This window comes from Bactrocera tryoni, unplaced genomic scaffold, assembly GCF_016617805.1.
Source record: "Bactrocera tryoni isolate S06 unplaced genomic scaffold, CSIRO_BtryS06_freeze2 scaffold_7, whole genome shotgun sequence".
Classification (NCBI taxonomy): domain Eukaryota; kingdom Metazoa; phylum Arthropoda; class Insecta; order Diptera; family Tephritidae; genus Bactrocera; species Bactrocera tryoni.
This window is the reverse complement of record NW_024396366.1, coordinates 1,091,083-1,358,568: the sequence shown is the minus strand read 5'-3', so window position 1 is coordinate 1,358,568 and position 267,486 is coordinate 1,091,083. Positions and strand designations below refer to the sequence as shown.

The 267,486-nt window shown below is 35.8% G+C and overlaps 9 protein-coding genes, 2 long non-coding RNA genes and 1 pseudogene across 20 annotated transcripts; 6 read left to right on the top strand and 6 right to left on the bottom strand.

Moving 5' to 3' along the window:
- The first annotated feature begins 6,052 nt into the window (after positions 1–6,052).
- LOC120781496 lies at positions 6,053–6,904 on the top strand. The gene is made up of 3 exons (XM_040113721.1): positions 6,053–6,132; positions 6,238–6,418; positions 6,476–6,904. Coding segments are annotated over exons 1-3 (612 nt in total). The 5' UTR covers positions 6,053–6,130.
- Positions 6,905–6,931: 27 nt separating this feature from the next.
- Positions 6,932–8,126, bottom strand: LOC120781678 (putative nuclease HARBI1). The gene is made up of 3 exons (XM_040113899.1): positions 8,028–8,126; positions 7,543–7,969; positions 6,932–7,471 (listed from the first exon to the last, which is right to left on the bottom strand). Exons 2-3 carry the CDS (start codon positions 7,927–7,929, stop codon positions 7,046–7,048), a joined length of 813 nt encoding a protein of 270 aa, XP_039969833.1. The 5' UTR covers positions 7,930–7,969; positions 8,028–8,126; the 3' UTR covers positions 6,932–7,045.
- Positions 8,127–42,839: 34,713 nt separating this feature from the next.
- Positions 42,840–174,560, bottom strand: LOC120781463. 7 transcript variants are annotated; one of them, XR_005706069.1, is made up of 9 exons: positions 174,131–174,560; positions 152,492–152,680; positions 122,682–123,209; positions 121,924–122,612; positions 116,138–116,397; positions 61,260–61,374; positions 60,689–61,164; positions 60,229–60,628; positions 59,609–60,173 (listed from the first exon to the last, which is right to left on the bottom strand). XR_005706069.1 is itself a non-coding variant. In XM_040113683.1 (8 exons), the coding sequence occupies exons 4-8, from the start codon at positions 123,168–123,170 to the stop codon at positions 78,612–78,614; spliced, it is 1,806 nt and encodes a 601-aa protein (XP_039969617.1). In that variant the 5' UTR covers positions 123,171–123,209; positions 152,492–152,680; positions 153,281–153,653; positions 174,131–174,560; the 3' UTR covers positions 78,348–78,611. The 7 variants fall into 7 exon arrangements, 5 of the variants coding, with proteins under 5 accessions (XP_039969622.1, XP_039969617.1, XP_039969619.1 ...); XR_005706068.1 differs by having other exon boundaries at positions 59,871–60,628; XM_040113683.1 differs by lacking the exons at positions 59,609–60,173; positions 60,229–60,628; positions 60,689–61,164; positions 61,260–61,374 and adding exons at positions 78,348–78,865; positions 109,514–109,627; positions 153,281–153,653.
- Positions 58,762–59,007, top strand: LOC120781465. Its single transcript, XR_005706070.1, has 2 exons — positions 58,762–58,857; positions 58,926–59,007. It is a non-coding gene; the product is annotated as an uncharacterized LOC120781465 (long non-coding RNA).
- A 3,503-nt stretch (positions 174,561–178,063) lies between the features above and the next one.
- On the bottom strand, positions 178,064–179,928 carry LOC120781422 (NADH dehydrogenase [ubiquinone] flavoprotein 1, mitochondrial). The gene is made up of 4 exons (XM_040113643.1): positions 179,880–179,928; positions 179,338–179,691; positions 178,438–179,272; positions 178,064–178,369 (listed from the first exon to the last, which is right to left on the bottom strand). Exons 1-4 carry the CDS (start codon positions 179,926–179,928, stop codon positions 178,183–178,185), a joined length of 1,425 nt encoding a protein of 474 aa, XP_039969577.1. The 3' UTR covers positions 178,064–178,182.
- Positions 179,929–180,296: 368 nt separating this feature from the next.
- LOC120781423 (protein phosphatase 1 regulatory subunit INH3) lies at positions 180,297–181,114 on the top strand. Its single transcript, XM_040113644.1, has 3 exons — positions 180,297–180,500; positions 180,555–180,663; positions 180,719–181,114. The coding sequence occupies exons 1-3, from the start codon at positions 180,420–180,422 to the stop codon at positions 180,952–180,954; spliced, it is 426 nt and encodes a 141-aa protein (XP_039969578.1). The 5' UTR covers positions 180,297–180,419; the 3' UTR covers positions 180,955–181,114.
- Positions 181,115–181,125: 11 nt separating this feature from the next.
- On the bottom strand, positions 181,126–184,165 carry LOC120781421 (F-box/WD repeat-containing protein 5). 2 transcript variants are annotated; one of them, XM_040113642.1, is made up of 8 exons: positions 183,685–184,165; positions 183,396–183,553; positions 183,118–183,301; positions 182,275–183,065; positions 181,884–182,221; positions 181,672–181,822; positions 181,498–181,610; positions 181,126–181,448 (listed from the first exon to the last, which is right to left on the bottom strand). In XM_040113642.1, the coding sequence occupies exons 1-7, from the start codon at positions 183,956–183,958 to the stop codon at positions 181,521–181,523; spliced, it is 1,986 nt and encodes a 661-aa protein (XP_039969576.1). In that variant the 5' UTR covers positions 183,959–184,165; the 3' UTR covers positions 181,126–181,448; positions 181,498–181,520. The 2 variants fall into 2 exon arrangements, with proteins under 2 accessions (XP_039969576.1, XP_039969575.1); XM_040113641.1 differs by having other exon boundaries at positions 181,126–181,610.
- Positions 184,166–196,051: 11,886 nt separating this feature from the next.
- LOC120781386 lies at positions 196,052–196,835 on the bottom strand (annotated as a pseudogene).
- A 5,355-nt stretch (positions 196,836–202,190) lies between these two features.
- Positions 202,191–226,549, top strand: LOC120781665 (alpha-tocopherol transfer protein). 3 transcript variants are annotated; one of them, XM_040113888.1, is made up of 6 exons: positions 202,191–202,334; positions 205,897–206,047; positions 206,100–206,194; positions 223,696–224,040; positions 224,113–224,291; positions 225,955–226,549. In XM_040113888.1, the coding sequence occupies exons 2-6, from the start codon at positions 205,909–205,911 to the stop codon at positions 226,058–226,060; spliced, it is 864 nt and encodes a 287-aa protein (XP_039969822.1). In that variant the 5' UTR covers positions 202,191–202,334; positions 205,897–205,908; the 3' UTR covers positions 226,061–226,549. The 3 variants fall into 3 exon arrangements, with proteins under 3 accessions (XP_039969822.1, XP_039969821.1, XP_039969820.1); XM_040113887.1 differs by having other exon boundaries at positions 202,191–202,392; XM_040113886.1 differs by having other exon boundaries at positions 202,192–202,444.
- Positions 226,550–240,420: 13,871 nt separating this feature from the next.
- LOC120781471 lies at positions 240,421–242,513 on the top strand. The gene is made up of 6 exons (XR_005706076.1): positions 240,421–240,459; positions 240,519–240,734; positions 240,785–241,184; positions 241,242–241,344; positions 241,419–241,942; positions 242,353–242,513. It is a non-coding gene; the product is annotated as an uncharacterized LOC120781471 (long non-coding RNA).
- Positions 242,514–262,914: 20,401 nt separating this feature from the next.
- Positions 262,915–263,974, top strand: LOC120781468 (putative nuclease HARBI1). Its single transcript, XM_040113694.1, has 3 exons — positions 262,915–263,388; positions 263,458–263,602; positions 263,662–263,974. The coding sequence occupies exons 1-3, from the start codon at positions 263,170–263,172 to the stop codon at positions 263,730–263,732; spliced, it is 435 nt and encodes a 144-aa protein (XP_039969628.1). The 5' UTR covers positions 262,915–263,169; the 3' UTR covers positions 263,733–263,974.
- A 1,684-nt stretch (positions 263,975–265,658) lies between these two features.
- Positions 265,659–266,196, bottom strand: LOC120781495. Its single transcript, XM_040113719.1, has 3 exons — positions 266,186–266,196; positions 265,936–266,122; positions 265,659–265,871 (listed from the first exon to the last, which is right to left on the bottom strand). The coding sequence occupies exons 1-3, from the start codon at positions 266,194–266,196 to the stop codon at positions 265,659–265,661; spliced, it is 411 nt and encodes a 136-aa protein (XP_039969653.1).
- Between the last annotated feature and the right edge of the window lie 1,290 nt (positions 266,197–267,486).

Genomic DNA, 267,486 nt, shown 5'->3' with positions numbered 1-267,486 from the left:
TCCGACGGTCATATTCGCGTAGTCGATCTCCGTACTCAATCCGGGAAGTTAACAAGACCGCTCGTGAAACTATGCTTTTTACCGACAGCCGATAACATCGAAAAGTAAACGGTAAAAACCCTCGAATAAACCCGATATAATAAATATTTTAAAATATCACACTAAACAATCTAATGGTCAATCAACTTGACGTTCCACTTCTGCCACAACGTGGCAGCCATACCCATATCCACTTCATGCAACAAATTTTCAATTAAAATAACACTCTTCCATACAGATAAACATGGATGCAAACATGCCACTCGCTCCGACGCCAACCATTCGCTCGACTATCCACGTGCCACGCCCAGTGGCAGCTCCAGTTGCGGCAGCCCTAGATGCGGCTGGCCCAGTCGCAGCTCCGCGAACCACCACATCAACGGGTCCGCGTAGTGGAACGCGAGCACTGCAGTCAACGCTCATTTCAGCTGCAGAGCCGCAGCGCATCAGGTGCCCAATATGTCGTCGACCGCACCGGTTGATGCACTGCGCCATTTTTAAAGGTTTGCCACCACAGCAAAGGTTGCGCGTCGTCCAGGCACACGGCCACTGCCTCAATTATCTGGCACCTACCCACACTACCCAGAAGTGTACCTCGGGAAACGTGTGCCAGATATGTATGTGGCCTCACCACACCATGCTGCACCGAACCACCAGACCCGACATCGGTCAACAATCTGGTAGCCACCACCGTGGTGCAGTACGACAACCGCCAATAAGCCGGAATGAACGATCGCGTCGACAGCCAACCACATTATCCACCCGTATCCGGCGGCAACAGAATGGGACGTCGACACGACGCCAGCAACAGACGCCCCGTCCGTGCCGCACCACAACAATAATCCCGTATCCAGAACACTCTACACTCACCGCATCAAAATATACGTCACTAGCACTCTTCATTCACCACACTCATCTCTACACCACCTACAATCCACATCACACATAACTACTTTGCCACTGCATTTTTCACCTCAACCAAAAGGGAACAAAGGGGGCGGAGAAACAAGTTAAACTCCACTTCTTCGTTTTCTTGCGATCCGAACGAAAGCCGTGCGATTCCCGATAACCTTTTGCGAATATCTAGTTTTAAAAGGAAAAAATATTCGTATTAAAATTTGTATAAAGCTCTAATTTTAAAAATTGTAATTTTTAAACTCCCGTGTAATAAAACAAAATTGTGAAATTCTTGCGGAATTGTTGATCTTTCGATCTTTTTTGCTAACATTAAGAACGGTGAGTGCGAGGAAACTAATCGGAAAATACAGTTTGTATTGTATTTGTGTGATTAGCCACTCTCAATTAATAATGCCATACCGCGCAAATATATTTTTACTTGATTATTTCTTATTTTTTTTTTAAATATATGTTCCCTTTTGTAGCTAAAATATTTTTTTACAACTGGCATCACCACCATTAACTGTTCTATCACATGTACAGTGGTATGAAGAAAATAGGAACATCATAAGGTGTTGTGAAGTTTTAAAATGTGCTGTTTTCTTATTAAATAAAATTGTTTTTAGATACAAGTATAACTCATATAATTTTTTCCTACCAGTGATTAGAATTTCCCACCTTGCAAAAGTAAATAAAAACAAATATTAATTTGAAACTCTAAAATCTGCAAATTATGCTTACCTCTTTTTGTTCACACAACTGTACAATTCCGATATGAAGTAAACTTCCGCTCTTTAATTTGAGTAGGTACAATGTCAGTATTGCCGCAACTATTCTGCCATGGATAAGATGATACGAAACTCTTTGATTCGAGAGAGAGCTGTCAAAACTCACATTTTTTATAGCATTTGCCAATGAAGCCACTGCTAAAAAATATTAGATTGAGTATTTTATAAATAAATTATGGGTATTTTGCAATTCTCACTATGTTAATAAACATGAGAAACAAAAACAATTCATAGAAAATATCACAATTTGTATGCTAGTACTAATAAGTACGTAGATAAGTAAATATATTTTTTATAATTAATGTAACAATTTAAAATAATAAATAAACAGGAAAACAAAACAATTCATAAAAAACATCACATATTCAAGATAAATGTATTCAATACATATATATACTTATATCCCCTAACTTAAAGTAATATTTACATATATATTAGTCATATATTTCGACCACACATTTCTTTATTTTTGGCATTTTCGATAAATTATACAAAACACTAAATTAAACACTTTGAAAATGCATATATAAATGTTAAAATGCAAAATCATTAATTAATTTACATAAACATTTATTTTATCAAAATATGTTCGCACAGTTTATTGAAATTTTATTTCACACTGATTTTGTTAATTAATTAAAGCGGTTTATTTATGGCATCCCGCCTTTTCTCTTATCAGCTGTTCGAAATTCCCTGATCATGGAGATCAAATAATCAGGGAACGCGTTTGAGAGAAAAATGAGAGCCAATGCGAGAGTTTCGTATCATTTTATATAGAGATAAAGAGTTGCCCAACTCTTCTGTCACTGGAAATGTGAGAGCCACTCACCTACCGAAATTTAACAGTTGACTGGATTGTGTAGGTTTTGACGTTTTGCAATTGGGATGACTGGAACGGCCAGATTGAAATTATACCAAAATATATGTGAACGGAGGAATTTGTTTCCGCCGTTCAAGATCACTAATAAAAAATGTGAAACAATGAAAATCATAAAAATGCGAAATTTAAATATATTTCATGAAATGTTTTGCAATTTGATGCATAGTAGCATTAATTTTCAGTTACCAATAATTAAAAACATTTAATAATTGAGAACTAACAGGCTTAATTCACCTTATTAAGTATTGAAAGATCAAAAGTCAGTTGTTTTAATATACTATAAAAGCATAAAACAGGACTTAAGTAGTTTCGCCATATATTAAAAGTCCGATATATAATAATATGCAATCGTAATAAATGTTAGGTATTTTAATTTAAATGCCCAAAAATTCTTATTTTGTTCGATCTGACCGCAATGGAAAATGTTATAAAAAACGCTTATTTTGAGGCGCTCTCACACTGGAATAAGTTGGGAATCTCATTATCCCTGATTTTATCCATGATTCTGCGATGAACATTAAGTTATGGAGGAATGTAATTGAGTTTTTTCGCAACTGTTTATGCCCTTCCCTCCGTAAACTGATATTCCCCTCATCTAGCCCTCGTGCGCACTTTGCTAACTTTGCGGGCTAAAAATGTGCCCATCCCTGATTTAACCCAAAAAAAATAATATTTGGGTAAGTTGAAAAAAAGTTACAGCTGTTCAAAATTAGTGAAAATAATGAAAAAATTCTCTTTATTTTGAAATTTTTGTATAAAAAAGGGAAGAATGCCACACAAGCTACCATTGAAATTTTCTGAAGTTTATGGAGACGATGCTGTATCAGTTCGAGTAGCACAACATTGGTTCGATCGCTTCCGTTCTGGAAATTTCGATTTACACTGATAAAAGTTTTGCACTGATGGAATAATGTCTCTAGCGGAAAAGTAGTCGACCAAAACGGTACATACATATTTGGTTACTTATTTATTAGTATAAATATAAAAAAAAATATGTTGAAGTTTGATTAGAAATACGAAAAGACTTTTTTGACTACCTAATATAAACACAATGTTACATTATTAGACGACACAACAGAAAATTGGAAAGTGTCGAGTGTCACACAAAAGCACACAAAAACACTAAGGAAATAAATAAATAGTTAATTTAGGGATTACGCAGCCATGCTTATATGTGTAGGAGGTTAACCCACACTCTGGGCGACCTTTTCGCCAAGGTTCCCAATGTCTGCTATAAACGCGTATCACCAATCAACCATTCGAATGCCCATTTTTTGGTTATCATTATTGTCGAAACTAAAAAGAGAAAACAAAAAAATAAACTTTGTAACACCAGGTACATACAGCCACAAACAATAATAATGGTACTTTAACTTTGCACACATTTTTCACTTACACTAAGTTATAACGCGTTTGTTCTTGCTTATCCATCTTTGGTATAGGGCGTTGTATTTCACACTGAAGTGCTGAACACATAGAGCGCGACAGACTGCATGCGATTATCCAGGGTGACGAGCTCACAAGATTATATGAGCTATCAGCGCCAATTACAGAAACCCAAAAGAGAGAAGAGAGAAAGAAGAGCATAACTATATGGCAGCAACGGTGGCAAACCTCAACTAAAGGACGGTGGACCCACAGACTTATACCTGACATCCATACGTGGATAAGTAGACGACATGGGGACCTGGATTTCCACCTGACCCAAATATTAAGCGGGCATGGGTGCTTCAGAGGCTATCTATACAAATTTCAAAATGACGTCAGTCCGTATTGTTCGATGTGTGCGGAGTCCATAGAAGACTCTGAACACGTGTTTTTCCATTGTCCTCGGTTTCGAAACATAAGAAAAAAGTTAGAAACCTCACTAGGTGGTAGCCTAACGGTGGAAAATTTGACTGCATTTATGTGTCAGTCCTCTGACAAATGGATAGCTGTTCGCGAAGCGGCAACTTCCATCATGACTACATTAAGACAGTTACAGCAGAGTAGGCGTTAGTCCGTCCGTGTTATAGAGGAGACTTAAAATGTCTTGTCACTCCCATGAAGTAATACCTTACCTGGTGGTTCCGTGGGAGTGTCTTGAGTTGGGAGTAGGTTAGGTTTAGCGGATTAAAGTTCCGCACTCCGGCTTTCGATGCTTCCTCCTACTATAAAAAAAAAAAAGACTGCATGCGACATCGGTCAAATATTAAAATACACACGCTCTTAATGGAAGGCATACACACAACAATTAGTTGGTTGATTGAGTTGGGCTAGAAATTGCCCTTGTCGCTACATGCGACACAACTTTTAATACAATTTTGAGGCCAACTTCATTTTGAATATTCACTTCGTTGCTTAAACATGTGTTCGGAAGTTGTTGATTTACTTATTATATATGACGCGCTCTCTTCAACAGCCGAAATAAAATGGCGAAATCGTGTGAAATCGCACTACCAACCCAAACACGATCCAACTAGCACAACCAACTTGACAAAATATCAAAAAATTTTGATTTTCATCCAATCAGTTTGTACAACTCATACAACTGCCTCATATACATAACAATCAGTTGTACAATTCGATGAAATTGGTACAATAATTGGTGCGTGTATGCCTTCCATAAGAACACAGTTATTTAAACAGTAGTGTTGACAGTAGAAAGGAGTGATGACACTAATATGTATGTATAATTATTCAAAGATCTAACAAACCCGACGTTATTTTACAAATAAAAGAATAAAATAGCTCAGTTATATCATTTGCTATAACAATTGATAATTTAAAACAAATAAATTTACATATTTAGTTATTTTTTGCATAAAAAATTTCACTTGAACAAAATATTAAAATTTCATTGAAGTGAAAGGTATAACGAAATTGCGTACATGCAAAATGGACAGCTCTGTTGTTTTGTGTACATGCCAGCCATTGTTATGTCGCTGTCTTCTTACAAATGCTCATGCATGTGAGTTAACGATAGCCTCCGCATAGAAACCTTACCATAACTGTAAATAAAATTGAATCTTTGCACTTTGCAATTACACTGTCTCATAAATTAGAAATATTTTTAACGTTTTTGATAATTTAGGGAATGCGATATGCTTTCTCCGTTCTGAATCCAAGAATCCATTATTATCAAAACAATATCGCTCGCTCTCACAAGAAGGCATAACAATAACAATCGTAAAGAAATCAGAACACTTACCTTCTGCTGAAATTTGCTGTCACAGCTAAAATTGTAATTACCTCTTTGTTATGGATTCAATCAAGCTGATGCTTACACTTCAGCTTTAACTTTAAGTAAATAAAACTAAAATGTATTTATCAGACAGGTTCTGTGATTCACTTCCGAGTGTATATCAAGCAAATTCACTTTCAATCCGACATTTGGTGTTTTATGTTCCACTTCCCCCGATTCATTTCCACATTTTTTTTCAAAAATGAATTTCGAGTGAATATGCGTGTTCTGGAAAACGAATTCACAAGAAATTTGTAGGTTTGCATTCACTTCAATTCAAACTTTGGAATTTGTTGCGCGAACATGTAAGTATAATTAATTAAATGTTTAATATTTCCACAAAAAAGGATTAAAAATAGTTAATTTTGAGTATAAAAAAAATTGTTAGTTTAGATGTGATATTTTTAAAGGGGAAAACATAAGAATGCAGAGCAGGATGCAATAATTATCCAATTCATGGAAGCCCATAAAGACATCGCCCGTGGCTTTGTAAAAGGCGATAAAGTCAAAAGCGATGCGCTTTGGAAGCAGTTTGCAGCGGAGCTTAACAAACATGGCCCACCAGAAAAAGATATTTCCGGCTGGAAAAAGGTGACACAATACATTTTCTAATTCTTCAGAACTTTTCTAAATCTAATATTTCATTAGGTTTGGATGGATTGGAAGTCCTTTATCAGGAAAAAATTTGCCCACAATAATTCCGAAGCTAGAGCAACTGGGGGAGGGCCGTTTAACAAGCACACGTTAACAGCAACAGAAGATAAAATTGCCCAGTTGTGTGGCATATTTACCGTTGTGGGCGTCATCGAAAAAACGGCTGACTTTGGTGCTCCTCAAAATTCTGAGGAGATGACAGGCAATTCAAGCGAGGATGAAGACGCAGAATTGCCATGTAGAAGCAGTGCCGTCCTCTCAACGCCATCTCGCAGACGCCAGATTGGGCTGTCTGACTGCCTTAAGGCAAATGTTAATGAGCAGACTGTGGCCATGAAAACCCTTGCGCATGGGCTAGAGGAAAATGTTGACGCCACGAGGGAAGTTAGTGCGGGCCTTAAAAACTTGAAATCCATTACTTAATATCTATTTGTATTATTTCAACGCGCACTTTATTTTCAAGAATTCGTATGAAGTAGGTTGGCTATAGTATCTCGCATTATTGCAGCCTCTCCATCAAGCGTTGTTTCGTTTGTTATTTCTACATTAAAACTGTTTTCCTTTTTAATCATCTCCTGAGGCAAACTCTACCAATTCTTGCACTTTATAGTATTTGCAAATATTATGCAAAGCGCAGCAAACATTTGTCATCTGCACTACTTTTTGAGGTTGGTACTGTAGGAGACGAGAAAGACATCTAAATCGGCTTTTTAAAACACCTATCGTTCTTTCTATAATATTCCTTGCCGAAGAGTGTCTTTGATTAAAAGTATGTTGTGGTGTTGCAACACTTGGATCTCTAAACGGAGTTAGCAAATATGGTTGCAATGCGTATCCAGCATCACCCAAAAGCCAACAGCCACGTTCACCGCCTTCGTAGTTGCGTTGGAAATACTCTTGAGCTCTGCTCACACTCCATATTAAAGCGTCATGGCTTGAACCAGGGCGACGGGCATCTATTGCTCTTATTGTCATATTGTAGTCACAAATCTAAAAGAAAATTTTAAAAAATTGGTTACCAACAATAAAGTTACAAGTATGTAGTTATATTTGGTACTTACAATCATTGCGTTGATGCTGAAATATCCTTTTCGGTTGTAGAAAAGGCTTGGATCTTTATGTGGCTTTGTTATCCGAAAATGTGTTCCGTCTACACATCCAACCACGCCAGGTATGCCGAAGTTTTGTAAAAAATGTTGTTTTGATGCGGCTATTTCGGCCTCCGTCATATTAAGTTTAATCCATCGTGGACAAATGTATTTTTCTAAAACATTAAGCAGCCGCTTAAGAACTTTCGCAATTGTACTGCGACCCATTGCAACACCAACATCCTTCCCTACTGATTTTTGAAAGCCACCTTCGGCTAAAAATCTTAGTGTGGCCGCCAACTGCAGTCGTGCCGGGATGCTACTTTCCTTGACATGCGGAGCTACGACGCTTACCACCATTTCAAAAGCACTTTTGTTTACCCGGTAGCTTGCCACAAACCTTCAAAAGAGATTTTTTACATGCGATCTTTAATAATTTTTAAATGTTACATTCTTACTTGAAATCCGGTACATCTAATGGATTTGAATGGTCAGGTAAAATCCTCCTGCTAACAGCTTCCTCTGCGTGTAATTCCCTTTCTAAAATAATTGATGAAAATATAACCAAAGCACTCATTTTTATTACGCCCCGTTTTAATTTTTCTTGTTGACAAATAATTTGACAGATATCAAGTTCATTTTTACATTTGACAGATGAAAAGTTCATTTATAGGGTGAATACAAAACGAGTTCTAAAATGAAAAAAAAACTCGGATTTCAGAACACCAAAATCAAATTCACTCGTTTTTGCATTCATTTTGATTTCCACTTCCACTCGGATTCCAGAACCAGCCTGTATATTGGTATTTCAGAAATAAAGATTTGATTTGCATCTAGCAATCCACTAGAACCAAACGTGTTCTTATTTCAAAAGAGTCAAAAAGTGCCTAGTATAGTAAAATTTATAAAAAGTTGTGTTATCAAAAATAGTTTAGTACGAGTTCAAAGTGCCTAGGACAAGGTGGGGAATGTTAGTGAAAATAATGAAAAAATTGGAAGAATGCCACACAAGCCACCATTGAAATTTCCTGAAGTTTATGGAGACGATGCTGTATCAGTTCGAGTAGCACAACATTGGTTCGCTCGCTTCCGTTCTGGAAATTTCGATTTACACTGATAAAAGTTTTGCACTGATGGAATAATGTCTCTAGCGGAAAAGTAGTCGACCAAAACGGTACATACATATTTGGTTACTTATTTATTAGTATAAATATAAAAAAAAATATGTTGAAGTTTGATTAGAAACACGAAAAGACTTTTTAGACTACCCAATATAAACACAATGTTTCATTATTTGACGACACAACAGAAAATTAGAAAGTGTCGAGTGTCACACAAAAGCACATAAAAACACTAAGGAAATAAATAAATAGTTAATTTGAGGATTAAGCAGCCATGCTTATATGTGTAGGAGGTTAACCCACACTCTGGGCGACCTTTTCGCCAAGGTTCCCAATGTTTGCTATAAACGCGTATCACCAATCAACCATTCGAATGCACATTTTTTGGTTATCATTATTGTCGAAATTAAAAAGAGAAAACAAAAAAATAAACTTTGTAACACCAGGTACATACAGCCACAAACAATAATAATGGTACTTTTAATAACTTTGCACACATTTTTCACTTACACTAAGTTATAACATATATGTACATATCTTCAAATAACATGGGGTCCTGTCGCATTTTCTTATTGAGATTACTAACTGCACCATAAAGGAAACAGCGGTAACAACAGCAGCGGCAACACCAGCATCATTTAGCAAGAATTATAACAAAGCCAACGAGGGAATACATTTGTAAGTTTAAAATAGAATATACTATATATTAGAAATGGGCAATAGCCCAAGTATTAAATATAAAAAACTGTCGTACAGCAATTTTTGTAAGGGCGAACACGATACTAACAAATGTCCTAAACTACAAAAACAAAGAAATAAAATAAATAACTAATGGTTTGTACAAACAGTGAATCACATAATTAAGAGCTGCGATTCACCGCCCTCGTGGGGACCCTCCAGCTTATAACAATTTAAAATTCTCTGCGATTCGACACCCAAAGGACCCTCCAGAGAATAATAAAAAATTAATTTAACCAAAATATTTTTTAAATCAAAAAGCCTATACCAATAAATTAATAAAACAACAATTAAAGGCTCGATCAGCCATATAAAAAAATTAGATTGAAACCGCGATTCACCACCACAAGGGGGACCCTCCGGCTTATAATAAAGCTTAATTCTGCGATTCTGAACTCCAGACCATCCAGAATAAAAAAGCACCTCTTCCTAGAAGGGATAAAATAAAAAAAGGCCAACCCAAAAACTGGATAAGCTGTCAGCTTGACGAACCGCCATTTTTCCTTCTTGGCGCATCATCCCGATTGCTAGCACGCTTCATCATTTTCGCTCTCCATTTCATTTTCATTTTCAATCATCAACTTTGTATCAGTATTTTATACTGACAAGCCTATACGTAAGGGACAGTAGAAAATACTTCGCTGCACTCACCATACTTAGAAATAAAACAACGCATTTTGCATTAACAAACCATGTAACAGTTCTAAATTTCGATGCAATTCTATCTCGTCTAGACTTTGCATATGCGGACAAACGTCCAATACAAATAATTGAACAAGAATTAAGCATTTTAAGGCAGGGTGCTATGTCGGTTGTAGAATATTACAACCTCGTCAACAAAAAATTGACACTATTAATAAACAAAACTATCATGACACACGGAAATAACGTAGACTTAACAAAAGAACTAAAAAAAAGAATACGAATTTTTATAACAGGATTAAATACCCCACTAAGAGACATAATATTTTCTCTAAACCCACAAGATTTACCTGATGCTTTAGCAAAAGCTCAGGAACTAGAATCTAACAACCAAAGAGCCCGGTTTGCTCAAAATTTCATGTATGATAGAAACAGGGTGAAGCCAACGTACACAAACAATAACTTAAGGTTTCCTCAAAGGAACAACCCTCTCAATAACAATATAAATTATAATTTTCCGAAACCAACTCCTATGGATATAGATCCATCTGTATCCAGAATACACAATAGAGATTTTAATATGAGGGGGCAACAAAGCACTAACAATTTTTACCAACAACAAAGAAATAACAATTTGAATCGAAATGTAAAATCTATGCAAACAAATGCAAACTTCCAGGCCAATAGGGAAAAAATCAGGAAGCACATGGGGTAAAGCGGCATAGAGAAAGTAATAATAGCTTTCGCCCGCAAGAAAAGAGTCAGATAATTAATAATATGAACGAGAGCCATTTTTTAGGCGAAGAGGGGACGAACTCCCCTATCTCAAATTACACGACTCAAAATTAAATAAAAACTTAAAAGCTCTAGTTGATACGGGAGCAACCTCATGCTGCATTAAGCCTGGGGTTTATAATAATAAAAACGAATTAGCCATTTATAAGCGCATAAAAACCGTGAATAGCTATTCCATAATCAAATTTTACCATTTAATTACCTTATTTGGAGTCGAAGAAATCTTCTTGAAATAGAGGGATTAGAATCGGATCTCCTTTTGGCATACAATTTCCTTAAAAATATTGAGGCACTTATCGATTTGCCCAATGGGAAAATTAATTATAGGGTAAAAAATAGTTTGAAAAATGAAAATAAAAGTATGAATATCTGAAAATAAAACTAAGGAACAAGAAGCTTCCAAAGGTATCGGTAAAAATGAAAGAAATATTAAAATTGTGGAACAAGCATGTTCTACACCGCCAGCCGAAGATTTTACCGGCAATATTATATTTAAAAAAATTACTTTTGGGACAAAAAGGTCCTAAAACGCCTGCTGTAGATTTATACCAGCATAACGAAAAAAATAATTATGCAAAAAATATTGTAGAACGAAAAGGTTCTACGACGCCAGCCGATGATAATACCGGCAAATTAAATAAAAAATATATTGAGGAACGAAAAAGTTCTACAACGCCAGCCGATGATAATACCGGCAATATTTTATTTAAAAACATTATTTGGGACAAAAAGCTCCTAAAACGCCAGCCGAAGTTCTTACCGGCAAAATAAAACAAAAAATAATGATGAAAAACCAAATAAAAATATAAAAATACAAAATTTAAACTACTTGGGACAAGACAATCCTAGGACGCCAGTCGAAGATAATGCCGACAATAAAATCAAAAAATATACTCAAAAAAAAGGAGGTACTAATATTTTAAAAATAAATAATTTCAATATTATCGATGAATATAATTTCGAAGAATTAACTGAGTTTCAAACACATGTAAAAGAAAAAAATTCTCAAGTGTATTCCGGCAATGATACAAGCTTCCCATTTCACCCTGGAGAAATAATTTACGAGAAAATAATAGGAGAGAGGAATAAATTAGAACCTAGATATAAACAACAACAAATTAAGGAAAATTTAGAGAATAAAATAATAATTAATAATAGAAATAGAATTATTCATAAAGATAATGTAAAATCATAATTATTATAGGTTTCCGATATGATTATTTTAATTTTGACTACACTAATCAGCACAGCAGCCGCTGCTAGCAGACTACGTACTTATCGAAAATGAAGATGTTTCCAATTATGAGGAATACGGGGACCTATTTCACATTACTAATTTACCTTATTTTGAATATACACCCGCGGTCAAGCGTAACTTACCATTAAGAAATTTCTAGCGAAAACGTGTTCTATCACTCATTGTAACGGTACTTGTTGCGGTAAAGGAATTTTTCCGTTAAGTTTTAACGAAGTGATCTCTGACTTACACAAATATAAAATATTAAAAAAAAAAAAAATAAGTTCTGTCAAAAAAGTAAAAGTAAACCAGAACTAAAAAAAATGTTAGAAAGTGTTTGGGAGGAGGAAATTTCAAGCAGTGTTTTGGAGAAACTTGTTGGGTCAATGCCTGCTCGTATCGAAGCTGTAATATCCGCTAGAGGTGGACCGACCGATTAGATTTCCCGTTATTCTTTTTGAATATGTTGTAATTCCATTTTCAATTGAAACAAAAAATGTTGTTAAGTTATTACAAGAATTAGTAATAATGAAATCAAAGACTTGTGTGCAAATAAAAAAAAGTTGTCTCAATTTAATTTTACAAATGGGCCAGATTAAAGTCAACAGTTAACCAAATATATTCGAGCCATCTATATATTCCCCGTATGCTATTAAATCCATAAAAAAGTTACCCAAAGAACGAAAAAATTTAAGATAGTGAAAAAATATCAAGTGGTAAGTTACGCTTGGCCGCGGGTGTATAATAACAGACGAAAATATAAATTTTTACAGTAATAACGAACAAATTCACGACAGCTTAGGAATTATTACACAGGAAACCAAATCAGAAACTTTGATAAATAAAACTTTATTGGAACAATTAAAACAAACCCATTTTAGGCAAAAAAGGGGTATAAATGAATTAGGAACACTTTAGAAATGGATAGCTGGTACACCAGACCATGACGACTTTGTAAAAATTAATGAAAAATTGGACGAACTAGTAGTAAATAACAATAAACAATATACAACAAATTCAGAAATTTTTAAAATAATAACAGAATTAACTGACACAGTTAATAATATTAAAGGTGATACCACAAAGATGAAAATAAAAAGTAGACGAAATCAATATGTTATACATGAACTGCAAAATTTAATAAATACAATAACTTTTGGTAAAATTGGAATTTTAAATCCAACAATTTTACACTTTGATGAACTAAAAAACATAACATACTACCAACACGGTATAATGACAATAACAGATCTAATGGACGTAATTATAAATTAACATAATATACTGCAATAATAAATTTTTTAATATTCAGAATTGTAAAACAGAAATTTCAAAAACCTATTGTAAGCTAAATAAAAAAGCACATGATTGTCAGAAATTTTAAACAAAAAACAAGGAAAATGTAATAAATTAAAAGAAAAAAACCTACAAATTGACGAAATTAAATCAGGAGCGATATTAGTTTCAGGAAAAAATATTGTAGATAATCAAACATTAAATGGAACATATTTAGCAGCTTTTGAAAATTATACTGTAATAAATAATCAATCTTATGAAAACATTGAAGTAAAAATGTGGAATTATTTTAAAAATAACCATATAAATATTTTTGAAATTTTAGAATATTTTGAAACAACCAACAAACTGTTAAAATTAGATAATATAAATATTTTAGCAGAACGGAACAAGAACATAACAGTCCATTCATATTTTTGGTACATAATTTTAATTTAGGGAATCATTTTCTTAACTTACTTATTACTAAAATTAAAAAAATCTCGCGAAGTTCCCAGACCAATCGAAAATATATATAAATAAATCACTTATAATGCTCTTTTGGACCAAATATATAAATTAACTCAAAATAATAGTGAATCGGGAACGATTCATTTTAGGAAGGGGGGAGTTAACGATAGCCTCCGCATAGAAACCTTACCATAACTGTAAATAAAATTGAATCTTTGCACTTTGAAATTACACTGTCTCATAAATTAGAAATATAATTAACGTTTTTGATTATTTAAGAATTCAATATGCTTTTTCCGTTCTGAATCCAAGAATCCATTATTATCAAAACAATATCGCTCCCCCTCACAAGAAGGCATAACAATAACAATCGTAAAGAAATCAGAACACTTAACGTTCTGCTGAAATTTGCTGTCACAGCTAAAATTGTAATTACCTCTTTGTTTTGGATTCAATCAAGCTGATGCTTACACTTCAGTTTTAACTTTAAGTAAATAAAACCAAAATGTATATATGTATATTGGAATTTCAGAAATAAAGATTTGATTTGCATCTAGCAATCCACTAGAACCACACGTGTTCTTATTTCATCCGCGCGTTCGCGTATATAAAACATATCTTTTTTTTAAAAATTCCCTCGTTGCGGGAATTAGTTTGTGTCGTATTGTTGCATGGTATTCGTATGATCCACGATTTTTTAATAACGTTATTAACTGCATCTTTAAGATTTTTCTTTGGGAACTCACCTGTGAATCTGTTAGTGTTGGTGTCAGATTTGAGTTAAGCTGTTTAAATGCTTCTACAACTGGTCCCATGAGCCTGGGGCAATTGTACAAAGACTGCCAATGCAAGATATTAGATTTACCGACGAAATATGCGTGACTGAATGAAAATTTAATATCATATTTAATGCGCATACTACTTCCAATTATTAAATTTTTTCTTGTTCTGAAAAAATTATAATTAAATAAATATTAAATTAGAAACTTACCTATACTCTTTTTGACAGATTCATTGTCAAAATGTGTCTCATTCATACACATTCAAAAATTATGTATGATGAATGTTGCTACTCTTACAAAAGAATTTTCCACTTCAAAACAAAAAGTTAAATATGAGTATATATGTATATACATATATGCTTTAAACCAGAGCCGCTCAAAATAATGCGCAATTTATTTACCAACGCATACAATCACACATTTGATATCTGCTAGCGTATGATTGTGTGCGTGCGCTTGCGTAGTACACTGAGTGAAATCGTGCTATTTGTTTATTTTGTTATTAAAAATTTAGAATAAAGTTAAAAATTATGGTTTTTGATTAAAAAAGCAATTAAGAACAACAATAATAACAACAAAAACAGCAAATACGTTTGTTAATTTTTTTAACTTTCCATGATTTTTTCCATATCGACTTCAAGATCGTAAGTTTTGATTCTCATTAAGTCCTCTATATGCTTATTCGAAACTGAATTCCTGTATTTCGAGTGTATTTTTGACGCTGGCAGAATTAGCGTCATAGCGTACATGTTTCGACTACATTTGCTTGCCTATACTCCGAGTATAGGCATGAATTATTTTGAGCGGCTCTGCTTTAAACGCGAAGCACTTAAAACGTATTAAAAATGAATTAAGGAACACGGTGGGCAAAGAGCGTTTTAATAATCTCACTTTGTTGAATATAGAGCATGACTTGCTTAAAGAAGTGGATATTGAAAGTATTATCTCAAAATTTGCCTATAATAAATCCAGAAAAGCTTATTTGCAGCAATTTTGTTTTATTTAGTACCCTAAACTTGAGAACCTATAGCAAACCAAGGACAGAATTTGCCACAGGCCCCGCGCTAGTTTAATCCGGCACTGATAACAGATGAAACTGTATACATATAGTTGTGAATTGGTTTCTTCCGTCTTGTAGGTAATGCACTCTCATAACATAAGTCGTATCAGCTGATTCGGGTCACGGTCAAATAAGTCATACAGAACGATTCAGTACTTTACTCAGTAAATTTTATACAATCACAAGTTTATAAATTTAGGATTTTAAATTAGAGACAAGTTTTGTGACTTGAGACGATTTTGTAATTCAGTACGGGACAGTCAAAACAAATTTGCGAATACCTCAACAAACTAAACGAAAAGTTGTGATTAGCTGTTACATTTCATTATTTAGAGAATGAACATAAAAACATATCAATAGCAAATATTCAAATTTCTTTAAAGCAGTCAAAAAGTGTAATTACCAATAAAAATAAAATACTTACTTTGACTCATAATAATTACGAAATTTATTTGCAATTAATTTTTTTTAACTCATTGAGTTGTTCACAAAATATAAAAAAACGTCAACCGATTAATATCTATGACCAACTCTATAATGAATGAACAGAATATTCAAAACAATTCATAATAAAATGTTATATTTGCAGAAGGAAGCAGAGCATCCTATCCACAGAGTTGTGCGCTGGGTTTGGGACCCGCCACGTAGAAAACGCCCGCAATGGAAAAACACAAACAGCCTCGGATGAGAGACCCCCCTTTTGATGACGACCATGGCAAACGCACTAAGGATAACTATTTGAGGGTATGCACCTGGAATGTCCGGTCCCTTAATAGGGAAGGCAATTTCGGGGTGGGATTCGTGGTGGGAGAAAGACTCCGTCGCCGAGTACTGTCATTCACCCCGGTAAACGTCTAGCTACAATCCGCATCACAGCGAAGTTCTTCAACATATCGCTGATTTGCGCCCACGCCCCGACGGAAGAGAAGGACGATGTGACCAAAGATGCTTTCTTTGGACCGCCACGATGTCAAAATCGTGCATGGCGTCTTCAACGCCAGGGTGGGAAAGAAAGGTATATTTGGCACAACAGTTGGTAAATTCAGTCTCCACGAGGAAATATTCCCAAACGGGTTAAGGCTGATCGTAGTACTAGATCCCAGCATGGAAAAATTCACCAAGCTACCTGGCTCTCTCAGGATCAAAACACCACCATTGGCAGACAGAAAAAGAGGGAGGCCGAAATGCGTGAGTACGAAAAGCTTCATAAGCTGTCCGACAGGGGTAATGCTCGAAAATTCTTCAAAAAATGCGGCGACTAACAGAAGGTTTCAAGACAGAAGCATACTCTTGTAGAACTCAAGGAGATGATGTAGTGACTCATGCCCAGAGCATACTTAAATTATGGAGAGAACACTTCTCCAGTCTGCGGAATACTAGTGAAAATATAACGTCAGTAGAAGGTGAACCCGATTCTCCAATCGATGACGATGGACGTTCCATTACCCAAGCATGAAGAAGTTCAAATAGCAATTACCCGTCTGAAAAACAACAAAGCGACGGAGGCCGATGGGTTGGCGGCCGAGCTCTTTGTAAAATATGATCGGACGGCATGCCCAACGATTGGAATTTAAGTGTGCTCTGCCAAATCCATAAAAAGGGAAACCGCACAATCTGCGGTTGAATCTGATTGAAGCTTGTCAGTGTGGGTTTAGGCCTGGCAAATTAACATCTGGCCAGATATTCACCATGCTCCAAAACTTGGAAAAGTTTCGTAAAAAGAGAATCGACACGCACCACTTCTTTAAAGATGCTTTCGACAGAACCAAAAGGAGCTCCCTTTATGCCGCGATGTCGGATTTCGGTATCCCCGCAAAACTGATGCGGCTGTGTAAATTGACGTTGACCCACACCAAAACGTCAAGATCGGGAAAGACCTCTCTGAGCCGTTCGACACCAAACGAGGTTTCAGACAAGGCGACTTCTTTCGTACGACTTTTTCAACCTTTTTCTGGAGAAAATAATCCAACGAAGAATTTCTCTTCCCAACAGGTGCTTGGAGAAGCAAAGTCCTCTCTCGACGAACAAAAATCATACTCTCTTAGTCACTCATTATTCCCGTCCGGCTATATGGTGCAGAGGCATGGAGGATGAGAACATCTGAAGAGTCGACGGTACGAGATTTCGAGAGAAAAGTTCTGCGAAAGATTTATGGTCCTTTGCGCTTAGTCCGTGGCGAATATAGCCTTCGATGGAACGATGAGCTGTATGATATACGACGACATTGACATAATTAAGCTTAAGCGGTTTCTACGCCAGTGAAGAAGAAGATTTGCAGAATAATTACGCAACACAAAAGAGAAGATAGATCGCTATCTAGCATCATACATATAACTTATAGTATAAAGCATCTAAGCTACAATAACCAAGTTCGCTCAGTACAAATCCCTTAAGTATCCTTACCGAGATTGTAAAAATGGATGAAGTCGGAAGAAAACCAATCCACTCTGAAGTACTGTTAAAAACTATTAAAAGCGCTGTAAATTAATAACTTAATACAACAGAGACATGCAATTTCAGCTCCGAGATGGTATGATATTGCTTTATACGAACCGGTGACAAAATCGGACGATTTGCATGGCACCGCCCAATTTTAGGTAAAATCGCATATCTCAGGACCTGCCCGAGTGACTTAGACTAAATTCGTTACGTAACATTCTCTTGTTACACAGAGCGAAAATGGAAGAAATTGGACTACAAAATCGCCTTCTTACCACATAACACAATTTTAAATTCCATTTCACTTTCTAGTATACTTGTAGTATCTTTGAAGTATGCCACCTATTTCCAGAAATTTGCATATCGCACCGAAAATGTTCAAGAACCTGTGTACCTAACATCCAGTACTTATAGTTGACTTTTGACCGAGAATGTGAGATGTTTAATTGAAATTCAGAGAGAATTTTTTCCTGATAAAAACGCGGTTATGTGTTACAAATGGATTGAATCGGCTCAATACTTCCCTTAGCTCCCAAATACCTAATACTATGTTCGGACCGACAACGAAAATATGTTTTCGTGGGAAAAAATGGTCTTCACACGAAAACTTGTGTTTTATGTAAAATCTGTCAAACGAAAACACAGTTTTCACTGAAAACTACTTGAAAACTTACATTACACTCATTATAATCGATGCTTGCTCTAGTTTAATCGATTATTGAAAGACATATTTTGCCGGCTCTAAAATGTCACTTGATATTTGTTTACATTCCATATACAAAAAAGGCTGTCGCTTGATATTCTCATATTAGATGGATTCTCTTGCTCTTGCAAAACCTTTCACGGTACAGAAATTGCAGAATTTTCCAACAGTGGCCATGTAAACTACAGTGGCCATATAAAGGAGCGCAAGTTTGGTGTTGGATTCGTGGTGGGAGAGAGACTCCGTCGCCGAGTACTATCATTCACTCTGGTGAATAAACTTCTAGCCAAAATCCGCATTAAAACGAGGTTCTTCAACATATCGCTGATTTATGGTTATCTGTGGTACTAGATTCCAGCACAATAAGATACATCTACCAGGCTATCTCCGGATCGAAAAGTCACCAACCAAATCGATCATGTTGTGGTAGACGGAAGACACGTCTCCAGTATTCTAGACGTGCGTACGCTCCGAGGTCCTAACAACGACTCGGACCACTATCTTGTTGCAGCCAAGATTCGCACCCGCCTCTGTGCAGCAAAAAACGCACGTCAACAAACACAAGGAAGGTTCGACGTCGAGAAGTTGCAATCACAACAGACAGCCGAACGTTTTGCTACTCGGCTTGCACTCCTGCTCTCTGAGAGCACTCGTCAACAACTCGGTATAAGGAAACTGTGGGACGGCATTTCAAACTCCTTACGTACAACTGCAACCGAAACCATTGGTTTTCGGAAAGTGCAAAAGAACAGCTGGTACGACGAGGAATGCCGTGTCGCAGCGGAGAGAAAACAGGCTGCCTACCTCGCAACGTTACGATCGACCACTACACGTGCGGGATGGGATAGATACCGAGAGTTGAAGAGGGAAGCGAGACGCATTTGCAGACAGAAGAAGAAAGAGGCCGAAATGCGTGAGTACGAAGAGCTTGATAAGCTGGCCGACAGGGGTAATGCTCGAAAATTCTACGAAAAAATGCGGCGGCTTACAGAAGGTTTCAAGACCGGAGCATACTCTTGTAGAACCCCCAAAGGTGATCTAGTCACTGATGCGCAGAGCATACTTAAATTATGGAGGGAACGGCTCTCCAGATTGCGGAATGGCAGTGAACGCACAACGCCAGGAGAAGGCGAACCCGATTCCCCAATCGATGACGATGGAGCAGACGTTCCATTGCCCGACCATGAAAAAGTCCGAATAGCAATTACCCGCCTGAAGAACAACAAAGCGGCGGGGGCCGATGGATTACCGGCCGAGCTATTCAAACACGGCGGCGAAGAACTGATAAGGAGCATCAGCTTTTTTGTAAAATATGGTCGGACGAAAGCATGCCCAACGATTGGAATTTAAGTGTGCTCTGCCCAATCCATAAAAAAAGAGACCCCACAATCTGCGCCAACTACCGTGGGATTAGCCTCCTCAACATCGCATATAAGGTTCTATCGAACGTATTGTGTGAAAGATTAAAGTCCACCGTCAACAAACTGATTGGACCTTATCAGTGTGGTTTTAGACCTGGCAAATCAACAACCGACCAGATATTCACCATACGCCAAATCTTGGAAAAGACCCGTGAAAGGAGAATCCACACACACCACCTCTTCGTCGATTTCAAAGCTGCTTTCGACAGCACGAAAAGGAGCTGCCTTTATGCCGCGATGCCTGAATTTGGTATCCCCGCAAAACTAATACGGCTGTGTAAACTGACGTTGAGCAACACGGAAAGCTCCGTCAGGATCGGGAAGAATCTCTCCGAGCCGTTCGATACAAAACGGGGTTTCAGACAAGGCGACTCCCTATCTTCAACCGGCTACTAGAGAAAATAATTCGAGCTGCAGAACTTAATCGAGCAGGTACAATCTTTAATAAGAGTTTGCAGCTGATATTGATATCATCGGCCTCAACACCCGGGTCATTAGTTCTGCTTTCTCCAGACTAGACAAGGAAGCAATGCAAATGGGCCTGGCAGTGAATGAGGGCAATACGAAATTTCTCCTGTCATCAAACAAACAGTCGTCGCACTCGCGACTTGGCTCTCACGTCACTGTAGACAGTCATAATTTTGAAGTTGTAGATAATTTCGTCTATCTTGGAAACAGTATTAACACCACCAACAATGTTAGTCTGGAAATCCAAAGCGGGATTGCTCTTGCCAACAGGTGCTACTTTGGACTGAGTAGGCAATTTAAAAGTAAAGGCCTCTCTCGACGAACAAAAGCCAAACTCTATAAGTCGCTCATAATTCCCGTCCTGCAAATGGTACAGAGGCTTGGACGATGACAGCAATCGATGAGTCGTCGTTACGAGTTTTCGGGAGAAAGGTTCTGCGAAAGATTTATGGTCCTTTGCGCATTGGCCACGGCGAATATCGCATTCGATGGAACGATGAGCTGTACGAGATATACGACGACATTGACATAGTTCAGCGAATTACAAGACAGCGGCTACGCTGGCTAGGTCATGTTGTCCGGATGGACGAAAACACTCCAGCTCTGAAAGTATTCGACGCTGTACCCGCCGGGTAAGCAGAGGAAGAGGAAGACCTCCACTCCGTTGAAAGGACCAACTGGAGAAGGACCTGGCTTCGCTTGGAATATCCAATTGGCGCCACGTAGCGAAAAGAAGAAACGACTGGCGCGCTGTTGTTAACTCGGCTATAATCGCGTAAGCGGTGTCTACGCCAATTAAGAAGAAGAAGAATATAAATATGTCAGACCAAAACCCACGTTTATTTTCGTGCCGTCATATATCACTAGATTCTGCAATGGGTGCTTTCTTGGCCTTGTATATTTCGGTATAGGATTTTTGCATTTAATGTCATCGTGCAATCTTGCAAGAGCAAGAGAATGCCGCTATTGATAGTTATCAGTGAAAACTCATCGAAAACACACATTGTCGGTCCGAACGACTTAGATTCCACAACATACAAATGTGTTTTCAAAATGTTTTCAATGTCGGTCCGAACATAGTATAACGAAGGACTGACAAAACGACAAAGCGTCACAACATTGTGTTGTGTGTAGAAAATCCGAGCTGTGCTGTCACTGCTTTCCTTTGCGATGGAACTGCTTCGTCTACAAAGCAGCGATAAATATGTATGTTTATGCATGAGATTGCATACATATCGACGAAGATTTTTGTGAGCCGCGGAAAAATAATTTATATTTGTAAAATATTTTAAGTTGACAAGAGCTATGTTGCCGCTTTTGTCACTTATTTCTGTGCTTTTCGGGATTGACACTTTTCCTTCTAGAAGATACATCAGAAAATTGTTCAATATATGATTTTAGCTTTTATCATCGTCGCGAAAAAGACGATTGTTGGCAAGACATGTTGGGAGAGATGTGATGGTGTCTGGTTTATAAAGGTGTTTATATAAAGATCTTTGCTTGAGTGAGAATATATTCATTCTGATATTATTTTGGTATTTTCATTGCTTATATACTATTTTAGGAAACTATATTAAATAACTAAATATATGTATATATGTTTGTATGTTTTGTAGCATATTGTTTATGACTTGCGTCCCCATGAATTTTTATTCTTATTGGATGCGCATTGCAGGTGTTTATGTACATAAGTATGTACATATGTACATATGCATACATATCCAATAAATAAACATGTTCAATGATATTTGAACATATTGCCGAGGAAAGAAATGATTTTCAAATTATTGGACTCTATATGTTTTCATTATCATAAGTATTACAAATTTCTTAACTTTTTTTATTTAAGAAAACGAACATATTAATTTTTGAACAATATGCTTAGAGCCATTAAAAAGGAAGCGGAGAGGACGTTTTGCGAATAAGGAAGACGATAAAGGCGAGATACTACTCGAAATGAAGATGGCCCAGATGAAGAACACGGGAGCATAAGAAAAGGAAATATGCAAGGTTTTAGACGACCAGGCGCTAATAAGAGCCAAAACCCACTAGGTATTAGTGGAGATCCGAGACCTGGACAAAATAACCACTAAAGAAGACTCGGTTGCAATACGATCACAAATTGTGGACTCAAAACGTGGTCTCAAAACGGCTGCATGATGCTCATAAGATCAAGATTGGATGTGTGGTCTGCAGAATAAGGGAAAAGCCGAAATTCAGAAAGTGTTTCAGGTGCCTGGAATACGGCCATCTGGCGAGGGGATGTACGAGTGAGGATCATCGAAGCAAATGTTGTGCTAAGTGTAGTGAAAAGCGGCACTTCACAAAGGAAATAAAAGCCCGTCGTGTGCAGCATGCAAAAGGGAAAAAGCAGACCGGTCACCGGATCGGAAATTGGAAGTTGCCTGTACACCCAAAGTATACATTAAAAATTTACCGTTCAATTTGATCACAGTAGTAAAAGCATTGAAGTATATAAGTATTGAAGAAAAAAACCACGAGGAGATTTCACTTTCGGGACAGGACAGTTGGTTTTGAAAGACAAGAAAGATATAGGACTGGATGTTTATATGCGTTGCAATATAATATATATAAGAAAAAATATATAAAAAAAGAAGCTACAAACGCTGAGATGATACCATGTTTTCCCCTAATCTGAACAAATTGCTTTGATTGCAAGGATATCTGAAATATTCAGAGAATTTCATTTTCCAAGTTTCAAAACCGAAACGTAACACAGTTTTAGCTCAATTCTTGGGCTTTGCGAGACAAAGGTAGGTACAAAGACATGATGTCGTTCATCAATTCACAGTCACCCAAGTACTGACAAAATAAGCGAATGGAAGAATAGAACGACTGCAGTAAAAGCGTCGAATTTAGTCACAGTACTGCGCAACTTCGAATTTATTATTGGAATTTTCTTTCTCAGTGATGATTTGTCACTGACGCAGCCACTTAGTGTGATTCTGCAGAACGAATCAATCGACCTTGCATCAAACGTCATAACAACATTGGGTGCAACACTGAACACGCGAAGAATGAATGCTGATCATCACTTTAATGTAATTTTTTCAAATGCTACATATGGTTGAAAAATTAGATGTTGAAGTGGAAATCCCCATAACATGTGGTCGTCAGAGTCATCAGAAACAATTACCCATCTCAAAGCTGGGTTTCTGCATACATTCCACTCATTGACACGGTCATACAAGATTTTAAAAAACGGTTTTTCGATGAAGTTCTTGAAGGTTTCAATTTGAGTCTGCTGTTACCAAAATTTAACCTAAATTTGGAAGAAAAAGATTTAACTATACTCATTGAATGCCTAATTAGACGCTTTAGGAAAATCTTGCCAGGAAACAAAGAACTGCAAAAATGAAGCTCAAAGCAGAAGTAGCGCTTTTTCAACAACCATGGAAAATGAAAATGACTACGAGAACACAAGTGTTTTGTGCCTTAGAAAGCCTCAGTATTTGCGATAAGGATATATATCCGTCGATTCTTATTCTCCTTCACGTACTCTGCTCTTTGCCAGCCACAAATTCTAGCGCTGATCGATCCTTTTCTTCTTTGCGCCGAATCAAGACTTGACTCAGAGCAACGATGCTCCCAGAAAAGATTGACCGGCTAAGTATTCCTCAACATAAACTACAAAGTTCCTGTGGAATCAGAATAAATAGCAGAAAAATTTATTAAAATGAGCAAACACTATATTGATTTTATGTTGTAAATTAAATGTTAAAATATGTATAAAAAAATAAAATTATAGTTTAAAGCTAAACATTTCTTAAATCAATTACAAAATCATGGCGTTATGATCGATACGAGGCTCTATTTCAAGGCGCACATTGAAAACGCCTGTGATGAGGCGGCTACAGTGTGTGCGGTCCTGTCGAGAATCATGGCAAGCATTGTTGGCCCAGGCCAAAGTAGGAGAACTCTGCTGGCTAAAGTTAGCCAGTCAATGCTGATGTACGCAGCTCCGATATGGGAGACAGGCCTGCGTCAAAAAATTGTGTCAATAGGCAAAGGCCGTGTCCAAGTGGGCGCATAGAGTTGCATGTGCGTTTAGGATGGTATGGCACGCGGTAATTGCTATTATATGTGGTCTTATGCCACCGAATGTAATTGCCTCTGAGTTAAGTAGAGTCTGCTGTAAAACAAAAGCCATGAATAGGCGCCTAACGGTCGACGAGAGCAAAAGGAGAGGAAGACAAGTCTCGATGAGTGACAAAAGCAATGGATGTGGCATATAAAGGAAGATGGACATATAGACTAATTAAGAATGTACCGGCCTGGATTGACAGACAACGCGGTGAGACAGACTTCTACTTAACGCAGTTCTTATCAGGCCATGGCTGTTTAAGGGAATAACTGCACAAATTTGGCCACCATGACGAAACATAATGTTCCTTCTGCGGAAATGCCGCAGAAAACGCAGAGCACGTCTTTTTCTGCGGCTCGAGGTATGTAGTGGAGAGAAGCACCATAGAAAAGCTAACAAATGAAAGGATGACGCCCGACAACATAGTGAGTCACATGCTGCGATCACAGCTGGTGTGGGTTAAAATAAAAGAGTAGACCGCAATAGCGCTCCGAGAACTCAGAATGAAAGAAATGCAGCGAAGAAGCATAAAACCACAGGAATAACCAAGGAGGTAGGTAGTGAAGAGGCATTTATCGTTTGGTCCTGCAAAGTAGTGGTTAAAAGCTGTCCCGCAGGTCCGCATGCAAGCTACAGCAGCCGTGGTTAAAGGTTTAGTGCGTAAGCATAGTGTCCAGCATAGTTATTTAATACTGTCAGGGCGTGGTCCCGAAAGAGGTTTACTCCAGCGGACACCCTGAATCGTGCATGCTGTCAGTTTTACTCTGGCAGTTTCTTTAGCAGATTCCCCACTACGGAAAAAATACGCGTGCACTTGTAAATATTTTACCCACCAAAACTACAAACATTGTTCTACAAAAACAATCATCTCAAATAGCAACAATAGCGTCACAAGTTAATGCGACAGCCAAATAGCCGAAGCCCAAATTTATTGTAAATCATACTACAACTTCCTGAGCATGGCTTTGCCTAGAAGCGTGACGCCTCTTTTGCGGCGATGGAAAAAGCTAAAAATCATAAACTGAACAAAATCTGATGTTCATTCTGACACGTGAAGCGTTTTTGCGGGACGATGGCAGGCTAAAAATCCTAAATTGAACAATATCTGATGTTCCTTCCAGAAAGTAAAAGTGTCAACCAGGTAAACCCGCAAATCACAGAAATAAGTGGCAATATAGCTCCTATCGATTGAAAATATTTTACATTTTTAAAATACTTTTCCACGGTTCGCAAAAATCTGAGTCGATATGTATGCAAGCTCATACATAAACAAACATATGCAGGTTTGTAGGGGAAGCTGTTACAGTTTTTTTTGGGCACAGCTCGGATTTTCTACCAACAGCACAATGTTGTGACGCTTTGTCGTCGCGTCAGTCCTTCCATTGACTTTTTGACAAAACGTGAAGTTCGGCCATTGGTTGTATATATAAGATGTTATCAAAACTTCTAATGCCCAAAGCAAATAAATTCATAAATAAATGTGGGGTTGAGCAACGCTGTGAGGTTGAGCAACGCTGAAACCCTTTTTCGCATAAAGCTCTTCTTCGCAAGTTTCGAACAACAAGCGCAAAACCAGAAAGTGCGAATGTTAGACGAACACTTGTTGAGAAAACGCGTAGCCGTGCGCATTTGACGAATTTATCAGAAGACGGCCGAAGTGTATCGTTTTTAAAGAAACTCAACTACCAACACCTTTTTATCTTTTTTAAAAAACTAAATATCCTATTCGTGTAAATTTAAAGTTAATTGTTAATCGTTCTTTTGTAATATTCATCCGTGTTATAAAATAAAACTATCATATTCTAAAATGTAAAACAATAGAAGATTGCAAGCGTAAATTTTATTTGAACAGAAGAAAACTACTTCGTAAGTACGTGGGTGTAATCCCCACATAAATATATTATTTATCAAACCAATATTAATTAAATATTTAGGTAATAATACAAAAATGACTTTATTATACATTTCAACAGATTTAATGGAATTCATCTTTAAATACGTCAAATTGCACATATGTACATATATGCTGACATACTTACATAAATTAAACCATTAGTTTGTGGTTTTGATTTTTAAAAAAGGATAGCGGACTCGCATCCGTGTCTTTATTATTTTTACCTTAAGTCTAAATTAAACCTACGCTTGTACCGGGTCACGTTCCCTATAGTCAGCAGTTAATCGGATGCGCGTGTGAAGCCGCTAATATTGCTGATGCGACGTCAGCTATTGCTGGGTTTCGAGTTTCGTACTGACTTGCTGACCGATGGTGGGAATTGTCTGGAGTGCTGTGTTAACTCCTCCCCTCTTAAATATGATCGTCCTCGATCGTAGGTAGGTAGATCGTTAAATTTTATATAATTTGGAATATTATGACTTTCTTCTGGAAGGGTAACTATTTGACTAATGTTAGGTCTTATTGTCTCCTTTTCTATATATTTTATTTCAATCTTCTTTTTTCCGTAATAAGATAAACATTATTATGGTGGTAGTTAAAGCTACCGATTTAATTATTATTACTTAATGCATAGGTTGAGGGTTGATGGTCTGTGAAAATGATTACTTTGGGTGAACCATACAAATAAGTTCTGAAACTATTAAGTGCCCATATTATTGCCAGCATTTCTTTTTCATTTGCGGCGTAATTTTCTTCGGCTTTACTTAGTGAACGGGATATGAATGCTATGGGTTTGCCTGATTGTTCTAAGACTGCTCCGAGAGCATAATTAAATGCATCAGTGGTGAGGTGAAAATCTTTATTAAAGTCAGGATATGCTAGAACTACTTCCTTTGAAACGAGTGAGGATTTTATTTTATTGATGGCTTCTAGTGCTGCGCTATCGAGAGTTATCTGCTTTTTACAGGATGCATTTTTTGAAATGCGTCCATCCTCCCCCCTTAAAAGCGAAGTAAGGGGCTTTGCTAATTTAGCATAATCCCTTATGAAGCAGTGGTAGTAACCGGAAAGGCCAAGGAAAGATCTTATGTCTTTCAAAGTTTTCGGACATGGGAAATTTTGTATAGCTTCATTTCGGAAGAATTCGCACTTGTCCAGTTGAACTTTCATATTTGCTTTTTGAGAGTGCGAAATATTTGTTCAATATTTTGGAGATAGCTTTCTTCATCTTCGCCGAAAACAATTATGTCATTAATGTAGACATGGCAGATTTTACCTATATAGTTTCTTAGAATATCATCTAAGGCTCTTTGAAAAATATAGAAGGAGCGTTTTCAGCCCGAATGAGAGTCGTGTAAACTCATATTTGCCATTATTGACAGAAAAGGCTGTTTTTCAATGTCAGATTCTTTTAAAGGAATTTGATGGAATCCACTTTTTAAATTCAATACGGAAAAATATTTATTATTTCCTAATTGCGCAATAATTTCATTTATTTCGGGTATGGGGTATTTGTCGGAAATAGTAACATTATTTAATTTTCTGTAATTACGGGTCTAAATTCTTTTCGCCGGAGGCGTCTAATTTTTTTGGAACAACCCAAACTGGTGAGTTGTATGGAGAACGTGATGGTCTTATTATGCCATCTTTGAGTAAGGTTTGGATTTCCTTGGTGACGAATTCTCTCATGCCAATAGGGTATGGATAATATCTGGTGTAAACGGGTGTACCTGAAGAAGCCCTGATTTCGCCTACTACGGTAGTAGTGTAGGTTAGTTTTTCATTTGGATCGGAAAATAACTGAGAATATTTGTTTGCAAGTTTTTGAATTAGGAATTTCTGAGAAGGTGTCATATGTTCTGTCCTTACGTCAATACTGTTTACTGTAGGAGAAAGCTTCTGTTTTATTCGTATTTCTTTACCGTTACCGAATTTAATTATGTCATCGCGAATGTTTATAGTTGCATTGTTATTGTTGGTAGGATAAAAAATTTCAAATTCGAGTTATCTATTTGAGCTAGATTAATTATTGTATGATGGGTAATTTGAATCTTTCCTGCTATGGAGTTTGCAATAAAAGCTTCTTCATTAGGAATTGGTTTTGCTACAAGTTGTGGTTGTATGTAATTTTTGCTTGATCCTGTATCTATAAGTACTTTTTAAAAATTTCCGTTCTTCGTTCTAAATAGGCAACGAAGAACTTTTCATCCTAAAAAATTAATATCTATGTAGTCGGGTTGGCTACTTTCTTGAACTGGTTGTTCGATTTGTTCGTTGTTTAACATTGCTTCGTATTCTTCCTTTGTCGATGTCAAGATTTGTTCGTCATGGTGGTCATATGTGGCCTGTTGGTCATATAGATCTTCTCTACCGGTTTTCTATATAGAAGTTGCTTTGTTGTTTGAAAGGCACTTGTGGAGGGCAATTTGACGGTCGTTTCCAAGCTTGGTTATTGGGTGCATTTCTATTCATATAGTTAACCGCTTTTGTATGTAGGGAATGGTCTACATCCATTGGCTCTGGACGCGGAAGTTCGAAAGGACGTGGGGGTTGTGGCCTAGCGGGATGTTTATATGTTGGCCGAAAGTTTGGAGAATTGCTATAGTTAAAATTTGGTTGTTGCCGTTGCTGAGGCACGTAGTTCGGTTTAGATAAATATGGCTTAGGAATGGACAAATAGGACAGTACATAATCGCACGGTTATTGTTTCTTCGCAAAACCAGGATTGCCAAATACGCATTTTATTGAAAAAATATATTAAAAGTTAGTACTTTATTTCTTTATAGGTGCCTACTAGCACAAGAAAATTTACCGCAAGAAATTTGCTTGACCATTTCTTAAGCGTTTTTTTATATAAAGTTTTTACACTTCTTGAGAGCTGGATCCTAATACCATGTTCAGACCGACACTTAATCACACGATTGCGGCTGTTGAGTGGTTTATCCTACCAGTCCTATAAATTTATCAAGATTTCGCCATACAAAAATGACAGTTTAAATTCACTTCATCGAATTGACTTGAAACTGATCCACTTTAAGGAGGTACTCTCATGTGAACGCATACATTTTACCACTTTTTAGAATTTTTTTTATGCGACAATAAAATTCTATCATTTTAATTATACTCTCGCAACAATGTTGCTAAGGAGAGTGTTATAGTTTTGTTCACATAACGGTTGTTTGTAAGTCCTAAAACTAAAAAAAATCAGATATAGGGTTATATATACCAAAGTGATCAGGGTGACGAGTAGAGTCGAAATCCGGATGTCTGTCTGTCCGTCCGTCCGTCCGTCCGTCCGTGCAAGCTGTAACTTGAGTAAAAATTGAGATATCATGATGAAACTTGGTACACGTATTCCTTGGCTCCATAAGAAGGTTAAGTTCGAAGATGGCCAAAATCGGCCCACTGCCACGCCCACAAAATGGCGAAAACCGAAAACCTATACAGTGTCATAACTAAGCCATAAATAAAGATATTAAAGTGAAATTTGGCACAAAGGATTGCATTAGGGAGGGGCATATTTGAACGTAATTTTTTTGGAAAAGTGGGTGTGGCCCCGCCCCCTACTAAGTTTTTTGTACATATCTCGGAAACTACTATAGCTATGTCAACCAAACTCTATAGAGTCGTTTCCTTCAGGCATTTCCATATACAGTTAAAAAATGGAAGAAATAGGATAATAACCACGCCCACCTCCCATACAAAGGTTATGTTGAAAATCACTAAAAGTGCGTTAACCGACTAACAAAAAACGTCAGAAACACTACATTATACGGAAGAAATGGCAGAAGGAAGCTGCACCCAGGCTTTTTTTAAAAATTGAAAATGGGAGTGGCGCCGCCCACTTATGGACCAAAAACCATATCTCAGGAACTACTCAACCGATTTCAATGAAATTCGGTACATAATATTTTTTTAACACCCTAATTACATGTACGAAATATGAGTGAAATCGGTTCACAACCACGCCTTCTTTCAATATAACGCTATTATGAATTCCATCTGATGCCTTCTCTGTATAATATATACATTAGGACCCATGATGATAGCGGAATAAAACTTTACACAAATACGGTATTTGAAAAATATGTAAATGACGGATAATGAAAACTTGATTATCACTTTATCATGCGAGAGTATAAAATGTTCGGTGACACCCGAACTTAGCCCTTCCTTACTTGTTTTATTTGTATTTTGAAATGTACAAAAAAAAAATTTTTTCGTTTTATACATTTTTAATATATTTTTTTTTAAATCAAAGTAGTCCCCAACAAAAAAAAATATTTCACTGGTCATGATGATAGCGGCTGTTCATGTTGTCTAAAATAAAAAAATCGAATGATTATTATTCAGTACAGTAAAAGCTCCTTATTCGCGCTTCCTTTATTCGCGTTTTCACTATTCGCGGATCAAAAAAATGAGACCCAATTTCTATATTCACGACTAAAAATTTTTTTATTCGCGGATCTAATAAGTACATACATAATAATAAAATTTTTCCATTGGGTATCCAACCCAATATTCTTGTCAAATGGACTAATAAAAAAGTAAAATAGATCTTATTACAAGTTAGCCTAAAGTAATGTTGTTAAATGATATCGCCGAGAACTTTGACACAAGCCGCCTTCGCCGCGATCGGTTGAATGAAGGCAACTTTATACCACAATAAATAAAGTACACTTGTGCTCACATAATTAAAAAAAAAAAAAACTACGTTTCTGAAAATAAATTCACCGAATTATCTGTTCATTTGTATAACGGTTACAAAAATTGTGATCGAGTAACACGTCTCTACTGCACTCTTCCTAGTTCATAATGTCAACTAAAAAAAATGAGAAATGAGTTTCGACACGAAAAAAAACTATGTTACCGCTTAAAGTTAAAATAGAAATGCTTGATCGTTTACGCCTTGGAGAGTCATTTGCATTCATATCACGCTCATTCAATGTCAACGAATCAACTGTACGATCGATTAAAAAAATCCGATGATAAAATAAGGTCGTCTGTAGCTTCAACTTCACTGTCAGCTAAAATTGTTCGTGATCCAGCAATAGAAATAATGGAAGTGGCGTTGTCTTTATGGATCGAAGACCGCAACCATAAAAGGGTGCCCCTGAGTGGTCCAATGGTCAGGGAGAAGGCAAAGCGTCTTTACTCTCATTTAAAAGAACCGGATGGTAGTTTTAGTGGTGAATGTACAGATGGAGGATTTCAAGCATCAGAAGGTTGGTTCAATAAATTTAAGGTGAGACAATCATTGCATAACATCAAAATTGTTGCAGAAGCAACATCTGCAGACACTGCTGCAGCCGGACGATATCCAGAAGACTTTGCAAACCTAGTAGCTGATGGAGGATACAAACCTTAGCAAGTATTTAATGCAGACGAAACTGCACTGTTTTGGAAGAGAATGCCAAACAAAACATTCATTTCTAAAAGCGAAAAGTCTGCTCCTGGATTTAAGGCAGCAAAGGTTCCACTGCTTCTATGTTCTAATATATCTGTAGATTGTGTCATTAAGCCACTGATGCTTTACAGATCGTTTAATCCTCGGGCTATAAAAATCAAAACAAAGACAACCTGCCAGTGTTTTGGCGTGCTAATAAGAAAGCGTGGGTTACAAGCGCTATTTTTTGCTACTGGTTCCGGAATTGTTTTGTTTCTGAAGTTGAAACTTATTTAAAAAAACAGAATTTAGACTTTAAAGCGCTCCTAGTTTTGGACAAAGCACCAGGTCATCCTCGCGAACTTGAAACTATGCATCCAAATATAAAAGTGACATTTTTACCTCCCAACACGACGGCTTTGCTTCAACCTATGGACCAAGGATTAATCCAGGCCTTTAAGCTCTATTACATTAGACGAACCTTCAAAATCATATTGGATAATATGGAATGTAATCCTGATATGAATGTTGTGGAATGCTGAAAGAATTTGACATAGCAAAATGCATCGTAAACATAAAAGAATCAATGGAAGAACTGAAGCCACACACATTGAAGTCATGCTGGAAAAAACTGTGGTCTGCTCTGACTGCAGAAAATGATGAACAATCTGTGCAAGCTCAAATTTTGACAGCAAACATAGCCGAAATCGCGAATGGAATAGAACGAGATGGGTTCGAACAGATAGAATCAAGTGACATTCAGGAATTGCTTAAATCGCAAGATGAAGATTTGACTGATACCGACTTGGAGGAAATGTTAAATTCTCAACCTATTGAAGAGGCTTCAAAAAGCACTGGAAACGTGACATTCAATTTAAAAATCTTAGTGAAGATTTAAGGATGGCAATTGAGCTCTGCGATTTCTTTGTGAACATTGATGAGTCTGTGGAACGAAGCCTAATTTTTAAGTGACAAATTGCTAATGCGACTGCTGTGTATCAGTCTGAATTGAAGGAGCTTTTAAAAACTGCTAAGCAAGAAAAAATTACAAAATTCTTCAAACCATTGCCTAAGCCTTAAGATAATTAATTAAAATGTTCAAAAACTTCAATTAAATCATTTTTTTATATACCTATTTGTTTTTTTTTTTGTCACCTAGGAGCATTTCCCCTATAATCTTATATAAATTACCATCCCGTATTCACGGTTTCCGTATTCGCGGCATATTTATGGAACATATACCCCGCGAATAAAGAGCTTTTACTGTAGTTCTGCGGCTATCGTCGTACTTCAAAAAAAAAGTCACGAAAATCTTGTTTTTTTTTGTTAATGTTGCGTCAAGCGACAGATTTATACCTAAAACAATAATAATCAAATGAATTGTGAAATACTGAATATTGAATTATAAAAATTAAATTATGAAATTCTATTACGTAAAATACTTACCTTAATGATTCTTAATATTAATCTATTACTTATCTTAATACTTATCTTATACCATGTTCAGACTGAAAATTTAAAAGATTAGATTATATGTATTTAAGCATTTCATAACCCAACACTGTTCTCACTGCCGTTAGAAAGATCAAAAAATAGCTATTATTGTCATTCAAGAGTTCACATCGCTTAATATTTATCAAAAGAAAAGATTGTCGGCTTTTTTAATATTTTCCAAATAATAGAAATAATGGATGCATTTTTTCATTTGTTAAGTCGATTTTCAGATGAAATTAGATTCATTGCTTTAAAAAAAATTTGTTTGTTTACATTTTGTTCCCTTTGTAGTGTCTAAATCAGCTGTGATAATGTAACAGATTTCCAGTGCTGACAAGTAGATTGCGCAAAATCTCAGTCGTACAGAGAGATTTAGCGTGGATCAGTTTCAAATCATTTCAATGAAGTGATTTGGAACTGTCATTTTTGTATGGCGAAATCTTGATAAATTTTTAAGATTAGTGGGATAATCCATTCAACAAGCGAAATCGTGTGATTAAGTGTCGGTCTGAACATTGTATTAACATAAGCTAGTACAATATTTAACGAAAGATAAGTACTTACCCCTTTTGTAACATATACTATACTTATATTACCACTAGATTAAGCCGTTAGTTTTAAGATTTAAGCTAAGCAACTAAATGAAATAAAATAAAGAATCTCTTGTATTCGAACCGTGAAACCGTACGCACGCGTTTTAATTTGTCGGTATTTCAATTTACTTTCTCAAGACAGGCAATTGGTGTGTTTCCTTTAATTTCTAATTGAGTACCCCAATTTAAAGTACTTTTCGTGTCACAAAAACGATTGAGAAACTTTTCATGGCGCCCGAGCAGGGTCTTGTGCGTGTAATTAAAAATTAAAAATAAAATACAAAATTAAACCTGTGGTATTATTTTCGGTACCAATTGCCTGGTTAATGCTTTTCGGTTTTCGGTCTTGTGCAGTGAAGACAAGTGGAAATTAAACACATAAAAGAAATATAAGGCAAAAAACGAAAAAAAATTTAAACAAAATACATACTTACATATACATATGTGCAAAAGTGAAGTGCCAGAAGTTCAGTGAACAAATACGAAACAACAAAAAAAAAACACAGTGCGCAAAGTGAACAAAAAATTTATAAAATAATACATAGTGTGGTGCAGTGATACCTAAACAGCAACAGAAAAAGAAGAAAAGAAATAAAAATATAATAAATGAAAAGTTCTGTATAAAGTGTATAATTAAAATACTTACCCACTCGGAGTTCCTAAACCTACAAAAAACAAACAAAAAGATGCGTAAGTATGTGCAAGTGCTCAAAGTGACAAAGAGTGAAATAAATAAAAAGTGTAAAAAGGCGCACAAGTAAATTGGGTACAAAGGCTAGAGTGAATTCTAAAAAAAATCGTACCAAAGTATTTAACCTCGTGATTAACGAGAGGGCCGTCCTAAAACGTTAAAAAAAAAAAACAGTTTTAAAAAACCGGTGGAAAACCCGTTAAAAAAAACGTTTCAAGTGCCGCGTTAAAAGAACCGGTAAAAGCAAAGTGCCGGTATAAGCACTCGTTGTTGCCATACCGCCACTGCTGCCATCAATCCGCTGCCGTCGTGGGAATGAGCTGCTGCTGCATGCCAAAGGAACGTAAGCGCCGGCAAACACCCGACGCACCAGGTAACGAGTGCGAGTTACTGAAAGCAGTGCAGTTTTGGCTCTCCCTTTTTTCACTTTCAATTATATTGACATTCATATACATATACACATATATATATTAAGGTGGGCCAAAAAAAGTTTTTATTTGTTTTTTCCTTAGTTACCATGAAAAACTAAAACGACATGACTAAAAACAAGTTCTGGTAAAATCTGAGCTCTTAATATTAATATTAAGAGGTGCCTCATCGACATTTTCGATTTTCCATATAAATAACAAATAATCGGTAAGCGATAATCAACACTTATTCTTATAGGAAATTTACCGATCTACAAAAAAGGTCTAGAATATTTTTTGGCTGAGTCAACCCATTCAAAGTTATTCGTAGTTAAAGTCCAATAAAAAATTATAAAAAATGATTTCCACAATTTTTCATCTTATATTACAAATTGATGGCTAATAAACATTATAAATCATATTTTTTCGATTTATCTCATTTCTATTTAATTAATTCGTAAAAGAAATTCATGCAATCTTGTCATGCTGAACTTAATTGTTAATTTTCGTTACTATTTTTGTATTATTATTATTGTGTTGTAATTATCGATCTTAGCGACACCTATATGGCCATATAAGTAAATATTATTCAAGCTTACGTCAATCTCTCCAACTTTGTTTATAGCAGGAATAGCCAAAAACGCGACTGCCCTCCTTCCTTTGCCTAGAGAAATCCGCCATATTTTTTTGTTTTCATTTGAACAATGTTGCCACTGCTCAGTACGCATATATCGTTTTGTGCATATCTAAGTTTTCAATTACAATTTTTCATAATATAAAATATCAAAACTGAAAACAAACTATTAAAAATAGTTTATATATTTATAAATAATAGCATTCGACTCTGATTTTGAGTTATTTTAAGAAAACTTCAAACATATTGAAGACAACTTTTACAATTACTACAGTATATCGAGATTGGCAACCCTGCGTTGTGAGAGAGCAATCAGCCGACACGTTGCTACGGTAAAAATCCAAATGCCGTGGAAATCTATGACATCCTACGGCAAAGAGAAAAGGTAGTAGAATTTTTCGCTGTTCACTTCATGTTTCTAAGTCATCACTCACACAGAGAAGAGTTCAAAGATTTTGTTTAAAATAAGTACTTAAAAAATTAATTTTATTAAAAGATTATCGATATTTTGTGAAAATTCTATGGTTACATCGCTAAACACTCGAAAGGTTTTACGAAAAATAAGATTTATTATGTTTATTAGCCATCAATTTCTAATATAAGATGAAAAATTGAGCTTTAACTACGAATAACTTTGAATGAGTTGACTCAGCCAAAAAATGTTCTAGACCTTTTTTGTAGATCGCTAAATTTCCTATAAGAATAAGTGTTGATTATCGCTTACCGATTATTTGTTTGTGTACATTAAAAATCCAAACAAAAAAAGCAAAATTTCCTGTGTTATTTATATGGAAAATCGAAAATGTCGATGAGGCACCTCTTAATATTAATATTAAGAGCTCAGGTTTTACCAGAACTTGTTTTTAGTCATGTCGGACGAGATTTTCATGGTAACTAAGAAACAAAAATAAAAAATTTTTTTTGGCCCACCTTAATATATATATATCTATAATAACGTATATAAATAAACATATATGTACATACATTATTAAATACTTGTATAATAAGCATACGCACATATATGTATATGCGTACGCAAGTGAATAAGGGATTTTGGGATTTTGCGGTAGCCCTTTATTTTGAAATAAAGGTGAAAAAATTATTAATTGCAACTTAAATTACCACATTTTTCGCAATTTTTTCGATCCGCGTTTGCAATTATCGCCCGTTTTTTCGAAATTTTTGTCTATTTTCGTGCGGACATTTTCCGATTAAATTACTTTTTGTGCTATTGCTCATTTTGCGCATTTTTTGACTTGGCTTTCGTACATATACTTGGGAGTCGATATTATTTTTTCTCGTTTTCGTAACCGATTCCAAATATAAGTATTTGTTGCCAACCTTTATTGCTATTGTTCATTTCACATACCATATTAGTTTGGCTTTCGTATATTTGGGAATGTATATATATATATATTTTTTTTCGTTTTCGTTGTCGATTCTTAATATATCTGTTGCCAAGCTTTATAGTCTAAACAAGCAAAATGAGCAAGCCAAAGCCAACTCTCGCAAACCTGTCTCCAAGTAAGGAGTTGACGGACTTAAAATCGTTAAGACGTCAAAGAACGGTTGCGAAAAGTAGTATTTCGCGCATTAAAACGGGCTTTCTCGAAAAGACTAAGTCTTTAGGTCCAATAGAATTGGAATGTCGTCTCGATATATTAAATTCACATAGTGAAAAATTAATGAAGTGCCAATCAAAGATTGCAGAAATTTATGAAGACGACATGGCCCGAGGGGAGTTAGAGGACATCATCGTTGAAACGAAGTCCATACTGAAGTCAATTTTAGCAAAAAATAAAACTGGACTAGCCGAAACATCTTTCGTAGCTTCTCACAGCTCAAGGCTCCCTAAAATGAATCTGCCGAAGTTTAAGGGAGAATACACAGAATTTAAAAACTTTATGAGTTTGTTTGAGAGCTTAGTTCATAATGATCCAAATATCCCAGATATTGAAAAATTTAACCATTTGGTTAATTGTTTATCTGGAAAGGTTTTGGGAACAGTTAAAGCGTTTCAGTTGTCGAATGAAAATCGTTGGCAAGTCTCAAAAAAGTTTATGATAATAAATGTTTGATATTTTTCAATACAATATCTAAACTTTTTGAGCTGCCAACCATCCCAAAGCCATCCGCGCCTTCATTGCGATCAATGATTGACGAAGTGTCAGCGGTGTATGACTCACTGCTATCGCTGGGCGATGAGAAACAGATAACAAACACTATTATTATACACATAGTGATGACAAAGGTCGACTCAGCTACCCGATCCAAATGGGAGGAACAGCTGGATTATGACAAGCTGCCACTGTGGAAGGAATGTGAAGCCACCCTAAATCGAAAATACCAGCAGCTATCAGCGGAAGGAGCATCACACTCTATGACGTAAAAACACATATGGATAGGACCAAATTGGCGCTAGTTGCAGCAAATACGAGGCAGCCTCTTTGCCAACAGTGCAAATCGAGGGATCACCATCTAACTGCCTGCCCCACCTTCAAGGCGCTTCCGGTGCAGCAGAGGTTCGAGTTCGTGAAATCGGTGCCCTTATGCATAAATTGTTTGCGTAAGGGGCACACGGTCTCTAAGTGCAGAGCGGATCGATGTCGTGTGTGCAGTCGATCGCTTCACACACTGTTGCACCAGTATCCAGTCTCCTTCCCCGCTGCACCTCATCCGCAACCACCCACCACCGGATCGGGTCATGTTACCAATAGCAGTGATTCAAGTGAGGACCAGTTGCGAAGATTACCTGCCCGCGATGGCATTGCTGGACTCAGGCTCCCAGGTCAACTTTATGACGGAGGACTTGGCACAGAAGTTGCGGATTCCACGTCAGTACAAAACATTAAGCGTAATTGGAATTGGCAATTCCAATTCGAAAGTGGGGGCAAAATTAAGCGCGTTTGTTAAGTCGCGGGTAAATAATTACAAATTTTCTGCGGAATTCTGGATAATGCGAAGTATTTCGGCTAATCATCCAGACCATATTATCAATGTTAAGGGCTGGAAAATTCCGCACAATATTGAATTGGTGGATCCAGAATTCCACAAATGTAAGAAAGTTGACATCTTATTGGGTGCAGAAATATTTTTCGGCGGTTTCAGGCCCTGGAGAGGACATTGAAAGATCCAGAACTTCGTGGAATGTATCTGGACTTTATGAATGAATATAGAGCACTGGCTCACATGAGCCCAACAAACAATAAGATCCCGAGTGAGCCACACTACTTCAAACAACATCACAACAACCAAATTACGTGTTGTCGTTAATGCTTCGAGTCGATATTCAACTCAAATAGCGTTGAATGAACTTTTGATGGTAGGTCCAACCATCCAAGAAGAGTTATACTCAACTCTACTTCGTTTTCGCTTACATAAGTATGTACTAACAGCGGACATTACTAAAATGTACCGTCAAATAATTATGCATGAAGAAGACAGAAATTGTCAGCTTATTGTGTGGAGAGAGCATCCTTCTGAGCAAATTCAAATTTTTCGTCTTAACACTGTAACATACGGTACTGCGCCTGCTCCATTTCTCGCAACCCGGTTTTTGCAAATGCTCAGTGATGCCAATACAATGAAATATCCACTCGGTTCATTGGCCATCAAAAGAGACTTTTACGTTGATGATTTATTAACAGGGTCCGAAAATTTTGAGTCTCTAGATCTTTTGAGAAGTGAGGTAATTAAAATATTAAACTCGGCCGGATTCACTTCAACGAAATGGTTTTCGAACCATCCTAAATTTTTCGACAGAAATTGCACTGAAAAGCCACTAAGCTTCAATGGCAAAAATTCCACTAAAACGTTAGAAATCCATTGGTTGCCGAAAGAGGATTTGTTTCGCTTTGTTTTAGATGACAATTTTAATGATCTGCGAGCCACTAAAAGAAATTTATTGTCAGCTTCTGCTCGCCTTTTTGATCCTTTTGGATTGCTAGCCCCACTAGTTACCAAAGCAAAAATCTTATTGTAAGAGCTTTGGATCCAAAAACTAGATTGGGATGAGTCGATTCCATTGCGCCTTGACACTAGCTGGCAGAACTTTAAAGCCAACCTAAGCAGCTCTCATCGATAAGCATTTCTCGTTACGTAAACGTTGAGGCGAGTGCCCTCTGCCAAATACATGGCTTCGCCGACGCCTCAATAAGCTGCATAAACATACGAAGCCAATCTGCTAGCGGTATTAAATGTATGCTGCTTACTGTAAAATCTAGAGTGGCTCCGCTGAAGACCAAATCTCTTCCGCGTCTTGAGCTCTCGGCATCACATCTTCTTTCGAAATTATGGTCAAGAGTAGCGCCTATGTTGAGTCGACATTTCGAAAATATTAAATTTTGGACAGACTCTGAAATCGTTTTACATTGGATTAAAACACATCCATCCTCACTATAAACCTTCGTCGCAAACAGAGTGTCCGAAATTCAAGAGTTGACTGACAAAGTACATTGGCGACATGTGCCAACGAAACAAAATCCTGCGGAACAAGTGTCTCGGGGTTGTAAGGTGGGCGAATTGAATAATTCAATATGGTTTGGCGGTCCACAGTGCCTCCTAGAAGACCCTGCATTATGGCCAATTAATAACCATTTCCAGCTCTCACCAGAAGACGAAGCATTAGAGAAGAAGAAAAATACATTTACATTAATTTCGACTACTGAGAAAAAATCAATATTGGACCTTATTGAAAAATTCTCTTCTCATAAAAAATTGTTTCGTGTGGTCGCATACATATTACGATGGATAAGACGACCCCCAAAATCCTTCATGGGACAGGATCTGACTTCGGATCTTGAGTTTTCTAAAAATTGCACAGGTGGTCCAACATTCAGAACTTTCGGATGTTATTAAAAAATTGCATAAAGGCACCACCCTACCTGCAAACTTGAAAAAACTCAACACGTTTTTGCATGAGTACTCAGATATGTCGCTGTCATTTTAATTGATCCGAGTAGGAGGTCGCCTATTAAATGCACCTCTCCCATACGATGCCAAATTTCCGCTTTTGTTAAATAAAAGTTCGCACTTCGTTATAACATACTTACGGTTCCTGCATATTCGAAATCACCACTCTGGGGCTAAAGCGTTGGTTGCGCTTCTTCGAGAACGCATATGGCTAATTAATGCCCGAGAAGCTTGCAGTAGAACCGTAAGAAACTGTATTCATTGTTTTCATTACAAGGCGAAGTTGCAAAACCAAATAATAGGAAATTTGCCAGTCGAAAGACTTCGAGCACTACGGCCCCTGCTTATATGTGGCGTAGATTTTTGTGGTCCGATATACACAACTCTAAAAATACGCGGTCGATCACCCGTAAAAACATATATTGCAGTTTTCATTTGTTTTACTTTCAAAGCAGTACATTTAGAATTAGTTTCGGACCTATCTTCTAATTCATTTATTCTCGCCCTAAAAAGGTTCATTGGACGCCGAGGAATGCCGACGAAGATATTCAGCGACAACGCCACCAATTTCGTCGCCGCCGATCGCAAGCTGCGCGAATTGAAGGAGGCGTTTCTAGCAATGGGTCCAGACCTGAAGAGATTCGCAGCAGACGAAGGGTGCAGCTTCATCTCTATACTACCGCGGGTGCCGCACTTCGGCGGATTATGGGAAGCCGCGGTGAAGTCCGCCAAACACCACATCGTTCGCGTAACCGGCTACGCGCTACTTACGGCAGAGGAGTTAGCAACAGTGTTGGCCGAAGTGGAGGCCATCCTCAACTCTCGCCCCCTAGTACCTCTGAGCCAAGATCCCAACGACGGCGAGGCGTTAACACCAGCGAATCTACTAATAGGATGCTCCCTGCGGGCATTACCCCCGGAGAAGGTACCAGTGGACCCAGTTCGTTGTTGCGAGTGATGGCAACTTGTTTGCTGTCTCAAGCAACAGTTCTGGCGACAGTGGCAACAAGTGGCTTCACCCCAAACGCAAACGCAACATGCAGCTCAACGACCTCGTTCTCGTCCAACAGGACAACGTGCCACCGCAGCAGCGGGCGCGTCGTCGCAACCGTCGAAGGGCAAGACGGCAAGGTGCGAGTCGCAGACGTTGCAACCAAGGCGGGCACAATTAAACGTCCCATCTACAAACTGGCCGTGCTTCCACTGGAAATTGAAGGAATCTGATCCTGTCAAGGTGGCCGGTGTTGCGTCAAGCAATAATAAGATTTAGGCTAAGCAACTAAATGAAATTAAATAAAGAATCTCTTGTATTCGAACCGTGAAACCGTACGCACGCGTTTTAATTTGTCGGTATTTCAATTTACTTTCTCGAGCAGGCAATTGGTGTGTTTCCTTTAATTTCTAATCGCGCATCCCAATTTAAAGTACTTTTCGTGCCTCAAAAACTTTTGAGAAACTTTTCAGTTAAAAATCGTTAAAAAATATGAAAATATTTTCGAAAATAAACAATTCTGGTAGGGACGATAACTATAAATGAGTAGAAGAACATATGTAAATTTTAAAGCAAACGGTTGAATGCTTTTTTTTTATGGACCATGACAGTTTCAGAAAATGATGATACGAGAAAAATGCGTTTAGAAACGTAGCAGCTGCAAAACTGTCATGGCGGCTGGTAGACAGTCGCTTACGATACGTCGGCGACTATGAGCTGTAACTTATCAAATACTATGAATTTCGGTCTGAATTTTTCACAGCATGTTTTCAATAGGTTTTACTGTCAAAATAAAAAAAAACTGATTTTTCGAAGTGATTACATGAGAATACCCCCTTAAATCTCTGGGTGCGCCTCTGATTTTGCGCCATATTGGAAATCTATTACATTATCACAGCTGATTTATTCATTTATTTATTTATTCATTTATGAACGCCAATCGGCAATATACAGTAAAAAGGAATAATAGAATAATAATGTTATTATTAATATTAATATTGCAAGAATAAATTAAGTCGCTATATCAGAGAACATGAAATATAATACAAAGAATTCAAAAAAATGCAATCCGAGTTTTAGCTATTGTGGTCGTACAGTTGTCTTCTCAGGTTAAAGTTGAAGGAATGGATGGAACCTCCGAAGAACTGGATCTGAGGAGTCATGTCATTTAGACACTACAAAAAGAAAATAATTTAAACAAACAAATTTTTTTTTTAAGCAATGAATCTAATTTCACCTGAAAATCGACTACCCAAATGAAAAAAATGTGTCAATTATTTCCATTATATGGAAAATATTTAAAAGAAGATGGTTTTTATTACAAATTACTATATGATAATGTTTTCTTTTAATAAATATTAAGCGATGTGAATTCTTGAATGGCAAAAACAGCTGTTTTTTTAATTTTTCCAAGGGCATTGAGAACGGTCTGATTAGTGAAGGGCTTAAATGTGATCTAATCCTTTCAAATTTTCGGTCTGAACATCGTATAAGCTTTAGTTTTACGAGCAAGGAATTTCCTGGGGTTTGGTTATACAAGCTGTTCGGTTGTACCCGAACTTAGGCCTTTCTGACTTCATATATTATTTATGATTTACGATTTATGATAACGTTTTGATATCTTTTCTTGTTATGATGTTGTAACATATTCTCTTGAGCATTCTTTAATGTGTCTTTTAAATTAATTTGGGTTTCTTTACCTGTAACAGAGTATTTTAAATATTTGATTAAAAATTAAACTATATTCTCACTTTAAGCATATTAATGTTGAATGAATTCTTTGTCTTTGTCCATTACAAGTCTTATAACCTGATGTAAAGGAATAAATTTGTGAATTTAACCGTTCTATCAGGCACTTGAACTGTACTGTTTTTACATCAGGGGATAATTGTAAAAGTACAAAAATTTTACTATTATGAATTTGCTATTAGAAATCTTCACTTGGAAGCTATGCACGTAAGAAATTTTAGCTTTTGTGCTCAAAAATATCAATAGTATATGTGACCTGGTCTACGAAAAGGGAGATAACTTGCGAAAACTAGTTTTTAAAAATAGCTAGTTGTTAAAAATAAACAACTCGTTTCGTCAGTTTCTCGTTATCTCATTAATTTTGACACCTAAGCCGCCTTTTCGTAGACCAGGTCACATATGATGTTGGACTCCCTCTATTCTGGCCATGGTGCTTTTCCAATTGAGATTAGTTTCAGATGTCTTTCACATTTATTGCTGTTACATGTACTACAGTTTTTCGGAATACCGCTTAAACTGTTTTACCATCAAAGGCCAATAATATTACTGCCGAGTTTGTGCCAAATTTTCTCTACAATTTCTATGCGCTCTATTGTCTGTTTGTTCAATTATTGCTCCTTGATCTTCTTCATTGGTTATAACCGCATTTGGATTTATATATTCTTTTAAAATAATTACTATATTTTCTAAGATATCGTACTAAGTTAAAAATCCTTTGTATAGGAAATCGTCTCAAAGACAGTAATTTTTGACCCATTATCAATTACTATATGTTGCTTAAAATTATCAAAAGGGTTTTGGTTTCGTGAATACCCATAGCTACTTTCGGCAGAATGATGAGTTTCTATTAAGGAATCAATTGAGTCCCTTGGCTTATCTGAAATACTTGCCTTGAAAATACGTCAGCAATTACATTTGTTTAGGGTTTTTTCGAACATTGCAAATGCTAATGGCTGATGATCTGTGCGAATTTCAAAATGTTTTGCTACAATATTAGACGCAGCAGTAGTTAAATTAAGTTTTTTTCAAAATTGTGTTGAACTGTTTAAATCTGTTTTTGCAATGCTTGCTTTAAAGTTTCACAAGCGCTATTCCTTCTTAATCAAAATTAGAATTTGTTTTCTTGGACATACTGTATACTGCGATAATCTACTATTTTCTCCTTTCAATTGCTTTGTTATTAGTTTAACTATTGTTGCATAGTTTTCTATACATTTTCTATAGTATCCTGTTTTTCCTAAAAATCCTAAGTTGTCGAAACGTCTTTTATAGTTTTTATCGTTACCACCTTTTTGGATCAGTTTTTATAACATTATGGGATACAACATAGCGAAAAAATTCAAATTCGGTTTCTATACATACTGATTTTTCTATAGATATTTTCATATCAGCTTTTATATTTCATATGAGTGTTTATATTTGCCTTATAATTCCTTTTTATGCTTTTGCAACCTTTTGCTAGAGAGTATTATAGTTTTGTTCATCTAACGGTTGTACGTATCACCTAAAACTAATCGAGAGAGATAGGGTTATGTATATATATGTAAATAATGACGATAACTTGAAAACTTGAAATCTGGCTGACTGTCTGACTGCCCGTCCGCCCATCCGTCCGCCCATCCGTCCGTCCGTCCGTCCAAGCTGTAACTTGAGTAAAATTTGAGATCTTGATGAAACGTAATCGGAGCAATGTCATGCCCACAAATCACCATATAACCATACCACGCACTAATTTAAGATATAAAATTTTAATTTGACACAGGACATTGCAGTAGTAAGAGGCATCTGTGTGCAAAAATGTTTTAAAAAGTGGTTGTGCTCCGCCCTTTAATAAACTTAATATACATATGCCACAACAACCAAATTTGCTGAACACAAATATTATAAGAATTCCTACCTGATTATTAATTTTATGGGAGGTATCTTTATGAAACCAAGGGATGTGGCATGAAAATACTATAGTTATTAGATAAAATCGGGTCGATACTTCTCCAACTACATATTTACATATAATGATTTTCGTTTTTATAACAAACCTTATGTCGGTCAGTGTATGAGTTATATATAGTATACAAGTATGTACTTGTATATCAACCGAGCATAAAATGATCAGTTGCACCCGAACTTAGTGCTTTCTTACTTGTTCTAATAAGCTTTCTTTATTAACACATTTTTTTTTGCAGATAATGACTATTGATATTGTTTTGACCATATAGGTTAATAATTTTCAGTTCTTATTATACATACATATGTATATATGTATATAATACATATGAGCCGGTTGCCCGCATATCTATTAGAATTCTAAAGATTTGTCCAGTTTTTGTATCTATTTTAAAAACACGGAGCAAATCGGAGTTTACCCTAAAAATGGTTCTCTTCAGCATTATTTATTCCTTGTATTTTTGGTTGAGGTTACGTACTTATTTGTATATTTTCAATTATTCCCTTCGGTATAAAGGCTGGTTGATAATTGATCTGCCAATTATACCTGTTACTCCTAATTTGAGGTTGGCTTATTTATTACTTGTGTAGATTGATCCACTTCCTTTGGTTCTGGATAATTGAAATACTTTTCCTTTGAAGATACCTTAGATTTGCCTGAGACTGGTTTATGGCATTTGATTTTAATGAAGCGCCTTAGCAAGAGCATTTTGGAAATCAGTGGGCGTTTTAACACTATTGTGTCTAAAGGATGATTTAAACCAGTTATAAGAGTTCTTGTTTAATATTTAAATGTTGTGTGATTTCGGAATTTGTTTTGTTTATTAATAATGTCCATTTCTGATTGACTTCATTGTAACAAACTATTATGGATTTTGATCCTTGCCTCAAAATGCTCATTTACTTGAATTGGTTGTCCATCAGTGTAAGCAAAATCCAGTGTTAAATTTAAAACTGTGCCATGATTTCTTAAATGTCATTGGCATTACCTACAGAAGCCAATGTGTTTTAACGTGAATACCTGTCTTCGAAGACTCAATTCCACGGCGCTTTCTATTGCTAGAAGCACATAGATCAATACAATGCATTGATCAGCACCCCAAAGAATAAGTGCGTGCACCCGCACCATACTCTGGAGAACCAAAGCATGGGTGCTGGCGTATACACTTATACTTTGGTTCCAATTGGTAGGGTGGGACTCCCTAGCCATCTTGGTCGGGTTCGAGGCCCATCTAAAACCTCTGCCGTACTCTGGGTCCGGCACACGGCCGCAGTGCGACTCCACATTGGACAAATGCCCTTCCTGCATTTAGGTGCAAACCACAGCCACCACGAATCAAAAGAGCCAAACCCAATGGCAAACTGGAGCGAACTCCAGGGGCTACTGCTCCCCGTGGTACCAGGTTTAAGTCTTTGGTCTGACTTTTGTAACTATTTGCTACTTCCAGTGTGAGTGTTCATAAATCCCAACTCATGACTGGTGACATTTGTCGCTTGAACCACAAATGTTTGTTATATAATTGTAAACTTATATAAAACCTATGATATCATTTCAAGCTAATATTATAGCACTTTTCTGACTTTTGACCATGCTGACATTCGAGACAAGACCAGATAAATGTCATACACAGTGCATGTGGCTTTTAGTCGCCTCTTACGACAGGTATGCCTTGCCGCGGGCATATTCGGTTTCCCCCAGAACCCTGAGGGGGTCCCCCCTTACCAGCAGGAGGAGTCATTACCTACAACTGTCAATGTGTTTTACGTGGGTATCTGCCTACGAAGGCTCAAATCCACGGTGCTATCTATTGCTAGTAGTACATAGATCAAATTAATGCGTTGATCAGCGCCCCAAAGTGTAAGTGCATGCACAACACTACACTCTGGAAGAAACCAAGGTATGAGTGCCTGCCACACACACATACGCCTTGGTTCCAATTGGTAGGGTGAAAACCAAAGGAAGCACCCTTTCCACCTTGGTCGGGTTCGAGGCCCATCTAAAACCTCTGCCGTACTCTGGGTCCGGCACCCGGCCGCGGTGCGACACATTGGACAATTGCCCTTCCTGCATTTAGGTTTAAACCACAGCCACCACGAATCTCCCCAAAGGGCCAAGACCCAATGAGCAGACTGAAGCGAACTTCAGGGGCGGCTGCTCCCCGTGGTACCATGTTTTAGTCTTTGGTGTGACCTGTAGCCCAAGCTTGCGCTTAAGCTACTGCCAGTCGAGCCCCCAAAAATTCCGAGGAATTCTTAAGAACCCGACTGTATGATGTTTTTGTTATCCCTTCAATTTTAGTGTTTGTTATATAATCGCAAACCCATTCAATGAATTGATAGTATTTCAATATAGCACTTTTCTGACATTTCTGACCATGCCGACATTCAATAAACCAGACATGCGAATGTCGGACATAGTGCATTTGGTTTTTAGTCGCCTCATACGACAGGCATGCCTTACCGCGGGAATATTCTTATCTCCCTCCCCGCAGGGAGAGGCATTACCTACAACTGTCAATGTGTTTTACGTGGGATCCTGCTTATGAAAAGCTTAACTCCACGGTGCTCAAAAGCACAACGGATCAATACAATGCGTCGATCAGCGCCCTGAAAATTTGGTAAGGATTTTCAGTACCAATTGGCAGTGCGGTAAGGACACACTAACCACCTTGGTAGGGCTCGAGGCCCATCTAAAACCTCTGCCGTACTTTGGGTCCGGCACCCGGTTGCAATGCAACTCCACATTCGACTGACAAGTCAGTTCTTCCCGCGATTTGGGTTTTAACCACAGCCACCACGAATCTCCACAAAGGGCCAAACCCAATGAACAGACTGGAGCGAACTCCAGGGGCTACTGCTCCCCGTGGTACCAGGTTAAAGTCTTTGGTATTGACCTTGTAGCCGAAACTACGACCAGTTGAGCCTCCATACAGCCCTGGACTGGTGGCCAGGATCTTAGTCGCCTCTTACGACAGGCATGCCTTACCGCGGGTATATTCGGTTTCCCCTCGAACCCGGAGGGGTCCCCCCGTACCCGCAGGGGGAAGGCATTACCTACAGTAGTGTTTCGGAGGATAGTTAAAGTTCCAACATATCTTTTACTTCCATCTATGTACAGACTCATTAAATTTGTTGGATCTTCTCGCCAACTGACATAAGATTTTCCAGAGAATTCTGGTAAAGATTTAATTATGGCTAATTTTTCCTTACATGTTATAGTGTAATTAATCGTCTGTGTCAGGTATTCATTTACTTGTGTCGCATTTGTTAAGTTTTGACTTGATTATTCAACTGAGCTATCTCATTTCATAAATTTGTAGTCTTTAAAAAAAATTTATATTATTTTACTTCCTTTTATCAAAACGCGCACTTGTAAGATTCGTGCGTATCAGATTAACAATACTCACAATGCATAAGCTTAAAATATTTTATATTACTGTGGATATTTCCCACAAAATATTTACTCATTTTATTGATATAAATTCACTATCTGGTTGGTGGTTGTGACATATTGGTTCATGCTCTTTTGCCAGTTGTGATGAAAATTAGTTCTCTTTGTAAGATCACAGATTTTCAGGTATTCTGCTCCTACTTCTTATTTTGTATGTAAAATTATTGATTATGTTATACATTCGTCGAATCGACGACGCATCACTTGAGTTTCTTCATAACATTGTTCTTTTTACTCAATTCGTTCTCTTTTTTCCAACCGTGCCAGTTAATCTCATGATCTTGTGAACCTTCGGCGGGTACACATTCTTAGAACATATAAAACTGCAGGTGCGACGAAGTATAACTTTAGTGTGACTTTTGCAAATAGTCCTTTATATACTTTTATTGTTTGGAATAAGTATCATAATTATTATAGCTAAGGTATTAGATATATATAAATTTTTTGATATAGCCAAATGGACGGCAAGAGGACAGAAACTAATATAGAAAAACTCTTGCAAATGAAAGAACCGGCAAATCCAATATGGTTCAATTTTACAACCAGACGAAAATCCGATTACTTTGGCGATCGGGTAAAAAAACGAATTTCGGTATAAATGGCATATGTACGGATAAGGGAGTTAATGCTAATAATTCTAACACTTATATTTTTTAAAACATTCCCGATTAGAAATTCAAAAATTTGTATTAATTAATAATATCACAATGTTTCACAATTTTTTTTTTTTACATTTTTTACTTTGTATATTTAAATATACACTCTAAGCATTGATATAATTTCACTTTCATTTTAGCTAAATTTATTAAGGGGTCAGTAGGGTAATATATTTAAAAAGATTTTTTTTGTTTTGCATTTTCTGTTTCTTTATACCCTTAGAATTAATGTAGAAACCCACTTTACCATTGGAAGGTTTCGAAAAAGGCCCAAAAATAATAATACCGCTCGACGTTCGGAACGCTCGGAGTGCACACCTCAAACTTTAAACGCGTTTTTCTCAAAACACACTTTTTTTAATTGGCGGACATAATTCCGGTCGAACTACTCAACCGATTTGCTTAATTTTTTTTTAAATGATCACAAAACGCCTGGCTATCGTCCCTATATTTTTTATAATTTATTGCCAATGTTTTGACAAAATCTTTGTCTAAAAAACATGGGTAAAAATTATAAAAAAAACTTTAATTACTTTTTTATTTATCAACATTTTTTCATGATTCTAATAGGGACGATAACCATTCACGTACTTTTTAAGAATAAATTGGGGTTCAGTGTTTCAGATGACACAAACATGAGAAATCTTATCCGCCAGCGAAAAAACGCGTTCACCCAGCCATTTCTCTGACAGATGTCATCAAAAAATCCGAAAAATTTGTTTATACGCTCCACGATATACTTATGTACCTCATGATATGTGAAAGAAGTTCTATTGTAGAATAAAAACTTAATTCTATGAAAAAAATTATCAAAAAAAGAAGTGAGCTGTCAGTTGACAGCTGGCAGATGTGAAACATCGAAATTATTGTATACAATAGCAATAGTAAAATTAAATAAAAAATAATTTTAAAATAATCAAAAATTATATTAATTTCGGCTATTATATTATATTACTGCCGACTATTATTGCTCATATAAACAGATCTTGGGTCATTATTTTCATTTCTTCAAAAAAAACCATTATTCCCTTATCATATCTACATTTGTACCAATAGAATTTCTATGGTATATATTATACATACATATATTACTTCTTTGGCACATTTGTGTGTGTGTTTACGAAAGCAAATACGAGCCACATATGTACATATGTATGTACAAACTTTCATAAGGGAATAACCCGTTGGTCTTGGCTTCTCAGTGGGCCAGACTTTTCAGCTGAACTCTAAGCTACCGGAGGGGTCGGCAGGTGACGAATAAGCAACCCCCGACGAGGAGCGGCAGGAGTGGATGTTGCGGTATAAAAGCTAGCTAAGCTGATGAAACCCCTGCGAAAGAGGCGAGTCTATACCGCCTCTCAAAAATAGAGGCATCATGCATGGGCATGGTGGGTAATATATAAATCCAGGCGCGACGGACTCACAATGAGAGGCTTCCTGGTCAGCGTCTGTTCATCATGTCAGGTGCGGCTGTTAAAGTGTTTTTTTTTTACCGATGTACATCGCGGCGCACTGGGGGTCCCTTTAAATCTTTTCAGCGACTTCTCTGCTGCCGAGATGGATAGGGTGATGTGAGCTTGCTCTGCCTAGGTGTTAGCCGCGGTGTCCATCAGTAACCAGCCCTTTCGGGCTCTGGTCAACGAGTGTGCATTGGACGCAAGATTAGTAGTCTGCGTTGCCCCGGGCGAGCTCTGGACCGTCCGTGTTTACCGAGACCAGTAAAGCGAAGAACAGGCCTCAGGGAACTGGGGTAGGTGCATAGCCACCGGGGGTACATCCGCTCCTGTTTATTTCGGCCCGCCTCCCTACGCTGGTACAATAGAAAGGAGTGGATTTGTATATGAGAAAAAACAACAACATAAACGACAGCAGAAGTAGCAGCAACAGTAGCAGTAACATCTACGCTACTATACTGGGCAATGGCACGGGAAGCCCAAAAGACCCGAATAATACCAAAGCGGCAGGAACTGTCTTGCAAAGGACACCTGTAATGGAAATAGATCCATTCAAGCGGTCCTCGCGACTTAGTAGATCTCCAATAAAGATGCTAAGCGTAGAAAAACCGACGCGGACAAGATCGTCGCCACCGGCGCTGCAAGACAACACGCCGCAAGCGAAGGCGGTAAAACCTCGCGGCGACTACATGACGGAGCTTGGGGAAGAAATTAAAAAGATGATAGATTTGATGCGTCCACCGCAGCGAACAATCAACAACAATCTTAGGGACCTCGTAGGCAATATAACGAAGATGTACGAAAAAGCCTTAGAGGAATACCAGAAAAGCAAGGAAACAAGACGGAATATTCTAAATATGCCCGTAACAACGGAAATAACGCCTAAAAAACCTCGCGAGGAAAAACAGGCGAAAAGGCAGACTCCTCCAAAAAAGAATAAAACCTCCCATGGAGAAGAACCAAAGAAGGGTAAAAATAACGAGGAAAAAGTAGATACGTTAACCTCAATCAACAAAGGAAAGACACCGGGAAAGCAAGATGACTGGACGGAAATAAAAAAGAAAAAGAAGGCTGCATATAAGCATCGACCAAGGCCTTGTGCGATAGTGATCGAGCGAACTGCTAACATGACATACAGCGATATCCTAAAGGCGGTTAAAAAAGAAGATGCGCTCCAGAAACTGGGTGAAAGTGTAACCCGGATAAGGAAGACAGCTAAAGGGGAAATTTTAATGGAACTTAAGAGCGCGCAAATGGAACACACTGCTGACTACACCAGCAAAATAGGCAAAGTGCTTGGAGATCAAGCCAAAATTAAAGCCCTAACGAGTGAGACCACTGTGGAAATCCGGGATCTGGATGAAATAACCGGAGAGGAAGACATTGCCAATGCTATTCGCACACAAATGGGAAAACTAGGGGGCTCAATCAGAGGCATTAAGGCGTCATACGCAGGCACCCAAACAACTGTGATAATCCTCCCCGCCTTAGAGGCTAGGCTACTTATTGAAGCCAAAAAAACCAAAATAGGATGGGTTGTGTGTAGAATTGGGGAGAAGCCGAACCTTAAGAAATGCTTCCGATGTTTGGAATATGGCCACCTAGTGAGAACCTGCAAAACTCAGGCGATAGAAGTCAGTGCTGCCTCAGATGTGGGGAGAAAGGTCATTTCGCAAAGACATGCAGCAAGGAGCCGTCTTGCAGTGCATGTAAAAAACAAGGAAAAGAGAAGTCTGACCATCAGATAGGCAGCAAGAAATGTCCTATCTACCAAGAAGCGTGCAAAAGAGCCAAAATATGAGAGTTCTACAGCTCAACTTCAACCACTGCGAAGCAGCTCAAGATCTACTTACGCATACAGTTTTTGAGCAGAAAATCGGCGTGACAATAGTCTGCGAACAATATAAAAACATTAGCGCAGCAACGTGGACCTCCGACCTAACGGGCAAAGCGGCCATTTGTGCCTGTGGAACAAAACAAGAAAAGCCACTAACAGGACATGCCTATTACATGCGGGCAAAAATCTGCGAAATAAACTTTTATAGTTGCTACATTCCGCCAAGCATCCCACAAGATGAAAATGAAAGAATCATTGATAATCTAGTACGAGAAGTGTCGAACACCACAATGAACATAGTGGCAGGTGACTTCAATGCATGGGCAGTGGAGTGGGGTAGAGCGTACACAAATAGACGAGGAGAAACCCTTTTGAAGGCTTTTTCGGTACTGAACACCGTCTTGCTGAATATCGGTAACAGAAATATTTTCGAAAAAACGGCCACGGTTCTGTAATCGATATTACGTTCGCTAGTAACTCTTTAGTGCGGTCGTGTACATGGCAAGTAGGCGACTTGCACACACTCAGTGACCACTTGTCCATTTTGCTAGAAATCGACAAAACGCACAAATTGCCTAAGTCTCTTAAAAAGGTTCAAACCAGAGGCTTGAAAGCCGAAACACTTGATGAGGATATCTACAAATTAATGTTAGAAGACAATCCGAACTACGCTATGGACATAGAACAGAAGGCTGAATGCCTAGTTAAACATGTCAGTAAAGCCTGCGATGCCGCTATGTGTAGGAAAAAACAAGGCATATGCAGGAAACCCGCATACTGGTGGAATGAGACTATTGAGGCCCTGAGAAGTGAATGCCACAAAGCTAGGCGCCAGTGTCAAAGGGGACGACAAACGGCAGATTTCATAATGCTAAACGAGCGCTTTAAACGAAAGCGAAATGAACTGAAGAAATCAATAAAGAAGAGCAAAGCCTGTTGTTTCAAAGAGCTATGCAACAAGGTCGAAGAAAACCCGTGGGGAGATGCATACAAAATCGTCATGTCACAGCTTAAAGACCATAAAGGACAAGCGCCTAAATGCCCTAGACTATTAAAGACGGTTGTCCAAACGTTTTTTCCCACGCAATTGCTACTAAGGCAACAAATAAAAGAAGCTACAAACGCACCGCTAGTTACTGACCAAGAAACTATTGAAGCAATAGAGAGATTTGCAAACACTAAAGCATCAGGCCTAGATGGCATACCAAATAAGGTCTTGAAACTCGCTATTAAAAATATTATAAACCCACCCCATTTACGGAAGTCTATACGCAATGCTTACGGGGGGGAGTATTCCCTAAGATTTGGAAAAAGCAGCAGCTAGTGCTTATACAAAAACCAAATAAACCAGCAGGAGAACCAGGCTCCTACCGACCATTATGTATGTTGGACACAATGGGAAAAATACTGGAGCGTATAATCTGCGTGCGGCTAGAACAACATCTAGAAAGACAGCCACCGGGCTGAGCCAAAAACCAATATGGTTTTCGAAGGCACAGGTCGACAATAGACGCAATATAAAAGCTAACAGAGGTCGCAAGCAAGGCAATTGAAGGAACCAGATGGTTAAATGGCACCAAAGAATACTGCGCGGTTGTGACGTTCGACGTTAAAAATGCCTTCAATTCGGCCTATTGGCCTCATATCATGGAAGCCCTGAAACAAAAGAAGACACCACTCTACCTACTGAAGATCACATCTAGCTACCTCTCCGACAGATTACTGCTATATGACACAGAAGAAGGTCCTAAAAACTACATTGTAACAGGCGGTGTACCACAAGGCTCAGTACTAGGGCCGCTACTGTGGATTGTTTTATACGACGGTGTGCTTCGCCTCCCTTTGCCCAAAGAAATACAAATAATCGGGTACGCTGATGATATAGCAGTCACGGTAGTGGCAAAAGAAATAAGCCAGATAGAGTACCTATGCAACCACGTGGCGATAAAAATAAAATAATGGCTCACAAAAGCTAAGCTCAGTTAGCAGGCCAAAAAACTGAAGCGTTACTAATAACGAGTAGAAAAAAGTTAGAGGCGACTACGCTCAACATCGATGGATACAATATCCCAACGCAACAATCGTTGAAATACCTAGGTGTAATTATTTACGCGAGGCTAAATTATCGGACCCACAGAAAGCAGCAAAGGTGACGGCTGCATTAACTAGAATCATGGCCAACATAGGTGGACCTAGTCTTTTGGCAAAAGTTATCCAGTCAGTACTTATGTACGCCGCACCCATATGGGAACCAGCATTGCTGCACAAAACATATGTGAATACGACAAAAGCAGTAGTTCGGTTAAGTGCAATCAGGGTAGCTTGCGCTTTCCGGACTGTATCACACGACGCGGCGGGGATTATTTCAGGTGTCACGCCTCCAGATATTATGGCGATGGAGCTAAAAAGAATTTATGACAAAGCGAAAAACGTGGGCAGACGGCTAAATAAACAAGAGAGGCAGCAAGAAAGACAAACCAGCCTCAATGAGTGGCAGGAACGATAGGACGAAACAACAAAAAGTAGATGGACACACACGTTGATCAGAAACGTGCAGGTGTGGGTAGAGAGAAATCACGGAGAAACTGACTATTACTTGACGCAGTTCCTGACTAGGCACGGCTGCTTCAGAGAGTATTTACATAAATATGGACATTACGATGGGTTTAACTGCTCTTTTTGCGGAAACGGGAATAAGAACGCGTGGCACATTTTCTTTCTGTGCCCCCGTTATAAAGATGAAAGAGAGGAGCTAGAGCAACTTCTCTCAGAGCGGCTAACCCCTGAAAATATTGTACCACACATGTTACGTTCCCAGCAGGTGTGGAAGTTCGTTAGAGAATGGAGCGCGAAAGCCCTAATAGAGCTTAGAAGGAAGGAATGGCAAAGAAAGAGCGAAAGACGGCTGATCATCTTGCAGCTGGAAAGTTCGTAGAACGAGAGCCAACCGGCTAAAGCTATCCTTGCGAAGAAATGCCAAGCGGCGGTCCCGCAAAGAAAATAAATAGCTTGAGGAGACGGAGTTAGGGTTTAGTAAGTAGGCGTCGTACTCCGCAAGTACCGCACTTGTTAACAATGGCGGCACATGCGCCAGTAGGATGAATCGTGCATGCCGTCCGAAACAGGACGGTATCTTTCGAAGATTCCCCATCTGGCAACAAAAAAAAAATAAATAAGGGAATAACAAGTGCCGCACGCATCTCCGCTGTCACGGGCAACCAATGGCCGCAGCTCACGTTTTGTGTGTGCGGAAAAAAATAAACGAATGACCGCCGATTGTTACCGCTTCCCTTGCTGCTCGAACAGCTTCGCCAACAAGCTAGCGTAAATATGTATGCTTTTGTATGAGCTTGCATACATATCGACGCTGATTTTTGCAATCCACGGAAAAATATTTTAGAATTGACAAATATTGTAAATCGACAACAGCTATGTTGCCACTTTTCTCACTTCTTTCCTAGAACAAACACCAGAAAGTTGTTCAATTTATGGTTTTAACTTTTGCCATCGTCGCGAAAAGGCGCTTGTTGGCAAAGGCATGCTCGGGGAGATGTCATAGCCCTGACAGACGACAGCGCTAATATGCATTAGCGGACTTAATTTACATTTACTTGCGCATTTGACCCATGTTAATGCAAGTTTGTAATGCACAAGAATTTCGTGCATTTAGCTGAATTTATCAAATTTGAGTAGGCGACACTGCTCAAAAATGGCAGATTATTGCTTTTTTTTGACAGATGTCGCTTCAAGTCTGCCGCCTCCTTTGCGTTTGCAGTATCAGAGGTAAGCAGTTTTATAGCCCTGATAGACGAGCAAAATTAATGCGCCTTAAGCAACGCTAATGCGCATTGCAATTTTATAGTAACAGACGGCAGACTTGTGCATTTAGACAGCTGATAGTGACATTTGTTTATTTATTAAAAAAAAGAAATGTGGTGTCGTGGGACACCAGGTAGGAACGAAGTTCTTTCGGGTAATGTAGAATCGATACAATTTGCAAAAAAAATTAATTTTATGTAGGTTGTCTTGATATTTCTCTCAAATTTTGCTGATTAGTTTTTATTTAAGTACAGATAAGTTTTAAGAAAATTTAGGAGTTTAAGAAATAATAATTTACGTAAAATGAAAAATAATTCAAATTATAACTAAAATAACAAAAAATATGTCTCCTTATTTTTGTTTGGCACCATAAAATTACATAGAAATAGAGAGAGAAGGAATGAAAGAACGAAAGAAAGACGGAGAAAGAGAAAGGTATTATGCACTACTCGCTGGTGTATACGACTGTCGCACCTGATTTTTTAAGGAAAACGAATTGAAAGAATATGGCAACATAATGACACATTCAAAGCTCCAAAGCTTATTCACAAAAGCGCAACGTAAACTTTTTCAATGGTGAAGAAATGTGCAGGGGAGAGGACACTTAGTTAGAGCCGGCCTAAAAGTATGCAATTAATCTTAGAGGTTATTTTTAATCTAATAATCACATAACCCGATAACCACCTTACCGTGAACAGCCTAACTTTTTTCTTACGCCAAAAACGTACTTAGTGCAAGCACAATTCTCACCCAAAACTAATTTGAATACACAATAATGTTACAGATTTTCATGCCTAATTATTTTGCAAAACCTAAAGGTAGGCTATAACTAGCGATCTTACAGTCTTTTTCTTACGGGTTATTTCTTACGGTTTTACTATCACTTTTTTTCAGTTAGGTTCCGCAGCAAAATCCCTATCTTCTCCAAGCCTGCCGTAAGGAACTTCGTTCCAAAAAAAGTAAAATAAAAGTGTGCGAAAAAGTTGTAGATAATTTCGTCGACCTTGGAACCAGTATCAACACCAACAACAACATCTGCCTCGAAATCCAACGAAGAATGTCTTTTGCCAACAGTTGCTACGAGATATACGACGACATTGACATAGTTCAGCGAATTAAAAGACATCGGCTCCGCTGGCTAGGTCATGTTGTCCGGATGGACGAAAACACTGTAGCTCTGAAAGTGTTCCACGCAGTACCCGCCGGAGGAATCAGAGGAAGAGGAAGATCTCCACTCCGTTGGAAAGACCAGGTGGAGAAGGACCTGGCTTCGCGTGGTATCTCCAATTGGCGCCACCTTGCGAAAAGAAGAAAAGATTAAATTAGAAGATAATTCAAGTGAGAAATAATAACGATGCGTTCTTACGACACACGTATTTAAACAGCTGCACGACTACATAACTGTGTGTATTTTAATATTTGACAGATGTCCCTTGAAGCTTGTCGTTCTCTATAAGTTGAGCACATCATTTAGGAAACAATTACTAGTATTTAAATTATGGGTGTGTTTGTTGTGAAATTACAGTGGCCGGGTTGCCTTTGATGCGAAAACATCACGTTCTATGGAAAAATTCGAACAACACTGCCGAAGTAACACGTTATGTCGGTAAATTGTTGCGCATCTGTTGTGCATCACTAGCGTAACAAACGCATCATAAACATTTTGAATCCACGATAAGATTGAGGAGGAATTGTAAGTTTATTAAGTATTAATTTTATGTTTGATATAATATATTAATGTAATAAAAGATGTAATCAAGATATAATTCAATACTTTAGAAAATTAATTTACTTTTTATTTTTTGCAGTATTCTTTAGATAAGAAAAGATTTCACCTACATCTTCTTTTCTTAGTATTTTTCAGTAAATTTTCACAACATTTCGTCAATTGTATACGTTAAAATTTCCATATTTGTAAGAAACATGTTCTGCGCGAAATAGGTCGACTTCCTAAACGCAGGTTGCAATGCATATTTACAATGCATATAGTTCCTAAAGTCACACTTGAATTTTCTGGCAACGCCTAATGTTCCTAATTAGTTGGCAACTCAGTTTTAAACGCATCAGATGTTTAAAGCGTGCATCAATTTTATTTGGTATGCAGAACAGACAATGGCAGAGTAAATAATTTTTATTTATTGTAACTATTTTAAATTGTGTTATCATTTCGTTTTATCTTATATTATAGAGAAAAAAGTGGACACACGAGTGGAAGAAATTATTAATAACAACAAGGCTTCGCCATGAAGCAGAATTTTCCGGCAAAAAAAGAAAGAGAAATACAATTTGGGAGTCGATTTTAAGGGAAATGAGGGACGTTGAGAGCTCGTTTCCATTTTCAAGTGATGAAATAACGAGGTGTTTCCTCAACATAATGGGGGCTTATAAGCATATAAAGAAAAGAAACAGTACTTCTGGCGAAGCAGCATCAAATTGGGAATATTTTAGTGAAATCGATGAAGTGTTTGGGAGTCGTTCTAGTATTGAAGTGCCACTAGAAATGACCGAGTATTCTATAATTTCATTGGAAAGTCCTTCCACCACAGCAACAATTGACGGAATGGATGTAACACCTACAACATCAGTTAAAAGAAAGAGAAATTACGTAATCGAATTCTTAGAGAAAGAATCCGAAAAGGAAAACGAAGCTATAAATAAGCTTATAAAAATAGAAAGTGAAAGACTTGAAGTTGAAAAAGAAAAACTTAATTAAAACAACTACGGGCTTTATTTGAAAACCCAGGATAGTTTACAAATAATATAAATAATTACTATTATATAATTATAAGAAATATATATATATATATAAGTATGTTATAGTTTTGAAAGTTCCTATCTTATGAAATAAAATACATTTATTCATGTTCATGTTATTCAAATTGTGTTTTTTATTTTAGAATTGTCGTTTAATTCAACTTGAAAACAACGCTGCCAGGGCATTTCGTTTTTGATGGGCTTCATCTCTTTGCAATGATGGAACACTAACTTCAGATGTTTGGGCCTCCTCTTCGTGCAATTCTATGCAATCAATGTTTTGCTGACCTTCATTGATTATAATCACGTTATGTATTATCATGCACGTTAATACAATAATTTTTGGAATATGAGCGAGCTGTACACCAATAAATTTTAAAATTCTGAACTTTTGTTTTAATATCCCGAACGCCTGTTCAACAAAAACTCGGTTAGTGCTTAAAATAGTGTTAAATTTGCTCTGCTGCGATGTTAAAAAACCATTATCCCGATATGGCACCATGAGAAACGTTTCTAGCGGATAAGCTGCGTCGCCTAAGAAGTGGTGATTTGGTGGAATTTTTAATTCACCGCTTACTACTGCTCTACGAAATGGGCTCCTTTGCCACACTGATGCGTCATGACATCGTCCGGGACAGCCGACAAAGACGTCCAGAAATTTCATATCGCTGTCAACAATGGCCTATACAAATTGCTTATTATAATTTGACAAGAGATGAGTATACATGTGTAATTACCTGTGCAATGATGGAAAACGTCCCTTTTCTGTTATAGAAACTTATTGCATCATTTTTTGGTTGTGATTTGGTAATGTGCGTTCTATCAATGCATCCTAATACAAAAGGAAATACATATATTGTGGCGACGCTGAGAAAACCCATCAGCGATCTTTTTTTGAGCTACAGTAGTAGTTGGAAATTTTATTATTGTCGATTTTAGACGACATATAAGTTTGAGGATTTTAATAAATGCTTTATAAGTGGCGCCCATTCCTACATCAAATCTGTTACTAATTTGTCGAAATGATGTATTATTGGCAAGCTTCCAAATTGTCAAATACAATGCCTTTTCCATGGAAACTGCAGTACGACCTGTTGATGATTCGGTCCACTTTGGTTGTAGCATAGTCATCAGCCTCTGAAATTGCAGCGAACACGTTTTATGTTATCCATATTTGAAATTCAATTGTGTATTTACCTTGAACGTGCTTCTTCGCATTCGAAAATGGGAATAAAATATATCGTCTTCCATCAATACAATAGATCCACAAAAATTTTTATTTTTCACCACCTTTCTTTTCGTTAAATTCAAAGTCCTTAATAAAACTGCCGCTTCTTTTTTCTTTTCAATTAGTTTTTTTATTAACTTAATATTTGAAGTATTAGCTAAAGCTAATTCTTCAGCATTTGCTAATAAAATTAATGAATAATTTCTTCTCTCGTCCATATTAACTCAAAATTTCGTTATTTGTAACAACAGTCATTATTTGACATATGTTTTATGTATGAGTTTTACGATGACGTTCCTAAACGTCATTTATATGCAAAGCATTTATTTGCAACGCAGAGTTGCGTTGAAAATCAGCTTTGCATTTCATACGCATTTTTTCGAGTTATGCATCGCAACTTGCGTTTATGAAGTCGGCCATTATTATTAAGCAGCTCGAACACAGCCTAAAAGTTGATACGTCACTTGTTATTCATTTTAATAAATTTGATGAATTGATTTTGGCATCAGGAGCAAAAATTAAAAAAACATTACCATCTACCTATGATCGAAACTTTGTCTGCTGAAAACATGACTGTGGCATTTGTTAAAAATCGCTTGTTTGATCATGAAATTAAACTTAAACGTTGCTAGCATTAAAATTTTGCAAGCTGTACCTAAAAAAAAAGGAAAATGAAAATAAAGTAAAAATATGTATGTAAAAAATAAATTCAAGTCCAAACAAGTTAAAAATATAAAGGCAAATTTCTAAATTTGAGATTTTAAGTTAGAGACAATTTTTGAGACTTGAGACGATTTTGATATTCTGTAAGTGACAGTCACAAAATCTATAACATTTCATTATTCAGAGAGGTTTTTACACTTAAATGAAAATAAATATGTCGATAACAAATATTAAATTTTCTATAACATAGTCGAAAAACATAATTATCAGTATAAATAAAAATAAATGTTGACTTTGCTTCATAATATTTCCGAAATTTATGTAAAATTGATTTATTTTTAACCCTTTCGTGTTTGAGTTGCTTACAAAATATAAAAAAACGACAATCGATTAATATCTATGATGATCTCTATTCAGTATATTCAAGATGGCAGACAAGAGTTGTTTTTAGTTTTGTGACTTGCTAACTATCAGGTCTCAAATTTGAGGCAATATTTTGAGACTAATGCTAGAGACTGTTTAGTGAATAGTAACTAGTCACAAATTGAGACTTTACCTCAAAATGTCTCAAATAGAGATTAGAGACTGGTTACAGAATCCCGCTATTATATTTATGTTGAAGCAAAATATGAATAAAAGGGATGACGGTGCGTTATCATTTATACTATATTCTGGAGCACAGACCATATGACGCTCTGTCCATAAGATCGTGTGTATTTTAATATTTGACAGATGTCGTTTGCAGTCTGTTGCGCTCTATGTGTTCAGCACATGATAAATAACATAAATCTATTTACCAATTATTTTTAAATCACCAATTGAGATTTCGAACTTCTTTTGATAAATTTAAAAATAAAGAATACACTATTCGTAGTCCAATAACATCTTCTAGTATTGATGTGTAACCTATATAATAACTTAGAAACCTGACATATTATATTTTCAACTTTTAAAAATTTTATATCAAAAAGCGAAGTTCATTTTAATTTAAAGGCTTTAAATTTCTACATTGATAATGGTAGAGAATATTTTTCCAGATTATTGTGTTGAAAAAGGCATAAGCCACCACAATTAATTGGACTTTCCTAACGTATGATAACAGAGAAAGCAAGATCAATGATCAGCCGGGCCAAATTAGACAAATGTTTTTGGGGTGAAGCTGTTTTAATAGCAACATATTTAATTAACCAAACCCCAAGTAGAGCTTTGCGGGATAAGAAAACTATTTAAAAATATTTGATTCCACAGTATATCCGCATAATAAAATGAGAAAGCGAAAGTTTGATAATAAAGCGATAAAAGCTGTGCTCGTTGGGTACGAACCAAATGGCTATAAGTTATGGGATGTGATTTCAAATAAATGTATAGTAGCAAGAGATGTTGTGGATGAGAAAAATCTGGAAACCCCTAGAACTGTGGTAAGTGACCCAAAGTTCCAAAATAATAGTATGAAACAGGTAGAAAATATCCTGAATGAGAGTACGGAAGAGAAATCTGATAATTTAAAATCTTATAAACACGCTAATGATTCAACAGTATTTGAAAATACTGATCGAAATATAATTATCCGTAAAAATTACCAACAATACAAACAAATAATGAGAAAACTGAAGTCAGAGGAAGTGAAAAGTTAAAATATAAGCCACAAACATCGCATACATTTTTGAATAATTGTTTAATGAATGCGCACATTTTTTGTAACGATATACTAACAACTTATGATAAAATTAAGAATAGAAGTGATAGAGATAATTGGGAAGCAGCTATAGAAGAGGAGTTAGATTATGTTATTTATAATAAAACTTTGTCTTTGGTAGAAACACCAAAGGGTAAAAATAAAGTTGATTGAAGATGGGATGGGTTTTTACTGTTAAAATGGACAATTTGGAAATCGAATCAAATATAAAGCCAGATTAGTTGCTCGTGGATTTGCACGAGAATATCTTATAGATTATGATGAGATATTCGCTCTAGTTGCAAGAGTATTCAGCTTTCGATTTATTTTATCTTTAGCAAACCAATTTTATCTTAAAATTCACCATACGGATGTAAAAACTGCATTCCTGAATGGAACTTGAAAAGAGGAAATCTATGTATATCAAAATCCCTAAGGACTATCACATCCAAGTTACAAATTATGTAAATTATATAAATCACTTTACGGTTTGAAACAGGCGGCTAGAAGTTGGTTTAAGTTTTTTTGGAAAAGCCTTAAAAGAAATGAGATCCGTTAATTTTGATGTAGATCAAAGCATTTACCTTCTTGACCAAGGAAATATAAATAAAAACATGTATGTGGTTTTGTATATAGATGATTTGGTAATTGCAACTGAAAATAAAATTACTATGAATAACTTTAAATCAGAACTTATGGGTAGATTTAGGATGACAGATTTATTAGAAATTATCTACTTTATTGAAATAAAAGTAGAGAAGTATGAAGATAAATTATATCTGAGTCAGTCTGCGTACATATATTAACAATTTTCTAGATAAACTTAATATACTCAGTTAGAACACCACTTCCAAGTAAGCTCAATTATGAAATTTTGAATTCTGATGAAGAATGCGATACACCATGTCGGAACTAATTGGCTGTTTAATGTACATAATGTTATGCTCTCGCCCGGACGTACATAGGTACAGCAATTATTGCAATTGTCTTAAAATAATATTAAGGTATCTAAAGGATACTGTCAATTTAACGTTAATGTTCATAAAAATAGTAAATTTTAAAGGTACTTGAATTGGATATGAAGATTCTGATTAGATTGGAAAGAAATCCAATAGAAAAAGTCTACAGGATACATATTTAAGTTGTTTGGAAATTGTCTGATTTGTTGGAATACTCAGAAACAAAATTGAGTGGCTGCATCTTCAACTGAAGCGGAATATATGGCATTATTTGAAGCAGTTTAAGATGCCCTATGGTTAAAATCATGAATGTCGCAAAAGACCAAAACACATAGCTATAATGTATAACTTTTCAAAAGAACAAATTAAAAATAAAATATTTCCACAGATAAACAGGTAGCCGATATCCTGACAAAGCCGTTGCCTACAGCCAGATTTTTGACCTTGAGAGATGCATTGGGTCTTAAAAGCCAAATTTGTTTATAAATATTAATATAATACATTCTTCTTCTTCTTAATTGGCGTAGACACCGCTTACGTGATTATAGCCGAGTTAAGAACAGCGCGCCAGTCGTTTCTTCTTTTCGCTACGTGGCGCCAATTGGATATTCCAAGCGTAGCCAGGTCCTTCTCCACTTGGTCCTTCCAACGGAGTGGAGGTCTTCCTCTTCCTCTGCTTCCCCCGGCGGGTACAGCGTCGAATACTTTCAGAGCTGGAGTGTTTTCGTCCATTCGGACAACATGACCTAGCCAGCGTAGCCGCTGTCTTTTAATTCGCTGAACTATGTCAATGTCGTCATATATCTCGTACAGCTCTTCGTTCCATCGAATGCTATATTCGCCGTGGCCAACGCGCAAAGGACCATAAATCTTTCGCAGAACTTTTTTTTTCGACTCATCAGTTGTTGACATCGTCCAAGCCTCTGCACCATATAGCAGAACGGGAATTATGAGTGACTTATAGAGTTTGGTTTTTGTTTGTCGAGAGAGGACTTTGCTTCTCGATTGCCTACTCAGTCCGAAGTAGCACCTGTTGGCAAGAGTTATCCTGTGTTGGATTTCCAGGCTGACATTGTTGGTGGTGTTAACGCTGGTTCCAAGATAGACGAAATTATCTCCAACTTCAAAGTTATGACTGTCAACAGTGACGTGAGTGCCAAGTCGCGAGTGCGACGACTGTTTGTTTGATGACAGGAGATATTTCGTCTTGCCCTCGTTCACTACCAGACCCATTTGCTTTGCTTCCTTGTCCAGTCTGGAGAAAACAGAACTAACGGCGCGGGTGTTAAGGCCGATGATATCAATATCATCGGCATACGCCAGCAGCTGTACACTCTTATAAAAGTTGGTACCTTCTCTATTAAGCTCTGCAGCTCGAATTAATTTCTCCAGAAGCAGGTTGAAAAAGTCGCACGATAGAAAGTCGCCTTTTCTGAAACCTCGTTTGGTACCGAACGGCTCGGAGAGGTCCTTCCCGATTCTGACGGAGCTTTTGGTGTTGCTCAACGTCAGCTTACACAGCCGTATTAGTTTCGCGGGGATACCAAATTCAGACATCGCGGCATAAAGGCAGCTCCTTTTCGTGCTGCCAAAAGCAACTTTGAAATCGACGAAGAGGTGGTGTGTGTTGATTCTCCTTTCACGGGTCTTTTCCAAGATTTGGCGCATGGTGAATATCTGGTCGGTTGTTGATTTTCCAGGTCTAAAGCCACACTGATAAGGTCCAATCAGTTTGTTGACGGTGGGCTTTAATCTTTCACACAATACGCTCGATAGAACCTTATATGCGATGTTGAGGAAGCTAATCCCACGGTAGTTGGCGCAGATTATGGGGTCACCTTTCTTATGGATTGGGCATAGCACACTTAAATTCCAATCGTTGGACATGCTTTCGTCAGACCATATTTTACAAAGAAGCTGATGCATGCTCCTTATCAGTTCTTCGCCGACGTGTTTGAATAGCTCGGCCGGTAATCCATCGGCCCCCGCCACTTTGTTGTTCTTCAGGCGGGTTATTGCTATTCGAACTTCTTCATGGTCGGGCATTGGAACGTCTGCTCCATCGTCATCGATTGGGGAATCGGGTTCGCCTTCTCCTGGGGTTGTGCGTTCACTGCCATTCAGCAGGCTGGAGAAGTGTTCCCTCCATAGTTTAAGTATGCTCTGGGTATCGGTGACTAGATCACATTTCGGCCTCTTTCTTTTTCTGTCTGCAAATGCGTCTCGCTTCCCTCTTCAACTCTCGGTATCTATCCCATTCCGCACGTGTTGTGGTTGATCGTAACGTTGCGAGGTAAGCAGTCTGTTTTCTACGCTGGAACCATGTGTAGAAGTTCACGCAAGTCAGGAAAGTTCTCTGGGTGCCATTCGCTTAGCCAGAAACCATTTTTTTACATATGGCTCAAGCAGCTCACAACTTCCGGTCTTTGACCAAGTATCCTCTGGGTAGCCAGAAAATATTCGGTAGAGGTGAAAAGGGGAAACATCCCATTTACAGGGTTGTGTGCTGGGTTTGGGAATCGCCACGTAAGAAAAACTTCCAATGAAAAGGAAACACGTAAAAGCTACATTGACGAAATTAGAGAAAGAGCTGTGAGAGCAAGTGGCAGGATCAGCAGTTTTATGGTTTGCTCTTCTCTAGTTGTTTTAGTTTAATTCATCTGTTGTAAATACAAGTTGAGCAGAAGTGAAGAATTGATAATAAATAAATCTTTAATTAAACAATAAAATGTTATTGGTTATTAATTTAAGTTTTGGAAGTGTTGAAGATTAATAGTATAGTAGAAACAGAGGTGCATATGTACATAGATTCTTATTCAAATGTGTTTAAAAGATATTTCCAACATATTGATGAAAGTTATTTTCATCACGATAGTTTTCTAGGAAAACCCAAGATGAACTTTGCCCTCTTCATCACAATAATGCTTGGTGTCTTGTTTTCAAAGCCAAATAACAAAAAAATTTAGTAGATTGCAAGTGGGTAATTAGTGTACAAGATGAGTTTCGAAGCTTGGTAAGGTATAAAGCAAGGTTTGTTGCGTTTGGAGACGCTTGCACCAGTTGTACGAATCTCAAGTTTCAGCATTTTTTGGTACTTTTAAATCAAAATAACTCATGTGTCTATCATATGGATGTCGCAATCGAATTTTAAATTGATCCCTAATAGACGAAATTTACATCATGGTGATGGGACGTTAATAAAGCTATTCATTGTATTAAGCAAGGAGTTGTTAAGGATATATGGTATTTCGAAAAAAAAATATATATATTGTTATATGTAGATGATGTAGTAATTACAACCAATGTGATGCACCCATTATGTATAAACATTTTAAGTCGATATTCGAAATATAATAAATATAAGGCACTATGCCAATGGCCTAAACGAATTTCAGATTTCTACCAATAAAGATTCAAATATTTTCCCTAAACATTTTCAACACTTTTGTTTACAAATAAAATAATAAAGTGTATTTATTTATGTTTTGTTTAAAATTTAGAGGCTATTTGATATGGCTTTTAGGTTGTATTAATATTCAAAAGCAGTTAAGTAAACAAAATAAGTATTCGACATTTAAAAAAATACAACGAAAACGTAATAATAATGAAAGATTAATATTTTGTTGTTTTTACTCTGCGACGAATAACTTCCCTCAAACGTTTTGGCATCGATTTTACCAAATTTTTGGTTACCTCTGTATCGATGTTAAGCCATTCCTCTTTCAGGACCTTCTCCGTTTGATTTTTGTTGGGTAAAGTGACGCTCTCTCAATCGTTTCTCCAAAATGCTCCACAAGTGCTCAATCGGGTTGAGATCCGGACTTTGAGCGGGCGTTTTAATAACTTTAGGACAATTGTAGAGCAACCAAACCCCTGTATTGTGAGTTTAATGTCTCGCATCATTATCCTGGCAATACTGATAATCTTATTCAATCACAGTACTAGGACGTACATTTTCTTGTAAAATATTTATGTAGTATATGTGGTCCATAGTTCCATTAATTGTCACAATATATCCCACTCCTGAAGCCGTCATACACCCCCAAACCATTAAACTGCCGCCGCCATGTTTTACGGTAGAAACCATATTTCGTTCTTCCAGCTCCGTATTTCGTTTCTGTATACTATTACTCTGCCGTCACATCCAAAACTCTTCAGGCATATTTACATATTTTCTGGAAAATTCTAACCTCTGCAGCCGATTCTTTTTGGAGATATGAGGCTTCTTTCGTGCTGTTCTTGCTTTAAATCCGTTATGTTTTAAATAATTTCTAATGGCTTAGGGTGTAACATCTACGCCTACGTAACTCCTAGTAATTTTTGCTAGTTTTGATGCATTAATTTTGGGGTTTCTCTTAACTTCGCGGATCAACCATCGCTCCGCTGTTTCAGTAATTTTCTTTGGTCGACCCGATCTTGGTTTATTATCAACCGATTTGCTTTCTTTAAATTTTTTTATTATACAACATACAGTGTTCACTTGTTCTGGGCCTACTTATTATAGACGATATGTGATTTTCAGAAAATCTGTTTTCAAAATGAGTGATAATTAAATTTTTAATTTCGACTGACAACTCTGCTCGTTTACGCCCCATTTTGCCAAAAGTTTAAGTAAAACTGCGTTCATTATACACACAAATAGTATATATATTTTAATTCCGAAAATTTGCTGTTCCACATAACGGTACTTTCGCGTTTTTCTTTTAAAAATTTAGCAAAGCCATCTGTGTCGAATACTTATTTTGCTTGTTTAATTGCTTTTGAATATTAATACCGTTAACTTTCTGATTTAGTTTGTTTTTGTAGTTACAATAGTTTTCACAATAGAAGCTGAAATCATATGTGTACCAAATCATTCAAAAGTTATTTGTTTTTGTTGATAATATTGTTTTTATGCATCATTATTCGCAAAAGTTGTTACATGTCGAACACTTTTTTTAAATGAAGTGCACTTACCTGTTCCAATATTAAAGAAAAATATCAATTTCGGAGAGCTATTTCTACAAATATATTTATGTTCTTCTTTATGCAGTGAAGATTGTAGAATTTATCCCATTTATTAACTTTAATTTGATATTGCTTATCGTTAGACTTTCATACCAATTTCAAAAATATAGTTTATGAGTCTTACATATTATATTATTTAAGTTTATTTTCAGAAACCTTGCAAATATTAATATTTTATTAAAACATAAAATAACAATTAAATTTATGTAATACTTTCAATATGCAAGTAATAAGTTGAAATATTTATGAAATTACATTTTGCAATCATACTAGTCACACATTGCCAATGTTAATAAGTCTATTTTCATTCTTGTCAATACTCATATTTTAACCAATATTAAAAAAAGAAGAAATTTATTTTATTATGGTTACATATTGATTGACTACATATATCTTGAAAAATGTGAAGTATTTGGTCGATGTCGCATTCATTTATAAACGCACTGTAGCGTCGGTATGTATACTGCCTTTTATACAGTACAACAGCTAATCTGGGGGGTGAGAAATTCTAAGTCAGGGTGATGGTACTAGGTCAGTATAGTAAAACCCTCAAAGGGTTTTGGCGTTCGTATGTTCAGTTTTTTTATGACCTTTTAAATTTTTCCCTTCTCTTGATGTTTTTTCGCTTAGTTGTAACATTTTGGCAAAAAACATTTTTTTTGTTGTTCTTGACCAAGGTGAACTGAATGAATGGTTGCGTATATATGAAAGTACATAGTGAGATTTAAACGTGAGCAAAGCTGTCGGGGATAAAGGGATTCCTATTTTAAATTTGAGAGCGCAAAAATTAAGGTTTTTTATAACGTATTGCATTATACTTAGCCAGATCAGACCAAAAGCTCATTTCTGTGTATTAATATTAAAAAAAAAAACAGAAATATATTGAGTAACTATTTAAATATTTTTTTGTCAATACTAAATAAAATGAATTAATATGCAAACTGCATTAAATTTGTTGTTATAATTTTCAATGGTGAATTAATACTCCAAGACATAAAATGACAAGATCCTATTAGTTTTATTATTTAAAAAATTTTGGAAGTGATATAGAACAGCGGTTACAAATCTCTGTAATTACAAATTTTTTTGATTGTTTCATTCGCGCCAATTGCTAAACGTTAAACCTTCCCGATCCAGTCAAGGTCGGGTCTGTATCTGAATTCCGCTCTGTTTTATGTTTATGGAATAATTAAAACTATCTAATATATCCATAATGAACGGAAAGAGGCTTTGTTTGATATTGCATATTATTAGTGTCTTGTTGCTATGTAGGTATTTGCAAAATATATTTTATAATATAATTATGTAGATATAATATCATACTAAAGGCTTTTAATTAAATTTAATAATTTTATACTCATATAAAATGTTGCTGCGAAAGAGGTTTAAAATTTTACATTTTTTCGTTTTTAATTCTATTCTTAACACTTTATACACTGCGTATATAATATTTGTCTTATAATTATGGCTGTGTGCCAATTGGTAAAAAAGTTAAAATTCTATATACGAGTATGTAGATGGAATGGTGATGAATGCAAGGTCGAAATCTGGGCGTAAGTATTATAGCCCTGACAGACAACAGCACTAATTTGCATTAGGGGGCTCAATTTACATATACTTGCGCATTTGGCCAACGTTAAGGCAAATTTGTAATGCACAAGAATTTCGTGCATTTAACTGCTCAAAAATGGCCGATTTTTGCTATTTTTTGACAGATGTCGGTTGAAGTCTGCCGCCTCCTTTGCGTCTACAGCATCAAAGGTAAGCAATTTTATATTGCTAATTAAATTATGTGCAAGTATATTAACAAAAACAAATTTTAATATTTTAAGATGGCAGAAGATAAACAACGCACAGTGTTATAACCATTTTTCCAATATTCTTAACTTTTTCGCACACTTTTTTTGCATTACAGTCAATTATTGCTTTTAATTTCACTCTATTATCTTTGAACGTAGTTAATAATAAACGTATTTTTTCGTTATATTTATATTGATTTTCCAAAAATACCAAAATTTCTATTAATAATTTCTCTTATTCATTTTTATTTCACTTCTTTTTATTTTAAATAAATAAACAAATTTCACAATCAGTTGTCTAAATGCACAAGTCTGCCGTTTGTCACCATAAAATTTCAATGTGCATTAGCGTTGCGTATTAATTTTGCTCGTGTGACAGGCCTTTTATACAATATAATGTCGCAAATTCATTTAATTATATTATTACTTATTCGATTCAAAAAAAGCAACAATACTACTTATAAAGGGTGCTAAAAAATAAACATAAAAAATGGCTTCATTTACTGAAAAAGTTCCAATAAAATGAAGAACTAAAATTATACTTATTTAGTTGATTAGCAGATCTTAAGGGGCTATACCAGTGTGACGCATGAAAAATTAGGCGATTTTCGTGAATTTTTTTAGAAGAAAGTACTGGGTTAAATGTTTCGACGTTCTATGGACGTAACAAAGTATATTTGTAGCTATACAAATTTTTTTTTTTACAAAAATATTGAAAAATAACGGAGTTATGTGCTGTCTGCGGAAGTCCCGAAAAAAAGTGCCTCAACTGCTGGCATGATTCCGGTCGAATGAGTAGCTGAAATAAAAAACTTCAAAATGTTTATTAAACTTAAATATATTTCCTATACAATGAACTACGATCTTTGAAAAATATCAAAAATTAAGAAAATTGCGTAATTTTGAAAAAAAATTCGTTTTTTTACGAAAAAAATGGTAGTTTTTTTAATGCCAAATTGACAATTTTCAACCAATCAAAAAGATCGTACCTATTCCATTGTATAGCAAATGTATTCAACTATACCTAGTTTTAATTTGAAGTCGATCGGTCAATTTCTCGTTGAGTTATGATGTTAGCAATTTTGAAAAATGCCGTTTCGAGAAAAACTCGTTTAAAGTTTCAGTTATATATGTTTGCACCTCTGAGCGGTCGCTGTTTAGAACGCTGCCATTCAAAAACTATTTAAGATACGACTTTGCCAATTACACAGGATATTTTTGAGTATAAACTATCGAAAAAGCAAAAAATTTTTTTTTTTTGAAAATGACACACTGGTATAGCCCCTTAATGTGAATGTGTGTTTATAAAGAGTGGAAAAAATATTTCAATTGATTAGGGAGGGGATATGTTGCAATAGAATGGTTCAGTATAAAACAATATAATATATGGTTATAAATAAAACAGTTTAAATGTTACTTACGTTTCGCAATAGATGAAGAGACTTGTGAAAGGTAAGTAACAGAAGAAGGAAAGGGTTCGGTGAATTTTATTTTGGGTTTTTGTTTTAAATATATAACATAATGCTTATGATATCTTTAGCTATATGTACATATGTATATATATTTATTAGAAGAAAAACAAAATTCTTTAAAAATTACTTCAAAAGTAAATATAAGGATATAAGTATGCATGTATCCCTAATGAAAGTAGTATAATATTACACTAACAGGTTAACTAAAATTCTCAAATAATAATAAAGTTTTACGACTTCTATTAATATTGTCATTAACAGAATAATGAATTTTCTTTTAATATTATTAATTTTAAGAATATATTTACAAATTTAATTAACATGACACAATTTTAAATGTCTCACCAGCGAATGATTTAAATTTCAGTTGTCAAAATTTTTCATTCCAATTAACACATGAAAATGTTAATTTATTTAATGTTCCGGCCCGAGACAATTTAACGCCCTAGTCGAATGTTAAATTCTGTGTCCCTTTTAATCCTATTCTACCTCAATAACAAAATTTATAAGTTTTCAAAAAGTTGTTCACCTTTTTTAATTATATGAGTAGTAATGATAATTAACAACGCAAATGGGATATTTGGATAATAAAAAAAATCTAAACATGGGACTTGAAAAACGCTAAGTGGTTTGAAAATTGGAAAAAAATCACTATTTAATAAACAACACTTGTCGAATCGACAAATTGTACGTAAAAGTGGAAGGCACGGGATAATAAAAAGATGAGCTTGCGAGAAACCGCCCGAATTCGTTACGAAGCCAAGCGAAGCCAAGCGAAGTTTTAATTACATTTATAGAAAACAATGTAGAAACAGAGTATGGTTTTCAGCAAGATAAAACCGCCATACATGTGTCGAAGGAAGCGAAAGAATGGTTTCAAGGAAAATAAAACTATTTATTGGAGTGGCCCGCATGAAGTCCAGACTGCAATCACTGTTGGGTGCGATATCCGTAGAAAACTAGTACATACAATGCCCAATATCAAAATCATTACATCAGAAGAAATAAAATATTTTGAGATATAAATTTTAGTGAATTAAAACTATTTTTAAAATGATATCTTATTTAAAGCTGAGTGCTATTTTAAAAAACATTATGTAAGATTGAACATTTTAAAAATAACAACAAATATGCAAGTGAGTCAAATGTCTATGACTGGACATACATAAGTAAATAAATTATACTTATGTGCTAATCAACGGAATACTCAGAATCAACGCACTTATTAAAAAATACTCCCGCTGTTGCTTATAATTCGTATTAGAATGCAAAAATATGAAACTTTTATATATTATATAAATGAAGTGATTTCGAAAAATATTTTAAGTTCAAATAAAATCAAATAAAAGTAAATATAAATAATTTTCATAACAATTTAAGTATTGGAGTATAAGTAATTTTGTATTCCTTTGCACAAAATAAACAGAAAATAAGAAATGATTAAGAATGGGTCATAAAAGCCACTGCACCGATGTAGAGCTTTGATTGGTAAAAAATTTGTGTTATGAAAAAATTCATTGCAATTATCTTAAGGCGGTCGGAAAACTTTGTAACTAATGCTCTAAAGCAAAAAAATTTAAAGGAAACTCGTGGTCGTCCAAGAAAAACTGGCCTGAGTGATGATCACTTTATGTCTTAAGGCGAAAAAGCACCTCGTGACTTCACTAAAAATTGCAGCGGAAGTTGGACTGAATGTTAGCTCGCGGACAAATCGGCATCGATTAGTGAACGCATAAAGCCAGAAAAATTCCTCTTCTACGAAAGATCCACATACAGTAAGGAAACGCTTTCGTCGCGGTCTCACCGGAGAATAAAAGTGGCGAAATATTTTATTTAGTGATGAAGATAAGATTAATATTTACGAAAATGATTGTAAAAGAACTGTATGCCGGAAAAAAGGAAAAGAAACTGTTTTAATATTCGGAATGAAAGATTTCCGACATATTTAGGTGTAATAAAGTAAAGCAAAGATATAACTAATACAAAACTGTTTCATTGGTAAATATTTATAAGTTATTAAGTATAAGCTAATTACACCTATGTCCATAAGTGTGTATTTTCAAGTTCTACTTTTAAGGTATTTACCATATACCGTACATATTGAAGAAGAACGATGTTTAAGTATTTAAGCTTTGAAACGATTGCTATATTAACAGTGTAGTTATTTTGAGAAATCATTACTGATTAGCATTTTTTCGTCACAATCATATCTTTAACCATATGCATCAAGAATATAAAATGGTATATTATTAAGTAAAAGTCATACAAACATAACAATGCAAAAAGAGAATTAGAATAGATTTATTCACACATCTACATCTACTTAACATTGAGTTAAATTTACATAATTCGTTTTGTCGCAAAACTCCTATGTGACTTTAAATGTTTCAGTTTTTCGTGTGAAACTGAAAATCGGTCTAAAAAGACAGAATCTATTAAGAAGGAAGACACTTAACACATTTTAAGTTTAGAATCACGGCACGGAAAATATGATTTTTATCATTTAATGTAAAAATTGAAAACAATACATAATAAAAAAATATGTACATACATATTTAAAATCGCTTCAAAATTCATGTATGTATGTAAGAATTATGTGAATATTTTATTATTTCAAAATCGAAAATTTTCGTACGCACGTGTATATTGATTATATGGTTGTTGTTCTTGAACAAGCCGTTCAGTGTTGAGAAAAAGTCATAATTTGAGATAAAAAGATAATGGCATATAGATATTCTAAAAGCGTTGCATAGAGCAAACCAGGAATAAAGGAATGTTAAACTTATTCCAGTGTGAGAGCGCCTCAAAATTAGCGTTTTTTATAACATTTTCCATTATGGCCAGATTGAACAAAATTACAGTTTTTGGGCATTTATCAACCCAATACCCAACATTTAGTACGAATAAAAATTACTAAATAGTGGTTATTTATTATATGGAGAAACTATTTAAATCTTTTTAAAGAATATTATAACAACTGACTTTTGTCCTTTCAATACCCAATAATTGGATTTAAGCTTGTTAGCTCTCAATCATTAAATGTTTTTAATCATTTTCCATTGAAAATAAAACTATGATGCTTCAAATTACAAAACGTTTCATCAAATATCTTTAAATTTCACAAATTTATTTAATTTTCATTGTTTTACATTTTTTAAAAGGGGTCTTGAACGATTCAACAAATCCCTCCGTTTACATATTTTTTTGGTAAGATTTCAATCTGGCCATCGCTCGTTTCCAATTGCTAAACGTCAAAACCCCTGAACTCGATCAACTGTCAAAGTTTAGGTGGTTTTGACGTTTAGCAATTGTTCTCTCACTTACAGTGAGAGAGGAGTTAAACATCTCTTTATCTCTGGAGCAAACAAACAAACCACTGATACTGTCAGAAAATACGATTCCGTGCAGAAGGCTACAATTTTTGTTCAAAGTGAAATTTTTTATGTAAAAAATAAGTAAATAGGTAAATTTATTTGTTTGAAATTATCAATTGCTATTACAAATGATATAACAGAGCTATTTTATGCTTTTATTTGTAAAATAACGTCAGGTTTGTTAGAGCTTTGAATAATTTAACATTTTACATATTAGTGGCATCATTCCTCTCTACTGTCAACTCTACTGTCGTTGGCAAATATAAAAATATATTGAAGTTAGCGAGAGCGACAACTGTCGGCCTGCAGTCGTGTAGTCGTGCAGCTAGCCTTCTGAGCCATCTATTTAAACTGAACGAATAATAATATGCAACGAATTGAGCTGAATAAGTTGGCTTTTATGCTGTCTATAATTAAAAATTATATATATTGCAAAACTTAATATATCCTGTTCAGGGTATCAAAAGTACTTTTCCGATTACTTATCGGTGAAGGACGGAAAGTCAATTTAGCAGGAAAATTTTTGTAACAACCACTTAAACATATATTATGTTGTAAAGGAAATACATATGCACATATATGAGGAAATGTGTGATATATATTCAGTTTTAGAACAAAAAAATTATAATATGGAAATTTGTTTACATACTACATACATATAAATGTATTAGCAGAAAACCCAAATTTCTGACGAAGCCAATGTAGAAGACAACAGTAATAACTTATTGTGTAAGTGGAAACGTGTTTTTGTACCAAAAATTGTAAATTTCTAATTTATAAAAGTATAAAAACTATTATTTTTTTAATTTAACTGATTATGATTTCACAAATTTTTGATGCTTGATAATAAGTTTTGTCAAAGAAAGTAAGTTATTCAATACAAAGTTATTTCAGCATACTCTAAAAGCAGAATATTATTCACTTCGATTTTCATTAATATATTTGATATAATAATACAACATTTTATCCTCCTTGCACTTTTGTCGTTCTTTAAATTTGATCTGTCTGCTCTCCTCGGCTCGTATCGTACTCGAATATGTTGATCGGTAAGGGCATAAATGTATAATTTAATACGACTTGTGGCCGATTAACATTCAACTTCCCTCACTTTGCTTGAAAATTCATATTTATTCATTCAGAATTAATGCTTTGCTTGGAAAAGCGTAAAAATATGGGAGTTGCCCAAAGTTTTGCTTCGCTTTGCTTTGAATCGCCTCAATGTAAACGCACTCATACAAAAATAGAAAAGTTCGATATCTGTCAAAGCAAATGTCTGAAGTTCGGGTTAGGTAAAGGAAAACAAATTGTAAATTAAATTTAAAAGGTATTGAGTATACACAACTCCATCACGACTATTGATGGACTAAATAAAGAACTACTAAAAAGTGAATTGAACTCCCAAAAGTAAAGTCCTATAAGCTTATGGAATTTGAAATCTAAATGATTGACAAAAATGTATGTTATCTTTTCGGAGTTGATCAATTTGTATAGTACATATACAGACTTTGCGCATTGGCCACGGCGAATATCGCATTCGATGGAATGATGAGCTGTACGAGATATATGACGACATTGACATAGTTCAGCGAATTAAAAGACAGCGGCTACGCTGGCTAGGTCATGTTGTCCGGATGGATGAAAACACTCCAGCTATGAAAGTATTCAACGCTGTACCCGACGGGGGAAGCAGAGGAAGAGGAAGACCTCCACTCCGTTGGAAGGACCAAGTGGAGAAGGACCTGGCTTCGCTTGGAATATCCAATTGGCGCCACGTAGCGAAAAGAAGAAACGACTGGCGCGCTGTTGTTAACTCGGCTATAATCGCGAAAGCGGTGTCTACGCCGATTAAGAAGAAGATATACAGACGAGAATATTTTTCAGCATATTGGGATATTTTCCACTTTATTTTCAATATCGGCAAATTTATTTAAGTATTACTTTTTAGAAACACTTTATTCCTAGTGTATGTGATCTGCGCTTGTTTTTTAAGGATAGGCTAAACTTGCTTAAAAATTATTTCCGATAATAAAAAAAAAGTAAAAATAAAAATTATAAGTTGCGAGTTATTTGGATAGTATAAAAAGAAAACTCGGTTTGTGATGTCGCGCATATACATACATGTATAATAATACAGTATGTACTCATTTTTATACAGATGTGTTCCTTAAAGTAGTTAATGTATAAAATATATATAGCTTTTAATCCAAGGGATAGTTACTTACACATCTACTCTTTAAATATTTGGAATACTTATACATATATAAACTTAAAAATAGTTCTTCTTAAAGTAGTGTACATATTTGACTAACATTTCACATATTTGATTACGAAATCTCCAAACTACATATTTGTCTATATATATATATATATATATACATATTTTTATTCGAATCTATATATATAATATAGATATTTTTTTATAAAGAACTAATTCACTATTTTATTATTAGGTCACCAAATAGATAAGTAATTTCACTATAGTGAGAGGGAAATTCAGATAATATTGCTCTAAAAGAAAGTTTTAGATAACTTTAAAAGAAAGCAACTCTGAGTTATAAATTTTGACAAATAAATCCTGAATAAATTGTGAATATACATGTATGCATATTGTATAAATAATTGAATTATAAGTACCTAAAATATATTAATAACGATTATTTATATACATACATATATTAACAATTTAAGTTTCGTTTTATTGCATATATGTACATATATAGAATAAAATGATATTGTTAAAAGCTTAATAGTTCGATAATTCAGCTTAAAAAGGCTACTTTCTGCATTATTTTGAGGTATATATATTCGTAGTGTACCGCACTGACACTGAGATCCAATGGATTATGTACCTATACTAAGTTTTCAAATAGTTTTATAAAAGATACATATATAATTAAAACAATAATTTAAAATGAAAAGACTTAATTAAAAATATCACACTAGCTAGTAAAGATAGTGAGACGATGCCTGAGCTCTGTATTGTTTTGGGGTAAGTTTAATCAACTTTGGGTTGAAAGCGCCAAGAGCAGCTTCATTGGTAGAAGACGGCGGTGGCGGTACTGTATTGGCCCGAAAGTGTGACCGCAAGAAATTTTGCATGGAACGGAGACGTATAATTGGTGCACAGGGAGATTGCCTAAGTGAGTTGTGGTTGAGAATCCAATAAATAAGAGGACTAATTGTAGAATACGTATAACCTATAAAAGAAATAAGTACATTTGTTTTAATGAATATGTTTTACAGTTTTGCATGTATTCAAATTTTATCACTGATCATATGTTTTCAAACAAAAAATTAGCTAAACAAAAATAGCCAATTTTCTTAACCATTTCATGCTCGATGTTGCCTATAGGTCATTGGAAAAGTGTTTAGTTTGTTTACAATAATTTTGTAAAAGTGCTGTTGCCTATAGGCAACATTCTGTAACTAACGAACCAGGACACTAAGGACTTCATACTTAAGTTAGTTAACATATGTAAATCTGCCCTAAAAAATGTTTTAGCTTCGCCCATTTTAATCCGGGCATGAGAGGGTTAAGAATAAGAAAAAAACAGTAGTAATTTATACTGCAATATCGGTTTACAACCCCTCTTCCATTGGAAATTTTAATTGAAGCTGCATTGATGTTGCAGCTGTTCATTTGGAAAACGAAAACTTAGATCAATCTAAATTGTTTCATGTTACCGGGAGAGTAAACGATATTACAATTGGAGTTGTTTTTATTTACATGTATTACTAATTAAAATGTTTCCTTAAAACTCATCGACTTGTTATCGTTAATACAGATATATAATATGTAGAATGAAGTTCTTAATGGTTGGCTACACCCCACACATACACATCATACTCAACACGACTACACCATATATATCATCCACACATCATACTCAAGACACCTACATCATATTCATCATCCACACCTCACACTCCACACACCTGCATCATATACACCACACACGAGGACACCGGACACAATGGACAAAAGGGACTGACGGACGGCGCCGAGCCTCTTTCTTTTACGATCCATGCGCTTATACGTACCAGTCAGTCCGCTATAAGTTTCTTTCCCGCTTTTTTAAATGGTTTTCAGCAAAGTCGTCGCCAAAGCAACGGGTGAGTGCCGCGAGTTTATTATAACAAAGTTTCTAATGGTAATAGAGGCATAAAATATACAGGTAATTATGCCAAAATCTGAATGAATAATGTACATAGGACAAACTTATATTGCAGAGCTATGGCACAATGCAAAAATATTTATTTACAAATGATCTGATCAAATATTTTTTATCGTATCCATTTCAGATATCGTGTTTAGCATTGTATCCACGACCCTAATGCGTGCACAATAAATTCAAAAACACATTCGATTTAAAAAGCCATGGTGGGTAAAGAGAGAACAGAGAGTATCAAAATTGATATGTTTAGCTCTAAAAAAACAAATGTCAAAGGAAACAACTGAAAAACAATTATTTTTGCTTGTAAACAAAAAAGAAACCTTTTATTCTCCAAGCTGAAAACTTGCTTTACAGTTTTTTTTATTGGAAAGAGGAAGGATTGAACTTTTTAATAAACCCACCCTCGACCACCTAGAGCCCCTATAGACCTGTAGGGAGCCCTTTGAAAATGACCAAAAATCAGTGTTTTTGCTCATTTTTTCATACAAACTGAAACCAATGCAACCCAGCCAACATTTTTGTAAGTACTTTTAATATTTGTTGTAAATAAAGCTTTATTTTAATTATTTTATTTTAGTTACAATTCTCTGCATTTGCGCAATAAGAAAAGGGTTGCCATGGTTATTTTTTTTTTTTTGCGCCGCGCTTCAAAATATTCATTCCATTCTGCATTGGCTGCCTTCGGCCGCGCTTTAAAAAAATAACTCTGGCCGGCCAAACACCGGCTACGCCATCCACAGTATTTTAGCATTGAACACCTTTTCGCGTTCACTTCATACATTTATTGCTAAGTGGGTTTAATTTATTCCCTTTTGTTCGTGCTTTCTCGGTAATTTGACAGTTCAAATTAGGCAGTCATTTTGGTTTTTCGCATTATTGAACTCAATGCCGAAAAAGGTGTATTTTATTTAAAGATTTAAGCTTAGTACGCAGCTCTCAAGAAACGTAAAAATTTCATATAAAAAAACGCTTAAGAAACGGTCAAGATACTTTCCTGCGACAAACTTACTTGTGCTAGTACGCAGCTCTCAAGAAATCTAGTACTAATTTTTGATACTTTTTTTCAGTAAAATGTGAATATGGCAAACCTTGTTTTGCGAAGAAACATCAAATCAACAATTGTTTCTTGAAGGAAATTCGAAGTAATCGTCAAATTCGTCCTAAATTAGTTGAAATCATTATTATGAAGTATATTCCATTTTGAAATGTTGCATAAAACCTACCAATCATCAACAACATTTCTTAAATCTCAATAAAAATATTTATGTTACCATACACATACACACATACATATTACGCACAAAGTTTGTTTTCTTTGTTTATTCTCTCTTGCTCTTCTAATGTAGATCATTCACAATGCGTAACCAGCTGTCAAAATTACTTGAGAAATAATGTATTTTTTTCCTTGAGCAATTACTTGAGAGCTGCATACCAACCTTTACAAAGAAATTAACCATCAATAGTAATTAAAAACATTACTAGTGGTTTTTATAATTCATAAGTAATATATGTGCGTGAAAATGTATCCATAATTGGCTTGGTACAATGCACAACAGATGAAAATACACTAGCATATATTTAGAAATTTGCAAAAAATAGCATTTTTTAAAGTGAATTTGTGGAAAAATCTTCGATAGTTCGATAATTTAAGCATACATGCGTGTTTAAAATTTACAAATTGGTTCTTTCGTTTAGGTACAGTGAACCAAAATTAACCGGCGCGATACTAAACCCGACCCGCAAGTTCTAATAAATTCCACTCAAGAGGCTAAATTTAATATATATTGAGCATATGAGGAAAAAGTCAACCAAATAATTGGAAATCATTACCATATATTAGGTGGCTAAATGAGTAGCAACGTCACATTAGATTTACATCAGTTCACCACACCAAATCAAAAGCACGCATTCACCTCATCACGCGAGAGAACATTGCACATTAACACACACACACGCATATGCACCAAAACACGATGAATTTCTACATTCTAATTAGAACAAAAGGAAAGGAGAAGGGATCTCGCGCACCTTTGTTCGTTACGACGTCGACCAGCCAACATCTCCGTTTTTCGCAGCATCGCAGCATCCCGGTTCCCTTTCACTACCCGCCTTTATATATTTAACGTTTTGCAATTTATATTAAAATCATTTTATAATAACCTTCATAATTGTGTATATATACATATTTAACGGATTTAAAACTACGGTTCAGTAATTTTCATCAATTCATTTTGTAATAATAATTTTAAAGTGAATTTCACATAAAATGCAAGTTTATAACGATTTTCTGGAATTCCGTGCATTTTTCCTTTTAACAAAAGTGTGAGTGGCCTATAAGGTGAGTTTTTTGTACATGGTCCTTCGAGCCATAAAGAAAGGCACTGTGGCTAAAAAAAGTCAAAAAAACAAAAAAAAAAAAAATTAAGATTTCGAAAAAAAAATTTTAACCTGTGAGAAAGTGCGGCAGTAAAACCCGAAAAGGTAATAATAAGTGACAAAACCAAATAAAAAAGCAACCAACAAAGAACATATGTGCCAAAAACCGGTTTTGGATAGCAGCAAGTGCAGTGACCAAAAAAAGAAAATATAGTTTATACATACATACCTATACACATATATATAATATACTGTGCTACAAAAGTGCATATATAAAAAAGACAAAAATATTAAACAAATAAATAAAAGTGCAGTGCAAAAAGCATAAAAATACGTATATTTAATTAAAAAATTAAAAATTTATAAACATAAATTGCTGCGTCTAGGCCACCACATATAATACAAAACAAATATAATAATAATAGATCATTACTTAATTTGTGAAAAATTAATAAATAAAACAAAGAAACAAAATTTTACAAAAAATTCATAAGAGTTATCCAGTGCGAGTAGTTCACATGTAAAACAACAAAAATATATAAAAAAAAAAACAAGTAGAATACAGTGCTGTGAAAAAAAAGAAAAATAAAATAAAAATATATAAATAAAATAATAATAATAATTAATATAAATATTAAACAAATTAAAACATAAATCGGGCGCGCTCTGACCATAAAAATACCAAAAATTAACACATAAATCGGGCGCGATATAATTAGAAAAAAAAATACAACTAATGCATACTTACTTACATACATACATACTCTACAAAGGAGGAAACGGGAGCAAGAGTACGCTAATCAAAGGAGGAAATTAGGAAAGAAACATTAAACACAGGAGGAAATAAGAGTAGAACAACACTAAACACAGCAGGAAACCGAAACGCAAGAATATATCATCCATATATTTTTATAAATACAAAAGGAAATCATTTACTGCCTTCTAAGCTTACCCTTGTGTATACAAACACACCCACTGCAATAGAAAACCAACAAATTATAGTCAAGTATTTACTTGCAAATCTTTCCAGCAATACCCCTGATGTTTTTTCAAACAGTAAGCAGGATTGCATAAAATAGGTAAGCAAAAGGCATAAAAAGCAAAATTTCCAATGTAAAAGCGAGAATAAATACAAACATACATATCGTCACCTAAAATGCAAAAGGCCGTAATTAACATTTTTAGTATTTTACAGGAGAAGTAAAAAACGTTATAGATTAAAGACTACTTAAAGCTAAATATCCAAATTGTAGATTTAAGCTTAGAAAACAAACACGGATTTGTTTCTGAAAACCAAAGTAATGGGAAAAAAAGCAGTTTTTAAGAAATGTTAGTTACGGCCTTTTGCACTCTATTTTTCTGAAACCAAAAAGCCGTAACTACTTGAAAAAAATTGTGTATAAAATGAAAGCAATGGTTAAAATAAAAAAATGTGCTTTTAGGCTGTAACTGAAAAAGTTTTTAACAAGTTATGTCTTTTTGTATCTATTTATTGTAAGTATTTTAACACAAAAGAAATTATTTAACTAATACATTTAATTCGAGAAAATAAAATTAAATTAAACTGGTGAAGAAAAACAAAATAATTCATTTGAAAACAACAAAACCTGCAATACAAATAGCAAATTAGAATAGGTTTAAGATGTAAAGGGTATATTATCATAAAAGCTGTGGCAGTCAGCCGGAAGTAAAAATTTAAGTTCCTGCAGGTGTTGCCTTTTCTTTTTGGATATTGGCATTCTTTCGGTATGTAACTGTGAAGGTTCGATGTCCCTAAATTTTTGTTGTGTACGTTGTGACAAAACGTTATAATCGTCGTTGATATTTGTTTTATAATAAATTATTCAGATGGATCATATTCCAAGGCACGGATCATATTAACAGTTGGCTCTCCGGATTTTTTGCCTGTATTGAAGATACTGAGTTTTTTATACATAATTTATACATGTGTGTTAAATTTTACCTGGTCGAATAGATACGTAGCGCTTAGGAATACTTTCGTAATGAAGGAAATACTTGTAATCAACATGGTGCACTTTTAGAGGAAATGGGTTCTTTCGAGACCCTCTAATCAAGCCAGACAGCGCAGACGGTAAATTTATTTGTCTCTTGTTGATTTTTCTTTGAATGAGGGAGTGGGTCGAATCACACTCCATTTGTGTACGTCCCACTATTAAATATTTATGTTCTACCGTTATGTTTTCTTGAACACATAAAGATAATATTGCTTTAGAGAGAATTACATTTCGGTTCTGGTAGAAACAACCATCGGAATATATAATTATGTGATGAATATTTGGTGACTTTTTAATTTTTTATGTATTTTATTATATGTACATGTAGCAAAGGTAGAAGCAACAAGGTTACCATCTGTTTCGTCCCAGACAAAATTGTCAGATTCATGTGAAATAACGTTATAAATTTTTTTTTGAAATAAAATTCCTTCATTAGTAAATGCTTTACGTTCTGATGTTATTTTGTTTTGTTCTTCTGGCGAAATATTGGTGCCATGAGAGTCATTGAAATTTACCCAATTCCTCACCATTTTCGCATTTAATCTAAGCGTAGATAAAAACATATGAAAGCACACTTGAACATGTTTAGAATGATGTTTTAAATAGTAACGTTTTGTAATTGATCTTCTAGAGTTCTCAACACCAATTCGCTTTATGTTTGCGCGTTCAAGAAGATTAACGACATACATTTTTTTTGATCCCATGACATTTTCCAGAACCCATTAAATATTTCCTTACGATTTTCTTCGGAAAATGTAGAACAATTCCGTACAGCACTTTTCTCACAGAATTTTGAAGTACATCCAGCTTTAAGTTCTCTTGGAGCTTTTTCACTAATAATGGCTTTCGATATTTATTATATTTCCAGACCTTTTATTATTATTTTTTGAGTTTTTCATTACAACCATTTTCACAATTAGTACTCATTTTATTAATTTTGTTTTATTCCGGGAATAAAGGCAGCAACACAATAACTCAATTTGAAAAGGAATGAAAGATAATGAAAACAACTGTAATTACGGATAACACAATGTGTCACATTGAAATTGAATCAAAGAGAATGAAAAAAGGGTAGTTACGGCTTTTTGGTTTATGAAATTGTTGAAGTTGTAGTTGCGGCCTTCTGATTCTCGCCTATAAAGTCGTTATTTTTGGACGTATGCATGTAAAATTTGCTGTGTACACGTGTTTCGGTTAAGTACTTCATAATCAATCAAAAAGTCAATTTTGAATTTTTTGTTATTTACGGCCTTTTGCATTTTAGGTGACGATATTTACATATACATTTACCCAAATCATACTTTTAAATACATAACTGCAACAAACATTCAATTTAATATTAATATGTTGAAGCATATATGTACATATGTACTATGTACTTTCTAATCCGCAAGCGCAGAGGCTAATGACCTGCACATTGTACAAATTAACGAGACGGAGGTTTATTTATTAATTAATTTTATTAGGTCGGCACTATGTGCCTATTTTATTATCTTAAAATTATTTATGTTTTTTTAGCGGCACTATGTGCCTGTCGAGTCTAGTAACTTAAAAAGACTGACTACACTTAACTTTAAAGTTTATAATCTAACCTATGCTTGAGCCGGCCTACGTGACCAAAGATGCTTGGTCAGCTATTTGGTTTTGGGGTAGAAGTCATGGTTGCGCGTGTTTCGCTCACTTAAGAATTTAGCGGATGCGCGTTTAGCGCAGTTGCACTTTTGGTTGTAATAGGACTCCAAAGTATGCAAACGGTTTGTATGTTTCTAGCATATAATGTGGGAATGGAATTTATGTAGTAGTTCATAAAATATTGTGTTAACTCCTCCCTCCGAAATATCAAGCGTCCCCGCTTGATTAATTAAAAAAATGGGATGTCGTTAAGACTTCTATGCTACGTCCTTTTAATTACTGGCATTTGAAATGATTCCGGTTTGCTAATAATTATTTCAGGCTTTACGCGCTTTTTGCATCTGAAAATTACAATTATGGTAAGTACTAGGGCTAATACATAGCCCAAAATGAGTGAATAAACTGGATTTAACTAAAAGATTCAGAGAACTTATTTTTTTAATGTTTTTTATATTAAGCTCTTTCATAAGTTTTAAGGATAGAACTTCCTCGAACTCTGAATTTGAGTTTGAATGTTGGATTAAAGCAGGCAGTGGTCTCAAGTTATGTTGTTCTAAAGTTGTAAAATTCATGTTATTTATTCTTATAGTTTCATTAAAGATTCTTATCAAATATGATCCTCTTAATTTTCTAGTATTATTATTTGTAGTAATATTTCCTTCGAAATTATTTAAAAGTATTAATCCATTATTTATTTCTACAATATTTTTAACATGTTCCGTATTTGTTACAGTGCACTTATATGGTTTATTCCTTATTAAATTTTTTATACAATTTTCGTTTTCCAAATTAACAATTTGGGTTTGTTTGCAATTTTTTATTTCGTTTATTATTTTACAATCTTTTTCTATACCATAATATTCTTCATTAAATTTCAGTATTTTTTCAAAATTTATCTTTAAAATAGTTTCGTTTTTACTTAAAGGCTTAATTATAATAGATTTGCAAATTTCTTTACCGGTTTTCGGTATTTTTATCATGTAATTAGTAAGTTTTATTTTACAGCAATTTGAACATCTGCAAAATTCAGAGATTCTTCTAACGAACCAAATTGCAGATTCTCTTCGATAAAAATTTTATTTATTCTATGAGCTTCTTGATTGTTAATAATAACTGAGTTAATAATGTTCGCTTTAGTTAAATGAATTGCTCTTTTAATATTTTCTAACTCATCTTTGATTATGTCAATTTTAAATTTATATTTAAGTATTAGGATCCTAGAGACTTTATTATTGAGTTGCTAATTTCTGTTATATTGTTTATTCTTTCTAAAATGTTTTTGTTGATTTTTAATTGTTGGTTGTTATTCTCGATTACTTCTTTAAATTTGCTGTTGATGGCTACTAAATCGTCATGGTCCGGGTTGCCAGCTATCCATTTCCAGGCTGATCCTATGTAGTCTAGTGATCTTTTATTTTTGTATTTAGGTAAAATGTTATTAATTGTTATGTTGATGTTACTGGTTTCGTCTGTTATAAATGGGTAAAGAGGGTTGTTAGCTGGAATGTTTCGTATGAAGTTTCTGTTCAGTTCCCGTAATATTGTAGAGTATTCTGTTATGTTTGTCATGTGGATAATCCGGTAGGTTCCTGTTTGAATTTTGCCAATTCCTTCCTCCATCATAACGATTTCTGGCTGAGTGTAATCTAACACCTCAACCGAACCATCGCTTAAAATAAAGTTCAGGAAAAAGAGAGATCTAAAAATAATAAAAATGTTCTGAGTTAGTTTCGTATGCGGTCCTTGTGAACTATTTTCCCTGATTCTGTTAATATTGTGGAGTTCCTATTTTCTTTTACAATTTCTTCTTTGTATCGTTTGGAAGGTTTGGTACCTAGTCTTTTATTTTGTCTAACGAAAACTTTCTGTCCTGGCCTGTAGTCTATAGTGTCCTTCTTATTTCTATTATGGTATTGTAGGTCCCGTTCTTGTGCTTTTCAAGTTTTTCGAGAGTTTTTGTTCTAGTCTCTTCCCGATTTTCGCGATTGGATGGACAGGGTCTGCCAAAAAATATGTCAACTGGTTTTTTTCCTGTAACGGAGTGGATAGTATGATTGTATTCGTTTACAGACCATTGCAAAAGGTCCTCAAAGTTTTTGTCTGGGTATTCTTGTCTAAGGCATCTCATTATTCGGATAATGTCGAGTGGAATCTTTCTATTTGTCCGTTCACTTCGCTTTTGTATGGTGGTGCAGAGAAAATTTGTATGTTAAATTCATTTTCTAGCATGAATTTTATTGGTTGTGAACTAAATGTCTTTTCGTTGTCAAAAACCATGCATTTGGGTACTCCGAAGTAAAATATTATGTCTCTTAATGGTTTTTTTATGTTTTCGATACTTTTCCCGTCTATATTTTTTATTACAGCTAATTTTGAAAATTTGTCAATAGAAGTAAGTACTTTATGCTTGCCTGTCGAAAAAATGCCTATATGAATGGCATGTCCTGCGTACTCTGGTAGAGGTGTAGCGCCGAGTTTTGGATTGTTTGGATGTCGGTCATATTTGTTCTCTTTACATATTCTGCACAACTTTATTATTTTCCTAATTTTCTTCGCCATCGCGGGAAAATAATATTTTTCCAAAATCTGTAGTTTATTTTCTTTTTCGTTTCTATGGGCACGGTTATGTTCTTCGATAATAATTCTGTCTTGATCGTCCGTATTTGGAATATCTTCGACAGCTAGTTGTGTGAGTCGTATTTCGTAATTAGCGAAATGTAGAGGGTAAATGGCTTGAATTTTTAGCATAATCGTTTCTGTTGTTTTAATGCCATTTATTATTGAAGGACTTAGATGTTTTTTTTAAAGTGAATTCAGTGACTCCTCGGAAAGGCTTTTTTCTGTGATAGTCTATGGTACATTGGAAAAATTATTTGGAATTTATATGAAGATTCCGGTCCTTCAGAGATAAAAAGTTGGTTTTTAAAGACATTTACTGGGGTTTCTACTGAGTATATCAGATTTTCCGGTGAACTATCATTACTATGAACTGTAAGTGAGTTAACGTTTGAAATTGGTGGTCGTGAAAGGAAATCTGCAACTACATTTGAACAGCCGGGTTTGTAAATTAGTTCATGGTTGTATTCCTCTAGCTGAGCTTTCCATCTCTTCATTTTGGTGTTTGTGTTTTTATTGCTTATAGCGAAAGTTAAGGGTTGGTGATCGGAGTATATTTTGACCTTTTTTGATCCGTAAAGGAAGCATCTAAGGGACTGTAAAGCCCAAATTATCGCTAGCATTTCTTTCTCGTTTGTTGCAAAGTTCTCCTCCGCTCTGCTTAGCGTTCTTCAAAGGAAGCATATTGGTCTACCTTCTTGTGAGATTACTGCTCCCAAAGCGTAATCGGAGGCGTCAGTGGTAAGCTCGAATGCTTTCTCAAAATTGGGATAATGGAGTATAACATCTTCGGATGTGAGGCACATTTTTAGTTGGTTGACAGCTTCCATCTGTTCAGTTGTCAAATTCAGTTTGGTCTTTTTAGACTGATGTTTGGAAATTCTTCCCAGTTCCCCTCTCAATATTTCAGTGAGTGGTTTTGCGATTTGAGCATAGGCTCTTATGAACTTGCGATAATGTCCAGTCATTCCCAAAAAGGAGCGTAAGTCATGAACGTTCCTGGAAAGCGGGAAATTTGTTATTGCCTCCACTTTTTTTGGTGTGGTGCGAATACCATTTTGATCGACAATGATACCTAGAAACTTTATTTCTTCTTTAATGAATTCACATTTGTCGTATTGAACTTTTAATCGAGCTTCCTCCAACGTATTGAAAATAATCTTCAGATTATCGAAATGCTATTTTTTAGTTTTACTAAAGATTATAATATCGTCTATGTAGATGTAACAGCGAATGCCAATATGTTCTCTAAGGACGTCATCTAAAGTGCGCTGAAAAATAGCAGGTGCGTTCCTTAGGCCAAATGGAAGTCGTGTAAACTCAAATTTTCCATTTGTAACCGAGAAGGCAGTCTTCTCATTGTCAGCCTCATTTAGTGCAATCTGGTGGAAACCACTTTTGAGGTCAATGGTGGAAAAAAATTTATTTTTCCCTAGGTTGGACAGAATGGTGGTAATATCCGGAATGGGATATTTATCTGGGATAGTTTCTTCGTTTAACTTACGATAATCAATTACCATCCGATATTTTCTCTGTCCCGAAGCATCCTGTTTCTTTGGTCCTACCCATACATGGGAATTGTATGGGGATTTCGATGGACGAATGGTGCCATCATTCAACAATTCAGCAATTTGTTGGTCAATCTCCTTTTTCAGAGGCATAGGATATGGGTAAGTTTTTGAGTAAATGGGCTTTTCATTTCTTGTTCTAATTTCTGCTTTGACATTAGTGACGAAAGTCAATTTCTTGTCGGGTTCGGCGAATAGGGTTGGACATGAACTTATAAGTTGCTTTAGTTTTTCATTATCTTCAGGATTCAAGTGATTAGTCCGTAGGGTTGTATTTGATGAATTAACTTAAATCTTTCCTCTAGTAGTTGTATTTGTTGTATTTGTTATATTGGTTGTATTTGATGAATTAATTTAAATCTTTCCTCTTATAGTTGTATTATTTTACACTTGTTTAATTTATTCTAAATTTCCCCGTCACGCACTTTCCGTTCGATGCATTTGTATTTAGCTTATGCTTTTCGTTCGGCTGGGTTGATACTGCCCGTCCCTTTTCCGAAAGGTACTAAGGGGCCGAGTTTCGTCCGCGAATATAAAAAATATTATTATTTTTTTCTTCACGGTCCCTGCTCGGGCGCCAATTAACGAGACGGAGGTTTATTTATTAATTAATTTTATTAGGTCGGCACTATGTGCCTGTCGTGTGTAGTAACTTAAAAAGACTGACTACACTTAACTTTAAAGTTTATAATCTAACCTATGCTTGAGCCGGCCTACGTGACCAAAGATGCTTGGTCAGCTAAAAGGGTTTGCGCGTGTAGCGCTCACCTGCAGCTATTTGGTTTTGGGGGAGAAGACATGGTTGCGCGTGTTTCGCTCACTTAAGAATTTAGCGGATGTGCGTTTAGCGCAGTTGCACTTTTGGATGTAATAGGACTCCAAAGTATGCAAACGGTTTGTACGTTTCTAGCATATAATGTGGGAATGGAATTTATGTAGTAGTTCATAAAATATTGTGTTAACTTACATTTTGTTTTCTCGCTCTATTCTGATCACGCAAATATAAATACATACATACATATGTATAACATATACATACTGTATACATATGTATATTCGGTATTCTTTTTGCCTACGCGGTAATACAAGCCTAATAATAATATATGTATGTACATACCCTGATTTAGTAAATCTTAAATTATGCGAAGCCGCGATAATAGCATTAATTACATACAATAAGCGGTGCGGAATTTGTATTGAACAAAAAAAATAAATAAATAAATTATAAAATTTTATTAACGATCAATATATTAGTATATACTTATATATGTACATACTCTAAGCCAAATATTATTCAACAATACCTTCTTGTTCTTTGTATTACAAAAACAAGCGGGATTGTATACCAACTTGTTTAGCATATCATATGCACATAAATACGCACATAGCGTGCACATATGTATATATGTGACTTCGTATACCGCCTTTACGAGAACTTATACACAAGGCCATACAGATAAATCCGTAATAGAAAATATATAAAATCGCAACTAAAGACAATAGTGCGGTTAACAAAAACGATTAACGCGTATTTTAGTAAATTTGCGGGAATATCAGCTTTTATTTACTTAAAAGAGTTTCGGTTTTCGGCATTTATCAGATATATCTCATCAAATTTTTATTCTAAATTTTTATTTATTCTAAATGAGCACAGATTCAAAAGAATCTAAATCAGGTCAATTTCTTACAATTCCAAAAATGGCTGACGACGATAAACAAAGCACACCTGCAGAAGCTACACGCTCTAAGCACGGTACAAAGCAAACGAGATCAAAAGATCGTATAATATCGAAATTTATCACTGAAAGTGATAGCTTTATAAGATATTGAACTCGGTTTCAAGCTTTCCCTATTACTGACAGCACGGAATCAGTTTTAAATATAAAATTATAAAGTGTTAACAATCTATGGGCACGCCTTCTGGCAGCGTACGATACAGTACTAGATACTGACGGCGCGGAACTCCCAGAAAAAACAAAAGCTTCGGTAACTGCCAAGTGTGATAACTGCCGTGATCAGTACGAGTTAACAAAGAGAATGATAACTGAACAAATAAGTTTAGTAAGGCCAAGTAGAGCCACTACTCCCCCTCCCAGAGTAGTTACAACACAAAAAGAAGACCTAGATAAAGGCATGTATCTAAAAGTACCAGCTTGTGATACTGAAGTTTTTAATGAATGTTATGACCAATGGCCGTCCTTCCGGGACATGTTCACTGCTGTGCTGCAAAATGTATCTCTGGTCAGACTCAGAAATAGTTCTAGCATGGTTGGAAAAACCACCCTATACTTAGAAGACATATGTATCGAATCGCATATCTCAAATCTTAGACTTAGTTGGCTCAGCAAAATGGCAACATGTTGCAAGTGCAGATAACCCAGCGGATCTTGAGACAAGAGGTTGCAAACCACTTCACCTCACCCGCACTACACTCTGGTGGAACAGTCCTACATGGCTAACAAAATCACAAGAATTCTGGCCAAAATCTTCTTCTTCTTCTTAATTGGCGTAGACACCGCTTACGCGATTATAGCCGAGTTAACAACAGCGCGCCAGTCGTTTCTTCTTTTCGCTACGTGGCGCCAATTGGATATTCCAAGCGAAGGTCTTTCTCCACATGGTCCTCCCAACGGAGGGAAGCCTTCCTCTTCCTCTGCTTCCCCCGGCGGGTACAGCGTGGAACACTTTCAGAGCTGGAGTGTTTTGGTCCATTCGGACAACATGACCTAGCCAGCATAGCCCCTGTCTTTTAATTCGCTGAACTATGTCAATGTCGTCATATATGTCATACAGCTCATCGTTCCATCGAATGCGATATTCGCCGTGGCCAACGCGCAAAGGACCATAAATCTTTCGCAGAACTTTTCTCTCGAAAACTCGCAACGTCGACTCATCAGTTGTTGTCATCGACCAAGCCTCTGCACCATATAGCAGGACGGGAATTATGAGCGACTTATAGAGTTTAGCTTTTGTTCGTCGAGAGAGGACTTTACTTTTCAATTGCCTACTCAGTCCGAAGTAACACCTGTTGGCAAGAGCAATCCTGTTTTGGATTTCCAGACTGACATTGTTGGTGGTGTTAATGCTGGTTCCTAAGTACACGAAATTATCTACAACTTCAAAGTTATGACTGTCAACAGTGACGTGAGAGCCAAGTCGCGAGTGCGATGACTGTTTGTTTGATGGCAGGAGATATTTCGTCTTGCCCTCGTTCACTGCCACACCCATTTGTTTTGCTTCGTTGTCTAGTCTGGAGAAAACAGAACTAACGGCGCGGGTGTTCAGGCTGATTATATCAATATCATCGGCATACGCCAGCAGCTGTACACTCTTATAAAAGATGGTACCTTCTCTATTTAGTTCTGCAGCTCGAACTATTTTCCCCAGAAGCAGGTTGAAGAAGTCGCACGATAGGGAGTCGCCTTGTCCGAAACCTCGTTTGGTATCGAACGGCTCGGAGAGGTCCTTCGCTATCCTGACGGAGCTTTTGGTGCTACTCAACGTCAGTTTACACAGCCGTATTAGTTTTGCGGGGATACCAAATTCAGACATCGCGGCATAAAGACAGCTCCTTTTCGTGCTGTCGAAAGCAGCTTTGAAATCGACGAAGGGGTGGTCTAAAGCCACACTGATAGGGTCCAATCAGTTTGTTGACGGTGGGCTTTAATCTTTCACACAATACGCTCGATAGAACCTTATATGCGATGATGAGGAGGCTAATCCCACGGTAGTTGGCGCAGATTGTGGGGTCACCTTTTTTATGGATTGGGCATAGTACACTTAAATTCCAATCGTTGGGCATGCTTTCGTCCGACCATATTTTACAAAGAAGCTGATGCCCCTTATCAGTTCTTCGGCGCCGTGTTTGAATAGCTCGGCCGGCAATCCATTGGCCCCCGCCGCTTTGTTGTTCTTCAGGCGGGTAATTGCTTTTCGAACTTCCTCATGGTCGGGCAATGGAACGTCTGCTCCATCGTCATCGATTAGGGAATGGGGTTCGCCTTCTCCTGGCGTTGTGCGTTCACTGCCATTCCGCAGGCTGGAGAGCCGTTCCCTCTATAATTTAAGTATGCTCTGCGCATCGGTGACTAGATCACCTTTGGGGGTTCTACAAGAGTATGCTCTGGTTTTGAAACCTTCTGTCAGTCGCCGCATCTTTTCGTAGAATTTTCGAGCATTACCCCTATCGGCCAGCTTATCAAGCTTTTCGTACTCACGCATTTCGGTCTCTATCTTTTTCTGTCTGCAAATGTGTCTCGCTTCCCTCTTCAACCCTCGGTATCTATCCCATCCCGCTTTCTCTCCGCTGCAACTCGGCACTCCTCGTCGTACCAGTTGTTCTTTTGCATTTTCCGAAAACCAATGGTTTCAGTTGCTGTACGTAGGGAGTTTGAAAAGCCGTCCCACGGTTCCCTTATACGTAGTTGTTGACGGGTGCTCTCAGAGAGCAGGAGTGCAAGCCGAGTAGCAAATCGTTCGGCAGTCTGTTGTGATTACAGCTTCTCGACGTCGAGCCTTCCTTGTGTTTGTTGACGTGCGTTTTTTGCTGCACAGAGGCGGGTGCGAATCTTGGCTGCAACAAGATAGTGGTCCGAGTCGTTATTAGGACCTCGGAGCGTACGCACGTCTAGAATACTGGAGACGTGTCTTCCGTCTACCACAACATGATCGATTTGGTTGGTGACTTTTCGATCCGGAGACAGCCTGGTAGATGTATCTTCTTGTGCTGGAATCTAGTACCACAGATAACCATATTTCGGGCCCCTGCAAAGTCGATTAGCCTCAACCCATTTGGGGATGTTTCGTCGTGGAGGCAGAATTTACCGACTGTAGTGCCAAATATACCTTCTTTGCCCACCCTGGCATTAAAGTCGCCAAGCACGATTTTGAAATCGTGGCGGGGGCAGCTCTCATAAGGGTCACATCGTCCTTCTCTTCCGTCGGGACGTGGGCGCAAATCAGCGATATTTTGAAGAACCTCGCTTTGATGCGGATTGTGGCTAGATGTTCATTCACCGGAGTGAATGATAGTACTTGGCGACGGAGTCTCTCTCCCACCACGAATCCAAGACCAAACTTGCGCTCCTTTATATGGCCACTGTAGTAAATATCACAAGGACCTACTCGTCTCAGTCCTTGTCCCGTCCATCGCATTTCTTAGACGGCGGTGATGTCAGCCTTTATTTTCGCGAGGACATCAACCAGCTGGGCAGCGGCACCTTCCCAATTAAGGGTCCGGACATTCCAGGTGCATGCCCTTATATCGTAGTCCTTATTTCGTTTGCCATGGTGGTCATCAAAAGGGGGGTCTCTCATCCGAGGCTGGTTATAGCTATTCACTGGAGGTGTTTTTTACGTGGCGGGTCCCAAACCCAGCGCACAACCCTATGTAGGGGATGTTTCGCCTTCTCACTTTATCTCGCCTTCGAACGGATGTTCTTAGGCTACCCAGAGGATACTTGGTCAAAGACCGGAAGTAGTGAGCTTCTTGAGCCATGTGTAAAAGAATCGTTTCTGGCCACTCCCAAGTGAATGGCGATCAGAGAACTTTCCTCACTTGCGTGAACTTCTACACATGACTCCATCTTCCGTCATCATCATCTGGCCAAAATCTCCTGCTTGGAATATCATACCTCCGGAAAGTCGGAAAATAGAAAATTTTCATATCACTCCAGAAGAGGAGTTCACTTCAGTTCACTTCACTTCAGATAAAGGCCTCAATGTTAAGGTCTTCCTCATTTAGAAAAGGGTATGTGGCTGTCTTTGTATGTTTTACCACAAAGGCAGTACACCTCGAGCTATGTTCGGATCTGACTACTGCGGCTTTTCTTGCAGCATTTCCCCGCTTTGTCGGACGACCCGGATTTCCTTTAAAAATTATGAGCGACAATGGAAAAAACTTTTTCGGAGCTCAAAGAGCCACGGAAAAGGAGTTTTTACAATTCATGAAAGAAGTATCCCCCGAAATTGTCAAAAATATGCACCCCAAGAGATCGAGTGGCAATTCATACCCCCATGTTCTCCACACATGGGCGGACTCTGGGAATCAGCAGTAAAGAGCTTTAAGTCCCATTTAAAGAAAACGGCTGGTAACCATAAATTCAATTATGAGTAGTTTACTACATTACTCGTTCGTATCGAAGCCGTACTAAACTCTAGACCTATCTCACCACTCTCGCAAGATCCCTCCGGCTTCACAGCCTTAACCCCAGGGCATTTTCTAAAAGGATGAGGACACCAGACATAGTTAACAAAAGGGACAGACGGACGGCGCCCGGCCCACTTTTGTTCTCTATCCGTGCGCATACACGCATCACACTTAAACTTTATACTTTCGCTCGAATTCGCAAAATAGGTGGCTTCCGGTAATTTTATAGATATTAAACATATCGAACCTTTTTACATGGTCCTTCGAGCCGTACCGGAAAGGAAAACAAAAAAAAACACACATATACATATATATATAAAATTTCATACACATATGTAACATATGAAAAAGTGCAGTTACAAACAAAACATAAAAGTGAGGTGACAGAAAGTGCGAAGAATAATATACTCATACAATATACAAATATGTACATACATATGTAAGTGTGAATAGTGCCAGTGAAGTGGCCGAAAAAAACAAGAAAAAAAGGTTTATATCGGTGACAAAATCGTGGTACGCAAATTGAAGCACATATGCAATAAAGGCATAATTAGTGCAGTGAAGTGCTGGGACATGTAACAAAAAAACCAAAACCCAATTGAGACAATAAGAGGAACTAGGAAAACACAACACCAGCTAAAGGACTGCGGAGAAGGAAAACAGGCACAAACACAAGCACAGGCACACGTAATTTCAGACATACACTCATACAATTATCATCCCCAAAAGCCCCTGGCGGAAATCAAAGTGAGTACTATATATCGTTTCTTTTCAATATTTACATTCTATATACATATATGTATGTGCGGTACAAAATCACAAAATTAAATTTGCGGTTCTGACCAAGATTCCGGTCGAAAAAAAAACCGTTACTAAACAGTTTTCGGTATTCGGTTTATTTTCCGGTAAAAACCGTAAACCCGCTAACAAAGCAGTTTGGTACTGTATATAGGGGATTATCGATTGCCGGTAAATGCTTACCGTTGTGTTATAATACAAAACCTATCCCAAAAACAATAAAATATTCAAGTATTTGCTTGCAGAAATTTCCAGCAATACCCCTTATACTTATACAATCATAAGCCAAAAACAAAAAACAGAAGCATATATTAAAATAACATCCTTTATATTATATATATGTAGGATGGCCGATTAAATCTTTAATTAAACACCGATATAAAATGAATATAACAACTTTATTAGGTTACTAATACGACCGCAAAGAAATAATTGTGATCCTGCGTGGTCCGTGGTTGCCGGTGGTCTGTCTGATTGTCTGTCCTTGATTCGTCTTTGTCCCTACTGTTTCGTTATCATTTCAGTCCGTTCACAGCTGTCACATCTGTTCTCTACGCAGTGTTGCATTTCTGTTTCAGTCTGACCGTTCATTCGGCCCCGAATGATGGGTTCCACTTCTTCATAAATTCAGCAATTGTTATCGTGCGTCTTGGTCCTTCATGATCACCGATCTTCTCGACTTCATATCTTCCGTGTGGCATCTTCTTTACAATTCTATATGGCCCGAAGAATTTTGCTTTAAATTTCAATCCTGCTCCATACTGCGTTCGCTTGATGGCTACTAGCTCGTTTTTGTTGTAGTCGACCTCTACTCTTCGCTTTTTGTTGAATGTTCTCCTATTTTCCTGCTGAATCCTAGCAATATTGTGCCGTGTCTCCTGACGAATTACCTCGCGTTCTGCATCGAGCTCTTCGATGGCTGATTCCTCCAGCAGTTCGAGTTAATGTGGTATTCCTTTCAATCGCATCTCAAGTCCAGTCATAATTCTAAAAGGTGATTGTCTGGTGCTTCTTGGCGGCGTGCTGTTGATTATTTGCTGCACACGATCCACGTGCTTGTACCAGTTTCCAGAACTCTCGTTTCCCAACTTAGCTATCATCGGGATAATAATCTGGTGCATGCGCTCTACTTGCCCGTTTGCTCGCGGCACTCCCGTAGCTATTAATAAATGCTGGATTTCCTCATCCTCGCAGTACTGTTTAAACAAATTCGACGTAAAGGCCGCGCCTCTGTCTGTTATGACACGTCTTGGATTTCCGAAAGCGGCTGCTCTTTTCTTTAAGCATTCGACGACTGCATCAGCTCCAGTGTTCTTAGTTGGATATAGCCAAACGAACTTAGAGAATGCGTCCACCATCACAAGGATGTAGTTATATGCCTTCTTTGTCGACTCCAGCGGCCCAAGTGATCGAGATGTAGTGTTCCCAAAGGCTTGTCCTCTTTGCTAATGGGATTTAGGAAACCCTCCTTCTTTCATGACTTCGTATCGTTGACGATACACTCTACGCAACTTCTTACAACCTTTGTTGCCTTCCTATTTAAATTTGGTGTATAAAATGTTTTTTCTACTGCTTCTTCCGTTTTCTTGATGGAAAAGTGTCCTTGCCTATGTGCCATGTTGATGATTTCGTTTTCCATAACTGATGGAACTACCAGGAGTCTCTTGAATCCTTATACAGTACTCCATGCTTGATATAAAAGTCTTCGTAGTCGCTCTTCTCCAGAACTTTCAACACAGCTCGTACCCAATCGTCCTCTTCCTGTGCTTGCTTCAGCCGGTGGATTAGGGAATCTTCTATAATGAGACAAGATACCCTACTCAACGCATCTACATGTAGCATTTTCGAACCGTTTCTATGTTCTATCTCGTAGCAAAAGTCCAGCGAGATACTCTTAATGGCACATCTCGTTTCCGCATCGTCGTTGCGAATGCATTGCAATCTGTTACTATCTTAAAATTTATCCCCAACAAATATACTCTCCACTTCTTAAGTGCTTCTATAATCGCTAGTACCTCGAGTTCATACGAATGGTACTTTTCCTCTGCTGGTTTTGTCTTCCAACTCATGTATTGAACTGGATGGAACGCTTGATCGTCGAAATCCTTCTGAAGTAGCACTGCTCCGTACCCGGACATACAAGCGTCTGTATGCACCTCAGTCACTGCTTTCGGATTGTATAACATTAGGACTGGTGCGCTGATCAATGCTGACTTCAACTTCTGGAATGCCTCCAACTGCTTGTCGCGCAACTCGAACTTAGCCTCTTTCCTGAGTAGATCCGACAGCGGTTTGGCTATTACAGCATATCCATCGACAAATCTTCTAAAGTATGATGTCAGTCCCAGGAATCTCTGCAAAGCTTTCTGGTCATGCGGCAGTGGGAAATTCCTAATCGCTTTTGTTTTTGCATCAGATGGTTTTATCGAACCATCTTCTATAACATAGCCTAGAAAGTCTATTTTACTTATAAGAAACTGACATTTGTCCCATTTCATCCGCAAACCATATTCTTCAGCTCTTCGTAGAACTCGTTCTAAACTGTGTACGCCTTCAGTGTAATCCTTGGAGGGAATAACTAAATCGTCCATGTAAGCCACCACAGTATCGTCTTGTATAAGATCTCTAAATACTGCTGAAATAAATCTTGAAAAAACTGCCGGCGAATTCGATATACCAAAAGGCACGTATTGGAATTCATATTGCCCATTGTATGTAACGAATGCGTTGTACTTCCTTGAGGTAGGCTCCACTGGGACATGGAAAAATCCATTCCTAAGATATAGTGTCGTAAAAACATTAGCACCCTGTAACTTTTCGATAACATCGTCGATATTTGGCATCGGGAAGTTATCGCGAACTATCTTTGTGTTTAATCGCCGATAATCGCAACACAAACGTTTCTTTCCATCTTTCTTCGAAACTAACACCACTGGTGACGCATAATTTGAATTACTGGGTTTAATGATCCCATCCTTCAACCACTCCTTAACTTGTTCATCCACTTCCTGTCTATCGGTGTATGACATCCGTCTGGGATTTTCATATACTGGGGTGTCATCTGAAAGTAAGATCTTCATCTCTACTGGCGAATTCGAATTGCTTGTAGGCTTATAATTCGCTACCATTCTTCTTACTATAGTTGCTTGCTCTTTGTTGAGGTGTGAAAGATCGACTTCGCCCACAGATACCTTCTCCATTCCTGCGACCATACACAGGGTTCCAAGCATCAGTGCCCATCTCCGCAGTCTCATGAACCAACTTCGAACTCGCTTCTGAAATCCTGAACTCTCTCGGCTCCTTAGCCACAACAGCGCCCTCGCTCTCATTGTCTGCTACTTCCAAAGCCCTTCTATCACGGATTTTCCTGCGATACTTCCTAACAGCTTCCATATACTGCTCCTCATCTTCATGCACCCTTGTGCCCACGTTTAATTTCACCTCAAACTTCTTAGGCTTCGCTGACCCAACACTGCGATCTTTCCTTACTGCTCCAGTATTCATCTCCTCCTTGCTCTGTGGCTTTTCCTCCACTTTCTTCTGCCTGAACTCGGCGCCATCTTCCGTAACGAATAAATCGACTTGTCTCAGAACGTCGTTACCAATCACGAGCGCATATTTGATGTCTCGCTCTCTCACTACGTGAAATTTTACTTCCAACTTTATGTTGTCTATCTCGATGGATGTGGTAAAGCTACCTATTGTTGTAAGTTTGCTGGTACCGATACCCATCAACTGTCGCTGTTCACTACTTAAATCAACATCCAGACTAAGTATGTTTAACGTATCGCAACGTATAATACATAAGTCGCTACCTGTGTCGATTAATGCCGACGCAGATTTTCCGTTGAAACTTACATCCTTAAAAATCAATCCACTCCGCTTCTCCGATTTTACGATTTCTCCTTCATCCGTCATATTATTGACGCTGATTTGTTCCGATTTAGGAGTTTTCCTTCCTGCCTTACAGTTAGCTGCACGATGACCCTCTTTACCGCAATTGTAACACGATGCCTTATTGCATGGACAGCTTCTAGCGAGATGTGATGAATCCCCGCAGGCAAAGCATTTCCTGCTAAATGGAACTGCTTTCTGGAAATCTTTGTTTGACGACGATGCCTTCTCCTGGTTCCCATTCACGGGTTGTGACTGGCTGTAACGAATCTTCTCGTATACCTTGATCTGCTCCTTCAAATCCTGTATCGTTTTCGCCTGGTATAGGTTGCTTTTGTTCGACTTTGAGTCCGGTATGCCTTCGATGAAATATTCTATTAGGCTTGAGTCATCTAGTCCTATCGGTTTCCCCAACTCCATTAAAACGTATAAATATTCTCGAAGATCTTCCCCATGTCGCTTCCGACGACTACGTAAAGTAAGGTGTACTTCAGTCAATGATATTGCTATACCAAATTCCTGCCGCAGCGCTAGTTTTAGTGCACTTCAACTGCTAATTCCTCTTTGGCTTCTTATAAAAATCTTTGCCGCACCCTTCAACAGTTGTTTTGCGTAGATGAATTTCTGCAACTCGTTCCAACGCACTGCTGATGCGTTTAAACGAAGTCATTGAGTCCTCAACATCTCGGAGAGTAAAGTTGTGGTATTCGACCCTAACCTCACGCACACTTCGTTGGCTTGCTACCTCTTCCACATCAGTTTCGGAACCGTCACTCACAGTCAGGCCGAAATGCTCCATCAGTCTGTCTTGTAGTGTCGCTTTCCGTCCAATAGTCGATAGCCCTAAATCGCCTAACCTTTCCTTCAGACCGTCAACAGTCAGCTCAAAAATTTCGTTGCGGTTCATAATTTACAATGTTGTACAAAAAATCTATAATATTCTAAAAATCTTAATTTCAATAATAATATTTCCTTTTAGCTTGCGTTACAATATTCACTTTTCCCGCATACAATTCTTGATAACGTTATTCAATTCGATCGCAATATCCGCGTTTACAATTTCCGTGTACAATTTTAATAACTTGTTTATTAAACGAATTTTATTACAATATTCGTTTTAATCTTTCGCGTACAGTTTTGAAGTAAAATATTTTCTATGATTCGGATTTTATTACAATATCCGCATTTAACTTTTTTATATTCTTATATATCTCATGTAAGAATTAAAAAAAAACGTATTTTAATTAACAAAAGTTTGTTGCGATATTCGCCATAAGGTTTCACAAAATTTATACAAAAACTAGCTGTTACCCTGTGCGTTTCGCTGCACCTAAATCGAGTAAAACTATTAAGGGTTTTTACTTTGTGTTTTATTTATTGTTGTAAAACTGTTACTTATTTATAACACATTTATAAAACATATTGGTACACAACATTTTTGGTTTTTCCACCTGGCGCGTAAATGAATAAGCACCTTGGTGTTCCCACTCTCGAGCATGCGACGAACAATTGGCCGTGGGAGAATCACGGTTCTTCCAAATTGACGCCGCACACTTGAAACGTTTGCCCATGCGATTTGTTGATGATCATCACAAAGGCAAGACGTACTGGGAACTGCAAGCGCTTAAATTCAAACGGCATGTCCGTTGGAATCATGGGAATGCGTGGTAAGAGTACAACTTCACCTGCTGCCTTGCCATTTAGTATTGTTGCTTCAATCAAATTTGGCCACAATTTTTTGACTGAAAGTCTTGTGCCATTACACAAAGTCGGTGGCTTCAGATTTCGTAGAAGTATAATGGGTGAACCGATTTTCAGGACCAAACGATGCGGTGGCAGACCGGGGGGATCCAAAGAATTCAAGAATTCAGTTGGATAATTGACTACTTCATCTTGATTTAAAACGCTATCAATCGATGTACATATATGTTGTAGCTCCTCCTGGCAGTTTTTCTTGAATGGCAAAATTGATTTCGTTGACGTGTACATTTTTCGGTGCCAATATTGCGCATTCACTTAAATAATCGTGGCGTTGATAGTGTTGAACAATATTCGGAAGTACACTTTCAATCAATTCTTTTTTCGATTGTAAAAGTGTACAAAAGTTGTTCGGCAATGTGATCAAACCGGTATCATCGATTGGTATTTTGCCTTCGCCAATGTCCAACAACTGCTTCGAAAACGCCGCTGCGGATCGATCATTTTGCAATTGGACTCGCATGTTGATGGTAACAGTCAGCCTTTGAACATGTCTCCACAAACATACGTTTATTTCGTCGGCAGGAGTTGATCGAGGAATGACTGACAAAGTTTGCAGAAAATCGCCGGATAATAAGACTAATGCTCCGCCAAAAATTTGTTGCTTTTGGCGTAAATCTTGCATTGTTCTATTGATTGCTTCTAATGACTTTTTGTTAGCCATTTGGCACTCATCCCATAGAACTATTCCAGCTCCTCGCAAAACTTTTGCCATTGTTGAATTCCTCGATTTGTTGCACGTTGGTGTTTCAACGACTTGGATGTTCAACGGTAATTTCAACGCAGAATGTGCTGTTCGGCCGCCACCAAGTAGAGTAGCAGCGATGCCTGACGAAACAATTGCCAGCGCAATTTTCTGCTGTGACCGTATAGTAGCAAGAATCAAAGAGATCAGAAACGTTTTCCCTGTACCACCGGGCGCATCAAGAAAGTAGAATCCACCGGCGTTATTGTCAACCGCTCGTATAATCTTATCATAAGCGTTTTTCTTCTGAATATTCAATTTGGTAATGTTAGCTTGTATGAAAGCACGCAATTCATTGCAATCGTATTGTTGTTCACGTTGAAGCTCATGGTCAATGACTGGGCGCAGTAATGCCAAGTTGCGCTAATGTCTTATTCGCAATTGTAAGGCACAGATCTTCAACCAATATCAAAGCAGAATTATACATTTGTAATGTATATAGCAAGTCTGCGTCCGATGCTCGATTACGCGCCAAAATTAATAAGTCCTCGATCATGCAGTCTTTGTACTTATTCCAGAGTTATTGCGGATTTGACCGAAGGCATGTAGATATTATTATGGCGAATAGTACGCGTATTTGTATTGGATGAGATGTGAGTGATGCGTCATGAAGTACGGTGTCCCAATGCATATCATCTTCTAACAAATGCAATCGCTGACATGCTTCACGATACGTCGCACACAACTGACCGTCAACAGTTTTCAAATCATCAAATGATCCTGGTCCGGTCACGTTGACTAATAGCAGACGCAAATAAAAACATTCGACGTTGTTCGGATGGATGGTGTAAATGCGTCTTATGGCATCGGTTTTACGGACATTTGGATAACCGTCAACACGCTCCCCTTGCTTTCGTCGTTGAAATGTTTTCGATGATGGATTGCAAGTGAAATTTTGCGGTATTTCGGAATATAGCAATGTTCTTGCAACTCGAAAAAGGTAGTTAGTGTTGTCCCCGGTGGTCGTGCTAGAGTATGCATATTTGAAGTACATAAATAAAAATATGCATATTTGAAGTATATAAATAAAAATGGAAAAATTAACCTAAAACTACATCTTAAACTATGTATTTTACCCACACACCCATATGCAATAAGACCCACCAACAGTGTATTTGCGAACCGCATGGAAGCACTTACGAAACAATAACAATACTCACTTGCTTTGTGTGTGTTGCACGGTCAGCAGAAAAACACAAAATCGGTTCGAATAAATGTAGCAAATGGATGGAATTAAATCTGGAAAAAACACACAATGTTGAAACACTTTTTTTTACACACACCGCGCATTTTCAAGCGACAATCGAACCGCATGGCATCACATATGAAACAACAACAATACTCACTTGCTTTGAGAAAAATACACACAATGTTGAAACATTTTTTCATATACTCAGTGCATTCGGAACACTTACGTTCTGTATGTCTTGTTAGCTGGACAGTCATCCATAGAAAGAACGAATGACAGGCAAAAACGATCAACATGCGATGTCAATGTTTGCCAGTTGTTTTTTTTTTTTTTTTTTGCAAAACGTGCAATGATACACACATTAAATTTCTTATGTGCACCCTCCAAACAGACCCCAATCACCCCTGAAAATTTCATTGAAATCGGGCAAGCCGTCTAGGAGGAGTATGCGAACAGGAAGTTTTGCCACTTAATTTTATATATATAGATATTCAATCACTTATTACGTTACTCAAAAACTGTACAATTGTATATATATCAAAAGATTTAACTGTTTTCCCCATTGGAATGTGACGCCACCTCCAACGATGAACATGACTTTACCGTACGCACTGTATAAACCCGCCGTTACTGACGCTGATGCTGCTGCTACTGCTACTACTGCTGGTGCTGTTACTGCCACTGCTGCTGCTGCTACTACTGGTGCTGCTGTTACTGCTACTGCTGCTCCTGCTACTACTGCTGGTGCTGTTACTGCTACTGCTACTACTGCTGGTGCTGATACTGCTACTGCTACTACTGCGTCTTCGCCGACGCTGCGCCTTGTTACTAGCGCTCCTTTCGCCAGCTAGGCTTTGCCACTCGTCCGTTATGCGGTTTGGATACCGCAATTTTCGCGCACCACGGATCACTTATAGAAATGAACGCGTTTGAAAAGTCAAAAATTTTCACTTTATTGCAAATTGTTTACGCCAAATAGCACTTTAATCCCGAAATCCCTTTTCTGACACCACTTATAGGATGGCCGATTAAATCGTTACTTAAAACACCGATATAAAATGAATACAATGAACTTTATTAGGTTGCTAATATGACCGCAAAGAAATAATTGTGATCTGTTATGGTCTTGTGTGGTCCGTGGTTGCCGGTGGTCTCGCGTGGTCTGTCCAATTGTCTGTCTTTAATTCGTCTTCATACCTACTGTTTCGTTGTCATTCCAGTCCGTTCACTGCTGTCACATCTGTTATCTACGCAGTGTTGCATTTCTGTTTCAGTCTTATTGTCCGTTTACACAGTCCTACATATACATACATATATGTATGTCCAATATTACATATTTATATTTCATACAGAGATTTAATACGTAAGTATGTTTAACAATACTCAGATCTGATTCTTTCTTTTCGCGGCTTCTTGTCACTGCGAACATATATACATACACATGTACATATATGCGGCGCAGTTATACAAATTTTATATACATACATATATACATACAAATAAGTGAACTTGAAAAAATTACCTGCGGTCGGTTAATTCTCTTTTCGTGGTTTTTTCGTACGAACATATATACATACATATATATAGTACATACGGGCGCATATAAATATAGTATATACAATATATACTGAAAAATATACCCGATCGACATCGGGTACAAACTATATATAACAGTAAATATAACAAAAAAGGATTTTTATAACATAACTAGTGTTACCCGGCGCGCTTCTCTACGCAAAAAATTGATTGCTTAAAAGATTTGATTTCTTAACACAATAATGAAAAAGAAAAGCAATGCCCAATTTAATACAATTGTATACACAACATTTTTTGTTTTATTTTGTAGTGCATAAATAAACAAATTTTTCGTGGCTCCAACTTTCGAACATGCAACGTACAGTTGACCGTGAGAAAAGCAAGCTTCCTCTAAATTAACTCCACACATCTGGAGCGTTGGCCCTTGGGCTTTGTTGACGGTCATAGCAAAAGATAGCCGAACAGGAAATTGAAGACGTTTAAATTCGAATGGCATGTCGGTTGGTATTAATGGGATGCGCGGTATTAGTACAATTTCACCTTTTGCTTTGCCAGTGAGAATTGTTACTTGAATTAAATTTGGCATCAATTTCTTCACTGAAAGTCTCGTCCCATTACAAAGTTTCGGTGCATTAAGATTTCGAAGAAGTATAATCGATGAACCAACTTTCAAATTCAAATTTTGCGGTGGCATGCCTGTTGGTTCCAAAGAATTTAAAAATTCAACCGGATAATTGACTGCGTCTTCATCATTCATAGCAGTATCAATGGATTTATACGTTTCCGAATTATCTGGCAATTTTTCCTGGATGTGGAAATTGAATTCATTGACATTGACATTTTTTGGTGCTAAAATTGCACGTTCTCGTAACCAATCATGGTTATTATAATTTTGAGCAATATTTGGAAAAACGCGATCAATGAGTTCTTCTTTTGATGATACAATTATTGAAAAATTATTCGGTAACGTGATAAACCCATTTTGATCACTTGCCATTTTTCCATCGCCAATCTTCAGCAATTGCTTTGAAAACTCACGTGCTGAAGAATCATTTTGAAGACGCACACGCCACAAAAATGAACTTTTCAAACATGCATTAATTTCATCAGCTGGTGTTGATCTCGGAATAATTGGCAACGTTTGACGAAAATCACCAGATAACAATATTAATGCACCGCCAAACATTCTCCATTGGACATTCGTCCCATAAAATAATGGATGTTTGTTGCAAGACTTTAGCCATTCCAGAACTCCTTGAAATATTGTGCATGTTGGTGGGCTACCAACATATGATGATGGTAAAATTGTTAAACGGCCGATATCATTCACATTTACATCATTGATTATTGCGTCACGCAAATGTATGTATTCCTCTGATCTTAATCGGGCTTGATTGTAACGGATGAAATTTAATCGCTCACTTTCAATTTTGGCGTACATATCGACGATATATTGATGCGAAAGTTGATTGCATCGCAAAATAAAATTTGTTTCTTGAGGGCGAATCATCAATCGGTACGAATAAAAATTCATCGCACTGACTTTTTTTGTTGATTCTACATGTATTGCAAAAATTAATTAGCGAATGAAAATGATTTATAAATTATATTTAGCACATTTGCGTAAATTGCGGGAATTCCCGTCATTCATGTTTCCTCCAATAAAACAATTGCGGGAATTCCCGCGCTATTTGAATAGGGCTTTTCTACCGTCAAAAATGGTTCACTTCTTAGCACTGCACATTTTTAGTGTTGGTAAAGTCGTGAACTACCATCCCTGACAGGCCAACCGCAATTCAAACAAATTTAATTTAGGGAATCCCCATTCAAAGTTAACGTGCCAGTCATTTGTGGTTTGTTGAGGGGAAGTTTCAATAAAACGAAATGCGGGAAATCCCGACAAAAGTGCATAGGAAATTCATGTGGTAATGGCGGGAATTCCCTAATTTTTTCAGACTATTTAAAAAAATTAACCTGTAGAAAAAAAGCGGGAATTCCCGCTCTTCAATTTTGTATGAAAAAATTAAGTGATTATCTGGCAGCCACCCGCTAAATTCAAATGAACGCGAACGTGTTAAACAAAATAAAATGTATATGTACCAGTTGTTGGATTTATCATTGGTATGTTGATGTGATAGCCATCGTCCCCTCTCCAAATGGGGTATTGCAAGGCCAACTTACGGGTCCATTTCTTGAGATGAATTGTTCTCCGAAGTTTTCCCTCAAAATGGCCATAGAATCGCGAGCTGTGTGGCATGTAGCGCCATCTTGTTGAAACCACATGTCAACCAAGTTCAGTTCTTCCATTTTTGGCAACAAAAAGTTTGTTAGCATCGAACGATAGCGATCGCCATTCACCGTAACGTTGCGTCCAACAGCATCTTTGAAAAATACGGTCCAATGATTCCACCAGCGTACAAACCACACCAAACAGTGCATTTTTCGGGATGCATGGGCAGTTGGCCACCAAGATCATGCGATTTAACGCCTTTAGACTATTTTTTGTGGGGCTACGTCAAGTCTAAAGTCTACAGAAATAAGCCAGCAACTATTCCAGCTTTGGAAGACAACATTTCCGAAGAAATTCGGGCTATTCCGGCCGAAATGCTCGAAAAAGTTGCCCAAAATTGGACTTTCCGAATGGACCACCTAAGACGCAGCCGCGGTCAACATTTAAATGAAATTATCTTCAAAAAGTAAATGTCATGAACCAATCTAACGTTTCAAATAAAGAACCGATGAGATTTTGCAAATTTTATGCGTTTTTTTTTTAAAAAAAGTTATCAAGCTCTTAAAAAATCACCCGATAGATACGCACATTCCCAGTAGCAAAATAATTCGCTACTGAAAAAAGTAAGCGAGTTGGTAATGGGTTGCGGAGCAAGAAACGAAAAAAATTTCGCTTTAAAATCGTTGTTGTTATCTTTAAGAAATGTGCGAATTTTATTCATATGAGTTGGTCATCCGCACAACTGATCGACCCAGCCCTCTGGGTATGTGAGCGCTTCAGTACTACTTTTTTGTTGTTGTTCTTTTCTGAAAAAAATTGGTAACCGTTAGTCCTGCCACGATGCCGACAATTGTTGTCTTTCAATTTTAAGGATTGTCGTTTTTAGTAAATTTTAAGTATCGGTTGAAAGCGGTCGCGTGTGAAGTATTAAAAGTTATATAAGTACATATGTACAGCAAACGTCATCAAAGAAGATATATTAATGCCGAAATAAATAAAATTCTAAATATAAATAATTCAAATGACAATAATTATAATCTTAGTGAATGTGACAATGATAATGAAAATGTGGTTGAAATTAACAATGCAAATTCTAGAACTGAAAATGTGAATGAAAGTAGTTTGGTAGTTGACTTAAAACAATGGGCAGTGAAAAATAACGTACCTCGTGTGGCTTTTGATGATTTATTGAGATTTTTAAATAAATGGCATTTAAATGTCCCAACTTGCGCAGAGTCTCTGATTATTAGGCAGGATTCAATTATAAGAAGTGTTTCGCCTGGAACATATTTGCATTTAGGAGTCGAAAATAAGCTGCGTAGAATAAGTGACATTATAAAACAAATGGAAATTGTAGTGTTAGATATCGGTATTGACGGTTTTCCACTATATATGTAAGAGTTCACAGCAAACGTTATGGCCTATTATGGGAAAGCTTTTTCCACAATTAAATACTGATGTATTGTTATTTGGCGTTTATTTAGGTACAAAAAAAACATCCAGCGTGAATAGTTATTTACAGGAATTTGCGTCTGAAATATACAATTTACTTAAAAATGGTATAAACATAAGTGGAAAGGTATTTCAAATCAAAATCAGAGCGTTCATATGTGATTCACCCGCAAAGGCATTTTTATGTCAGACTATGGGACATAATGCATTAGAAGGTTGTACTAGATGTTGCCAGCAAGGAGAACGCATAAACAACAGAACAGTTTACAGCACATCAAAGGCATTGCCACGCACTGACGAAGGTTTTTCATTACGAAAAAGTGAAAATTATCACAAAATTTCAATGTATATAAATTCATTATCAGCAACTAAATCGGTGTATCAGGTGTCTATTATAAAAAACATTATTGGATCAATTGGAGTTACACACGGAATGAAAAAAATTCTCAGCGATAGCGTCATGGTGCAGTTAAACTATGATGGACTGCAAGACAAGGTGGCATTCAAGAAGTTTGAGTGCCTAAATAATGCCATATATGGTAAATTTTACTTTTCCGTAATGAATAAGTCTTTGTTTTGATACACTTTGTTTATTTTTTTTAGAAGCAATGCAAGTGGAAGGTTTCACTAAAGGCGATTATGAGCGGGAGCTCAAAAGAGCTTTCAAGATGGGTAACAACCGATATCACAAAGCGGGCTCTTTGAAAAAGCAAAAAGATAAACAAATATAATAAATTAAAGTATGAAAACAATTAATTAAAGTAACATTGACATTATTTTTAATTGAAAATCTTAATTATAGCAATTTGTACTGAAATGGAGTTCTTTATTATTTCTAATTGAATTAAAAAATATAAAACTATAAGATATTTATTTTGGATTCGTTTTAGTAGGAAATGAGCACAACTGATCGATTCATATATTTAGGTATGTGAGCCGGTAATGCTTACAACTGACTAATTCATGTCTTCAGATATATAGCTTGGTAATGCGTACAGCTGATCGATTTGTATCCCTGAGTATGTGAGTTGATCTGTTCTGAAATTCCTAGGACATCGTTGTGTTAAAATTCAGCAATGAATTCAGCAGTAAAACACTCACTTTTGCTCTTACCAACTCATACACCTATTACCTTTTGCTAGTGGGTTGCTTCAAAGTCCACATTGGCATATTTTCCGCAAAACCCGTTGGTTTTTGGCTAAAAAAAACGAGCAAACCAAAGCGTAATACATATGTACATAAGTACATGTACAAAGTGTATCAAAACAAAGACTTATTCATTACGGAAAAGTAAAATTTACCATATATGGCATTATTTAGGCACTCAAACTTCTTGAATGCCACCTTGTCTTGCAGTCCATCATAATTTAACTGCACCATGACGCTATCGCTGAGAATTTTTTTCATTCCGTGTGTAACTCCATTTGATCTAATAATGTTTTTTATAATAGACACCTGATACACCAATTTAGTTGCTGATAATGAATTTATATACATTGAAATTTTGTGATAATTTTCACTTTTTCGTAATGAAAAACCTTCGTCAGTGCGTGGCAATGCCTTTGATATGCTGTAAACTGTTCTGTTGTTTATGCGTTCTCCTTGCTGGCAACATCTAGTACAACCTTCTAATGCATTATGTCCCATAGTCTGACATAAAAATGCCTTTACGGGTGAATCACATATGAACGCTCTGATTTTGATTTGAAATACCTTTCCACTTATGTTTATACATACATGTACATATGTATTTGTACAAAGTGCAGTGATCTCTAAAACAAGCGCTCATTAGCACAGAATAAATAAAAGATCCACCTATAGGCATACCCTATAGGACATTTGGACATAAAATATATGTATAGTATGTAAAACAAATATGTATAGAAAAATAAAACATATAAAATATTTCCGGTCATCAATAAATAATTAAATCAAATTTAATCGATATCCTATATATGTAGGTGTAATCTTTTTTTTTTTTTCTTTTGAAAAACTCTTATTTACTTAAAAGAGTTCACGTCTAAACATATTCATATATACGAAAAATTTGGAAAATTTTTTTTTCGTTCAATACTCTTATTAACTTAAAAGAGTTCGCGATTACACATAATATCAAATACGTAAAGCTTCATGTCATATAAAATTCGTTCAAAACTCTTATTTACTTAAAAGAGTTCTCGTCTAATTATATATATACAGATACGAAAATATTTTTGAAATCTCGGTTTATCAAAAAGCCATTGGTTTTATTGATTTTTTTAAAACTCTTACATACAAAAGAGTCTTCTACTCAACATTTTATAAACGAAACTTTTTCTAAACATCTACAAGTCTAGTTTTCACTAAGACGTTTTGATTTATTCTATACATCTTTTAAATGAGCTCAGACTCAAAGGAATCTAAAACAACTTAGTTGCTAAAAGTTCCAAAGATGATTTCAGATGAAAAAAGTCCGTGTACAAGCTACACGCTCAAAGCAAGGTGCTACAAAACAAAAAAGGGTGAAAGATATTTCATACACCAAATTTATTTCTGAGAGTGACTTTCTAGTTCGATACTGAATTAAAAAAGACACTCAGACGACTCAGATCTACCAGAAAATTTTAAATCCTCTGCTTACTCCAAATTTTGAAAATGGCTTAGACCAATACGAACAGACAAAAGCCAGAGGAGAGCTGCCACAAAGACAAGTCCAAAAGGCAAGTTCAGTCATTCACCTTAAAGTGCCAGTATGCGACACACATATATTTCATGGTGGTTATGAACAGTGGCTGTCCTTCCGGGACATGTTTACAGACGTGTACATAAACCATCCTAAATTATCACAAGCGCAGAAATTGTATCACCTCAGATACAAAACCAAACGTCAAGCAGGCGTACTAGTCAAACAGTTCGCTCTCAATGACGAAAATTTCAACTTTGCTTAGGAAGCTCTAAAAGCACGTTACGAAAACGATAGAATATTGGTCGACAAACAAGTGACGATATTAAAATTCAGAAAGAAACAAGTGAAGAATTCATAAAACTTCAATCCACTGTTTCAAATTGTTTGTCGGTTTTATCGACACAGAATATTCCCACACATTTTACCATTTTGGTAAATATATGCACAGCTGCGTTACCAGAAAAATCGTTACTTTTGTGGGAGCAATCGCTCTCATCGCGAAGAAAGTGCAAATGAAAAATTTGTTACTACCAAATATGAAATTGCAGAAAGGGTAGATAAAAAATTAGTCAGGACGAAAAACGTTCAAAACGACCTCAATAGAAGCTTCAATAGACCCCAAGCAAGTAGCCACAATAATTTAAATAAAAGTTTTTTAAGAATCAATCATTCACTTCCGAACAATATAAACAAACGTCATGCGAACTTTGTAGAGGAGGTCACAAGCTCAAATCGTGCGAGAAATTCAAAACCATTAGTATTAGCGATCGAAACAATTTCGTAAGAACGAAAAAATTATGTACCAACTGTTTGTCACATGCGCATACGCTTCAAGATTGCCAAAGCAAATTTAATCGCGTTTACTGCCATAAAAGACAACATTCAATGTTACATATACAAAATTATTCCAGCTCACCCCAAACAGCGCAAACGTAAAAAGAGCAACAGGTTTAGTTGCAACAACAAATTCTGAAAACTGCCAAGAAGCACCATGCTGCTCAAAAACCCAAACGCTACATAGCGAAAATCACAGTAGGGTACTATTACCCACAGCAGTCCCATGTTAAGGTCTCCCACTCTCATGAAAGGCTATGTGGCCGTCTTTGTATGTTTCACGACAAAGGCAGTACACCTTGAGCAATGTAGTAAACTGACGACGGAGGCTTTTCTCGCTCGACGTGGCTACCCATACAAAATCATGAGCGATAATGGCAAAACATTCATTGGAGCTCAACTCACAGTACTCTCGCAAGACCAATCATTTTTCACCGCCTTAACTTCAGGGCATTTTCTAAAAGGAGCACCCATCCTGGCCATTCCTGAGCCAGGCGTGTAGTCGCTATCCTTATTAAATCGATGGGAAAGAGTTAAAATTCTCCATCATGATTTCAGCCGCCGATGGAAAGACGAGTACGTAAAGGATCTCCACAAAAAATACCGTTGGAAGACTCCTAAGCAAGCGCCTAAACTTGGAGACTGTGTCCTCATCCATGATGATTCTACCCCTTACCGAGTGGCGGCTTGGCCGCATATAAAAGCTACATTATGGCTCCGACGGTCACATACGAGTCGTGGATCTCCGCACGCAAAATGGAACACTTACCGGACCGCGTATGAAGCTGTGCTTTCTACCAACCACCGATGATCGCGAATCCGAAAACCGCAAAAAACAAACCGATATTATCGCGACACAATAAACGAATCAAATGAAAACAATAAAATACGAGAAATACGCCAATAACAAACCGTCAAAAAATAACAAATCGTCAAAAAATAACAAACCGTCGAATAATAACAAAGAAAACTAACACAAAATGGTCGATCTATACGACAAGCCATTCATGCCACATATCGTAGTACGATGGCCCATATCTAATTGTATGACAGATTTATAATCAACAATCTTCTCTATACATTACCATGGATGTAGATACGCCAGTCGTAGCTACGCCAGTCGCAGCTACGCCAACCGCTCGGGCGGTTACCAATGTGCCTCGCACCGGGCCTACACCAGCGCCCCGAACTGTGGTTGCAACAGCACCGGCAACTGCCCCGGTAACCAAGCCGGCAACCACGCCGGCACCTGTACCTGCAACCGCGCCTGCAGCGGTATTTACACCCACACCTCGTGGTGGCACAAGACCACCACCGACCACATCATGGACTTCGGAGACCCTAAGGTGCCCTATCTGTCGACGCCCACATCGTTTGCACCATTGTGGCATATTTAGGGGTATGCGACCCTTGCAACGTCAGCAAGTTGCCCAGGCTCACGGGCATTGCCACAACTGCCTGTCGCACACTCATATGACTCCAGAGTGTGATTCACTGGGGCTGTGCCAAATATGCCACAGGCCGCATCACACGCTGCTACATCGCAGCTCGTCACGCGAAGTGAATCGACCACCCACCCATCACGGCCGCGTAACCCTATTTCAACCCGCAGTTCGTGTCGCACATCAGCCGAGCAGAACGTCGTTGCGGCGTCGACAGCCTGGACCACCACCTCGTCGATCTACGGGTTTGAACAGCGTTGTGGCAACGCTGCAAAAGCTGCAGCGCCTTCTAGGCTAAACTGTCGCCTAGGGGGACCGGAATGGCTAAATGAGCTTCTGACCCCCCTCCTAATATAACACCTCTACACCATATACGTTATACACACCACCTCTTCACCCCACACTACACACACCAACTCAACACATCGGCATCATGCACACCATCTTTTCATCCTACACTACACACCCTATACTCAACACATCGGCATCATGCAAACCGCATCATTATCTACACCATACCTTTCACACCACACGCATGAGGACACCACACATAGTTAACAAAAGGAACTGACGGACGGCGCCCGGCCCTCTTTTGTACTCTATCCATGCGCATACACGCATCACACTTAAACTTTATATTTTTGCGCGAATTCGCAAAAAAGGTGAGTGCCGGTAATTTTATAGATATTAAACATATCAAAGCTTTTTACAACCGAGATGTTTCAGCCTCAATCGTGCAAAGACTTGACAATGGAGAAGAAAATGCTTAGGTCTCTCCACTACACTCTCCTCCATACAGCTACGAAAGCTCACTACGCCTCTTTTTCAGCAGCTTCTCCACATATCCCTCGTCGGCATGTGAGCAGAAAAAACCACCGCCGCAGTGAACCGAATTTCCAGTGGTGCCATTGAAGAAAGAAAAAAATTTAAGCATGTCCTTCATGTCCCCAACTGCCCTGAGCCTTAGAGCACACTTCGCAGTCATACACCTGCCGGCAAAGTCCACGGGTGCTGTGTTTAAAATAGCATTAAGTGATAATGTTGGTGTAGTGCATAGTGCATAGGAGATGCCGATGAGAGCCGCTCTTTGAACACGCTCAAGCTTTTTAGACAATGAATACAGCTGAAAATTTTATCAAAATAAAAAAAATTATTTATATCAAACCTACGAAGTTTTAGAATTCTCGTTAATTTTTGAACACACCTCAGATTTCTATTGTAATTTGCTAAGACTTTCGTACATATGTATGTACTTTAAAATAGTCTAACCAATTTCCTTACCTAGAATTCGATACGATCGAAATCGTGATTATTTAAACAAGAATAAATTCAAGTTCATGTGTTTTGGGTTTTCTTCATACTCAATATCACAGCCAGGCAAAATTTCAATACTCACCTAGTAGCAAATGAAAGTACTTGGAAGTCTTAGAACAATAATGCTTATAACCGAAGCTTGTGTAAAATATGCAAAATACGTGGGGCGCCCAACATAAAATAAATAGTATGGCTGATGCTATGAGTACATTGGCTAGGCGTCGTCTCGAGTGGAGAGTTGAAGTTCGTGGTAATGGTATACCAGGCGCAGCTGGACCATGCAAACATGTTTTATGGTTAATACGTTGACGTTGGGAATGTGCCCGAATTTCACGCATTGCCCTGAAAACAAAAGAATTATAAATGCATATGCGGGGTTGAAATAAAAAAAAATTGTTTACAAAGATACTCTACTAATAAAAAACTATATACAGGGTTTGTCCGGAAAGTAATAGGACTGATTTTTTTCCGCCGCAACTGTACTTCGGAGCGTGCGCGAGTCAAGGAACGTACATGAATGTATATCTTATAATAATATCTTATCCAAATATCCTAAACAAACAATTAACAAAATAACCTTATGTTTCAGTAAACAGAAAAAAAGAAAATTCCTCAAAACAAGTTTATCTTGGAACAATAGAAGTGCACTAACAGTACAACAAAAAATAACAACCCAAATAGTTATATACTGGTAAATAACCAGCATCTCAATTGTATAAGTAACACTAGGATTTATGTAAACAAACAATATATTATATTTAAACAAATTAACAATAGTAAAGCAATAAGTAAACATACGAGTTAGTATAAATAGAAGTAAGAACCATTTAATAAGTTAGTCAGCCACGCACACAGAACACAGTAGGGGGATTCTCTTGCTCTTGCAAGATTGCAGATTGCAAAAATCCTATACCGAAATATACTATACACGGGCACGAGAGCACCCATTGCAGAATCTAGTGATATATGAACGGTCAATTTATTGTAAATGACCATTGTGCATGGCTGTTGTGAATTGGCGCACCTTCTTCATTCATTCTTAACAAAACAAATGTAACAAATCTTTATAATTTAAATAGAAATTATAAAATATATTTAAAATTTACCTTCCCCAACAATTTAACTTCAAAATATGTATTTAAGTAAAATGACAACTAGCACAGAGTTGCAATTATTTTTTTACGTGTCTTTGCACGAAAATAACCATGGGTTTTGGTTTGACATATTTTACAGCCATTGCAAATAATTTTCTGCGTGTGTTTGTTGTTGTGCCGTTGCACCAAGAGGAAAATTCTGCAATTCGTGCACCTTGCAAGGGTTTTGCAAGAGCAAGAGAATCCCCCTAGTCTAACAGCAGACAGCAAGACGGACAGGGTAGTAGCACAGCGAAAATCACAATTAAAATAGCTTAGCAAGGCCGTATGTTCGCATATTCCTGCATAGCTGCAAACTATAACAAAGCAGTAAACAGTGCAGTGCAGTGAACAGTGCACTGACTACTAACAATTTATTGAAATTATAAAAAATAATAAAAAGGAAAAACATTGCAGTCCGAGTTTTGACAACTCAACAATAATTTTTCCAAATCCCTCCTCCCTGATCACCCTGAGCAAGGATAAGCTTACCGCTCTCGCACAATCGATCCAACGCTAACAACGCTACCACCTCCTCCTCTTCCGCAAAAACCTCCCCCTCTCCGGAAAATGCTCAAATGAGCATTGACCAAACCGATGACACCGCGTTCATCGAAGTTCCCCGCCGGGAAAAACCCGAGCGGCACCGCACAAAATCGCCCCCCGAAACCCGCATAATTGACGGCTTCCTGTCGTCATCCTCTTCCGATGAAAGCGAGGATCTCGGCCCCCTAAGGAGAAAAACCCTCCTCGAATCCGTATCCTCCGGAAGGAATCGTGGGAGAAAGGAGAAGAAGAATCGACTCAGTCCTGTTACTTTCCGGACAAACCCTGTACATATGTATATTGTATATATACAATTTCATGCCGACCTAATTTTATTCATTAAATATGTACACAGTCAATTCGTTGAACTTTAAATAGCTACTAATTTTTTATCTTATATAAGAAATTACGACATTATCTAATTTATAATTTCTTATTCCCATTTTTAGTACTTTATAAGTACCTTGTTCAATACTAATTTTTAACATGGAAGGAAGGGCTAATTTCGGATGTAAACGAACATTTTACACTCTCGAATATTGCAGGATTAAATGAGGAAAATATATTCAGGTCCTGCAAAACTTTATATTTAACAATTAAGGAAGGAAGTTCAGGTGTAACCAAACATCTTATATTTTTACAATTTGCTAACAAATTATGAATTAAAACTTTATATTAAGGGGTTATATAGATTTAGAATCTTCATAAAATCGATTTGTTTATTTTATTTTCTTAATTTAAGAAACTTGCAGAAAATTTCATATCGAAATGTCAAAATATTGCCACTCTCATTATCTTATAGTGTAATAGTGTCACTCACGCTTTTTTTTGCCGAGTTATCGCACTTTTAAAAGTTTTCATTAAAACCGTTATATGGGGAGATGCTAAAAAGATTTATTCCGAGCAAGTTTAACTGATTTATCTAAAGTTTCTTGGGAAATATACTTCTTCTTCTTAATTGGCGTAGACACCGCTTACGCGATTATAGCCGAGTTAACAACAGCGCGCCAGTCGTTTCTTCTTTTCGCTACGTGGCGCCAGTTGGATATTCCAAGCGTAGCCAGGTCCTTCTCCACATGGTCCTTCCAACGGAGTGGAGGTCTTCCTCTTCCTCTGCTTCCCCCGGCGGGTACAGCGTCGAATACTTTCAGAGCTGGAGTGTTTCCGTCCATTCGGACAACATGACCTAGCCAGCGTAGCCCTGTCTTTTAATTCGCTGAACTATGTCAATGTCGTCATATATCTCGTACAGCTCATCGTTCCATCGAATGCGATATTCGCCGTGGCCAACGCGCAAAGGATCATAAATCTTTCGCAGAACTTTTCTCTCGAAAACTCGAAACGTCGACTCATCAGTTGTTGACATCGTCCAAGCCTCTGCACCATATATGTAGCAGGACGGGAATTATGAGTGACTTATAGAGTTTGGTTTTTGTTTGTCGAGAGAGGACTTTGCTTCTCAATTGCCTACTCAGTCCGAAGTAGCACCTGTTGGCAAGAGTTATCCTGCGTTGGATTTCTAGGCTGACATTGTTGGTGGTGTTTACGCTGGTACCAAGATAGGCGAAATTATCTACGACTTCAAAGTTATGACTGTCAACAGTGACGTGAGAGTCAAGTCGCGAGTGCGACGACTGTTTGTTTGATGTAAGGAGATATTTCGTCTTGCCCTCGTTCACTGCCAGACCCATTTTCTGTGCTTCCTTGTCCAGTCTGGAGAAAGCAGAACCTATCGGCGCGGGTGTTAAGGCCGATGATGTCAATATCATCGGCATACGCCAGCAGCTGTACACTCTTATAAAAGATGGTACCTTCTCTATTAAGTTCTGCAGCTCGAACTATTTTCTCCAGAAGCAGGTTGAAAAAGTCACACGATAGGGAATCGCCTTGTCTGAAACCTTGTTTGGTATCGAACGGCTCGGAGAGGTCCTTCCCGATTCTGACGGAGCTTTTGGGAAATATACACATTAAACTAATTAGGGATCGTCAACTTTTTAAACATCTACCCTTTAACATTAGGCGTGTTTTATTTGACCAGCAAATTAAGCTGTGAGCTTATTTTGTATGGAGGACTTAGCCAACATAATTTTGTTGGCTTGTCATAAGCTATCATAGCTCGTATATTGAACTAGAGACATTGCCAAAAAAAGTAGTTGGCAAAGCGAGAAACCTCATTTTGACAGATGAAAATGTAAACACACCAAAATTACAAATTTTTGGATGAGTATTAAGTTAAAATTAAGACAAATACTATGAACATTTGTTTTCAGTTTTTTTATTCTAGACCTCAAATAACTAAAATAAATATACATATTTGTATAGCATATTAATATTCCGTTTACAAATTTGAAATTTCAAACTAAATTGTATATCAGCTGGTTGTTCTTGTCCGCATTACCAACCCAATTCATTTTTAAGCGAATATATGGAATAAGCTAGGTGTGTTTTATTTGTCCATGATTTAGCTATTAGGTTGTGATGGTCAAATAAAACACGGCTATTGTAATCCCTTGCACCAAATTATAGTTTTGTGTCTTAATTTGGAGATTAATATAACACTTTATGTGTTTTCGATTAGTGGCGTCATTTGTTCTTTGCATAACCCAATATGTATCTGGATAAGTTTTATGTGATACGACAATCGGCATTTGAAATTCTCTTATATAATACCTTGCGACAGAATTCAACATTCATTATACAAAGAAAATGAATAGTTTACAATAAATTTATTTACTTCTGTATATTATAGGAGAAATCGACTTAATTTGATTACTAATAAAGTCAAAAATTTTGACCAACATAAACGGTTTCAATTCAGATGGAAAAGAAAAATGAATGAAAATCATTTTAACCAAAATATACGATATAAAGTCGACTGGAAGCCCAAAAATCATTATATTAGGTATATGAGAACTAATGTAAGTATTCATCCGATTTTATCCTGTTTGAACTCAAGTGCGCATTACGGATACTATTAGAAAACGGCTTTCGCTGCGTTTCAGTAATATACCACAATTGATGGTTTCGGTAAAAATTAACCATAAGCACTAAGGTATATATGTTCAGAGCCTGGAGAATTAAAAAGCTATGGTCAATTAGTTTCTGAGATACACGATGTCGCCACTATATGGGCGGAGCCATGCCCATTGTAAAGATTTGTTACCGACGTCTATAATACCTTTTTCAACCAACCAGCTGATTGAACAATTTTCACAGTAAATAAAGAATTATTCGAAAGGCTTTCTTTCAGAAAGTTTTCTGGAAATAACAATAATGGTTTATGCGAAATACCTCAGTTTCCCTTTCCAACTATCTTGATAAGACTGTCTTGAACATTTCTAAATTATTTGAAGGAACTAGAAATCATTTTCCTGATGGAATGTGTATTAGAATAGTCGTAAGCCAAATTTCATTTGATAAATTAAAGTTTCAGACCCTACTTCTGCTGTAACTACAGCAATATTCATTAGATTTCAACGCTCTTGGTAACACAAGTATTTTTTTTTTAACTATTTCCTATAACAGAAGTTTTAGTACCTCTAATTTAATTTGTCAAAAATATCCTGCGTTTCGCAAACGTCTATAGCATATACATTTTCTGTTTAATATGAAAATTATAATAAGAAACAGATAGAGCGGTTCAAACAGGATCATAAAGTGATGGAAGAATGGTATTAAGATTGTTGAGATCGTCATATGAAGGCAGATTACTGATTTTCCTTAAAAAGACATTATCACCTGGGAAATTATAATAGAAAATTTCATAACAGACGTTGTACTTAAATATAACACATGTTTTCGACACTTTTCTTTCTGTTTACTTAAATGTAATCTTATTTTTTTTAAATATAACTGACATAATAAATGTAACTGACACAATAAATATAACTGTTATTTTCTTTCACAATTTTTGATTTATGTAGTGTAAAATGGGAATGGTGAAAGATTTAAAAAAACGTGAGTAAATCTTACAAAACCATTGATAGTTTCATAAACATCTTATATTTAGGGCAAGAAAACCACTGTAGACCAGTGTTATTTATATATTTAGTATATATATGTATACATATAAATTTTAGTTCAAATGATTTGTAGCATTCATGTTTAGAAAATATTCTAAAGCAAATAGCTCAAGATATGGAAATACTTGTGTAAGTATATCTGACTATTTAAATAACATATAATATACCTTGGTGATATGGGGTTAGAAGATTTGATGAAATCATGACTTTTTCCGATAATGGAACCTGGATTTAAGTTTTGCATTTGTATATCAGGTCCATTAGAGGGGTCATTTGTGACCGGACATGCGGTTGTCTGCTGAGCGTTGGCGATTCCAGTTACAATAACCATGTGCGTTTGTCTACGGAGTATGGGCATAGGAAGCGGTAATTCACCATGAGCGGCTCGCGCTGTTAAAGAAAGTGCACATAACTTCTGACGTACACCATAATGGTTTAATAGCACACCACATCCGGGTATAATAAATACGGCAAAGGTATGGAAAATAATAAAGGAAATTAAAAATGTACTGGACCCGAGGTCGGAAGTACAGCTTATTCTGACGTTTGGTAAAGCTGTGGTGGTAAGCAAAAACGGTCCCACTTTAGCATTTTCATTGGTACCTAGCAAAATTTCAGACGATGTTGCATATTTGTTGCTGTCATCGAGATTTGTTATTGCACTTTTCGCAATTATGTTGTATGTGTACAGAAATGGCGCGCTGAGAACAGCTGATGCGATCCATGAAAAGAGCGCTAATGAAATATGCAAATATCGACGCTGACGTAACTGTGACAAACATGGGTGTCTTACTGTGGCATAACGATCAAGTGAAAGCATGAAGAAAGAAATTGTACTTGCAGCCACTGGCATTATCTGTAAAGTAATACTAGCATAAAATTTTGATAGTCAAAATTTATATTTCAACAAGATTTGTATACTTGCCTGCACATAATGAATTACTTTGCATATTATCAGTGGTAAAGTGTTCGTCTTACGATTCAGGGCTACATTTAATAAAGTCATTGGTGCAGAAATGCCCGTAACTAACAAGTCGGCAAGGCAAACAGCTAATAAAAGCGGATTTCGCAATCGCACTGATGATGCCGAACAAAGCGTGAACAATAATGTTGCATTACCTAATACGCCACCAAATACAACTAGTCCAAATAGTATGACCATAATTAATAACGTAACTGAAGATAAGAGGTTATCTTCTGAGTCAGGAATGTCAATCGGAGAATGCGTTATAGTGTAATTTAAAAAGGCGTCATAATCATTGTTACCGATCTGCTTTAATATATCTGAACGAGGGTCCTTTGCGATGAGTGGAGGTATCTGGAGACCGTGCGTATCGTGAGAATTGAAAGCATGTTTCAACTGATGATGGCGATAAGTATTTTCCCACCATTGCTGCAAGTTGTTACTGTTCATTGTAGTAAAATAAACGTCGATATTTCATATCATTTAATTCTGAAAAACAATTGAATGAAGGAATTAAAATGTAATATCATATTGAATACTTCGCCTCCTAGACAATATAATGCAAAATGTATTTTCGAAATCCTTGCTATATTTTTGTGTAAGCATTGAGTTAAAAAATATGCAATTTTCGTTTAAAATTTACGTGTTTCACTGGTATTACATAATGTAAAGTCTTATATATTGTGAGCAGCTAAACTGGGTGTAAGCTTTGGTAGAAATACTTAAAATACACTTCTACACATTTAATAAATTTTGCCTATATTATTGTTTTTTATACTCTTGTACGAGGGGACTTCCTCGGTTTAGTGAAATTAATAGAATCATGTCGTGGGAAAATATTGTAAATTGGTCATAGCTTAATAAAGACTTCGCCTTTTTAACCGTTTATTTGCATAATAGTTATTGCAACTTGCCATTGCACACTTCATTTCAAAATCAGTATATTTTATACTTATTCACTTAATTAGCATCTTTGTTGTCAATAGATAAATGTATTTATTTAAAAAATACCCAAAATTTTCGCGCCACCTTGTTCTATATATGCAAGGTGCAAGCCTTTTTAATGGCCCCTACGTCTGCATAACGCTTTCCTTTCATGGGCAAAAGCATTTTTCCGAAAAGGAATATGTCGCACGGTGCCATATCAGGGTGCATTTGTGCAGAACAAACTGTGCACTCACCTTTCGTAAGCCCAAATGTTCGGTCAAAATGCGATAAATCGATACTTCGACTGATTTTTGATGAATTCTCGCACAGTTTCGATGGAATTTCGGGTGATCACGGATTTTGATTGGCCCACATGTTGATCGTCATTTATGTCCTCACAATCACTTAGAAAACGTTGAAACCACTTGCTATGGGATAGGCAATCATCCTCATAAACTTGTTTCATCAATTGAAACGTTTCGGTAAAAGTTTTACCAATTTTAAAACAAAATTTAATGTTGGCTCTTTGTTCGAAGCTCTTTTTCGCACCGATAACACAAACATACTGACACTTAAAACGCAATAACCTCACTTCCAATCAATGAAATGTCATGAAATTCTCACTGGATAATCGATAAAGATAGCAGATTCTAACGCACCAGTCGGCATATATGGCGCCACCGGGGGGCGTTAGATTCAAAAAGTTTACTTTGGAACACACCTTGTATTTATTAACTTTATATATTAATAGCGAGGATAAAAAGCTAATTTCAGAAGCAGAAATCAATTAACTGCAGTAATTAGTACGCCTTTAGTTGGTATATTTTGCTAGCTATGTATCTGTTAAAACTTTTGTTCAATAAATATTATCTACAAAAGGTTTTTGAACACACAAAAAGTTATTTATTTAAAACCGATTTTAAAAATAACAACTTGGAAAGTATTTTCCTTGTCAAGCGGTTTCTCTGATGTGTGATTGTTGCTAAATGGATAAATCTCTCTAACATATAAAAATACGAGTTCCATCGCGTACTAACGTCAATAATCATTTTGTTTGTATTAATTGTTCTCGTAGAAGCCCCAGTATCTACAAGTTTCTTTCGTAATTCATCACTGGTATTAACACTTATTTTAATGAGCTGATATTGTAACATCTTACTACCTGTGTGACAATCTGAGACAAATTTGTTCTAAATAAGCTGTTGTATGATTTTCGTGCAGTTCGATTACGTTTAACGTCCCAAAACAACAAATATAAATTGTCAAAAGGTGAATTGTTAACCCAAGGAACCACCGCTGTTTTATTTTCTCAGTCCGTATAACATACGTTAGACAGTAACTTTCACACTTACAATTGAAAAAATCTTTGAAAATTAATTTTTTTTACGCGCAGTTATAATGTCTCTCTGCTAGTAACTTAAAAAAGCGGAACCAATTCCTTCATGAAATTTCTAAACATTATGGCAAGAAACTAAAATTTAATACCAAATGTATTTTCAATTTCTTTGTAAAACTTATTTCACACTAATTTATAAATGCGCTTCAGTATTTGTAAGCGCACATTCCACCAACGAAATCTCCATATTTTATAACAATATTCAATACATATATGACAGTACATATGACAAAACGTTTCGAAATGGACGTTTTCGTGCTAATTCGAGTAAGAGTGTTATGAAGATGTGAAGTAAGATTTGAATAAAAAACATCGACGTAAAACATTGGATTTTTGAAAAAATATCAATGCAGCGTCGGGTGTGTTCGTTGCGAAATTATTGCAGCAGTGTTGCCTTTGATGCGAAAACATCACGCGAAAATCAAACAACACTGCCGAAGCAACACGTCTTGTCGGTAATTTGTTGCGCATCCAAGAACGGATCCAGTCTCTTTCAGTTATGCAGCTTTGTGAGACAAAGTGGGTACAAAGACATGATCCCATTCTTCAATTCAATTCCTTCCGGAAATAGTTCAAGTACTGCCAGAAATAAGCGAATGGAAGAATAGAACGCCTGCAGTAAAAGCGTCGAATCTAGTCACAGTACTGTGCAACTTCGAATTTATTATTGGAATGTTCTGTCTCAGTGATGTTTTGTCACTGACGCAGCCACTTAGTGTGATTTTGCAGAACGAATCAATCGACCTTGCGAAAGCATCAAATGTCATACGAGTAACAACATTGGTTGCAACACTGAACACACGAAGAATACATGCTGATCATCACTTTAATACATTTTTTTCAAATGCTAAACAAATGGCTGAAAATTATATATTGAAGTGAAAAAACCCAGAAAAGCTGCAAGATTTAAAAACGCGGTTTTCCGATGAAGTTTTGGAAGTTTCAATCTGAATCGGTTGCTACCAAAATTTAACCTAAATTTGGAAGAAAGGGATTTAACTGTAATCATTAAATGCCTAGTTAGACGTTTTGGAAAAATCTTGGCCGGAAGCTTAAAGCAGTATTGCAGCAAAGTATCAGCCGAGTGTCAGCTGAACATCAGCAACAAAGGGAATATCAAGTTAGCAAAAGGGTTTCAGTACTGCGGTAATTATTTAGCAGCTCGATCACATCCATCGTTTGCTTCCCTACATGGTGTGCAGATGGACATGATCAATACTTTTGAACAGAATGACCGAAGCATCAAATAGCGACACGAATGAGCTACATACATAAGCAGAGGCACTGCTCAAAGGTGTCCTTTCCCCTCTTTATATAAATTAACACAATATAAATTCGCTGACAACAATGTCTGCACAATTAGGAGTCAACTTACAGTTGAGACTCCTATTGCAATCTTAGCTCAATGGAATGCGCTACACGCGCATCCGTTCTCCCGATTATTAGGTAGGTGTGCGAAACACGGGCAAACCTAATTTTGATGACTAGGCACTTATAGGGCTCGAGCTAAGCTTGATGGTGGCTTGCAATAGAATTAAGTTTTCAGTTTGAAATAAAGCTCAAAGAGAGCACATAGTGCTGCCAAGAAAACTCATCGTTTTATTTTATGTGGCGCCCGAGCAGGGACCGCGAAAGTTAAAAATCGTTCCCTGATTTATTTTCGCGGCTTCTAAATAAAAAAATAACAAAAAACTTCTGGTAGTTGGCCCCGTAGTAAGAGCACAACACGTGTTCACGAAAGGGACGGTCCGTACGGACCCGCCAACCGGAAGATTAACATAGTCAACAAGAATAAAAAAAACCTTTTTACATTTTTTAAGAAAAAATAAAATAAAATTTTAAAAAAAATTTTAAAGAATACTAAAATTAAACGAACTTAAAAGGCTAAAATCATCAAATAACGAAATCAACAAATAAAGCTAAGTGCAAAAGAGACAAAAAAAAAGGTGCAACAATATTCATCAACTTACTATTAACCAGCAATCAACCATCTAAGGACATAATGCAGTGGCTAGGATTAATGTAAGTTAGTCTAAATAAAATATATAATATAAGGAAAAAATTATTAAAAATAAATTTTTTATATTCTAGAAATAATATTAATAAATTATAAAGGAAAGGTTCATATTTTTCATCTTTCAAATGTAAAAGAAAGGTAGTGAATCAAAATGAGTCAGAAAGAACAAATAGCATCGACATTGTCGAGATTAAATCTGCACTCATCCAGCACTAACTCCTAATCAAAAAAAAAACTCGTTTCGTTAATATCGGAAACAGTTTCGACCATACTACACCCACAAACCGAAGAAGAAGTTGAACATCCTGTAGATTTTAGCATTAACGTGTACGCATCCGAAAGAGTTCCGGATGTGGTAAAATGTTTAAGAGAATTTTCGGGTAAAAACGGAGAATTCAGTTCATGGCGGAAATCGGTATATAGAATATTATTAATGTACGGACAGAATAAGAACACCCCAAAATATTTTGCTATTCTGCATACAATAAGACACAAGATAGTTGGCGAAGCTAACACGGCCCTTGAGTCTTACCGCACCCCATTAAATTGGGGTAAGATAAAAAAATGTCTGATGTTACATTACTCAGACAAGAGAGACGTTAGCACGTTGGAATATCAAATGACAACACTTGCCCAACGGGGTAGCACTGTTGAAGAATTTTATCAACAAGTTTATCAATATCTCTCACTTATCCTGGACAAAATCGATTGCCTGGAGTTAGGTGAAGAAGCTTTGTATGCCATGACAACGACATATAGAGAAAAGACACTTGTCTCAAATTAGGCAACATGAATTACAGGACGAACCATACAAATAGTATCAGTCGCTTGCCGACCAATACCAAACCTATTAGCCACAATCAACCAAGGTCATACTCATTCAAACCCCAAGTAAGACCCTTTTACCCAGAACTTACAAATGTTCACAACCAATCCCTTAGACCAAATTCGTATCAACAGTACGGACAAAACCGACACTACGTCACAGTGCAACCAAACTTTAGACCACCTCTTCCTCCAAAACCTCCTACACCAATGGAAGTTGATCGCTCTCTTCAAACGAAGCAAATAAATTATCATAATAGGCCTCAGTATCAACAAAATCAAAAATTTTATAATAGGCAGCAAACATTCAGTAACAAACCACAAGCATTTAGTAATGAACTAGCGCAGGCTAACAATAATCAAGCTAGTAAGAGACCACCATTACAGATAATACAGACTCCTAATAAAATGCAACGGATCTACAATACTAAAGTTACAGAAACTGACCCAATAGAATACAATAATGAAATATTAGAATATCCTGAAGGGTACTACGAGTCTTCGCAGGACTACCAACCCGAATACAACGAAGAACAAGAAGAGATCGAAGCAACCCCTAGTGACAATATCAATTTTTTAGACTAAACTCCTCATTGCCATACTATCGTTTCAAAATGAAAAATGGCAATGAACTAAAATATTTATTAGATACCGGATCGAACAAAAATTATATTAGTCCAACTTATATCAGGAACCCCATTCCGAACAAACCCTTCATTGCAAATTCTGTGGGTGGACCCGTCAAAATTACTCATCATGCCAATATCAGTGTTTTCGGTAATGAAATAGGTAATTTAAAATTTCACATTTTGCCCAAGTTAAGAACCTTTGACGCCATAATAGGTAACGATACAATGAAAAGTTTAAACGCAGTAATTTTTACTAAGGAGAACTATTTTACATTACTCAATAAATACGAATACCCCATCCACCAGTTAGCAATTAACTCTATTACACACACAACATTAAGGCTAAATCATTTGAGTCCCGAAGATAACGAAAGATTAAAACAACTCTTTAACTCTTGCCCAACATTATTTGCTGAACCAGATAAATTATCCGAAATTAGGACTAAAAGCGATATGCCAATATATTCCAAAACTTACCCCTATCCAATGCCTTTAAAAAAAGAAATAGACAAACAAATTGAAAGAATACGCCTCAGGATTAAAAAAATTCCGTATGGTTACCGACTATCGTAAATTGAACGAGGATACCATAGCAGATCAATATCCCATTCCAGATATTACCACTATTCTAACTAATCTAGGATCAAATAAGTATTTTTCTACAATTGACCTTAAGAGTGGATTCCATCAGATTGCTCTCAACGAAGCAGATATTGAGAAGACCGCCTTCTCCATTGTCAATGGGAAATTTAAATTTACTCGACTTCCATTCGGCTTAAGAAAAGCACCTGCCATTTTCCAACGCACTTTGGATGATGTGCTACGAAAACACATCGGCGTTCGGTGCTACGTTTATGTTGACGACATAATTATCTTCAGCAAAAGTAAAGAAGATCATTTTAGAAATCTTGCAATTATATTTGACACTCTCGAAAAAGCGCATTTAAGGGTACAGTTCGATAAATGTTAATTTATCAAAAAGGAAATCGAGTTCCTCGGTATAATAGTTGGCCAAAATGGAATTCGCACTACACAAAAAAAGATAGAAGCTATAATAAATTTTCCACGGCCAAAAACTGTCCATGATTTACGCTCCTTTTTAGGAATGACCGGACATTATCGCAGATTTATAAAAGCGTACGCACAAATTGCAAAACCCCTGACTGAAATACTGAGAGGAGAGCTGGGAAGAGTTTCCAAGGATCAGTCTAAAAGGACACTTTTAAATCTAACCGCACAACAAGTAGAAGCTTTTAAAGACCTGAAAAATTGCTTGACGTCAGACGTCAGACGATGTTATACTTCACTATCCAGATTTCGAAAAAGCTTTTGAGCTTACCACGGATGCTTCAAATTACGCTCTAGGAGCCGTACTCTCCCAAGACGGTAGGCCAATATCCTTTCTGTCAAGAACTCTAAGCAGAGCAGAGGAAACTTTTGCCGCCAATGAAAAAGAAATGTTGGCAATAATTTGGGCTCTACAGTCCCTGAAATGCTTCCTATACGGATCAAAAAAGGTTAAGATTTACACTGACCACCAACCATTGACCTTTGCTCTCAGCAACAAAAATACTAATGCAAAAAGGAAAAGATGGAAGGCACAATTGAAAGAATATAACCACGAAATCATTTATAAACCAGGCAACACAAACATCGTCGCAGACCTACTCTCACGACCACCAATCGCTAACTTAAATTCAATGACTGTCCACAGTAGTGACAGCTCTTCCGAAAATTTAATTTCTTCAGTAGAAATACCCATTAACGTCTTCAAAAACCAAATTTTCATATCAGAAGATTCCAAAAATTCATACAAATTCGAAATAGTTTTCCCTACGTACCATAGGCACTTAATAACTGAAAAAACCTACAATGAAGAATCGTTAAAGTCGCTTTTAAAGAAATATCTTAATCCATCGATAATCAATGGTTTAAAAACCACAGAGCCCATTATGCTAAAAATCCAATCAATCTACCCTCTACATTTCGCAAATTACAAAATTCGTTTCACACAAATAGTAGTTGAAGATATTACTAAGACCGAGACCCAAGATAAAATAATAATCGAGGAACATAACCGTGCTCACAGAAACGAAAAATAAAATAAGCTACAGATTTTGGAAAAATATTATTTCCCCGCTATGTCGAAAAAAAATAAAAAAAAATCACAAAATTATGCAAAGTTTGTAAAGAAAATAAATATGATCGCCACCCAAACAATGCAAAATTAGGAGCTACACCCTTACCAGAATATTCAGATCATACTATTCACATAGACATTTTCTCAACAGACAAACATAAAGTATTGACTTCTATTGACAAGTTTTCCAAATTAGCCATTATAAATAAAATAGATGGGAAAAGTATAGACAGTATAAAAACCCTTAAGAGAAATAATATTTTATTTTGGAATTCCGAAGGCTATAGTTTTCGATAACGAAAAGACAGTTAATTCTCAACCAATAAAATTCATGTTAGAAAACGAATTCAATATAAAAATATTCACTGCACCCCCCTATAAAAGCGAGGTGAATGGACAAATAGAACGGTTTCATTCAACAATATCAGAAATTATGAGGTGCTTAAAACAGGAACACTCTGATAAAAATTTCGACGAATTAATGGAATGGTCTGTAAACAAATGCCACTAATAGAGAAGAAACTATGAAGAAGATTCTAGAAAAATTAAAAGAGAAACAGGAAAAGGACCTGCAATATCATAACAAATATAGAAAGGAAACTATTGACTATAGAACAGGAGACAAAATTTTTGTTAAACAGAATAAGAGATTAGGAACAAAACTTTCAAAAAGGTACAAAGAGGAAATAGTTAAGGAAAACAGACATTCCACTGTAAAAACAGAATCAGGCAAAATAGTCCACAAGGATCGTATAAGAAACTAATATAATCATATCTCCTTTTAGATCACTAATTTCCATAACCCTTCACATCCTTTGCTACGCTTCGGTTGAAGTACTCGATTACTCTCGATCCGAGATTGTTACCATCGAAAATGGCAAGTGCAGTCTGGAACTTACAGGATCCTTCACTTCATCAACCTCACCGAATACTCCATAATCCTAGAGGACATAAATACGTCACAAAAAATATCCCACCGTCCCATCCCTTGCACCCATTCATTGCAGAAGAAATTAAAATAATTAATATTACTATCAACAATATAACACCAAAAAATAAAGTAAAGAGGTAATTAAATTTTATAGGATCAGCATGTAAATGGATTGCGGGAAATCCCGACCATGATGACCTTGTAGCGATCAATAGTAAATTTGAAGAAAGCATAGAAAACAATAATCAACAGCTAGTAATTAATAGAAACGTTTTTGAAAGAATTAAAAATATTACCGATGTAATCAACAGCATATTAAAAACACTACAAAATAGCAATGAATTTCGAACCTCACTAATACTTCAGTATAAATTTAAAATTGATATAATAAAAGAAGAAATTGAAAACATTAACAGAGCAATACATCTTACCAAAGCAAACATAATAAACAGTTTCATAATATCGTATGAAGAGGCTCAAAAGATAAATGATATATTTATTGAAGAAAACATTCCGTTTGATTCTTTAGAAGAATCATTAAGCTTTGCAAATATTCAAATAGCTATGAAACAAAATTTACTAATTTTTGTAATAAAAGTACCAAAAACAAGGAATGAAATTTATAATTGCATTTTAATAAAACCAATAAGCAAAAATGGAATAATTTTGAAATTAAAATTTGAAAACGTTTTGAAATGTGATGAAAATTACTATGGAATAGAAAATGATTGTAAACAAATAAATAATGTAAAAATATGCAAAAAAGACCAAATTGTAGATTTAAAAAACGAAAATTGTATTAAAAATTTGATAGAAAACAAACTTTTTGATTGTATTATTACAAATACTGAACATGTAAGAAACATTGAAGAACTAAAAGCAGGATTAATTTTACTAAATAACTTTCAAGGAAATTTAACTATAAGTAATAATGTAACGAGACATTTAAATGGATCATTTATTGTAAAATTTTTTAATGAAACAATAAAAATTAACGATTTAAATTTTACTGCCATCGAAGCTCACAGCCTGAGACCATTGCCAGCATTAATACATAATTCAAATTATCGATCCGAGTACGAAGAAGTACTGTCTCTAAAGTTTATGAGAGAGCTTAATATTAAAAATATAAAAAAATTAGCTCTCTAAATTTACTAGTCAAGTCTAGTATGCTAACTCATTTCGGTATTTTGGTCGTTGTTATAATCATAATTATAACTCTTAAAATTCGGACACGGAAAATTGCCGAAATCACTATTCAAAACGCGGAAGCGATTCATATGCCGACAAGAAAAGTAGCAAAACATAAAAGTCTTAACGACATACCATACTTTTAAAGACCAATCGGGGACGATTGGAATTTCGGAGGGAGGAGTTAACACAATATAAATTCATATAAATTCGCTGACAACAATGTCTGCATAATTAGGAGTCAACTTACAGTTGAGACTCCTATTGCAATCTTAGCTCAATGGAATGCGCTACACGCGCATCCGTTCTCCCGATTATTAGGTAGGTGAGCGAAACACGCGTAAACCTAATTTTGATGACTAGGCACTTATAGTTTCAAGTTTTCAGTTTGAAATAAAGCTCAAAGTAAGCACATAGTGCTGCCAAGAAAACTCGTCGTTTTATTTTATGTTATATATTAAATAAAATAATACTTCAGCTTAATGGAGAAGGGTTTAAAGCAGTAGCATATGCAGCAGACATAATGTTGATGGCATCAGGGATGTTTCTTTCCACAATCAGTGAGATTATGTCACACCAATGGCCCCAAACAATGGACTAGGTGTTAACTCTAGTAAAACGGAACTGATGCTTTTCACAAATAAAACCAAAATGCCTTAATTTATTCCTCCCCCACTTGGTGGTACCATATAACAATTTCTTTTTCCCGACAGCTAAATATTTGGGGCTGAAATTGATACTAAACTAAATTTGGAAGATTAACCTCGAAAATATAGCAAATAAAGGGTATTAAGACTACTATACCTGCAAAAGAATATTTAACAGGGACTGGGTCCTTAAACCAAATATTGTCGTGTGAATGTATACGGCCGTTATTAGGCCAATTCTAACATAGGCGGCACTGGTTTGGTGGCCATCTTTAAAGAAACACAATAATATCAGAAAACTAACTGGAGTCCGGAAAGGCGCCTGTGCAAAGGTTTCCGGCGCTATAAGGTCATACAGGCATTAGCTGCCCATTTACGTCTTTACTAGAAAGTTGCAGCATGTTTTGCCGTAAGGATACAGAAATTAGGAGGTTTGAATAGGAAGGATTATGGACATAGCGGTTGATCTGTTTTGTCCTAATCTACATTTGATATTGACCACAAATTGTCAATCGGATTGAGATCAGAACTTTGGGCTGATCACTGCATCAATAAGAAATTTATTTCGGCAAGCCATTACTTCAAGATTTTGGATGTTTGGTTTGAGTCGTCAAATTCGTTAAAATATGACTTCTTCCTTACGACAAGCACTCCTTTTCACAAAATCTGGTATATGGTCTGCAAAATGGTCCATAGAATTTTGTAGAGGTACTACACGCCAGTATGTGAAGCAACACTATACCATGACGATCCTTCCATCATATTTCACTTTTTGTGTAACTTGGTTCCTTTGGATGATCTCGCCAGCAATATTTTTTAAATTTTGATTCGACTGACCAGATTACAAGATTCCAGTCATCTGCTATCTAATTTCAACTGTTCCTTAACATTCTACAAGTATAATTACAATGCAGGTTTTTACCGCGCCGATATAGCTAATGTCGAGGAGTGCTCTTCTGGCATTCCATTTACTGACAAACTTGTTCATTTCTATAAGTGCGTTCTTTGGTGTCAAATGCTTGTTTCTTTTCGTATGTTTTGTTATAAGATGTTCGTCTGTATCCGCGAAAACTTTATTGTAACCCCTCGCTTGTGATATGGGGACTTTAGGTCGACTTTTCTGAACGCTTACGACTATTGATTGGCCTATTTTAAGCACTTTAGATATCATTCGTATTGAGTCTTGCTCTTGTGATGACTATATACTCCCCTCGATGTGTAATAGTACCTTTTTCAATGTTTTGAAGGCCAATGAAATGAAAGTATTAACTATTAAAAAAATAGTTTCTTATTTATCAAAAAGTTGTTAAAAAGCGCTATAAAGCATAATATTATTTAAATGTGAAGTCAAAGAAGCATTGGAAGAATGTGGTTTTGGAATTAAAACAGTTGTAAATATATTTAATAGAAACAAAGTACCACAAGTAGAGTAACTGTGGAGGAACCACATAAAAGAAACGGTCCGGTACAATGTACTAACTGCCAAGAATATGGGCATACTAATTCATACTGCATTCTACGCAGTGTTTGTGTGGTATGTGGTGATTTACATCCCACTTCTAAATGCACCCTTAAGAAAGAAGAACTAAAGAACCTGTATATAAAGATTTGAAATCGAAATTGTCACAGGGCATTCAAGCACGTCGTAACCAAATGTTACAAACACCCCGTATTAAAATTATAGCCACCTCAGAAAAAAGTTCAAATCCTATTACTTCTAACAATAATAATATGCAAGGAAGCTATGCAAAAGTGGTGAAAGGCAACACTGTGCAAATGCAACTGCCGCTAAATCCTCCAAATGATTATAAATCTTACGCAGTGTATGACACAATTTATGTCTACTATGCAAAACATGATCCAAGATTTAATAAAATCACAAAATCAAATGCTGCAAAATTTATTAAGTAAAAAATTAGCTTACTAAATATTTGTATATGGAATGCTAACGGTGTTAACCAACATAAATTAGAGATTATCAGATTTCTGTCTGAAAAGAATATAGATGTAATGCTTATTTCAGAAACTCATCTAACAAATAAAAATAATTTCAATATACCGGGATTTAAACTATATGTTACAAATCATCCGGATGGTAAAGCGCATGGTGCCACCGCAGTGTTGATTAGAAATCGTTTAAACCACTATCCTCTAGAATCTCATGCTACACCACAGTTACAAGCTACAACAATATCACTAAAAAATCGGGGCTGTGACTTAAACCTTACGGCTATATACTGTCCACATCGTTTTAAAATTACAGAAATGGAATTTAAAGACTTTTTTGGAACACTAGGTCAAAGATTTCTATCAGATGGAGATTACAACGCAAAACACACGTACTGGGGCTCACGTCTTATTAATCCGAAAGGACGACAGCTGTATCAAACTGTTATAAATAGGCACAATAACCTTGAAATAATATCTCCTGGTAAGCCGACATATTGGCCTAGTGATCGTAAGAAAATACCAGATTTAATTGATTTTGATGTACTGATCTTTCTTCTGATCACTCTCCTGTACTAATAAAGTTATGTGAACAACCCATATTCGTTAATCCAAAGGTGGGTCTAACTTCATATAAAGCGAATTAGCTAAAATATAAAAAATACGTCAGTAGCCACATTAATATTGAGTACAAAATAAATACAGGAAGAGATATTGACGAAAGTATAAGAGAAGTCAACGATATAATAACCAGCGAGCTGTCTTAGCAACACCAAACAAAAGCTATAAGCCGCTTGGTTTCAGAAAAATCTCTAATAGAGAAATAGAAATGCTTGTAAATGAAAAAAGGCGTGCAAGACGTGAATAGCAGATAAATCGTTCCCCTTCCACTCAGCTTCAATTAAAATCTGGTGTACGTAAATTAAAAAAAAAACGCTTAAACGTGAGGAAGAATTCAACACCGAAATGTATATAAAGAAGCTGTGTCCAAACCCAAACAAGCAAAATTCCCTTTGGAAAGCCCAAAAGTCCATGAAGCCACCAACTGACTCCAACATGCCTATACGAGACTTGGGTGGAAATTGGGCTCGAAGTGACGAGGAAAAGGCTAATTGCTTTGCAAATCACCTAGGAAAGGTATTTCGACCCAATTTGCCAAAGAACAACTTTAAGCTGTCAATCTTACCCAACACAGCTAAAGAGTCGCTCGAGTCTCTTATGACTTCACCTTCTGAAATCATTGGTATCATCAAAGAACTTAATCCAAAAAAGTCGCCGGGACATGATAAAATTTTCCCAAAAATGCTAATTGAGTACTTATTGGTGTAGAGGTGCTCTCTTTGCTCTTCAATGCAATTCTTAGTTTCGGATACTATCCAATTTCATGGAAAAAGTCGCAGATTATCTAGATAAATAAACCTGGGAAAGACTTAACGCAGCCGTCTTCATACAGACCAATCAGTCTTCTATCCTGTCCTTCAAAAGTATTTGAAAAAGTATTACTATCAAAGATGTCTCCTTTCCTCCACGTAAATAACACAATACCAATGCATCAATTCGGATTTCGTGCGAAACATGGCACAATAGAGCAAGTAAATAAAATTATGTACTAACGAGATAAGGAAAGCATTTGAGCACAGGGAGTACTGTTCAGCAATATTTCTAGATGTAGCTCAGGCGTTTGATAAGGTGTGGCACGAAGGTCTTTAATATAAAATTAAAAAAATTCTACCTCTAGAATTGTATAAAACCTTGGAGTCTTACTTAAAAAATAGAAAATTTATGGTAAAAGTGGGAGATTTCATATCTGATGAACGACAGATAAGGGCTGGTGTACCCCAGGGCAGTGTTTTAGGCCCAACACTATACATCATATATACAGCAGATCTTCCAACAGCTTATAACGTATTAACTTTAACTTTTGCGGATGACACAGTTATAGTGAGCCGTAACAAATGCCACTTTTTAGCATCACGAATATTAGCGAAGCATTTAAGTTCTGTCGAAGAGTGGCTAGCGAACTGGCGTATAAACGTGAATGAACAGAAGTGTAAGCATATTACATTTTCGCTAAGACCAAAGATGTGCCCGGCAGTAAATTTAAACAATATTTTAGTACCCCAAGCGAACGAAGTAACATATCTTGGTATTCACCTAGATAGAAGGCTCACGTGGAGAAAACACATCTCTAGTAAAATAACATATATGAAGATTAGAGCTGCAAATTTAAATTGGCTTTTAAATGAAAACTCCAAACTTAGCCTAGACAACAAAGTGCTTTTATATAATGCGGTCATAAAGCCGATTTGGATGTATGGCATTCAACTGTGCAACTAATATTGATTTAATACAAAGGTTCCAATCAAAAATGCTTGGAACAATCACGTGTTCACCATGGTACATGCGTAACGAAAATATCCATAAAGACCTTGGTATTCCTTTGGTAAAAAAAGAAGTAGAAGACGGCAGAAGTAAATATATATCTAAACTCCGAGATCACCCAAACCCTTTGGCTAATGCTTTGGTACATTCCTGCGATCAAACACGACTTAAAAGAAGAGATATGCCTGCGTATTAAAGAGCGACGTATCACCAAAACAGCTCAATCACTTGCTTGAGTCTGTCTAGTTTTTAAATAGATTTAAGATTTTATTGCTTATTGTTAGGCTTTAAGAAAAAGCAGATACATTAAATAAAATAATTTTGAAAAAAAAAAATTAAATGTTTCATTTAAGTCATGAAAAATGCAAACTTACGGCAAACATTGATATTTTTATTAAATACGTAGCAGGTGAATAATTGAGTACATGTTAGTTGCTTTAGTTTTATATGTGTTTTCCTTAGAATTCGATATTTTCTTTTATATTACTAACTATTTTGTTTGGAACTGAATATGAACTAAAGAGATAAAAAGCATTTCGAAATTTCTTTCCTTTCTTACTTTTATACTTATGCAGATATAAAGACACGAAGCACAAATTTGTACTCATTTTTGCTCCTCACTGTATATTCTAAACCACTTAAGATACAATAATCCCTTAAGCACTCCTACCGGAATTGTACAAACGGATGATAACCTCTCCATCTCTCCATATAAGAAAACTACTAAACGCGCGAAAAATAAATAAATAAATACGCCAGTTGCATAACATTTTACATCCAGAGGGCTTCAGGTAAGAACCAATGTCGACTAAATTTGGTATTTAGTATTATCTCCAAATTTTATGTTCCAGTGCGGGAATCGGACTACAACAATATAACAAAATTTTAAATTCCATCTGATGCTTTCACTTTCCAGTAAAGAAACGACAGTGGTATGTGGTATTGTCAAAAATTTATTAAACCGGATCAATAAATTCTTTAGACCCCATATAATAATAATATAAAATTTTCGAACTTCCATGGAGAGAAATTACACATCTCCCATAACTCGAGACATTTCATGAACACAACGTTTTCATTATTTTCAAACAAATGCAATTCCCATAACCGGACATTAGTACATTCCAATGGCTAGTCACGGATGCTATTTTGGTTGTTTTGAATTGTCAAAAAAAAATTCTTTTGTGGGAAACAACTTATTACATACGGAACGGCTGCAACAATATAAATAGCAGGATTCCAAGAATGATTCTAAACACTCAGTGGATTACGACAAATGAAAATATAATAAATTTCCTCAAATTCGCTACGAAAAAGAAGAAGCAAGAATTAATCTAATAAATACCTAAACTATAAACTCTCTTGTGGTATGCCTATTAGATGATACTCGTACTCATGAAACTCAATGAATTAAAAAAGTTCATGTCCTAGATTTGCTATTTAAATTTTAAGAATGCACACGATTGAAGATATATGTATGTATGAATGTATTCACAAAGTTGAAATATATTTATACTTATTTGTACTGAATATTAGTAGGACAGATTGCAAATAAAATAATCTTTTGAAAAAAACAAAAAAATCAATTTACGAAGTTCGGGTGTAACAAAGAATTTTAAAATTTTTCAATTTGCAAGCTCAAAGGCTGGAAAATACCTTTAGATATCGCGAAACTGTTATATTAAAATATGTTGCGTAAGACTTCAACTTGCATTATCTAATCAACACTAAACCACATTATTTTTCTCAAAAATATCTCACATTTATAATATTTTCTGAATTATGCCGTATATAACAAACATTAAACGACGTTACTTAATCGACTAAAAAATCTTCGATATTGATATGTACAATATTAATTAGCCCGTATGTTTGAAATAGTATACTTGTATATATGGTGATTAGGGGTAGTATTGGCCAAATATTATACATTTTTGGCACATAGACATAATATTATTAAAGAGATAAGTAGTACACTCTCTCAAAATTCAACCGGAAGTTCTAAAACTTTTGAATTAGGTGCATGGTATAGGGTTAAGTAGATGGGCAAGTATTGACCTGTTTTAACCTGTTTAGGCTCAAGGGTAAATTATTATCACGAAAAGATCTTCCCTTAATTTCAGTATTACCACATATTAGGTATCAAAAGACTTGAAAAATTATAACCCGATTTTGACTGTGGCCTACTCCATGGGCATTATTTCCTGAAGGTCTTGTCCCCATAACTTCATTTGTACTTTATATAAATATATTCTATAAAGTAAAAGATATTTATGGAATTTTATATTTTTAATTGTGCCTAAGATCAAAGGATGTACAACTCTCATGACATTGAAAGTGAGAGCTTAAATCACCTCCTCAACTTTGACAGTCGACTGGATTGAGAAGGTTTTGCAATTGGAACGATTGGAACGGCCAAATTAAAATTCTACTAAAAACATACATACATTTATGTGAACGGATGACTCTGTTGTTCATTATGCAAACAACATTTATTAATTTATTATTAATTGTGAGCTAACAAATTTAAGTCATTCGTACATTTGCCTCTGCACTTTATTAAGTATTGTATCCTGATAAAATCATAAAATATTTAAATTGTTTCTCCATATATAAATTTCGAACCTATAATCGTAATATGTAAATGTTGGGTGTTTTAATTTGAATACTCAAAAACAAGTTTTCTGTCTATTCAGACTACAATGCAAATTGTTATAAAAAAAACGCTAATTTTGAGGCTCTATCCCATTGGAATAAGTTGGGTATCCCCTTATCCCTGGTTTCTACTGAATAACTGCATTGACAACATTTGTGAAATACTTATACTCAGAGTGCCGACGGGCAATGGCCTGCCGATAACTGGCTTTTTTGTTTTTTTTTTTTTTTTGAATATATGCGAATGATGGAGCTAAAACTAAAACCATATATTTTGATTATGATGACCACAGTATAATAACAAGTAATTAAAGACAATTTTCGGGTGCAACCGCACATTTTATACTCTTGCAACCTGCAAGAATCAATGCCACGGAAATACTTTAAGATGTAAAACGTCAACAAGAGGATCGTAATCCAAGTAATTACTTGTACATAAGCTCTATATAACTATACACTGACCGACATAAGGTTTGTTAGAAAAACGAAAATCATTATACGTACGAGTAGTAAATGGGAGTTTGGCTAGTATCGACCCGATTTTATCTATTAATAATAGATGTATATGCGGCATGATACTAAAAACATGTTCCCTGGGTTTCATTAAGGTACCTCACATACAATCACCAATCACATGAGGTAAAGTTATACGGAGGAAAATCCTGATATTAGTCAATGGATTTTCGCCCATTTTTATTTATTTTAGACATAAAGATAACTCGATGTACTAAATTTTGCAGAAATCGATCGGTCGGGTCCCGAGATATGGGATTTCACCAAGAAGTGGGCGACGCCACGCCCATCGTCTAATTTTCACTCCGGCTCTCATAAAGCTCTTTTTTACCATACCGGAGATAAATTTAATGTCTCTGGCGAGACTAGTTATTGATTTATTGCGCTTTTAGTAGTTTTGAACTGTACCGTTATATGAAGAGTGAGCGAGATTATCTTACGAAGGCATCAATTTTCACACTGTCGGTGCGAGTTGTAATAATATTTATGTTGAGCAAAGTTGGTTGTTGTAGCTTTAGTAGTTAAGGAGATACCAAACTTATCAGAGGGCGGGGACACACAAAATTTTTGAATTTCCGGATGACTTGTTACCGCACAGGTCAATTGAAAAATTCCCGGCCTGACACGGAGATGGCGCTACATTACTTTATTTGGCAACTGTCTCATCATTAGTTTGTTAATTACTTATCATTATAACATTTTTTATTGTGTAAAAAATAGATAAAAAGGAATTCTGCGTGTTGATAAAATTAGTTAGATAGTTATGTGAAGGGAGAAATATAATTGAAGCAAAAACTTGACTTTATTACAGGAAAATCAACCATCAAGAATTCGTTTGCCAAGTTTAAATGTGATGAAGTGAGCACCGAAAACGGTGAACGAGTGAACGCCAATAAAATATCAAAAAAAGTCCACAAAATCATTTCTGAATGCCGTATAATGAAGTTGTCCGAGATAGACTATCAACTGAACGAATACATCATATAATTCACAAATATTTGGGTATGAGAAAGATTTGTGAAAAGGGTGCCGCGCGAGCTCACTTTTGTCCAAAAAAAACGACGAGTTGATTCGGAGTAATATTTAGAAATGTTCTAACGTAATAAACACGACTTTTTGAAACATGGCACAATCATTTCTCTCCGATTCCAAAGCGTGGAAAAAAAGCAACAGTCGGCTGACAAGGTTATGTTATCTATGTACATTTTGGTAAGCGGGTATTTTGGAAAAAGGACAGACCATCAACAGAGACTATTACATAGCGTTATTGGATCATTTTAAGAACAAAATCGCCGAAAATCGACGCATTTGAAAAAAAATAAAGTGATGTTTCAAGCAGCTCACGACTTCCGGTCCTTGACCAAGTATCCTCTGGGTAGCCTAAGAACATCCGTTTGAAGGCGAGCTAAAGTGATAAGGCAAAACATCTCCTACATAGGGTTGTGCGCTGGATGATCGGGGAGTTTGGTGGCCTCTACATAACATTGACATTTTGCTTTGTATTCATGTTATTAAAAACCTAGCAATGGGAATTGGCGGAAAGCCTTTCCAGCACTGCCATTCTGATCCATTATATTTTTAAAAAGGGAAATGTAGTTTTTAGAACGCAGTTCTATTCGTGTTAATTTTTGACCTTAAGAACTATTATTCCGATTTGGCTGTTTAAGCGACCTAAATAGTACTCCTTAGTAATTCGAGGAAATAACATTGTATCTGGCTGAGCTTTCGGAATTAATTTTTTTTTCATTAGAAAATACATATAATGTGACTCCTTAGACCAAGTGATGGGTGTAATTTAAACACTTATTTTCGCAAGTTTCGCAGTTTCTTTATACTTGTATATGTATGTATAAGATCCTCTGATCCGCATCGGTAATTCCACGATTATTGCCGCCTTTGTAGCTTTTTTCGCAAGTTTATGAAAAAACAGCCCACATTCACAAAACACATTGAGTCAAAACAATCGTTATTTTCTCATTATGCGTTAATTTGAAGAAGGCTAAGGGACGGGGACTGACAACGAATTCGGGTATAGGTATGTGCTGATAGGGGAGCTTCTCCCGAGTATAAATATGCAAAATAATGATGCTAAGACTTATACTTTTTAAAATGTTGGCGTATAAATTTAAAAAATATATATAAATAACGCATAGTATTTCACAATGTTTAACTAAATTTTTTCACATATACTATTTAAACCTTGAAATAAGTTTAAATTTCTCTTTTATTTTGCGTTGTTTTAGCAAAATTAGTTAATTTAAAAATCACATTCCATATGGAAAATAAATTCATCATTATAATTTGAAATATAATGTATAAGCATTTGTTTTTATTTTTTAATGCAAAGGAGGCTAAAGGGTAGTTTCCAGCTCTCAAGAAATGTAAAAACTTCATTTAAAAAAAGCTTATGAAATGGTCAAGAAAATTTCCTGCGGTAAATTTTCTTGTGCTAGCATGCAGCTCTAAAGACATTTTTTTAATAAATTTTTTCAATAAAATGCGAATATGACATTGCGGTTTTGCGAAGAAACATGAAATCAAGAATTGTTTCTTGAAGGAAATTCAAAGTTTTCGTAAAATTTATCCTAAATTAGTTAAAATCATTATTATGAAATATGCTTAGTTCATTTTTAAATGATGTATAAAACTTACCAATCATCAACCACATTCCTTAAATCGCAAGGAAAATGTTTTCATACTTACAGACATAAGCATATTTTCTTTGTTTATTTTCTCTTGCTATATGCATCTTTCACAATGCGTAACCTGCTGTCAAATTTACTTGACTACAGCTCCAGATATAAGGAATTTTTTTCTTGAGCATTTACTTGAGAGCTGGAACGCAACCTTAAACGCGAAACCAACGATTGCTAAATAAAGAAAGAGGAGTTTCAGCGAATTGCTCATATTTGTTTATTATCATATGGCAGCGCTCCATTTCCTCATAATTGTTACTACATAAATGATGTCCACTACGAGAGTAAAAAGTAATTTTTAAAGTATAGGTTTCTTACTTAAAAACCCTGCGAAAAGTGTAAAATGCGAATTTGGTTAATGTTTATAATTTAATTTAAAGAATTTGAAGTGAAAAATTTGCGTAAAGTATGTTAAATGTAGTGAAATAGCTTGTTGAAATGTTGGAATTATACGCCATTTAGCTGTCCATTCAAATTTTTTTTTTAATTTGCTGAACGCATAGAGAGCGACAGACTTCAAGCGACATATCTCAAATATTAAAATACATACGTTCTTATGGCTGCACGACTACCCACATCAGGCTCCCAGTTGCCGCTGCCGCTAATTTAAAAATATGTCTAAATTTGCCGACGATAGTAGAGAAGAGACGATGCCACTAGTATGTAAAATGTAAAATTATTCAAAGCTCTAACAAACCTGACGTTATTTTACAAAGAGAAGTATAAAATAGCTCTGTTATATCATTTGGAATAACAATTGATAATTTAAAATAAACAAGTTTACCTATTTACTTAGTTTTTGCATAAAAAATTTCACTTTAAACAAAATAGCGCATGTCGGTGATGTACTCTGACCGCGTCTAGTAGTTTTAATATTTCGTTAGCGTCGTTTCGAAGTAGTTGCCTGGCGTGGGAATGCGGAAATTGCTTTAATATTGTGTCCGTCTCTTCGGCTATCGTCTCGAATTCTGATAAGTTTGTCATGTGTAGTAAAAACTCGTATTGTTGTTGTTAATGGAATATAGTAAGAGGTGGTATAGTTGAATATCCTCGCGGTAGTCCAATGGTTCATTGCCAAGAGTAGGGTTATCATAAATATTCCCATGTTAAGTTGCTTTCGGTCTTCAATGCATGATTGATGCTTGATTATTGACCCTCGAAAGTAACGCCTCTGCGTGGCTTGATGATTTATTGATGATTTTATTGTGGTACTTCTTTGGTGGCACTAATGGTTTTATTTAAAAATTTTTAGCTCGTAATATTTGGTAGCACTTCTATGATGGCACTGGTAGTTTTTTAAAATAATATTTGGTGGCACTGATGGCTTAAAATTTTTAGCTCATAATATTTGGTGGCACTTCTATGGTGGCACTGGTGGTTTTATTTAAAATTTTTGTTCGTAATATTTGGTGGCACTTCTATGACAGCACTGATGGTTTTTTAAATAATATTTGGTGGCGCTTCTATGGTGGCATTGGTGGCACTTCTATGGTGGCACTGATAGTTTTATTAAAAAAAAAATTTGTTTATATTTGGTGGCACTTCTATGGTGGCACTGATGGTTTTTATTTAAACTAGTAAGGAGGTGGGTCCGAACCCACGGCCAAACTCGCGTGTCCTTTTATAAGGATTTTTTTGTTTGGCCCCACGTTGGGCGCCAGTAAACAATTTCTCTTTGAATTTGTTTTAAAAATTTTATTTCCCTTGGTAATACCAAGGGCAGCCGGTCTCAGCGGAAGAGTTGAAATAACTGAATTACATACGAGCGACGTTAGCATCTAAATACCTACACTACTTTGCCCTAACTTTAGTTGCTGCATGTTATTGGCCGTGTGACTTCTTAGTTGCTTACACTTTGTTTGTTGTTGTCACGCGCAAGGCTAAAAGCGTGCGATCAGCATAATGGCCGGATGCATACTTAATGCGGTATTGAGTTCTTATAAAGTTGCAGACGCGCCGTCAGCGAATTCGGTGCAAGTGATATTTTTGCCGGATGTTTGGTTACCTGTGCTAACTTATATCTTAAATATCCAAAAATACAAAATAATTCAAATAATGAATATTTTAGAAGACAGTGCTATAATAGTTTCTGGAAAACATAAGATTATTCACTTAGACGGAGTTATTTGATAACTTTTGAAGATACTGTAATAATTGATGATATAAAATATGAAAATCCCAATGGAAAATTTTTTAAATAAATATTTAAAAGAGGCTTTTGGTTGTAGCAAAAAATCAGAATAGCGTGCCTCGTGCTTAGTGACATAAATAATCAATCGCAAAATAATTTTCAAAAAACAAAAAAACATTATAAATTGTGACACCTGTTTGTTCACTAAAAACAATAACTACAATCTACCTAACTACAAGTACCTGCATTGCGGTCGCTGGAAAGTGCAACAACATGAATGACGGCGATGATGATGCCGTTATGGGATGGCAAAAAGTAAGAAAATGACCTGCGAAAAGATCAATGCAGAACTCACCAAATGTGACTAGGAAACAACCGGCACTGGATTATGGCGCATGCACTTTAAATAACGATGCTGGAGAAACATTCACGAAGAATACAAACCCTGATAATATAATGAATGATAAAAATACAGTTGAACAAGAGCGTGAGAGAAGTAAAATACTGGAAACCCCAAAACCATTTTGCAATAAAAAATTTAAATGTGTTAAATGTTCGCTACAACACCCAAGTGACAACTGTCCAAAAGACAAAAACATTCCAGCTAAATGTGTTAATTGTTTCGAGAACCATGCTGCCGGTTATAAAGGCTGCATAATATATCAAAAAATTATGTCCAACAAAAAGTCTGCTACCAATAATATGGATAAGAGCGAATCTCAAAATAGGCGGTCCAATTATAGCCAGCCAAACTTCATAACAGGGATAATGGGATGCCCAACTTATTCCAGTGTGAGAGCGCCTCAAAATAAGCGTTTTTTTATAACATTTTCCATTATGGCCAAATCGAACAAAATAAGAATTTTTGGGCATTTTAAATTAAAACACCCTACATTTATTACGATTGCAAATTATTATATATTGGACTTTTAATATATGTCGAAACTACTTCAATCGTTTTTTATGATTTTATTGTATATTAAAACAACTGACTTTTGATCTTTCAATACTTAATAAGGTGAAACAAGCCTGTTAATTCTCAATTAATAAATGTTTTTAATCATTTGTAATTGAAAATTAATTCTATTATGCATCAAATTACAAAACGTTTCATGAAATATATTTAAGTTTCGCATTTTCTTTGATTTTCATTATTTTAAATTTGTATTAGCGATCTTGAACGGGGGCAACAAATTCCTCCGTTCACATATATTTTTGGTATAATTTCGCTCTGGCCGTTCCAGTCATTCCAATTGCAAAACGTCAAAACCTACCCAATCCAGTCAACTGTCAAAGTTCGGTAGGTGAGCGGTTCTCACATTTCCAGTGACAGGAGAGTTGGGGATCTCTTTATCTCTGCTTCATAAGGCCAAGTAGTCAATTAAATAACTTAAACCTCAACAACAATCAGCCAACTTATGCTCAGGTAGTGGGAAATGATAATATAAACCAGAGATAAAGAGATGTTTAACTCCTCTCTCACTGGAAGTGAGAGAACAATTGCTAAACGTCAAAACCACCTAAACTTTGACAGTTGATCGAGTTCAGGAGGTTTTGACGTTTAGCAATTGGAAACCAGCGATGGCCAGATTGAAATTTTACCAAAAAAATATGTAAACGGAGGGATTTGTTGCATCGTTCAAGACCACCTATAAAAAATGTAAAACAATGAAAATTAAATAAATTTGTGAAATTTAAAGGTATTTGATGAAACGTTTTGTAATTCTAAGCATCATAGTTTTATTTTCAATGGAAAATGATTAAAAACATTTAATGATTGAAAGCTAACAAGCTTAAATCCTATTATTGGGTATTGAAAGGACAAAAGTCAGTTGTTATAATATTCTTTAAAAAGATGTAAATAGTTTCTCCATATAATAAATAACCACTATTTAGTAATTTTTATTCATACTAAATGTTGAGTATTGGGTTGGGTTGATAAATGCCCAAAAATTGTAATTTTGTTCAATCTGGCCATAATGGAAAATGTTATAAAAAATGCTAATTTTGAAGCGCTCTCACACTGGAATAAGTTTAACATCCCTTTATTCCTGATATAAACAATCAAGGCGATGCATTGTCAAGAATTGAAACACTTCTAGAAAAACAAGCTGAGCAAATAAGCAATTTACTTAATACGATAATGCTCCTTGTAAATAAATTATGTATGTAGATATTCGTATAGCCATATGAAATGCTAATGGACGTTCAAATCACTATAATGAAATAAATTTATTCCTAAAATCTCATAACATTGACATAATTCTAATTTCTGAGACTCACTTTACTAGAAAATCATACTCGTATATATGTATATATAAAAGGGTATGAAGTCATAAATACTAACCATCCGTCTGATAAGGCACATGGAGGTGGAGCAGTAATTGTTAAAAACACTGATAACATGAATTTAGTAAATATACAAGCTGGAGCTATTCAAATTAAATGTATGCATATTGATGTATCTATAGCAGCGGTGTACCTACCTCCACGGTTCGCGTTTAATTTAGATGACTATAAAATATTCTTTCAAAGTCTCGGTAACCACTTTATTGCTCGAGGGGAATATAACGCTAAGCATCCTTGGTGGGGATCTATACTGAGTAACCCCAAAGGAACTGAGTTATTTCAATGTATAACAAAGTTCAATTACTCAACTATTTCTACCGGAAAACCTACATTCTGGCCTAGTGACCCTCGAAAAAGACTGGACCTGTTAGATTTTGTTGTGTAGAAAGGTATATCACAACACCAACTCCACATTAAGGAGAGCTTTGATTTAAACTCTGATCATTCACCAATAATTGTAACTTTTGGGACTACTGTGTGAAGTATGGAAAAGCCATACGAGATTATTACGCAAAATACGGATATAGCAGCATTTAGGAACTGGCTTGTGAATCGAACTAGTTTAGATATGCCCTTAAAATCTGGCGATGAGACTGACTTAGAGGTTGAAAATCTTTCAAATACTATTCATGAAGCGGGATTTCTTTTCATTTCACAATCAAGTGTTAATGAAGTTAAAAAACCGTTTCTTCCCCTTGAATTAAGACGGCTAATAAAAGAGAAAAGATTACTCAGGAAAAGATGGCAAATTAGTCGGAGTCCTCTTAACAAAAGAATTTTGAACAAGACACCCAATGATTTGAGGTCCAAACTGCGAGAAATAAAAGATCAAGAAACATCAGAGTATCTAAAGAATTCAGATCCCCATGCAAACAACCCTGAACATAACCTGTGGAAGGCAACGAAATATCTAAAGTGACCCACCAGGAGAAACACGATTTTAGAAAATAGTTATGGTCACAGGTGCAGAGATAATCAAGAGAAAGCCGAAGCTTTTGTTTACCATTTACATTCAGTTTTTAGACCAAACGTAATTCCAGATAATGAAAACACTACTGAAGTACAAAACTTCCTAGAATCGCCTTGCCAGATGAGCCTGCCTATTCGAAGAGTTTCTATCAAGGAAGTAACGACTGAGATAAAGAAAATTAAACTTAAAAAATCGCCTGGTTTTGATAAAATTGATGGTCTTACTTTTAGACACCTGCCCCAAGAATGTATCAGACTACTTAATTACATCTACAATGCTATGCTCAGACTAGACCACTATACAAGTCAATGGAAATGCGCTGAAATAATAATGATTCCAAAACCCAATAAACCGGATCACTGCTCTTCTTCATACCGTCCAATTAGTTTACTGGCAACCTTATCTAAGATATTTGAAAAGATATTTTTAAAGAGAATGTTACCTGTTTTAGAGGATCAAAATATATTACCTGAACATCAGTTTGGGTTTAGAAGGGGGCATGGAACTCCTGAGCAATGTCATCGAATTGTTAAAATTATCACGAGTGCTTTCGAATGTAAGCAATACTGCGCATGGGTATTTTTAGATCTTAGGCTGAACCCACAACGGGATAGTCAAAACAGTTTTTCTTGTCTCATACGGAACTGCCCATAGCTTCATATGTGAGAACCCACACCGAACAAGGCGAAACAAAAACGCATGTTCGAGAGCTGTTTTGAAGAGCTGTTGTCGAACTTCTTATGTATTTTCTACAGCCAACGCACACCAAATGCGACAAAACCGTCTTTGTTGCCGATCAACACATGCTGAACTACGGCGCAACCCACACCGAATGGAACAGAATGGAATGGAACAAGACACGACAGAAAAACACGTTTCGTTGCTTATAGCTGAACCGTTGGTTTTCATAGTCAAAATTACGCATTTTCTTTGTGCAAGTTCTACAATTTGTTAAAATGAATATTGACGCTGAGAAACTGGTATTTTTGATAGAGGCAAGGAGCCCGATATATAGTTATAAAAATAAAGATCACACAAATAAGTTAATAACAGAAAAACTATGGGACGAAATAGCTACAGAAATGAATAGTGACGGTAAGTTCAGTTTATTTTATTTACACCATTTGTACATACATACATACATACATACATACATACGTAATGTTGATAAGTATTTAAAAATATAGTGAAAATCAATTGTAGATATACAGTACAAAACTAAGCAAAATTAGATAGCGTATCTTTGCAATCTTCTTTCTTTTGCAAGAACTGATTCATTTTCTTTTTATTTCAATGCACACCAAGCGAGACAAAAAGACAAAATGTTGCATTGTGCTTCGCTTGGTTTGAGTTCGAACACAAGATGTTTTTGTGTTTTATTAGTCAAAGACGTTTTTGACTGATCCGGGGTGGGCTCAGCCTTAAAAAAGCATTTGATAAAGTATGGCACCCAGGGTTACTTTATAAAATAAAGAAATGGTTTCCAGCGCCTTTCTACCTACTTATAAAATAATTTTTAAGCAATCGTACATTCTATGTCCAGGAAAAAGATGCATTTTCTGAGCTTTATTCGATTGGCGCTGGAGTTCCCCAAGGGAGCGTCTTGGGCCCCGTGTTATATACAATATTTACAGCTGACCTACCGATCGCTAATGGCCTAAAGGTAGCAACTTATGCTGATGATACGGCATTTATCGCCACCAGTTTTAATCCTAGTGATGCCTCACTTCACTTACAAGAACAACTTAAATGTTGTCGAAAAATAGCTAAAGAACTGGAAGATAGAAGTAAATACACAGAAATCCGTTCAAATAACGTTTACGTTAAGGACTGAGAAATGTCCCCCGTAACATTAAATGGCTCCATAATACCTGAAAGTGAAACTGTGAAATATCTTGGTCTTTATTTGGACAGACGACTCACTTTAAGAAGCATTGTAAGTGCTCCTTGGTAAGAGAGCAACTTCGAAATCCACAAAGACTTAAATATACCTTTTGTTAAAGACGAAATTAGCAAATCTTGTCGAAAGTATTTAGATAGATTTTCTAATCATGAAAACTTAGGCTGAACCCACAACGGGTTAGTCAAAACAGTTTTTCTTGTCTCATACGCAACTGCCCATAGCTTCATATGTGACAACCCACACCGAACAAGACGAAACAAAAACGCATGTTCGAGCTTTGACTTGTTTGAAGAGCTGTTGTCGAACTTCTTATGTATTTTCTACAGCCAGCGCACACCAAATGCGACAAAACCGTCTTTGTTGCCGATCAACACATGCTGAGCTATGATTTTATGGTATATTAAAACAACTGACTTTCGATCTTTCAATACTTAATAAGGTGAATTAAGCTTGTTAGTTCTCAATTAATAAATGTTTTTAATCATTAGTAATTGAAAATTAATTCTACTATGCATCAAATTGCAAAAAGTTTCATCAAATATATCTAAATTTCGCATTTTCTTTGATTTTCATTATTTTACATTTTTTATTAGCAATCTTGACCGGCGGCAACAAATCCCTCCGTTCACATACATTTTTAGTATAATTTCAATCTGGCCGTTCCAGTCATTCAAATTCCAACGTCGAAACCTACAAAAATCCAGTCAACTGTCAAAGTTCGGTAGCTGATCGTTTCTCACATTTCCAGTGACAGGAGAGTTGGGCATCTTTTTATCTCTGATTTGAAATGAGCGTTTGTTATGGCATCGGATGACGAAATTTTGTCGCTGCTTATATTTTTTGTAAGCACTGAGACCGAAAAAAAGGAAGGCAAAAAGCGAAAAGAACGATTATGGTGTAAAATTTTTTATAAAGGACGCCCAAAATATTCACGCGTACCACTTCTTAAGGAATTGGAAACAAATTTTATAAAAAAAAATTAAAAATTTTATTCGAATGAATAATGAAAATTATCAAGAACTCCTGTCGATGGTGAAACCTTTAATAATAAAAAAAACAATACATTAATGAGAGACGCAATTACGCTCCATGAACGTCTTTCGGCTACTCTACGATTGTTGTCATCCGTAAAAAGCTCCGAGGATTTAAAATTTTTGATATCAATTTCACCACCTAGTCTAAGTCAGCTTGTATTGGAAACTTGTGAAAACAGTTAACGAATATATTCAGGTTATTTATTATTAAAAATAAAATAATAATATTTATAAAAATAAAATAAATAATTCAATTATATTGAGTGTCCGTAAACAGGTCGGGAAAAGACTGCGTCGAGGTGGAATTTTCATTGGCTGCGAATATGCATTCTCAGAAACACGTAAATGTGGTATTTGAGTAATCACTGTAGTGAAAGGTTTTGGAGTAGACGACGATGAAGTGTATGGGATTGAGGCGCGGGATATTCTGCAGATTCTTGAATTTCTTTGAACGGCGTTTATTTGAACTGAATTCATATTGAGGTTACCTAATTGTCCATATAGTAGAATCTCCTCAATACCTCGTTTTGCAAATATTTGCTGCTCTGCGGACAAGATTCAGCAAATACGTCAGCATCATTGCGTTCTTGCCTTGAATTTTTGACTTGGTCTAGATGTTGTAGGGCCTTTTCAAGAAATTCTGTTCTCTTTCGTTTTCGTGTGCTTTCAGAATCCATCTAAAAATAAAAAAAAGAAACTAAAATTAGTTTAAATGTTCTTTTAGACTCTAAAAAAATGAAAATTAGTAGAAATCTATTACTGATGACTTCTATACACTATGGAACTTCCCCAAAAAAAGTTTCCATTAGTTAGGAAGAATTTCCATTTGTTTTTATTGGTGATGGAAATTATTTTCAATTACAGATTATCGAAAGCTAGACGCGTCGTTGAAAACGCGTTCGCATTTTTGTGCAGCCGATTTTACATTCTTGCAAATAGGATAAATTTGAGTCCACAAAAAGAATCGAAAATAGTTTTGGCCATTGTTATCTTCATAATTTCTTAACACGAAAAATGTACAGCAATACATGAGTGACAGTATCAATATATGTACAAAGTGTTACCACAGCACAAACTCAAAACGTATCAGCAAAGTACTTTCGAACTTTCAAAATTAAGACCTATTCAAGGGGCAAATGCAAGAAATGCAGCAAAATGTGTACGTAATAAATACAAAGAGTATTTCAACACAGTTGGATCAGTTGCATGGCAAAATAAAATGTTGTAATATCCAATAAAATATTATATGATAATAAATATATTCTAACATTACTCACCACGTTTTCAACATAATTTTCATCAAAAGTATTTATTCCACTCGCTTGGATTTCTTGATCTCGTAGGAAATTTAATTTCTAAAAATGCCATAGGGTCGGCTCATAAATATCTTCATAGCCAGCCCCAGACCTCGCCGATTTTTTTATTTTGGAGAGCTCACGCCTGTAGCAATTGCTCATGCCATTAATACGTTTTTTCACAACGTCTATCGTAGCACTCGAATCAAATTCTCTATACTTTGTTAAAAGAATTTCCCAGCTTTGTAATCACCTTAATTTATTTTTGTAATTGTCATTTTTCACTTCTAAACACTTCGACACAATCGCACCAAAACTCATTATCCGTTAATGCCATTGTTCCTGCACCAGAGAACTTAAAGACATAGAGAAGATGCAAATTGAATTCTGTATGATGTTCGATTGCACGGCGAACAGAGCTGAAAAACTTTAAGTAAGGAATTCACCATTTTCGCTGCTATTTAACAGAAATTGTCAAAAGACTGACTGTTTACAAACAGAGTAAAGTCCACGAAACGAGAATAATGAGAGAAGTCAAGCAAAAAATAAAAATATCATGTAACATATGCGCGATATTTTTTTGGGAAAAAATTGGAGGCAATATATATTTTTTACACAAATGTGGAATTAAGAATATTCGAAATTAAAGGCAAAGAAATGGTTTTCTTACCTTTTTAACAATTTTTGTATACATACATTACATGCTGTTGGAAGGCAACCCTGTCAACTCACATATTCATGCAGCCCTGCGTTTTTCATTTTTACTTTGAATGTACTTTTTCTAACTTACTTGCGTTTTGACTTTGAACCAATAAACTTCATTTTGTACTTTAATAGAAAAGCAATATTATAGAACCGTTTTATTTGCACCGGGAATATCCCACATAAGTGCGTCATTTTTTAATATTGAGAAATTAGATGAATCTAATTACGATTCTTGGAGTCTACAGCTGCAAAGTGTTCTAGTGCATCAAGAATTATGGTCCGTTACGTGCGGAGAGACTTCTTGTCCAGTCGAGGGTGCAGATGAGAAAAGCGTGTTACTTTGGAAAGCAAAGGATGAAAAAGCAAAGCCACAATTATCCTTAGCATAACACCTATGCAAATAAGCCATATTAAAACCTGCAACACAGCGAATGATGCATGGAAGCGATTAAAAGAGGTGCACATACCAGAAGGTCCGGTAAGAAAAGTGACATTGTTTAAGCAGCTAATTGCTACTCGAATGGCTGATGAAGAGTGTATTCAGCAATATGTTTGCAAGTTTACAACACTCGCAGAAAAGCTAAAAGAAATTGAAGTTGACCTGAAAGAGGAATTGATTGTTATTATGCTACTGGCAAGTCTTCCAAAAAGCTTTGAAAATCTGGTGGTTGCTTTGGAATCGCGTGATACGCTACCATCCCTTAATGCAGTTAAAATCAAGCTGATAGAAGAAGGCGAACGAAGAAAAATAAGCAATTCTATATATACAGAAAGTAGGGCGCAGGCGTTCATGGCACAAGAAAGCACATACGCTGAAAAAAGGTGTTTGGTTAACGCAAAGTCAAATGACACAGCAAGTTCAAATAGCAAAAGCAATGGCAAAAGCACACGATCGAACCTCAAATGCTATTTCTGTGGAAAAAAAGGCCATTTCGCGGCACAATGCAAAGAGAAACAACGAGAACATTCTATGCAACAAAATGTAAAGAAAAATGGTCTGTTCGTCGCAAGCAATGATCGATTTTTACATAGCGATGCTTGGTGCGTCGACAGCGGCGCTTCGTCACACTTATGTTGCAACCGCAACATGTTCGATAAGTTTGAGACACGTGAAGAATCAATCATGCTGGCGGGCGACAATAAGATGATAGCAACAGGCAAAGGGGTTGTTAGATTAAAAACAAAGAAGTTTGACGTCACACTTGTTGATGTTATCTTCGTACCCGGTTTGCAGTGCAACTTCATATCAGTTTCGAAAGCAGTAAGCAGCGGCTACATTGTGGAGTTCAGGCAAAATACAGCGAAAATTATGGACAAGCACGGGGCAATTATATTGAGTGCTAGCAAGGTCAGTGATTTGTATTTACTTGAAACAAATAAAAACAAATTGTATTTTTCGAGGAAAACTATTGATGATGCGATGAAGTGGCATAAGCGTTTAGGTCACTTAAATTTTGAAAGTCTACGGGAGCTGAATAACAAGAACATGGTGCTTGGTTTAAAACTAAAATTATCAGCAGATGTGAAATGTACTTTGTGTATGTCTAGCAAATGCAGTCAACGGCCGTATCGAAGTGCACAAAATTCAGCAGCAGAAGTGCTGGGAGTGGTCCATACCGATGTGTGCGGCCCTATCAACAAAACGTCTATCGGCGGTGCGAGATATTTTTTGACATTCACCGACGATAAAACTCGCTACATTTTTGTTTATTTTTTGCGACACAAAGACGAGGTGTTTGAGAAATTCAAAGAGTTTAAGGCGATGGCTGAGTGCCAAACAGGCAAAAAATTGAAAGTATAAAGAAGCGACAACGGAAAAGAGTTTGTCAACAATGCTTTTGATGAGTTTTTGAAATCAAATGGAATATTACGTCAGCTGACGGTCCCCTATACACCACAACAAAATGGGTTAGCGGAGAGGCTAAACCGTACGCTTATCGAAATGACAAGATGTATGATGCTCGACGCTGGCGTTGAAGAATCATTATGGGCCGAGGCAGTGCATACGGCAGCATACTTGAGGAACCGATCACCAACTAAAGCGTTAGGCACGGTGACGCCATACGAAGCATGGCATGGTCGCAAACCGACAGTGGCGCATTTACGGGCATTTGGGTCATATGCGGTGGCTCTTGATAAACGTCAACATGATAAATTCAAACCAAAGGGGAAGGAATATACAATGGTTGGCTACGCAGATACAGCGAAGGCATACAGATTGTACAGATTGATCGAAAAATCAAAATGCCTAATTGTAAGCAGAGATGTATACTTTATAGAAAGGGCAGAACGTACGCAACATTCAGACACAGCATTGATTGAGGGTATTGTTACAAATGCTGATGCAAGAGCGAATGATATCAGTGTTGAGATTTATGATACGCAGTCAAATAAAAATGTTGACCTTGTTGAAGTGGGTTCCGATGATTCACAATCAGAAGGAAGTAACGATGATTTTGAATCAGCACAAGAAGAGTTAGTTGCAGCGAAAAGGTTGCCAGGCAGGCCAAAGTTTATTCGTACTGGAAAATGTGGTAGGCCAAGAAAGGTATACAATTATTTAAGTTTAATGACTACAGACGAAATTAAGATACCAAACACAGTCGATGAAGCGTTATCTAGTGAATATTCAGAACAGTGGTTTAACGCGATGAAAGACGAATATGATGCGATGCTCAAGAATAAAACATGGGAGCTCATAGAACTGCCTAAAGGGCAAAAGGTTGTGAAAAATAAATGGGTATTCTCTATTAAGAGGGATAAAGAAGTCAATATTCAGCGTTTTAAAGCTAGGCTGGTAGCGAAAGGGTATTCGCAAATTTATGGCGTTAATTATACAGAAACATTCTCTCCTGTTGTTCGCTATAGTACCATTAGGTTGATATTTGCTATTGCAGCAGAATACGGATTACATTTACACCAAATGGATGTCTCTACTGCTTATCTAAATAGCGAATTGAATGATGAAATTTTCATGTATCAACCAGAAATGTTTGTAGACCAGCGTTACCCAAACCATTGTTTAAAGTTAAAGAAAGCTATTTACGGACTTAAACAGTCAGGTCGGCAGTGGAATATGAAATTAAATTCCATATTAAAAGAAATTGGCTTCAAGCAATGTGAAAGTGAGCCATGTGTATACATTAACCATCATAAAGACCAGATTAACATAATCGCAGTATATGTGGATGATCTGTTAATTGCCTGTTCCGATATCAGTTACATGCAGCACATCAGGCGTTTGATTGCGGAAAAGGTGAAAGTAGTAGACAAGGGCCAAGTTCAACATTTTTTAAGCATGGAGATCGAAAGAGATGGCGAAACTGGGGCAATAACTATATGCCAAAAGGGGCACATTAAAAGATTACTACGCGAACAAGGCATGGAAGATTGTAGATCTACATCCATCCCATTAGACCCTGGACATAGAGTTAGTTGCGAGGACAAAGCGTGCAAAATGGCTGACCAGTCACAATACCATCAATTATCGGTTCGCTTATGTATATAGCTGTGTGCACGAGACCGGATATCTTGCACTCAGTGTGTAAGCTTGCACAGCGTAATACAAAGCCACATGCGGAGCATTTAGCAGCGGCGAAGCGTATATTAAGGTATTTATGTTCAACGCAAGACAAAAAACTGAAATACTCTAGGACCGGTAAACCAATCGAATGTTTTGTGGACGCAGATTGGGGCGGCGACGTGGGTGATCGCAAGTCGTATACAGGATATGCCATCATCATGGCAGGTGGAGTTTTTTCGTATGAATCTAAAATGCAGTCAACAGTGGACCTCAGTAGCACCGAGGCCGAGTATATGGCTTTGGCATGTGTTGTTAAAGAAGCCGTTAATTTAAAGCAGTTACTTCGACAATTATATATACCGTATCCTGAAGCGATGATCGTGAATTGTGATAACCTGAGTGCGATGAATTTGGTAAAGAATCCCGTCTATCATTCACGCAGCACACACAAGGATATCAGATATCACTATATCAGAGACATCTATAGAGCAGGCGAAATTGAACTAAAGTATTGTAGCAGCAGTAATATGATTGCTGATATTCTTACTAAGAATTTAGCAAGACCAACCCATGAGAAACTTACTGAATTATTGGGGTTGAAATAAATATCACAGATTAATGTTGCACGAATATGCTCATTGAGGAGGCGTGTTGGAAGGCAACCCTGTCAACTCACATATTCATGCAGCCCTGCGTTTTTCATTTTTACTTTGAATGTACTTTTTCTAACTTACTTGCGTTTTGACTTTGAACCAATAAACTTCATTTTGTACTTTAATAGAAAAGCAATATTATAGAACCGTTTTATTTGCACCGGGAATATCCCACAAGGTACGACCTTCCAACACATGCATTCATACAGACCAGTAAAATAATAATTTTGTTTGGTTTTTAAGCAATATATTTTCCTCATAAATATTTTTGTATTATATTACTTGCTAATTTAAATTAAATTTATCACAACGATATACAATATAAATCTTCTAGCACGCATGTGCGCATTTAGAAATTCAAATCATAATTCCATCACTTATCTGTATATTGATAAGTGATGGAATTATGATCCGTACTCAGTGATCTATATAGACATATGTATGTATATACATACATATACATATGTACATTTGTATACATTGTCGAACAAATAATACACAAGCATACAAACATACGCGTACACATGTTAATATGTCACCAACAAAAAATTGAAACATTGTTCTACAAAAACAACAATTGTCTCAAATAGCATAAGCATCACAAGTCTATATGGGATCCAAACGGGCGAAGCCCCAATGTAGTAAATCTTATAACAAAAACATTTCCATTATAAACGCAGGCGCACATTCAACAAGCGATCTGACTTCATTCATAAAAACTGTCGTTAAACAACTTTCTGATGTTCCTCTGAAAGGAAAACTGACAACCGCGCAAACTCAGAAAACACAGAAAAGAGTAGCGAAATTGGCAACGTAGTTGTTATCGATTTAAAATATTTGTCAATTCTAAAATATTTTTCTGTGCTCGGAAAAATCTGTGTCGATATGTATGCACGCTCATACATCTTCATATATATTTACGCAAGTTCGGGGTAAAGCTGTTAGAGCGGCAAGGGAACCGGTGACAATCGGCGATCGTTCGCTTATTTTTTCAGTACAGCTCGGTTTTCTACTAACAACACAATGTTGTGACGCTTTGTCGTCGCGTCGGTCCGTCGACATTGACTCTTTGACAAAACTTGAGCTTCGGCACTTGGTTGCCCGTTAAACGTAGATTTTGCATGAAGCACTGAGTGTACATGTATACATAAAAACGTGGTATGTAGACATAAGTGTACATATTTACATACATATGTGGCATGACCACGAACTTGCGTAAATATGCATGAGCGTGCATACATATCGACGCAGATTTTTGCGAGCACGGAAAAATATTTTAGAATTGACAAATATTATAAATCGACAACAGCTATGTTGCCACTTTTCTCACTTCTTTCTGTGAAGAAACATCAGAAAGTTGTTCAATTTATGATTTTTAGCTTTTGCCATCTTCGCGAAAAAACGCTTGTAGGCAAAGGCATGCTCGGGGAGATGTAATGGTGTTTGTTTTTATGAATGAAGCGAGGTTGCCTGTTGAAAGTGCGATTGTTGTTTTTGTAGAACAATATTTGTAATTTTTGCGGATGACAAATCTACATGTGAACGCATATAAGTAGGTATGTTGTGTATGCATTATTTGTGTGGGAATGTCATACGCACATATTTACATGTGTACGCATATATATAAGTATGTATGATGCCATTTGAAACGATTGTTGTTTTTGTAAAGCAATGTTTGTAGTTTTTGGGGGTGACATATTTGCATGTGTATGCATATGTATACAAGTATGTATGTTTGTGTATGCGTTATTTGTGTGCCAATGTCATACGCACATATTTATGTATGTACATATGAGCAGCGCGGACCTGTTATTGATAAGTGATAATATGATTTAAATTCGCGAAAGCGATCATAAACACATATGGTCATGATGCATGTGAATATAAGTTTTGAATGATAAAATGTACGAATTATTTACATTTTTCACTATTGTAATATATTTAATTTTTTTAATATTTTTTTTAATGTTTGTTTGTTTTATACATACATATGTATATAATGAAGTATACATATAACTGTGAATATATCAAATACAAAAAATAATTCAAAAATATGCTTTATTTTCACATTAACTACGAATATTGCTAAGATAAGATAAGATAAGATAAGATAAGATAAAGAGATGTCCAACTCCTCTCCCACTGGAAGTGAGAGAGCAATTGCTAAACGTCAAAACCTACTGAACTTTGACAGCTAATCGAGTTCAGTAGGTTTTGATGTTTGATGTTTATCAATTGGAAACGAGCGATGGCCAGATTGAAATCTTACCAAAAAAATATGTAAACGGAGGGATTTGTTGCATCGTTCAAGACCACTTATAAACAATGTAAAACAATGAAAATTAAATAAATTTGTAAATTTAAAGGTATTTGATGAAACGTTTTGTAATTCTAAGCATCATAGTTTTATTTTCAATGGAAAATGATTAAAAACATTTAATGGTTGAGAGCTAACAAGCTTAAATCCTTTTAGTGGGTATTAAAAGATCAAAAATCAGTTATTCTAATATACTTTAGAAAGATTTAAATAGTTTCTCCATATAATAAACAACCACTATATAGTAAGTTTTATTCGTACTAAATGTTGGGGGTTTTAATTTAAATGCCAAAAATTATTATTTTGTCCAATCTGGCCATAATGGAAAATGTCATAAAAAACGCTACACATGTGCGTTCGATCGGTATGTGTGCGATTGGGGTTTAAGCGTGTATGGGCTTGTGCGCATACCGATCCATGTTCGCGAAAATGTTTGATTTTTTACGATCGGTGTGCACACATGTGTGTCCTGTATGGCGCTGTATGCACACAAAATCTCATTTCTCTCGTGTCGCCGAACAGTGAGGATCGCGGACGAACAATGGCAAGTGTTCCCGGGGGAGCCAGCTTTAGAGGCTTCAAAAAATCGATTTTTTTGACGACTTTTTTGGGAGGGAAAATAATTGGTTCAAGCGAAATTTCTAGGCTTTATAGTTATATATTTGAACACCTTTCACAAATTTCTTGGATACGAAATCTTTGATATTCTGCCTTTGAGAAGCAATTGCCCGATGCATCTCGCATGTGCATTTTACGGACGGCGGGCAGGATGCAGGTCGCAATTTCTATCGGAAGCAAAGAGATTCATATTTTTTAATATAGTTAAACTTAGTTTTTTAATACTACTAAGAAAATTCTAAAAAAAGTGTAAAATTTTACAATTTTTTTCAAAATTGAAAGAAGTGGTTTTTGATCAAAAAAAATTTTCTTTATGCTGTTTAAAAATATGTTCAAACTTGACTTTTCTTAGTGTTTTTAGTTTAAATAGAAGATAATTTTATGCCAAAGATAATAAATATGCCCCAATTCCATACGACGTATAGTTTTTTTCTATCCTGCCCACCAATTAAGAATAAAAAATAAAAATGAAAAACCGAGAAAACGCACTTCAAAGTTTTCGCTTTTTGTAGATAAAAGTGCTATATTAGAAATAAATTCAAAGAAATGTTTCGCTTGCCTGTCGCACATGTTCACTGGGTGAAGCAGGGATAATGGGATGCCCAACTTATTCCAGTGTGAGAGCGCCTCAAAATAAGCGTTTTTTATAACATTTTCCATTGTGGCCACATCGAACAAAATAAGAATTTTTGGGCATTTAAATTAAAACGCCCAACGTTTATTACGATTGCAAATTATTATATATTGGACTTTTAATATATGGCGAAACCACTTAAATCCTTTTTTATGATTTTATGATATATTAAAACAACTGACTTTCGATCTTTCAATACTTAATAAGGTGAATTAAGCCTGTTAGTTGTCAATTAATGAATGTTTTTAATCATTTGTAATAGAAAATGATTTCTTTTATGCATCAAATTACAAAACGTTTCATGAAATATGTTTAAATTTCGCATTTTCTTTGATTTTCATTGTTTTAAATTTTTATTAACGATCTTGAACGGCGGCAACAAATTTCTCCGTTCACATATATTTTTCGTATAATTTCAATCTGGCCGTTCCAGTCATTCCAATTGCAAAACGTCTAAACCTACCCAATCCAGTCAACTGTCAAAGTTCGGTAGGTGAGCGGCTCTCACATTTCCAGTGACAGGAGAGTTGGGCATCCCATTATTCCTGGTGTGAAGCAGGAATAAAGGGTTGTTAAACTTATTCCAGTGTGGGGCGCCTCAAAATTAGCGTTTTTTATAACATTTTCCATTATGGCCAGATTGAACAAAATTACAATTTTTGGGCATTTAAATTAAAACACCCAACATTTAGTATGAATAAAAATTACTATATAGTGGTTATTTATTATATGGAGAAACTATTTAAATCTTTTTAAAGAATATTATAACAACTGACTTTTGTCCTTTCAATGCCCAATAATAGGATTTAAGCTTGTTAGCTCTCAATCATTAAATGTTTTTAATAATTTTCCATTGAAAATATTACCATGATGCTTCAAATTACAAAACTTTTCATCAAAAACCTTTAAATTTCACAAATTTATTTAATTTTCATTGTTTTACATTTTTTACTAGTAGTCTTGAACGATGCAACAAATCCCTCTGTTTACATATTTTTTTGGTAAGATTTCAATCTGGCCATCGCTCGTTTCCAATTGCTAAACGTCAAAACCTCCTGAACTCGATCAACTGTCAAAGTTTAGGTGGTTTTGACGTTTAGCAATTGCTCTCTCACTTCCAGTGAGAGAGGAGTTAAACATCTCTTTATCTCTGGTGTGAAGAACAAACGCAAAATGCATGTCGTATATGGCGAAACGATTTCATACAGATGGAATGCACATGTGTGTCGTGTATGGCTCCTTTAAAAATTAAATTTAAAAAAATAAACAAGGTAACATACGATTGTAAACTTTCATGCTTTTTATTTAGTGAGTTATCGCACTCTAACTGCCCTATTCTGAGAAAACCTCAGAACTGATTTGTGAGGTTATTCTTGCTCAAACCTCACTATGAAAAAACACAAAAAACTCATTACATGAACACGTACAAAAACATATAAAGAAATGGACAATCAAGAAAAGTGAGTAATTTTGAAAAATATGTTAAATTTGTTGCATATACATAAGTATATTAATTTCATTTATTTTTAGGATTTCACAATGTGAAAGAACAACTCTGGAGCAGCAGCGGCATTACAGCATATTATTTAAACATAAGTATCTTTTTTATTCCCGCATGTATTAAATACATACATATGCACAAACATATTTACAAATAATATCTTGTCTGAATTATTTAAACAAAAATATCGTCACCTAAAATGCAAAAAACGTACAAATGTATGTATGATCAAAAAATTCGAAAATTAGTGTTTTATTGATTACGATGCACTACTTAAAAGTACATACATATAAATACATAAGTATGTCCATCTTTTTAAGGTTCTGCTATCCGTATAACCTAGTTTTAACCAATATTTAAATTTTTGTTTCACTCATGTTCCATTTAATATCGTGTTTCATTCTTTCTCCTGCAAATTTCCAAAAATGTTATTACGTTATTTTGCATTTTTATTCATACTTAGAAGGAAGTAAAATTATTGTAATAGACATACATTTACTTATATTTATAATAGATAACGATTTTGGAAGAATAGTTTCTCCATTCTATTTAAAACAAATAATTGCAAATTTCTTTAAAAATATTGAAATTAACAAAACAAACACAACCGATTCTTCATTGTGAGGTTTGCTTTCACACATCACAAATTTGTGAGGAAATTGTGAGCATTTGAGCTTTTGAAATTACGTCAACTTAAGGAAACTTCACAAAAGTGGGGGTGATAATTTTGTGAGGGTATCTGAATAGGGCTGCTAGTAGTTTTCAACATAACCGTTATAAGTGGAACTTATTTATTATCCAATTTTACTCGTTTTAATGCCATAAAATTATGGAAGAATTTGTCCGCAGCAAGTTTTTAGCGATTTCTGAGATATGGTAATTAAAAATATTAAGAGGCGGTGTCAAGATCAGTTTTGAAATGCCCCTGCTACTGCATTTGCCTATACCAAAATACATCTTTGTTTCTTAAAATGATGGATAGTATAGTACTTTAAAGGTTTTCGCTTAATGGGATTTGTTGATGTGGCTATCGTCTGATCACGTCCATCAACCATGCCAACTTTCAAAGTGTCAGGGAACACTTGTACGAAGATCCATCTATATTTTTTCTCAAGCTGTTCCATGTACACTATGCTTTGAATTTTTTGATATACATACTTATACCACCGTGCCCAAAAAATAAGGTGACATTTGACTTTAAACTGCGCGCGTCGAAGGATTTGGGGAAATATTTTTTTTTTTAGCTTGGTAGTACTGTCAGTCAAATTTATGTCAAATTGTTCATTAGTGTTTGAGATACGTGGCGTTTTGTGAGCTTCTAAAAGTGAGTTTTTCGTTTTTTGCGATGTCGAAATTTGTTGAGCAAAGAATTTGCATTAAATTTTGTTTAAGGAATCAATTTTCTGCTGCGGATACGTTGATGATGGTGCAGAAAGCCTTTGATGATGAGGCTATGTCTAAAAAAAATTTTTACAAGTGGTATAGTGAGTTCCAAGCCGGCCGTGAACGTGTCGAAGACGAAGAGCGTCCAGGGCGACCATCAACCTCAACTGACGAAGCTCACGTTCAACAAATCAAAGGTTTGGTGTTGAAAAACCGTCGATTAACAAGTATAGACCTTGCTGATGAAGTTGGCATATGGAAAGGCTCAGCCAATACCATTTTGAAGAATTTTTTTGGCCTCAAGCGCGTCAAATCTCGACTGGTACCGAAAACATTGAATTTTTTGGAAAAAGGCGTCACGTTGAAGTGTGTAAAACGATGCTTTCCGACTAACAGGGTGTCATGAAACGCATTATAACTGGCGATGAGACTTGGATCTATGCTTACGACCCCGAAACAACCGATCAATCGAGCGAATATCGTGCCAAAAGAGAGCCAAAAAAATCGCGCCAAAGTCGCTCAAAAATCAAGGTCATGTTGACTGTTTTCTTCGATTATCGTGATGTTGTGCATTATGAACTCCTCCCAACCGGTCAAACAGTCAACAATGAATATTATTTGAACGTTATGCGTCGTTTGCGTAACTCAAAAAAAAAAAAAACTCAACCCATATCGTTCTGCAACCACCGTATTCACCTGATCTGGCGCAGAGCGACTTCTGGCTGTTCACCAAGCTCAAAAGACCGCTCCGGGGACACCGTTTTTATACGATAGAGGAGATTCAAGCCGCAGCGTAGAAGGAACTGAAGGCCATCCCGGAAAGTGAAGCGACTTCTGGCTGTTCACCAAGCTCAAAAGACCGCTCCGGGGACACCATTTTTATACGATAGAGGAGATTCAAGCCGCAGCGTGGAAGGAACTGAAGGCCATCCCGGAAAGTGACTACAACCAGTGTTTCGAAGATTGGAAAATCCGTTGGCATAAGTGCATTGCATCGGAAGGGGATTACTTTGAAGGGGATGAAATTAATTTGGAAGAATAAATAAAGAATTTTCAAAATAAATACAATATCACCTTATTTTTTGGGCACACTTAAGTTATCTCTATTACTTTAGTTATCTATATTACTTTGCAGTTCTTGTGAATATATAAAAAGTGAGTTTGAAGAATCAAATGTGGAATCCCAATTAAAAAAATGATATAAACGATAGTATAGTTCCTGTTTTTACAAAGAAATGAATGTAAAGTTGTGCTAAGTATATTACACAAAGTTTTCGAAGGAAGTTTAAGCTTTGATTTACGTCGAAAATGCTTTAAATCAAACAGAAAATTAGTTTTCAGATGGGTCAATGAACCATATTTCAATATACTTATGTATGTGTCTCCAATGTCGTAGAGCAGGCCTGTCCAACATACGGCCCCCGGGCCACCATCCGGCCCGCATAGGCCCTTCATCCGGCCCGCCATCTCTTATAGTCTTTGGGCATCCCAGTTGTATAGGCCTGAAACACGTGATGGATAAAGTAGTGCAGACAGTTAATTTTATACGCGCAAGACGGCTTAACCACAGACAGTTCCAGGCTTTTCTGGCTGATGTCGGTTCAGATCACGAAGACATTGTATACTTCAGGCGCGTTCGCTGGCTCAGCAGAGCAGCCACACTAAAACGATTATATTCCCTGCTGGACGACTTAAAGATTTTTCTTGGCAACAAAGACCAAGAAATTACTTTCCTTACTGATGAGGAGTGGTTGGCTGATCTGGCTTTCCTGGTTGATATAACTAAATATCTTTCTGATCTTAACTTAAAACTACAAGGGAAAGACTAACTATGCACACAGTTATACGAACACGTTCTAGCTTTCACAAAAAACCTTTTATTGTTGGAAAAGCAGCTGGAACAAAAGCAGTTGATTCATTGGGAGACCTTATCTACAAAAAAGCAAGATATTATTTCAAAATCCATTTGATGTTGAAATTGAAGGCTGCGCAGAGTTTACAGCTGGAGTTAATAGAATTGCAAAGCAGCTCTCATCTAAAAACAGCATATAATAATTGTCTTCCAAACTTAATTGAATTTTACAAAAAGTATATTACAACCAGTCAATACCCAAACCTTACTAAGCTGGCTATTCAACATATTTCTTTATTTGGTAGTACATATGTTTGCGAGCAGCTGTTTTCTCGCATGAAATTTAACAAATCAAAAACCAGATCATCTTAAAGGCATTTTGCGCATAGCCACTTCTAAAACTCCAGCTCACATAGATGTGCTGTGCAAACAGAAAAAATTTCAGACATCTCATTAATTAGATTTTAAGAATAAGAATATGTTTATATGCTAAGGCCATAGTTACATTAATAATGATATATTAAGATTTATGTGATGTTGCTTATTATAAAAAAATAAATATACCAAAACTGAAGGTCATTTTATTTTTTTTTTGGCCCGCTACGGTTATGAAAATGCTAAACCTGGCCCTTCACAAAATTATGTTGGACGGGCCTGTCGTAGAGGGTTGGCCATCGACTATTTACAACTTACTTTTTTAAGATTCCATGGAGTATTACAACTAAAAATATATTTGTCAACAAAATATGAAGGTTTAACATAATAAAACTAAATACAAGAAAGGAAAAGCTAACTTTGGATGTAACCGACCATTTCATACTCTTACAACTTGCAAGATTGAAAACCGTAATAATTCCGCCGGAAGTTCGAAAATAATTTTATTAAATATAGGGGATAAGGAAAATATTAACCCGATTCAATTCATTTTTGACACACAGACATATTATTATCAGGGATGAATAGTCTCCTAATTTCAAGTATATACATATCTCACATTTTGACCGGTATTTTCGATAAAAGTCAACCATAGGCTCTGGAATCCACATTTCTAGCATCTTAAGATTGAATAGTTATGGTCCGACAATCCTTAGACCTGAAATGACATACTTACTTTAAGAGCACTATTTTTGCAAAGCTTTATCGCGATATATAAAGTGAAACCTCTACTTGCGGATACCTCCAATAAGCGGACCTCTCTCTTAACCGGACAAAGTTTTAGGAACCCGGTTTTACTTTGCGTTTTTAGAACAAATTCCACTCTAACAACCGGACCCTCTTGTGACCGGACGCGGACACTTTTTTTTACTACTTTTTATTTTCATTGCCTCTCGAAAGCGGACGCGGACCTCTCGACAAGGGACAAGAAACTTGGATTACTGAACGAAAGTGTAAAGAAAACAGTAAAAACCTCTGATGAGCGGAGGACAACGAAGACCAATAATTATTTACTTCAATTATTGGTCTTCGTTGTCCTCCGCTCATCAGAGGAGTAACTAACCGAACAGCCGAAATCTATATACGAGTAATATGAGTACATACTCCTACACACACCATATGTTAAACTGTGAGGACAAGCTTAAACATGTTAAGATGTAACGGGATCTATATGTAACCATTTGTAGCTATTAACATGAAAAAATAAAAATTATGATTCATTTGATTTGTCTTTGCAAAACGTTTAAGTCGTGTTAACCAGGAAAATATGCCACAAAAAAAGAAAAAATGGAAATTTTAAATGTGTTCGAGAAAGAAAATGTATCTGTTCGTGCACTCGGAAAAGGTTAGTGCTTTATAATAGTAAAATTTTTTTACTTTTATTTGTTTGCTTTTAAAGATTCGATATTGGAAAATCCCAGGCTGCCACTATTGTGAAAAAAGGAAGACATTAAAAGGATATGGTTGAGTGGTGATAACATAAATAAAAAGAAAAACTTCTTAAATAGTGATGGTTCAAAAATAGACAATTTGTGTTTTGAGTAGTTTGTTAAAGCCAGAAATCAAAATATACCAGTGTCGGGCCCTATTATAAAGGAAAAAGTAAAACAAATTGCGGGTCAATTAGGAGTTCAAACTTTTTCGGCATCAAATGGATGGTTGGAAAAATGGCGGAAACGACATAATGTGACTTTCAAATGCATATGTGGAGAATCTGCTGAGGATGTACATCAATTCCAACAAAAGCTACCAGACTTATTATTGGGCTACAGACCAGAAGATATATTTAACGCAGATGAAACTGGACTTTTTTTCCGGGCTTTGCTAAATAAGACTCTTGCCTTGAAGAACGAAAAATGCGTTGGCGGTAAGTTATTGAAGGAAAGATTAACAGTGCTATTGTGTGCCAATATGGCTGGAGATAAAGAAAAACCGTTAGTGATCGGAAAGCAGCATGCCCACGCGCGAGTTAAGGAACGTATTCCTTATAAAAGTAACAAACATTAAAACAACCTTTTTTTTCAGTAAACAGAATGCATCAAAGCAACCTTGAGTTCGAACAATTGAAATACACTATCACTACAACAAACAATCCTAAACAAACGAGTATCAAAACAACATTGAGTTTGAATACCACAACAACCTTATCTTAAAACAAAGCAATTGTAACTAAGCAAGCAATATATACGTAAACACCTAAACAAATAATATAATCTGTATCTTAACAAACTATCAACTAGTAATAAGTAAACATACTAGTTAGTATAAATAGAAGTAAGAACCATGTAATAAGTTAGTCTTAAGAATATAAATAAAAAGTACCCATTTCGGTGTAGCTCAAAATATATTCTTTTGACTCATTTTTACTTATGGTAAAAATTAACTCGCGTTTAAAAAATGCGATATAAAAAGTCTGCCAGTTGAATGGAAGTCAAAACCCAAAGCTCGGATGTCTCGTGAAATTATGTGTGAGTGGCTACAACGTTTGATAAAAAATGGGCTCTCAGATGAGAAAAGTTTTACTATTTTTGGACAATGCCACAATTCACCCTCGAGATATTAAACTTAATAACATAAAGTTGATCTTTTTACCTGCTAATACAACATCCAATTGCCTGCCCCTCGAACAGGGAATTATGCAGAATTTCAAATGTCACTACAGATGCAATATTATCAAACATATTTTAACAAGAATAGATGAAATTTCAATGACCAAACTTTCAAAAACATTTGACATTTTGGAGGCTATTTATTTTATTAAGACTGCATGGGACAACGTAACGATGGAAACAATTAAAATACTGTTTTTCAAAAGCTGGTTTCCAAAAAAGTTTGAACGAAATTTCTGACTTCGATGCAGAGGACGATATTCCCATATCGACGTTATCGGCTCTGATAAAGCTTTTAAATGAAAATGGGCAAGGGCAGCATTCCGATGACTTTTTGTTAATCGACGAAATTGTTACTACAGAAGATGATAATATTGACATTGTTATTGAGGAATATTGATGCCTGATTTGTATTCTGGAAACAGAAAAAGTCAGATGGAATTTAAAGTTGTGTTGCATGGGAAATAGGAGTGTTTGCAGTCCGATGTCGCGCATTTTAGCATTGTAATAATCTTGACAGACAGTTACTATGGTTAACTCCGTTACTAAATCCAAACATTACTCTCAAAATTTTAGAGAGTAAGTGGTGTTTCTGTTAGCTCCAAATTTAATGGACACAAATACAAGTAAAGAAGAGCAAAGAAAAAGCTAGGGAAATACCTTCAGATGTTTGAGATTGGTTAGTTATATGGGACCTAGGGTAAGATTTCAGCCGACTGTATCCATTTTAGGCAGAAAGAAGAACCCTTATTAAAACAATAAAGGAAAGACCAAGCTCGGGTGTAAGTAAGTTTAGAAGTTAAGTTTACACATTTTAGAAAAGTTTTACCAATCCGAAAGGCTAATATGATAAATTACTCTCCAAAACTAAAATATAAACATTGGTTTGAAAACTCAAGTCTTGAAATGAATTGTGGATATTTATAGAAGATTGCATCGCAAGTCTTTTGAAACATCAGACTTGGTCAAGATTTTCTATAATAATATTATAGATAATAATAATATTGAAATAATTAAGGTAGTAGACATTCTAAGCAAATATAATAATCATGGAGCTCAAAAGAATCTTCAACAAATCCAAAAGTTCCACATAGATTCTGCTTAAAAAAAGTCTAGCATATGTAATAAAACAAAAGAGTTTAAGCGGAGCTCTCAAAGAAAAGTTTATGTATTTAGTGAACTGCTAAGTCGTGCATATTATTTAAATTCTTTAACTGAGTTCTTTTCTGTATTATATTTATAACGGAGGCTACCAACCAATGTACCCTAAACCTAGAACTGTCAACATACAAGGCAGCCAAGAATACCAACCAGAGTACACTGGAAGCCAAAGGGAGGTGCAGCGCAAAATGAGAAAGAAATCTCAAAATCAATTGAGTAAGAGCCGGTAGTAGAAAACAGTATTTATGTTCGAAAAGATAGCCAAAGATCAGGCTGCTGGTGCCTGAGCTAATAAAGAGAAAATAAAGCCCCACATACAGCTGGTGAAGGAGTTTCCTGAAAAATAAGTAATCAGTACATCCCACGGATACCGCCGAAACAATTAAGTGCGTAGACCAGGCCTTTTTTCATTTCCTGGTGGGTAGCGACGCCTTAGACGGCCTAAAACTGAAACTCATACCTGGTAAAGGTATCCCAAAGAGATCTCGCCTATGGAACACACTCTATGGGAATCAGACGAAAAACTCGGGCGGTGCATTAACCTAGTCCCCTCTCAGGGGATATCGTATTTCTAGCATATCACTCGGATGTCCCCTCTCAGGGCCCATTCAAGTTTAATAGTGATTACACAATAATAGCTGGATCAGCGAATTCCGCAAAACCGCAGCCCGAATCAGCTGATACGACCTATCTTATGAGAGCGCAATGTAAATGATCAGCCAACACCGCTTCTACCGCCCGCTTTACCGTAGGATACCGTAGATTTCCACGGTATTTGGATTTTTCCCGTAGAAACGTGTCAGCTGATTGCTCTCTCACAACGCAAGGTTGCCAGTCTCGCTATACTGGAGTAATTATAAAAATTGTCTTCAATATGTTTGAAATTTTCTTAAACTAACTCAAAATCAGAGTGGAATGCTATTATTTATAAATATATAAACTATTTTTAATAGTTTGTTTTCAGTTTTGATATTTCATATTATGAATAATTGTAATTGAAAACTAAGATGTGTACAAAACTATATATGCGTATTGAGCAATGTTAACATTGTTCAAATGAAAACAATAAAGATGGCTAATTTCTACGGGCTCGGACTTTTGACGCATTTTGCTCGCTACGGTCGGCAATTAAGGAAGGGAGGAGCGGAATTCGCTGTTTCTGCTATAAATCACATAAAAATATCGTAAAATTACTATGAGATATGTATATACCACTTGAAAAGAGCGATAAGAGGAGTTTGTGGAAAAAAGTTTGAAATGCGAACATAGCACGCACTGTATAGTGTGATTTATATTTGTAAATAAACAAGTCTAAATATGGAAGAAAAGATTTTTAAAGCCGAACTTTAATATTATTGTGAAACAAGCAACAGTCAGCCTACAATGCTTATTGGGGAGTGTTTTAAAATGTATCATACTTTGCAACATATAAACGATAAAATATTGATGTTTTTACAAATAAAAATGCCTCGATCACAACCAATTCATATCAGTCATTATCATTATAACACGTTACTTAGTAATAAAATTATAAAAAGTTATACAAGGGTTTGTACATGTTTGTTTACAACAGGAACGGTGGCGCTGAGTAGGTGATAGCCAAGTGCAAAGGATTAAGATATAGAATATCTCTATACCAGGTATAAACAACTTTATACAACAACTTATCAAAGAAGGGAAACCTAATAAGGCAAGCAGACCCATACTGGTAGAAATTTGTCAGGAATCCGAGTTCTCCGCGCTACAAATGGTAATGTCTCATAACAGTAGCAGTTTGTAGCTGCAAACTCGAGGGAAGTAAGCAAACGATTTTATACTTCCGAAGTGAGTGCCCAGCTCTATCACTATTCTGCTGTAGAAGTCTTGGAACAGATCAGGTACCATATCTAAAATGTCTATTTACAAAAAGCATAACGGAGATAATTAGCTTGAACGTGTAGGGGCGAGGTACCGATTCGTACCTACGTCCAATTTACCAGTAGTCCACTTAACCTTTTTAACCTGCTACAATATCTAGAATGAGTTTGCGCAAGGGTCTCTAGGCTTGTGAAGCAACTCGGCTCTTTGTCTGCGATATGCGTTAGTTTGACTCCAAGTACACCAGTCAGTGAATGGAAGTCGACGAAAATATTAATGGCTATACTGAGAATGGCGTTCGGTGTGTGTCTAAGTCAAAGACGATTGAACACTTTCAGAGTCATACTGCCTAGTTGAGCTCTTTGGGACCATAGGGGTTTTTTGAAAGACTCCACTGGAGCCGTTTGATGTTCGATTCAACTTTGACAATTGTTTCGATGATTGGAAAAACCTTGGCATAAATGTACTGGGGCCAAGAGGGATGACTTTGAGGGGAACGACATAGATTTTGAAGAATAAATTAAGAGTTTAAAAATTATGAACAAAGTCTGAATATTTTCTGCTCATAGTAGTACGAAAAGGTAATTATATGCGTTAATATATTTAAAACCTTATTTCAGCTTCTGGTAAAAGCAATAACAGATTAAGACCTGAAGTTTATATAATTTAATAACCTAAATTATATATTATCTTCCGCCTTGACTGTACTTCAGGGCGGGTGCGCACCGATTGGATTCTTTAGAAGGCGGTCGTAGCTAACGAACGAGCGGCTGGTTAGTTGTTGAAGCATTCGTTAGAGCGAAAGTACGCGATTAAATTCTGTGTGAAACTCGGTAAATCTGCAACAGAGACATTTGATATGATTAAGCAGGCTTACCCAGTTGTTGCCTTAGCAAGAAGTGGTGTAGTTTGGTGGCACCAGCCCTTTTTAGAGGGCTGGGAGGAGGTCGCTGATGAAGACCGTGCTGGGAGACCTGCGACTTCGACAAACACCGACAATGTGACACGTTTGCGCATAGTTTTGAACTCAGAGTGTCGACTAAATATTTGTTTAATTGCCCAGATGTTACATTTATCAAAATCTATGGTTCATGACATTGTGACGGAGCACTTGAGCATGCGTAAGGTGTGTGCGAAGATGGTCAAAAAGTGCTCACTGAGTACCAAACTGCGGGGAGTGGAAGTGTGCCAAGAAAATTTGAACATGTGTGAAACCAAACACTTCCGCAGCCGCTCTACAGCCTTGATGTGGCCCCCGGACTTTTTTGTTTCCTTGCCTCAAAAAGCTGATGAAAGGCAAGCATTTTGAGACGATGGAGGGGATCTAAGCAGCATGCACCTTGGCTTTCAAGACTATTCCGGAGAATGCCTTCCATGACGCCTTCAATGCTTGGAAATCACGCGGCGGCGCTGCATTGACGCAGAAGGAACTAATTTTGAAAGTTTTCAAAGAATTTTAACGATTGGTTCAATAAATTTTTTTAATTCGACCTATTACTTTACGGACAAACCCTGTGTAAATACATATAAAGTCATAGTGTGTATATGTTAACTAAAAACAACAAATTCAATTGTCTAAATTACCAAGTTTTTCATTAATCACTGTTTCCCAGACTCAATTGACTTCTGCGGCTCATTACACAGTTCAATAATTTGCTCTCGTGACTTTCGACAAAGTACCTATGGCGCAGATACGTTTAAAAAATTACATACATGTATACATATGTAAGTATATGTAGTAAAATTAAAGTATAAACTCCAAAAAAAGTGCAGAGTTTCAGTAAAGAGATATAAAGGCACGAAATTTTTTCTACATATACAGTTGTAGGCTTATTTTTTTTAATATATCGTAAATTCACTTCACCAAGCCAGGAAATATAACATTTTTTATATAAAAACGAATTGTTCTCCCTTTTTTTGTTTCCCTGAAGGTTAACGTTTTTGCAAAACAGAACTAGATTATACAAGTATATAAGTATCTGTATTATAATACAGGACGTTACTGAAAAGAACTGTGCGGAAGACTGTCTAAGCCAAAGCTTGTATTATTTGCTCAGACTCTTATGCCAATTCGTGCCAAGCATTACCCTCGGTGAGAGTTCAAAAGCTCCATCACAAAGAAAAAGCTACCAAGTACTTACATGTGCATGTATGTACATTAGAACGGGTCGATTTTACTATAAAATCGCGTATGCTGAAAATCTTCCACGGGTCATTCTGAACAATTTTTCCTAAGAGAATATCCGTCTAAAACTGGTTTCAAACTAGCGATTTTTAAGGCGAAGTTTAAAAAATTTGAATAATCGATTGTATGATAGATATGAAACATTTGTTCAGAATGATCCAGAGAACATTTAACACCTAAGGGATTTTTCGGTTTTTTTGGGTCCGTGTAAATCGACCCGCTCTAAAGTACATGCACATATGTATATATGAGTTAGGTCTCCCGCGATGTATTTAGTATTAATGTTCGACTTTTGCTTTCCTGCTTGAATGGGGGGTGGAAATGCACACTTCCAACATGGTGGTTCTTTAGTTTTATGCTTGATTTTTTGTTATGAGTTATTTCACTATTGTAAAACGATGATATATTTTAGTTTTTAAATAGCTGAAAAAGAAAACAGGTAACATTTTAATAAAATATTATCCCGTAGGTAGTCTCTTTTAACTACTAACCAAGATATCATAATAAAGGAAAATTTGACGTGAACTTTGACTTTAGAAGACCAGTTCCAGTCAAGTTTGATCTGGAGTGCATAAAGCATAAAGAAGAATTATAATTTTCATGCAAATTATATATAATTTTTTATATACCTTATATACATACATATGCATATGCATACATACATATATTTAGTCCTACCATAAATTTTGTTACAAGTTCAGGTATTTCCAGATTTCTTCAAAATGAATTCCGAGTGGAAATGTGAGTTCTGAAAAACAAATTGACAAGAAAATATTTGGTTATTCACTTGAAATCAATTATGTTAAAATTATGCAGAAAAAAAAATAGCATATATTCATAATAAAACTAATTGTTAATTACTAAAAGGCAGCACAAAAGAACGCAGATTATTTCTTTATTTATGGAAGCGCATGGAGAAGATATAAAATGAGAATATAATTTAATGTTATGGCCAAAAATTTTGCTTTATTATAAAAATAAGGGTTTGGAAGTATGTTTCAAAAATGATTTTGGGGAAGTGACCGATCAATATTTGACCACTTTTGCAGCAATTCGACTGATGGTCGTTCGGCTTCAAGTCTTGCACGAGTTTGATTTTGTAAGGCCGCAAACAAATAATCCTTCCGCAAAATTTTCCATAAAGTGGATGGGCACGGCTCAGCAATGGTAATATCGTATTCGGTGCTCATTGTACGGCGTCTCTGAGAAAGCGTATTATTCACCTCGTAGTGTTCCGAAACGATGGGTTGCTCGCATTACCACCCGAATATTCAATGCAGCGCGCTATGCGTCGCGCAAATGGAACAATTGCCTTAATGAAGACCACATGGTCTACCGAAAAAATGTATTCCGTATATAATCTTGATATTCTAAAGAGTTTTTCTTAAGCTAGTTTTTCATCAAGTTTGGACTGAAATGGAAGGGTTTCAGTAAAAAAAAGTTGGCCAAAGCACATCTAAAACTAGTTCCATCTGCATTCAACTCATCTTCGATAACTGTCGTTGCAAAGATTATTAACGCACTCATTTGTCATTATTATTTTTTTAATAATTATAAAACTTTTATTCACTTGTATAATATTAGGTTGTCAAAAAAGTCTTGCGGTATTTTCACCAGTTGACGCTGAAAGCACGTAGTTCTAGTTTTATTCGTCGCATCGGGTCATGCTAAACCTTTTGGAAAGCTCATTTCACGCGCTAACACGTGTTTGATTGATTGCCATTTCTTTTAAGTCGTTCGTGAGTTATAGCGTCGCAAACATGGAGCAAAATAAAGAGAAAATACGGCATATTTTACAGTACTACTACGATAAAGGCAAAAATATGTACATCTCAAGCCGCCAATAAAATTTGTGCAGTTTATGGACCCGATACAGTTTCCATTTCCACCGCACAACGATGGTTTCAACGTTTTCGTTCTGGTGTAGAGGTGGTCGAAGATGCGCCCCGCTCCGGAAGGCCTGTCGTCGAAAATTGCGATAAAATCGCTGAATTGGTCGAAAGCAGAGACCTGCACGAGTAATTAAAAAAGTAACATGTTAGCAAGCGGCGATGCCGATGCCGCGAGTACACGCTACGTAACGGTACTTTGGCATCGTGGGTATCGGCATCGCCGATTACTAACATATTACTCAATTAGTATTGTGCGCGTCATGAAGATGAGTTTACATTGATGGCTAGACTGGCACGACAATTTTTATGTATTCCAGCGTCTAGTGCAGCAAGCGAAAGATGTTTTAGTTTGGCAAACCGTATATTAGAAGAAAGAAGAACAAATTTGAAAGGAGAAAATCTGGACGCCATTTTATTTTTGCATTCACACAAAAAAATTAAGTTCATATTAAATATTTTTTATTTTTAATTCGCTGCTTATTTTGATCGAAAATAACGAAATATATTTAATTTACTTTTATTTATTGAATTAATTTATGTTGTGTTATGTTATGTTATATTGAATTAATTTATGTTAAGTGAAGAGAATTTTATTAATTTTTTCCTAATATAAGGTACATACGAAAGAAAAATCACAAAAATTTGCTTTTATGTATGTATGTACTTCGTTTCATTTGCCATTGACGATACCAGATAGTAATCGTACGATGCCACGATGCCGCGATGCCGATGCGCAATGTTACCTTCGCATCGTGGTAATTGTCAGAAGTGTTACTTAGTAACGTAATCGTACGATGCCTACCTTAATCGTGCAGGTCTCTGGTCGAAAGAGACCGGCATAGTAGCAGCCGTAGCATCGGTCAAGAGCTGGGCATGAGTCATCAAAAATTGACAACCCATTAGAATAAAAATGTCTCACCAAATTTTTTGACACTGCATTGTTGGAGTTGTGTTTTCCAACTCTGACCACAAACTGTAGTCAAATCATTTGCAGATATAAAATATTGCTTTATGCCTCTGCTGTGTGATTCTTGTCTTTTGCGCTTGGTTGGTAACGACTTTAAACTCTTGGAATAACATTTTTTGCGTCTTTGGAGGTTTTTGTATAGATTTTTCTAATTTTGCATATTCCAAAACAGTGAAAGTTTTTCCATCTGTAAAGAAGGTACTTGCATGGCCTTTAAAGAAACCGCCTGCATAAGTATGTTGAGCCTACTTTGCTCCAAGATTCTGTTGACCTACGGTAGGGTTTCAGGTGGAGATCATCTCGAATACGTTTCCCTGGATATATATTTTTTTTAAATCGCATTTCTGTGAATGCGTTTGAGAAATTTATAGTGGTAAGGTTTGCGTGGCTATGAGTGTATAAACAAACTTTTGCAACCTTTAAAAGGTATCTTGGCATAGCTTACTATAGTCCTGAACAATTAGCGCAATTGCTTTATTTAGCATTATTAAATATTATTGTATTTATTTTTAATCAATAATACATAGAACTGGCTTTAATATACAACATTTATAATCATTTATTAATTTTCTATTCTGGTTTAAAGAGTTGATTAATTAGTGGCTCTAACGGCATATTTCTTCATCCGCTCTTCGATTTCGGGCCGGAAATGCCGAATTAAGCCTTGAACAGGCCAAGCTGCACCATCGGCTAGAGCACAAATTGTATGCCCTTCAATTTGTTTGGATATCTCCCACAACATATCTATTTCATCAGGCTGCCCATTACCAGCAACAAAGCTAAAAAAACATAACATAAATCAAACATATTTCAAATAATAACGTTTTTAAGCTTGATTTCTACTTACCGCTTCATGATCTTATGCATCCACATAATACCTTCACGACACGGTGTACACTGACCACAACTTTCGTGGCGGTAAAATGCGGTCAAGCGTTCAATAGCTTTGATTATGTCAGTGGACTTATCCATAACAATAAGAGCAGCTGTTCCAAGTGAAGTTTGAGCAGCAATTAAACCATCAAAATCCATTAACACATCGTCGCAAACTTTTTTTGGGATGACTGGAGTAGATGAGCCACCAGGAATGACCCCAAGTAAATTATCCCATCCACCGCGAATGCCACCGGCATGACGTTCAATTAATTCTTTAAGAGGGATCGACATTTCTTCTTCTATTGTGCACGGTTTATTTACATGACCGGAAATGTTAAACAATTTTGTTCCTGAATTACGTGTTCGTCCAAAACTTGCAAACCAGGCACCACCACGCCTCATGATAGTGGGAGCAACAGCTATTGTTTCCACGTTGTTTACCGTAGTAGGACATCCAAAAACACCAACATCTGCCGGGAATGGAGGCTTTAATCGAGGTTTTCCTTGTTTCCCTTCAAGTGATTCAATTAAAGCGGTTTCCTCTCCACAAATGTATGCACCAGCGCCACGATGCATAAACACATCGAAATCATATCCTGACCCACATGCATTTTTTCCAATTAAACCCGCCTGATAAGCTTCGGCGATAGCTAGTTGCATATTAGAAGCCTCGTTATAAAATTCACCGCGAATATATATATAAGCAGCTCTTGCACCCATTGCTTTACCAGCCACTAAGCAACCTTCTACTAACTTATGAGGGTCATGTCTCATAATTTCACGATCCTTACATGTTCCTGGTTCACCTGAAATATATTAAGAAAAAATATACCTCTTCGCTAATATACAAGGTATATAAGTATGTTTTTACCTTCATCAGCATTTACTACTAAGTATTTTGGACGTCCATCAGATGGTTTGTTCATGAAGGACCATTTCATACCAGAAGGAAAACCTGCACCACCGCGACCACGAAGGCCAGAAGTTTTAAGTTCATTGATGATCCAGTCAGAACCCTTTAATATAATTTCTTTAGTTCTGTGCCAATCGCCACGCTTTAATGCACCTTTTAAACGCCAGTCATGTCGACCATACAAATTTGTAAAAATGCGGTCTTGATCGGCTAGAGGTCCAAATTTAGTTTTCGTTTGAGGAGGTGGTGTTCCTGGAGGCGGGGCAGCAGTGCCTTGTAATCGTCGCTGTGCTACCGCAGGCAAACTGGCACCTATTTAATATAAAACTGTTTTTTGACAAAGTGCGATGTTTTTGTTTCGTTTGAATTACATAAGTACTTTGTGAATAATCGATACTCACAGGTATAACAAATAATAAATAGCAAATTGGAATTTCCCTCACTGTAATCTTGATTCGCTATTAAAATTTTTAATTATTATATACTTTGAGAATACTCACTTATTGATTGTCTTTGAAGAAAATTTATTCTCACCAGTGCTCCTGCCATTTTCGTTATTATGTGGTCTATATAAATACTATTGTCACAAATGACAGCTGAATCTAACCTATAAGTAGCGACGTCTATCGAGAATTGTGTGAAGCAAAGTACAGAGTAGTTCGAATTCAAAAAAGAAGAATTATAATCTCAAATTTAGAGACTTGTGACTGTATCACAGGACAGGATCGCACGGTCAGAAGTACTAACAAATATCAATAAATTTTCTACAATTCTTCAGTCGTATGTTTTCCAAACAAGATCTGTTTTGTTTATTTTCTCCCAATTTGTAACTATTAATACGTCAAAGAAATGTGTTAAGAACATTTTTAATTAGTGGATATTTGGCAACCATTGAGGTACATAGAAAAGTGTCAAATCAGGTAGTAGAAATTATAAAATTTATTCAGTGATTAATGGCGCAGGTTGTTTGGAATTTACTGTAATGAATAGTTAATCAATTGCGGAAAATACGTAATTCGTATAATTATTAGAAAAATATAATGGATACTCTTGCATTGCGAGACTCCGCCACTGAAGTTGTAGTGGTAGATAATTCTGCGGTTTTGGAAGATACAGTTGATGTAAGTGAACAAAGGCAAATAATGTTCTTGTAATAATTGCTGCGTTTTGATCAGTCAACTCCAGTACTACGTCTTCGTTTAGAAAAGCCCAAATCAGACAGACAAGTTGCCTGGCGTGAGGGTACCATTGATAATGAAGGCATGGGAAAAAAAAAATCGAAGTGTTAGCGCAAAATTATGTACACTTTCAATATATTCTAATACTTTTCTCTACTTAGGCTGCTGCATATATAAAAAGCCTGTAAGTTTTGGAGAAAGCTCATCTTCCGACGATGACGAGTGTGAGCACTGTTTTGGGCATCCTGAAAAGCGTCGAAGAAATATCAATAAAAACCATAATCACGGTAAAGATGTAACGGATAACAGCAGTAATGAAAACAGAGAATCTGAAATAGATATTACTGAAATACAGCAACCACAAGATGACAATGGTTCCCACCTTATAAGTGATTGACCATAAGTTACAAACTTGTAACGAGAACCAATTACAGAATCATGCAAATTTTGCAACAATATAGTTTGTTATTTTCTTTGTAAATCCCAAGTTAGGTGTAATTCTTTTCTAAATAAATTGCAACCTTTCGGTTCGTTTACCTAAATTTATGATAAACAAATATGATAATAATTAATTTGTTTTTCCAGCTTTGGTTTATTTGCACGTCTGTTACATTGGTATTTTGAACCAAAAATTGACCAATTTACATTTTTTCATACCATATTAAAAACTTATTAAGTGAAATTCTTTAAATTATCAAACATAAATAAAAATGAAAAATTTATCAACAAGCTTATTTCATCATTTCTGTTCCGTATATTTAATGTTTAAGGAACATATTTATTAACATATTCTCTAAAATTTTATTATGAGAATACTTGAAAAACGACTTGTTGCGTCTTTAATACACTCTATTTTTGGAAGAAAAATCGCGCAATCCTGCCTTTCAAACGCTAAAGGAATTGTTTTTTATAATTAATTTATCCAAACATAAGTACTTACGTATATTATTTTTCTTTTAAGCGTTATATAAAAGATTTTTTTAATTCAAAAGCCTCATTATGATTAGTTGATTCGATGTTGAATTGTTTTGCCTTTGCTCGAGAGCGCCAAATCTAAAATATGATTTTCAATCAAAATTGATAATTATAAAATTGTTGTTATAAAATCAAAAACCTTAATTGTGTAATCATCACTGGTCGTTACGAGCATTTCCGAGTCACGAGAATTGAATGCAACGCTGTTTACTACATCAGCATGTCTATATTTCGCAAGGCATATACCATAATATCGGTCCCAAAGGTATGCATGCATATCTTCCGCGCCGCTAAAAATAAGGTAGATCAAAAGTAAAATATTTGATATTGTTCGATATGTTAAGATTATACCTGCCAACATAATCTTCACATACGTCGAGAAATATGAAAAAACACTCTGTACTTGGAGTGTAAGCTTTATGGGCACGTAACATATTACCCACACGTTTCAAGGTCATTAAATCAATAACATGAATGTCTATTTCCTGCGCAATTGGAGGTGGTTCTAGCGCATTAGTTATCACATAATTTTTTGGCCACGGTCTGGTATTGACATATAAATAACGATTATCAGGGCTTAACGCCATACCAATAATGTGCCCATGTAAGTCTATTACTTTGTCTACCTTGTCAAATAAATGAGCAATAGAGTCGTAATTCCACCAATCAGGATCAGCTCGCAATTGGTTCTAAAATGTTTTCCTTAACAATTTTAACAAGTATAAAATAATTCTACAAGTACCTCTCTTTCGGCGGCCTTTTTTGCGGCAATTCTTTCTTTTAGTGAAGGTCCGGGGTCAAGTTTTTTTGGAAATGTTACATTTCGTATACGTTTAATTCCTATTTGGTGTGGTGTATAAGTTTTCGATCCAGTTGAGAATATTAAGTACTTGGGTACAGAGCTCTCCATTTCATCATCGTAGTCATCCGCAAAATCCAAACCGTCATCAGATTCCTCTGATGAGTTTCCTTCATTTTCGGTAGGGTATTCACGCCGATACTCATCGAAATATCGAATAGTGGAGTCGTTATGATTTGAAATATTTTCAAATGAAGTAATGGTGTTGGTGGAAGTCGATGCACTTTGTTGAAGTATGTTTAATAGATACTCGGGTGTAGCACTACGTTGTGATCTTCGTAATGTGGCTGCATGAGAAAGTGGATTTCCTGCAGAAGTTGTTGGTGTGGGTTCCGTTTCATTTATAACTAACACTTCACCAAAAGGCTGCTTTGAGTTGCTAAGTTTAACTTCTTCGACCAAAGGGTTATTTGAATCATCTAGCCACGGACAATTAGCTACCATTAAAGCCCGTACGGAACTAGCATTTTTATTATAGAATTTATACAACTTGTTCATAATAGGTACATGCTCCGAATCAATTTCCTGATTTGCTTTATTTAACCATAGTTCAGAATAACTTAGCAGATGAGCCAGCCAATGTAAATCTCCAGATATTAGGTATTGGTCACTGAACCATGTCCCAAATATGTCATATGGCCGATTTACTACACGACAACGTAAACGTGATCCATCTATTAAACAAGTTCATCAATTAAAAATACAGAATATTGCTTAAATATAAACCTTTTCCGTCCACAGTGAAGACTGCGATCTCTCCAGATGTACTAATTGGAGATCCGAAATGTACACCAGACACGAGAAGAAGGGTATCACTTTGATTAAACTGGGAATATTGAGTATATTTCCAGCTGAATTGCTTCATGTTGTGCGAATACTTCTCTGTACAAGGATGACTTGAATTCCAGACCTTTTAATAATCAAAGTTTTAGAAGAAATGTTATATAAGTGAATGTAAAAATTGTATGTAGGACGTTTATGAAATACACAAAAGAGCAACGTACTATTACGTAACCATCCTTTGAACAAGTGGCAAACATTTCCCCATTGTGTGAAAAACTAACATGAAGCACTTGATGTGTGTGGCCTTCGAGGCGCTGGGATTGAACAAAAGGTATATTCCAGTTTAAACGTTTATATTCACTTTTCCATGATTCAGCTCCTACAACATACAATTCAACTATTAAATATAAGGCCCGCATTTGCCAAGAAAATACATAAAGCTGTTGTTTTAAAAATTAGTGTTTTTATGGATATCGACTGTCTTTGTTTTACATTTTCCTATTGGCATACCTGGTTTGAGCCCTATTGTAGGATCCACTTTATAATGAAGTAGAAATTTCTGTTTCCACATAAGTTCGTCATTTGAGAGGGTTAACCATCGTTTACAAGTCGCTCCTGCATTGAGTAAGTCCTTTATTGGCAGCAACCAATATATTCGAAATAATATTGGCTCGGGTATGGACCACCATCTTAATTTGTTACTTTTGTTTGTATTACAAAAATGATCATCATCGTCACAGTTATTCACTTCAGATTTTTTATATAAGTCCCAATTATTCTCCATAGAGCCTTACTTTTGTTATTTTCAGTTTTTATTTATTTAAATCAACTTTACTCAATATTTCAAAAAGTTTTATTTTGTGAAAATGAAGCCACGCAAAACAAATGTATAAAAATAACTTTTTCTTGGCGTAACAAGTTCTTCAACGGTGTCGTTCAAAAATATATAATATAAATAAAAAACACCAAACGTCAACAATAAACAAGTCTGTTTCTTAAGTGCTAGCAGCTGCTAGCCATCAGGAAGACGAAGTTTGCAAGTTATGTGCTGAACAAATAGAGCGCGACAGATTGCAAGCAACATCTGTCAAATATTAAAATACACACGCTCTTATGGACAGAGTTATTTAGATAGCTGCACGACTACACAACTGCAGGCTCTCAATTGTCGCTCTCGCTAATATTTTTAAATTTGCCAACGACAGTAGAGTTGACAGTAGAGAGGAGTGATGCCACTAATATGTACAATATAAAATTATTCAAAGCTTTAACAAACCTGACGTTATTTTACAAATAAAAGCATAAAATAGCTCTGTTATATCATTTGTAATAACAATCGATAATTTAAAACAAAAATATTCACCTGGTATTTACTTAGTTTTTGCATAAAATATTTCACTTTGAACAAAATATTAAAATTTCAATGAAGTGAAAGGTATTAGTATGGCAACAACGAAATTGTGTACATACAAAACGGAGAGCTATGTTGCATTGTTTTGTCGCTGCTAGGAATAAATTATCTCTGGAGTGGTAAACACAATGACTGCGACAGACTGCAGCAGCACGACAGTGAACTGAAAACGTCATTGTTCATCTTACTACATGTACATATTGAGAAGCAACAACAACACAATGGCCGGCATGTACACAAAACAACGCAGTTGTCCATTTTGTATGTACACAATTCCGTTGTGGCCATACTAATTCCTTTCACTTCAATGAAATTTTAATATTTTGTTCAAAGTGAAATTTTTTATGCAAAAAATAAGTAAATAGGTCAATATTTTTGCTTTAAATTATCAATTGTTATTAGAAATCATATAATAGAGCTATAATATAGCTTTTTTATGCTTTTATTTGTAAAATAACTTCAAGTTGGTTAGAGCTGTGAATAATTTTACATTTTACATATTAGTGGCATCACCACTCTTCCACATCTCTCTATCTTCCATTCTACTGTCGTCGTACTGTCGTTGGCAAATATAGGAGGATATTGAAGTTAGCGAGAACGACAACTGTTGGCCTGCAGTCGTGTAGTCGTGCAGCTATCAAAATAACACTGCCCTTAAGAACGTGTGTATTTTAATATTTGACAGATGTAGTTTGCAGTCTGTCGCTCTCTATGTGTTCAGCGCTTGGTAGGTTGTGTCGCTTTTTATGTGTTCAGAGCGTTACTCTAATAAAGAGCGAAAGAACGAAAAAGTAAAGGATGAATAACTAGCAGAAATTAACAAAAATATTTCAATATTAATAATGTATATTAATATAAATATTAATTAATATGTATATCATTTGAAAATCAGTCAATTTTTTTGTATAGAATTCAAAACTTTTAAAATAAACTGCTATCTATTAGGAAGAGGAAGTTTGCAAGTTACGGGACATCTCGACCGGCAATGTACATTGCCAGCAATCTGTCAAATACATACATTGGGGGTTGGGGCTTGTGTGGCCATTTGATAACATTATATAATCCAGAGATAAAGAGCCTGTTAGTTCTCAATTATCAAATGTTTTTGATCATTTGTAATTGAAAATTAATTCTATTATGCATCAAATTACAAAACGTTTCATGAAATATATTTAAATTTCGCATTTTCTTTGATTTTCATTGTTTTACATTTTTATTAGCGATCTTGAACAGCGGCAACAAATTTCTCCGTTTACATATTTTTTTGGTAAGATTTCAATCTGGCCGTCGCTCGTTTCCAATTGCTAAACGTCAAAACCTCCCCAATCCAGTCAACTGTCAAAGTTTAGGTGGTTTTGACGTTTAGCAATTGTTCTCTCACTTCCAGTGAGAGAGGAGTTGGGCATCCCATTATTCCTGCTAATACAACGCATGCTTTGAGCTCTTGAACCGTTTAAAATGATGAAAAAATTTTTGTGGAAAACCTCGTGGATTTATTGAAAGAACACTTCGGTAGGCAGATACTTTCACGTTTTGGACCGGTAAATTGGCCATTAAGATATCACACGATCACACCGTTTGACTTATTCCTGTGGGGATATATAAAGTTTAAGATTTCGCAGACAATCCCGCTTCAATTGAGAATTTGGAGCAAAAAATCACGCGTGTCGTTCGGCAGTTACCAGCCGAAATGCTCGAACGTACCTAAGAAAATTGGACTCAACGGTTAGACCATCTGAGACGTAGCCGCGGACAACATTTGAAAGAACATTAAACTATGTCAATGTCGTTGAAAAACTCGTACACCTCATCGTTTTATCGAATGCGATATTCGCCGTTGCCAATCCGCAAAGTACCAAAAATCTTCCGCAAAACCTTTCTCTCGAAAACTCGTAACGTCGACTCACCAGATGTCGTTCATGCCTCTGCACCATATACCAGGACGGGAATAATGAGTGATGTTCAGAAAATGTTATAAAAAATGTTAATTTTGAGGCGCTCTCGCACTGGAATAAGTTTAACATCCCTTTATTCCTGGTTTGGTTTTGTTCAACGAGAGAGGACTTTAGTTCTCAATTGCCCACTTAGTCCGAAGTAGCACCTGTGGACAAGAGTTATTCTGCGTTTGAGTACGAGGCGGACATTGTTGTTGGTGTTAATACTGGTTCGAAGATAGACGAAATTATCTACGATTCGATGTTATGACTGTCAACAGTGACGTGGGAGCCAAGTCGCGAGTGCGACGTGTGTTAGTTTTTTTTTAATTGATGAAGAGGTGGTATGTGTCGATCCTGTTTTCACGGGTCTTTTTTCAAGCCTAAAACCACACTGATAAGGCCCAATTGAAACCTTATGTTAGTCGCCGTATTTTTCACACAGATTCTCACACAAGTCTCGCCACAATTCCCTTATACTGAGTTGCTGATGAGTGCTCCCAAAGAGCATGAGTGCAAGTCGTTAGGCTGTCTATTGTGCTTCTGGACGTCGAACCGTCCCTGTGTTTGTTGGCGTGCCTTTTTTGCTGCACAAAGGTGGGGAGACGTGTCTTTCGTCTATTACAATATAATCGATTTGGTTGGTGGCTTTTCGATCCGGAGATAGCCAGGTAGCTTGATGAATTTTCCTATGCTGAAATTTTGTACTACATGCAACAATTTTTCGTGCCCTGGTGAAGTCGATCAGCCTCAACCGATTTAAAAATGTTTCATTAAGTAAGCCGAATTTACCGATCGTTGTGCCAAAGATACCTTCTTTGCCCACCCTGGAGTTAAAGTCGCTAAGCAGGATCGTTCTTCTCTTCCATCGGGATGTGGCTAAACGTTTATCCACCGGGGTGCATGCCAAAATTGGGCGACGGGGTCACTCTTCCACCACGAATCCCACACCGAATTTGTGCTCGTCTCAGTCCTTGTCCCGTCCATCGCACTTGAGTACTTCATGCGTATTGGTTTTCTATAAGGTAGTCAGCACACTCAGGAGCATAAATTATGGTTCGAAAGCGAAAGTTGTTTCCAGTATTATAGTTAGGAGGGATATTTTTGCTTTAAAAGTTTTTGAAAGGTCCGGATCACCATTTCGTCACATGGAGTGAAAATGGGTGAAATCGGATAATAACCACTCCCACAACATATAAATGAAGCATTAAGATATCGTAATTTAACTCTAAGTATCTCTTTGCTAAAATAGAGAATGGGTATTCGGAAAAGGTTTTGGTATGGTTCCAATATCATCAACTAATGATTTCTCCCATCTGGTTGACCTTTGAATCTTGCAAATGTAGTGTGGCAATTATTTGAACTTTTGATTTTTATAAGTTCCATAGCGTGTTGTAAAAAATGTAATAATCTTAGAAAAGTCTTTGCTGAAATTAACTACAAGATTTGGCATACTAAAAATAAAATATTACAATAAAATTCGTAAATAAAATGTTTATACATATGTATGTAAGTATATAGTATGCAATATTTATGTATATACATAGATATGTACATATGTGCATATGCACATGCTTCCTAAAAGCTTTTGACAAATATTAAAATGTTGTAAGTATATGACTCTTGTCTATTTTAACAATTATTTAAATCAATTTTGAACTTCAATAGAACGCTCAAGGGTAAGCTCCAGTAACTGCAAAACTTGTCTTTCAAGTTTCTTTCACAAAAAATCGCATACTTGTATAAGTGCAGTCAAAGTAAAAAAAAAAATTCAACCTTATTGTAGTGCACAATACAACGGAGATAATGATTTCATGATTTTTAATACAGCACACTTGGAGATACATACACATGCTACGAATAGATCGTAAAAAATAACATTCGTTAAATATTTTATTCGAATTCAAAGACAAATATAGCCACCCTGGAGTTAAATCTTCTAGTTTAAAACTAGTATCATTTGCCATACTAGCCAGCTAATTTTTTTTTTCATGCAAGGAACATCTAATAACGCATTATGAACTCGTTTTATAATTGTTAGATGAATGTCTAGTTAGAAAATGTGCTTCCTGCAAATTTGTTTAATTATTAAACAAATTTAAAATTACCTTCTTTTCGTTTTTCTCAAGATCCAAGAATGATAGAATACAAGATTACGACGACCGCCATTATGAAACGTCATAGTTACGTGTTGAGAAGAAGAAGAGTGAAAAACTGTCAAATGGCTTGCAAATTGTAAACAGAAAAGTAAACACTTTTGTAAATTCGCAAAATATTATTAATTATTTCGATTTTAATGAAAAGTTTTAGTGAAGCGATTGAATATTGTTCAGTGAAAAGATTTGAATCATTTCTAAAGAAATATATCGGCCTATTGATAATAAAATTGTCTATTAAGTTGTGATTCAAATGGAGAAGACGTTTCTTGTGTTGTATATAAATATATACATATATTATAAGTTCAGATGTATCAGATGTATGAAATTATGATAAAAGAATTTTGAAAATTGTGAATTGTTAAAGAAAATTTAGTATTAAATATATTATTTCTTTTGCAAAATAACACCCATTTTTTGGCAACTTTTAAATCGGCCGGAAAACTGAAAAACCTCGTTTTCGATCTTTTAATTGCATAATAATTATTACAACAAGCCACTGCACATTTCATTTTAAAAAATTAATTTATTTATGCTTAGAAATTTAAATAAATACAACAGTACACTTTCACTGGTTTTCTTCATTTTAACAATTTCCACAAAAAAACTAAAACTACTTATATCTTTTCTCGCAACAATATTCTAAACATTCCACTGAAATTTTTCCTGCAAAGACGAATGAATTGATATTATTTTGGGAATTTCCAAAAGTGTTTACTTTTCTGTTTACAATTTGTATGCATTTCTATGCTTGTTCTTCTCAACGCAAAACTGTTAAGTCACGAAATTGTTGCACAATGTATTTGTTTTTGTAAGAATTGTCACGAGCTAAACAGAAAAAAACTAACTGTAAACTAGTGTCGTAATCTTATATTCTATCATTCTTGCTCAAGATCTACATTTTACTGACGTTGATTGGAGGGTTTTTTACTTATCTGTGTTAACGCCGACGTGGCATCTCTAAATAAAGCGGTACCTTTACGTCAAATTCTCAATTGATGTGGTGAACACATAGACGGCGACAGACTGCAAACTACATCTGTCAAATATTAAAATACACACGTTCTTAAGGGAAGTATTATTTTGACAGCTGCACGACTACACGACTGCAGGCCGACAGTTGTCGTTCTCGCTAACTTCAATATCCTCCTATTTTTGCCAACGACAGTAGGACGACAGTAGAGTTGACAGTAGAATGGAAGATAGAAAGAGGAGGTAGAGTGGTGATGCCACTAATATGTAAAATGTAAAATTATTCGCAGCTCTAACAAACTTGACGTTATTTTACAAATAAAAGCATAAAATAGCTATATTATAGCTCTATTATATCATTTGTGTAGAGAAACACCGAACTCGTGTGCACAGTCAAACACTTATATATAATAATACAAAACTTTATTGTGATTATAAGAAAAATGTTACACTTATTCAACTTTACTGGGTGTTCTCAAATATTTCGTTTATGTTGCTCACTCGCTGACGGTTGCTCGTTGACTGTGTCTTTGGTTGCTGCCACTTGCTTTATTTTATTTGACACTTGATGGGCAACAGAGTTGCCATCGCTTACAGTCGGCTTTCCTGACCCAATGTGGCGCCCTCGCCCATGGTGCTCTCATCTTCGTTGTCTATGTCGTCTGGATCATCTGGTGGTAACATGCACCAAGTTTTAAGTTGATCTGATGCAAATACGGCTTTGTAGTGACGTTGCGTTCGCTCGGCATGAGGTAAGTCTTCAATACATAACGATCATTTGGCAGGACTTTGGTGATGATGAATGGTCCTCTGAATCGTGGTTCTAGTTTACGTGATGTACCGGAGCTTATTGGTTCGTTTGTAGTCAATACGAGATCACCTTCGTTGTACGTCTTCGGTTGATTATGCTTTGCGTCATATAGCTTCTTGGCTTGTGCTCTTACGTCGTTTATTCGTTGAGCTGTGTCGACTCGTAGTTGCTGTAGGTCGGTGTCGTTTATCAGGTCAACATCATCGTCTTGAAGTGCCTGGATAAGTTGATTCTGCAGGATGTCTCGAGGCACGTACCCATAAAGTAGTCGGAATGATGTACAACCTGTGGTTTTATTCGGGATGGTATTAATGCTCCATTGTATTTGACGTAATTTGTCGTCCCATCGTCTTTCGTCATCAGTAGAAGGTAGTAGCATGGATAGGATGACGCGGTTTGCTCGTTCAGCGTGTCCGTTAGCGCGTGCGTCCGCACTGCGTTGAGAATATGTTTGACGTTGTTTTCATCGCAAAACTTTTGGAACGCTTTTGAAGTGAAGGCCGTTCCTCGGTCGGATATGATACGTTCAGGCATTCCTAGATAGCTCGTGATCTCAAGCAATACCGGAATTACATGGCTTGTTGCGGTACTTTGACTGCTCGTAGGATTGTGAATTTGGTAAATGAATCTACAATCACCAACACATGCTCGTTGCGTTTTGAACTTTTTGGGAACGGACCCAAATGATCAATGTGTATTGTCGTGAACGGTATTGGCTTAACGTTGTCGTAGTGATATCGACCCTCACGTCGTCCGCCAGGGTTTTATTTAAAGCACAACCCACACATGAGTTGATGTAGCTCTTTACGTAATTGCGCATTCGAGGAAACCAGAAGAGATTGAGAATTCGTTTCATTGTTTTGTCAACGCTCATATGACCTGCCTTATCGTGGCATTCGTGCAGTATTTGGAACCTTAATTGCTTTGGAACAACCCATAGTAGTTTGTTGTCGTGTTTTCGATATAGGCGTCCCAGTTCAACAACGTAGTCGGGATATTCTGGCTTCACCTCATTCTGTATTTCGTTAACGATGTTTCTTATTTTCTCGTCTTGTAGCTGAACACTAAACAACCAATCTGCCTGGTCGATAATCATCTTGGAAATTTTGAGATCAGCGGCATCTATTTCGTGTGCATCTTCATAAGGTGCACGGCTCAACGCATCGACATGGGCCATACGAGCTCCTGGTCGATGTTGAAGTTCAATGTCGAATTCTTGGATTCTCAACCACCATCGGGCAATGCGTGGTATAAGCTCTCGCTTTTCCATCGTTGTTCGTAAAGCGTTGCAATCGGTAATAACTTTGATCTTCTTTCCGTATACGTAGTATTTGAATCTTTCCAATGATTCCACAATCGCTAATGCTTCGAGTTCATAGCTATGGAAACGTTTTTCGTTGTCTGTAGTAGAGCGACTAAAATATGAGATCGGGTGCAGTTGTCCATTCTCGACTTGCAACAAAACGCTTGCAAGGCCGATAGAGCTTGCGTCTGTATGTAGTTCGTGTTCGGCTTGATGCGGTAGTTGACCGTGGTTGGTTTCGATGATAATACGGTTTGAGTTCGTTGAATGCTGACTCTTGCTGTAGTCCCCATGCGAATGCGGTGTTGTTGCGTAGCAATTTGCGTAATGGTTCAGAAATAATGGAATATGGAAAAATTCGTCGCTGGGAATTTTCGGAAGTAGCCACTGAGACCTAAGAATTTTCGTACTTCAGTGACATTTCTCGGCTGTGGAAAATTTACGATAGCATTGGTTTTGACGTTGCCCGGACTCATGCCTTCAGGAGTTAGCTGATGTCCCAAAAACGTTATTGTTTGCGTGAACAACTTACATTTGTTGACGTTCAATGTGAGTCCGCAGGTACGTAGTACTTGGAGTATACGAGAAAGCTTTGTATACATTTCGTCGAAAGAATTGCTGCCGAGTAGGATGTCATCCATATAATGCAGCATGTCGCCCGTCTCCACCCGTCTTTGGATTTCTGCCATGAGTCTATTAAACACAGCTGGTGCATTCTTTAAACCAAACGGCATGCGTTTGAACTCATATAGACCGTCCGTCGTGATAAAAGCGGTGTATTTCCTACTATCGGGAGCCATTTTGATCTGATAGTACCCACTATTCAAATCGAGTGACGAAAAGTATCGGAAACGTTTCGCTTCGTGTAGCCGTTCTTCAATATTCGGGACTGGAAAATTCTCTTTCTTTGTTACCTTATTAATTCGTCGATAATCGATACATAACCGATCACTTCCATTCTGCTTTTTGACTAAGACCACGGGACTTGCGTATTCGGATGTCGATTTCGTGATAATATCACGCTCAAGCAACTCCTCAACCATCCTGTTGACAATATCACGCTTCGGTTCTGGGATACGATAAGGCGCTTGAAATATGGTGCGATTGCTCTCAAGTTCGATGCTAGCTTGAACTACGTCAGCTTTGCCAATATCTTTCAGCCCACTGGAGAAAACATCGGCATAGCTTGCCAGAAGACTTTGCATCTTATTTCGTTCTGCTTCATTGCTGAAATTGGACATTAGTTCGAAAAAATTGCTCTCAGTTATTACCGTCGTCTGTACTGCTCGTCTGCTTCCGAATATTGTGCAACCATTTTCAACTTTCAGCGTACTGTTTGCATTGATGATAACATCTTGACCTACTAAAACGACTTTTTCTAGTAACTCGTCATCAGCGATGTAGGCTTGCGTCTCGATGTTGATTCCGTCGATGGTGATGTCTATGGTAATAGCCTCCGTGAACGTACGCACCCCTCTGCAAATGCCTTTTACTTGTAAGCAGCATTTTACGGCTTTATCGTCGATGCGCTTGGCTACTGACCTACGAATGATGATGCATTGGCTGCCCGTGTCGATGAATGCGATATACGGTTGCGCTTTTATGTAAACTAACTTCTTGAAACATTCGTCAAGGTTGATTGCACCAAGTTGTCGTAACGTTACTGTCGTCTTCTCACAATTTCCTCCGTTTGGATGAACTTTGTTACACGTTATACAGCGATGTCGTTTCTGCGGCAATGTACATTTGTTGGAAAAATGTCCAGGTGCGTTGCAATTATAGCATTTCAATTGTGCTTTAAATTCATCATTTTGTTTCGTTGACTCAGCATATTTTTCGTAATTGTTGTCTCGCTTGCTCGGTTGATATACTTGGGGCTCACTTAGCCCTCCGCGATTAATGAAATAGCCCTCGATGGCGTCTCCCATCTTTTTCATTGTTGTAAACTTCATTGCTGAAATGCTTTGTTGGAGTTCTCTATGTTTTAACCCAGCTTTTGCATAGCATATAATGGCAGCCTCACTTAGTTTGTAACGTATACCTAGTGGCGCTACTCGAAAACAATATTCTTTTACGATTTCTTTTGGCTTCCTTGTTGCATTGGTCATCACGAAATGAATTTCCGCCTCGTCTCGATCTGAACCAAATTCGTGTCATAACGCATTAGCAAATTTTTCCCAAGTTGTATGTAATGTGGGTGATGCATCTAACCACATACGTGCAACTCCTCTTAAACGTGTATAAACAGCTAACAATAAAAATTTCTCGCCCCATCTATATGCTTCAACTACTCGATTGACTCTGTCAATAAATTGCTCTACCGTAATGCTTGCGTTATTCGTTGGATCAAATTCCGGCAGGGTATTTGCAATTTCTTTAACTGACGCGTGTCGCATATTCCCGTTCGTTGAAATATTCCCATTCGCAGAAATATCACCGTTGCTTTGAATGCGTGTTGCAACGTTGTTGTTAGTTGCCACCGTGCTGTCGTCGTTCGTTGAAATAGCGTCAGTGGCGTGACTCTGAACGCCTGCGCCGCCGTTGACTGCGACTGCGCTATCGTTGCTATTTGCGTTTTGTACCGTTTGTACCTCTTTCATGCTAACTGTACCAGTCCCGTTGTTTTGCGCTTGTAGCAGCTGCGCCATCATCTCGCGTAACTGCTTCATCTCCTGCTGCAGTTGTGCCACCGTTAACATCTCGGATGACTCCTCCGTAACGTTGATCTCTTGGATGTCCGCCTCGTCGGACTCCTCATATGCGCTAAGACGTTGCAACAACTGGTCTCGCGTGCCAGTCGTCGCTAATTGCCTTTCCCGTAGCAACCTCTTCAGTTGTTCCACCTTCAGATCACTGATCTTCACCATCGTATCGTTTTTACGTATCGTGTATATATATCTGCCGGTGCCTATAGCCCTTCACCAACGCACATACATATACTTACTATGTTTGTAGACGTGTATGGGTTTATCATCCCACTTCTGAACTGTAGAGAAACACCGAACTCGTGTGGACAGTCAAACACTTATATATAATAATACAAAACTTTATTGTGAATATAAGAAAAATGTTACACTTATTCAACTTTACTGGGTGTTCTCAAATATTTCGTTTATGTTGCTCACTCGCTGACGGTTGCTCGTTGACTGTGTCTTTGGTTGCTGCCACTTGCTCTATTTTATTTGACACTTGATGGGCAACAGAGTTGCCATCGCTTACATTTGTAATAACAATTGATAATTTAAAGCAAAAATATTGACCTATTTACTTAGTTTTTGCATAAAAAATTTCACTTTGAACAAAATATTAAAATTTCATTGAAGTGAAAGGAATTAGTATGGCCACAACGAAATTGTGTACATACTAAATGGACAACTGCGTTGTTTTGTGTACATGCCGGCCATTGTGTTGTTGTTGCTTCTCAAAATGTACATGTAGTAAGATGAACAACGACGTTTTCGGTTCACTGTCGTGCTGCTGTAGTCTGTCGCAGTCATTGTGTTTACACTTTGAGTTATGAAATTAGCATTGTAGAAACATACAAGTAACAAAAGAATCATATGGTCCTCAACAGCTGAGATCATCTGATCGAAATAGTTGATTTTTCGGCACAGAGATTTAAATAAAAGGACTTAAAAATAGTAAAGAGGTTGCAATATAGGCGCGTTACCGATATTTTTTGGGTGTTCGGTTTTCCAGGAGGCCTATTTTCACCCATATAATATTTACAATACTAAACAAAACTACTTGTAATAATTTAAATAAAAATAGATATATTCTTCAAATATTTTTAATAAAATAGAAAAGATTTACCAATATTTTGTTACAATAAATAAAATTTTAATCAAAACTAGGAAAATTACATCTTCATGAATTTTAATTATCGAAATATATTATATAATGCAACAAAAACGTACTTAAAGTAATAAATTGGATAGCATAACACGGCAACACACTCTTGCCTTTTCTAAGGCATTTGGCCGTTTTAGTAATACACTCAGTCCTTTTTTTACGCGATTATTGGTTCTGCCACTAATCGCGTAAAAAAAATCGCGTAAAAATGGTTAGTTTTCCAATATTAACTGACGAATTGGTTCCGAGTATAAAAAATATCGCGTATAACAAAATATACGCGCAAAAAAATATTCAAAAACAATACAATAAGTTTCAAATTTCAGACATATGATTTATTCATTCATATCAAAATAAAAAATACAAAACAAAAACCATATATAAAAGAGAAGAAAATAAAATATAGGTAGATTTATTGAAAAAACCGTTGAATGCTGTTTAATCACTGTCATTATCCGTAATGGAAATTATTCTTAGCCGCTTATTTTGATGGCCGGCACTGATATCACTAGAATTTGTATCAGAATCAATAGTAGGAACTATGGATTGATGTTCTGATTGACTTAGTATCTCCGACTGAGTTTGCACCATAAATTCAGTTAATTTTGTTTGAATGCTTCTTTTTGGATCCAATAAATTCCGATGTAGTTCTTTATATGTATCTTAACATGCAGAGACTCAATTCTTTTTGAAAAATTCGTGCACGTTCGGCATCAGTATCATTTGCTACAAAATAATTTTCCAATTCTGCTGCAAATCCTTGCTTAATCGTCTCTGCTTTAATTGGATGCTCGTCTATCTCGGTGTCGCTGCCATTTTCCGATTCGATTACTTCCGTAGCTACTTCAATCAAATCGCCATCACCGAGCTCTCGGTCTAGAAGAATCTCGTCAATATCTTCTCTCGTCATATCTGCAAGAATTTCTCCTCCCGCGGAACGTGCTAAATCAATGATATCTGAATAATCAGTTGAATTGCTTGTTACGGACATACCACTTTTAACACATTCTGGCCAAAGAGATTTCCAGCATGCGTTTAACGTACAATTTTGCCTTATTTCAGAAATTGCTTTTGACGCGTACAAGATGCAATCCTTGATAGAAAAATTTTTCCAAGCATCGGAGAAGTCCAATTCAGGATTTTCCTCCAGTTTTTCCATTATGCACTGAAAAGTTTTTTTGAGGTAGTACATTTTAAAAGTCGCAATAATGACTTGATCCATCGGTTGTATAATTGATGTAGTATTCGGTGGGAGGAAAATGATATTTACATTAGGATGTTCAATCAACGGATGGCCCGGTGCATTGTCAATTATTAAAAGAGCTTTAAAGGGCTGTTTCTTCTTGTCCAAATAACTTTTAACTTCTGGTACAAAGCATTTAGCAAACCATTTTTGGAATATATTTCCAGTTACCCAGACTTTTTTTATTGGCCATCCAGTGAACACGTAAATGTTTTAAATCTTTGCCCTTTAGTGCTCGCGGCCTGAGACTTTTGTTTACTAACAGCAGTTTAATCATGCTGCCACCAGAAGCATTGCTACATAATAAAAACGTTACACGGCCCTTTGCAGCTTTGATGCCATCAAATGATTTTTGGGCCTTAGGCACATATGTTTGTTTTGGTAACCTCTTCCAAAATAGGCCGGTTTCGTCCGCATTGAAAACTTGGTCTGGTCTGTAACCACCTGGTCTGTGACCACCTTCTTGAATAGTTTTTAATAACTTTGGTGGATAGTCCTGCGCAGCTTTACTATCAGCTGAAGCAATTTTACCCTTAGTTTTTAAATTATAAAAATTATGTCTTTCAATAATCTTCGAAAACCATCCACCACTATCTGAAAATTCGTTTTTGTTTTCTTGGTTCGATGTTAATCGTTTAAAAATACATAGAGCTTTTTGTTTTATTGTTGTAGTATCAACTGTGATTCGTTTCTGGTTGAGATCCTCAATCCAAATTGTTAATAGGTTTTCCATTTCTTCAATAAAAACATTTCTTGAGTATGAAGTTTTCTTCGCATTTACATTTTTTCCGGAAACTACAGATTTTCTAATTGCATTTTTATTTTTTTTATTGTCCGCACTGTAGATTCACTGAGTTTTGTTTCTAAAGAAATGCCTTTGCGTTTTTTATTTTTTCCTGAATTAACTTCCATTGTAAAGCTAGCAAAAATTGAAATTCTTTAAAAAAACGAAAAAAAGCAATCGCGTTAAAGTGAGAAATTCGCTGCCAAAATAACCGCGTTAAAGTGAAATAGCGTAAAAAGAGATCGCGTAAAAAAAGGACTGAGTGTATAATATTTAGGAAACCCTAACGAACTGCCTGGGCTTTTGTCCTGAGTCTTCCCTCATTCTATTGCATTCTTAATATAATTTCTGTCATTCTATAAGCTTTCGCCTGCGTATGTATGGGTGAAAATGATAGGATTTGTTACTTGTAGGTTTATACAATGGAAATTAGTACAAAGGAAATGAAATACAAAAATAATTAAATGATTAATATTACTTACATCCATTTATACAAAAAAAACACGGTGCGTCAAGAAATTTTTTAGAAAAATTACAATTACTTCGTCTTCTGCAGTTAACTAAAATCGATTTTTTTAACCATTTAGCCGCCGCGATATTTCGGTAAATCAATGGGAATGAGGATTTTATGACAGTCATTTGCCGCTGCTGCTTTTATTTAGAGATTTGGAACTTTTACAAGGCATGATGTATTTATTTAAATTTTTGGCATTTCGAAAAATAAGTAAATAATTTATTCAATCAAATAACAAATCAATTTATCTATGCCGACCTCAAAAAATACATATTAACTATTCTCCTAAATTAAGGCATTCTGGAACATTCTTTTGGAATCTTAACAGAAAAGGTGTTCTTCACGACCATCCTAACCAACAGTTATTATTTCATCTAGGTATACTATTAGAAAAACTCTCTGTGGAAGTTTCTGAGAAACAGAGTACTGACTACGAATTATTGGATCTCGCATTCAACAGTCTAGAGCATTTAGAGGAATACATACATATGTAAAAAGTTAAAAACTGAAGTGGCTGAGTTTGCGAAAGTCCAATATGAAAAAAAATTACATTCAAAAACATTTAGAAGGATTACCTATGTAGTGACAAAATTTAGCGATGTTTGTTTTAGATCTCGAACATATGTATTTTCAATTTAGACCTCTTAATAAAGATATATCAGATAATTGAACAAAAAACGAAAACATAAAAACAGTAACATAAATAACAATTCTTTGTTTTTTTTTTTTTAAATTCGTCCCACTGTAAGTATGAAGATACTGGTTCGAGGTCGATGTACCTTGTATTTTACGACCGTTGGGTTGCCATAGTTTTTATACCCTGAACAGGGTATATTAAGTTTGCCACGAAGTTTGTAACACCCAGCGGAAGCGGAGACCCTATAAAGTACATATATAAATGATCAGTATGTTGAGCTAAGTCGATTTAGCCATGTCCGTCTGTCTGTCTGTCCATTTGTATATGCATATACCAACTAGTCCCATCAGTTTTTAAGATATCGTTTTGAAATTTTGCAAACATCATTTTCTCTTCAAGAAACTGCTCATTTGTCGGAACTGTCGATATCGAACCACTATAACATATAGCTGCCATACAATCTGAACGATCGGAGTCAAGTTCTTGTATGGAAAACTTTTGCATTTGAGAAGATTTATTCTCGAAATTTGGTATATATTATTTTCTAAGGCAAAAATGTAATCTCCGAAGAAATTGCTCAGATCGGTTAATTATACCAAATAGCTGCCTTATAAACAGATATGGACAATATTCATGTTAAGAAGAAATTAAATATCAAAATTTCGCACAACTTTGACAAACTTGGAGCAGAGGAACCTAATATTTATAATGGAAAATTTGGATTATTAGATAGACAGATAAGATAGATAGATAAATTGACACTGTTTTTGTATCAGCATATCAAAAAATACTTATATAAACGTTTTCCTCTTAAATTTCTCAAAGATTCCCGAAAATTAAGGTTTGAAACTGCTTTTGGTTATCTTTTTCAACGCAGGGTGTAGTCAAAATTCAAGATTTTGCGAGGTATAACTGGCAAGGTCTGTCGGAAATTACCAGAGAGTAATTAGACAATACTAATCAATATATCATAGTAATAAACAAACAGTTTGCAAAAAAAAAAATTTTTTGCGACTATAAAATGAAATATAAACTATTTTACCTTATATTTTGAAACAAACTACACAGTATGCTAAATCTGATTTAAATAGGTACAGTAGTTAGGAGTTTATAGTGAAGAACAACGTGAGACGTTATTAATATAAAGTAGTATTACGCAGCATTTTGAATACCAACAAGTAAGAAATGGCTAAGTTCGGGTGCAGCTGATCATTTTATACTCTTGCAAATTGCAAGAATCAAAACCAGGGAAATATCTTAAGACGTAAAACGTCGAACAGAGGATCGGAATCTAAGTATTTTTATATACATATACATATACTTTATATAACTCATACACTGACCGAGATATTCGACATAAGATTTTGTTAGAAAAACGAAAATCATTATAGGTAGTATATTGGAGTTGGGGTAGTATCGACCCGATTTTATCTATTAATTATTGCATGCCACATACTAAAAACATGTTCGTATTTATTTTAGGCAGAAATATACAAGTACATACATACATATACTGTTATGAGCAAAACACGTTCTGTAACTTTCATTGGATAACTCAAATATTGGCCGATATGTCCAGTAAAAAGTCACCTGGATGTTCGAAAATTTTTATATTTGGTATATGGGGGCTCAGGAAAGGATTGACCCGATTCAATTCATTTATGATACACAGAATAACTATTGCCAGGAAAGGATTCTCTATTCATTGATCGATATTTTCAGTCAAAAGTCAACTATGGAAACTGGGGTCCACATATTTGATACATAGGAGATTGAACAGTTTTGTTTGGATTTGGACAATTTTTGGTGATAAGGTGGCGTACTTTAATGAAATTATTGGTATAAAATTGTATCCCGTTATACTAACTACTTCTCGATTTGTATACTAAGAAGTGAAAGAATCAAGTGGAATTTTAAATTGCGTTATATGGAAAGTAGTCGTTGTTGCAGTCCGATTTCGCCCATTTTCGTGCTCTGACATAGGAATATAAGATGAATGCCACCTCCCGAGATACGTGATTTTACTCCGGCTCCCATAAAGCATTCTCACACCACCTCAGAGGTAAAATTTAATGTCTCTGATTTATTGCGTTTTAGTAGTTTTGAACAGTACTCCATATTCCGATTTCATCCATTTTCACAATGTCGATAGGAGTTCTTATAATATCTGCGCTCAGCAAATTTGATTGATATAGCTTTAGTAGTTTATTAGATACATATGTACATTAGAATTATTAAAGGGTGGGCAACGACAATATTTTATTGCTTTTATTGTGCGTATTACCTGAAACTAATCGAGATAGATATAGATTTATATATATATATATACATATAATGACCAACTGTAATTTGTCATAGAGCATCGCAGTAGGAAGGGGCACCGAAGTGTAAGAAATATTGAAAAAGTGGGCGTGACCAAGCCCTCTAATATGTTTAATGTACATACATATTGTAAAAAAATTGGATACATTTTAGCGAAAACTTGACCTAGCCCCCTTGTATTCATTACTACTACCTACCTTAATGATAATAGTTAATGGATAGTATCAATATGTATAATAAACCAACTCCCATATACTACATATAGTGACTTTCGTTTTTCTAACACATCGTATGCCAAATTTGTCGGCCAGTGTATGAGTTATATAAAATGTATGTATATATAAAACTTCTAAGATTCCGATTCTCTGGTTGACGTTTTACATCTTAAGGTATTTCCGTGGCTTTGATTCTTGCAAGTTGCAAGAGTATATAAATGTTTGGTTGCACCCGAACTTAATCCTTTCTTACTTGTTATATTATATGTTTATATGTAAAAATTTGAAAACTTTATTTATGTTAAATGAAATTACATATAACCGCAAGTTTTTCTTTGTAGTGACTTAATAAAAGAAAGTTTATGCTCTTAGTTTATAGATTAAAATATTTATTTTAAAATAAAAGTTTACAAATACATTATATAAAATTTTAATGCAATTGTTTGTTTTCAATCGTTTGTTCAATGGAATGCGAATAACTTCTTTCTGGTAGTGAATTCGACATTATCAAGTCTATCGCGGCACGCTAATAGATGTCAAGAACTTTTCTGCTATCGCACCAATGTAAATACAAAACTATGTTGAAGCAAAGTGTCTGTACTGGTTTCTGTTTGACTGATAACATGCAAATTTTAAGCTCAAAATAAAAACCGAGTATTATTTTATACTTGTTTACTTTTATATTGGTTTCATGAAGTGTATGTTTCGTGCATCGTATACATATGTACAATATATTATATACAAATGAATGTTTAATGAATAATAAGAACATACTGTTCATATCTACAGTTGCATTTTAGAACTGGTCAATAGATTTACTGCAAATAGATGCTACTTAGTTAGAGATTACGTATATTTTAAACCAATTCGCTCTTTTTGCTTCGTATTTTAACCGAGCAACACAAAAATACCCATAGTCACTTTGATACCTAAGCTTATACATAACTGCAGTTTACTACGATCTTTGTTTGGGAAAGGTTCTTAAGTGATAATATTGTGGATAATAGTGCGTGCATTTGCTTCTCTGTATATTTTTCACAATTCTAGTGCCAATATTACATATTGTAAGGAATATATCCAATACGCTCCACATCCATTTCAGAATAGAAAATCAAAGTACGTTTTTTATATTATTCAAATGGAAATATAAGTCATAAACCCAGTTAGACTAGTTCCAAGCTACTTTTTTGATCGTCTTATTTAAATTTCGCGTATATCTATCTATCTTGAATTTTCCCAAGTCCGCGTGGCCGATGGGTTCTAAATAGATTAACCACGTTGATGCCGTCGCGTTTTTTTTAGCCAATCTTAAGAACACAGAACTAACGGAACACATTTTTGTGATTAAATTGTAATGTTTTAAATAAATATTAGCGGCGTGGGTTACTTAAAAGGACTTTAATGAATATTGTGTAGATACAAAAAGCATTCATTTATGAAACCCTGCAAGACACGCTCATATCATATGTAGAAACACATGTATGTGGCACATTAATAGCTATAGACGACATCTTCCTTGGCAATTTTAGGAATAAATATTGAAAATTTTAGATGTTGCTTCTATTTTCAACACTTTGATTTGACTTTTTATTTCTGTTATTTACTTTAATTAGCTACAAATTTTTAGTACATATATCTTCTTCTTCTTTATACCGCTTTCACTATTAAAGTCGAGTTAACAACGGCGCGCCAGTCGTTTCATCTTTTCGCAACGTGGCGCTAATTGGAAATTCCAAGCAAAGTCAAGTCCTTCTCCACCTGGTGGTTCCAACGGAGTGGAGGCCTCCTCTTCCTCTGCTTCCCCCTGCGAGTATTGCGTCGCATACCTTCAGAGCTGGAGTGTTTTCGTCCATACGTACGACTTGACCTAGCCAGCGCAGTAGCTGTCTCTTAATTCGCTGAACTATGTCAATGCCTACTCAGTCCAAAGTAGCATCTGTTGGCAAGAGTTATTCTGCTTTGTATTTCGAGGCTGACATTGTCGTTGCTGTTAATACTGGTTCAGAGATAGACGAAATTATCTACAATTTCGAAGTTATAATTGTCAACAGTGATGTGGGAGCCTAGTTGCGAGTGCGACGACTATTTGTTTGATGACGAGAGATATTTCGTCTTTCCCTCGTTCACTGCCAGACCCATTTGCTTTTCTTCCTTATCCTGTATGGGAAAAAGCAGAACTAACGGCGCGGGTGTTGAGCCCATGATATCAATATCATCGGCATACGCCAGCAGCTGTGCACTCTTATAAAAGATTGTACCTGCTCGAATAACTTCTGCAGCTAGAACTATTTTCACCAGCAGCAGGTTGAAGAAGTCGCACGATAGGGAGTCGCCTCGTCTGAAACCTCGTTTCGTATCGAACGGCTCGGAGAGGTCCTTCCCGATCCTGACGAAGCTTTTGGTGTTGCTCTATGTCAGTTTACACAGCCGTATTAGCTTTGCGGGGATACAAAATGCAGACATCGCGGTAGGCAGCTCCTTTTCGTTCTGTCAAAAGCAGCTTTGAAATCGACGAAGAGGTGGTGTGTGTCCATTCCGTTTTCACGGGTCTTTTTCAAGATATGTGGTCGGCCACACTAATAAGGTTCAATCAGTTTTTTGACGGAGGACTTTCGTCAGACCATATTTTACAAAGACACTGATGCATACTCCTTTCCATCGGCCGCGGCCGCTTTGTTGTTTTTTAGACGGATAATTGTTATTCGAACTTTTTCATAGTCGGGCAAAGGAACGTCTGCTGCATCGTCTTCGATTGGCGAATCGCCTTCTCCTGGTGTTATGCTTAACTGCCAATCAGCAGGCTGGAGAAGCGATCCGTCCATAATTTAAGTATGCTCTGGACATCGATTACTAGATCACCTCGTGGAGTTCTACAAGAGTATGCTCCGGTCCTTTTGTTAGTCGCCGCATTTTTTCGTGGAATTTTCGACCATTGAGCGGTGCTGGCCAGCTTGTCAAGCTTTTTATACTCACGCATTTCGGCCTCTTTCTTTTTCTGTCACTTCAACTCTCGGTATCTATCCCGTCCCGCACGTGTTGTAATCAATTGTAACTTTGCCAGGTAGGCACTCCTCGTCGTAACAGCGTTTTTTTTTTGCATTTTCTGAAAACCAATGGTTTCGGTTGCAGCTACATATATGTAAGGAGATTGAAATACTGTTCCACAGTTCCTTTATACCGAGTTGTTGACGAGTGCTCTCAGAGAGCAGGAGTGCAAGTCGAGTAGAAGATCGTTCGGCTATCTGTTGCGATTGTAGTTTCTCCACGTCGAACCTTCCTTGTGTTTGTTGAGGTGCGTATCTTGGCTGCAAGAAGATACTGGTTCGAGTCGATGTTAGGTCTTCGGTGCGTACGCATGTCTAAAACACTGGATACGTGTCTTCCGTCTATCACAACATGATCGATCTGGTTGGTGGCTTATCAATCCGGCGACAGCCAGGTAGCTTGGTGAATTTGTTTTATGCTGGTTTGTGGTTCGTGGCGGGAGTAACTCTCATAGGTGCGCTCCAAGCGTTCATAGAAGGCATCTTTGGTCACATAGTCCTTTCCTTCCGTCGAGGCTTGGACGCAAATCAGCGATATGATGAAGAACTTCGCTTTGATACGAATTGTGGCTAGACGTTCATCCACCGGGGAAAATGAGAGTGCTCGGCTATGCGGTCTCTTTCCCACCATGAATCCAACACCGAATTTGCGCTCCTTTATATGGCCTCTGTAGTAAATGATATAAGGACCTACTCGTCTCAGTCCTTGTCCCGTCCATCGTATTTCGTGGACGGTGGTGATATCAGCCTTCATTCTAACGAGAACATTAACCAGCTGGGCAGCGTCACGTTCCTAATTAAGGGACCGGACATTACGGATTACGGATGTTTCGCCTTCTCACTTTAGCTCGCCTTCAAACGGATATTCTTAGGCTACCCAGAGGATACTACCGGAAGTCGTGAGCTGCTTGAGCCATATGTAGAAGAATCGTTTCTTTATTCCAAGTGGCACTCAGAGAACTGAGCGTGAACTTCTACACATGACTCCAGCGTGACGAGCTGATCCGAACATTTTGTTCAGATTGGACCACTATAGCATATATCCGCCATATAAGCTAACTTATCAAAATCAAGTACTTATATGCAAAAAATCTCCGAATAAATTTTATTAATTTTAATTAATTATGTACATATTTCTGGAATAGCATGATCATAAGCTAACATTGCTTCCAAATCGTATGTATCTTCGGGTATGTACATACTATATACATAAAGAAAATTGTTATGTCAGTCTCCTACACGTGCTGCAAATGCATAGGAATAAAAGGAAATTCTTGTTGATAATGTTTGTTCCAGTTGTTTACCGTACATTTCCTGGATGTTTGGCCAAAATCTCACATTAATGAAAATTTCTTCATGTTATCCAGTAAATAAATAATTCAGGCCAGTTTTCATTCATTTCTCCTCATTCATGTTGAACACATAAAATATGATTAAAGCTAGAGCTTTAAAAACAATAATGATTTTTAACGAAGTTTAGTATATACATATAAGAATCTTTTAAACTGTATGTTTGTCTTTCAGAATTTATAAAAAATGCCATACGTTGAAATTAAGCACGATTTAGACCTTGACCCTGAATTACCGGAGGAATTTAAAAATATCGCTGCGGAGCAGGGCGAATGTGAAAATACGAAACTCCAGGTTATAGATGACTTTCGTAAATATATATCTGGTAGGTATTACAAAGATTTGAAACTTTCTATTGATTTCCCAATCGCTTTAAGAACATGATGGCTGCAGACCTCACCGAACGGACGATGATTACCTGCAGAAATTTCTGCGTGCACGCTTTTGGCACGTTGAGAACAGTTATCAATTGGTAAATAATATATATAATATATTATTAATGGTTTTTTCTTCAATCTAAATAATACCAATAAAAAACTGATTTTTAATGGCAAATGGTTAAAAAGTTTCACTTTAAAAAAGAAGTAAGATTAAATTATAAATAGATTGCGTTGACGCGGAGCGTGCTTACTCTTACGAAAGAAGTGCTTGTATTCCTAATGTCAAAATCAAATGTTTTTTTGTTGTTCTACGGAAATTTCTATTTTGATGATTTTGTGTTAATTATATTCTATTCTTATTTAGTTATCACTCAAAAACTCATTTTTATTAGTTGAAATCGTTGAAAAATTTATTTTTGAATCATAAAAGAAAACAATACAAAAAAGGGCTCATTTTGACAAATTTTTGTTTTTGGGTTACGCAACCTTTTGTAATTCAGAACATTAATTAAACGCTATGATTTTTTGACAAAAATAAAGTTTTATGCAATGAAGCCAATTATAATTTACTTTTCACATCAAAAAAATATTTATTGACATTCACTTTTAAGAAGTAAACGTTAATAATTTCAAAGTTATTTAAAACAGTATATGTACAGTTATATTTCACTTAGCATCCAAATTTACTTTTTCAGTGACGTTAAATTTTAGAATTGCTTTTATTTATAATTTTTAATTAATACTAATTTAAATTTTTTTCAACTATGTGATCCATTAGCGTTGTAGTCGAGAAAGGAAACGAATTTGGTAACCACAGCTAACTTCGCACAATTCCTAACTTGATTTTCTTGCGTAATGGAAACAAACCCAAATAATAGTTCCAAAAGACAAGAACAAATTTTTAGTGTTTGCACATCATTTTCGCCCGAATTGTCTGCAATTCAGGAAGAATAATTTTAGATCTCCAAAACGACAATCTATGTAAATGAATGAATATATTAGTTAAAAAACTAAAACAATTTTTTTTATTATAGAGCTTAAATTTGAACTTGACTCTCTTTTAATAGTTTAAACAGGTATAAGTACAAGAATCTATTAAATAGTAATAGTTAGTAGTTAAACAAGTACATCAAGGCAGATACTAGTATATTCGTTTTAAATAATTTGATCAATGTGGTTATTTTAATATGCTGCATTGAGAAGCTTTTGCATAAGACACGAATTCGTAATTGTATGCAAAATTATGATGTTAAACTTTGTCAATAGAAACACATATACAGACGTGTTCGAAATAATAAGAACAACCAAAGCGCACATGGAAATCCATGAATAAAATTTTCGCAAAAGTATTTTATCTAAACTCTTCTTCAATAAACATTTGTGCATACGGCATTTTTTTGTTGCTTTGAGGCCGAAACAACCTGTTCGAAAAAACAAGTAAGCTAGCCTCGAGTGTATCCGAACATTTTCTGCTCTTGTAACTTGCAAAGATCAAAGACCGTGAAATTCCTTTCGATGCTAGAAAAACTTTCCATTAAAAAGTAAGGAAGGGCTAAGATCGGGTATAACCGAAAATATCATAACCTTGCAACTTTGTGCAAAATTTTAAGTGCTCATATTTATTTGCTCTTGATTTTTGTATTAAAAAGTAACAGAAAAGCAATAGCGTTCACAAAAAATGTTACATTTTGAGAAAAATTACATTTTTTCTTAACCTTTTAAAACGCTCTAGCGGCTAAAGTATTTGACCTAGGTGGGTGCACCGGTTTAGTAATTTAAAGAGCGTTCAGGAAATGTATTATTCCCCCCAAGGCCCGACCGGGGGCGTGGCAATTGGCGAAAGTGGGTTTTCACCATGTCCCCCCTTTTGTTTCACTACAGTTGGGGGGTATGGGGCTGGGGGGGATCAAAACCATTTTGCGAGTTAGTTCATCCCTGGAGCTTTCAGGAAAGCCCTCAACCTCCTCTCTATCTCTACCATGGGCGTGGCAATAGCGTTCACAAAAAATGTAACATTTTGAGAAAAATTACATTTTTCTTAACCTTTAAAACGCTCTAGCGGCTAAAGTATTTGACCTAGATAAACATACAAATCAATTTGGACATGCAACGAACATGAAAACAGATATATCAACCGTGCGAAGTGATTGAAACATACCAAAGTTCATATATTTTCATACAAAATATATGGGGTCTAGCCAAGCACCATTGGTGCACTAAGGTGTAATATTATAATATCCTTTTTTCGTCCTTTTCGATACGATATCCTTGAATTTTGTTTCTGAATTCTATAGACAATAAAATTGTAGGAAGCTACCTGGAAGCGCAAGTCGTTTGCTACACTCTAAATATATTTAAATAACATTTAAAAACAAAATATGCCTGGCCAGACCCGAGGGTCTCGATGAGGGTGATTTCATCTAAAAGTGGGTGGCTCTCGGAGGTAAAAGTTAATGTCCCTGCCGTATTTATAATAACTTATCCCGCTTTTAGTAGTTTATTACAGTACTGTTATATGGGGAGGGAACGGGGTTATTTTCCAATTTCATCAATTTGCTCATTGTCGATAGGGGTTTTTATTGGATTAATTTTCAGCGAATTTCGTTATTTTTGTTTGAACAATTTAGGGTGCATGTATGTACATTAAGCCTACCTTCTACCCTTTTTAAAATTTTTAGTCCCTTGCTACTGCGATGCCTTGTGCCAAATTACAGTTCTATATCTTAATTTAGTGCTTAGTTATAGCATTTTATAAGTTTTCGTTTAAAGGGTTTTGTGGGCATGGCAGTGGGCCGATTACGCTTATCTACAAAGCTCGTCCTCACTTTCTAGACCGAGTATTAAGTTTCATTATGTTATTTAATGTAATATAATATATATATTAAATTTAAAGTTATCGCACAGACAAACAGACGGACGGACAGACTCGGACTTCAACTCCATTCATCGTCTTGATCATTTGCACATATAACCGCATATCTAACTCTATTATTTTTTGGTTGTTTGTATCAAACAATCGTTAGGTAAACAAAATTATTATACCTTGCACCAACATGTTCTTCTTCTTCTTTATTGCCGTAGACACCGCTTACGCGATTATAGCCGAGTTAACAACAGCGCGCCAGTCGTTTCTTCTTTTCGCTACGTGGCGCCAATTGGATATTCCAAGCGAAGCCAGGTCCTTCTCCACCTGGTCCTTCCAACGGAGTGGAGGTCTTCCTCCTTCCTCTGCTTCCCCCGGCGACTGCGTCGAATACTTTCAGAACTGGAGTGTTTTCGTCCATTCGGACAACATGACCTAGCACGCGTAGGCGCTGTTTTTTAATTCGTTGAACTATGTCAATGTCATCGTATATCTCGTAGAGCTCATCGTTCAATCGAATGCGGCAAACGCGCAAAGGACCATAAATCTTTCGCAGAACTTTTCTCTCGAAAACTCAACGTCGACTCATCAGTTGTTGTCATCGTCCAGGCCTCTGCACCATATAGCAGGACGGGAATTATGAGTGACTTATAGAGTTTGGTTTTTGTTCGTCGAGAGAGGACTTTACTTTTCAATTGCCTACTGGATTTCTAGGCAGACATTGTTGGTGGTGTTTACGCTGGTTTCAAGAGAGACGAAATTATCCACGACTTCAAAGTTATGACTGTCAACTGTGACGTGCGAGCCAAGTCTCGAGTGCTACGACTGTTTGTTTGATGACAGGAAAAATTTTGTCTTGCCCTCATTCACTGCCAGACCCATTTGAATTGCTTCCTTGTCTAGTCTGGAGAAAGCAGAACTAACGGCCCGGGTGTTGTGGCCGATGATATCAATATCATCGGCATACGCCTGCAGCTGTACACTCTTATAAAAGATTGTACCTGCTCGATTAAGTTCTGCAGCTCGAATTATTTTCTCCAGTAGCAGGTTGAAGAAGTCGCACGATAGGGAGTCGCCCTGTCTGAAACCTCGTTTGGTATCGAACGGCTCGGGGAGGTCCTCTCGATCCTGACGGAGCTTTTCGTGTTGCTCAACGTCAGTTTACACAGCCGTAGTGGTTTTGCGGGGATACCAAATTCAGACATCGCGGCATAAAGGAAGCTCCTTTTCGTGCTGTCGAAAGCAGCTTTGAAATCGACGAAGAGGTGGTGTGTGACGATTCTCCTTTCACGGGTCTTTTCCAAGAGTAGCGCATGGTTAATATCTGGTCGGTTGTTGATTTGCCAGGTGTAAAGCCACACTGATAAGGTCCAATCAGTTTGTTGACGGTGGGCTTTAATCTTTCACACAATACGCTCGATAGAACCGTATACGCGATGTTGAGGAGGCTTATCCCACGGCAGTTGGCGCAGATTGTGGGTTCTCCCTTTTTATGGATTGGGCATAGCACACTTACATTCCAATCGTTGGACATGCTTACGTCCGACCATATTTTACAAAGAAGCTGATGCAAGCTCCTTATCAGGTCTTCGCCGCTGTGTTTGAATAGCTCAATAGCCGGCAATCCATCGGCACCCGCCGCTTTGTTGTTCTTCAGGCGGGTAATTGCTATTCGAACTTCTTCATGGTCGGGCACTGGCACGTCTGCTCCATCGTCATCGATTGGGGAATCGGGTTCGCCTTCTCCTGGTGTTGTACGTTCACTGCCATTCAGCAGACTGAAGAAGTGTTCCCTCCATAATTTAAGTATGCTCTGGGCATCGGTAACTTGATCACCTTTGGGGGTTCTACAAGAGTATGCTTCGGTCTTGAAACTTTCTGTAAGCCGCCGCATTTTTTCATAGAATTTTCGAGCATTACCCCTGTCGGCCAGCTTATCAAGCTCTTCATACTCACGCATTTCGGCCTCTTTCTTTTTCTGTCTGCAAATGCGTCTCGCTTCCCTCTTCAACTCTCGGTATCTATCTCACCCCGCACGTGTTGTGGTCGAATGTAACGTTGTGTAGGCAGTCTGTTTTCTCTCCGCTGTGACACGGCGCTCCTCATCTTACCAGCTGTTCTTTTGCATTTTCTGAAAACCAATGGTTTCGGTTGCAGCTATATGTAAGGAACTTGAAATACTGTTCCACAGTTCCCTTATGCCGACTTGTTGACGAGTGCTCTCAGAGAGCAGGAGTGCAAGCCGAGTAGAAAATCAATCCGCTGTCTGTTGTGATTACAGCTTCTCGAACTCGAGCCTTCCTTGTGTTTGTTGACATGCGTTTTTTGCTGCACAGAGGTGGGTGCGAATCTTGGGTGCAACAAGATAGTGGTCCGAGTCGATGTTAGGACCTCGGAGCGTACCACGTCTAGAGCACTGGAGACGTGTCTTCCGTCTATCACAACATGATCGATCTGGGTGGTGGCTTTACGATCCGGATTCTTGTGCTGGAATCTAGTACTACAGATAACCATATTTCGGGCCCCGGCGAAGTCGATCAGCCTCAACCCATTTGGGGATGTTTCGTAGTGGAGGCTGAATTTACCGACCGTAGTGCCAAAGATACCTTCTTTGCCCACCCTGGCGTTAAAGTCGCCAAGCACGATTTTGACATCGTGGCGGGGGCAGCTCTCATAGGTGCGCTCCAAGAGCTCATAGAAGGTATCTTTGGTCACATCGTCCTTCTCTTCCGTCGGGGCGTGGACGCAAATAAGCGATATGTTGAAGAACCTCGCTTTGATGCGGATTGTGGCTGGACGTTCATTCACCGGAGTGTGCTTCCTTTCATTGGGGGTGTTTTTTTTACGTGGTGGGTCCCAAACCCAGCGCACAACCCTGCGGAGGGATGTTTCGCCTTCTCACTTTAGCTCGTCTTGAAACGGATGTTCTACCCGGTCAAAGACCGGAAGTCGTGAGCTGCTTGAGTCATATGTATGTAAAATAATCGTTTCTGGCCACTCCCAAGTGAATAGCGATCAGAGAACTTTCCTCACTTGCGAGAACTTCTACACATGACTCCATCCTCCTATGTGTTGCAAGAGTATAAAAAAGACCAAAGTGAGAAAGGCGGTTTATTTTCCATTGCCGACATTAAATTTTCGGAACTCGGCTACATAAACGTCCATTACATTCTAATATTTTTATCTTAGTGCGAAGTTGAGAAAGTAGGAAGTATAAATTTTTGTTAATTCTTTGAAAACTGGGAGGAGCTCGACATTGTTCTACTGGGCAAAGGAAAGTTGTCGAAAAATTGCTTTAGGAAATGAAAATTGGTAGTTACTTTCAGAATGACATTAAAATGCAAACATTGGTCGCTGGAAGCTTGGAGAGCCTGGCACAATCAAACTTCCAATAAGCAAGATGTGCTCATCACAAGAATCGTTAAAACAAATAGCAATGCCAACTTCATATATAAGAAAAAATTGATCTCTGATAATCTGCTACTTGAATTTGCCAAAAAAGTGATAGATGAACGCCTTCAGTTTGATGCTATGTACTGGACACAGGACAAAAAGTTTAATATCTTTGGAATGACATGAATGAACAAAATTTGCAGATTATTATTATTATTAATATTATTCAACAACAGATGCTAGGTGATGGTGTTGCAAATAGTGCGCTTATTGGGCCGATTTTGTCGACCATAAGTTGAGCGAAGATCCTGAATTTTCGTAATAACGTTGAACGATTTGTAAATGTTGTTCTGCCTTAAGTCCTTCTATGATGAAATGCCAAACAATCATCATATAAGTATGTATATACCATGTCAACAGTTCTGAACAAAAATAACATGACAGTTTGACACTACTCACGCGAGATATAATATGTATAAATAAACACGATTTTATATTTTAATGATTGTTTTTAATTGTATGAATTTATAAATTAGTTGACAGTGCTTAAAATTATGTCTTTCTCCTTTCAAGTCCAATACAAGAATGAGAGTTAAATAAGAATAGCAATATGATATATGTATAACAGCAAATAAATTACAAATGAGAGTACTTAATTATAGAGGTAATTTTAAAGCTGTATTAAAGAAAATGATGTTGATGAAAGGAGAGATAAAAGTTACATACATATATATGTACAAAAAAGTAATGTTAACAAGTAAGGAAGGGCTGAGTTCGGGTGTCACCGAACATTTTATACTCTCGCATGATACAGTGATAATCGAGATTTCGTTATCCGTCATTTACATATTTTTTTATTTTGCTGTAAAATTAATTAGATTAGTAGTTCCTGAGATATGGTTTTTGGTCCATAAGTGGGCGACGTTACGCCCATTTTCAATTTTTAAAAACAGCCTGGGTGCAGCTTCCTTCTGCCATTTCTTCCGTAAAATTTAGTGTTTCTGACGTTTTTTGTTAGTCGGTTAACGCACTTTTAGTGATTTTCAACAAAACCTTTGTATGGGAGGTGGGCGTGGTTAATATCCGATTTCTTCCATTTTTGAACTGCATATGGAAATGCCTGAAGGAAACGACTCTATAGAGTTTGGTTGACATAGCTGTAGTAGTTTCCGAGATATGTACAAGAAAACTTAGTAGGGGGCCGTGCCACGCCCACTTTTCCAAAAAAATTACGTCCAAATATGCCCCTCCCTAATGCGATCCGTTGTGCCAAATTTCACTTTAATATCTTTATTTATGGCTTAGTTAGGACACTTTATAGGTTTTCGGTTTTCGCCATTTTGTGGGCGTGGCAGTGGGCCGATTTTGCCCATCTTCGAACTTAACCTTCTAATGGAGCCAAGAAATACGTGTACCAAGTTTCATCATGATATCTCAATTTTTACTCAAGTTACAGCTTGCACGGACGGACAGACAGACATCCGGATTTCAACTCTACTCGTCACCCTGATCACTTTGGTATATATAACCCTATATCTGACTCTTTTAGTTTTAGGACTTACAAACAACCGTTATGTGAACAAAACTATAATACTCTCCTTAGCAACTTTGTTGCGAGAGTATAAAAATAATAGGGTGAATATTACAAAACGTAACTTCTCCATCGTGAAGACATACATATCTTAAATTCTAATAGGATTTTCAAATTTCAATTTTCTCTTAATATTAGAGCTATGAATATTTTCTAAATTAGAATTCTCATATTTCGGTTGTTCTTTACGTCTTAAAGATTTATAATTTGCTAGGCTTCACTAAATGAAGACTTATATTTTCGATTTTTAAATAATCTTTAATGTTGACACTTTTGAATTCATTATCGCAAATTAATTTATTTAAATCTTCCTTTTGAGATTTATAAAGTATAAGTTTTCCTATTATAGTTTGATTAGCTCTGTCTTCAAGATAATAAGCAACAGCAAATTTTGAAAAACGTTCAATAAATGTCAAAAAATTTGATTTTGTATTTTTGTAGACATCCATGTGTATTATTTGTGTTATGTCTGTTGGAGTTTCAGTTAAATGGAATTTGGCTTTAATTGGATTTATATTAAATTTAGATTTGGTAAAAGTGGAGCAATTATTAATGTATTTTTGGATTAAAAATTTCAAACTAGGAATATACATTTTTTTTTTAATTTTCAACAATACCGGTATGACTAGTTTCATTTTTATGGTATTATTGTTTAGTTTAAAAGCTTCTTTTTTTGTGCCAATATCTTTTTCATGATATGAAAAACGACCGAATCTGATATTTCTAAATCGAACAAATAATTCTTCTGATTTGTTTTGTAAAGTATTATATTGATTGTCATCTAACTATGTACACATTCCAACTTTTCCTTTTGTTAAATTGTCTTTTAGAATTGGTTCTCGAAAAGGTTTATATAATTTTTTTTTATTTTTATGTTTTAATTCTACTTATATCTTTAGTTTTATGTTTTGCTAAAATAATTTGAGTCTTAAATCTATTACAACGGTGTCCAAAATTGGGATGTGATCATGAAAATCTTCGGACTGTGAATGAACGGTATCTAAATTTCGTTTCTGCTATGAAAGTCCGCTAATAAGTTGTTTTTACCTTTACTATAGGAAGTATTTTTATTAAATTCGCTTAACTTAATTAACCAACGATGTAACCTTGAACTCATTTTCCCCTGCAATTTAATGAAAAGCCATTTTAAGGGCTGATAATCTGATTAAATTTCAAATTTGGTACCGTACAAGCATGGTCTAAAAAAAATAGTAGCCCAAACAGTAGCAAGCAGTTCTCGTTCAGTAGCTGAATAATTTTTGTCGTGATCGTTTAACGTTCTACTCGCACCGAGAATTTGTGACGAGCTGAAACTGTTTTTCAAAATCTGGGGACTCTGTTAGTAAAATATTACGTTCGACCTAATTTATCCAAAATATTTTGAATGTTTGGTATGGGAAATTTATCGTCGATTGTAATATTGCTTAACGCCCTGTAGTCGATAACTAGCCTTCTTCTTTTCAACGGAGCTGTCTAATTTCTTAGGAACGACCCATATTATATGGCAGGAATAATAATAATAAGAATATTAGAACAACTGACTTTTGTTCTTTCAATACCCAATAAAAGGATTTAAGCTTGTTAGCTCTCAATCATTAAATGTTTTTAATCATTTTCCATTGAAAATAAAACTATGACGCTTCAAATTACAAAACGTTTCATCAAATATCTTAAAATTTCACAAATTTATTTAATATTCATTGTTTTACATTTTTTATAAGAGGTTTTGAACGATTCAACAAATCCCTCCGTTTATATATTTTTTTGGTAAGATTTCAATATGGCCATCGCTCGTTTCCAATTGCTAAACGTCAAAACCTCCCCAATCCAGTCAACTGTCAAAGTTTAGGTGGTTGTGACGTTTAGCAATTGTTCTCTCACTTCCAGTGAGAGAGAAGTTGGGCATCCCATTATTCCTGTTATATAGCGAATTACTTTCTCGAATGATACCTTGTTTAAGCATGTCGTCGATTTGCCTACATATTTCTTGTTCGTGTGTTTGGAAATAACGATATATTTTCGAATATACCGGAATGTCTGATACAGTTTTAATTTCATGATTTATTATATTAATATTTGTTAGAGTTTGTCCTTCTAAGTAAATTATAGTTGCGTTTTCATTAAATTCTAAAGAAACATTTGTGATTATTTCTTTTGTATTATAATTACTATTATTCAATGAATTAGGGCAAATGTTTATTTATTTGTATCAAGGAGAGATATTATTGCATCTATGAATGCTAAAATTTTTTGTTGTCAATGGTTAATTCTATTAACGGTAATGATTTCTTGAGGCTGTTTTAAAAAAACTTAAATGTTCATCATTATCGGGAATCCAAGATCCACACTGTGCATCTGCTTTTAAATGATCTACTTCCATAGGTGGCATGTTATTCACGTCATTGTTTCTGTTGCGAAATTGAGCAGTGAAAGCTTGTGCATTATTATTGCGATAATAACCACTATTTCTCGTTTGAGAAGGTTGGTTTAAAAAAGCATTATTGTTGTAAGAATTAGAAAATCTTCCAAAATTTGTATATCTGTTCGTATTTTGATTATTAAATATTTGAGAAGGTTGTTTAATACAAATTTGATTTTGTGTCGGAAAATTGCAAGGAAACATTGAATTAGGATATTGAAAATTTTGATTGCATTGATTAGAATTTCTTAAATTAGTTTTACTTTCATTACGAATTAAACAATTTTCTTCTAATATCTGTAAGTTTAGAATTAATTATAACCGAAGCTTTTATATCAATATTATTTAAAAAAAGTACGTAAATTAAAGTTATCAATACGTTATGGTTCATACTCCACTAACTTCTCATCGCCAAATTCAAATTTTTCTTTGATTTTACAACAAATATTATAAAGCTGTATGTAATAACTTACAATATTGTTGTTGATAGTTGTATGTGCACATTTAAAGAGCTCGTCAAATGTCTCCTTCACTCCAAAGTTTTTTATTAGCGTTCGTTTCATACACTCTCACGTTGGCGATGCACCCAACGTTAGTAAAATGTTAAGAGAATTTATTGAGAATTACACGTTGATAAATGTACGTTTGGTGAGTAGATTGAATGGATGAAATCGGAAGATAACCCCGCTCACTCCCTTATATAATGATACTCTTAAAAACTACTAAAAGCGCAATAAATCAATAACTCCATACGTCAGAGATATTAAATTTTACCTCCGAAATGGTATGAGAAGACTTTATGGGAGGATTGCGTAAATTTCTCATATTCCCGTGCAAGTAAAAAAATGGACGAAATCGAACAACAACCACGCTAATTTCCTACAAAGCACAAATTTAAACTCCACACTATTCTTTCACTTTCCAGTACACAAATCGAGAAGTAATTAGTATAACGACATAAAATTTTGTACGAATAATGCCTTTAGAGTATGCCATCTTATCACCAAAAATTGTTCAAATCCAACCAAAAATGTTCGAGAGTATCGGTCAACGTGTAAGATCAGTCCCCATATACCTAATATAAAGACTGAGATCCGTGAGTTATCTCAGTAAAATTTAGTCATAACATTGTATCTTTACGCCTAAAATAGATAAAATTGAGCGGAAACTGGACCTATCCCCTATATCACTAATATCAGGAGTTTCGAACATCCGGCTGACCTTACTTTATATCTTCCTTACTTGTATAATATTTCAGCCGTTTATTTACAACTTTTCAAACTATCTTACATATAGCATTTTCAAAGCATAGGGCAGTATAAATGCAACATTTTTGTGAGAAAAGAAAACGCTAATAAATAACTAAATACTTGTATATGTGTACGTTTGTATCTATGTAGCACAGTGTTTCCCAAAGTGGGCGATAACGCCCCCTTGTGGGCGCTGCAGGTATCAAGGGGGGCGGTAAGAGACCTAGAAAGAAAATGGGGGCGTTGTGTAGAGGTCTGGGGGCTTATTTGTAATTTTATTTAGCTAGGAGGCCTCTTAGACAACGACTACATGAGCTCTCGACTCTCAACAACAACTTGTGAACATCAACTAATATGAATTAAAAGATTGCTCAAACTCGGTTCTATATTTCTCTCCGCGTAGTTCATATATCTGTCCTATTTTATTGAATATAGAAAAAATTAAAATTATGTCAATCGGTCGCTCCGTTTCATAACGGGGCATCTCGACAGGATAGAATTTATAGAATACTAACTGTCAAACGTATTGCCAGAGATAAAGATATGTTTAACTCCTCTCTCACTTTGACAGCTAATCGAGTTCAGTAGGTTTTGACGTTTATCAATTGGAAACCAGCGATGGCCAGATTGAAATCTTACCAAAAAAATATGTAAACGGAGGGATTTGTTGAATCGTTCAAGACCCCTTTTAAAAAATGTAAAACAATGAAAATTAAATAAATTTGTGAAATCTAAAGATACATATTTGATGAAACGTTTTGTAATTTGAAGCATCATAGTTTTATTTTCAATGGAAAATTATTAAAAACGTTTAATGATTGAGAGCTAACAAGCTTAAATCCTATTATTGGGTATTGAAAGGACAAAAGTCAGTTGTTATAATATTCTTTAAAAAGATTTAAATAGTTTCTCCATATAATAAATAACCGCTATATAGTAATTTTTATTCATACTAAATGTTGGGTGTTTGAATTTAAATGCCCAAAAATTGTAATTTTGTTCAATCTGGCCATAATGGAAAATGTTATAAAAAACGCTAATTTTGAGGCGCTCTCACACTGGAATAAGTTTAACAACCCTTTATTCCTGTACATATAATCATTTGCTCAAAGGTGTAGGGTAAGTAGGTTCGAGCTGATGTAGCGCATGCTTTGAGCTCTTGAATAATTTATTTTATCACTTGCGAAATGACGTCGGGTAGGAAGCTGATGTAGCGCACGTTTTGAGCTTTTGAACTCCTCAAATCTTTTATGTGGAAAATAAAAAAAGGATCTTTATCCTTTCTTACAAATGTATTTCTGGGAAAAATAAGATAATAAGAAAAGGAGAAAGATCCTTTTTTTACAAATGTATTTCTAGGAAGAATAAGAATTCATATTTTTGGACTACTATATAATAATTGTGCTTAAGCATTCCTATATAAACAATGTAATATTTATTTTATATTCATTTGTGGTTTTGCGCGCAATAGATGAGCATTACTTACTCCTCCTTTACACTACTCGCGAAGTTGAACGTATTTCTCAAAGCAAAACAATGTCGGAAGTAAAAAAGAACAGACGGCAATACTGTGCGGAATACATTAAATTCGGATTCATTGAAAATCCCACAAACCCATCCTTGCCTTTGTGTTTTCTATGTCTAAAAACATTTTCGAATGAAGCAATGAAGCCTTCAAGACTGCAAGATCATTTGAATAAAATGCATCCAGATAAGAGAGACAATAATGTAGCATATTTTCAAGACCTAGAGAAGAAGCATAATACTTAGCCAAGTGTAGCAAAACTATTTTCGGCGGCTGCTAAGCAAGATGACGACGGACTTCGAGCTTCGTACAATATATCTTTGTTAATTGCTCAAAAAGGCAAACCACATAACATCGGAGAAGAGTTAATATTGCCAGCAATAAATGAAGTAATAACTACCGTGCTTCATAAACCGGCCGCAGATATTATCCGAAAAATTCCTTTGAGTAATAATTCTGTGCAAAGACGAATTGATGAAATGGCTGAAAACATTGAAGAATCATTGTGCGATCACCTGAGGACAAGCCAATTCTCAATTCAGCTCGATGAGTCCACCTTACCAACTAATGAAGCATTGTTGTTGTCTTACGTGAGGTTTATTAAAGATGAGAAAATATGTGAAGAACTATTATTTGATAGAAATTTAGAGACCGATATAAAAGGCGAAACCATATTCGATATATTGGAAAAGTTTTGCGATGAGAAAGAGATTCCTTTGAAAAATATTATTTCAATTGCTACGGATGGCGCTCCGGCTATGATAAGGTGCCATAAAGGCTTAATAGCGCACTTAAAAAATAAAATTCCAGATGTCCTTGGTGTACATTGCGTTATTCATAGACAACATTTAGTTGCTAGAAACTTAAGTGAAAAACTATTTCAATCACTGCAATATGTCATCAAAGCAGTCAATAAAATCCGCAACAGCTGTTTGAATGATAGATTATTTCATCAGCTTTGTGTTACTAATGACGAGGATTTCAATCGTTTGTTGTTTCATACTGAAGTTCGTTGGCTATCAAGAGGCAATTGTCTGACTCGATTCTATAACCTGTTTGACTCTGTTATAGAGTTCTTGGAAACTAAAGATACAGAATTTCAAGACAAGCTCATAACATTAAAGAATGATATAGCTTACATGACAGACCTGTATAAATTGTTCAATGACATGCATCTCCAACTGCAAGGCGATAAACTAAATATAATTAAAACAAAAAACGTCGTTGCTGCTTTCGCAGCCAAACTGCTTCTACACAAAAAGAATCTGGGCAGACGTGAGTTTCACAATTTTCCGAATTTATTAGTATCATGCAGTAACGACGAATTGTTTGCCTACTGCCAACATTTGGAAAACCTCCACATTGACTTCACCGAACGATACCAGGACATTTTGAACTTGGAAATACCCCACTGGGTGTTGGATCCGTTTTCAAATGTCAACACAGCAATGCCACCTCAGCTGAAAGGAAAACTTATAGAATTGACAACAAACGAGGAAATAAAAATCAAGTTCAAAAATGTTTACCAAGAATTTTGGCTACAAAAACCGATTTCGCAATTGTACCCTGGATTGTGGTCAATCGTTCAACGATTCTTGACAGCATTCCCATCGTCATATTTGCGTGAACGTGGATTTAGTGCTGTGACAACACTGCTTACTAAAAAAAGAAATCGTTTGGTTGTTACCGAACATGGCGACTTGCGACTGTTCTTGAGTAAATTGGAACCTGATATTAAAAACTTATTAAACAGCATCAGATTCATCCTTCATATTCGTTTTTATATAAGGATCGATTATTTTAGTTTCATTTTTAATAAAATATTCTCTGTTTTAATACTATAAAGTTGTGTTTCAATAATAATTCTTATTGGCAGGTGGAGCCCGTAAGAGTTAACTTGAGACCTAAGCGCCGTTTTATGTTACCTACTGCGCTCAGGTTTCAAGTTGCTGGTTATAGTAAAAGTTTCGTTTAGAATTCACCGTTAATATACATATATGTATATAGGTCACAATAATTAATTAATTTAATTTGAAGTTATAGTGGTTTTTAAATAGGTGGAAAAATGGGGGCGCTAAAAAAATATTTATTCTCAAAGTGGGCGGTAGACAAAATAAGTTTGGGAACCACTGATGTAGCATATTGTTTATGCTGCATGGTGTGGGGTTGTTTTCAAGTGCACATGTGCATTTGTAATCAATTGCCTAAATATATAAGTATCTTAGGTCAATAGGTCTTCTTAACCTAGGTAAATATATTTGTTTTGCTGTATATTTAATTTGTTGAGTGCATGCGTACTGCTTACAAATGTTTGCGTGTTGTTTTTAAATGCATATATTTTTATGTGTTTATTACTCCTGAGCATTATTTTTTATTTTTAATCAATTATAACACTGACAACTCGATAAAATTGTTCTATAATTCCATGATATTTTCTATAATTGGTGCTTAGAAATAATGTTTTATTTTCTCTAACTGATAACATTCTTCCCAAAAATATTTTGGAGAGTAAACTAATTGGTCGATACGATTAATATCATCTTCAGATTTATTAGGCTTTAATACCAGTATTATCTCCGCACATTTCCACTGTGTTAGAAGGTGATAAAAAAGTCCTTCGTCTTGTGTCGAATAGGAAAGATAAATATCGCATGCAATTTTCTTCTTTAACTTCTAATAAATCTATGTACATATATCCCAGATTTAATTGGAAAGTTCATTTGACAGGCCACCTCTGGAAATCCCATAACTTATTCCTTATCTGTAGGGCTATTGAGTGGAAGCGGGTTTCATTCATGATCATCTTACTGGTGGTGGTGTTAACCCAGGGGAGGATCCAGAGTAGAATTTTAGGAGGGGAACTATATAATTTTGTATTGTATTTTGAGAAATGTGTAACTGTAGACTATAACGCTATAACTTATAATGTCTCCCTTAGTAAGCGGTACATAGATTGATGTAACATTGACTTATCCTTCTTTCCAAGCTTTGTTTGCTCAGTTATAAATGCGTCCGGACCCGGACTCAAAGAAAGTGAATTCAATATGTCGGTGTTTGTTATAATATGTGACATTTTTCGGCTGTGATTGAGTCTATAATTCTTTAATTTCTTATTCTCGACTCTGCAGCTTCCTCCGAAAGCTCTCCCATTGACACAACCGCATTCGCTATCACGTCAGATCCATGAATTAAGACCTTGCGGAATGCAGCCGGTAAATAGTACTATTAAATTTGTTTAAACTAATTTTGTACCCCGAGGAAAAAGCTTGAAGTATAGTAGTACAACTATGGATAAGGTTTTCATGAAGTCCTGTAATTTCGGAAGCCAATTCGGGATTAAAAAACGACAACATTACCATTGTTGGACGATCGTCTACCTCCATCTGTGAGCTTGTCTACTATTGCACCCGTCACCCGTTATTAATTCGACTACATTCCTCTGAAGCTCCAATATGCTCGATCCAGTATTTACTAATTATCAACTAGATTCGTCTACAGCAATTTTCACTGCATATCTCTTTTTTTGCCCTTACAATACATTGATAACTTGGAAATACATAAATCATAAAATAATTGGCTATTCACGAATTTTCTTATAAGCAAATATTGGCTTTTAAACATGGCGGTTTCCATTATGAGGTGAAATTACTTCATTAGGAGCTACAGAACAATTTTAAGTGCATTGCACAAAGCAGAAATAGTGAACTCATCTATTTTGGTCAGATGAACCGGAGCTTTGTCCTCCCTGAAGATTCGGCAAAATCTAGTTGAGATGATTTTTTTGATTTTTGGCCTTTGGTCGGAACCACTGTGCCATGATTGAGTTTATAATACATTATATAATATAACGTGTTGTCAAGACCTGAAAGTATTTCTCCGTCATTGATGTTCGCATATCGCAATAGTATAATGTTCGGTTGCACTTGAAGTTAGTCACCTCTGACGCGTTTATGCTTCCTTTTCTTTAATGAAATTTTTATAACTGAACAAGATAAGTATATTAAGTTCGCACCGTTTGCAGGACCCAAAAAGAAACGTCGAAGACCCTATTATATTTATATACATAAATGATCAGAGTGACGTGTTGAGTTCTGTGATTTAGTTATGTCCGTTATGTACACTTGCTCTTTTCTCCCCAATAAACTGCTCATATGTCGGAACCGGCGATATCAGGCCACAATAGGATATACACCATACAATCTGACCGATGAGAGTTAAGTTCATGTATGGCAAACGTTTTTATATGACAAAAAATCTTCCCGAAATTTGACAAGAATTATTGTCCAAGATAGCGGTAAAATCCCCGAACAAATTGTCCAGATCGAACCACTTTAATAGTTCGGTAAGGTTAATTAAGTAATTGAATAGTTTTATCGTCTATCATTTACTAATATTTTGAAAATGATATTAAAATAGTGGTTCGTATTTGTCTTAGTTTTCTAGGTTTATCTTTTTTCAATGTTTCTTAACACATTGGTATATATTATTTTTGTTTTTACTTCCGCTTTCCTTAATTTATTACATGTACTCGTATATACATGATTATATTTAGATGGTCAATTATTACCAATTTCGGGAACAGAATAAATCATACTTTGAAAAGGTTCGACCTTTGGAACTGAAAAGCTTAGGTGATGAGGATATTATATCAGTGACACCCTATAGAGACCAAAATGGACATCGCATTTTAATCTATCGTTTTGGTGCATGGAAGCCAGGCAAAATTAGTGTGGATGATATCTTTCGTGCCACTATCATTCTTCTGGAATTAGGGTCTCTAGAACCGATAGCCCAGGTTTTAGGCGGCGTTGGCATATTTGACTTAAAGGATCTGAGCTTCAATCATATTCTTCATTTAAGTCCAAGCGTGGCACAAAAAATGATTGCCTTGTTGGTGGTAAGAAAACTGAAACAGAAACGATTTAAAACGTCATATATGTATATAAACAAAATATCAATTTTTTTCCAGACCTCAATGCCTGTGCGTACTGCAGCTTTGCATATTGTGAATCAAAATTGGGTGTTCAATGCAGCTTACAACATGTTTAAACCATTCTTAAATTCTGCAATGAAAGAGCGTTTGTTCATACATGGTTCGGATATGAAGTCACTTCATAAGCACATAAGCTCAGATCACTTGCCTAAAAGGTAACAATAGTCATCGGCTTTTGACACTTCTATTTTAAAATTTGTCAAAGATAGTGTACAGGTTTAACAATATCAAATATTGTTTGTCAACATATAGAAACGTTCATTGAAATCTTTCAGTTGGTTGCAAAAAAACTGATAGTCTTGAAAGCGTTAATGAAGCTTAGATCTATTTATAGTTCTCTTTATTGTAAAATACAAAATGAAAATTTTCGATCCTTAAAAATACTCGTTTTAAAAGTTATTGTGGCCTGTGCTGTTGGTTTGCCTATGTACACACTTCAGTTGTATGAAAAAGTGGCTACATGCATATGCATATATATATATATATATATATATCGCTCATTTGCTGCAAGACCGGCATAAATCAAAAAACGTGATTTTTGAGTTAATGATGCAGAATTGTTCGTTATATCATACTTCATGTTGAGTGAAAAATTCGGCAATATTACGATTCTTGGGGCGCCGCGATTTGATGGTGCCGATAGATAGAGGAGGTCCTCAGGATTAAAAAATATATACCCATATACCGTCCTCAGACGCATAGTTTTCGAGATATTTCACTTTAAAGTTCAAAAATTTGTTAAAACAATGCTCGTCATTTCACTATGTTTAACCCCATTTTCACACATTTTTTAATTAATATATATTTAATTACACTGTAGACATTCGTATATATCAAAAATGTATATTAATTGTATATTTTTTAAGAAAATAAATATACTTTAAAACAATTTTGCACATTCGAAGTTTCAAGCGATTTGTGTGTTTACATTTATGACAAATAGCAGTGTTGCCATACTTTGTGTCCTGAATAGACATATGTATATCAAAAATTTGTTGAAACTATGAATACCCCGGTGTTCGATAGATGAGGGTTATTTTTTTTGAAGCGCGGCCGAAGGCCGCCAGTGCAGAAAGTAGTTCGACACAAAGGAACTATGAATACCCCGGTGTTCGATCGATGAGGGTTATTTTTTTTGAAGCGCGGCCGAAGGCCGCCAGTGCAGAAAGTAGTTCGACACAAAAGAACTATGAATACCCCGGTGTTCGATCGATGAGAGTTATTTTTTTTGAAACGCGGCCGAAGGCCGCCAGAGCAGAAAGTAGTTCGACACAAAGGAATATTATTTTTTATCTTTATTTATCAATTAACATAATATAAAAAAACCATTTGTACCATTTTTAATAGTTTTTTTAAAAGACAATATGTGGCAACACTGGTATTTGTCATGACATGTAAAGAAAAACAAAACAAAACAAAATAAGAGTGAATTGCATGTAAAATTGTGGAACTTTGAAGTGAAATATCTCGAAAACTGTGCGTCTGAGGACGGTATATGTGTGTATATTTTTTAATCCTGAGGACCTCCTCTATTCATCGGTACCATAAAATCGCGGCGCCCCAAGAATCGTAATCGTGCCAAAAATTCATATGAATACCTCTTATATGCTCCGTGTAAGGTTGGAGTCAGTTGAAAACTTTTGACGCGTTTTCTGGCAAATCGATTTTTTTGACTTATGCCGGTCTTGCAGCAAATGAGCGATAAGTATATTTACATATAAGTATATATATGTGTAATTCTTTGTTTGTTGAATATATTACTATAGCTTTTCTATGTATTGCATATATATATACATATTTTGTTTTTAATATTTAAAGGTATGGTGGTGTCCACGATGATTATCCTTATCAACTATGGTTGGACAAATTGATTGACAATGCCCACATTCATACTGAGTTGGGTCAATTAGGGTACATATTTTAAGTGTACATGGAAAGTTTTATGCTGCAGCTACCTATATATACTATTTACATATGCATGTATAGAAGTATATCAACATCAATATTACACTAAACTTAAATGGAATAGTTTAGTATAAAACAATTCATATAACTAATTTAAAACTTTACCATAAGAATAAGAATCAAAGCAAATAAATTATAGTATTAGTAAGTAAATGCTTTACTTCTAATAAGAAAAATTATTACTTGGTTCCAAAATAGTTCTTCTATATTCCATTAAGGCGATATCCATGTACCTCGGGTGAAAAACAACCTTCTTTCAAAATTTTTTCCTGATATAAGAAATGAAATACTTGATTAGCATTTTTTATTGTTTTGAAAAAAATATTTTTAACTCGGCTATTGCGACGCCATATCCGGAGACCCCTCGAAAAAAAGATGTGCCCGAGTTATGTTACTATGTTCCTTCGTTAAATAAAACACCTTATCTCTTTGAAGGTTACACCAATAATAATCTTTATTTTAAAATTAATTTTACATGAAGGTAAATAAGTAAAGTGAAGATTAAAACAATATTAATTGTATAAAAGTTGGTAAATATTAAGTAAGTATCAATTACAATTGTTGCAATGTTTTAAATTTGATGAGTCAAGAAAAATACAGTAAAAATTAAAACAATAATAATTGTATAAAACTTGGTAAACAGGAAGTAAGTATCAATTACAATTGTTGCAATGTTTTAAATTTGATGAGTCAATAAAAATATTAAAGTACAATAAGAAAATAAATTTAATGATTTGTTGTTATAGTTTTATTGGTGTCTTCTGGGTTTTGGTGGGGGTTGATGTGACGATATAACTCCTCCCCCCTTAGAGTAGAGCGATGGCCACAACGAAGTTGGTGGGGACAGAGCGGCTTCAGTGGGCTTAGGATAATACCGAATTATGGGGTTTTTCCATAACAGAGTTACACTAGTGATAGTTAAGGTGATGAGTATCAATGTTGTTATCGTTATTATGTTTCTTCTTTGAATAGAATCCTTTCTTAATTTCATAATATCATTTTTGTTGATGAAACTGTAATCTTTGATTTTCTCTAGGCTTAAAGTCTCTGTTACTGTTGTTATTTGCACTTTCTCTAGATTTGGTGGTGCTACGAAGATTGTGTCCCAATGGACTGAAGGGTTGTCTTTATATGTTGTTCCCGCTATCGTGACGGAACAATTCGTGTAGTGGAGAAGGGAGGTTCCTTCAATTGTGAACTTTTGCCCACAATCAGAGGTTATCGGTAGTCCCTTTACGTTGATAACCATTATATAATTATCTTCCGGTTGGAATATATTCGATGTGGGCCCCACATCGTTCACAGGACATATTGGTGTTTTATTATTCAAGATTCTACCGATACAAGTAGAATTATTGGTGTTTTCGAAGTCATTTGACCTCTTGCAGTAATACACGTTCTCAATTTTTGAGCGAATCTCTGTTAAGTACTGGAGCTCGTGGTTATTGTAACTTACGTATTTGTTTTAATTACTTTCGTATTATTCATAGGAAGAGGAATGAGATGGAAAAGCGAATTCGTACTTTTAGCCAAATTTGGTGGTTTTATATTAAAAATTAGGTTGCTGATATTATAATATGCTTGGAGTTCCAGAAGTTCGTAAAGGTGTCCGTCGAAACTAAGTCAATATTCTGGGACGTAAAATAGGGTCTTATTTCATGCAATTCATCTGGATGAAGAATAAGCTTTGATACTATACCAAGCTTTGCGAGCATTACAGCTTCTATTATGTCAGAGATATGGTTCAATAATAAATCTATATTATAATCAAGCTGATTCATGTATTGGATTTCTAATAGCGCATTGTCTTCTTTTAGAATATGATTAGTTGTTTTTGCTGAGAGTTTTTCTAAAAATTTTGTAATGCTTTCCTGATTGTTATTTATATGCTCTGCCAAATTTTCAAACCTCTGTATCATTTGTATATTCAAACTTTTTTGATTTTCCTCTCTTATTTTTGAATTTAATGTTGTGTCCTGGAGTTCTTGTATTTGTTTATTTATAGTCATTGCGTCATTTGCGTCCATGTTCCCAGTTACATATTTTATTACAGAGCCTAAGCCGTTGAATAGTCCTCGTTTTGTACGTTTATATGGATTTATTGTCTGAGTCCCTTAAGTTTCAGCTTACAAATTTTAGCAGCATCTTTTAGAAGGCTATTTTTTTCAAATCAGATTCAATCGTTCTCGCGTGTCCAATCTTCAGGGCAATCATATTCTGGTCTTTGTCAAAATTTTGTATTTCCAAGACTTGTCCATAAGCAAAGGCTATTCTAAAGGTAAATAATTGTTTATTATTTTCGTGGTATCAGTTTAATTTTTGATTTGTGTAATTTTTTGTCTTTAGTAGTTTGTAAAGTAACGTCATTAACTTTTAATACTTTATGTTTTGAGAATCGTGCAGTTATTTTGTTTCTCCTACATTCTTTCCTATATATATCCTCTTCTTTGTTCCTACACTCTGGAGGTTTCCTAGATTTATTAAGACGACTAATATTTTTTAATTTAGCTTTCATAACTTTTTCTTTAATTATGGGGTATAGTTTTTCTTTAAATTCATTTAACTTAACTAAAAATTCGTGTTTGTTGTCGTATTTTATGTCTCTTGAGAAGTTATACGGTCTTCCAAAGAATAACTCATATGGTGTAAATTTTGTAGATGAATGGATTGTATTATTGTAAGTTATAAACGTCTCATCTAATATCTCTTCCTGATCTAATGCCATTTTCTTGGATTTTCTGGTTGTCATTATAATTCTGTATATTTCAGTTAGGGTTGAATGAAGTCGTTCTACTGGAGAGTTGCTACTGGATTGTTGAAATGATGTGAAGTGAAGTATAATTTCATCTTGTCTACAAAAATCTTTAAAAATGTTAGATGTAAATTCGGTACCCTTATCACAAACAATTTTCTTAGGTATTCCCGCAAGGTTCATAAATGTTTTTAAAGCTTTGAGCACACAAACGCTTGTTCTGGATGGTAATGTATAGCTTGTCGCATATTTAGAAAATTTATCGATGATGGTCAAAATACATTTACTATTTATAGTATATATGTCAATGTGCAAAATTTGAAGAGGTTCGTTTGGTGTTTCTGTAACTTGGAATTCTAATTTTGGTGGGTGTCTGTCGTATTTGAGTGTATTGCAAATTTCACAATTATTTAAAGTTTTATTTATTGTAGATTGCTTAAGGGGAAAATAATATTGTCTCTTTAAGTATTCATAAATTTCGGTAATTTTTTTATGGTTCCTATTTTCATGACAGGTACGAATTAGTTCAACTGTTTATCATTGTCAGTTACATCTGATAGGATTTTAGTGCATCGGACGATACGAAATTGTTTTCCATTTGAAAAGTATTTTGAGTATATCAGTTGAATAATTCTGAAAGTTGGTTCATCGGAGAAGATGGCAGTTAGTTTACCTGAGGGTATAAATTTTTTGAAAGCCTGAACTATTGTGTCTTGAGAAAATTCTGTTTCTCTTATAGTTCTACATTGTTTGTTTCTAAAGATGGTTTCAACAGTCACACTGGGTTTTTTGTCAGATCTTTCTAATAAAAGTTGCAAGTTGAATTCATTTAAAGGTTTTTCTGAAATTGGTATGTCATCATTCACATTTTCCTTACATGAATGTATTGTAGACAGTTCTTCCGAATCACACAAATTTATATCAGCGGTTTTATCATGGTCTAATTTTATCCTGCTCAATGCTTCTGCGTTACTGTTCAATTTTCCTTTTTTGTATACGATCTCGTAGTCATACTCTTCCAACTCTTCTAGCCATGTAAGTGGTCAGTAATTATTTTAAATTTACGACCGAAGAGATATGGGCGGAAATATTTGGTTGCCCACACTATGGCTAAAAGCTCTTCCTCAATAGTGGAATAGTTAATCTCACTCTCAGAAAGAGTCCTACTTGCGTAGCAAATAGGTTTGTCACTACCTATGTGACCTTGAGAAAGGACTGCTCCAAGCGCAATGTTACTTGCGTCTGTTGTGAGTAAAAATGGCTTTGTGAAATCAGGGTATTGCAGTATTGGATCGTTCATTAAAATATTCTTGCATGTTTCGAAAGCTTCTAGATATCTGGCTTTTAATGTTATGCTTCTGCCAATTTTTAAGCATTCTGTCATTGGTTTTGCAAGTCTTGCCAGGTTCGGGATAAACTTCCTATAATAACTAAGTAGGCCTATGAACGATTTTATTTCACGATTAGTTCTTGGAATTGGAAATTTCTGGATAGCTTCTATTTTTGTCGGATCCGGTTTTATGCCTTTCGTCGTAACTACGTGTCCTAAAACAGCAATTTCTTTTCGCATAAACTCTGATTTGTCCATCTGGACCTTAAAATTTGAACATCTTAACTTTAGAAAGACTTTTCTAGATTCTCAATATGTTCCTGGAGGAACGTCGAAAATATAATAATGTCACCTAAATACACTAGACAGATTTTTCCAACCAAATCATTTAGGACATTATCCGTAACCCTCTGGAAAGTTGAGGGTGCGTTTTTTAAGCCAAAAGGCATTCTTACGTATTCGTAGTGACCCCCTTCCACAGTAAAGGCTGTTTTTGATATATCCCGTGGATCCATTTTAATTTGATGGAAGCCACTTGCTAAGTCGAAAGTCGAAAAGTAAAGGCATTTGCCCAGTTTATCCAAGATCTGAGATATGTTCGGCAGTGGGAACCTGTCCGAGACGATTTTCTCGTTCAACTTCCTGTAGTCAGTGACCAGTCTCCATTTCGTCTTCCCCAATGCGTGCTTCTTTTTTTGAACAATCCAAACTGGAGAGCTCCATGGGGAAAAACTCTCTGTCTCCAAACTTCCTCTTTGTGAACGAAAGGATACCTGTAAGACCTAGTATGGATAGGAATATCGTCCGTCGTCCTAATTCTGTGTTTTATTTCATTTGCAAACGTCAACTCCTCTCTATAAAAGATATTACTATATTTAGTACATAGATTCAAAAGTGTATGCTTTTCATCGCCATTCAGATGTTTCATTCGGAGTAAGTCAGATAAATTTGCAATTCTTTCACTGTTTGATTTGCATTATATTAAAGTTATTAAGTTCGAGGAAGTTTTCTGAATCATACGGACTTGTTTCAGGGGTTGTTTGGTCATTCCCCGTGGGATTAACAACTTCTATTGTACTAAACCGGTCTTTCGCAAAGTATATGCCTGGAGAAATAAATAAGCCGTTGTCCAAAGTTGTTGTATTTATCATAATATCTCCTTCTTTAGAATCAACTGGCAGTTTTACGATTTGTTTCGAATTTGTCTGTATTGTGAATTTATCAGAGGAATAATTTGGTTTAATTTTAAGAGGTATTGTAATATTATTTGTAATTAGTATTTTATTTTCAAGATCAATTTTAGCTTTAATTTTTGTCAGAAAATTTAAGCCTAACAGTCCGTCAAAATAATCATGGAATTTAAAAACTAAGAATGTAAGAGTTCCTGTTTTCCTGATTTCTTTGAAAATAGGTAATGTCACTTGCTTGTCAATTATATATTTATGTAAGATAGTAGATATAGTTATTGGAATACAATTCTTGATATCTAAGGAATTATAAATTCCGGGTTTGTAAATGAAGAAGAAGCTCCGGTATCTATTAGGAATCTTAATTGTCTGCCAAATGGAGAGCTTATACTGATATAAGGTAAAATACTGCTATGTTTATTGCAGTCTATATATCCTGTTTGTTTCTTGAGCTTACTGTAAAAAATCCTGATTATATTGTAAATAATCAATATTGTAATTTTCTAATTGGTCCAGGTTTATCTTGTTAGCGTGGTCAAGACATGGGATAGAGCTTTCATTTCGAAGACTTCTAAATTCGTTAATATTATTCATTTCATTCCTATTTATTATCCTACTAAATTGAGTGCTTGGGCTAGTTTTAAATTTGTTTGTGCCCTTTTCAAATTTTGAAAATCCACTACCGGTATCCATAGGTTCTGGTGGGGGCTGTGATTGCCTCCAATTTGTTTGTCTCGAAAAATTATCGAAGCGTTGGCTGGGTTTAAAGTTTGAAAAATTCTCGCGGTGTACTTGGGAATTTTGGGGTAACAAATTACGATTCTGATTGTTTGAATTTGGCTCAAAACTATTGTTATTAACATAGTAAGGTCTGGTTGAAAAATTAGAATATCTTTTAGGTTAGTAATAATTTTCTTGTCTTGGTGCATTATTTACAAAATTTTGTGGATATTTAGGATATGGATTATATTGGTAATTTGGTCTCCATTGAGGATATTTGGGTTTACTCAAATTGGACCTAATATAATGAATATTCTGTTCTCTGATGCAGTAGTCAAGGGCAATCGGCAATGATTCTGGTTTCATTGCTCTAATCGTAGATCCCATAGGTTCCCGAAAACCCGACAAAAATGAGTTTAGGCACATTTCAGAAAATAGATTTCTCTTTGCATTAATTACATTAGTGTCGGACTCATGGATAGATAAATTATTAGACAAGGCTGATTGGATTTCCATTATTTCGCTGTAATATTTTTCAATCGGCTTGCCGTATTATTTTAAACAATGAAGGTATCTAATTAGGGATGTTTCTGTCCTTTTATCTGAATAATGCGATATCAAGTTTCCTCTGATCTCATCCCAACTGAGGGATGTGCCATACATGTTTAAGACTTCGTTGGCTTGACCATCTATTTTATTTCTTATGGCCCTCAAGAGGATTAGTCCATGAGGAGTGTTATCTGCTCCACTAATGTGAAGAAGTATTTCTTCCACATTACTAATGAATTCGTGGAGGAATCTTGGATTACCATCAAATTTGGGTAGGTCCTTGATTGCATCTGGAATTCTAAGTGAGTTAAAAATGTCGATATTATTCATGTTGTTACTATTAGTTGTCGTTTGAGTCCCTGATATACTTGGAACTTCTGTATTTGAAAGCATATTAAAATTTAATGTAATGTCCTCGGATATAACGGGTAGGCTTCTTGGCTTAAAAATCTTAAAACTTTTAGGATATGGAAAATATGTAGATTTACTACTCATCAAAAATAATAACTTGTTTTATTTACGTAACATAATTTGGTTCCGATTGATAGGAATTTGCAATCAAATAATGCCTACACAAAAATAATTTATTTCGATTTTTTTTTATTATATATATGTATGTAATTAATTTTTATTTAACTTTTCCCTTTCTTCCTTTTTAATTTTATTTATTTTGACAATGTATGTTATATTTTCTTTTAAATTGTATATTATATTTTTTTAATGATCTTTCCAATCTTTCTTTTGTAATAATACACTTATTATACCACTTATTTTCACTGTAGCCTTATACCAACATGCTCTTGATATTTGTTCTCCGTTCGATATTCCTTCGAATTTTTGAACAGGCGGCCCCTTATGTGGTCCAAGGATTTAATTATTAACAAAGATATTATTTTGTTAGCACTTTAAGTTAAGTTTCAACCCGAACCGTTGGCTTTTCGACTGCGCCAGTTATGTTACTATGTTCCTTCGTTAAATAAAACACCTTATCTCTTCGAAGGTTACACCAATAATAATCTTTATTTTAAAATTAATTTTACATGAAGGTAAATAAGTAAAAGAAATTTGATGAGTCAAGAAAAATACAGTGAAGATTAAAACAATAATAATTGTATAAAAGTTGGTAAACAGGAAGTATCAATTACAATTGTTGCAATGTTTTAAATTTGATGAGTCAATAAAAATAATAAAGTACAATAAGAAAATAAATGTAATGATTTGTTGTTATAGTTTTATTGGTGTCTTCTGGGTTTTGGTGGGGGTTGATGTGACGATACAACTCCCGCGTTGGCAGGATAACTCTTTATAGGATCATCTAAAGTGAAAAAAATACAAGTTTTAGTTAAAACCTTAACTTAGATCTTGAACAAAGGAAACATGCTGAAAATTGAATTTTCGGCAAATATTTTTACAAAAAAATGGGAAGACTTTAGTATACCGCCCCAGGATTTCGGGAATAAAATGGGTATGGTCGGATAGACGAGATTCTCCAGATCAAGAATAGCCGCAGGAAGCTTATAGTTTTCGAGATATTCGCGTTTAAAGTTTAAAATTGTTACTATTTTAATTACGTATTTTCTCGATATAAAATTAATTTTGCACTTATACTTTTCACTTTTATATCCACTAGTACTTCAGTAATTCGTTTGTACACATTTATTTTACATAATATAGCACAAAAACAGTTTTAATTCAATATTTAACTTATTTGTTAAAATTTATTTACTTAACAATAACGAAAGAGCTACAAATTGTCAAATATTCAGTGTTACCTTATCGACATCATTTGCAAAATAACTAAAAGAAAAAAAGTAAACAGATTATACCCCAAATACGAGAATCAACAACGTATAAAAATAAATCGGCCGCGCTTCAAAAAAAATCACCCTGGTCGGACAAATACCAGGGCGTATCAGATTTTTTTTTGCGTTGAACTCCTTTTTGTGTGGGCGGCCTTCGGGCGCGCTTCAAAAAAATAACCCTGGTCGGACAAACACCGCGGTGTATCAGATTTTTTTTCCTCCTTTAGAACTCATTTTTACATAGGCGACCTTCAGGCCGCTTAAATATATTTATATATTTTTTATTGTTTATCAACGATTATGTTTCTTGTATTTAGGGTATAATCTTTCTTTCTATTTTTTTGTTAGTTTGTAAAATATATTAGTTTGGTAACACTGATTATTTGACAGTTTGTAACTCATTTTGTTATTCATAAATAATCAGAATTCAACAATAAGTTAAATGTATAATAAAAGCTATTTTTGCACTATGTTATATAAAATAAACTAGAGGACCCGTCCACGCTTCACTGTGGCTGATACATAAATAATACTACTACTACCATCTATATGATTTCTATTAGTTGGATTATAATTATTAGTGTTGTAAAACTTACTTTTACCGCAGGGAGCCGGAATAAATAAAATACTTTGGTTATAGTTCATATGACCGTTCACATCAAGAGTTTATTAAGAACTAACAAAATGGATTACAAAAATCTTAAACGTAACCGAAAAACGTTGTTGTTGTAAGGGGAAAACTATGGCCAATCGTGGTTGCCAGATTCTTCAACACTCCTCCTCAACAACAATGATTTTCTTTTCAATATCAAAAGTTATTGTTTCATTCCAAGTAATTCAATTAATTTTACATGTTTTGATTTACAAAGATTTTTAGTCAGAATATCTGCTGGCATATTATCTGTACTTAAATATTTTAAATCAATTACATTATCTTTTACAACTTGTCGTATATAATGAAATCTTATATCAATATGCTTACTTCGATTGTGGTAAACTGGATTCTGCGCTAAATGTTGTGAACTCAGATTATCACCATACATTACGAACGCACCCTTGCTTTTGTAGCAATCCATTTCATACAACAAATTTTTCAAATAAACTGCCTCCTTGGCTGCCGCCGATAACGCCATGTACTCAGCTTCGGTACTGCTTAAAGCAACTGTCACCTGTTTCTTACTCTCCCAAGAGAATACACAACCTGCTAAAGTGAAGGCATAGCCGGTATAGGACCTTCTGTCATCTACGCTGCTGCCCCAATCTGCATCTACGAAGCCCTCTGCTTGCTTACCCATCTTTCTGAAATGAAGCTTTAAATTTTTCGTTGCAGAAAGATACCTTAGTACATGTTTTGCCGCTGTCTCATGTTCGATATGAGGATCGCAATTTCTTTGCGCCAACTTGCTGACTGAATGTAAGATGTCGGGTCTTGTCGTTACTGCTAAATACATCAACGCGCCAATAAGAGACTGGTATTCTGTAGCATTAACTCTTTCGCATTCAATTGTAGAACATTGAATCTTAAAACCAGGATCAAGTGGAGTAGATGCCCCGCGACACTGCTCCATACCATACTGCTTCAACAAATTTTGTACGTACTGAGAGTGACCAACAGATATATCACCTACGCTGCCAACACGTTCAATCTCCATTCCAAGAAAATGTTGTATTCTGCCTTTGTCAACAATATCGAAACCCTTAGCGATTTGTCTCTTTATCGCCAATAGGTCTGTCTCGCTCGAACTTGCCACGATAATGTCGTCAACGTAAACAGCAATGAAGTTAAAACTTTTATCAATATTTTTCGTATAAAGGCATGGCTCATTCTGACACTGCTTGAAACCAATGGATTTTAAAGTGATGTCCAACTTACGGTTCCATTCTCTGCCAGACTGCTTTAAACCATATATTGCTTTCTTTAATTTAAGCACACGATTAGGATATTTGGAATCGATAAACCCTTCTGGTTGTTCCATATACACCTCATCGTCTATCTCGCTGTTAAGATACGCCGTTGATACATCCAGTTGATGCATATATAGTTCCTTTTCAGCTGCCAATGCAAACAGCATCCGTATAGTAGCATAACGTACAACAGGGGAAAATGTTTCGTTGTAATCAACGCCATACCGCTGGCTACACCCCTTTGCAACCAACCTCGCTTTGTATCGCTCAATGTTTCCATGTTTGTCTCTTTTTTCATTAAAAACCCATTTACAAGGAATTTTTCGTTTTCCAATTGGCAAATCGGTTAATGCCCACGTTTGGTTTCTAATAAGAGATTCGTATTCACTGTTCATAGCCTCTTGCCAGCGTTTACAATTCTTGCTTAACATTGCTTCTTTTACAGTGTTCGGTATCTTGCCACTGCTATCAGCTAGATTTACCGTGTGAAACTGTTTGCTCGGACGGCCAGGTTTGCCAGTACGAAGAATTTTCGGTCTACCTCTTCTTCGTTTTTCGTTTGCATCGTTCTCACTTGTGCTATCATATATGATCTCGTTATCATCCTGCACTTCAAGTTCTTCACCTATTTCATTTTCTGCTTCTGAAGCTGTTTCATATTGCTCCTCCTCAATATGATCATTCGCCTCTCTTTCAACGTTTAAACTTTCTTCACCATGCGACTTTCGTACTGTTTCTATTTCAACTAGAACTCGTTCTACTTCCTTTTCTTGTACGCTTCCTGTCGTAGATTCATCAAAAATGACATCTCGCTTTTCAACTATTCGTCTCTCACTGCAATCGTACAAACGATATGCTTTTGCTGTCAAAGAGTAACCAACAAATGTGTACTCTTTACCCTTTTCACGAAACTTATTGTGTTGATTTTTAATTAGACCAACTGCTTTTGAACCAAATATTCTCATATGTCGTACATTTGGCTTATAGCCCGTCCAAACTTCGTATGGTGTTTTATCACCAAGTGGTCTAGTCACTGAACGATTTCGAATATAGACTGCAGTTGCCACAGCTTCAGCCCACAACGACTCACAAAGTCCAGCCTGCACAAGCATACTGCGAGCCATCTCTACGATCGTACGATTCGCGCGTTCCGCTACTCCGTTCTGTTGAGGCGTATAGGGGACTGTCAACTGTCTTTGTATACCACTTGCGTTAAGGAAATCATCGAACTCACGGTTGACATACTCAGTGCCATTGTCACTTCTTAACACCTTAATTCGCTTCTCTGTTTGACATTCTACTAGACTTTTAAACAATTTGAATTTCTCCAGTACCTCATTTTTATGTTTCAAAAAATAAACAAACATACGTTTCGATTTGTCGTCTATAAAAGTTGTAAAATAACGCGCACCACCCAGAGACACTTTTGGCATAGGCCCACATACATCTGAATGAATTATGTCTAACAAATTCATCGAACTATGCCCACTGTTTTGTGGAAATGGCTTTGAACTTATTTTTGTCTTCATGCACACGTCACAGTTTATGGTTTTTGGTACATTTTTTAAATCTAACCCATTCACCATTTTCTTATTAGACAGTTCTTTTAGGCTTGAAAAATTCAAGTGTCCATAGCGTTTATGCCAAGTCATAAAATTCTCTTCTGCTATACCGAAACACGAATACTCACTCTTGCAGTCAAATATATATAAATTATTTCTCTTTAGAGCTTTTAACACAACCTTAGATTTTTGATTTCTTATTATCGCACAGTCACTTTCAAAACAAATAGTTACACCATTGGCAATTGCTTTTCCAACCGATATGAAATTCCCCGCCATATTCGGCACATATAACACGTCTTTTAAATATATTTTGCAATTTGCCTGTATTTCGACTGTTCCTACACCTATCGCGTCTACGTAATTGTCCGATGCTAGCATCACTCTCTCTTTACTTTGTCTGAGAGAAACAAACATACTTCGCTCACTGCATATGTGAGTGGACGCACCACTATCAATGCACCACGATGATCTTTTGAAACCCGACCTATCTGTCGCCGCTAGCACTGCAAATGAACACTTTTCATTATAATCGGTGTTTTTGTCCTTTTTCGGCACTTTACATTTTGAGGCCATATGCCCACGCTTGCCACAGTTGAAACACTTTCCGCTGAACTGTTTCTTCGATGTATTATTATCCCTTTGAATTTGCGAGAAAAGCTTGCTGATTGACTACTGCAATGCTTTCTTTTTCTTTTTCAGACTGTCTGTCGTACTCTTCCAATAGCTTCACTTTTATAATTTCAAACGTTGGGAATGAATCACGCGTTTCCATCGCAATGACGAAATTCTCGAAATTTCTCGACAAACTGGATAATAGAATGATAACCAGCAGCTCATCACTTAACTTTATGTCTAGCTCAGCTAACTTGTCTGAAACGCTAACAAACTCCTGTATATGTTGAACCATTGACATACCTTCAGTCATACTGAGGCTGAGTAACCGTTTATATAAGCTTACTTTTCGTATTGGACCACTGGGCTTATACACATTTTTTAACTTATTCCACGCTTCTAATGCACTGGTAGTGTTCTTTACGTACCCTAATTGTGATGGTTTTACACTTAACATAATTGTTGCCAAAGCCTTCTCGTTTTCGACTTTCCACTTGGCCAACAATAGCGCATCCTCTGGTTTAGCAAAATCACCACTAACCACAGTCCAAATATCCGCGTGCACCAAAACACATTGCATTTGTATGCACCACGTATCGTAGTTGGTATCATCTAACTTCTCTATTTGATATAACGAACTCATATTGTATTTTTAAAATGACAAACACTTTATGCGACGCACGCAAAACCGAATTATTAGTATATAGTTTTTATTTAATTCCGACGTAGGTCCTGGGCCCATAACCTGTTGTAAAACTTACTTTTACCGCAGGGAGCCGGAATAAATAAAATACTTTGGTTATAGTTCATATGACCGTTCACATCAAGAGTTTATTAAGAACTAACAAAATGGATTACAAAAATCTTAAACGTAACCGAAAAACGTTGTTGTTGTAAGGGGAAAACTATGGCCAATCGTGGTTGCCAGATTCTTCAACAATTAGTTAATGAGATATAGCATTATTGTGAAGCAACTTGTGTTGGTTGACAAAAAAATGGATAACAAAGCATTTCGTGTGTTAATAAAGCATTGCTTTTTTGGGGAAAATACTGTTGAATTTGGGCTCAGGGAAATCCACCTTTGAAAAGATATTTGATAAGCTGGAAACAGGCGAAATGAGCAAAGTAGGTGTTTCGCAAGTTCATAATCCAACAAAAACAACGAATAACTGATTCTGAGAAGTGTTTAAGGGCTAATCTAATTGGAATAAAGCCGAAATTTTTCGTCAGTGATAGAAATATAGCTCCATCAATTAACACTGGAGTCCAATCGTCTCTGGCGTGGAAAAACGAAAAAGGCTGCTGGAAAGGTTATGACATCAGTCTTTTGGGATGCACGTGGTATAATACATACTCAACGACTAAATACTGAGCCAGTTATAATCTATTTCACTGCGTGTTTGGTTGCAGTTCTTTTCTTCTTTTCCAAATATTTAGCAATTGCATTATTTTTGAGAAAACTCTGTTTAAAATTGTACGCTTATGTATATTCAAATGATTCCTACAAACATGAATTTTGAACAAATGCTTATGATTTTAAATAATTTAAAATATATTTTTTTTATTTATGAGTTGTAATAAACTTTGACATAAAGAGATAAAAAGTATCCTATGTCCTTACCCTGGTTATAAGCTACCTCTCCACCAATTTTCAGCCAAATCGGTTCAGCCGTTCTTGAGTTATAAATGGTGTAACTAACAACTTTCTTTTATATACATATATAGATGTCAGGTTTTTTTTATTGTTTTTTTTTTGAAGAAATTAAATATTCAAATGATTCTTATACTATGTTCGGACCAACATTGAAAACATTTTGAAAACACATTTTTGTGTTGTGGAACGTAAGTCGTTCGGACCGACAATTTGTGTTTTCGCTGAGTTTTCACTGACAGCTCACAAATTTTTTTGTTTGTTTACATTTGAGCAACGAGAATGGTAAGTTTTAAAATCCTTAATATTTGCTTATAATTAATACTAAAGATCGTGTTTTTTAGAATTCTGAGAAAAAGATGTTAATTGCGAAAGCATTGGTTTTAAGAAGCCAAATAAATATCCTGCTCATCGACAATTCTTCAAGAGAACTATTGGAATGTCTTACTACTCAGCACCATGCCTTGGCAAAAAAGATAGCCGAGTTAAAGAAACAACATCTAATCGTATTAGATTTAAAAAAGGACCTTGGGATGCCGATTAATTCATGTTGGACAAAAGTGTGTATATGTTCCTATTGATGCAATCAATTATATATTATTAATTCCAGCAATGTAAGAATCAGTTTTGGGAACACGATTGCCAACGAAACGGATCTGCTTTTTTTAAAGAGAACTTTCGCATGAACCGAAGTTCCTTTGATAAATTATGTGACATCCTCCGCCCGTTACAAAAAATGGATACAAATTACCGAAAAGCTATTCCTATCGAGAAAAGAGTGGCTATAACATTTTTTGCTTTAGGGTCATCTGCAGAGTATCGTAGTATCGCCAACATGTTCGGTGTAGGAAAATCTACGGTTTGCGAAATTTTACTGGAATTTTGCACTGAAATCTGGAGATTACTGCAGCCATCCTGTTTTAAAATGTTGCCTCTAAACAGAGAAAATATAATCGAATTGGTGACTGGTTTCGAGGTAATTGGATTCCCAAAATGCTTAGGAGCAATTGGTAAATATTGAATATAAAATCTTAAATTTGCGCTAATGTTATAATAATTGTTTACAGACGGATGCCACATTGAGATTCATCCATAATCTGACGGAGCTGTTGATTATTATAATTATAAAGGATGGTATTCCACCGTTTTAATGCCATTAGTTGATGCTAAGTAAAGTCTAAAAACTCAATATATGTACATATGTATAAGTACATACATAAGTAATGTTTGCAATGTATTTTCAGAAACCGTTTTACTTACATAAACGTAGGAAGTCCCGGGCGATGTAATGACTCTCAAATTTATGAGACGTCATCACTTAAAAAAGAAATGGATAGTTGTCCTTTACTAAGCGAAATGTCTAGAGAAATTTCAGGCGTAAATGTGCCAGTATTCATTATTGGGGATTCGGCTTTTCGATTTAGCAAACAACTAATGAAACCGCAATCATTTAGCGTAAATCAAAATAATGGTGAGAAGGTATTCAACTACGCTCTTTCGAAAACACGTAGAGTTGTCGAAAATGCTTTCGGACACCTCAAGGCCCGCTTTCGACGCATCGGAAAAGGAATTGACAACTCTGTATGGAACTCCATAATAAAAGCATGTTGCGTCCTTCACAATTTTTTAAATGATAACAACGACTCGCTAAACGCTAAATGGTTACGCGCTTTGGAAGAGTTGGAGACTAGACGCCAGAATCCGGAGAATTCCAGAGAATCCAGAATTAATGGAGAAATGATTCGGACAGCACTTTGAACAAATTGTGGTAAGTACACGTGCATATTGTATCACAATATCTATATTTTACACAATTACATATACATTAAATCAAAGATAAAGTTGTACACACCAAACAAAATTCAATTTTATTTTCCATATAAAAACTAATACATATCAACGTTAAACATATATTATTAAACAGAAAATACTTATATTCATTAATTTTTTTATTTATTTAGAAATTGAAGTAATCGTTCATTGGTTTCTTTAGAATCTTTTATATATTGTTCCATCATTTCGGTTTTTTATTATCATCTTCAACCATTTTTTTTGTTAAGAACTTAATTTCTTTGCTGGTTTCAATGGATTGCTGACTTGCTTTCTCGAGCTGTTTTTCAATTTATTCAAATTTTTTTAATATTATGCACTGAAAATGATTCCTTCTTTTATTAATAGCATCACCCGGCTCCGGAGACGGTACTGGTAGCGAAGAAGTATCGCTTGGCGACATCGGCATAGCTGAGGGCGATGGTAGGCAAACCGGTGATGACAATGGAGATGCAGCAACGAATGTAGAAAACGCAGCCGTTTCCACCGAAATTTGGAGTGGTTCAGAGTTAGTAGAACCTTTTTAAAAATGTATATATGTATGTAAATATAAATAATAAATTGAATTACAAAACAAATGTATCTTACTTTGAAAACTTTCCTCCACTAAGCTCTCGGCGTTGTAGCTGACGTACGGCAACAGTATGGCTCTCATTTTATCATAAAGTGGCCACTGCGAGGGAGAATCGCCAGTTGACCCGACTGCTGTCTTCTCTTTCCTGTAAAACATGATATATATATGTAAAAACTATTATTATTATAATAATATTTGATTCTTATTAACTTATATTATATGTCGTATAATCACTTACTGGCATAACTAAATAAAAGCGTTGAGTTTTTTTTCCGCTTAGCGGTATCCCTAAATGAAGCAGCAACTTAACGTCAAATTCTCACTTCAACTCTAAAATTAGTCTAAAAGAAATTAAATGCAAAACGAATTATTTTATTACTAATACTTATATCCATTTGTATAAGCATTTAACATCACGTTACAAGATATTTTTCAGAAAAATTACAATTTTTTAGTTTTCTGCAGCAAACTTTAATTCTTAACGCACTGTGAAAATCGATTTTTCACCGCTCACGTAGAATACGTCATAGAAAATCTAGGGGCATAAAGAATTTTTGACATTGCGTATGTAGATCGGCTTTTATACAATCTAGTGAAAGAATCATATTACATTAGAAATAATAATATATAGTAGTTGTATGAGAATAACCACAACCAAGCAAACGTTGTAGCCAGATTTCGCTGGTTTTTTTCAATACATATAATTTACGAGTATTAATATCCTATCTCAATAATATAAGTGTAAAATACCCGGAAATTGTAATTGAAACACAAAATACGAGTATTTAATTATTCATCAATATTTATTTTGCCGCCTACAAAGTAACCTCCATCAGATGTAATACACTTATGCCAACGATTTTTTCCAGTCTTCGAAAATCTTTTCATAAGCACTTTTTGTGATGGCCTTCAGCTCATTCAGCGAAATTTATTTTATCTCTTCGATCGACTGAAAACGGGTTCCCTTCCGATAATTGTTGACTTGTATGCATGTCAAACACATAAACCCATGTCTCATCGTCAGTGATAATGCTTTCCATGAATATGTGATCGGAATTCGCAATATTAAACATGTCCAAAGAGACCATGAGCAAGAACACGTTGCCATCTTTCTAACATTTGCCTGACGAATTTCAAGCACTGTATTCTTCACCTTTTTAATATTTTCATGAGTTGTCGAAGGTTATCTAGAACAAGGCTCGACCGTCTTTGAGGGCTTTGTACCACTCATACTTGTGTTTTTCATAAAATTGAATCACAACGAGAGATATTTAAAAATACTCAGAATCAATTAATGTCTCTTTAGAGGTTCATCTTGTTTCGATTTTGTCTTTACATTGAACAGGGTATATTAAGTTTGTCACGAAGTTTCTTACACTTGGAAGGAAACGTCGGAGATCTTATTATATAAATGATGAGCATGACGACCTTAAATGGTTTAGCCATGTCCTCTGCCTGTATATACGCGCACTAATCTCTCAGTTTTTGAGATATAGATATGAAATTTCGCTCACGTTAGGTATTAAATTTAAAAATTATGTTTAATAAACTACGAAACAGCTGGCTAAATTTCAATGAAATCTTATGACGATTTTCAGAGTGGCCTAGGGAGTTTTCCTGTAAGGCTTGGTGAGGATCGGCATTTTTTTAATATTCTGAAATGATATAGATGCGCATATCTATTTTGATATTTAAATACACGTACTCTACTGCTTCCTTCTCCCGCCCAAAATAGTTCTTTCAAACCCTCCACTTTTACGTTCCACAATTAGAACGAGACAATTGAATGGGCAAGGAGGGGTCAGGCAACGATATACTAATTAATTAATTAGTAAAGATAACAAAGAGTACCCGCCAAAAGACTCCCCACAAACCTTTCCTCTAAGTTTCGATCTATCAGTGAAAAAGCTCACTGTACGCTCCTCCAGCGGCTTCGCCCCGCCTCCATATCCCTCTCAGGTATGTGCACAGAAAAAAAACAATCAGCATAAAGAGGCACTAAGTGTCATTATTTGTGGCAACTGATACATTCCTCAATCTCTCCCCAACTTTTGGCCTCTACGAAAGCTTCCTGTCCAGAATAAGTCGCAACTGTGTACAGGTTGAAGGCTGGAGCCTCCCAATGAAGGAGGAAAGCTGTGAATATATAGGATTTAGATAGATATAAAAGATCCCTCTCTTCTTTTATAACAAATCAAATGGCCCAACACACTGATAAGTTTCAGAATCCTGCTGTATACTATTGATCCCTTTTCGGATATAAAGATCCCAGGGCCTTTATCCTGTGCCAATGTACTGACGTGCAGTCTAGCGTCAAGTGTTTGAGAGTTTCCGATTCACAGAATCCGCAGTTAGCACAAGAAACGACGTCTATGTTAAATAGGTTCTTCTTGAGCCTACAATGCCTAGTGAAAATTACGCAAGTTGTCTCTAGGGAAGTTGACTGCACTTTTAAGTCTAGTGAGGTTGTAATGACCTATTAGCAACTTTACCAGGCATATGCCTGAGAGTTGTTGCCAACACTTTTCCCTGCCCACTCTCTCCTTTTTGCCAGATGAGGCGCAATTTCGTGCACCAACAGCTGTATAATCTCGGAAGCGGAGATCGCCATAAGCGGGGCTTGACTATCCCTGAGTATAGCGATAATATCATTGTGATAGTTACGTTGAAGATTTCTCTCTACATTTCGACTTATAGCAAAGACATTTGCGTGGGAAATACTCGGAAAACATCCCATAGTTTTAGAATGTTTGGTACGCGGTCCTGTGACATTTGCACGACTGTGCTACTCTTATCAGTAGGTCACGCGAGTTATGTTTCTATGTTCCTTCGTTAAATAAAACACCTTATCGCTTTGAATGTTACACCAATAATGAAATTTATTTTAAAATTAACTTTACATGAAGGTAAATACGAAAAAGAAATTTGATGAGTCAAGTAAAAATTAAAACAATAATAATTGTATAAAAGTTGGTAAACAGGAAGTAAGTATCAATTACAATTGTTGCAATGTTTTAAATTTGATGAGTCAGTAAAAAAAATAAAGTACAATATTTAAATTTGATTTACATGAAGGTAAATAAGTAAAAGTAATTTGATGAGTCAATAAAAATAATAAAGTACAATATTTAAATTTGATGAGACAATAAAATAATAAAGTACAATAAGAAAATAATAATTGTTGTTATTGTTTTATAGGTGTCTTCTGGGTTTTGGTGGGGGTTGATGTGACGATGTAACTCCTCCCCCCTTAGAGTAGAGCGATGGCCACAACGAAGTTGGTGGGGACAGAGCGGCTTCAGTGGGCTTAGGATAATACCGAATTATGGGGTTTTTCCATAACAGAGTTACACTAGTGATAGTTAAGGTGATGAGTATCAATGTTGCTATCGCTATCATGTTTCTCTTCCGAACCGCATCCTTTCTTAATCTCGTAATATCATTTTTGTTGATGAAACTGTAGTCTTTGATCTTCTCTAGGCTTAAAGTCTCTGTTATTGTTGTTATTTGCACTTTCTCTAGATTTGGTGGTGCTACGAAGATTGTGTCCCAATGGACTGAAGGGTTGTCTTTATATGTTGTTCCCGCTATCGTGACGGAACAATTCGTGTAGTGGAGAAGGGAGGCTCCTTCAATTGTGAAGTTTTGCCCACAATCAGAGGTTATCGGTAGTCCCTTTACGTTGATAACCATTATATAATTATCTTCCGGTTGGAATATATTCGATGTGGGCCCCACATCGTTCACAGGACATATTGGTGTTTTATTATTCAAAATTCTAGCGATACAAGTTGAATTATTGGTGCTTTCGAAGTCATTTGACCTCTTGCAGTAGTACACGTTCTCAATTTTGGGCAAATCTCTGTTAAGTATTGGAGCTCGTGGTTATTGTAACTTACGTATGGTTTTGTTTTAATTACTTTCGTATTATTTATAGGAAGAGGAATGAGATGGAAAAGCGAATTCGTACTTTTAGCCAAATTTGGAAGTTTTATATTAAAAATTAGGTTGCTATTATTATAATATGCTTGGAGTTCCAGAAGTTCGTAAAGGTGTCCGTCCGAAACTAAGTCAATATTCTGGGACTTCGTCAAAATTTTGTATTTCCAAGACTTGTCCATAAGCAAAGGCTATTCTAAAGGTAAATAACTGTTTATTATTTTCGTGGTATCAGTTTAATTTTTGATTTGTGTAATTTTTTGTCTTTAGTAGTTTGTAAAGTAACGTCATTATCTTTTAATACTTTATGTTTTGAGAATCGTGCAGTTATTTTGTTTCTCCTACATTCTTTTCTATATATATCCTCTTCTTTGTTCCTACGCTCTGGAGGTTTCCTAGATTTATTAAGACGACTAATATTTTTTAATTTAGCTTTCATAACTTTTTCTTTTATTATGGGGTATAGTTTTTCTTTAAATTCATTTAACTTAACTAAAAATTCGTGTTTGTTGTCGTATTTTATGTCTCTTGAGAAGTTATACGGTCTTCCAAAGAATAACTCATATGGTGTAAATTTTGTAGATGAATGGATTGTATTATTGTAAGTTATAAACGTCTCATCTAATATCTCTTCCTGATCTAATGCCATTTTCTTGGATTTTCTGGTTGTCATTATAATTCTGTATATTTCAGTTAGGGTTGAATGAAGTCGTTCTACTGGAGAGTTGCTACTGGATTGTTGAAATGATGTGAAGTGAAGTATAATTTCATCTTGTCTACAAAAATCTTTAAAAATGTTAGATGTAAATTCGGTACCCTTATCACAAACAATTTTCTTAGGTATTCCCGCAAGGTTCATAAATGTTTTTAAAGCTTTGAGCACACAAACGCTTGTTCTTGATGGTAATGTATAGCTTGTCGCATATTTAGAAAATTTATCGATGATGGTCAAAATACATTTACTATTTATAGTATATATGTCAATGTGCAAAATTTGAAGAGGTTCGTTTGGTGTTTCTGTAACTTGGAATTCTAATTTTGGTGGGTGTCTGTCGTATTTGAGTGTATTGCAAATTTCACAATTATTTGAAGTTTTATTTATTGTAGATTGCTTAAGGGGAAAATAATATTGTCTCTTTAAGTATTCATAAATTTCGGTAATTTTTTTATGGTTCCTATTTTCATGACAGGTACGAATTAGTTCAACTGTTTATCATTGTCAGTTACATCTGATAGGATTTTAGTGCATCGGACGATACGAAATTGTTTTCCATTTGAAAAGTATTTTGAGTATATCAGTTGAATAATTCTGAAAGTTGGTTCATCGGAGAAGATGGCAGTTAGTTTACCTGAGGGTATAAATTTTTTGAAAGCCTGAACTATTGTGTCTTGAGAAAATTCTGTTTCTCTTATAGTTCTACATTGTTTGTTTCTAAAGATGGTTTCAACAGTCACACTGTGTTTTTTGTCAGATCTTTCTAATAAAAGTTGCAAGTTGAATTCATTTAAAGGTTTTTCTGAAATTGGTACGTCATCATTCACATTTTCCTTACATGAATGTATTGTAGACAGTTCTTCCGAATCACACAAATTTATATCAGCGGTTTTATCATGGTCTAATTTTATCCTGCTCAATGCATCTGCGTTACTGTTCAATTTTCCTTTTTTGTATACGATCTCGTAGTCATACTCTTCCAACTCTTCTAGCCATGTAAGTGGTCAGTAATTATTTTAAATTTACGACCGAAGAGATATGGGCGGAAATATTTGGTTGCCCACACTATGGCTAAAAGCTCTTCCTCAATAGTGGAATAGTTAATCTCACTCTCAGAAAGAGTCCTACTTGCGTAGCAAATAGGTTTGTCACTACCTATGTGACCTTGAGAAAGGACTGCTCCAAGCGCAATGTTACTTGCGTCTGTTGTGAGTAAAAATGGCTTTGTGAAATCAGGGTATTGCAGTATTGGATCGTTCATTAAAATATTCTTGCATGTTTCGAAAGCTTCTAGATATCTGGCGTTTAATGTTATGCTTCTGCCAATTTTTAAGCATTCTGTCATTGGTTTTGCAAGTCTTGCCAGGTTCGGGATAAACTTCCTATAATAACTAAGTAGGCCTATGAACGATTTTATTTCACGATTAGTTCTTGGAATTGGAAATTTCTGGATAGCTTCTATTTTTGTCGGATCCGGTTTTATGCCTTTCGTCGTAACTACGTGTCCTAAAACAGCAATTTCTTTTCGCATAAACTCTGATTTGTCCATCTGGACCTTAAAATTTGAACATCTTAACTTTAGAAAGACTTTTTCTAGATTCTCAATATGTTCCTGGAGGGACGTCGAAAATATAATAATGTCACCTAAATACACTAGACAGATTTTTCCAACCAAATCATTTAGGACATTATCCGTAACCCTCTGGAAAGTTGAGGGTGCGTTTTTTAAGCCAAAAGGCATTCTTACGTATTCGTAGTGACCCCCTTCCACAGTAAAGGCTGTTTTTGATATGTCCCGTGGATCCATTTCAATTTGATGGAAGCCGCTTGCTAAGTCCAAAGTCGAAAAGTAAAGGCATTTGCCCAGTTTGTCCAAGATCTCAAATATGTTCGGGAGTGGGTACCTGTCCGAGATGGTTTTCTCGTTCAACTTCCTATAGTCAATGACCAGTCTCCATTTCGTTTTCCCCGATGCGTGCTTCTTTTTTTGAACAATCCATACTGGAGAGCTCCATTGGGAAAAACTCGGCCTAATAATCCCTTGCTCCAACATCTCTGATATCTGTCTTCGAACTTCCTCTTTGTGAACGAAAGGATACCTGTAAGACCTAGTATGGATAGGAATATCGTCCGTCGTCCTAATTCTGTGTTTTATTTCATTTGCAAACGTCAATTTTTCATCCTCTCTATAAAAGATATCACTACATTTAGTACATAGTTTCAAAAGTTTATGCTTTTCTTCGCCATTCAGATGTTCCATTCGGAGTAAGTCAGATAAATTTGCAATTCTTTCATTGTTTGATTTGCAATGCATATTAAAGTTATTAAGTTCGACGAAGTTTTCTGAATCATACGGACTCGTTTTCAGGGTTGCTCTAAGAAAATTGTTTGGTCATTCCCCGTGGGGTTAACTACTTCTATTGTACTAAACCAGTCTTTCGCAAAATATATGCCTGGAGAAATAATTAAGCCGTTGTCCAAAGTTATTGTATTTATCATAATATCTCCTTCCTTAGAATCAACTGGCAGTTTTACGATTTGTTTCGAATTTGCCTCTATTGTGAATTTATCAGAGGAAATATTTGGTTTCATTTTAAGAGGTATTGTAATATTATTTGTAATTAGTATTTTATTTTCAAGATCAATTTTAGCTTTAATTTTTGTCAGAAAATCTAAGCCTAACAGTCCGTCAAAATAATCATGGAATTTAAAAACTTAGAATGTAAGAGTTCCTGTTTTCCTAATTTCTTTGAAAATAGGTAATGTCACTTGCTTGTCAATTATATATTTATGTAAGATAGTAGATATAGTTATTGGAATACATTTCTTGATATCTAAGGGATTTATAAATTCCGGGTTTATAAATGAAGAAGAAGCCCCGGTATCTATTAGGAATCTTAATTGTCTGCCAAATGGAGAGCTTATACTGATATAGGGTAAAATACTGCTATGTTTATTGCAGTCTATATATCCTGTTTGTTTCTTGAGGCTAACTGTAAAAAATCCTGATTATCGTCAATATTGTAATTTTCATATTGGTCCAGGTTTATCTTGTTAGCGTGGTCAAGACATGGGACAGAGCTTTCATTTCGAAGACTTCTAAATTCGTTAATATTATTCATTTCATTCCTATTTGTTATCCTACTAAATTGAGTGCTTGGGCTAGTTTTAAATTTATTTGTGCCCCTTTCAAATTTTGAAAATCCACTACCGGTATCCATAGGTTCTGGTGGAGGCTGTGATTGCCTCCAATTTGTTTGTCTCGAAAAATTATCGAAGCGTTGGCTGGGTTTAAAATTTGAAAAATTCTCGCGATGTACTTGGGAATTTTGGAGTAGCAAATTACGATTCTGATTGTTTGAATTTGGCTCAAAATTATTGTTATTAACATAGTAAGGTCTGGTTGAAAAATTAGAATATCTTTTAGGTTGGTAATAATTTTCTTGTCTTGGTGCATTATTTACAAAATTTTGTGGATATTTAGGATATGGATTATATTGGTAATTTGGCCTCCATTGAGGATATTTGGGTTTATTCAAATTTGACCTAATATAATGAATATTCTGTTCTCTGATGCAGTAGTCAAGGGCAATCGGCAATGATTCTGGTCTCATTGCTCTAGTCGTAGATCCCATAGGTTCCCGTAAACCCGACAAAAATGAGTTAAGGCTCATTTCAGAAAATAGATTTCTCTTTGCATTAATTACATTAGTGTCGGACTCATGGATAGATAAATTATTAGACAAGACTGATTGGATTTCCATTATTTCGCTGTAATATTTTTCGATCGGTTTGCCGTATTGTTTTAAACAATGAAGATCTCTAATTAGGGATGTTTCTGTCCTTTTATCTGAATAATGCGATATCAAGTTTCCTCTGATTTCATCCCAATTGAGGGATGTGCCATACATGTTTAAGACTTCGTTGGCTTGACCATCTATCCTATTTCTTATGGCCCTCAAGATGATTAGTTCATGAGGAGTGTTATCTGCTCCACTAATGTGAAGATGTATTTCTTCCACATTACTAATGAATTCGTGGAGCAATCTTGGATTACCATCAAATTTGAGTAGGACCTTGATTGCATCTGGAATTCTAAGTGAGTTAAAAATGTCGATATTATTCATGTTGTTACTATTAGTTGTCGTTTGAGTCCCTGATATACTTGGAACTTCTGTATTTGAAAGCATATTAAAATTTAATGTACTGTCCTCGGATATAACGGGTAGGCTTCTTGACTTAAAAATCTTAAAACTTTTAGGATATGGAAAATATGTAGATTTACTACTCATCAAAAATAATTTGTTTTATTTACGTAAGATAATTTGGTTCCGATTGATAGGAATTTGGAATCAAATAATGCCTACACAAAAATAATATGTAATTAATTTTTTATTAAACTTTTTCTACTTTTCCACTTCTTCCCTTTCCTTTTTAGTTTTATTGATTTTGGTAATGTATGTTTAAATTGTAAAGATTGTATATATATACATATATTTTTTTTTTTATGATCCTTCTTATCTTTCTTTTGAATTAATATATTTATATAATTTTTCTTATTTCATCTCTTTTCACAACTTTCACTTTATCTACATACGAGTATGTTAACAATTGGGTTTTTTTTTGTTTTTTTTTGTCTTTGCAATCTTTCTTTTGAATTAATATATTTTTATTAAAAAAAAAATTTTCTAATTTCATCTACTTCCGCAATGTATCTATATTAACTTTTCTTCGATTTTTTTTTTTTTTAATTTTTTTTTTGTTTTGATCTTTCCAATCTTTCTTTTGAATTAATATATTCTCATTCCAAATTTTCTAATTTCATCTACTTTCGCAATATATTTATGCACATATGTTAACTTTTCTTCAATTTTTTTTTTGTTTTATTTTTTTTTAATATTATTTTTTTTATTTTTATTTTATATATATATGTAATTCAATAACCGCTCATTTACTTACAGAGCCCCTATGAGAATGGTATGCATGAGGGGTGTAGGTCCTTTTTTTCAACGGTTCACTTATCTCCTTGTGGCCTTATACCAATGTGCTCTTGGTATTTGTTTTCCGTCCGATATTCCCTCGGATTTAGAACAGGCGGCCCCTTATGTGGTCCAAGGATTCACAAAGTTTTATTTCGTTAGCACTCTTAGCTTCGACTCGAACCGTTGGCTTTTCGACTGCGCCAGTTATGTTTCTATGTTCCTTCGTTAAATAAAACACCTTATCGCTTTGAATGTTACACCAATAATGAAATTTATTTTAAAATTAACTTTACATGAAGGTAAATACGAAAAAGAAATTTGATGAGTCAAGTAAAAATTAAAACAATAATAATTGTATAAAAGTTGGTAAACAGGAAGTAAGTATCAATTACAATTGTTGCAATGTTTTAAATTTGATGAGTCAGTAAAAATAATAAAGTACAATATTTAAATTTGATTTACATGAAGGTAAATAAGTAAAAGTAATTTGATGAGTCAATAAAAATAATAAAGTACAATATTTAAATTTGATGAGACAATAAAAATAATAAAGTACAATAAGGAAATAATAATTGTTGTTATTGTTTTATAGGTGTCTTCTGGGTTTTGGTGGGGGTTGATGTGACGATGTAACTCGCGTGGACTTAGTGCAGAATTTAAGTGATTTTGTACCATGGAACATGGTCGGACTGAGTAGGCAATTGAAAAGTAAAGTCCTCTCTCGACGAACAAAAACCAAACTCTATAAGTCGCTCATAATTCCCGTCCTGCTATATGGTGCAGAGGCTTGGACGATGACATCAACTGATGAGTCGACGTTGAGAGTTTTCGAGAGAAAAGTTCTGCGAAAGATTTATTGTCCTTTGCGCATTGGCCACGGCGAATATCGCATTCGATGGAACGATTAGCTGTACGAGATATACGACGACATTGACATAGTTCAGCGAATTAAAAGACAGCGGCTACGACAAAAACACTCCAGCTCTGAAAGTATTCGACACAGTACCCGCCGGGAGAAGCAGAGGAAGAGGAAGACCTCCACTCCGTTGGAAGGACCAGGTGGAGAAGGACCTGGCTACGCTTGGAATATCCAATTGGCGCCACGTAGCGAAAAGAAGAAACGACTGATGCGCTGTTGTTAACTCGGCTATAATCGCGTAAGCGGTGTCTACGTCAATTAAGGTTAAAAACATAATTTAAATATCATATTGAAATTTAATTTTACATACCTGATGAATTAGAAGCCATTTTTTTTCTAAATAATTTTAAATTTATCGCTTTAATAAGAACTCGCTTAAGAACACACAGTTTATTTGCCAAATATGAAATAATTAGCAAAGCGAGAAAAAAAGCAACGGTACTTTGCTTTAAAAGTAGCAGTAGTAATATCCGTTAGAGAACCTTGATGTTAGAGAGGATGTTATACCCTTTATGGCATTGCTACTTCTTCGCGCCACGCTTCAAAAAAATAATCCTGTTCGGTCCAACACCGGTTGTATACATCTTTTTCTCCCGTAGAACTAATTTGTGCGGGTTTTTTTATTGTTTATCAATGATTATGTTTCCTGTATTTTTGGTATAATATTTTTTCTATTTTCTTTGTTAGTTTGTAAAATATATTAAACAGGTAACACTGATTATTTGATAGTTTGTAGCTCATTTGTTATTCTATTTTATATTTGGACATCAAATATATCAATAAATACAGGACGATATTAATAAAAAATATGGTTTTCATAAAGACACTATAAACTAGTTTACACCGAGAATAATTTAATTCTTTTTGGCATATAATAATACATTATTAATACATATATATTATAACAAAATTGGTTAATAACAAATCAAAAAACATCAGCAGGAGCTAAATATGTTAAATTCATTTCACAAAGTGGCTGTTTATTAAGATACTCCACTAGATTTGCTTTTTTACCAATTCACGAAAACTCTGAATCGTCATTAGAAATAAAAGGACGAAATCTAGTAGATTCTGACGATTCTGATATACCACTCAATTTTAAATCATCGGCTTACGCGATATATGAAAACTACTAAGGCCAGTACGAAGAAACAAAAGCTGTGATCTAAGATCAATTAAAGATAATAAAAGCAAATGTACCTACTCCAAATCCGAGAGTAGTCGATAAACAAGCAACGACACTAATGAACTTGCTAAAAGTTAAGAAAGAAACAAGTGAAGAATTCATCAAACTAGAATCCATGGTTTCAAATTGTTTGTCGGTTCTATCAACACAAAATATTCCTACAGATAATTGTTACTTTTCGCTCCCATCAAGAAGAAAATGCCCAACGTGGCAACAAATGAAAGGTTTTACTGACTACCAATATGAAATAGCAGAAAGAGCAGAAAAAATAGTCAACACTAAGAACATTAGGCACGACCACAATAGAAGCTTCAATTGACCTCAAGTTAGTAGCTAAAACAATTTAAACAAAAGCCTTCACGAAACGTAATGGTTCATATCCGAACAGAAAAAATACACGTCATGCGAACTATGCACAAGAGAGCATTAACTTATATCTTTGCGAGAGCTTTAAAAAGTTAAAAATTAACGAACGAAAAAATTTTGTCAGGTCAAACGGACTTTGCACAAATTGCCTGCCACATGTGCATACATTTAAAAATTGCAAAAGCAAATTTAATTACTTCTACTGTCACAAAAGACAATATTCAATGCTTCATTACAGCACATATCCCATCTCACCCCAAAAAAGCGCTTATACATAAAGAACCACGGGTTTAATTGTAAAAGCAAATCCCGAAACCCAAAATTCTAAAAATTGCCAAGAGACACCATGTTGCGCAAAGGCACAAAAAGCTCAAACGTTGCACAGTGAAACTCAAAGTGAACTAGTTACAGAACCAGTTACCATCATACCACCTCAATTCGAGGATAATGCGAATAAATACCTTAATTCACAATTAAGGAAATTTCAAAAGTTAGGGAAACTGCCCCCCAATAACAAACAAAACAATAAAAGATCAGTGTAGGGGCTCAGTAATAAATTAATGTCCAGTTAACAATTTAGATTTATTTAATTTAAGTTTTACATTCATTTTATTTAACTCTTATCTATCCTAATGCTGTGCTAATAATAATGCCTTAGTATTATACTAGCACCGGTTTTTATCCCGTCTTGTGCAGTAAGAAGAGCAGTCCATAACTCTCCTTATAATCCCTTTTGTAGTTTTGATGTTCACAACCCTCACTTTGCCGTCCGAACCAGGGACTATATCGACAATTCTGCCAATAGACCAATGTTGTGGGGGCAAGTTGGATTCATGGATGATGACCATTTGTCTAATTTTGATGATGGCTTCCGGTTTCAACTACTTGGAGCGTTGTTGTAGGCTAAGAATATAGTCGTGTAATCATATGTCCCAGAAACGGTGTTTCAAGGACGTCACCCGCTGCCATTGCATTAACTAAGATACTGTGTTCATATTGATGGTTTTATCTGGCATAGACAGTAATGACGTCTCTATCAAGAGATGAGCCGGAGTTAATGCTTCGCCATCATTGGGGTCATTTGAAAGCGGTGTCAATGAACGAGATTTTAAAATAGCTTCTACTTCAAATGTTTTTTTGGCAAAATAGATTTCATTGATTTTACTGCCGCCTCCCATAGCCGCTTGAAGAACTGTTGATGAAGATCCCTCAATTTGGCTTGAGCACCAACAAAATTTGTGGCGTTGCCGCAGTAAATCTGTTGAGGTATGCCGCGTCTTCCTACAAAACGTTTTAGACAAAGTATAAAATTATTAATAGAGAGGTCGGATACTAATTCTGCAAGTACGGCTTTGGATGTGAAGCATACGAAGATTACTATGTATGTTTTGTATGGAGCTATGTATGTTTTGTACTTGACCTATTTTAGCACGATCTCTGAATCAGTCCAAAAATATGTATATGTAAGTGCAAAATTTTAATACATTATTCTTAATTTAAGTCTTAGTCAGTAACAGTGCTGCATAACACATAACTACAAACGACGATTGTGCTTTAAGGTGCCACTTTAGATTTAGCAATAAGTAACGTTGTTTTGTAAGTATCATTTATAATAGAACGTACATAAATGTAGCACCCATATGCGCGAGTTAATTTATTTACTCATTAGGAATAAAAGGCTGGGATTTAGAATAGCATCCCCGGATTTCGGGAATAAAATGGGTATCACTGGAAAGGTGACGTTCTCCAGATCACGAAAATATATATATATAGTTGCCGCTGACTTATAGTTTTAAAGATATTTGCATTTAAAGTTGAAAAATTGACAACTTTTACATTGATAATTTGTATATTGTGAGTAACTTTTTCACTTATATTATGCACTTTTCACATACTAACACTTCACTATAACGTTTCTGTATATTAATTTTTTTAATATTTGTTGTAAATAAAGCTTTATTTTAATTATTTTATTTTAGTTACAATTCTCTGCATTTGCAGAATAAGAAAAGGGGTTTCCGCGCCGCGCTCCAAAAAAAATAACCATGGCAACCCTTTTCTGAAAATTGAAAAGTGCATAATATAAGTGAAAAAGTTGTTCACAATATACAAATTATCAATGTAAAAGTTGTCAATTTTTCAACTTTAAATGCAAATATCTTTAAAACTATAAGTCAGCGGCAACTATATATGTATATATATATATTTTCGGGATCTGGAAAACGTCACCTTTCCAGTGATACCCATTTTATCCCCGAAATCCGGGGATGCTATTCTAAATTTTAACCGAATAAAATAAATATATAATTTTAAGTCAGCCAATGAGATTGGTTCTGACTGATCCTTTATTTTTATAATATTTCACCGTATACACATGTACTTCAATATTGAATATATTACACTTAAACTGGTATTGTCACTGGCGAAGCGAATGCATTGGCGAGTCGAATGTTTTAGGCGAAAATTCGCCATGTTCATATTGTGACTGGCGAATGAACACATTCGCTCAACTTTTTTGTTGCCATACTAAAATAATTGAGAAATGTCACACGAGTTCATCCGAAATTGACATATTTCACGTATTATTGTTATTGTTTTGGAATTTTATTATTCGCTTATTCGTTATTGTAGTATGTTTTGAAATTTTACCGTGATTTTAAAAAAGTGAATAAAAATGTTTAACAACATAGATTTATATTTTGAAGACAGTTATGTTGAAAGGACAACAGCGAAGTTACTTAGGCAGCGACGGTTCATCAGGGATCACTCTAATCCCATGGAACTTTCTTCAGTGTTGTAAGTACTTATCTATTGCTATAAAAGTGCATAAACAAATTTCATGTCACATAAGTTTTTATTAACAGATTTAAAGAAAACTTTCGGTTAAGTAAGGATGCGTTTATATACATATGTGCTAGACAGCATAAAGGAAAAATGTCCGACTAACCTATCGTCGTCAATATCGCCGATGTTGAAATTGTGCTGCGTTCTCAGATTTTTGGCTCATGGGAGCTGTTTAATCGGGATAAAGAAAAAAATGCTATTTTTTTTTTTATTTTTTATAAATGCGTTTAATTTTTAAAGGTGATTTTGTCATTTAACATTTAATCACAAAATGTGTAAAAAGCAAACTAAATATACTCGCTACGTGCGACTGTGCGATTGAAATTCCACGGCGAGGAGACGAGATGCGAAAAAGGACGTGCAGGATCTCGGTTGAATCAAATGCTGAACGCAGCGCGCAAGATTCATCCGATCGAGGTAAAATATTCGGAAGGTGTTGACGCGGCGCAGTGTCGAAGCGAATGTCTTAAATAATAGTGATGATCCGATCCTTTTGACATTTGCTGTGGTGAAATCCAATATGTCTCCAGGTGTGGTGTATTGGTGTTGTGTCTAGCTAGGGTGTGCCAGTTTTTCCCGGGTAGAGTGGGTAGAGGCTTAATTCATTTAAACATCCTGGGCCCCCTAGGCGAATATTTTGCCTAGTATTACGTATATGATGTTGCCTGTATTTCGGCGTACTGCTGGTAGAGTAGCCGAGGGCGCAGAACACATTTTATAAATGTTGAAAACGGCTTTGGTTTTAAACATACTTATGCTTTTACGTGCGTACAAATAAGAAACTACATTTTACAGATTTTCATAGTTATTATATTTGCAATTGTTTCTTTGATCGGTTTTTTTATTTGTGCTTTTATTTAAAATTTCTTTACCATCGGCTTGGTAAACTAGCTATTTATTAGTTGCCTTTTCTGTGTTATAATGTGCTTATAAAGGATAGTAACTCCACGCCTGGCTCAGATGTGGCCAGAATGGGTACTCCTTAGCCCCGGAGTTGGGACTATGAAATTAGAGGTATCTTGCGAGAGAGTGGCCGTGAATGGAGAACGGCTTCGATTTGTACAGTAGAGATTTCTTCATAATTAGTTTGATGCTTTCTATAGCTGATTCCTATAACCCACTCATATGAGGAGCGCTTGGGTAGCAGCAATAAGAGCGATCTTTAGCTATTTGTAAGAGAAGGTGCGTCACTGTACCACATTAGGAGTATGGTGATCTCTTAACTTGCTTTTAAGATTTTATTTATTTGAAAATTTGAGCCTCTGTGGGGCAATAGCCGATTTTTTTTTTTTTTTTTGAGTTTGAAAATTTTTAAGCAGAATTTTTGTGGCATTATTGGCGAAAGCCATCTTGCGGGGTCGAAAGGTTACGAACCTTGCTTTTTTTACCTTTATGTGGGGCATTGGGAAATTGTGGCTCTATTGGTTGTCGTACGACGTACCGGCCATTATTTGATCGAGTAGTTGTGGCTTTAGAGAAGTCTTCACAATACTGATCTTCTGAAGTTTTGTTTGTTATAGGGGGAAGTTTCCTTAACATTCGAAATTTCCTTAATTGTGAATTAAGGGATCTGTTTGTATTATACTCAACTTTAGTTGGCATGGTGGTAACTAGTTCTGTAACTAGTCCACTTTGTGTTTCGCTGTGCAGCGTTTGAACTTTTTGTGCCTTTGAGCAACGTGGTGTCTCTTGGCAATTTTTAAAATTGTGAACTTCAGGATTTGCTTTTGCAACTAAGCCCGTGGTTCTTTTGGTAAAAGCGCTTCTTTGGAGTGAGATTGGATATTTGCTGTAATGAAGCATTGAATTGTGTCTTTTCTGACAATATAAGCAGATAAATTTGCTTTTGCAATTTTTAAGACTGTGTGTATTGGACAAGCAGTTTGTACAGAGTCTTTTTGATCTGACAAAGTTGTTCCTTTCGTTAGTGTTTAATTTTTTAAACTTATCGCAAGTTTTAAGTTTATGCCCTCTTGTGCATAGTTCGCATGACGTGTGTTTTTTCTGTTCGGATATGAACGAGTGCGTTTTGTGAAAGCTTTTGTTTAAATTTTTGTTGCTTCTAGCTTGGGGTCTATTGAAGCTTCTATTTTGGTCGTGTTTAATGATCTTAGTATTGATTATTTTTTCTTCTAACCTTTCCGCAATTTCATATTGGGTGGTGAGAAAATCTTTCATTTGTTGCCAAGTTGGGCACTTTTTTCGTGATGAGAGCGATTGCTCCCATAAAAGTAACGACTTTTCTGATAATGCGGCGGTGCAAATGTTTACCAGAATTGGGTCCCAGCTGTCTGTGGGAATATTTAGTGTCGATAGAATCGACAAACAATTTGAAACAGTGGATTCCAGTTTGATGAATTCTACACTTGTTCCTTTCTTAATTTTTGGCAAGTTCATTAGTGTCGTTACTTGCTTATCGACCAGTATTCTGTCGTTTTCATATCTAGCTTTTAGAGCTTCCCAAGCCAAATTGAAATTGTCGTCATTTAATGCGAACTGATTGACTATTTCGCCTGCTTGACCTTTAGTTTTGTATCTGAGGTGATACAATTTTTGCGCATGTGATAATTGAGGATGGTTTATGTACACGGCCGTGAACATGTCCCGGAAGGACGGCCATTCTTCATAACCTCCGTAAAAGGTTTCTGTGTCACATGCGGGCACCTCGAGTTGGATGCCTGAACTTGTCTCTTGACATTGTTGCATTTGTGGCAGCTCTGCTCTACTGTGGGGAGTAGGTGCAATTGCTTTTACTAGCTTTAATTGATCGGAGATCATAGCTTTCGTTTCTTCATATTGGTCTAAGCAGTTTTCGAAAATATCATAAGCCGATGAATTAAAATCTTGTGGTAGATCTGAATTGTCAGAATCTACTATGGCGTCATGAGCCGCTAGGAGGCGAGTCCAAAAATTTTCCAGATTTTGACTTTTTATTTCTAATAACGATTCCGAGTTTTCGTGAATCGGTGAAGAGGCAAATCTAGTGCAGTATCTTGTCAAACTGTCACTTTGTGAAATAAATTTTACAACCTGTTTTGAGCGTGTAGCTCCTGCAGGTGTATTTTGATTTGTGTCGTTATTAACCATTTTTGTTATATTATATATTAAAATATTTGCCAAACGGAATTAAATTTTTCTCAGTTTAAACTGATTTATGTAAGTATATGAAGCAGTAAGGTGTAGAAAACTGTGCACTCTTTTAAGCAAATAAGAGTTTTTTTTATATTTTTTTATATTTTGTTTAAAAATATATTTAATTTTATTTATTTATTTATTATTATTATGTTTTTCCTAAAACAGCACTTTTATTATATATCTTATGTCCTTATTTGGATACGTAGTTATACCCTAATAATTGGACTTGTATGTACTTGTTTTTGTGCAATTGAGAGCTCGTCGAAGAGATCAATATGCTTTGTACATAAGTATGCACGAATTGTTTGTGCTAATGATTATGCTTTGTTCGTAAGCAATTGAGAGCTCGTTAGAGAGATCAATTCGCTTTTTGTGCACAATTTTGCTTGTTTTTGTTCGCCAAAGAACAAGAGGTTGCTGGTTAATTGCCAATGTGGACTTAGAATATGTGTGTATATGTTTTAATACAAGTATATAAATACGTATATTTGAATGTTTTTCGAATTAATAATTTTTATTTATTCTAACTTTTTGTATGTTTATGTTTTAATTGAAAATAAATCTAGCACCGCTTAGTTATTAGGTACTTTTGCCTTTATATTTTGATGAAATATTTAAAATTTAATAGTTTAGTGTTACTCAACGTAGGGTATATAGAAAGTGGAAGATTCTATGCCGTACGTAAGCATAAGTTACGCTTCTATATTTTTGCTATAGAAGGAGAGCGCGAAACGGAATTGTTAACCTACAGGTATTTTTTTTGTTTTGTTTTATGCACTTATGTACGTATTTATGTAGGTTTGTAAATTGGTTTTGTTATGAATATTATTGTTGTAAAACGACATGCATGTATGTATGTATATAAATTTATGTGTGATTAATTTATTTGCTCTCTTTTCGTGTTATATTTTTTATTTGCCTTAGATTACTTTTTAAGACTCACTCCTGCCGCTTGCTTAATTAAGCATAAGGGGTATTGTCAAAAGGTATTACAAATAAATACTTGAATTTGTACTAATCTTTATGTATTTTAAATGGATGTGTTTTAAAACACATAGGTAAATATAGAAGGCAAAAATCGCAAAATAAAGCCGTAACTTAAAACAGTTTGGTACGTAAAATTTTTAAAGCCGTTTTGTTTTTTCTTTTTTAATTATTGTTACAGTTTTTGTGCTAAAAACTTGCAATCTTTAACATACATAAATGCATTATGAAATAAATGAAAAGCAAACGATACAACTCACTTTATCCTTCATCAAGAGTTTTTGAGGGGATAGTATATCTACTTATGTGCGAGTGTGTCTGGGGGTATTTGGGCTTTTGACGCTAATCCCTTATCCTCCGCTGCCAGTTGACTGTCCCTGGTTTTAGTGTGTTTGTTTTTTGTTTATTTTAGTTTGTTTTAATTTCTCGACCGTTTAATTTATTATTATTTCTATTTTGTGTTTGGTTTTCGCGCCCGGTTGATGGTTTAGATTTTTAAACCGTTTGTGTTTTCTGTTTTTGGCACGAAATTTAAATATCTTCCTTGGAAAATATGTTTTTATTTTTCTGCACTCTTTAGAATTATATGTGTTTTATATGTACATATGTACTATGTATGTTCTTTGTGTATGCACATATTTTGAGAGCCGCTACACTTTAGTTAATTTCAGCTCACTAGGCTCTTTTGGTTTGATTGTTTTTTGTTTGTTTGTGTCACTGCACTTTGTCTATTCCTTTTTTTTTTATTTTGTCACTTGTTTTTTGTTTTTTTTTGTTTGTTTGGGTCGCTGCTTTTTTTGTTCGTTATATGTATGTATGTAAGTACATATGTTCATATTTTTTTTTTTTTTTTTTTTTTTTTCTACTGCACTTTGTTGTCTTTTAGTTTTTGTCACCACAATTGTTTTAACACACAATTCAATAGTGTTATTCCTTATAATTTTAATTTGTTCTTTTTTGTAATCCGAAGGTGCCTATCGGTAAGGCTCGAAGGACCATGTTTAATCGGGATAAAGAAAAAAATGCTATTTTTTTTTTATTTTTTATAAATGCGTTTAATTTTTAAAGGTGATTTTGTCATTTAACATTTAATCACAAAATGTGTAAAAAAGCAAACTAAATATACTCGCTACGTGCGACTGTGCGATTGAAATTCCACGGCGAGGAGACGAGATGCGAAAAAGGACGTGCAGGATCTCGGTTGAATCAAATGCTGAACGCAGCGCGCAAGATTCATCCGATCATAGATAAAATATTCGGAAGGTGTTGACGCGGCGCAGTGTCGAAGCGAATGTCTTAAATAATAGTGATGATCCGATCCTTTTGACATTTGCTGTGGTGAAATCCAATATGTCTCCAGGTGTGGTGTATTGGTGTTGTGTCTAGCTAGGGTGTGCCAGTTTTTCCCGGGTAGAGTGGGTAGAGGCTTAATTCATTTAAACAGGAGCTATCAGCAAACAGTGGGAAATGATTTCCAACTAGGTATTGCACAGCCCACTGTTTCGTTGATTTTTAAAGAAAATGCTTCCAATATTGGAATCCACTCTGTGCAGTGTCTGGATCAAAACAGACATAACTGAAGAGCAGAAACGAACAACAAGAAGGAAATTTTTCACCAGATCAGGAATTCCAAATGTGGTTGGTTGCGTTGATGGAACCCATGTTGCAATTATTGCTCCATGTGAGAACAAGCACTTATATATGAATAGAAAAGGATTTTACAGCATAAATGCGATGATTGTAAGTAGCAACTAAATAAATAAATTATTACTTATTATTATTTCGTCCTAAAAAATTAATTTTTATCAGGCATGCGATCAGGATATGGTTATACGGTGTGTTGATGCAAGATATGGAGGATCTAGCCACGACTCATTTGTGTGGAACAATAGCGCTTTAAAAACATATCTGGAGCAAACATACCAAAGAGGAGATCATAATTCGGTTTACTTAGGTAACTACAATTTATATGTGTATGTACATACATAAATACTAAAATTAAATATATTATAGGTGATTCTGGTTATCCACTACACGAGTATCTATGGACGCCTTTCCGAAACGCTTTACCAGGAACAGTATAATCAAATTTTAATAAGAAACATGCAATGGCAAGGAACGTAGTTGAACGAACAATTGGAGTGCTGAAATGTCGTTTTCGTTGTATACTAGGTGAACGTAAACTACGATATCCACCTAGTAAAGCAACTGTTATTGTAAATGTTTGTTGTGCTTTACACAATATTTGCAAACAATATAATGTGAATGATCCTGAAGAAGAAACTTTTGTTGATGTGGTAGTACCACTGGAACCAGTTGACGGAAACTTCAGTGGAACAGCAGCAGATCATCGCCGAAGACAAATTGCGAATGCATTGTCATAGTATAGTTGCATCCCTAAAATATATGTAAAATATATGTACATATACTATGTAACATAACTACAATAAAATAACTGAAATTAGTTTTGAATTGCAGAAAAACGTTTATTTATTTTGAGCATTTTAATTTTTTTAATTCCAATTCTTTTAGTTTTTTTCAATTTTTTCCTTATGTCGCCTATTTTTTTCTTTATTTTCTTCCTTCTTTCATTTTATACAGCGCCAATTTTTCTTTTTTTAATAAATTTTTCTGTTGTATCTAGAAATTTCATTACACACCGAATTAATATTTTGCAGAATACCGACAAGGCTTTCTTGCGTTTCTGCTTGTTTCTCCAAAGCCTTCATACGCAAATTTTCGCGCTCCTCCACTCTGCTTGTAGGTGCCTGCCTAGACGAAATGCTAACATTTCCAGCCTGCTCAGGCTGCACCTCGACATCTTCCAGATGTTCTTCTTCTAAATATGCAGATGCAGGTGCAGGTGCTTTTCTTTTTTTCTTTTTCATTGGTATTGTTTTTTACGTGGCGGGTTCCAAGCCCAGTGCACAACCCTATGTAGGGAATGTTTCGCCTTCTCACATTAGCTCACCTTCGAACGGATGTTCTTAGGCTACCCAGAGGATACTTGGTCAAAGACCGGAAGTAGTGAGCTGCTTGAGCCATGTGTAAAAGAATCGTTTCTGGCCACTCCCAAGTGAATGGCGATCAGAGAACTTTCCTCACTTGCGTGAACTTCTACACATGACTCCATCCTCCATCCTGCTCCTGGAGAAAATAGTTCGAGCTGCAGAACTAAACAGAGAAGGTACCATCTTCTATAAGAGTGTACAGCTGCTGGCGTATGCCGACGATATTGATATCATCGGCCTCAACACCCGCGCCGTTAGTTCTGCTTTCTCTAGGCTGGACAAGGAAGCACAGAAAATGGGTCTGGTAGTGAACGAGGGCAAAACGAAATATCTCCTGTCATCAAACAAACAGTCGTCGCACTCGCGACTTGACTCTCACGTCACTGTTGACAGTCATAACTTTGAAGTTGTAGATAATTTCGTCTATTTAGGAACCAGCATTAACACCACTAATAATGTCAGCCTGGAAATCCAACGCAGGATTGCTCTTGCCAACAGGTGCTACTTTGGACTGAGTAGGCAATTGAAAAGTAAAGTCCTCTCTCGACGAACAAAAGCTAAACTCTATAAGTCGCTCATAATTCCCGTCCTGCTATATGGTGCAGAGGCTTGGGCGATGACAGCAACCGATGAGTCGACGTTACGAGTTTTCGAGAGAACAATTCTGCGAAAGATTTATGGTCCTTTGCGCATTGGCCACGGCGAATATCGCATCCGATGGAACGATGAGCTGTACGAGATATACGACGACATTGACATAGTTCAGCGAATTAAAAGACAGCGGCTACGACAAAAACACTCCAGCTCTGAAAGTATTCGACGCAGTACCCGCCGGGGGAAGCAGAGGAAGAGGAAGACCTCCACTCCGTTGGAAGGACCAAGTGGAGAAGGACCTGGCTTCGCTTGGAATATCCAACTGGCGCCACGCAGCGAAAAGAAGAAACGACTGGCGCGCTGTTGTTAACTCGGCTATAATCGCGTAAGAGGTGTCTACGCCAATTAAGAAGAAGAAGAAGGTGCAGGTGCAGGTGTAGTGCTACCAAATGCGGCTCCGCTTGGATTCACTGCCTGCTGCAAGCTGAGCAGCTCGTCCACGGCCTGCTCCAAAGGCGTTAAACTCCGTTGGTTGTATGGTCCTCCACCTGTGGCTGCAATCTCCTTACGATTATCTGCAATTTTCCTTTTTAATTTTAACTTATAGTCCAAGCAAACCTGAGAAATACACGAATTAATACAGATATGTCCGTACATATATGACAAAATTGTTTATTCTTACCTTATTCCATTCGCTGCCACTACGTATTGGAGGACCGATATTGTGTAACTCGGAAGCAATTGCTTCCCACAACTCCATCCCATTTTTTTTGGTTGAGCCAAACGGCGCCATTCCTCTGGCCAACTCAGGATTTCCTTCCATCAACTTCACCAATACCTCAAATTGCTTTTGAGTAGTTCGTTTTATTCTGAAAATACTTAAATTTTTAATGAATTAAATACAATAAATAAATGTTTAAAATTTTACTAACGTTTTCTCCATTTTTGATTAGCTTCTCGAATCAAATAAACGTTCGCCAAATTTTGACAGTTGAGGCGAAGCGAATTTTATAAGTTCGCAGGTGGCAATACCAAATATTCATTTTCGCTAGTTCTTTCGCCACTTCGTGGCGAATTGACTGTGTGCTCGCTACTCGCAATTCGAAATAGCGAAATTCGCCTATAATTTCATTCGCTTCGTTAGTGACAATACCATCATTAAACCAGGAATAAAGGGATGTTAAACTTATTCCAGTGTGAGAGCGCTTCAAAATTAGCGTTTTTTATAACATTTTCCATTATGGCCAGATTGAACAAAATTACAATTTTTGGCCATTTATCAACCCAATACCCAACATTTAGTACGAATAAAAATTACTAAATAGTGGTTATTTATTATATGGAGAAACTATTTACATCTTTTTAAAGAATATTATAACAACTGACTTTTGTCCTTTCAATACCCAATAATAGGATTTAAGCTTGTTAGCTTTCAATCATTAAATGTTTTTAATCATTTTCTGTTGAAAATAATACTATGATGCTTCAAATTACAAAACGTTTCATCAAATACCTTTAAATTTCACAAATTTATTTAATTTTCATTGTTTTACATTTTTTATAAGTGGTCTTGAACTTTGCAACAAATCCCTCCGTTTACATATTTTTTGCTAAGATTTCAATCTGGCCATCGCTCGTTTCCAATTGTTAAACGTCAAAACCTACTGAACTCGATTAGCTGGTTTTGACGTTTAGCAATTGCTCTCTCACTTCCAGTGAGAGAGGAGTTAAACATCTCTTTATCTCTGATTAAACTGTACAAGTGTTACAAGTGGTAACTTGTTACTCGGCAGTCGATAATGATAAAGTGACCTAGAGGCTATTGTTCCAGTCGCTTATATAGGCTATGCTTATCGCTGCTCATACTATTGAGATGCTGGTTGTTTACTAGTAAATAACTTTTTGTGTTGTTATTGTTTGTTGTACTGATAGTGCGCTTCTATTGTTCTAAGATAAAGTTGTTTTGATGATTTTTCTTTAATGTTTACTGAAACATCAGGTTGTGGTTAAAGGTTAAAGTATTAACTCTCCCCTCTCTTGTGAAAAATAGATCTCCTGATCTACACTTGAGTATTGGGTAGATAAGCCATTCCTACACGTTCTATGGTAGCGTTTTAGTTTCTCAGATATACAGTTTTTTGATAAATTAAATATAGTTTGAATATTACAAATATGTACTTAATCCTAGGACTACAAGTACTCCTATAGTTATGACTAAGTCCGTCGAGATTCG

Excerpts from the sequence above, each read along its gene's own strand:
- LOC120781495 (XM_040113719.1), bottom strand. Across the intron at positions 265,872-265,935 it reads GTGGCAGCGAATGGAATAAG|GTTTGCTTGGACTATAAGTT; the intron begins GTAAGAATAAAC and ends TGTATTTCTCAG.
- LOC120781422 (XM_040113643.1), bottom strand. The coding sequence starts at position 179,928 with ATGGCAGGAGCACTGGTGAGAATAAATTTTCTTCAAAGACAATCAATA. Across the intron at positions 179,692-179,879 it reads TCTTCAAAGACAATCAATAA|GTGCCAGTTTGCCTGCGGTA; the intron begins GTGAGTATTCTC and ends TATATTAAATAG. Across the intron at positions 178,370-178,437 it reads ATGCATAAGATCATGAAGCG|CTTTGTTGCTGGTAATGGGC; the intron begins GTAAGTAGAAAT and ends ATGTTTTTTTAG.
- LOC120781468 (XM_040113694.1), top strand. The coding sequence starts at position 263,170 with ATGCTTCCAATATTGGAATCCACTCTGTGCAGTGTCTGGATCAAAACA. Across the intron at positions 263,389-263,457 it reads ACAGCATAAATGCGATGATT|GCATGCGATCAGGATATGGT; the intron begins GTAAGTAGCAAC and ends AATTTTTATCAG. Across the intron at positions 263,603-263,661 it reads TCATAATTCGGTTTACTTAG|GTGATTCTGGTTATCCACTA; the intron begins GTAACTACAATT and ends AATATATTATAG.
- LOC120781665 (XM_040113888.1), top strand. The coding sequence starts at position 205,909 with ATGCCATACGTTGAAATTAAGCACGATTTAGACCTTGACCCTGAATTA. Across the intron at positions 206,048-206,099 it reads CTTTCGTAAATATATATCTG|AACATGATGGCTGCAGACCT; the intron begins GTAGGTATTACA and ends AATCGCTTTAAG. Across the intron at positions 224,292-225,954 it reads TCAGATCACTTGCCTAAAAG|GTATGGTGGTGTCCACGATG; the intron begins GTAACAATAGTC and ends TAATATTTAAAG.
- LOC120781463 (XM_040113683.1), bottom strand. The coding sequence starts at position 123,170 with ATGAACAGTAACAACTTGCAGCAATGGTGGGAAAATACTTATCGCCAT. Across the intron at positions 116,398-121,923 it reads TCTAACCCCATATCACCAAG|GGCAATGCGTGAAATTCGGG; the intron begins GTATATTATATG and ends TTTTGTTTTCAG. Across the intron at positions 78,866-109,513 it reads ATCATCAAAAGCCACACGAG|GTTATACGTATTCTACAATT; the intron begins GTACGTTATTTT and ends TTTCTTTTATAG.
- LOC120781496 (XM_040113721.1), top strand. Across the intron at positions 6,419-6,475 it reads ATATTTCCGGCTGGAAAAAG|GTTTGGATGGATTGGAAGTC; the intron begins GTGACACAATAC and ends ATATTTCATTAG.
- LOC120781678 (XM_040113899.1), bottom strand. The coding sequence starts at position 7,929 with ATGGTGGTAAGCGTCGTAGCTCCGCATGTCAAGGAAAGTAGCATCCCG. Across the intron at positions 7,472-7,542 it reads TCAGCATCAACGCAATGATT|ATTTGTGACTACAATATGAC; the intron begins GTAAGTACCAAA and ends ATTTTCTTTTAG.
- LOC120781423 (XM_040113644.1), top strand. The coding sequence starts at position 180,420 with ATGGATACTCTTGCATTGCGAGACTCCGCCACTGAAGTTGTAGTGGTA. Across the intron at positions 180,501-180,554 it reads TTTTGGAAGATACAGTTGAT|TCAACTCCAGTACTACGTCT; the intron begins GTAAGTGAACAA and ends CGTTTTGATCAG. Across the intron at positions 180,664-180,718 it reads GGGAAAAAAAAAATCGAAGT|GCTGCTGCATATATAAAAAG; the intron begins GTTAGCGCAAAA and ends TTCTCTACTTAG.
- LOC120781421 (XM_040113641.1), bottom strand. The coding sequence starts at position 183,958 with ATGGAGAATAATTGGGACTTATATAAAAAATCTGAAGTGAATAACTGT. Across the intron at positions 181,823-181,883 it reads TGTGAAGATTATGTTGGCAG|CGGCGCGGAAGATATGCATG; the intron begins GTATAATCTTAA and ends CCTTATTTTTAG. Across the intron at positions 181,611-181,671 it reads GTGATGATTACACAATTAAG|ATTTGGCGCTCTCGAGCAAA; the intron begins GTTTTTGATTTT and ends ATCATATTTTAG.